The 277071-nt window shown below is 37.9% G+C and overlaps 4 protein-coding genes, 1 long non-coding RNA gene and 2 pseudogenes across 9 annotated transcripts; 4 read left to right on the forward strand and 3 right to left on the reverse strand.

Moving 5' to 3' along the window:
• Positions 1-8737: 8737 nt before the first annotated feature.
• On the forward strand, positions 8738-9839 carry LOC103236446 (vasculin pseudogene; annotated as a pseudogene).
• Positions 9840-13061: 3222 nt separating this feature from the next.
• LOC103236449 (uncharacterized) lies at positions 13062-124702 on the reverse strand. The gene is made up of 3 exons (XR_005238728.2): positions 124590-124702; positions 24902-24947; positions 13062-16241 (listed from the first exon to the last, which is right to left on the reverse strand). It is a non-coding gene; the product is annotated as an uncharacterized lncRNA (long non-coding RNA).
• On the forward strand, positions 53687-178580 carry RXFP1 (relaxin family peptide receptor 1). 3 transcript variants are annotated; one of them, XM_073017692.1, is made up of 18 exons: positions 53687-54061; positions 97066-97227; positions 118649-118747; positions 124608-124713; positions 130396-130467; positions 133263-133334; positions 137856-137927; positions 138017-138088; positions 142840-142914; positions 152449-152520; positions 154252-154323; positions 159128-159199; positions 163746-163817; positions 164992-165063; positions 170286-170515; positions 172180-172590; positions 173736-173954; positions 176961-178580. In XM_073017692.1, exons 3-18 carry the CDS (start codon positions 118705-118707, stop codon positions 177257-177259), a joined length of 2031 nt encoding a protein of 676 aa, XP_072873793.1. In that variant the 5' UTR covers positions 53687-54061; positions 97066-97227; positions 118649-118704; the 3' UTR covers positions 177260-178580. The 3 variants fall into 3 exon arrangements, with proteins under 3 accessions (XP_072873793.1, XP_007998299.2, XP_072873792.1); XM_008000108.3 differs by having other exon boundaries at positions 97066-97203; XM_073017691.1 differs by lacking the exon at positions 159128-159199 and having other exon boundaries at positions 97066-97203; positions 176961-177860.
• Positions 178581-183382: 4802 nt separating this feature from the next.
• On the reverse strand, positions 183383-188768 carry C7H4orf46 (chromosome 7 C4orf46 homolog). The gene is made up of 2 exons (XM_008000122.3): positions 188389-188768; positions 183383-186556 (listed from the first exon to the last, which is right to left on the reverse strand). The coding sequence occupies exons 1-2, from the start codon at positions 188575-188577 to the stop codon at positions 186401-186403; spliced, it is 345 nt and encodes a 114-aa protein (XP_007998313.2). The 5' UTR covers positions 188578-188768; the 3' UTR covers positions 183383-186400.
• Positions 188769-189036: 268 nt separating this feature from the next.
• Positions 189037-227114, forward strand: ETFDH (electron transfer flavoprotein dehydrogenase). The gene is made up of 13 exons (XM_008000121.3): positions 189037-189263; positions 197313-197453; positions 199505-199734; positions 201912-201993; positions 202421-202539; positions 207624-207701; positions 212655-212801; positions 214707-214847; positions 216135-216278; positions 220812-220980; positions 223904-224086; positions 224348-224569; positions 226108-227114. The coding sequence occupies exons 1-13, from the start codon at positions 189230-189232 to the stop codon at positions 226269-226271; spliced, it is 1854 nt and encodes a 617-aa protein (XP_007998312.1). The 5' UTR covers positions 189037-189229; the 3' UTR covers positions 226272-227114.
• PPID (peptidylprolyl isomerase D) lies at positions 216203-240858 on the reverse strand. Of its 3 annotated transcripts, none has more exons than XM_073017693.1 (10): positions 240659-240850; positions 238818-238958; positions 236988-237094; positions 234809-234997; positions 233345-233467; positions 233080-233186; positions 230855-230996; positions 228476-228562; positions 228342-228384; positions 216203-216309 (listed from the first exon to the last, which is right to left on the reverse strand). In XM_073017693.1, the coding sequence occupies exons 1-10, from the start codon at positions 240741-240743 to the stop codon at positions 216275-216277; spliced, it is 1059 nt and encodes a 352-aa protein (XP_072873794.1). In that variant the 5' UTR covers positions 240744-240850; the 3' UTR covers positions 216203-216274. The 3 variants fall into 3 exon arrangements, with proteins under 3 accessions (XP_072873794.1, XP_007998308.2, XP_007998311.1); XM_008000117.3 differs by lacking the exon at positions 216203-216309 and adding an exon at positions 226855-227537 and having other exon boundaries at positions 240659-240858; XM_008000120.3 differs by lacking the exons at positions 216203-216309; positions 233345-233467 and adding an exon at positions 226855-227537.
• On the forward strand, positions 218129-218333 carry LOC119624123 (small nucleolar RNA U3; annotated as a pseudogene).
• Positions 240859-277071: the final 36213 nt, after the last annotated feature.

The following is a 277071-nucleotide window of genomic DNA, read 5'->3' on the forward strand; positions in this document are numbered from 1 at the left end:
TTTCCAAAATTCCTATTGATTTTTAGTTTAATTCCATTGAGATTGGAGAAGATGCTTGATATCATTTCAATGTTTGTGAATGTTTTAAGACTTGTTTTGTGACAACATATGGTCTAACCTTGAGAATGATCTCTGTGCCGAGGAGAAAAATGTGTATTCTGCAGCCATGGGATTAAATGTTCTGTAAATATATATTAGATCCATTGGTTCTATAGTGCAGATTAAATCCAATGTTTCTTTCTGTCATGGAGGTCTGTCCAATCCTGAAAGTGGGATGTTGAAGTCTCCAACTATTATTGTGTTGGAGTCTCTCTGTCTCTCTCTTTAGCTCTAATATATTGGCTTTACAGTATGGCAATTCCTCAAAGAGATAAAAGCAGAACTACCATTCAAACAATCCTTTTACTGGTCATATACCAGAGGAATATAAATCATTCTACCATAAGGCATGCATGCAAATGTTCATTGCAGCACTATTTACAATAGCAAAGACATGGAATCAACCTAAATGCCCAGCAGTGACAGATTAGATAAAGAAAACGCAATATATATATATATATATATATATATATATATATGGAATACTATGCTATTGTATATATATATATGGAATATATATGGAATACTATGCAGCCATAGAAAAGAACAACATCATGTCTTTTATGGGAACATGTATGGAACTGGAGACTATTATCCTTAGCAAACTAACGCAGGAACAGAAAATCATATACTGCATGTTCTCATTTATAGGTGGGAGTTAAATGATGTGAAATCATGAACACAAAGAAGGGAACAACAGACACTGGAGTCTACTTGATGGGGGAGCGTGAGAGGAGGAAGAGGAGCAGAAAAGATAACTATTGGGTACTGGGCTTAATACCTGGGTGATGAAATAATCTGCACAACAAACCTTTGTCACACGAGATTATGTAACAAACTTTCACATGTACCCCAAACCTAAAATAAAAGTTAAATAATAATACTGTTTGCTTTATATATTTATCTGGGTGCTCCACTGTTGGGTGCGTATCTATTTACAATTATTACATCCTCTTGCTGAATTGACCCATTTATTATTATACAATGACCTTCTTTGTCTCTCCTTGCAGTTTTTGTCTTGAAATCTATTTTGTCTGACATAAGTGTAGCTACTCCTGCTGTTTTTTGGTTTCCATTGGCATGGAATATATTTTTCCATCCCTTTATTTTCAGTCTATGTATATCTTTATAGATAAAGTATGTATGTTTTCTGTTGGCAACAGAGACGTGGGTCTCGTTTTTTCATCCATTTAGCCAGTTTATGTCTTTTGATTTGAGAGTTTAGTCCCTTCACATTTAATGTTATTATTGGTAAGTAGGGACTTACTCTTGCCATTTTCTTGTTTTCTGGTTGTTTTGTGGTCTTCTCCTCTTTCCTTCCTTCTTGTCTTCCTTTTAGTGAAGGCGATTTTCTCTGGTGGTATGCTTTAATTTCTTGATTTTTATTTTTTGTGTATCCATTGTATGTTTTTCAACTTGAGGTTACCACAAGGCTTACAAATACTGTCTTATAATCCATTATTTTAAACTGATGACAAGTTAACACTGATTGCATAAACAAACACAAAAAGAAAACTATTAAAAACTCTACATTTTAACTTCATCCCCCAGCTCTTTAACATTTTGTTGCTCCTCTTTATGTCTTATTGTACTTGAAACGCTGTTTTAGTTATTTTTGATTGGTTCATCATTTAGTCTTTCTACTTAAGAGTAGATTACACACCAAAATTACAATGTTATACTGTTCTGTGTTTTTCTATGTTCTTAACTGTTACCAGGGAGTTTCGTACCTTCAGATGATTTCTTCTTGCTGATTAATGTCCTTTTCTTTCAGATTGAAGAATTTCCTTTAGCATTTCTTTTAGGACAAGTCTGGTGTTGATTAAATTCTTCATCTTCTGTTTGGGAAGGTTTTTATTTCTCCTTCATACTTGAAGGATATTTTCACTGGATATACTATTAGAGGGGTAAAAGCTTTTTCCTTCTGTACACTAAATATGTCATGCCACTCTCTCCTGGCTTGTAAGGTTTCCACTGAAACGTTGGCTGCCAGACATTTTGGAGCTCCATTTTATGTTATTTATGTCTTTTTTCTTGCTGCTTTTAGTACAGCTCTAGACCTTGCCCAGAGTCCTTCCCTTCATGGTGGTGATTTACCTAAGGCCCTGGGCCTGACCAGAGATGCTGTATGGGATTCAGGGATTGGAGTCAAAAACTTCAGCAATTTTCTGGATGTTCTGTTCTACTGTGGCTAAGCTGGTACTCAAACCACAGCACAAAGTCCTTTTCTTTATCCATAACCTCTCGGAGTTTGACTATTAAGTGCCTGGAGATAGTCTTCTTTTGGTTAAAACTGATTGGTGTTCTATAATCTTCTTGTACTTGAGTGTTGATATGTTTCTCTAGGTTTGGGAAGTTCTCTGATAATACTCCTTTGAATAAACTTTTTATTCCTCTTTCTCTATCTTCTCTTTAAGGCCAGTAACTCTTAGATTTTCCCTTTTGAGGCAATTTTCCATATCCTGTAGGTGTGCTTTGTTGTTTTTCTTTTTACTTTTTGTCTTCTCTTCTGTATTTTCAAACAGCCTATCTTCAAGCTCACTAATTCTTTCTTCTGCCAGATCAATTCTGCTGTTAAGAGACTGATGCATTCTTCAGCATGTCAATTGCATTTTTGAACTCTAGAATTTATGCTTGATTCTTTTTAATTATTTCAATCTCTTCATTAAATTTATCTGATAGAATTCTGAATTCCTTCTCTGTGTTATCTTGAATTTCTTTGAGTTTCCTCAACACAGCTATTTTGAATTCTCTGTCTGAAAGGTCATATATGTCTGTCTTTCCAGGATTGGTTCCTGTTGATTTATTTAGTTCATTTGGTGAGGTCATGTTTTCCTGAATGGTGTTGATGCTTGTAGATGTTAGTCAGTGTCTAGGCATTGAAGAGTTAGGTATTTATTGTAGTCTTCACAGTCTGGGCTCGTTTGTACCTGTCCTCCTTGGGAAGGCTTTCCAGGTATTCAAAGGGACTTGGCCAATAATGTTCTGGTTTTTGCAGACTTGTAGAAGTACTGCCTTAGTGGTCTTGGATAAGCTCTGGAGGGATTGTCTGATTACCAGGCAGAGATTCTTGTTCTTTTCCCTTATTTTCTTCCAAACAAATAGAGTCTTTCTCTTTGTGCTGAGCCACCTGGTACTGGGGGTATAGTGATGCAATTACCTTTGTGACCACCACCACTGGAACTGCACTGGGTGAGACCTGAAGCCAGCAAAGCACTGGGCCTTGCCCAAGGCCCTTCCCTTCATAAGTTACCTGAGGCCCTGGGCCTGACCAGAGATACTGTATGGGATCCAGGGATTGGAGTCAAAAATCTTAGCAATTTACCAGATGTTCTATTCTACTGTGGCTAAACTGGTACTCAAACCACAACACAAAGTCCTTCCTACTTGTCCCTCCCCTTTCCGAAGACAGAGAAGCCTCTCCCTGTGGTCACCACCATCATTCAACAGGGGATTCTGCCAGGCCACTGCCAGTGTTCACCTAAAGCCCAAGGGCTGTTCTGTCAGCTTGTGGTGAATGCTGCCAGGCCTGGGACTCACCCTTCAGGGCAGTAGGCTCCCCTCTGGCCCAGGGCAGGTCCAGAAATGCTGTCCAGGAGCCTAGACCTGAACTCAGAGACCCTAAGAGTCTGCTTTTTGCTCTGTCCCACTGTGGCCAAGCACTGGTATGTATGGTGCAAGACAAAGTTCCCTTTACTTTTCCCCCTGCTTCTCTTAAATAGAAAGAGTCACCATAGCCACCACACCTGGGAATGTGCCGTGTCACCCCTGAAGCCAGCATATCTCAGAGGCCAAGGCCTATGGTGTACTCCCTGGGTGTTGTTGGTTACTCAGGGCCCAAAGCTTCGTAAGTCAGCAAATAATGAGTACTGACAGGACTGGGTCCTTTTCTTCAAAGCAGTGCATTTCTTTTTGGACCATTCACGAATGTCTAGAACTGTCAGGGAGGAGCTAGGGCCTGGAATAGGGGCTGCACAACTTTGCCCAGTGCCCTATCCTATTATGGCTCAGCTAGTATCCAAGATGCAAGACAAAGTCCTCTTTACTCTTTGCTCACCACTCCTTAAGAAGAAGGAAGGAGTCACCTTTGTTGCTGTGAGCTGCACTACCTGGGGTTGGGGGAGGGATGGTGCAGGCGCTTTCTTAGCTGAGCCAGCTGGTGTTTCCCTAGGTCACATGCCACTAGGCTCTAAGCCTAGACTAGCACCAAGTTACCTAGAAATTGTAGTCCTTGTGTCCTACACTGCCTTTGAAGTTTACCTGAGAGTACAAAGCACTTTAGCCCACAGTGGCAAGGCTTGCCAAGAAACTCAAGTTCCACTGCTGAGATGGGCGGTTCCCCTCTAGCTAGAGCTGGTCCAGTTGTTTTCTCTGTGCACGGGTGCTGCCTGAGCCCAGCACAGCTTTATTCCCCACTGTGACAGAGCAGCACTGAGTTCAATGTAAAGTCCCCCAGCCACTGCACTCTCTTTTTCAAAGTGCACAGATTCTTTCTCCATGCCATACAGCTGCTGCCAGGGGATGAGGGACGGGACGGGTGGCTTCAGCAACTCAAGACTGTCTCTCCTGCCCTCCTCAATGCCTCTTTCCACAATATGAAGTTAAAATTGGGTACTGTGGTTGCTCACTTGATTTTTGGTTCTTGTAATGATGCTTTTCTATGTGCAGATAGTTGTTAAAATTTGGTGTACCAGTGGGAAGGACAAACAGTGTGGGCTTCTATTCAACCATCTTCCTCCACCCCTCAAGGTAAATATATTTTTCTTCCCATTACAGTTAGGATGCTTTCAGTGTCCTCACTAAGAAATCTTTGCCCACCCCCAGATCGCAAAGATATTGTAGATGCTTTTCTTTTTATGAAAGAAGCTTTCTCCTCCAGAAATTTTATAATTTTAGTTTTTATGTTAGGTTCACATTTCATTCAAATTAATTTTGGGTGCAGCATAAGAGGAATGTCAAAGTTCCTTTTTCCCCTTATATTTACCAGTTCTTATAGGCCTATTTGTTGAAAAGACTGTTCTTTACCCGTTGAATTAAATTGAAATGGATTCGCAACCTTTTCAGAAATCAATTGATTGTACATTTATGTCTATTTGTGGAATTTCATTCTGTTGCAGGGATCTATTTGTCTGTTTTCATGTCAGTACCACTCTGTCTTGATTGCTGTAGCTCTGTAGTAATTCTTGAAATCAAATAATTAGAGTCTCTAACTTTGTGTCTTCTCTGGCAAGATTCTTTGAGCTATTCAAAGTTCTATTCTTCTGTATAGTGAGAGGAAATTAATGATGCAAGAGAGAAGACAATTGTTCATGTCTATGAGATTACCCACAATCAAACATCATCTATACTTGATTTGTTATTTTAAAATTTTATATCAACTTGACAGTTGAAACTGATATGTCATTACTCTTATAGCATCACTTGGTTACCTAGGCATTTTATGGTTTTGTTTTGGCTTTTACATTTCTTTATTACAAAATTATTTCAATGTTCTTTGCTCATCATTATAGTGTGCCTTTGTATTGTTATTTGTTTTTCTTCAGATGAGAAAGAATGGACCACTCCTGGACTCTCTCAGATGGTGCCAAATCCAAACTTGCTGGGCCACAGTGAATAGTACAATACAGCAGGAAAATTGTGCGTTTGGAGAGCAGACATAGATGCAAGTAGAAACTGACGTGTGAAAGATCTTATATTGCATGAACAAGAAATTGCAGGTGGAGAGTACTAATGTGAAAGCTGAAGGGATGGGCAAGACTGGAGGCAAGAAGACAAGTTAGTGGGCAGTTATTACAACAGTGGGGGAGAATAAGACATTTAAAGGAAGCATATCCAAGAGCAAAAACAAAAATCATATCAAAGCCAACATCGGAGGAACAAAAACGAAACTACAAGGGGAATATAGAGGCTGGAATAAGGCAATGTAGGTGACTTAAGTCAGAATAAAGAAACAGAGGCATAGAGGCCAATTTAAAAAACTGATATGACTCATATGAATCAAGTTAATTATAACCAAGTCCAGACGTGGAGGGAACCTCAGGTCATTGGGATAGAAATAAACAACTCCCACCTCAGGAGACGACTGTAAGCAAAGAACATGCATGTAACAATTATTCACAGCTAAAAACACTGAAAAAAAGAAACAAAAGCAAGAATATTCAAACATTGGTTTCCAGAACAAATTTTGTCAACACAGCCAAGTATTATTCTAATACTTCTTTTTTGTCTGGTCCCATGTTAATTTATTTTACTCTCAGATCCTAAATGGACAGCATCGCTTATACCAATCAGACATGGAGAAGAAGAAAAGTGGAGGGTCAAAGATGGTTACAAGATTACTTGCCTGATTGTCTGAGTAAATGATGAAAGGATGAGTAAATGATGAGACTATCAGCTACTAGAGTTCAGAAAAAGTATGTCTTCCTTTAATACAGAATAAGATGATGCGTTGATAAACATAAGTCAGGAAATAAATGGCAATAAAATCACAAAGAATTAAGGCAAACAAGAGGACCCAAGAAAAGTGATAAAGATGTGAAATAATTATGATAAGAACTGGGAAAAGAAATTGATTAGAATAAGTAAGAGTACCTCTGAAATGCCAGATGAAGAAGGCATTTATAGATGTGTAACACAGGTGCTCATATGGTTTTGCAATATTCTGTATTAGCATTCTGCAGATCAGACATACCAAGGACGAAAGTGGGAGAGTAAGCTCCAAGTTAAAATATAGTGAATTCTCCAATGTTTGTGAAATTTTTAAGTCTTCTCTAATCAATCAAACTGTCAATTCCTTGACAGTGAGGACCTTGAGATACACAATTTCTAATGCTTCACAGCTCCTAGCTCAGTGTCATGTACAAATGAGTGCCTAATATGTAAATACTAATGGATATGATACTGTTATTTGTACCTCTTTAAATGCAGACTGTAATAGTGTTGAAAATGTCTAGTGTCAGAGGAAGTTCATTTGTTCATGCCTATCATATGAATTGAAATATCTTTCCTAATTTATTTGCATACATTGTAGTCAAAATTTTCAACTCCAAACAGAATAAATGTTATATACCATAAAAAGCACAGGTCAAAAACTGCTCTCTGATCTCCGTCCCAAGTATATAATAGCAATTACCCAATGCCCTGGTAAAGCAGGGATTCTCGTTCCTATAGCCCCAAAATAAGAGATGAACAGAGAGACCCTGAGGTTGAACAAAACAAATTCAGAAGAGAAGCAGAGCTCTTTTATTTCCCCCCTAGGGCATGAGCAGTTTCTTAGGCTAGAAGTCTCTCCTGCTGCCCCTTCAGATATGAAGATCATCTTCTAGGTTTTATGTAAAAGGTCCTAGATATTTCAAGTGTCCATTTTGGAATTGTGATTTTTTATAACTTTGCCCGAAAAGTATTAAAATTGGCAAGAATTGTCTCTAAAGTGAATTGATAGTAGTGAACAATTCAGCAAGGTACTTAAAAAGAGACACAGGCATTTCTTCAGTATTTTGGTTCAAACAAATTACATAACTGGTTAAAGTATTTCAGCTGATGGTATTTTCTTACCTACTCCAACCCCTCTCCTGTTGTTGGTATTCTTCAGCCAAAACTGTAAGATATGTTTGATTTGTGTAATGAGTAGTTGCAGCAGTTGAGATATTGCTAAAGTTTCATGGCAGTTTATTTTTACTTTTATTAAAAGTTTTAGGAGGTTGACCTCAGTCCTTTTCATGTCACAATGGGACAGCTTTTCTAAATGAAGACATTGAAAGAATACAAAGATTTTTCCATTTTATATATGTGGAGGTTTAAGATGTTGCAGCTTCCCAGCAGCATGGTAGTATTGAGATAGCTATGTGTGTCTCTGTTTATGCTGATGTTTAAGAATGCTCTTCAGATGTAAAATTTTCTTTTTGTTTTTGCTATTTGGCTCATAAATTAGATATTTCATGTGGAGTAGATAAGGACAATAGTGACAAGTGCATGGAATAATAAAGAAGCCTTTGATCTTAAATCCAAGAAACTTGGCTAATTCTGGAGATAGCCAAACAAAAACTTTAAAACAGGTACAGGTATGGTGGCACATGCCTGTAATTTCAGCATTTTGAGAGGCCGACGCAGGAGCATTACTTGAAGCCAGGGGTTTGAGACCAGCCTGGGCAACTAGCAAGAATCTATCTCTAAAGAAAAAAAAAAACACACACACACACACACACACACACACACACACACGCACACATGTGTGTGTTTTATATATATGACAAAAGAAAGAAAGTAAATGTGGGATCACCCAAAGTCCTCTTTCTACAACATTCATTTACAAAGAAATAATGTTCAGTGCAGCCCAATACAAGATTATTGATTTTCTTTCTTTTTAAAAAAATTATATATAGCTTACATATAAAATTATATTTAATAAAACTTTAAAACAGAAGTATGGGTAGGTGATTTAAAGTGACTTTATGTCAAATAGCCATAGGTTAAGTATCTTCGAACACTTGGATATTATTTCAGAAGAAAATAAATTTAACTGGGACACATAAATATTACAGAGAAAAAACCAACACCTTTCTGTGCAGTCCCGTTGGAATTTGGACTTGCCATGAGGTGTTGAAGCCTTGTTTCACTGAGTTGGAGAGACTGGATATAAATGGCACAGTGTGACTTTGCGCTCCAGCTGCCTTCATTTTCCTACTCCACCATCATCAACAAAATTGTTATTGAATTTTGAGAGGCATTCTGAAAACTTTTCATGGACATAAAATTGTTATGATGTAAATTATCGACAACACAACTCTTAAATGACTTTGATTCTGGTGTTGGATGTCTTAATGGAGGTAACTTTATATGGAAAGAATAAAATGGATGACATACATGGAAGAAATGGTACTGGACGCATAAATCATCGAGGGGGATACCATGGTAGAAGTTCCTGTTCTTATAGCAGTATTTTCCATTCTGGAAAAAGACAAGGTCTACATGAAAACAACATCCCTGATAATGAAACGAGGAGGAAAGAAAACAAGAGTGATTGTAAACCATTCGAAGCTGAGGATTTTCTATTTTTAAATCCTGAACATGAGGGAGAACCAAATCAGAACAGATCTTTAGCTCCTGGTGTGTGGGAATACCTCCGAATCCTAAATCTAGAGCTCCAAGGTATTAATCAAGGTATTGAGGGCCAACGTATTGAGCTCTGGTCATTAAGCTAGGTAATACAAAATAATAGACTCACAGTCAGTAGTAGGAAATCTTTAGTAACAGCCAGGTAAGAATGGAACTCATTCAAGTGTTTACAAAGATTTAGTCTCTAAATCTGCTGCTCTACCTACAAAACCTACACAATGGAAAAGCCCAACTAAAGAAAATAAAGTTGGGACTTCTTTTCCCTGTGAGTCTACATATGGTATTGGCAACTTTAATGCTTTTAAATAAACTGCCAAGAATTTTAGTCCATCAACAAATTCAGTGAAAAAGGCTCATCACTCAAACTCCTCTTTGCCTGTTGACAAACTTAATCAGCAGCCTTGTCTAACCAAACTGACACAAATGCACAATGGTAAAAAGAGTGCATTTTTGAAATCGCTGAAAAGAGACAGAGTAGAAAAAGAACATAAAGATGAAAGGCATTGCTGGCTCACAGACAGATGATGTCTCATTTAATTTACATAACAGCAATAGTACTCACTGATATGAACCAAAACTTTGAGGAAAATAAAAATCCGCAGAAGGATGACAGTGCCCCACTTTGAGCCCTCCCCAAACCCCCAAAGTAAACAAAAAGTGGACTGTAGCATGCTGGCTAAAACTGAGCAAAGGGCACTAAAACATTAATTTCCTGATCTCAACTGTTGTATTGGTCACCTTTTAAAACATAAATTGTTCCTTATTCATTTGTAGTGCAGTAAATGTTATAGGAAAGACTTGGCCATATTTTCTTCAAAATTTTAAGAGGTTATTTTCAAGAGCCTTCTTTGGGTATGTTGTCAGACCCAGAATTTCAGAGTTGATGGAGAAGAGTCTTGTGGGAAATTTTATTTTGATAAAATAATTACACATGCAGAAAAATCTGATTACACTGACTAGATCTGTTCATAACACAAAAAATAACTGGATTTTTTTGGGGGGAAAGAAGAGAGAGGAACAGATTAGTACACCGAGGGGAAAAAAAAAGAGTGGAAAGCATCTCTGGTACCTGCTTATTATGAGTGTAGTCTCTAAGCAAAGAGATAGAGAGGATAAAAAAGATGGATTTTAGGCCCTTAAAATTGGGGATTTTGAGGGGGACTCTAACCACAAACCACAAGACTCAAAGCCAATCCAATTCAATGATAGAGTGTCAAATTCATGAACCAAACAAGAATAAGCTCTATCCTTCTAATTTAAACTACACATCAATCTTTCTTATTTAAAATACATTTCAGTTTGGAAATATTCACACTGACATATCATGTGAGACATGAGTATAAAAGATGCACTAATAAAGTTCATAAAGAGAAAAAATTAAAATCTGACTTCAGAGATAAGCTAGACATCCAGCTCTGGAAATGGTATTTCAGTATCAGTTACCTGTCTGCACCCCTGACCTGTCAGAAGTACTTGTTTGAGGTAACATCGTATACAGCCATTGGGTTTCACAGACCATCTGTTTTTGGTCATAGTAACTACAGAAATGACATATAATGACAAGGAAACTTCTGGAAGTCATTTTAACTTTTCTAGGCTCTGTGTAACCTCCATTCCACCCCATCCAGGGTCTCTTACACAAGCTATCTTAATGGAAGTGGAAGGAAGTGAAGATATATGAGATCAGTGGAGAAAACAGAGATGGCAAAAGGTTACCTCTATGTTGGATCAAGTTATTACAGAAGTTTTAATGTATTATGAAGTCATTTTTAATAAAATGTGCTATAGGAATACAAGAAACTATGCTGTTATGGTTTTTAAATGCCATGATATTTATAAGCAACACATGAGGAAATTTTTATAAAGAATTGGCTATGTTCTAAGGCAGTTACAAAATACAGAAGTTGGTACCAATCAACTCTCTAAGGTGGTTGTTAACAGTTTCTCTTCCTCCTTCCCCTCCTTTGAATGCACTGCATAATCTTTTTCTTTGGCAGACAGTAGCAGTTGCTTCTGCAGTTATTTTCAATTCTGACATTGCATCAAAATCCCTACCTGCAAAACTTTTTTAAAATATTCACCTCTCAGATATTCTGACTTTGTGAAACTCACATAGAGCCCTAGGATTTTTATACATTTTCCATAGGAGATTCTGAGACACTGGCAGGGACAAGAACCCCTGTCTTAATTTCACCCAGTCTATAACTTCCGTATAAATTAAAAGCCACGTGGATCCATGGATCCAATTGGTTAATGTAGATATCATGTTGGTTTCAGGAATGAATCCAAATGAGAAATATAACAATATTATATAACAATCGTAGTGACACTAGTTGAGAATTGGTGGGTTTGCATAAACACAGCCCTCAAACATCTCTTCAGACTTGGTTAATGATGAAGTCTCTATGAAAAGACTTGATAGCACACTTTGGATCCACTGAGCCAGCATAATTTGATATTCAGCTTTCTCAAAGTTGTTGACAGAAGTAGCAGACTCCAAATATTTAAGGAATTTACTGACTGAGGAGGGCATAGGACAGTTCAGCCCTCCTCTCTCCGATAATGATTTTTAAAAAGTTTATTCTTGTCTGTCTTTCTGAGAACAATGTGAATTTTTCCCTGAGAACTAGTGTGTTTTCTTTTCAGAGATGACATAAAAATATGTAATCTTTTTCTTGTGCCCTTTTTTCTTTGAAAACCAGGAAACCTAGAACCAAATCTGTTGCTCAACTTTACTAACTATGTAGAACACCATGACCTGCATATTTTAAACTCTTTTTTCCCCATCTTGCATTATTGTATGTCTTCCCTCATTCAGATTTCAATTATAGTTTTTCTATTTTATTACATGAATTAATGTAATCTTTTATCAAGTCCGCTCAATATGGAAAGTGTTTGATGATATTGGAATCATTTGTGAATTACATAATTAGAAAAATGTTTTCTTTTAATTATCAGCCAAAGAAAAATTGAAAAGTTATCCTGATGAGGTTTTCTGAGCCTCTAAAGCAACTTAGAGATAAATTCTGTGTTAGAAGGTGTTAGCATCACCTCCAGAGCTAACCTTCATCACAGTTCACTCTAAACCTCATATTTCTCCAACCTGGGAACTAGTAGTGGTCATCTTACTTGGTTATATGCAGGAAGACTAGAAGATGAGATGACAGTCAATTACCAAGGTACACACAGGACACAGCACCTAGATGACATTTGTAATCATTGAAACAATGATTTATGCTGTCTTTCCTATTTCATTTCCTAGGGTAGCAGTTCATATTTTTATTAGAAAATGAAATGTTTAGACATGTCATTGGCTAGTATATTTTCTGAGTGAGTATGCTTATATAAAAGTCAATTCAGCTTTCTCTAGAAATTTTTCAAATTCTGTTCAGACCCTTTTAAGTATTCAATACTCATGACAGAGCAAGGTTTTTCATTATACTTATAAGAAAAATTGGTCTCAAAGCTTTTGAAAGAGAAATTACACTGCAGTCTTAGAAGATGTTTTATTTTTTATTACATTGTGCTGCTGTTGCCAAAAAAAAAAACCTGATTTTAAAAGGCCAACGATTTATTTCTATCCATTATTACTATAACACAGAAAATGTACACATCCGGGAATTAGTCAGATAACCCCTCCAGAAGCTATGACAATTTCATCACTGTGAATCCAAAGCAATATTTTGCCAGGTCAGATCTTCTAGATGAGAAGAATTAAAAAAACTAATCTATCATCCTGAAGCTTCATCTTAGCTAGAGGTAGTATGGTAGATGCAGTGTTTGCCTTCTGCCTCCTGTCTTATCCTCAGGTACCTTCTATTTAATGAAGATTATTATTGAAGCCGATGTCTTTTGATTCCCAATCATGTCCCATCTCTAGACCAGTAGCTGAACTATTAAGATCACACGATGAGCTCTTAAAACTCCTGATTCCAAAGCCAAACCCAGATCGATTGAATCAGGATATCTGGAGGAAAGACCTGTATATGCAGCAATTGTAAGTTCCCCCAGTGATTCCATTAAGCAAACAAGTTTGAAATCCAACTTCACATGTAATTAAATAATTTTAAGGTATGTGTAATTAGAATCAGGAATTTCATTACATAAGTAAAATAATCCCATCAATCAATGATGTAAATCAAAGATCTCTCTGGGCAGTAAGTGTCGCCTTGTTTTCTACTGTCTCCTCATTCTGAAATTAACAACAGAATCTGAATTAGTGTTTTAATGGTAAACTGAGGCAAGTTGTATAAAACCCTTTATTATCAATTTTATTCAGGATGATTTTTGAGAAATTTTATATTCTTAGTTTAAATTGAGAGAGGGGTCTCCAAGTCAATTACTTTAAAATTTAAAAAGATAACAAATTTAATCTCAAAACAGAATTTGCTTATAAAATATAGGGGGAGAGGGCTTTTAAAAGCACAATTTTCTTTAGAATAAAATGCAATGAGCAAGTTCAAATTCTTCTTGAAAAAATAACTTGAAAGAAGCAGCAATTCTATTTTGTTCCAAAAAATTGGTATTTTAGGGAGAAGAAAAGGCAATGAATATCAAACCTCATTTTTCTGTCATGAATCGACTTCAAACAAAAAAATAGATAGGGTTTGCCATCTTCATGTCAGATTTTTCCAAAATCTGATTTATTGAGGAATTTATTTGGAACACAGGCGATGTTACAAGTATATACAAAATATCCAAAGAGCCATGGACTAGAAACAAACTCTTACTTTTACTGTATGTCAACCTTATTTACATTTTCAAAGGAAAAAGTTGAGATACAAAGACATTACATGACTCATCTAAGGTCATCAAGTAAATTCAATCAGCAGGAGAAAGAGAAGTAAAGTCTAAATTTACTCATTTTTATGTGAGTATCCCTGCATCCCAGTAGTTTGCACAATAGCCTCTTTTTCCATGAATGCATCCCAATTTATACAAATTATAGTTCAAGACCCTTGCCAGAGTTTCAAATATCTCTTAAAAGAAGAAAACACTTGTACCTCTTTTAAAGCTCTGTTCTTTGAGATTTCTGAAACTAATGGTGGGATTTAGTCTTTTGACATTGGTCAATGGAAGCATTTATCCCTGATAAGGAAGAAGACTACCATGTCTAATAAACTGAATACACTTTCCAAGAAAGATTCATGTTTGTGGAAAGATCCACATGTAGTGTTCCAAAGTCTGCCTTTCTGAGCTATCTGCTATGTCTGTCATCAGACCAGCTGCCTAAACCAGCAGCTAGCCTTTCCAAGAATTCCCAGTTTTGCTTCCATGAATCATATTACTGACCTTAGCAAGTGCTTGGCAACTCTGATCTTGCCATAGAAGTTGGAGTTTTCTGTCACAGCAAGGGCTGTGACTGCTGAGCAAGAATGGGTTGTATTGGGAAAATGGATTGCTTATTTTCATAAGAATACTAGCCTCAAACTTGAATGTCTAAAATCATTTCATAATTTCCTCTTTATTTACAGCAGAGATGCATTTTAAGATTATTGAAAATCAAAACCCAATAATGCTATTCAGAAGATGGGCAAATATTAATAGCTGAGACTCCTGACCATGGCCAATTTAGCTGGTATCTGATACCCAAACAAGATTGTCATTTAGTACTTACTTTATGTCATAATTCCCAAGTAAGCCTTACCAACCACAAGTATTATATCATTATTACTCAGCATATGCCAGTCAAAAAGTCAATATTCCAGGAGAGCTTAACCTTCCCCTTACTGAGACGATTTACCCAAAACACCTCAGTGGTATGCGTTTCTCTAGTCTAGGAAGTACTACCCAACTCTCAGACATCATCCTTCCTTTTTCCAGAGATGAGGAATTATATTCTTCTAAGACACAGTTACGGACCCATCCCCTGTTATTAGACTCTCAAACTCTCACGTTTCCATGTTTTTGCTCTGTTTGATTCTGTTCCTTGATCTTTCTGTCTGAATTGTACCAGCCCCTCCAAACTTCTGCTACAACTCTTCAGTAGTCTTTCCATGCGCCTATGCCCGTGATGTCGCTAGCTCTTGACTCTGATGTCAGCTTCATCCTCTGAATTTACAGTACTTGCTTTTCTCATCTTGCAATGTTGACTCACTTGGCTTTCTCCAACTTGTGACCTTACGCTCTCCTCTCTGTGCCTCATCCACCAAGCTCTCTGGTCACTTGTGCTGACCAATTTTCATTGCAGTCCATCAACCAAGACTGGCAGCTGTACATGAAAACACATATTATATAGAAGCTGGGAATGTTTCTCAGACAGAAATACACTGATCTTTTAAAAGACAACAAATGGTCTTTATTTCACATACAACATGAGTATCTGTATAAGTAGTAAAATGAGCAACTCACTGAGAAACAACTTTTTAAAAATAAATAAAACTCAGAAAATGTGTCAAAGACAACAGATGGTCAAATAATACAGCATGTATAAAACATTTGGGCAAAAACCAATTTGCTAAGTGATGTGGTTAGAAAAGGCCAAACAAAACACACCAGAGATTTTTTATAAACAAAACAATATGTGTACTTTTCAGATAGTCATTTCATTGAAATAGGGAGACCCTCTCAAACAGTAGCATTTTTAAAATGGAGTCGACTCCTTTTGGAAATAACCTATAAAAATCAGAATTTTTTCTCATATTCAATCTTTTCATGAATAATGTAAACTCACAACAGCATTTTAATGGGTACACTACTCAATATGATCTTCTGTAATTAGTTTCACATGTGACTCTTGCCCTCTTGTGCAATTACTAAAGAATATAAAGAGACTTGAAGGTTAACAACAATGTATCATGTTTTATCTTTGCTGTTCCAGTGTGTATGCACACTTGCATATGCACACATAAACTCTTTCTAAAATCACCGTGGGAATAATAACTAAGGTCATCTGAGTTTATACCCTTTATGGGGACGGGGTAGGTTATGCAGTCATTGCAGAAGGAAACTTCTGATGTCCCTTTATTCTTATGGAGTGGGAGTGGTAAGGCAAAGATCACTTCCTCAGGTCAAACTGGTGTCATAACCTGTGAAAAGAACATGAAACAAGGAAAATCAACCTAAAACTAGAAACAACTTAATAAAAATTTCTAAGAATGGTGCAGTGTTAAGTGAAGGCTGAAGAGCAAGCTGAAGAAAGAGATTTTTTTCCCATTATCTCCAAGAGTTTCTTTGTGCCCATTTTCTTTTTTCTTTTTATTTCTTTTTATTTTTTTATTTTTAAGTTCTGGGATACATGTGCTGAACGTGCCGGTTTGTTACATAGGTGTACATGTGCCATGGTGGTTTGCTGCACCCATCAACCCATCATCTAGGTTTTAATCTCTGCACGCATTAGGTATTTGTCCTAATGCTCTCCCTGCCCTTGCCACCCACCCCTCGACAGGCTCCGGTGTGTGATGTTCCCCTCCCAGTGTCCAAGTGTTCTCATTGTTCAACTCCCACTTATGAGTGAGAACATGCAGTGTTTGCTTTTCTGTTCCTGTGTTAGTTTGCTGAGAATGATGGCTTCCAGCTTCATCTATGTCTCTGCAAAGGACATGAACCCATTCTTTGTTGTGGCTACATAGTATTCCAAGGTGTATATGTGCCACATTTTCTTTATCCAGTCTATCATTGATGGGCATTTGGGTTGGTTCCAAGTCTTTGCTATTGTAAATAGTGCTGCAATAAACTTACGTGTGCGTGTGTTTTTATAGTAGAATGATTTATAGGCATGGGCAAAGACTTCATGACTAAAACACTAAAAGCAATTGCAACAGAAGTCAAAATTGACAAGTGGGATCTAATTAAACTAAAGAGTTTCTGCTCAGCAAAATAAACTGTCATCAGCGTAAATAGGTAACCTACAGAATAGGAGAAAAATTTTGCAGTCTATCTATCTGACAAAGGCCTAATATCCAGGAACTTAAACAAATTTACAAGAAAAAAAACCATCAAAAAGTGGGCGATGGATATGAACAGACACTCCTCGAAAGAAGACATTTATGTGGCCAACAAACTTCTGAATAAAAGTTCATCATCACTGGTCATTAGAAAAATGCAAATCAAAACCATAATGAGATACCATCTCATGCCAGTTAGAATGGCGATCATTAAAAAATCTGGAAACAAGAGATGCTGGCAAGGATGTGGAGAAATAGGAATGTTTTTACACTGTTGGTGGGAGTGTAAATTAGTTCAACCATTGTCGAAGACAGTGTGGTGATTTCTCAAGGATCTAGAACCAGAAATACCATTTGATCCAGCAATCCCATTACTGGGTATAAAGAGACTGTTTTTAGAGACAGTTACTGGCAGAATCCTCTGAGCAACACTGCTCTCTGACAGTGTTTGCTCTCTGAGAGCAGTTGGGTCCACCACTTCCCAAACATAACAACAAAGGGCATCTCCCTTGTCAAGACCACATACTGTAAGTTTAAACAGATCCAGGTTCAAATCCCAACCACTTATGTGCCATTTAAATTCTGTGACTTGGAGCATCTTGCTTAATTTCTCCAAGCTTTAATTTCCTCATCCAAGAAAGAGATAATAATATCATCCCCATAATTACTGTTAAATGTAAAGCATTTAGCTCTGGCGTTTGGCACAGAACAAGTACTCAACAAATGTTAGCTAAAATGATAAACATTAATAACATTAATAAACTGGTATTTAGAAACAATCCATTTGTTTCTCGCCAGGTTTACTTTGGTTCTCAAGTGGCCTGATTGCCCCACCTGGTTGCCAAACTCTTAACTATTTTAATGTAATTGGAGTTCAGGCAGTGTGTAATGGTAAGACAGTCCCCATCAACTAATGTGTGCACCATTTTGTATTTCCTCAGTGTTTCATGTGTGTCTAGCCATTTGGTAGGTCCTTTGGAATTTATAATAACACCTTCCCTAAGAGATTGTAGGTTGAACTCATGGAACTGGCTAATGCAAACAGCATTATCCTGATTAAAAAGATAAATACAGGTGGGAAATAGACACAAGCCTACTCCAGGACAAGAGGCTACAAATCAGAAGCTCACAGTTAGGAGAGCTTAAAAAAGAGGTTAACCATGGAGCATGACTTAGTGCGAGGTTGAATAGCAACATGGAACTGAGAGAAAGTCTTAGAGAGGAGGCAGTTTCCTGACTTGGGTGGCATGTCATATTTCTCCTTATCCCACTTGCTAAAGATATGTTTTAGTAGCTCAACAAGTTCTGCAGAAGAAGAAATAGGTTTAGATGATTTTGGATGGGAGGAAAAATTTTCTTTTTCTTCTTCCCATCTAAGGTACATTGACTGGATCCCTGAGTATTAGACTGACAAGAGACACATTCACAAGAAAAAAATAAACAGTTTATGAATGTGTGTAGTGCACATCACACGGAAGAAACCTCATTGATGAGTAACTCAAAGTTGTGGTTAGAACTTCAGCTTATATAGCCTCTTAGCAAAGAACAAGAAATTTATAGAGAAGGGACAAGACAAAGGAAAAGGGTTTTAGGCTTCCAAAGGTGGCAAACTGTGGGAAGGTAACTATGTGGGGGAAACAGAGTAAGATTTGTTTATTCAGGTGCATCTCAGGACTGACTTTCCATCTTTTTTGTGGTCATAAAACTTCCCCAAGAGAGATGGTTTATGGTGGTTCTCATTTCTCAGAAATTTCTGCTTTTAGTTAAATAAGAGAAGCTCTGGAAAGGTTTCTTTCTTCATCTGTTGTTTCTTATTTGCCTCCAACTCAAAATAATCTTTACGCCAAGGTAACACATTTTGGAGTGGCATATTTTGCTCCCCTACAACTTCCTAGAGCAGGAAAACCATGTTAATTACTTGCACCCACATAAGCAGTGGGATAGCAACTCTATAATCATCTCATAGATTACCTACCACCCAAGCAAATGAGCTCACCATAAAAGTAACCCACTAACACATGTACTCTGTATGATCCCCCTGGATAGGAGTCAATTGTGTGACTTTAATAGATAATTTTTAGGTTAGCTCTAAAGCACTAGAAGCATAACAATTGTAGTGAAAGAACTGCAAGTGGAAGAAATGGGAAGCTTTTTCCAAAAATAAGAATCCAAACCCAGTAAAGAGTCACGGCTCCAGGTGTTTGGGAATCTAGCCTGGGGACTCTTCAAAGTTCAAGGAGCACCGTGCTTCAGGGCTCACTGACCTCCCTGAGACTGTCATGATGCACAAAGGATCCTTTCTGCAGTGCGATCACCAGGTGTCTGCTTTTCCAAGAGGCAACATCATTTTATAAATACTTCCTATGGGAATCAATACGTGTATATAATAAATAAATGTCTAGCCAAGTGTCTTATTTTTAATATTGTGTTATTTTTAAGAGCAAGACAGAGCCCTCATTTTCACCTGTTGTTCATGTGTATAGATATTGCCTATAAAACACATCTTTCAAACATAATGACTAAATTCTGATATTCATTACCTAGAAGGCATTTGCATTTTCTTCTTGGCTTCTATAGCATATCACTGCATGTTCAAAGCACCTAAGGAGAGGTGAGGAAGGACATCTGAAAACATTCATTTTATCAAGGTAGACAATAGGAAAATATCCAAAGAACCTATTCCAAAAAATGCTACAATTATCAAAGTGGAAAACATTAGCATGCACACACATCCTTGAGCTCCTGACGCAACATCAACTGTTTTATGGATGCTGGTAGCTTAAAAGAGATCTTGCTGAGCACTTCAAAGACTGTCGATGTACATGAGGTCTAGAACAGCAGATAATGAGAATTTCTTGAACCATATCCTCAACTGCTTACATTATGAAAGGTTCACCTTTTCTAATTCCCCTTTAATTCAGTGGGGTAGGAAAAGAAGTTTATTCTTGCTTTGCTCCGTCTCATCACTTCTAAACCACTAATTTATCACCTTCCTTCCACATATCTTCATTTGAATTTCAAATTTACTGTTCTCTCCAAAGCACCACTGAACTCCAAGAACTATTTCAAAGTTTTGGGATAACTTAAAAACTGACCAAAATTTTTCTTGTTCTCCTCAACCCTGAGAGTCTTCCCCTAGCTCCCACCCCACTTAGTCATGCATTTATTTACTCATTTATCCATTTATTAATTCACCAAGTATTGACTTCCTACTACCATGGCCAGTATACCTAGGACTGCCTAGACCTAAGAGGCTTAGACAACAGATATTTATTGTCTCACAGTTCTGAAGGCTAAAAATCCAAGATCAGTGTGCTGGCAAGCCTGACTCCTTCCAAAGGCTATGAAGAAAGGATTTATTCCAGATCTGTCTCCTTGGCTTGATCATTTTCTATGTTTCTTCATACCATCTTTCTTTTTTGTATGTCTGTGTCCAAACTTCCCTTTTTCATAACTACACTAGACATATTGGTTTAAGAACCCACCCTATTCCAGTGTGACCTCATCTTAACTAATTACATCTGCAATGACCTATTTTCAAATATAGTCACATTCTGGGCAACATGGTGAGGTACTGGGGGTTAGGACTTCAGCAAATGAATTTGAGGTGAAAGGGACAATTTAAGTCATAATAGCCAAGTACAATGCTAAATACTAAAGATAACAGACCCTGTCTGACATTCTCTTCAACCCCTAGATCTAACCAAAGACCTTTGCCTCTTACTTTGGAATAAAAACAAGGCTTATTTTATAGAAATTCCAACCGTCATCTTCTTTACCACTTTATCACATATATTCTCTTGTATTCTTTGTGCTTCCATCCTTACTACTAAGCAAACTAGGCCACTGAGCAAGCCAAAACCCAATTCAGCATGAACAGTCCTAGGAAAATGAAATTTAAGTTTTACCAATTAGAGACTGCCAACAAACCTCTAGCTAGGGATTTTGAGGCAACTGTTCCACTTTAATCAAATATATTCTTTGCCTTGCTTCTACATTCACCTTATAAAAGTCTTCTCTCCACACTCCTTCACTGGAGCCCCAAACCACTGGTGCTCTGGCACTATCCAATTCACTAACTACTACTTGCTCAAATGAACTCTTCAAAAATTGAATGTTTTATCACTAAAAAATTGAATCTTTTATCACTATGTAAAGAGTCATTAAATGACTTGGTCACTATGACATCACATATTTGTGATTCAATGTATTCATGGCCAAGGCAGTTCCTGTTTTAGAATTTAAATGGTAAGTATTTAGGATATGCTTGATTAGGATACTTATTCAAGGGTTAAGAGGCTCACTAATGTATATCCTGAATTGTCAGGTATATTTACAATATTTTTGTCTCTATTCAATTACGTTTGCCTTAGCAGATAAAATCTTGTATTATACTTCTAATTGAACACTTGTCTCCATGAATTAAAAAACATAGCTTAATTACTATAAAAGAGTACTGAGAAACCAGAGGCCCTGGAAAATAGCAAATGGTACACATTCATAGACCTGCTAAGTAGGAAGCAGAAAAATGAGAGTACAAAATGTTTTGTAAGTAATGAAAGATAAAATTCCATTAAAAAGTGAAATTGAGGAAAATGGATGTTTTAATAACCAAATGAGACATGTATAGTCAAAAGCTGCCTCTTGGGATGTAATTAAATTGATTTGATATTTATATGCTGGAGAGATCAAAGTGGGAAAAGAGCTTCTAAAGAAATACTAAGCATGAGATTCATTCAATTGTTCAACACTCAAAAACATGTATTAAGCCTCTGCTATGCTTCAGACATTGTGCTAGGCACCAGAAATAAAACACTGGGTAAGAGATACAACTTTATTTTGTTTATAGAACAGGATGCAGAAAAACATTATTCAACAAAATAAGATACTGTTATGAATAGAAAAGCTTGGGATGATGTGAAAGTATGTAGCAAGAGCATCTATGGCTCTCTTCCCCTTTCCTAAAGGAAAATCTCCTAAAAGATGATCAGAGCAATGGAGAAAAACAGGTGTCCATGGCAGAGGTAAAGAGAGTCAAAGAAACTAGTTGGGCGTGGTGGCAGGCGCCTGCAGTCCCAGCTACTCAGGAGGCTGAGGCAGGAGAATGGCATGAACCCGGGAGGCGGAGCTTGCAGTGAGCAGAGATCGCGCCACTGCACTCCAGCCTGGGCGACAGAACGAGACTCCGTCTCAAAAAAAAAAAAAAAAAAAAAAAAAAGTTGGGAAGGAAGGTGCTGAAATAATTCAGATGGTGGCATCAGCTAACGTGCTGACAGTGGGGATTAGGAAATGGAATGAAATTGAGAAAGCTTTATGGATAGATTTGATAGCAATTCACTATTGGTGAGATGAAGAAAGTGAGAAAAAGAGAGGAGTCAAGAGTGACTCCCAGATCCTTGGCTTGAGCAAGCCATGTGGCAAGGACCACAAGAGGAGCAGAATCGGGAGGAAAGACAATGATGCGCGCTATGCATGCTGGTGTCAGGGTGCTGTTAAGTCTGAGAGAGGATCCTTCTGGTAGGTAAGTATCGAGCTCAAAAGAGAGAACTTAGCTGGAGATACAAACTCAGGACTTATTGGCAAATGGATGGTAACTGAAACTAGGATACTGATGTGATTTACCTAAGGCTTTATAAAAGTAAAATGAGAAAAAGTCTTAAGAAAGCACTTTGAGGCCGGTACAATGGCTCATGCTTGTGATCCCAGCACCTTGGGAGGGCAAAGAAAATCGCTTGAGCCCAGGAATTTGAAATTAGCCTGGGCAACATGGTGAAATCCCATCTCTACGAAAAATACAAAAATTTGCCAGGGGTGATGGTGCACACCTGTACTCCCAGATACTCAGGAGGCTGAGGCAGGAGAATCACTTGAACCCGGAGGCAGAGGTTGTAGTGAGCCGAGATGGAGCCCCTGCACTCCAGCCTGGATGACAGAGGGAGACCCTGTCTCAAAAAAAAAAAAAAAAAAAAAGTAAAAAAAAAAAAGCGTTTGACATTGAGAGAAATTTAATCCATTCTAAAACATTTGCATTTTCTCTTTTTCTATTTTATTTTATTTATTTATTTTTAAAATTTTACTTTAACTTCGGGGATACGTGTGCAGAATGTGCAGGTTTGTTACATAGATACACATGTGCCATGGTGGTTTACTGCATCTATCAGCTGTCATCTAGGTTTTAAGCCCTGCATGCATTAGGTATTTGTCCTAATGTTCTCCCTCACCTTGCTCCCCACTACCTGACAGACCCTGGTGTGTGATGTTCCCCTCCCTGTGTCCATGTATTCTCATTGTTCAGCTCCCACTTATGAGTGAGAACATGCAGTGTTTGGTTTTCTGTTCCTGTGTTAGTTTGCTGAGAATGATGGCTTCCAGCTTCATCTGTGTCTCTGCAAAGGACATGAACCCATTCTTTGTTGTGGCTACATAGTATTCCAAGGTGTATATGTGCCACATTTTCTTTATCCAGTCTATCATTGATGGGCATTTGGGTTGGTTCCAAGTCTTTGCTATTGTAAATAGTGCTGCAATACATATACATGTGCATGTGTCTTCATAGTAGAATGATTTATAATCCTTTGGGTATAAACCCAGTAATGGGATTACTGGGTCAAATGATATTTCTGGTTCTAGATCCTTGAGGAATTGCCACACTGTCTTCCATAATGGTTGAACTAATTTACATTCCCACCAATGGTGTAAAAGCATTCCTATTCCTCCACAGCCTTGCCAGCATCTGTTGTTTCCTGACTTTTTAATAATCGCCATTCTAATGACATGGTATCTCATTGACCAGTGATGATGAGCTTTTTTTTCATATGTTTGTTGGTTCCATAAATGTCTTCTTTTGAGAAGTGTCTGTTCATATCCTTTGCCCACTTTTTGATCGGGTTGTTTGTTTTTTTCTTGTAAATTTGTTTAATTTCCTTGTAGATTCTAGATATTAGACCTTTGTCAGATGGGTAGCTTGCAAAAATTTTCTCCCATTCTGTATGTTGCCTGTTTACTCTGATGATAGTTTCTTTGGCTGTGCAGAAGCTCTTTAGTTTAATTAGATCCCATTTGTCAATTTTGGCTTTTGTTGCAATTGCTTTTAGTGTTTTAGTCATTAAGTCTTTGCCCCACACCTATGTCCTGAATGGTATTGCCTAAGTTTTTTCTAGGGTTTTTATGGTTTTGAGTTTTACGTTTAAGTCTTTAATCCATCTTGAGTTAGTTTTTGTATAAGGTGTAAGGAAGGGGTCCAATTTTTAATTCTCTGCATATGGCTAGGCACTTTTCCCAGCACCATTTATTAAATAGGGAATTCTTTCCCCATTGCTTGTTTTTTTCAGGTTTGTCGAAGATCAGATTGTTGTAGATGTGTGGTATTATTTCTGAGGCCTCTGTTCTGTTCCCTTGGTCTATATATCTGTTTTGGTACTAGTACCATGTTTTTTTGGTTACTGTTGCCTTGTAATATAGTTTGAATTCAGGTAGCGTGATGCCTCCAGCTTTGTTCTTATTGCTTAGGATTGTCTTGGCTATACAGTCTCTTCCAAAACATTTGCATTTTAAAGAGGTGAAGGCTGGGCTAGGAGCTGGGTAGATAAATGAACTCTGTTTCATAAGTACAAAATTTGAGAAGCCTGAGATATCCAAAAAGAAGCTAGGTTGGATTTAGCTTCTAGCAAGCATCCTCCTACCCCAGTAACAGTCAAGGAAATACAAAGGTCATAATAGAAGAGTAGCCACAAGTATTTATCTTCATTCTTTATCATGATCTCTTAAAATTATTTGAAGGAATATAATAGGTATAAACTCACTCTAAATCCTGTAGCAGGAAGATTCAGGATTCCAGGAAGAAGCTAACTGAAAAAAAAGATTAAAGATGTGATATTATTCTTCAGAAGTTACTAAGAACTTCAGAATGTAATAAAAAGTCAGTGCAATAAATTTGAAATATAAATAAAATCTTCATTACAAAATTAAAAGATGCTTAAAAAGACAGCATAATCATACAATACTGATAACCAGAGCAAAAGTAATTGCACAGCAATAACAAAATGCACAGTACATATTTACTGACTTGCAAAATTCATAATCAATTACTAGACAAAAATCCAAAATAGAATTTATATCTTATCAACCTTAACAGTTCAAAGTGAAAGTTAAAATGTACAAATTTTGGTGAATGAGAGAAAGACAAGGTGAAGTTAAGTCACATTAGAATGTGAGGATTCAAGATTTATTGCACATAGTTCATAGAACAAGAATTTTAAAAATTATTGAAATTTATTAACAGAAATAGAAGTATAACAATTATAATATTGGTATGGGGAAAGGAAATTTAGTAAGTTATGAGAAAGTATGCTGAATTTTATCTATCATAGCAGAAACCAATAGATCATGTTTAAGTAATGTGTGCATAGTATATGGTGGTAGGTTGAAACTGCTAGAAGAAGCAGTTTAAAAACAGCAATCTCAAAAAATAAAATTAAAAAAATAAAAACAGCTATCTCTGCAATAGAGGAAGTAGACAATTGAAAGAGATATAGGCCAGGCATGGTGGCTCACACCTGTAATACCAACACTTTGGGAGGCCGAGGCAGGCGGATCACCTGAGGTCAGGAGTTCAAGACCAGCCTGGCCAATATGGTGAAATCCTGTCTCTACTAAAAATACAAAAATTAGCTGGGCATGGTGGCAGGCGCCTGTAATCCCAGCTACTTCGGAGGCTGAGACAGGAGAATCACTTAAACTCAGAAGGCAGAGGTTGCAGTGACCCAAGATCGTGCCATTGCACTCCAGCCTGAGCGACAAGAGTGAAACTCCGTTTTTAAAACAAAAAAAAAAAAAAGAGAGAAAAGAAAGAGATATAACTGAGAACATTTCATCATAAGCCCTTAGCTACTTTTTGATTATCAACCATACACGTGTTATTTTTTATATAAATTAAAAATATATTTTAAAAAGGTAATGAAGTCTACAACAATCTACTCCCAACCTATTTGTCTCTTTCTTTCTTTCTTTCTTTCTTTCTTTCTTTCTTTCTTTCTTTCTTTCTTTCTTTCTTTCTTTCTTTTTCTCTCTCTCTGTCTCTTCTTTCTTTCTTTCTTTTTCTTTTTCTTTCTTTCTTCTTTCTTTCTCTCTCTCTTTCTCTCTCTCTTTCCTTTCTTTCTTTCTCTCTCTTTCTCTCTCCCTCTTTCCCTCCCTCCCTCCCTCTCTCTCTCTCTCTTCCTTCCTTCCTTCTTTCCTTTCTTTCCTTTCTTTCCTTTCTTTCTCCACCTTCACTGCAACCAAAATTGACTATCCAACAGAAGTTACTGAGACTGTTCCCTTTGGTGCACTGGAGGAGCGTTATGTGGTACTAGGGGCAAATAAAAACCAGCCGGAGTACTAAGTATATTACCAACAGCATTTGTCTCGTCTTCTTTCTTGTAACTGTCCACACACACACCCCACCAACAACAATACCCACTATAACAACACATTCATAAGAGATAGTGCCATTTGGTCCTCAACTTAGCTTAGATTCTAAGATGTTAAGCTCTCTGCTACCCATCTACTGTGAGGTTGTTCCTGGTATTCAGTGCAGCATATCTCTTTAATTCTTCTTTCTCTATTTTAGTCATATTCTCTGCTAACTTAACAACCCACGCCACATTCTTGGTCAACTTCCAATCCTCAGACTCTGCTAACTTCATAATATAGGTCACCATGTGACTTGTTGACTTCTCCATCTGTCCAAATCTTACACACTTTCAGATCCACCTCAAATGCCAGTTCTTCATCATTTCTTCTTTGCACTCCACAGAGCTTTGCTTCCTATCTATAAAAACAAAGGTCACCATGCTTTATATAACAAATTTGTTGTTTATATAAATTTATTTCAAAATTATTGTATATGTATATTTTAAGTTTCTCTCAATTTTAAGTTCTTTCAAGGCCAGGATTACAGCTTGCTAATCTCTTATCTAACATAGTAAATGTAATATTTTAATGCATGTAATGTTCCTTGGATGAATATTTAACTATATTTTAATTTTGGTGAGATTCTCACTGTCTTAGTTCGTTTAGTGTTTTTTTTAAAGAAATACCTGAAGCTGGGTAATTTATAAAGAAAAGAGGTTTATTTGGCTCATGGTTCTGCAGGCAGAACAAGAAGCATGGCACAAGCATCTGCTTCTGGAGAGGGCTTCAGGCTCCTTCCACTCATGGCAGAGGGTGACGGGCAATGCACAGAGATCCCAAGGCGAGAGAGGAAGCGAGAGAGAGAGTGGGGAGGTGTCCAGTTCTTTTTAACAATCAGTTCGTGCAGGAGCTAATAGACTGATAACTCACTCACCCCTACCCTTAGAGAGCGTATTAATATTCATGAGGGATCCACCCCCATGCCCCAAACACCTCTCATTTGATCTCCTACATTGGGGATGAAATTTCAACATGAGATTTGGAGGGGAAGAAACACCTGAACTATATATAGCATTCATGGATTTTTATTAATTGGACAATTCAGAATTATTTTCTGTAGGTTTTTGAGGGGAGGCTTTCATTTTCTTCATAGGCATTTACTGTATGTTACATACTTTTTATACTATGGCTCTTCCAAAACAAAGATGGCTTGCAAAATAGTAACAAAATAGTAAAGTAACAAAATAGTAACAAAAATAGTATTATGGGGTTAATAAAATGGAAACTGAAAATTTAAGTGTGGAGAGGAGTCAAATATGTTTCACATATTTTCTGTGATTGAGCCTTAATATTGTCTTTGCAACTTTCTAATATCCAGAACAAAAAGGGAAATATTTATTAATTTCAACTGGTGTTTCTAGATAAAAGCTCTAATTTGAAGGTGTTGGTAACCAGCTAGACTTCCCAGGGAACTTTCAAACAGTATGAGGGACATATCAAAAGATCTCACACATGGGAAATTATGATCAATCCTAGAAGCAGAAAGTGAGACAGAAAAAAAATTTGGTGACATAATGGATGAATAGCTCCCAAATTTTATGGAGGACATGTTTATAGATTCAAGAAGTGTGGAAAACCCTAACCAGTATGAATTTAAGATAACCACATCTAGGCATACCATATTCAAACCACAGAACCAAAAAGTAAAGAGAAAATCTTGAAAACAGCCAGGTAAAGAACAGCATATTTGAACAATTACTTGAACAAATTTGAAAATTATTCAATTATTTTTTAAGAATTAAAATAAAGACATGTCCAGATAAAAATAAAACTAGGCCGGGCGCGGTGGCTCACGCCTGTAATCTCAGCACTTTGGGAGGCCGAGGCGGGCGGATCACAAGGTCAGGAGATCGAGACCACGGTGAAACTCCGTCTCTATTAAAAAATACAAAAAATTAGCCGGGCGCGGTGGCGGGCGCCTGTAGTCCCAGCTACTCAGGAGGCTGAGGCAGGAGAATGGCGTGAACCCGGGAGGCGGAGCTTGCAGTGAGCCGAGATCGCGCCACTGCACTCTAGCCTGGGCGACAGAGCTCTGAGACTCCATCTCAAAAATAAATAAATAAATAAATAAAACTAGCAGGATTCATCACCAGCAGCTCTGCAATGAAACAAATGTTAAAGAAGCTCTTTTGGCTGAAGAAGAATCATACCAGATAAAAATCCAAATTTTCAAGAAGGAATGAAAAGCATGAGAATCTATAAACATCTAGGTCAATATAAGAGAATATTGTTGTCCCCTAATTTCTTTAAAATGCATATGGTTTCAAAGCAAAAACTAATATTCTTTTGTGTAGTTTATAGAATAAATACATATAATACATATGAAAATTATAATAAATTGACCTATAGAGTCGCAAAGTTTCTCCATTTTTCATGAAGTCATACAATGTTAACTCTAAGTAGACTGAGAAGAATGTATATTGTAATTGCATGAACAACCATTAAAACTAATGCAAAAAAACCCTGAAAATCTAATAAATAAATTAAAATATAGTTTCAAAATATTCAATTAATCTAAAAGGAAGCAAGAAAGGTGGAATATAGGAGCAAAGAAGCAGAGGGGACAACAGAAAACAGATAGTAAAATGGTAGACCTAATTGTAAACATGCCAGTAAATCTACTAGCTGTCATTGGACTAAACACCCCAATTAAAAGATAGAGATTGTCAGAATGGATTTTTTAAACACCCAAACATGTTATTTCAAGAAGATGCAGGCTGGGCACAGTGGTTCATGCTGGTAATCTTAGCACTTTGGGAGACCGAGGCAGAAGGATCACTTGAGCTTAGGAGTTCAAGACCAGGCTGGGCCTCATAGGGAGACCTAGTCTCTAAAACATAAAAATAAACATAAATTAGCTGGGTGTAGTGGCACACACCTGTAGTCCCACCTATTTGGGTGGCTGAGGTGGGAAGACTGCATAGCCCAGTTCGCACCATTGCACTTCAGCCTGGGTGACAGTATGCGATCCTGTCTCAAAAAATCAAAACAAAACAAAAAAAGAAGATGCACTTTAAATATAAAGATGCTGATAGATTGAAATTAAATAGCTGGGAGAAAAATGCCATGCAAACTGTAGGCATGAGAAAGGCTAGAGTGTTTATATTAGTATGAGATAAGGTAGACTTCAAGACAAAGAGTATTACTGGAATAAAGAGGGACATTTCATAATGCTAAAAGAACCAATAAATCAGGAAGTTATAACAATCATAAACATGTATGTACCTAATACAGACTTTATATGAAGAAAAAAATGAGAATTACTGGAGCAATAGACAATTCCAGGATCATACTTGGAAATTTTAACACTCATCTCTTAGCAATTGATGGGCCAGTTACTCAAAAAATTCGGGGGAAAACAATGATATGATTTCTGCAAAAACAGATAATCCCTGATGTTGACAATAAAAAGATAGTTATACCAATGTTGTTGCTAATATCAAACTGTGAAACAAAATTTACCAGTGATCAACAAATGCATATACAGTCATACTCCACTTGATGATGAGGATATGTTCTGAGAAATGAAAAATCTACACAAATCTACATGAAATATCTAATTTTTACTAGCACTTCTTGTCGTAATACATCTTGGGTAAGTTACTTTTTTGAGCCCCACATATGACATCCATAAAATATTAATATAAATATCCATAACTCACTCTCCAAAATCAAAAAGCTGGCCTGATACCTCCTTGGGTTTTCTTTCACTTTCAAAGTATATGATTCTGCAAAATTAAAGCTATGAATTTTTCACCTGATACCCAAAATCTTGTAAGCTTAGAACTTGAAGACAGATACCGCAAGAAGTCATATAGTAAACACAAATAATACTATCTATAATGAAATTTTAACATTTTGACATTTGACAGAAGAATTCAAACCATCAAAAGAAGTATTTTTTGTGTGTGTGGAAAGTAACTTTATTCATTGTCCATAATGATGATTTTCTTATTTTTCTTTTCTGGAATGCTGTGTTAAATAAAATCTTATGTATAAATATAATCTTTATAATATAAACACAATCTTATAGAGAAGACATGTATATATATAAAACAAATGAAATCACAACTGCTCTTGTTGACATGATAGGTAGGAGCCCAGATTTCATTCCACCTAGGGGAAAATCGAGCGCAGGTTCTCCCTCAAGGGAGCGCCTCAGAGCACAGCTGAAGGCTTAAGCACAGGTGCAAGAAGCACCGTAAAAGGAGTCTCCTTGGGCGGACATTCTTTCAGCTGCCATAGTAGTTTCTTATTAAGACTTTCCTGAAACTTCAAAAATCACTGATCTGTATAGTCTTACTTTTTTCTACTCATCTCACTGCCAGACAATGATGTGTGAAAAAATTATGCATCTCAGCATTTTATTACATTCTGTTATAGTGCCTTAAATTGCTTTGCTGAATTGTGTTGTGTATAAATCTAATCAGCATTCCCTAATTCCCTTCTACCGTAAGATATCTAAAAGAATATATAATTGCTGAATTGACTAAATTATCAGGATCCAGCATCTGGTTTGAATTAAACATTAAAATATATGAGGAAAATGTTGAAAGACTCCAAAAGACAGCAATACAGATGAAAATACATGGAAAATAAAGGAAGTGAACCTGTTTAATTGGTCAAAGAAAAGGCAGTGAGAAACTTACTCTCTTTGAATTAGGAGAAAAAACTATTATGCAGTGACTTTTTAATCCTTACTATTTCATGAGGGATTTGCTACAAAAAGGAGGGATTTCCTCTTAATGAGAACAGACTGGTCCCGCAGTGCTACTCAGCAATTCCAAATCAGCAAACTCGCCCGTTGTTCTGAATAGGCTTTCTAAGCATTTACCGTATTCTTCAAGATTTCTGTCCCACTTTCACTCTTTGAGAATATCCAAAAAGAAACTAGAAGGCATGAATAAAGGCAATGGGAGTGGGATTGCAGGGCATTGCTAATGAGGGAAAGATGTGGCAGCTTCTTGGAATAGGAAGGATGTTTGATTCCAAAAGGACAGAGAGAGGGAGAAGTGCCGGTTGACCTCCAGGACTCTGAACTGTGCAGCTCAGTGAGTGGTGCTGCTGTTCACCAAGACTGGGTGTGTAAGAGGAGGCAGAAGATGGAAAGAAAAGGAAGGAATGGCGATGATTGGGGGAATATGTGTATTCCTGTTGGATACACTGAATCAAAGTGCCTTTGGGAATTGTAGTGGAAATGTCTAGAATGCAGTCAGGTATACACAACTAAAGCTGGGTTGAAACACAGATTTTGGAGTTCTCGGTGTGGCCAGTGTCACAGGTATGGTTGAAACTGACCAAAAAGAGCAAGTAAAAGAGAGGTGCTCAACTTGGGATCCACAAACTCCTGTGGGTACCATGAGTGATCTTGAGGAGCATCCTTCCTGAAATTTCATGAGATTTTTGTGAGCATGTTGTTTTCCTCAGGAGAGAAGTCCTGTATCTTTCTCCATGTTCTCAAAAATTCGTTATGCAAAGAGGTTTTGAACCAGAGATCTAGACTGAGAAATGAAAATATCCAGGAAACATGCTCTGAAAAATGTGTCCATACGGCCGGGCATGGTGGCTCTCACCTGTAATCCCAGCATTTTGGGAGGCCAAGTCAGGTGGATAACGAGGTCAGGAGTTCGAGAACAGCCTGACCAACATGGTGAAACCCCTTCTCTACTAAAAATACAAAAATTAGCCAGGTGTGGTGGCAGCCGCCTGTAATCCTAGCTACTCAGGAGGCTGAGGCAGGAGAATCACTTGAACCCGGGAGGCGGAGGTTGCAGTGAGGCAAGATGGCACCACTGCACTCCAGCCTGGGCGACAGAGCGACACTCCATCTCAAAAAAAAAAAAAAAAAAAGAATATGTCCATACCCATAAAATATGTGAATGTTCATGTACATAAAGAGAATTAGTTGCCAAGAGGGAGCCTTAGAAAGAGCTGGCAGTCAGACAGCAGAAGCAGAAAGACGCAAGACTGGATCCAAGAGAAGGCAAGTTTTCAAATAGGAGAATGCCCCATTCTGTCACTCAGGGTAGAGATCAAATACTAACCCTCAGGAGGGCCTTCTCTTATCACTTAGCTCAACCACCCATACGAGTGTATTTCCCACATGAAAGAGAAAGTTCCCTGTGAGCAGGAACCCTGAATCCCAGTGCTTGCAGCATAACAAACATGAAATAATTGTCGGATGATTAACTGATTGACTGCTATTGGAGACAATCTGCAATTTTTAAGTTTCATTTTTACCCTTCCTTGTTCTAAAAATACATTACATTCAAGTAGTTCAGAGACATTTTTGATTTAATAATTAAATGAACAAGTGAGCAAATATATTACCATTTGTTTCCTGATACAACCAATAACAATAAAGGCAGAGTGCCATCGAAGAATGCAGAAAAAAGGAGGAGGCAAAAAAATAGGTAACTGAACAGTAAAGTAACTAAAAGGGTTAGTCACTGGCATTTATACTTATTAGTCAGTTTTCTGACTAAAAGTTATTACTTATGTAATATAAGCCTTTCATTTTATTCTATGTAATGCTAGATAGCAAATGCAGCAGTTGTCAATAATTGCTAAAAGCCAACCACACTGGACAATTCAAAGGTCTTTATGATAAGCCAAATGCTGTAAAACCTAATGTCCTAAGGCAGTTAGGCAATAAATGTTTACTGAGGAAAATGAACTCTTCTTTCCTAGCCAATTTGAATAAAAACAACAAAAGTCATTTCAAACATTTTAACATAAAGCTACACACTCATCTCCAATAAAATACATTATTTCTCAGAGTTATAGGATATTACATTATTGAAAATAGACATGTTTCCTTACTTTTTATATTTAGGCCATGTTTAATACTTGCTATAGATAAACTATCAGACAAGATGATACCTCAACCCTAAGCAAAGTATTTTATACTTCCACTTTCAGAGATTCATAACACTTGATTTAGATTTTAAAATATTAAATTCTACTTTCTGAGATGCAGATATAACAAATATATCAATTTCACAATAGGAAAAGCATCTGTGTATTAAACAGTTCAGGTAGAAGATGGTCTCTGCAATCAAATAGCTTGTGAATTGATGCATTTTTCAAAGAGTTGTCTTAAATGAATTCTGCTGGGGAGAGCAAGATTTTCAAAGTGGCTGTCGTATCCTCATTCCTGTACTGACTCGTAAGAGTCAAGAAAGGAGAAAAGAGAATTGACATCTGTGCACAGCTTAATGTTGGTACAGGTGCAGGGCTAGCTACATAATTTGCAGGGTCCAGCGCAAAATGAAAATTTGGGACTCCTTTTGCAAAAAGCAGGGGAAAGCATTTTTTAAAGGTATGAAAATATAAAGCTTTTTCATCTGTCTCTCTTTCTGTCTGTCACAGTGGGTTTTTTTTTAATCAAATTAAAAACTGGAGGTAATTTTTTATATTTTATTTTATTTTATTTTATTTTACTTTACGTTCTGGGATGCATGTGCAGAACACGCAGGTTTGTTACATAGGTATACATGTGCCATGGTGGTATGCTGCACCCATCAACCCATCATCTACATTAGGTATTTCTCCTGCTATCCCTCCCCTACCCCCAACCCCCCAACAGGTCCTGGTGTGTGATGTTCCCCTCCCTGTGTCCATGTGTTCTCATTGTTCAGCTCTGACTTAAGAGTGAGAACATGCAGTGTTTGGTTTTCTGTCTTGAGTTTGCTGAGAATGATGGCTTCCAGCTTCATCTATGTTGCTGCAAAGGACATGCATTCATCCTTTTTTATGGCTGCATAGTATTCCATGGTGTGTAAGTGCCACATTTTCTTTATCCTTGATGGGCATTTGGGTTGGTTCCAAGTCTTTGCTATTATAAATAGTGCTTCAATAAATATATGTGTGCATGTGTCTTTATAGTAGCATGATTTATAATCCTTTGGGTATATACCCAGTAATGGGATTGCTGGGTCAAATGATATGTCTGGTTCTAGATCCTTGAGGAATTGCCACATTGTCTTCCACAATGGTTGAACTAATTTACACTCCTACCAACAGTGTAAAAGCGTTCTTATTTCTCCACATCCTCTCCAGCATCTGTTGTTTCCTGACTTTTTAATGATCGCCATTCTAATGAGATGATATCTCATTGTGGTTTTGATTTGCATTTTTCTAATGACCAGTGATGATGAGCTTTTTTTCATATGTTTGATGGCTGCATAAATGTCTTCTTCTGAGAAATGTCTGTTCATATCTTTCTCCCACTTTTTGATGGGGTTGTTTGTTTTTTTCTTGTAAATTTGTTTAAGTTCTTTGTAGATTCTGGATCTTATACTTTTGTCAGATGGACAGACTGCAAAAATTTTCTCCCATGCTGTAGGTTGCCTGTTCACTCTAATGATAGTTTCTTTTGCTATGCAGAAGCTCTTTAGTTTGATTAGATCCCATTTGTCTATTTTGGCTTTTATTGCCATTGCTTTTGGTGTTTTAGTCATAAAGACTTTGCCCATGCCTATGTTCAGAATGGTATTGCCTAGGTTTTCTTCCAGGGTTTTTATGGTTTTAGGTCTTATGTTTAAGTCTTTAATCCATCTTGAGTTAATTTTCGTATAAGGTGTAAGGAAGGGATCCAGTTTCTATTTTCTGCATATGGCTAGCTAGTTTTCCCAGCACCATTTATTAAATAGGGAATCCTTTGCCCATTGCTTGTTTTTGTCAGGTTTGTCAAAGATCAGATGGTTGTAGATGTGCGGTGTTATTTCTGAGGCCTCCATTCTGTTCCATTGGTCTATATATCTGTTTTGGTACCAGTAGCATGCTGTTTTGGTTACTGTAGCCTTGTAATATAGTTTGAAGTCAGGTAGTGTGATACCTCCAGCTTTGTTCTTTTTGCTTAGGATAGTCTTGTCTATGTGGGCTCTTTTTTGGTTCCACATGAAATTTAAAGTAGTTTTTTTTCTAATTCTGTGAAAAAAGTCCATGGTAGCTTGATGGGGATAGCATTGAATCTATAAGTTACTTGGGCAGTATGGCCATTTTCACAATATTGATTCTTCCTATCCATGCACATGGAATGTTATTCCGTTTATTTGTGTCCTCTCTTATTTCATTGAGTAGTGATTTGTAGTTCTCCTTGAAGAGGTTCTTCACAACCCTTGTAAGTTGTACTCTTAGGTATTTTATTCTCTTTGTAGCAATTGTGAGTGGGAGTTCACTCATGGTTTGACTCTCTGTCTATTATTGGTGAATAGGAATGCTTGTGATTTTCTCACATTAATTTTATATCCTGAGAATTTGCTGAAGTTGTTTATCATAAGGAGATTTTGGGCTGAGGTGATGGGGTTTTCTAAATATACAATCATGTCATCTACAAACAGAGACAATTTGACTTCTTCTCTTCCTATATGAATACCCTTTATTTCTTTCTCTTGCCTGGTTGCCCTGGCTAGAACTTCCAATACTGCATTGAATAGGAGTGGTAAGAGAGGGAATCCTTGACATGCTTAGTTTATATTACCAGTAGGTCTCCCTGAACTCCATGCACGTGCTGCTAGAATTCTCTGCTTCTGGAGCATTGCAAAAGCTATGTGCTAATGGATTGGTGAGGCTATGTGCTAATGGATTCCCTAGGGCCAAAAGAGATCTTAAAATATTTTATTTCAGATCCACCTATGTGCTGCCTTACAAGAAACTCACTTCAGCTTTAGGGACACACACAGGCTAAAAGTGAAGGGCTGGAAAAAGACATTCTATGCAAATTGTAATCAGAAGAGAGCAGAGATGGCTATACATCAGATAAAATAGACTCTACATCAACCACTGTGACAAGAGACAGGAGGGTCATTATATAATTATTAAAGTATCCACTTATCAAGAGGATATAACAATTGTAAATATTTATGCACCCATTTTCAGAGCACCTAAATATATAAAGCAAATATTAATGTAACTGAAAGGAGATATAGACAGCAATGCAATGATAGTAGGGGACTTTAGTACCTCACTTCCAACAGTGGATACATCATCTAATGGAAAATCAATAAGGAAACAGCAGACATGAACAAACTGTAGACCAAATGAACCTAACAGACATATTCAGAACATTCCATCCAGTAGCAGTAGAATACACATTCTTTTCAGACACCCACAGAGCATCCTCCAGGATAGATCATACGTTAGACCACAAAACAAGTCTTAACAAACTTAGTAAGACTGAAAATAATATCAGGTACCTTTTCGGACCACAACAGTATGAAACTAGAAATCAATACCAGGAGGAAAATTAGGAAATTCACAAATGTGTGGAAATTAAACAGTGCACTCTTAAACAACCAATGGATCAAAGAAGAAATCAAAAGGCGCTTAAAAAAATCTTGAGAAGAATGAAAATGGAAATATACAGGTATCAAAACTTATGGAATGCAGCTAAAGCAAATCTAAGAGGGAAGTTTATAGTAATAAACACCTACATTCAGAAAAAAGAAAGATCTTAATGAACAACCTAACTTTACACCTAAGCCCAAAGTTAGCAGAAAGAAGAAAATAAAGATTAGAACAGAAATAAATGAAATAGATACTAGAAGAACAAAAGATCAACAAAACTAAGAGTTGACAAAACTCTTAGCTAGAGTAATAAAAACAGAGAAAAGACTCAAATAAAATTATAGATAAGGAAGATATTACAACTGATATCACAGAAATACAAAGGATCATAAGAGACTACTGTGAAAATTATATTCCAGCAAGTTGGATAACCTAAAAGAAATGAAGAAATTCCTAAAAACATACAACTAACTATCTTAGTTTGTTTTCTGATGTTTATAATAGAATATCTGAAACTGGGTAACTTATAAAGAATAGGAATTTATTTTCTACAGTTATGAGGTTGAGAAGTCCAGGGTCAAGGGGGTGCATCTGATGAAGGTCTCCATGGTGGGGACTCTGCAGAATTCTGAAGCAGTACAGAGCATCACATGACCAGGGTGTTGAGCATGCTAGCTCCAATCTCTCTTTTTCTTATACAGCCATGAGTGCCACTCCCATGATAACCCATTAATCCATTAACCCATTAATAGATTAATCCATTCACAAAGACAGAGTCCTCATCATCCAATCACTTTTTAAAGGCCCAGCTTCTCAATATTGCCACATTGGGGTGAAAGTTTCAACATGAGTTTTGAAAGGGACAAATATTCAAACCATAGCACCTACAAAGACTGACTCATGAAGAAATAGAAAATCTGAACAGACCATAATAAGTAAGGACTTTAAGTCAGTGATTAAAAACTTCCCAACAAAGAAAAGGCAAGGACCTGATGGCTTCACTGGTGAATTCTGCCAAATATTTAAGGAAAATTAAACCAATCCTTCTCAAACTCTTCCCAAAAAATTGAAGAAGAAAGAGCACTTCCAAAGTCACTATGAGGCCAACATTACCCTGACAGCAAAGCCAGACAGGGACACTGCAAGAAAAAAATATATGAAAGAATATTCCTGATGCACATAGATGCAAAAATCCTCAACAAAATACTGACAACTCTAGCAAAAATGGACAAATGTAATCACATCAACTTAAAAAGTGTCTGTACAGCAAAGAAAACAATCAAGGAAATGAAGTAACAGCCCACAGAATGGGAGAAAATATTTGCAAACTACCCACCTGACAAGGAATTAATAACCAGAATATATAAGGAGCTAAAATAACTCTATAGGAAAAATATAATCCAATTTAAAAATGGGCAAAAGATCTGAATAGACATTTCTCAAAAGAAGACATACCGGTAGCAAACACGTATATGAAAAGGTGCATGACATCACTGATCATCAAAGAAAGGTAAATCAAACTACAATGAGATATCATATCACCTTGGTTAAAATAGCTTTTACCCAAAAGAGGCAATAATGAATGCTGGTGAGGATGTGGAGAAAAGGGAACTCTCTTCCACTGTTGATAGGAAGCTAAATTAGTGCAGCCACTATGGAGAATGTATGGGGATTCCTCAAAAAAACTAAGAGCTATGATGTGATCCAACAATCCCACTACTGGGTATATACACAAAAGAAAGGAAATAAGAATATCAGAGAGATATCTGCACTCCCATGTTTATTGCAGCATTATTTATAATAGCCAAGATTTGGAAACAACCTAAGCGCCCATCATCAGACAAATGGATAAAGAAAATATACACATATACAACTGAGTACTATTCAGTCATAAAAAAGAATGAGATCCTATCATTTGCAACAACATGGATAGAACTGGAGATCACTATGTTAAGTGAAATAAGCCAGGCACAGAGTAAAACTTTGAATGTTCTCACTTATTTGTGGGAACTAAAAACTTTAAAATAATTGAACTCATATAGATAGAGAGTAGAATGATGGTTACCAGAGGCTGGGAAGATTAGAGGAGGACAGGAGAAAGAGAGGATGGTTAATGCATACAAAAATATTATTCAAAGGAATAAGATCTAGTATTTGATAGCACAACAGGGTGACCATAGTCAACAATAACTTATTGTACATTTAAAAATAAGTAAAAGAGTATAACTGGATTGTTTGTAACACAAAGAAAGGATAATTGCTTGAGGTGATGCATACCTGACTTACCCTGATGTGATTATTACACACTATATGCTTGTATCAAAATATCTCATGTGCCCCATAACAATATACACCTACTATTTACCCATAAATATTAAACATTAAAAATACTAGCAAACCAAATACAAAAACATATTAAAAGGATCATACACCATGAGCAAATGGCTTTATCCCAGGGATACAAGGATGGTTCAATATATGCAAATCAATAAATGATGGTTCAATATATGTAAATTGGTAAATATACACCACATTCACAGAATGAAGGATAAAAATCACATAATCATCTCACTAGATACAGAAGGAGCATTTGATAAAATTCAACATTATTTCATGATTTTTAAATCTTGTAAAAAATTAGTTTTAGAAGGTATGCAACTCAATATAATAATGACCATATATGACAAGCCCTCAGCTAACATCATACTCAACGGTGAGCAACAGAAAGCTTTTCCTCTAAGATCAGAAACAAGACAAAAATACCAACTCTTGCCACTTTTATTCCACATAGTACTATAAATCCTAGATGGAACAATTAGGCAAGAAAAAGAAATGAAGGGCATCCAAATTAGAAAGAAAGACATAAAATTGTCTTTGTTTGCAGATGGCATGATCTTATATGTAGGAAAGTCTGAAGACTCCACTAAAAAGCAGTTAGAAATAATAAATAAATTTAAAGTTGTAAAAGATGAAACCAATATACAAGTCAGAACATGTCTATACACAAACTATCCAAAAGAAAAATGATGAAATAAATCCAGTTTACAATAGCATCAAAAAATAAAAGACTTAGAAATAAATTTAGCCCAGGAGGTAAAAAAAGAAGCATACACTGAAAAGGACAAAACATTGATGAAAGAAATTGAAGTCCAGGTGCAGTGGCTCACATCTATAATCCCAGCATTTTGGGAGGCCGAGGCAGGCAAATCACCTTAGGTCAGGAGTTCAAGACCAGCCTGGCCAACATGGTGAGACCCCTGTCTCTACTAAAAATACAAAAAATTAGCTGCGCATAGTGGCACACGCCTGTAATCCCAGCTACTCAGGAGGCTGAGGCAGGAGAATTGCTTGAACCTGGGAGGCAGAGGTTGCAAGGTTGCAGTGAGCCAAGATAGTGCCACTGCACTCCAGCCTGGGCAAAAGAGTAAGACTCAGTCTCAAAAAAATAAAAAGACAGAAAGAAGGAAATTGAAGAAGATGCAAATAAGTAGATATCCTGTGTTCATTGATAAGAGGATTAGAAAAATCAGTATTGTTAAAATATTCATAGTGCTAAAAGCAATCTACAGATTCAATGCAATCCCTGTCAAAATTCCAGTGGCATTTTTCATAGAAATAGAACAATCCTAAAATTCTTATGGAACCACCAAAGGCCCTGAATAGCAAAAGCAACCTTGAGCAAGTGGAACAGAGTTGGAGGCATCACATTTTCTGATTTCAAATTATATTACAAAGTTATAGTAAACAATATAGTATGCTACTGGAATAAAAACAGGTACATATATCAGTGAAACAGAATAGAGAGCTCAGAGAAAAACTCAAGCATATATAGTCAGCTAACTTTTGACAAGGGCATCAAGACTACAGAACAAATAAAGGATAATCTCTTCAATCATTGGTGCTGAGGAAACTAAACATTCATGTGCAAAAGAAATGAAATTGGACGTATATCTTAGACCATATACAAAATGGATTAGAGACTTAAACATAAGACATAAAACTGTAAAATTTTGACAAGAAAACATAGGGGAAAGTGCTTTGATGTTGGTCTTGGCAATGATAATTTGGGGTATGACACTAAAAGCACAAACAAAAGCAAAAATAAACAAGTAAGACTACATCAAACTAAAAACCCTCTGCACATAAAGGAAATAATGAGTGAAATGAAAAGGCAACCTACAAAATGGGAGAAAATATTTATAAACCATACATCTGAACAAGAGTTAATATCCAAAACATATAAGAAACTCAAACAACTCAATAGCAAGAAAACAATAACCAATCTTAAAAAGAGAGTAAAGAACTCGAATAGACATTTCTCAAAAGAATACACACAAATGGCCAACAGGGATATTAAGAAGTATTCAACATCACTAATTATCAGGTAAATGCAAATCAAGGCCACAATGAGATACCACATCACACTTGTTAAGATGGCTATCATAAAAAAAAAAAAAAAAAAGGGAAGAAAGATCAGTGTCGAAGAGTATGTGAGGAAAAGGGATACACTGTTGGTGGAAATGTAAATTGGCACAGCCATTACAAAAAAACAGTATGGAGGTTCCCTAAAACTTTTTAAATAGAACTACCATATGATCCAGCAATCCCACTTCTGGATATTTATACAAAAGAAATGAAATCAGTATGTAGAAGAGATACCTGAACTCCCATATTCATTACAGTATCATTCACAAATAGCCAAGATATGAAAACAACCTAAATGTCTATTGGCAAATGAATGAAGAAAGAAAATATGGTCTATACATGTAATGGAATATTATTCAGCATTAAAAAAGAAGAAAATATTCTTTGGGAGGCGAGGTGGGCAAATCACTTGAGGTCAGGAGTTCAAGACCAGCTGGGCCAACATGGCAAAACCCCATCTATCTCTACTAAAAATACAAAAAAAAAAAAAAAAAAATTAGCTGAGTATAGTGATGAACGCTTGTAATCCCAGCTATTTGGAAGGCTGAGGCACAAGAATGACTTGAACCCAGGAGGCAGATGTTGCAGTGAGCCAGTGAGCCAAGATCATGCCACTGCACTCCAGCCTAGGCAACAGAGCAAGACTCTGCCTCAAAAAAAAAAAAAAAAAAAGGAAATCCTGCCATTTGCTATAACATGGATAGACCTGGAGAACATTATATGTTGAATCTAAAATAAGCAAACTCATAAAGGCAGAGAGTAGAATGGTAGTTGCCAGGGACTAAAGGTGGGGAAAATGGAGAGTTGATGGCCAAAGATTACAGTGTTTCAGTTATGCAAGATAAGTTCTGGAGATTTAATGTGCAGCATGGCAACTATAGCTAACAGTACTGTATTGTATACTTAAAATTTTCTAAGAGGTTCTTAAGTGTTATTACCACAAGAATAATAAGAATAATAATAATTATTATAACAATAAGGGGATAGGAGAAATCTTTAGGAGGTATTGGATATGCCTTTGGACATGATGGTGGTGATGGTTTCATAGGTATATATTTATCCTCAAACTCAGAGTTGTATACACTAAGTATGTACAGCTTTTTACATGTCAATCACACCTCAATAAAGTGATTTAAAAATATATATTTGCTTTTCAGATTTAAAAGGCAGTTAATTCTCCTGATCAGCAGTTTATTTTAACCCTTGAAAGATACATGGAATATTTTCAAGGCAATGGATATAGAAGATTTTAATTTGTATATCAAACTGAAATTTCATGCTATACCATAGATATTTGCCAATTTAGATGATTGGAATTGTGTATTTTTTAAAAAACCATACCAGTACCTTGGCAGGAAGTATTAGGCAGAGAGAGTCAGGGCATAGCCAAGCGGAGTGCTGCAGAGTCCCATAGCAACATCATTCAAGCCCACACTTGCAGATGGGCGAGAGCAACTCATCTCTGTCCTCCTCTGATCTTGCCTGGTTCTTGCATTGGTGGATCTGAGCCTGCTAGCGAGCACACCCATCACTGTTCCACCTCAACTTGATTAGGGGAGGGAGAAAAATTACTTCATTGTGTTTTAGAAACTTCTCTTAAAAAAAAAAGAAAGAAAAGAAAAGAAAAAAAAGCCTAGGCCAATCCTGAAATTGCTGGAGCTCAGCATGCTGATGCCAACAATCATGTAGCAAAAATCAGCAGCAATGGTAGCTCTGTTAACTACCATGAACATCCAGGACCATGCAATGAAAGGAAGAATAAAGCCAAGTGAATGTGGATGGGCAGAGAAATAGATTTAATTTAATTTGGAAAAATCAAGGAATGTAACATTTCCTGCATTTGTCTCATGACCACTTCTTACCTAAGGTTAAAAAAAAATCTACCTCAGTTTATTGTTCTTACCTTTTCAAAGTAGACAATTTCAACTTAAATTCCGTGTTACACAATTTCTTTTAACTGCAAAATTCTGAAGCCTTTTTTAGATAACATAGGGAAATATTTAACTTAAAGTTTGGAACTCAGAAAAGACTATCCTCCTTATACACTAGATATTCTTAACTAGTGCGTCCATAATTTGCTTCTAAACAAAGAAAAGCTGTTCAGCTAGTAACCACAGTATACTGAAACAACTGAAATAACTTTCAATAGTTAAGTAGAAGGCATACATTAACTTAGAGATTCTTTAAGAACTATGTATATTTCTGGATTAAAGTAGTTTATGTAAACTGGTTCAGTAACTATTTTACCAGGACACAATAAGGCATTCTGCAAAATTCATTACTCCTATGACTATAAAGTCCTGTTCAAGAGACCTTCACAATTATATTTGCTTCACACATTAAAATGACAACGTAATCTAATAAGTGTTAATTTAGAGTTAAAGATGTAATAGGCCCAGGTTTGGTCCCAACAATGGAGCTTGGCTTTAGGTCTTCATAGCACCACTTACTAAAATCACTGGGCCTCACCTATTCTATTTAAAATAACCTCTTGTTCCCACTCAAAACAGACAATGCAAAAACACATATTTTCTTCTTCTACACATACATATTTTCCTCCATTACTCCCTGTATTACTGGTTTAAGACAACATTTATTCTTAAAATTACTTCACCGATTCCTAGGACATGTTTTCCCACAATAAACAATTAAAAAGATAAAACAGTCTTAATCTTGGGTCACTGATTCATCTTCTTCTAGACCATGCTGATTTCTTTTTAATATCTGGCACATGACCCAGTGATAATTTTTAATGACTTTCAAAATACATTTTTCTGTAAATCAAATAAATACATTTTTCCTATAAAGCCCCCTTGCATGACTATTGTGGTTTGTCCTCCAAAGTGCAACTTCAAAAGCCACCGTAGGAGGAATTCTCCTTGTTTTTGTCTGATGATCAGTACTGATGGTTATTCTTTAGCAACTTGGATTTAGCCACTTAAAGAAGGAGCAAGACCTATGCCCGAAGACAAACATTCTCTATTATTTTTTCATCTCATAAATGAGACAAGAAAGATCTCAACTCCTTCTAGACCAATGGTTCCCAGACTTGAACGTGTATCAGAATCATCCAGAGGGCTTGTTAAACCATGTGTTTCTGGGCCCACCCTAGGGTTATGCTTCAGCCCCTGGAGTTGCAGCCTGAGAATCTGTGTTTCTGATCAGTTCCCAGGACCACACCATGAGAACCACTGGTCTAGACTATCTGAGCGGTCCAGTCAAAAAAACCAAAATTGTTACAAAAACAATTTTTAAGTCACTATTAGAGAAAATTAAGACATTCATACTACTAGCTCTAAAATTTATCTTATCAGAACCTCAATGTTCCTTAGAGGAATTTTAGTAAACAATAGTATTATATTCATTTTTTAAATGTCAAAAATTTGTCTAACATCATTATACTGAATCTACTTTTGCCTTCATATTGGGAAGTTTAAGCACTGCCATTTTTTTTATTTTAGCTTGTAGACAATTTTTCAAAGAACATATGTGCTTTTCTTTTTAGAATAACATATGATTAAATATGCTGTTTTACCTTTAAAAAGCAACTAAATTAAAATTTACTTCACATATGTTTATAGATTTTCCAAAAATTCCAAGGCAAATTCAAACTGCATAGAAAGTTAATTTTTTCTAAATTCATCCATGAGTATATGGGTATGGTTTACTATCAATTATGCATACCTCTTATTAAAATAAAACCACATTCTAAAAAATTTCCAGTTGGCACCGTTTATTCTATCACCATTTATGTGATAATCTAATAAACAGCATCTAAGGAAAAATCCATTTACCTCAGAGAACTATACACCTACTATGTGAGAGAATAATTAAGATGAGTATTGCAATAAAACAGTATTGTACATTAGTTTCCTAAATGTTATGGTATAAATTAATGTCCAAAGGAAATACTGTTCATTCATTAAAGATTTGAAACTACAAATTACTTAACATATGTGCTAAGAAGCTATTTGTAACTGATTTTAGGCTCTGTGTATTTTTATGTTCATTGAAGCACTTTTTATAAAGAACACGTGCTTGTTTACTGCCACTGGCTGTTCAATTCTCTGAAAACTAGCTCCTCTGCTGCATACTGACTAGTACAAATTCTTTTGTAGCAAGATTACGTTTTAGGACTTTAGAGTTTTTTTTCTTATTGTTTATTTAATGTTCAAGCATAGTTTTAATAACAACCCTGCTCAGAAACTCATTTTAATGATGCTAGGAGTACCAATTCTCCCAGTCTTTCAGAAGGATGTAAATTACTAGTGTGATGTGGAGACTTGCAAAGCATTTGGACACAATGAACAAACATGAGAAAACTGCTGGAGGTAAAGAATAGCTACTGTTACCTATGTTACAGAAGGGAAAAATGGCAAATCCAGTAATGGTCATGATGGAGATGCAAGTAAATAGAGTTTACCATCAATTCACTAATTTGACAAAGTGCACCTAGATTTATCATCTTTCCAACCCTGCTCTTTCTAATCTTTTAGTGCATTACCATCATCCAAGGCTCCTTTCTTCTAGGACAGTAACTGGGCATATAGAACAGTACCAGTATAATACCCAGTACAATACCAGACAGTGTCTAAAGTATCCCATCAGCTGGTTAAAATAGTCTCACAGAGGCCTGGCACACGAAATCAGCCCATTTAGCACCCACTTCCAGAGACCCATCCTCCTCCCACCTGCCCTTCTTTTCACTTTATTGCTCAATAATGTCCAATAGTCTTCTAAGCTTTTGTTAAGTCTCTGTTGATCCTTGGTGTTTCCAATTTTTACTGCCCTAATTCTACTTGTCTTTATTCTGTGGTTCAGCCCTTTGTACCATGACTGACGCTGCTATGTCCTCCTCACCAGCTCCCTTTGGTTCCAACACTTACATACATCTTACAATATTTTACCCAGAAAATGTTTTCTTATGTACCCTTATAGCAGATCTGGTAAGATATTTGACCCTAACAAACATGTGACTATTCAATATATTTATAGATGGGCAAATTGTGGAGACAACCCAGCTTCGTATTTCACAAGGTGAACAGCGAGCAGTAAACATGATAGGAATGAGGAACTACCAAAACCTATCCACTAGGTTCTTATAACCAGACCCAGTTATGTATTGTGTTTAGTTAGTCTCTGGAAAATCCAATCACCGAGAAATTCCCTGTAACTATTGCATGACATGTAAACATGACCAATAGTCAGTTATCTGGGAAATCATTTAGAAATTCCAGGAACTCCAATTTGAACTCCAGTAATTCTAAAGGAAGATTCAATGAGAAAAAGGAGACACATTTTTGTTTTCACAACTAGGATGTCTTATTCTGACACCTTTTTAGTTCAGTAGCACAGCCTGAAGAGTGTTATCTCACCAGGAGGAAAGTAAAATGACAAAATTGATCTGTCTTCACAAAGCAAAATTATAAACTTAATTACATAATTATTTTTAATATGTGCATTTATGACTATTGTGATAATAGCAGTTACATTTCATGTTCTTCACAAGCTTCACATACACCAGTTCATAAAGCCTAACAATATTCTCATTCAATGTACAATAGTTAATGACCCATTTGCTTGCCATTTGTCTTTTCCTTTGCCAATCTTTCTTTTTCTCAGGACTTACCCATCCTGTTACCCAAAAGAGGCATATTCTGCAATATTCACTTTAGAGGTGGCCAATTCAAATCAATACAAAGGAAGGATCTTCCAGAGTGTAGACAAAGGGCCATAATTCAAAATGAATTGGGCAGCCCCTGCTAAGCAGCCCCTCCAAATGAATTGGGAGGCCCTTAGCTTTAAACTAAGGCTTAGGGCCTCCAACAGATGCTAACAGGGAGACATACAAAGGCAGTACCTAGATTCATTGACCATGACTCAAAATACTGGTTAATAGCTAACAGAATGCATTGTTGTTTGAAGCTACTGTGTCCTACATGATTTTGAAGGACTTGTGCTATCAGAGAGACCCTGAGCCTGGACTAGATCAGTGGTTCCCAAATTACAGTCCACAGACAGGGTCTGTGGGACTTTTTATTCATCTGCAATGAAATAAGAAAAATAAGGACAATTTAGTCATTTTTAGTGAAACTAAATATATTCTGTTTAGAGGACTGTGTTTGAACATTATAGCTTTCCTAATTTTGTGATATTAAAATGTCTTTACATTTATCAAATGATGGTAAAAGATAAATGGTAGGGCCTTTATTGTTGCTATTAATGTTTTTATTTGACAAAATTAAGTTTGGTAACCTTATGTTGTCCCCACTGTTTTATTAAAATTTGACTTAATTATGGAAACTATTGTTTTTACATGACCATCAGGTTAAAACTACTGAAGCTCTATAAATCTTTATATGTAGGACATCCCATGGTTATGTTTAATATGATAAAGTATAACTTGATGGAATCTTGAAACCTCTTGCCCCATCCTCTAGAACTGCACCATCCAACGGGGTAACAACCTGCCACATGCAGCTACTGAACTCTTGAAATGTAGTTGCACCAAATTGTGCTGCATAGTAAAATACATACTGAATTTCAAAGACAAATAATAAACTGTTAGTTATTTGAGAAATCTCCAAACTACTCTCCACAGTGTCTGAACTGATGTACATTCCCAATGGATTCATTCACACTCTAAACATCAACATCACACAATATACCTTTGTAACAATCCTGCACATGTACCTCTTATCTCATTAATAATTTATCTCATTAATAAAAAATATCTCTTTAATAATTTTTATATTGATCACATGTTGAAGTGGTAATATTTTTAATATCCTGAGTTAAATAAAATTTATTATTAAAAGTGATTCATCTGTTTCTTTTTACTTTTTAAGTATGGCTTCTAGAAAACCTTAAATTGCATCTGTAGCTCACATTGTATTTCTATTGGACATCCCTGTTCTAATGTCAGTGTGTTCATGATTAACCACTATTAAGATTATGTTCTTTCTGGTAATGTATTGTGTTTGCATGCCTTCTCAGTCACACAGACCATAATAGCTGACTTACTTCTGTTACTCAATAGCCTCATTTACCTAGAGTCTCTGCTCTTTCTCATCTTTTGTATCATATGGTCATGAAACTAGTTTCCTTTGTTAGTCTCCTTTTGATCATATCACTCCATTCCCCAGAAACTGAAGAACAGGGAACCCTTAGGCACTGGTGGTGAGAATGTAAATTAGTACAGCAAGTCCTTACTTAACAGCATGGATAAGTTATTAGAAACAGTGACTTTAAGTTAAAAGACATCCTGTATAACAGAACCAATTTTATCATAGGCTAATTGATATATAAACAGGAGTTAAATTCCAATGACTTACAGTTTGCAATTTCACTTAAAGCCACAGTTTCCAAGAACCTGTCAGTGGCATTAAATGAGGAATTGTTATATAGTTACTGTGGAAAAGAGAATGAAGGTGCCTGAAGAAATTAAAAATAGAACTAACGTAGGATCCAGCAATCCCATTACTGGAGATATATACAAAGGAAAAGAAATCAGTATGTCAAAGAGATATCTGCTCTTCCATGTTTATTGCAGCACCATCCACAATAGCCAAGGTATAGACTCAACCTAAAAGCCCATCTACAGATGATTGAAGAAAACTGTATAGATAGATGGATAGATAGATAGATAGATAGATAGATAGATAGATAGATAGATAGAAAGAAAGATAGATAGATAGATAGATAGATAGATAGATAGATAGATAGATAGATACAAACAATGGAATACCATTCAGCCATAAAACAGAATGAAATCCTGTCATTTTCAGCAAAATGGATAAAGCTGGAGAACATGTCATGTGAAATAAGGCAGACGCAAAAGACAAACACTGCATAATATTATACGTGGAATCTAAAGAAGCTTGTTTCACAGAAGTAGAGCGTAGAATAGTGGTTACCAGAGGCTGGGAAGAAGTTGGTTGACAAGTACGAGGTTACATTTAGACAGGGAGAATAACTTCTGGTGTTTCTGTTATACAGCAGGGTGACCATAGCAAATAACAATGCAGTGTATAGTCGAAGATATAGTTGAAGATACTAGAAGATTTTGAATGTTATCACAACAAAGCGATGATAAATGTTTAAAGCGATAGAAGGTAATTACCCTGATTTGAACATTATAAAATGTATACAAGCATTGAGACATCACATAAGTATGTACAATTACCATATGTTGATTATGAATTTAAATTTAAATTTTACAATAAAAAATAATCAACCTAATGTTTGACACTCTCCAACAACTAATTATTCCATAGTTCTCCAATACTAATTATGTTATTTTCTGGCCATAAACCCATCCAGACCTGCTATTTGCACATGCCGAGTATTTGCACTCACTTGTCTTTGATATGAAATGTTGTTTCCATTACTCTCTCTCAGTCTGTCTTTCTTTGTCTTCCACACTCAGTACACAGCTCTTCTTCTCTAAAAAGTCTTCCACACTTGACCCTACCCGGCCCTCCAAACCAGTCTCCTTGATGATCTCTCATACCTCCTTTAATATATTATGTTCATGGCATCAATTTATATTTATTGAAAAATGTAAAAATATATACGTATTTCAGACAATCAGCTTTGTGCATTCTGTCTCCATAATTCATAAATTATCTTAAAGCAGAGTATCATATTTCATAAACTGACAGGGCTATAATACATCTAAAAGATTGACTATTTGTTTTACTAGTGAGGTAACAAGACTAAAGATTTTCAGTGACTTATCAGAGTTTACATGTCTAATTAGGAGCAAAAGTGGGACCAGAACTCCCAATGTTCTACTGGTATTTCTGGAACAAGCCACTTTTACTTTTCTAATTTATTCTGTCTTCCAGCATGTAGGAAATACCCTGGTATAAATCAGGTAGCCTCAAATGAAGCATGAAGAAGCATCAGCAGGAGATAGTGCCCAAAGGAGAGAACATTGAGATTATCAGGCTAGGGCAAAGAGCACCAGATCTCCCGTGAGTTGATCCCATGGGGTGAAAAGCAAGGTAGATCATAGGCAAGTGAGTGGACTTAGAGACAAGGCTCCAATCATAGCAGAGTGGCTGAAGTGCAATCAAGAAATCTGAAGCAGCTGCAGCTTAACCACAGTGACTGAGCATGCGCATTAAGGTTGTGAGGGAAGAGGAAGAAAGATGGCTGCTTAGGGAACACACAGGTTACCAGACATGAAACAGCAAGGTTAATTTCCAGATCCCACCCACTAACCCAGTCAACAGACTATATCACTTATTTTATCCCATCAGCCTTGAGCAAGGTAGGCTCAATCTAGATAGAATAAGCCTAGAGCTTGAATATATTCAGTTAAGGGAACTATGTAAAACAAAGTTAATACTAAGCCCTCCCCAGAGTTTGCACTTATTGTGTAAGATGATACAGAGATGAATAGATAAATGTTGAGCTTGTTGACTTGTTGACACTGCCCTCCTCTTCTTCACATTACCAACTTTGCAGAGGGTCACTAAATTCTGTTATCTCCCTGTTATATCCCTCAACTAGATATAGGGCAACACGAAAATCCACATGGGATTTGGCTTACAATGTAATGGTTGATTTCCTGCTAAAATGACAATAGCTTCTGGTCAGTTTTCATCTAGGGCAAAATTGTTTAGATTTTATACAAAATATTTTAAGAAATACCTGTGCCTACTAACTGCTCTGTCCTAGTTGCACATTTTGCTAGGTATCACTCCCTAAAAGTTATTTCATTTCAGAATTGTTTAATGCTAAATCAAGCAGCTGGTATTTTTGGTGTGACACAGAGGTGATGAGTTCCTCAAGGGTCTTGCCTGACTGACAGCTGTCAACTAGAAATGGATGCATAGAATGAACAATTTGGCAGCATGCATTTTAGCCTTTAGATTGCACTTAATATTTTTAATGTATGGTTAGTTTACTATTATCCGAATATCTCTACATGATGAAGGTCTTATTGAGGTTTCACCAGCCTCTCACACTGGGACTTTCCCAGGTCTACAATCAAAAAAACACACCATAAAATGGCTTTTTCTACTGTTGAAAAATGGTGATTGTGAAAAGGTTCAGAAACATGGACAGAAGCCCTCAAGTGCCATTACCCAGTTTTAAAACATGATACTGAAAAAAAAAAAAAAAAAAAAAAAGTCATGGTTTATTTCCGTCATGGTAGGATGGAAAAGCCACAAGATTGTTGTGGATCTGTACAGTGCAGGCAGGTTAACAATGCTTGTTTGGTTTGACTCACTAGGTTGGTTTGAGAAGTAATTTTCAAATAGAAGTTTTTGTTATTATTCAAAGAGCCTCAATAAGGTTTTAAGAAGAGATTCAAAGATAAGAAAGGGTATCAGCCTCTATTAGCCTGTGTCTAGGGTAGAAACCCCTGACATGCTCAGCCAAGTGGAGGCATTGACATCACAGATTCTATTGGGCCCAGAGTGCAAGTTTATAATTGAACAATGTAGGCAGGAAGAGAAGGCTAAGAACACACACTATCTATTTGTTTTTAAAACTCTTTAATATGTGTCTTCAAACTGCAAAACAAGAGAATGAGAAAACACACTTTAATTCAAATCTTAAGAAGAATTCTATTTCAGTAATCTGGTTAAATAATAATAATAATAATACCTAAAGATTACTTAGGGGAGTCTTTTGCTACAATGCAGTGGTTCTCAACCAGGAGTGATCTTGTCCTTCAGGAACATTTGCCAGCTGCTGGAGACACCTTTAATTGTTGCAACTGGAGAGTGCTACAGGCATCCAGTGGGTGGAGGCCAGGGAGGTTATTAAACATTCTACAATGTAAGGGACAGCCTCTCACAATAAGGAATTCTCCAGCCCATAGTACAAACAGTACCTACCTCAATGTATGGCCAGGGTATACTATATTCACTTTTGGGTTTTGCCACCAAAATACTTCTATAAAACTAATATGCCAGATTCACTGCCTTTGCCAAAAATAAGACAGAAGTGACAAACAATGAAAATTATTCATTCAGATAAACATCTATTTTAGTAAAACCTAATAGATTCTTAGTAAAATGACAGATGATTTGGAAATTTTGTCCTGATAATTTGAGAAGATTTAAAATACATTGTTAACGAGTACTTCCTGGCTAGCGGCCCACTAATTGTATGTATCTGTGATAATGCGCTCAGGCAAGATTTTCAAAGTTTGCACAATAACATCAGAATGATTTTGAAGACCTCTGTATCAACAGCTTACTTTTTATTGACACTTCCCAAAGCAAGTTATTCAATTTTACTATTAAGAAGCTTCTTATGGGTCCTCCTTCTGATACTGCCCTTGACATATTCCACAGCATCCTTCCAAAAAACTACTATTTCTAAATAAATTTTTAAAAAATCCATGAACCACCCACATAATAATCTTAAAATATTTCAAGTATTATTAAAAATAGTGAAGATTTTATGGGACTAAATTCAGTTAACCATAAGCATGTCCAACAAAAGAACAGTGTCTTCACTAAATAAATCTACTGCTAAATGAATAAGGACTTGTGAAGATTCCTATAATTCTTCTTTCATGGAATTAATTATATTTATGGGGAGAGGAAGCAGTGTTAGTATAACCTTTTAGCCCTTATTTAGAAATAGGCTTATTATATTGAAGTCAATGATGTACAGATATGTAATCCAAGCAGATTCTACTTGTATATCTACAAGTAGGGAGCATTAACCTCAAAAATAAATTCCTCATGTCAAAGAGCTACTACTCATTTGTTCCAGAAATTCATCAGCAAGTTGCCAAATAAGAATGACCCAGTCTGGTTAAAAGAAAATGCAGTCTACAGAAATGTTCATTGCATTTTCATACTTTTTCCGCAATTGGTCAAATAATAAAAATCACCATATGAATGACTGACACTTAATAATCACCTGTAATGCAGTAGGACCTACACCCTTCACTATGCCCTGTGCTGGCCATCAGAGCTACCTTGTTGCGTACATATTTTGCTCCAGAAAAGCAAGGCTCAGCCAAGAGTCAGCACCTGCGTAACTCTAAAGTCACAGGGGACCTATAATTTAAACCCAGGCCGGCTTTGCTCCAGGACATCCAGTGACATGTCATGGTCTCCATTGTAGCAAAATTCACAAGTTCAAAAGGATTTTAAGTTGTTGTTTTATTCCTTTGTATTCTTCTTTCAACAATATCCTATTGTTCGAATTCCCAAACTCAAACAGTTTTATAAATGATTGCTGTAGTTACACTTTAATTCCTACCCCATAGTTAATTCCACAAAGGCATTTTGCCCTGTGTAATTCCATTCTTTTCCTAGTCCTGTGTCACAAGGGGAAAAAATATGTATTTGCTTATGAGATATCTCTTGCTCAATTTCTTTCTGGTAGTGTATCTTTGATCAGTTCAGACATTTCTCAGAGTTTGTATACACCCTCGTTTGTAGATATCCTGTGTGTTCTCTGAAACTTTATTGCTGCTCAGCTGTGTGTGTGTGTGTGTGCATGCACACGCGTGCGTATGTGTAAAGAAGGAGATTAGGACATTTAGAGAAGGAGGGCGGGGAGAAGAGATCCTGAGAATAGACAGGAGGAAAGAAAAAAAGAGGGAATGGAAAGAGACAGAGAAAGGAAATGGGAGTGGAAGGAGGGAGGACTGCTTTGTAGCTGCTAAGATTGCAGACAGAAATAGCACACAACCACCGTGAGCTGTATGCGATTCAGAAACCAAGACCAAATTTTGTTCACTTTCATTAATCAGTTGCTCAGAGAGAAGGAAATGACTCCTGTCTTCTTCTACATCTTAATTATTGGAAAATATTGTAAGTATGCTCAGTATCTAATTTTGTATACCTTAGTATTTTGTGGAATAACCGCAAGCACAAATGTTTATTCCTTATATTTATGCTTTTAAGATAAAATGCATTTACTGATAAAATTGTAATCTCACTTCAGAATTGTTCTTCTTAGTAAATGTCTGGTATTTGTATTAAAAACTGTAATATCTTATCATAGTCAATAGTGAAGCAAGACTGATGTGCCATGTAAACCTAGGCTTCATAATAACCAATTCATATAATTTATATTATAAGCAACATTATAATGTTTAAAGAGTAGTCATTCTTAAACTGTATTCAAGGAATATGTTCTTTGAAAAATCCTAGGAAAGTCCTCACATTTGTGCCAGCTTCTGTGTAGTTGTAATGCTCTGTCGCCCTTATCCTTTGTGATTTGCTATCATAGGTGTGCTTCTGGGCAGGGAGATGCATTCTTAAAACTCTTTATTTAGCAAGATTTATCACTGTTCCTTGAAAGAAAAACAAGGGAAAGCACAAAGCAATGAAAAACACAGCACAAAAGAAGCTTCAAGTGGGCATGTTATTTTTACTATAATGACAAATTTTGTTTTCTCTATGTGTGCTATGGTTTATTTTTCAGAAAATCTTTTTTACATTCAAAGGAAACAGCTGTTGTGTGTTAAGCTCCATTTGAATTATAGTATGTAGATAGAAATAAAATGTTTTTGTTTCTTAGGTAATAAATATGAAAAAGTCAAAGCCAAACCAAGAACAAAACTTTCTGGGTATCTTTAGTCCTTTATGATTCTGGGAATGTGGGCTTTCACTAATTTAGAAGTTAACAAGCCTTTTTATAGTTCTGTCTCTTAAAAGTTTGCATAAGTTTTGTTAACTCTGAGCTCTTCTATTAAGGAATGTCTCAGGGTAACTTTCAATCCTGACTCTCCCAATTGCAGTGTGTCAAAGTGATTATATTTTCCTTTTTCTTCTTCTTTCCTCCTTCCCTCTACTCCATCTCATCTAGAGTTAAAATTAAAGGATGACATCAAAACCACAGAAACTATTCAGAATCCCAGGGAAATATTCTAGTACTAGCTTTCTCCATCTTTAATCTTGATTACTGACATTCCTATTTTTTAACTGAAGGGAAAACAATAAATTGCAAACCACCACCAAAAATGTAATGTTTCTAATTCCATGTTTAAACTACCAGAGCTTTTGACATTTGTGGCCAACAGCTTCAAAAAATAATACCATATTTTACCATCCCTATTCCATTTCAATGAAGTGAATAGATTAAATAAGCCAGAGGAATATTTCCAGAATAGTCATTCTAGTATAAAGAACTTAAGGGTATATAAAAGGTGTTTGGGGCAGGTTGAGAAGCAATTTTGACCACTGTGTTACCAGTCATTTCAGGTTAGGAAAAAAATTCCATGTTTACATGTACCTTTTTGTTAATAATTATTTTCATGAGCAGGAAATAATAATGATGGTGGTCATGATGATGCCAAAACCCTCTGTCTCTTTAAATTTAACTTCTCTTTTGATTCAAAAGAAAATTTGGGAATGTAGTGTAAGTTGAGAGCTCCAAGTTCTCATCCTTCCACGCCTTCCCCAGGAAATGAGGGCATAAACATTTGCAGCAAAGTTTGGCAAGCCAATTCCTGGCTACATGGTGTTAACTGCATGTTAGGGTGGGGGAACACTTTTCAGAGACCCCCTGAAATAGCACCCACAGCCAGGGTTCACCTTGAGTTTAGCCCCTCACCCAGGCTTCACGTAAGTGAGGATTTCCTGGGCACACAGCAACGGAAATCAACAACCATGCATAAGGACAAATTCTTAAACCTCTGTAAATGCCCCATGGTGGTTGTTTCTCTGTGTGTTTGTTTTGTTTTATTTGTTTTTATATCCACTTTCCTGTTACGGGAAAGGCGATGTGATACCATGGAAGACACCTAACGTAAGATGCTTAGCTGCACTACCATGTACCAGTTCTATGGTTTTCAGCAAATGATTTACCTCTTCTGAGCATGTGAAATGGCAATCAAATCCTTTACCCTGTCTACCTCTCAGACCTCCTGTGTTCCGTTCTTTGTTACAAAAATTACCTCCTGAATCTTCACAACAACTCTATTATGTGGATACAATTAAGCACACGAGGTAGGACATTCAGTGCCTTGTCACAAGACTCGAGCTAATAAATGCCAAGATTGGAATGCTTTCAAAGCCGGTGCTCTCTCCCCCAGACCACGATAATTCTCAGTAGCCATAATGTGTATAAATGGGCTTTGAAAACTGTAAAGCCCGTTACAGACGTAAGTAACTATTAGTCATCCTTTCAACCAAAAATACCTATGCATGCTAGAGCAGTGACCATGCTTTATTCACCTATCTTATTAAAGTAAGCATAGTCCCTGCTCTGAAGGGATAGAATGGAGAAGACCGCAAGTTGATCTAAAATTCAATTCAATAAGACAAGTGCAAAAATTGAGGCCCACAAACAGAGGTGACATTAAGACTTAGAAAAGATTTCCTTTTAGCCTTAAGAATTTTTCACTCTTTAAAAATCCTTCTGTCCATAGTCTAATTAATCGTATTGTGCCAATGTTAATTTTTTAGTTTTGTAATGTACTAAAATTATGTAAGATTAAGGAAAGCTGGGTGAAAGCTGTATAGGACCTCTCTATACTATTTTTTCAACTTGTAAGTATGTAATTATTTCAAAATTCGTAATTAAAAAGCAATCCCCAGGACAACTTGTATTTTAAGTTATTATCAGACAATGCTTTGTTATTTCTTAAATGATTTCACTAAGCAAAACAATTTTTTTTTTTTTTTTTTTTTTTTTTTTTTTTTTTTTTTGAGACAGAGTCTCGCTCTGTCGCCGAGGCTGGAGTGCAGTGGCCAGATCTCAGCTCACTGCAAGCTCCGCTTCCCGGGTTTACGCCATTCTCCTGCCTCAGCCTCCTGAGTAGCTGGGACTACAGGCGCCTGCCACCTCGCCCGGCTAGTTTTTTGTATTTTTTTAGTAAAGACAGAGTTTCACCGGGTTAGCCAGGAGCAAAACAATTCTTTTACTTAATGTTTTAGATAGGCAGGGAACAAGTGAAGATACAGGAAATAGAAGGAGTTCAAACATAAGCTTGATCCACTTTAGTATTTTGCCAAGGACTGGCCCAGCTTAGTAAGGTCCTCACTTTCAGACTCCTAGAGACACCAGGCTACCTGGCCTTTGCCAGTACTCTCACAACTTGTAACAGTTTTCTTCTGTAACTATGAAGAAGAGAAAAGGAAGAGACAATTCCAGAACAGACCGTTAGCTTGGTTAGTACATGGAAAAAGAGAATGTGGGCATATTTATCCAATTCCAAAAGGTGGGAGAATAAACACACCAATATGCAGACCACGGAGGTATACTGTGTTCCACCTTATACTTTGGGGGCGGTTGGGTTTTTTTAATTTGTATAAATTTATGGGGCATGAGTGCAATTTTGTTACATGCCTAGATTGCATAGTGGTCAAGTCAGGACTTTTAGGGTATCCCTCACCTGAGTAACATGCATGGTACCAATTAAATAACTTCTCACCACCTTATATTGTGGGGGCTGCTGGCAATTTTGTATTGTTTTTACTATGTATTTTGAATCATATTTTTAAGTTTCAAATGGAAGGAAGATTAATGAATCTGTGCAAATGCACCCTGATCTACATAAAGGGAAATTATTATGTTTGTGAACTAGTCTTTCAAGCACAGTTTCACACATTAGTACAAACTTGTTAAACTAAAATGCCTGGAGTTGAGTATTCTAGTTAGGTTTAACTTTTTGTCTGAAAAACTGTAAGCATTTAGACCATTTGATTTCAATCCTTATGTTTACGGGTGTAGTTGTTTTTCTATTTCCTGTTTATTGAGAGGTCTCCATGGATGAGGAACAATGTAAGTGCTTTACAAACATGATCTTATTTTATTCCTATAATAGCCCTATGAGATATTCTCGCTTTACAAAATAGGAAACAGAGAATGAGAAATATCTGGTAGCATTCCTGGCACCACTTCCTAGTAATGATGCAAAGGAGATTTGAATCCAAGTCTATCTCCTTAAAAAGCCTATGCTGTTAAACATTATTCGATTCTAGCACTTTCTTAAATTATAGTATAGAATTTAAAGTGACCTTAACAGACCCCTGACCTAGCTTATTGGCCTTCAAGCAAGTTAGATTTTTCTCTATTTTAGATATTAATCCATAAGGAAATATTGACCAGTCCAAAGTCTCAAAGCTGGTAAATCCAGGGCTTCCACCACCTACGGTGAGGGCCTCCCCATCCAAGGCAAGTTCAACAAATCCATGCTAGGAGTTTATATATCTCCTCTTATGAGCTGGTGCTATCTGCTTTGTGTACATTCCTCAGTGTACACCAACAACTGATGAATTAGTATATGTAAATAATTTGAATATATAGAAAGCACTTTTGTTTGCAGCACATGACACTTAGCTATACATATAGCAAGTGCCAATAAATACTGACTTAATTCCTATGTTAGCTTACCTCTCCCTCCTCTTGGATATTTTATTAGCCCCACAACCCCAACAGCTATATTTCCTTCCTATGTGTAGTGATCCAATACTCTCTCATCTTTTTAAATTCTACAGCTTCATCTATTTCTGTGATCAGAACAACAAGGACCCAACACTAAACCAAAAGCTCTTTCCTTCTTTGGAGATAAGCAAGGGCAAGTTGTGAATATTTCAAATTTAGGTTTTGTTCTCTATTACAACAAAAATAAATATCAAGTGGAAAAAAGGACAGTGTAAAGTGAGACATCGTGTTGTTCATGTTAGAACTCGGTATTTTCCTACTAAATAACTGTATTTTATAGCAACCTGGATATTATTAGATTTGTTAAATAGATTCATTTTATAATTATTTCAGTACTACCTAAATTAACTGGGTCTCTTGATTTCTTCAATCTTTTATGATAATAAATATGCCTTTTGGAAATCATCAATGTTTTCAAAAAAATTCTGAGAGTTAATCTTTGGGAATAGTACTCTTGGGACTTTTCACCAGCTGGTGTAGGCCACCTGGAGCCCTTGCCTCTGGCCATTGTGCCAGCAACTCTTTCCACCTCTCTCTCACCATCATTCTTCCTCAACTCCTCCTCCCAGATTGCTCCAGGAACTCAAGTTCTCATTGAGTTCCAGTGCAGATGGACACAGCTCTCTCTCTCTCTCCTTAGCTCCTGTTTCCAAATGCAATCCTAGGTCTACGTTTAGACAAGGTGCTCAGTTGAACCAAAATGTTACCCACATGATTAGCTACAAATGAAACAGAGATAATCTGATATATTAAGATTCACACTTAAAAAAACAAAAAGCTGTTGAGATTTTAAATAACTTTTTTGTTAGAGGATTGAGTATCCACTTGAACCGAGAGGCCAGGTAATTATATGAGTTACTCCACTGATTAAAACATATAGTTGATCAGGCGCCATGGCTCACGCCTGTAATCCCAGCACTTTGGGAGGCCAAAGCAGGAGGATCACTTCAGGTCAGGAGTTCAAGACCAGCCTGGCCAACATGGCAAAACCCTGTCTCTACTAAAAATATAAAAGTTAGCTGGGTGTGGCAGTGGGCACCTGTAATTCCAGCTACTTGGGTGGCTGAGGCTGGAGAATTGCTTGAACCCAGGAGGCAGAGGCTGAAATGAGCCAAGATCATGCCACTGCACTCCAGACTAGGTGACAAGAGCGAGACTCCATCTTCAAAAAAATATATATATATATATAAAATACATATATATGTATAGTTATATATAAAACTACAAATATATATATATATGTATAGTTATGCTGTTGTCTCCTACTAATCTTTTCCCTTGGTTCTCATCTAATTCATTTAAGGAAAAATGAAGTTTCTTTTTCCACTTCCCACAATTTGATCCTCGAGCAAATTGCTATTACTTAGACAGTTTCTATTTAATGTCACTCAAGTACTATTTTTAATTTCAGTTTCATAAAAAATCAGATTTTTTTGAGTTGGAAGGCAAGGTAAAGCTATAAAGGACAACGTCCTCATTTTTCACATAGAAAGAAACTAAGACCATATAGCTGTGTTCCCTTTAGTTTTCAGCTCCTTATTCTTAATTCACTTTTAAAAGTGGGTCTCCAAATTTCATATGTAGGACAAAAGGGGCAAGAAATATCAAAAGGGTAAAATATCACTTGAAAATAGAACCTAGACAGAAATTATTAAAATAAATGTATTATCTACCAAAATCCTAGCCTCAATGATTAAGACTTTGCCACTACACTAAGCTAGTATAATCCCTCTTCACATACCTATATTGTAGAAAAACATTTAAATCATTCTCACAACCAAGGAGAGAAAGGTTCTCATGGCACCTGCCCATCACCATGTTTGCAGCCAGGCCCAGAGGAACTTTAATGACAGGGACTTTAAAAAAGCTTAGAGTAAGGTGGGGGGCAGTGACTCATACCTATAATCCCACACTTTGGGAAGCCAAGGCAGGTGGATTGCTTGAGCCTAGGAGTTCAAGACCAGCCTGGGCAACATGGCGAGACCCCCATCTCTACAAAAAATACAAAATTTAGCCCGTCGTGGTGGCAAGCATCTGTAGTTCCAGCTGTTCAGGAAGCTAAGGTGGGAGGATCGCTTGAGCCTGGGAGGCAGAGGTTGCAGTGAGCCAAGATGGTGCCATTGCACTCCACCCTAGGCAACAGAGCAAGACCCTGTGGCAGAAAAAGAAAAAAAAAATGCTCAGAGTCAGTCAACACCCAGTGGATGTCTTCACTATTAATATCTCCTCTCCAGTCCATGCTCCTATCCTATTCCCCAGACAATAGAGTCATCTCTAAAGATGGCAGCCCTTTTCATCACATGCCATGCAAATCATGAATTTGGCCATTGGGGTCACCCCTCTAAGGTGAGAGAGGCTTCATGTGCCACAGGTTGAAAAATGAGACTGAGCATTGCTACAGCAGAAGAAACTTTGCCAACTTCTCAGGAGTAATTTATAGGCTATCAGAATTTATCAGACATTTCTAGTGTCCAGAGAAATGCCCTCCTTTTTTCTGGGTGCCCCAGATAATGTAGGCACCAAATACCTGTGTGCTTCACTGCTCCCATAATCTCTTCCTTCCCACCAAAAAAGAGTGCCATCTCTTCTGTCTTTCTGCCTATGCAGGTGCCAGAGAGGGCGGACAGTGGAGGCCCTGGTCGTAGGGAGTCGAATATCCCTAAACTTACTGTTTTCTTCCCTCTCCCCACTCCAGCACACACAGTTTCCTGAGAGAGTAACATGTTTCAATCCTCACCTTTGTGGGGATTGAAAGGACACTCACAGAGCAACATAGAGCATCCTCACTGTTACGTTAAACGACCCCAAGGTATTCATTCCTGATATGGTGAAACATAAATCCCACACTGGTTGTAAACTCTGCTATCATGAAAGTCTGATCTCTTTTTTCGCTTGCTTGTTTTGTTGTTTATGAGACAGGGTTTTGCTCTGTGGCCCAGGCTAGAGTGCAGTGGTGTGATCACAGCTCTCTGCAGCCTCAGCCTCCTGGGCTCAAGTGATCCTCCCACCTCAGCCTCCTGAGTATATGATACCACAGGTGCGTGCCATGACGCTGGCTAATTTTTGTATTTTTTGTAGAGATGGGAGTTTCACCATGTTGCCCAGACTGGTTTCAAACTCCTGGGCTCAAGCCATCCACCCACCTCAGCCTCTCAAAGCTCTGGGATTACAGGCGTGAGCCACTGCTCCCAAACTCCTTCAAGTTTTGATCCTGCTACATGCTTGGTTTCTCCTCCTTTGCTTCTCTCCCACAGATTGTCTATTTAGTGCCAAGTGGACTCCCTGAAGCTTTCCCTTTCCTGGCTAAGCAACCTAGATACTGGCTTCCAGTTCTAATTAACCAGTTCCTCTTTCTCCCTTAGTGCTTAATTTATCCTTCCTATCTTAATAATTCTCTGTATTCCTTAGTCTCACCACGCCTTCTGACAAAATACTCACAAAGAGAAATCCCCTGTCTTGGTCCCAAATCTTGCAACCCAAATTCTTATTTCTACTCATTTCCCTAGTAAATACTTCCTCCTCATGAATGAGGACTTTCATAGGGAATAGCTGCCTGTTAAACATACTATTTGCAGATTATAGCCCTACCTCATTTTGCAGTTACCTGGGTTCATGGACATTTTTGGTCGATTTTTTTCGGTGTTGTGTAAATTGGTTCCAACAACTGATCCTAATAATACAAGCAAGTTATGACCCTGCAGATTCCTGTAGTTGTAGCCATTTAAACAGATAAATCTAACTTTACAGAGTTTAAATTAAAACAGTATAAAATAGAACATGCAAATAGATATGAAATGACAAATTTTGAACAAAATTTATGTGTGTGTGCCTGGATCTATTGAAAGAAATCAGATAAACTGCCCTAGGAAGCTTTTTTGGAAGCTTTTCCCAGGCACATATTGCAAGTATAAGTTAATGAAAATAACTGTTCTCAGGTGCATCACACATTGGCTTCTGAGATGCAGCAGAATCCACTCTGCCATTGTCTTCACTCATAAAACCTCGGATTCTTTTTATCCTCTTCTCTCACCCTCTGTTGCTCACCCCAGCCTTTTGATATTTTAATGGGTTTTTCCCAGAGCAGGCTAGAAATGTTTGATTCATTTTCAATGGTCCAGAAGATTTGCCGTTTTTACTTTCTCAGTTGTGGCTGATTTGCTGGAAATTGCAAAACTGCCTCATGGTTTATAAATGTTTCTACTTTCTCACACATTTCAAACTTAGACACAATGACATCATCAGTCATGCTTTCTGTTAGCTTCTTAACCTCCGTTTAACCTCCCTCTTTGTGTTAAGATCAGCAGAGGTGGCCAGTTGAGCAAAGTCAAATTTAGATTTTTATTTCTGCCCTTCTAATTGCAGTCGTTACCCCTGATCCTGTGAACTTGCGGCACAGCAGTTTAAGCACCCTGGACAGGAAAGAGGGCCTGCTTTTGTTTGTTGATATTTTCTCAACCACTGAGCATTTGTCTTCAATGGTGATCCAAAATAATGTGGCAAGTCATTTGTCTATCAAATCCATTTTAATGGGAAAAATCTGTACAAAGCTTTTTGTAGCGCTTCTGGCTCTTGGGCACCTTTTTTCAAAGTTCCTATGCTAGTAAAAATAGCAGGTTCAATTTGAAAGCCCCACGCCCTCTTCTGTTCTTCAATCCCCTAGAGGCTTTGAGTCTTTTTTGAGACAGGGTCTTGCTCTCCTGGCCCAGGCTGGAGTGCAGTGATGCAATCTTGGCTCACTGCAAACTCTGCCCCCTGGCTCAAGCAATCCTCCCAACTAAGCCTCGCGAGTTGCTAGGACTACAAGTGTATGCCACCATGCCTACCTATTTTTTAAAAAAAAATTTATAGAGAGGAAGGCACACTACATTACCCAGGCTGGTCCCAAATGCCTGGGCTCAAACCATCTGCCTACCTCAGCCTCCCGAAGTGCTGGGATTGAGCCACTGCACCTGGCCTGCCTTTGACTCTTCACTATTTCTCTCTCTTTGATCCAAGGCCCCTTGGCCTCACTCTCTGCCCCTCTGTTTCCTCAATCACTCAGCCCCTCACTCCTGATCCACTCCTGACACACATGTTCCCCTGCTGCACAGGGCCATCTCGAACACAAAATTTACTTCTAATTTTTTCAGGAGAATCCGCCCTTCGGTTTCTGTCCTTTATTTCCTCAGAAAGCATGGGGTTGGGGAGGGGTTCAGGGAATAATAACAAAGGTAATGCCAGCATTCTCTGACATGAAGTTTGAGGGTAGAAGGAAATGTTATAAACTACTACTACTACACACACACACACACACACACACACACACACACACACACTTTAAATCTTTTGCCATCATTAAGCATACCAAAACCAGGTACGATATATAGTGTAAACATTTTCATGTTTATAGACCACAAACCTCAGATGTGCAAAAATTACATTTTATGTTTCTATGACTAAAATTCAGAGCTCATGACTCCTACATAAAATAATAGAACATTTAAATTTGCTAATTCAAAGTAGCTTGGTTTTAAAATCTGGCACTTTTTCTTTAAAATGCAATCTGGGTTTGTTTGGTTGTTTTTTGTTGTTTTTTTTTTTTACATTTGTGGGTATATGAGCAGGTTTGTTACATGGTTATATTGTGTGATGCTGAGGCTTAGGCTTCTAATGATCCCATCACCCAAGTAATGAACATAGTGCCTGATAGGCAGTTTTTCAGAATTTGCCACCCCCTCCCCTTTTGGAATCCCCAGTATCTCTTGTCTCCATCCTTTTGTGTGTGTTTACTCTTGCACCCAGTGTTCAGCTCCCACTTATAAGTGAGAACATGTAGCATTAGTTTTTCTGTCTGAGTGAATTTACTTAGAATAATCACCTCCAGCTACATCCCTGTTGCTGCAAAGAACATGATTTTTTATGGCTGTGTAGTATTCCATGGTACCATATGTTCTTTATCCAATCTACCGTTGGTGGACATCTAGATAGATTCCATATCTTTGCTATTGTGAATAGTGCTGTGATAAACATATATATGAGTGGAGGTGTCTTTTTGGTAGAACTGTGTATAAAATACAATCTCAATCACTTAAGAAATCTTACCTTCTCTACCCTTTTACCCTTCTGACCAACAGCATCTGATTTCAGTGACAGCTTCACAAACATCAAAATTGAGGAGGCAGGTAGACAGGTGAACACCTCCAGTCACTTTGCCAGCTACTCCTGACGGTTAACTCACTCTGGCAGGGATGGGTGACACCAGCACCCATCAAGGCATTCAACGACTCTTCCACATTGTTCTCCAGCTAATCCACATGTTTATCACCAAAGACCGCCACCACCATCTGCTCATAGCCTTCTCAGGAGAGCATAAGAAGCCCTCAAGTGTCCTTTCTCACCTATTGGGAACTCAGGCAGATTCGGGGCTGACAAAGGCTCTGGGTCTAGCTCACCCATTCACCATCGCCTCCCTCACATCAAGACCCTGCTTCTCCTAGAGACTTGCCCTTTCATTGAGCTGGACTTTAGGATTCGAGACAAGAATCACTTCTGCTTAGGCAGTCCCCCAAATTCTCTTAGCAATTTCCACCTCCTCCCTCCCTCTACAGAGTTTTAATACCAAAGGGACAGGGTGCTTCCTTCTCACATTTCACTCTCAGCAGGTTCAGGAAAACTGCTTTGAGGGCATCATACATACTTAACCCTTAACTCTCTCTAGAGGTTGTGGAAAGACTGGATGTTCTGTGTCCTTCATTACTGGATCTTAATGTTCAAGACCAATATGGTAAATAAAAGAAGTAAATAAAAAGAAAGAAAAAATATTCGTCTCTCAAGCACCTGTCTTTTGTCATTGAAAGCCATGACTCTAAAAAGCTTTGGAATTTAAAGCCAAGAAGCTGAGGACTCTAGAAAGATTTTTTGTGTTCTGCCTTCCCTGAGCAATAAAGTACAGTCTAAATTTCTAGTTTTAGTGGTGGAAGAATAAAAAAGAATAACCATGAAGGAAGCATACATGGACATACCCTAAAATCAGTAATTATAAACACAAAGCCACAGTAATTAGAAATAATCATTATAATGAAATACCTTAGTAAGAGATGCACCCTTTTTATTTGCAAATCATATCACATCAAATTTTTAGCTATTTCCCAACACTGTAAAATAGACACAAGTGAATGTGTATATTTACCCTTACTCTCAAGAAACTTCTATAGGAGAATCAGAATTTTCAAAACTTGCCTAATGATAGATAGGGTTAGTCTATCTTTATTTGGTCATTTATTTTTTAAGTCACACACAAAAAATGTGCTTACCCTATTTGGATTCTAACTCAAATATCTTGGCTCAAAATTCTGTACTCTTTCTGATACCAATTTTCCCTACTTTTCTATTCTGTTGCCCATAGTGGTTCCTCATATTTCACTTACACCTGCCTTTCATGTAACTTTTGTTTTTAATCTCTTTTCCCTACACTTTTCTATATGTTTTTTTCCTATTGCTTTAATCAACACTAATCACACTATTATAGATGAAATACCAATGTATAAAAGTGTTATTCAAAGTGTGAAAAATCCCAAATTATTAGGCATATTTATTAAATTTCTCCCACAAATTCTTTCTGATGCAATGTCTAAAACAATAGAATGTGTAATAAATAATTGGTAGGAGTAAGGAATAGTCTCACATGACACTCTCACCCCTTAGAAACTACTCGATCACATTCTTCTCTAATTAGTCTCCCAGTGACCTACACCACTTTTAAATTTATTCTGGGGAAATTGCGGCAGATTTTTAATGTATATTATAATGTGCTTTATTCTATGTACTTAGATACACAAAGTGTTCTAAATCAATGTTATGATATTCTGACTTTTTTTTTTTTTTTTTTTTTTTGAGATGTTTCATTCTTGTTGCCCAGGCTGGAGTGCAATGGCACGATCTTGGCTTACTGCAACCTCCGCCTCCTGGGTTCAAACGATTCTCCTGCCTCAGCCTCCTGAGTAACTGGGATTACAGGCATGCACCACCACGCCCGGCTAACTTTGTATTTTTATTAGAGACAGGGGTTTCTCCATGTTGGTCAGGTTGGTCTCGAACTCCCAACCTCAGATGATCCACCCACCTTGGCCTCCCAAAGTGCTCAGATTACAAGCGTGAGCCACCGTGCCCGGCCTTATTCTAATTATTAATAGGAATTATTTACATTATTAAAGTTATAGGTAAGAGTCGTTAAATTGTTAATGTTTTGGTTAAATGATAAGCACTCATAAATGTTGTCTGATTAGATTTTCACATGAACCCTGAAAGGTAATGTTTTCTCACCTTTCCAGAATGAAGAGAGAAATTTAGAAATTTGTCAAGGTCATGGGCACATCAACACTTAGTCCAGAACTCGAACCTAAGCTTATCTGATTCCCAAGCCCGAGTTTTTTCAGTCACATACAAACACCAAAATCAAATTCTCTCTCATTTTTATTATTATTACATATAATAAGTAATTTCTATTTTATTACATATAACAAAATAATGTATATTGTTATATTATTAATATATTACATATGATAAAATATTACTATTATAGATAATATATGATAAAATGATTTATAATTATATAATATTTTATCATTTATTATATCTCATTTTATAAGATGAGAATTCCTATTCCCATTAACAGGGAAACAAGCTAGCCAAGCAAGCTGAACTGGTTGCAGATTTACCATGTTTTATTTCCCAGGGAGAGAAGAGAAGGGCACTGCAAGGACGGGTACAGCTTGTGCAAGGTCATGGAGACAGGAAAGGACATGGCAGGCTAAGAACACGGTGAGAAGTCTGGGGTAGTTTAAGAGGAGGGCTGAAGCAATGCTTGGAGATGAAGTTAGAGAGGATCACCAGAACCAGATCATGAAGGTCTTTGTAAGCCACGTGCCAGAGTTAGGATGGTAGTATATTAGTAATTCGAATCCAGGTTTTGCACAAAATGGAAGTAACTCAGGCAAATTACCAAAAATGGGCTACAATATGAGAAACTGAAAGCAATCCTTAGAGAGGGCGTGGCCATTGCACTTGAGTCACTGGAAGGATACAGGCTATGACCAAGTCGAATCAGCTACTGGTTTTCACAAGGAAGTAACTCAGGCAAATTACCAAAAATGGACTAAAATGTTAGAAACTGAAAGCAATCCTTAGAGAGGTCGTGGCCATTGCACTTGAGTCACTGGAAAGACATAGGCTATGACCAAGTCAAATCAGATACTGGTTTTCACATTGTTTTCCTAGGACCTTAATACATTTTTAAAATATTTTTCCCTATTCCTATCTATAAAATACACAAAATATGTGTGGAACACACTACAGAATGTTTGTTGAATACCCTGACTGTGATAGGACTGGCCTTTTTGATATTGCACTCCACAGATATCCAACTATTATCTCTATTTTTCATTCTCAAGAGTTTGATCTAGTCTGTGTTGTGTTTTCCACACTTCCTATTTCCCTTGTGTTATTTTCCAACTCACTATTTTCTTTAACTCTGGAAAGCCCTCTTATCCAGTTTGCAAATAAGGCAATAAATAAAACATAACAGAAAACATTAACAAAGTCTCATACAATAATGGACAATGGATGGACAAAATACTTATACACAGTTATTTGAATCAAATGGAATGAACTCATTATTTGGAAGTACATACAATCTGTACTCTTTAATCAATCAGTAACTTTGCAACACAAAGGTTGTTAGATAGTATCAGTCAACAGATTTAAGAGATTTTATTCAGCAACTATAACCTCACAGCAGTAGAAAACAGCACATAGACAAATAATTGAAAATATTGTGTTTATAGGACCAAGGCCTAATACCTCTAAGAATATAATTTTACTCTCTCTATTTTAATATATTTACATTTTAATCAATAGTACTACCCATGATATGTTTAATGCATGGGTGTAAATTCATTACTTTTTCTCATTTGTATTTTCCTTTATAAAGGACACCTTAAGAGTATGATGAAACAGTGCTGAAAGTTTAAGGTGCATTATGGGAAATGCATCAATCAGCAATAACTTCAATATCCTCAGCAGACTTTCAATTTTCCTAAGAATTGCAGAACCATAGACATGCTATCTAGAGAAATAGCTTGCTCAGAACATCTTTAAAATAAGAATACATTCAATCATTCTTGCGGGTAATTATTAACCCAAGTATTGAACTGTAAGAGATACCTGACTTAAAATAGGGTCTTTTTGCAAATACTGTATACATTATAAGCAAACCATTGTTAATGCCTTCTAACATGACTAGAAATATTATAACTATAGGTCATGGAAAACTATAGTTTTAATACACATATGAAAAGATTAGTGGTTTACCTTCAACTGAACGAAGTCATATTCTTCCACTGGTTAAATTATTTTCTGGCATAAATTAGATACATATTTGGAAACTCGTATTAACTGTTTCAAAATAACATAGCCAGGAAATCATATACACTTTGGAGTTGCAATATTGGTGTACTAAATAGGGTTTACACTTATGAGCTGAAAGAATTCCATACACATGGAATGCACAAAGTTTTGTTTACTGTTTCCAAAAAAAAGTAACTTCTATGCCAATTTGTGAATTTATATTAGGCTGGTACAAAAGTAATTGGGGTTTTGTAATAGAAAAAGTAATTGGGGTTTCTAATAGAAAAGTACAAAAGTAATTGGGGTTTCTAATAGAAACCTAGCTAAACTAGAAAAATAGCTTTGTTCACTTGATTAGTACAGATATATGCTCTAGAATCTAAATGTAAAATCCAACCTCTCTTTAGGATTTTTACCAATATTTGATGACAAACTACAGCTGTGGGAAATACAGCATTATCCCCACCACTGTGCTTACTGGTGAGCTAGTCCTCATTTGAAATATTTCTCTTTTTATCTCTTTCTTTCCTTAACTATCTCTTCCTTTCATCCTTTCCTTCCCTTTTTCCCCCGAAAAACAATTAAATTTTCTTAGTCTAGTTGTTTCACAGACAAAATCTATAGTCCCTAGAGTTTCTATGAGGCAGGTAAAGGGCTTACGTCCTTTGAGAAAACAAGGTCTTGGTGGCAGACTATGTTAACATCAGGCCTGAAATGCCCTTGGGGGATATTTATAGAAATTGGGTCTTACCTGGCTGACAACAGAGTCTGGAGAAAAGGACTACTTTCTATATGCCTTAAAAAGAACTTCACGACACCATTATTTTAAAATACTCTTCTAAGTATTTCAGATACACGGACAATTATTCATTCTTCCTTTCCTTCAATTTTGTTTTACTTCCTACAATATGCCAAGCACCAATACAGGCATCAGAAATAAATGATGGACAACTCCAGAAAGATCTCTCACCTATGGGAATTTATAATCTGGTGATGATATTTAAATAACAAAAAGTAAACTAATAAACAAGATATCTCAAAGAGTAATAAGTATTGTGATGAAGGAGAAAGTAGTGGAATAGGATAGTAACTAGCAAGGAATTTAAAGGGATAGAGGGATAGAAAGAGGGATCCCAAGCAGTCTCCCTAAGAGAGGGATACTTATGCTGAGGCTTGAAGAATGAGGAACAGTCCGCCTTGTAATGATCTGAGGGAAGAACAATGCAGGCACTCACATAGATGGAACAGCCAACTCAAGACTCTAAAGTCAGACCAAACCTAGCACATCAAGAGAGGACAGTGTTTGTAGGTCAAATTAAGTGAGGGAAGAAAAGTGAAAAGAAACCAAAGTTAGTGAATAGGATTGGCCCATCTATGTAAGGTTAAAAGGTAAAGGTTTAAAGTTTGGATTTTATTCCAAGAACAATGAAGTGTCAGTAGAAGTTTTAGAAGAAGACACATTAATGATCTACTTTAATTTTGAAAGATCCCTCGGGCTGCTGTGTGGAGAACAGGATGAAAAGAGGCCGGCATGGAAGCAGGAAGTCCAAGTGAGAGACAGCTGCAATTAGACATGATGGCTCGCACTCTGGGGAAATAAGCAGAGATGAGAAATTGACTCATTTCAGATAGTCAGGTGCTGAAGGATTGCAAGTGGGAGGCGATGGGCTAAAAGAATTCTTTGTTCCTAAAAGATGAGAGAATGCAAAATGAATTGTGAGAGAGAAGCGAAAGGCATTTTTTTTTTTTTTTTTTTTTTTACGGGGAGAAAGAATAGGGGCCAGTCGCAGTGGCTCACGCCTGTAATCCTAACACTTTAGGAGGCCGAGGCAAGCAGATCACCTGAGGTCAGGAGTTTGAGACCAGCCTGACCAACATGGAGAAACCCCGTTTCTACTAAAAATGCAAAATTAGCTGGGTGTTGTGGCACATGCCTATAATCCCAGCTACTGGGGAGGCTGAGGCACTTGAACCCGGGAGGCGGAAAACAGGTTGCGGTGAGCTGAGATCGCGCCATTGCACTCCAGACTGGGCAGTAAGAGCGAAAAATTCAATTCTAAAAGAAGGGTGCTTCCTTCCACGTTTCATAGATGTGCATCCAACCCATGTATTGTTCTAACGAGATGAGTACAGATGGGCAGGTGAGCAGGGGCCATTCAAAGCATGCCCAAGTGGCAAAAGCATTAAGAGAGTATGATGGAAGAGGGAGAAAATGAGTCATTCCTCACTACTTCACCCAGTGACCTGAATTAGCGACCATCTCCCATCATGGGAGGCATTAAATTGAGATAGCATTATGGATAGAAAGAGGAAGTTAGGCAGTTGGCAACACAAACTACTTGCTCTGTTCATTAAAAGACAAACTGGAAAGGTTTGGAGATGAGGGTGCTCTACAAAAGATGAAGAGTATTAACTAGTTCCTGATATACATTTATAATAAAAGAAAAAAGGCATATGTAATACCTACTTGATATCAGAGAGGGTCTTAGCATCAAATTAGACAACATGTGCTGCTTAGCATTTCAGATAGTATTTGGCCCATGGTGCTTATAATTTCATGGATTGATGATTGATTGGATGGTGTGGAATCTAGGAAGTATATTTTTAGTACAGTCATTAGTTACAATAGAACTAACCGTGTCCAGTAAAACCTTGTCTCAGACTCTAACAGCCTCTAACTGCCTTTGAAATTGTCCTTTTGGCTAAAGATGGAAAACAAAAATCACAGATTTTAAGTCATAAACACACAGGTGGAGTGGAATGAAATATCTGGAAATACCTTAACCTGGAAGTTAAGAGCAATGGGCTTAGAAAAAATGGGAAATTGTCATCTAGTACTGAGACTTCTGTGAAAAGTAACAGTGAGGAGATTTTGCACATCCATTAATTTTATCTAATCATACGAAACAACCTGTCAGGGAGTAGTTACTGTTACCAGAAAGGGGTCCCGATCTAGACCCCAAGATAGGGTTCCTGCATCTCACACAAGAAAGAATTTGGGGTGAGTCCAAAAAGTGAAAGCAAGTTTATTAAGAAAGTAAAGGAAGAAAGAATGGCTACTCCATAGGCAGAGTGGTAGCATGGGCTGCTCAGCAGCTTATACTTATTTCTTGATTCTATGCTAGACAAAGGGTGGATTACTCATGAGTTTTCTGGAAATGGGGCAGGCAATTCTCAAAACTGAGGGTTTTTCCCCTTTTGGGACCATATAGGGTAACTGACATTGCCATGGCATCTGTAAACTGTCATGGCACTGGTGGGAGTGTCTTTTAGCAATCTAGTACATTATAATTAGCATATAATGAGCAGTGAGAAGCCAGAGGTCATTTTTGTCACCATCTTGGATTTGCAGGGTTTTGGCTGGCTTCTTTACCGCAACCTGTTTTGTTAGCAAGGTCTTTATGACCTTATCTTGTACCAACCTCCCATCTCATCCTGTGACTAAGAATGCCTAAGCTCCTGGGAATGCAGCCCGCTAGGTCTCCACCTTATTTTACCCACCCCAATGCCTCTGACATTAGTAATTCTCCTGTTCCAGAAGAAGAAACTGAAGTTTAAGAAGCCTGTACAAAGCCCACAACAGTATATCTGGGAATGTCTAAGAATGACCCTCCCTGCCCTGCAGCAGCTACACTTTAGCCTGTGCTGTAAACATGCCATACAGGTGTGGGGAGCACACATTAGGGACTGCTGTTGTCTGAGGTTGTGGCAATTCCAAAAAAAGGCAAAAGCAGGAAACACACTATTCAAATTTAAATCAGCCTCTTTGATTTTGCTGAATAATAAGTAGTTGTATGGAAAAGCATTAAAATTAAACTCACCGGCAAGTAGATGTCATTAACAATGTAATAGCCACCACAGCAATCCTAAAAAAAAGAAGCAGTGGCCACTTTTCTGTAGTCTGTAGACAGCAGTCAGCCAACAGTCACTGCCCTGGACTGCCCTTGATGGCATTCAGAGTCATGCTTTTTGTTATTTTCCCACAAAAGGTTAGATCCCCACTATGCATCATGTCCAGAAAAACCTTGTCAAACTCTCAAAGTCTCTAAATGCCTTTGAAATTGTCCTTTCGGTTAAAGATGGAAGAAAGAAATCACAGATTCCAAGTTATGAACACACAGGAGAAGTGGAATTAAATATCTCATAAATAATATCACTGGCAATTATAAGTCTTTGTGACTTATACCCAGAATTCTCAGAGAGCTTCACGCACACACGCGCACACACACACAGTGTCCAGGGTAATTTCATATTTACTCAAAAACTGTGTGAGTATACACCCAAATTCTAGGTAGAGGGGGTGTCACATATTCTAAAAATAGTGGCAATTTCAAAACTTGGAAACCCTTTCAGCTCCAAGTCTAAAAGATAAAAATATTTCCTAAACTTATTTTTTAAAAACATTTTATTTTGAAAATTGTCAAACATACACAAATATTACAAAAGTAGTACAATGAACATCCATACACTTTTCACCTGGATTCACTCATAGTTAACACCTTTCCCCATTTACTTTATCTCCCTCACCAAACATAGATACATATTTTTTCTTGCTGAGTCATTTGAGACTCAGTGGCAGACATTATGACCCTTCACTAAGCACTTCAGCATGTATCTCCAAAGAGTTACAGTCTCTTAGCCCCCATACAATTACTAAATACAATTACATTGAAAAATAATATTATTTAACTGAAGTCTGTATTTCAGCAATCGTCTCAATTACATCCTTTATGAGGAGTGGCAGGGGGAATGATGCTTTTCTTTTTGTTTTTTTGAGATGGAATCTCACTGTGTCACCCAGGCTGGAGTGCAGTGGCGCGATCTCGGCTCACTGCAATCTCCAACTCCCGGGTTCAAGCGATTCTTTTGCCTCAGCCTCCCGAGTAGCTGGGCTGGGACTACAGGCAGGCACCACCATGGCTATTTTTTTTTTTTTTTTTTTTTTTTTTTTTTTGGTAGAGATGGGGTTTCACCACATTGACCAGGCTGGTCTCGAACTCCTGACCTCATGATTTGCCTGTCTTGGCCTCCCAAAGTGCTGGGATTATAGGCGTGAGTCACCGCGCCAGGCCCAGAATGATGCTTTTCTAATCCAGGCTCCAGTCCAGGATCACACATTGCATTCAGTGACCACAGCTGTATCATCTCCTTTAATCAGGAAACAATGACATTGTGAGAATTGAAGAATATGGACAAGTTGCTCCATAGAATATTCTTCAATTCGGGTGTGTCTGATGCAAGCATACTTGTACATACCTAAAGTAGACCTTTTACAAACCCAAGACTGTTAAAAAACTTACTGTAAAAATACAGCAAGGAAAGAAAGCTACATGTTATGTTCAGGGACTAGTCTCCCTTTAAAGTGTCTCCTTAGATTTGCATCAATTTTTCTTTAAAATTATGACTCACAGGACTTCCTACTTTTGTATCTCACTTGTTCCTCTAATTGTTGTCAGCCAGTCTTCAAACAAAAACATCACATTTATCTATCCTGACTAACTTTCCAAGTAATTTCGAAAGCCATAAGCCTAAACCCCACACCTTGCCTTCAGCTTTTGGCAATCATTGCAGGGTTCCTTTACTTAATTTCAGTTCTTTTGCTCCTTTCCATAGTAGAGAGTCTGTATTGCTGTTTTCATCAGTCCTTCTGTATCAGTTAGAAATGCATCATAGGTGCAACAATGAGAAGGACCAAGCAACAGTGACTTAAACAAATAAGAATTTAAGAATTTTTTTTTTTCACATAAACAAAGTCCATATGGACACAAAGAGGGGAACTACAGACACTGGGTGGGGCCTACGTGAGGGTGAAGGGTGGGAGGAGGGAGAGGAGCATAAAAAAATAACCATTGGGTACTAGGTTTAGTAACTGGGTGGCAAAATAATCTGAAAATAAACCCCCATGACATGAGTTTACTTATATAACAAACCTGAACATGTACCCCTGAACCTAAGAGTTTAACACACACACACCCCAGAAGTAAGTGCTCGCTGGCATTGCAGCAGCTATTCAGCTGTGCCCTGAGGCTCCTAGGTTCTTCCTACCTTTCCCATTCCTCCGTTCTTCAGGCACTGGTTTTTATGTTACATTGACTCCTAATAGATGAAAAGATGGCTACTGTCGCTCCAGACACCAAGTTCATGTTCAAAGCAGGGAAAAGGGGAAGAGTGATGTAAAGCAGGATTCTCCCCCCATTATCAGGAAAGCAATGGCTTTTCCAAAAAATTCCCAAGAAGATTTCTAGTTTTTAGGTCTCATGGTCAGAATTGGGTCACACAGTCCCACCTCGCTGCCAAGGAAACAGGGAAAGCCAGAAACAGGAGTCATTTTATTGCTTGGGGCAGTCACCTCATCTAATGTGCAGAACACAGTGTCCCTACAAACAAGATAGGGGTTGTGTTAACAGGAAAATGGGAAATGGAGAATCGGTAGGCAACTAACAGTTTCCCTGAGCCCTCCCAGTCAGTATTTATATTTATTTATTCCCTACTTGTCCATTCCATTTCATATTTTTTCTCAGTTTTTCTTCATTTATCTTCTTTCCCTAGTATTTCCTCCTGAAGAATGAAATTTCAAACTATTTTTTATTAACACTCCATCTCCCACCTAGAATCAAATAATATTACAACAGCTGGTACTGCCCCTTCTTTTGACACAGAAGAAAACCTAAATTCTAGTAAGACAGAGTAGCATGCCAAATTTGCCCATCAATTTAATGGCACATCCAAGAATAAAGCAAAATTCTACTGAATACTAATATAGTAGTATCTGCCTCTGAGGATTCTTGGTGCATATTTTTGCATTCTGCCCTGTTTGGTCCATTTTGTCCCTACCTTGGGCATTTAAATATAAAGATTCCCATGAGGTTGGATCAGTTCAGCTGTTTATTTCTAGAAATGTCTATAAAGAGAAAAACTAACAAGAGAACCATCTTTTATTGTTTTAATTTACTTCATAAATATAAATGAAGGAGAATCTAGAACCACTGTCTTCACTGGAAATCATTGTTCCAAATGAACCACGAGTCTGAGTTTGTAAAGCTGCCATCTCCAATATCTCTGTTGAGAAATATGTCTATTTATATACATAATGTCTGTTCCTGACCTTGTGGGACAATAACTTGGAATGCCCTGAGCCACACAAACAGAAAATACTCTGATGAGATAGCATCTCATCCTTGCCCTGAAGGATTTCAAAAGAGGAACGGCCTACCCAGAATGGACACGGTCATAGAGGAAGTAAGTTAGAAGCTATAATTGACCTTGATCTTAAAGGGCAAGATCTAAATAGGTGAAAAAGAAGATATTCAGAAACACTACCGTAAGTCCAAAAAAGAGAGGTAGAAGTATCAATAACCTTTCAGGGTTCATAAGCAAGTCCATATGGGGAATTAGTAGAGGCCCATTGGTTAAGAACACGTGTTCTGGAATCAGACAGATCTGCATCTGAATCCCATTTCCACCACTTACTGGTTCCATGATCTCCAAGCAATTTATTCCTCTATGCTTTAGCTTCCTAAACTATAAAATCATGATAATATTAGAACTTATTTAATGGAGTTTTATGAAGATAAAGTGAAACAAAGCATGCAAAGTGCATAGCCTGGTGCCTAAAACATATTAAATGCTCAAAAATATGAAGAAAAAGAAAGAAAAAAACAACTGACCAAAGTGAAAGGAGTCAATGTAACAGACTATTCAGTTTTAAAACTAGGTTGTGGACCTAAGTGTCCATCAACAGATGATGGATAATGAAATGTGATATATATACATAATGAAATATTACTCAGCCTTTTAAAAGAAAGAAACTGTCATTTGTGACAACATGGATGAACCTAGAGGACATTATGCTATGTGAAATAAGTCAGGCACAGAGAGACAACTACTGCAAGATCCTGCTTATATGTAGAATGTGAAGTAGCCAAACTCATACAAGTAGAGAGTTGAATGGTGAGTACCAGGGTCTGGGGGAAAATGGAGAGATGTTGGCCAAAAAATGTGATTTCTTACACTTCTGTTTGTTGCACAGGTGCAACAAAGAGAAGGACGAAGCAAGTGACTGAAACAAATAAGAATTAAAAAATAATTCCCAGAGATCTGTCGTACAGCATGGTGACTATAGTTAGTAATAATGTGTTATACACTTGAAAATTGCTAAGAGAGTAGATTTTAAATGTTCTCACCACAAAAAAATGATAAGCAAGTACAATGATGAATATGTTAATTAGTTTGATTTAATCATTTCACAGGGTATACATATATCAAAACACCACATTGTATACCATATATATGTACAACTTTTACTTCTCAATTAAAAATAAATATAGGCCAGGCACTGTGGCTCATGCCTGTAATCCCAGCACTTTGGGAGGCCGAGGTGAATGGATTGCTTGATCCCAGGAGTTCAAGACCAGCCTGGGCAACATAGTGAAACCCTGTCTCTACAAAAAATATAAAAATTTAGCCACGTGTGGTAGCATGTGCCTGTAATCCCAGCTACTCAGGAGACTAAGATAGGAGGATCGCTTGAGCCCAGGAGGTCGAGGCTGCAGTGAGCCAAGATCATGCCACTGGTTACTCCAGCCTGGGTGACAGAATGCGACCTTGTTACAAAAATAAAGAAAGAAAATTTAAAGTTTTTAAAAAAAATTTTAAAAATTAAAATTTAAAAAAATTTATAAAGAAAATTTTAAAAAATAAAGACACTCGAAATAAACAGAAAAGTATGTTGAGACCAGTTGGGGACACTTTGACAATAAGGCTAAAGTGTCACAAAGGAAGTTATTAAAAATGTGTTATATAGACGTGAGCTAATACAGATCAGAATCACAGTTGAGGCAGTAGGCATGGAAATAAGGTGTGAAATGGAAATGCTGTTAAGAAGAAATACAACTGCCCTTAATTTAAGATTTTTATTTCTTGGCTGCACTACCAGCATAAATCAATAAAACTGACTGTTATCGCACCAGTAAGTAGGAATAAAATGTGATAGTTGGATAGTCAAGAAAAGAGTTTTGTCATAGTTTGAGACAGATGCTAGAAATGTATAAGTACAAAATTCATGGCTAGAAATGTATAAATATGAAACCTCAGACACTTTATGTATTGGGAAATAGATACATTTATTCAATAAATGCTTACTGAATGTGAACTCGTGATTATGACAACATCTTACTCATCTGAGAATTACTTATCCTAGACCCTCGAAAACTTTGATATTTCAAAACCTAGGCATTAAAAAAAGGGAAAACATCCCATCTTGTTTTAGGCCCTCATTCAGAGCTTATTTGCTCACTTTCACATAGAAATCTGACATGTCCAAGTAGCTGTGTTTTTGGCCACAGCAGTTTCAAGTTACAAAGTAGAAATGGGAATTAGAATAATGAGACTACAGAGGCAGACAAATTAATGATAGTAGAAGCGACAGCTGGTAGAAAATTGTGATGAAAACTATAAAAAGTTGGCAAGAGTCTGTGACAAAATTTATAGGACAAAAATGCCCTCAAAGGGCCCTAAAGGTATCACTGCATTGTTCAGCATGGGAACCCCAATTTACAACTAAAGGTTAATGTTATGTTCAACAGATTTCCAAAACTTCAAAAGTAAAGCTAAACACAAAAATTATATAAGATGGCTAGGTGCTATGGCTCACATCTGTATTCCCAGCACATTGGGAGGCTGAGGCAGGAGGATTGCTTGAACCCAGGAGTTTGAGACCAGCCTAGGCAACATAGCAAGACTCTGTCTCTACAAAAATAAAAATTAAAAAATAGCCAGGAGTGGTGGAATGCTCCTGAAGTCCTGGCTACTTGGGAAGCTGGGGTGGGAGGATCACCTGAGTTCAGAGATTTGAGGCTACAGTGAGCTCTGATCATGCCACTGCACTTCAGCCTGGACAATAGAGCAAGATCCTTTCTCTTAAAAAATAACAATATCAGAGACACCAGTATGGAAATTTTTTGACAAATTTTGCTAAAAAGGAGAGATAGGAAATGGCAATATATAAGTGGCACAGATAATTGAATCAAGAAAATATTTTTTGTTTTGTTCTGTTTTAAGAAGGGATACACAAAGCATGTTTTCAGGGAATAAGCTAAGAAAGAGGTAAACATTGATGATACTCAAGAGAGAAAGGGAGAGTTGCTAAAATGTGTCCTGAGTAGGAGAGAGGGGATGGAACTGGAAGCTCAGGTGAAGGACTGATATGGGACAGAGGCAAAGACAGCTCATCCATAACAACAGCAAGGAAGCAGAGACAGGAGGGTGACCCATGGAGAGATGCACTTTGAGGATTTGTGCAGGTACAAAGTAGGCCATCGTCTGGAAGGTCTTATTATCTACTTTCAGACGAGTTAAGTCAGAGGATTTCTTTATGGCTAGCTCTTACACAGAAAGGCAGGGGAAGGTTGGAGTCATATTTCTAGGTTTTATGGCTGATTTGGGGGGAAAGGGATTCTAGTTTCTATGGCCTGCCTTGGAGGAGGAAGGGGAATAGGAGAAAGAAGGGCAGGAGAAGGTCAGAGAGAGACTTTACTTCTGAGCCCCTTCCAGTATCCTCCAGTTCAAAGTACTGAGTATGCTAAAGTGCCATACTTTGGGATATCACTTTCTAAGCCCCCAAAATGGCACTGAATGGTTTCCCACTGATTATTCACCAATGCTTTGTTCGGGATTTTTCATCCTGGACACTGTTGACATTTTCGGACAGATAAATATTTGTGGGAACTGGCGTGTACATTGAGGAATGCTTAGCAGCATCCTTGGACTCTACCTACTAGATGCCAGTAGCAACTCCCAAGTTGTGACAATCAAAAATGTCTCCAAACACTGCCAAATGTTCCCTGGGTCCAAAATCATCCCCAATTAAGAACAACTAGCTTAGTCCCACCTTGTTACAAAATATCCAGAGCAAACTAATATTACAATTCAATGATTTTTTATATATAGCTAAGAAACCATATTTTTACACTCTTGAATTATCTGTAAATAACATCAGAGATTTTTTTAATTATTAAAGGAATACTCCCTTTTTAAAACAAGTCAAATTTTTCCTAAGTATATAAACTGAAAGGTAAAATCCCCACTTTCTTCTGCCATTTTTGGTCCACTTCCCAAAGACTACCACTGTTGGCAGTTTTGTGTTAACATACCATAAGTTTATAAACATTAGCATATGTGTCTTTTATCTTATACAAATAAGAGCAAACTATATAGATTATTCTTCAGCATACTTTCTGTAACTTAGTGATATGCCTTAAACAACTTATTATATCAGTGGATATAGAGCTACTTCATTTTTCAAATTGTTGAACTGTATACACCTGTGCTATGAATTTATAGTTCTGTAATTGTACCATATAATTTATTTTTAAATCCTCTATTTATAACCATAGTTTGTTTAATTTGTTTCTGGATATCTGAAATCATTATTGATAGACCTGATTGAAGATAAAAATTATCTTTAAAAATAAATGGATCAGCCTGGGCACGGACCCGCACACCTGTAATGCCAGCACTTTGGGAGGCTGAGGCGGGTGGATCGCTTGAATCCAGCAGTTCGAGACCAGCCTGGGCAACATGGTGAAACCCCATCTCTACTAAAAATACAAAAATTAGCCGAGCATGGTGGTGTGCACCTGTAATCCCACCTACTCGGGAGGTTGAGGCAGGAGAATCGTTTGAACCCAGGAGGTGGAAGTTGCAGTGAGCTGAGATCACACCACTGCACTCCAGCCTGCGCAACAGAGTGAGATTCTGTCAAAAAAAAAAAAAAAAAATGAATTGAATATAGGGAAAGTTTGTCTTTGTGTATGGTTTCCTTTTTGGTTTTCTTTTGTGTTTTGTTGTTTAATTTTACTTCCTAACAAGGCATTTTAGCAAATTATTTATACACTTTGAGACTGGGGGCAATGATGTTAAAAAAAACGTATATTGAATATTTTTCATAGATTGTAAGAGGATTTCAAATGCTGGAAATAAGTTATAGAGTACAATTAAACTCTTAGTGCTTGAAAAAGCCATAGCTGTACAGAAACACTATAAATATTTTAATTAGAAATGATAGATATTTTAATCTGATTCGCTATTGCAACCATGTTACTAGCTATATGTATCTCATAATATCATGTTGTAAAGCTCCAATATACACAATACTTTATTTTAAGAAAATAAAGTAAATCTGATGCTTGGTGGAAAATATTTTAATTAAATGTATCAATTACAACCTATTACTTTATTTTAGATGTAAGTAAACAAAACTGTGACTGCACTGATTTCAGAGCAATGATGTTAACATTTTCCATATTAAATTTTAATGTTGTTACAGAATGAGGATTATAGTGTTACTGAGTTGTTGTTTACTTGAGTTCCCTAGACACAAACTGTGTTTTTGCATTTCTGTCAGAATCTGTAAGAGAGTAAAAAGCTTAGTTTATTCCATTCAATGATAAGTCACTAAGAACTTAGTTCCCAAGAAATGTTTACTGAAACCCTTAAGGTTTTAGCTCTGAGACAGGAATTTATGATTTAACTATAACTCAGGTCAAACTATGTGTCCCCCCAAAAATGATAACCGGCCATAGCATAGTCACCTTACTGTATGAAAGGGTGCAATTTTCTCAAAAGCACATTATAAAAATATTTCACTGTACTTGCTCTCTGGCTTTGGTCTTCAAATTACATTGGGAACCAAATAATGTCAAAGAGAAAGGTGCAATAGCCGTGCACAGGTTACAGCACTTTTCCTTCTCTGTGCGCCACTCACACAGACCCCATGAAATGCAGACGATGCGCACAATTTTATAGTCATAGGGGAATGATTCATCCTTAGAAAAAGAATTTTCAGAAGGAAAAGAAGGTTTAAATGCTTCATTTAAAATGTTTCTGAGTTTTGACAAAGGTGCCAAGACCACACATTGGAGAAAATACAGTCTCTTCAATGAATGATTCTGGGAAAATAAAATATCCACATGTAGAAGAATGAGATTACAACCCTCGCTCTTGCAATATACAAAAAACAACTCAAAATGAATTCAAGACTTAAATGTAAGACGCAAAACTATGAAACTGCTAGAAGAAAACATAAGGGGAATACTTCACCACATTGGGCTTGGCAACGATTTTTTAAATAACACCTCATAAATATAGGCAACAAAAGCAAAAATAGACAAATGGATTATATCAAACAAAAGGTTTTGCACAGCAAAGGAAATTAACAGAGTGAAAAGACAACCTTCAGAAAGGGAGAAAATATTTGACAAGGAGTTGATATCCAAAATACATAAGAAAATTAACAGAAAAAAAACCCCACAATTGAAAAATGGACAAAAGACCTTAAGGGACGTTTCTCAAATAAAAACCTACAACTGGCCAACAGATATATGAAAAAATGCTCAACATCACTAATCATCAGGGAAATGCAAATCAAACCACAATGAGATACCACCTCATTCCAGTTAGAATGGCTATTATCAAAAAAGAAAACAAGTATTGGCAAGGATGTGGAGAAATGGGAACCCTTCCACACTGCTGGTAGGAAATTAGTACAGACATTATGGAAAACAATATGGAGATTCCTCAAAACATTAAAAATAAAACTACCATATGATCCAGCAATCCTTTTATAAAAGGTGATATCATAGTATCATAGACACAGAGTAGAACAGTGGTGACCAGAGCAGAGAGAAGGATGGGAAGAGGTTGGTCAAAGGATACAAAGTTACAATTACATAGGAGGAATAAATTACAGTGTTCTATTACACAGTAGAGTGACTGTGGTTAAAGGTAAATTATTATATGCTATGAAATAGCTAGAAGAGAGGCTTTTGAATGTTCTCACCACAAAGAAATGATAAATGCATGAGATGATAGATACACTAACTACCCTAATTGAATCATTATACAACATAGAGATATATGGAAAAATCAAATTGTATCCCCCAAATATGTATATAATTACTGTATTATAATTGATATGTATGTATCAATTTTTAAAGTAAATAATTTTTAAATGTTTCTGCTGTTGGGATTTAAATGTTTAAGCATGTTTCCAAGTTGCTCTCAAATTTTGAACTAATAATTTAGGTTTGTATGTGTTGGCGTAGTTTTTCAGTTAAGAAATTTTTTTAATTAATTGATAAATTCCTTAAAGTATGAGTTTGTTTGTTTGTTTGTTTAGAGACCGGGTGTCTTCTGTCACCTAAGTTGGAGTAGCTTTTCAGTTAGAAAATTTTTTAATTAATTGATAAATTCCTTAAAATATGAGTGTGTGTGTTTGTTTGGAGGCAGAGTCTCCTCTGTCATCTAGGCTGGAGGGCAGTAGTGCAGTGGTGACCATCAGAGCTTACTGCAGCCTCAAATTCCTGGACTCCAAGGAATCCTCCAGCCTCAGACTCCCAAAGCTGGGCTTACAGGCATAAGCCACTGTGCCCAGCCTATGAATGGTTTTTACATGAGATGAGAATATTCAAATTAAAAACTGTAATTCAAGAAGTCTAATTTTAAGTACCACTAGCAGCAAGATACATTTGTATCCACATTAAGTGTTAAGTTAATCCATGCTGAAAGAGCCAAATGCCTCATCATTGTCATGGAGTCACCTTCACTGACTGTCCACTGCTGCACTGGAGCCCCACTAGGTGTTTAAATTCCATCCTCAGTTTCTTTTGCTACTCAATCTCTGTTAAAAGTATTAATGTCCTAATCCTAGTGCCTTACAAACTCCTAGTGCATAGATATATTCAGATATATTAAATACTTTATTGATTTGATCAGAAAGCCTTCAAAACATCTTGAGAAATGCATCCACTCCTAAGCCACACATTTTTCCTGTAAGGTGAGCCAACTGAAATCTGCATCACATCCCATTTTCTTAAACTTTTCTATCTCACCTATTTGTTCTTGATCTGAGAAAGGAACTGGCTCTCACCTTTAGCAGTAAATAAGTTTAATTTTAAAATAAGCAGGAAAAATTATTCAAATGAAGCTACCACCTTCCTCATTGGTGTCCTCATTCTGTGTGCTCTAATGCTTGGTGCATACATTTGCAAATGCACACACAACCAGGAGGAACACGGAAAGAGTGGAAAGTAGTTGCTTCCTCCAATTAGGCTTCATATCAAGAAATCATTGAGCCTTCCTTATTCATGGGCAAACAAGACAGAGTCGTCTAAACAGAGAATCTCAGTAAAGAGTAGCCTATTGGAATGGGGCAATGGGTAGAGTAGGGCACGTGTGGTTTGGCATAGCACATTCAATATTTTAATATAAGTTTATGTTTGGGAAAACTATTTCTCATTCTTTTCTTAATAACTACAAAAAAATAAAGCTGAACCAAATTTTCTTGGTTGGTAGGGAGCCATAAAAGTTATATAGTCTTAAGCAAGATATATATTCACCCCTATGAGAAATGCATCAAAACTTTAGGGAAGTGGTATAAAATACATTTGATTATCAAAACTGAATATAGATTTTGAAGGCCTGAGAAATCCTGAATTGATATGAATTCTAGACGAGGTTGCTGCTGGTCATGTATAGAAAAAATAGCTTTTGGGTACAGAAAAGCTGTAGACATGAAAGAGTATAATTGAAGAAGCAAGCTAAGTGATCAGTATTTTTAAAACTTCTCAATACATTCACAAAATATATTTATTATAGAACCAATCAATAATAATCATGCAACCAAATATGAACACAAAAATTTTAAGTGACAGCTGTCATAATATTAGCCTCAACAGATTTTGAAATCTCACTCTTCATTTAAATAAAGCTGGAAAGATGGTTATTCAAGATCTGTGTTTACAGAAAAAGGTTAATCTGGTTGCATAAGTTAAAATGTTGACTATTTACACTGTGTTAAAATTTTTACATATTTAACAAAGTTATATATGCCTTTACTATCCATTTTTTAGTTTAAAATGTATTTTGAAAAATAAGATTCTGGCTGGGCACAGTGGCTAGGGCCTGTAATCCCAGCACTTTGGGAGGACGAGGCAGGAGGATTGCTTAAGGCCAGGGGTTAGAGGCTGCAGTGAGCTATTATCATGCGACTGCACTCCAGCCTGGACAACAGCAAGACCCTGTCCCCCAAAAAATAAAAACCTAGTCGAAGACTTGTAAAAACTGATGTACCTTCCTGAAACCCTAATTTTATTCAACCATGTTTAATACCATTAGATTAATATAACCACTTATTTTCCAGATGATGAAACTTAAGCTCAAAAAATTTACTGAAGGTCACAGATCTAGAAAGGTGACAAATGAAGGCAGACCTCCCTGCCCCACTGCATTGATTCCCAATACTAAGCTTTTTTTCCCCTATACTAGTAATAGATGTGCTTTAAAAAAAAATTCATATACCCATTACATATCCAATATTAAGACAAGCAGCTGTGAATTATAATTTTATGGTTGATGTATTTACAACAAAAAGAAAAGCTACTTTTTTCTGCTTTAATGTGAAGCACAAGATGGTATCATGCAAACTAGGAAGGTAGAAATTCTTCCTAGAATTGCAGTTGTCTTTTCAATGGCAAATTGGTATCTTTACACAATTCTACAATAATTTTTCTGTTAAGTATTTCTGACTGTTGCACTGATATTAGTGAATTTCCATAAGCTTGATAAGTGAAATCAAACTAACCTTGGGTCAGAGAAACCTCAGAACTATGAATATACATTCATGTAAAACCAAGTGATAAAATGTCTACAAGTTATTTTACTCAGTAAGGACTTCTTTACCAAAGGGTAAACACAACTTCTATTCTCCTATTCCAGGAAAGTTTACATAATGTCTGCAGGAAGAAAAAGGATGAAAGCTTTCCTCTGGCTTTTTCTCCTTCAGCTGCATGGATGTAACTAACCCAGGTAGCTGCAGGTAATGAAGCTGGCAGGCTGCCTGAGACCATCCCATTACACTGAGCACATCACATAAAGTATTGTCTACATATCAGTCCCAACAATATCGCCACACCTTAAGCCATCTGTTTACTTCCCAGACATTTCTCTTGGGGCTTCCAGTAGACTGAGTCCCAGAGAAAGATTTAATAGTTCAGGGATGATTTTTTTCCCAATTAGCCCAACAGGGACCACTCACCCCACCAACACTGAAGGAATTTGTATGGCAGTTCATACCTGAGGCTCAGAGAGCTTGGACTCCTTCTACTGCTGTCCCTACAAGCCCCATCAGTCTTTCACTTACTCCTTCAATTACCCTTTCAAGTAAATTGCCAACATGAGCTTTTTCACATCTGGAATGGCTCTGCAGAAAGAACACTTGGGAGTTTCCTGAGTTTCTTGATGTATTTTCTGGCAACAAAAGAAAACCTGACCCGGCGTGGCCTAAACAAAGAAGGGTTTGTTTTTCTCACCTAAAGAGGAGTCCGAGTAGCCTGATGATTCCAGGGTTGGCATTTTGTAGGTATCTGTCAGTTTTCTTGGTCTTGCCAGCATATGTGTTGCCTCATAGATGCAAAACCGTTGCTGCAGTTTCACACAATCATCCCATCATGTTCAAGGCAGAAAGAAGGTGGAAGACAACAGCCCCATCCATCTCTTGTATCAAGAAAGCTAGCACCTCCAGGACTTCCTCAGCAGATGTCTGCCCATGTCTCACTGGCCGGAACTGTGCCCCTTAGACACCGAGAAGCCGGCCAGCTGGGGAAGAAAGTATTTTGCTTTCCAACCTCTTTAATGGACGGGCAACAAGAGAGAAGGTTTTGGGAATCACTGTTGACTCAACAAACCAACAGTGTCTATTATACTTGGGTTTAAAATTAATATGCTTTTATTATAGAAACAAATTCAAAAAACAAATTCAAAAACCATGTTTCCCTTCAGCCTTTAACTTCAATTTACAAACCTATTTTCTACTTATAAATCTTGTAAAATAAAACCAATCTCCTTCACTTTTTAGTTTATAAATGTTTAACTGGAGTTGAAAAAATTGAACTTTTAACCAGTCTCACCAGTCTCATTCAAGACAAAGTATAATGAACTGTTTTAAACAGCATCTTAAATGTAACGATTAATTTTATTCTAAATACAAGTTGAGTATCCCTAATCTGAAATTTTGAAATCCGAAATGTTTTGAACTCTGAAACTTCTTGAGCACTGACAAGATGTCACAGTGGAAAATTCCACACCTGACCTAATGTAATTGGTTGCAGCCAAAATGTAGTCAAAACTGTTTCATGCATAAAATCATTTTAATATTGTATAAACTTACTTTCAGGTCATATGTATAAAGTATATATGAAACAAATAAATTCTGTGTTTAGATTTGGGTTTCATTTCCAAAATATCTGAGAATGTCATTGCAAATATTCCAAAATCTAATAAAATCTGAAATCTAAAACTCTTAGGTTCCCAAGCATTTTGAATATGAAGTACACAACCTGTATTTTTTTTTTTTTTTTTTTTTTTTTTTTTTTTTTTTTTTTGACAGAGTCTCACTCTGTCACCCAGACTGGAGTACAGTGGTGTGATCTCGTCTCACTGCAAGCTCCACCTCCCGGGTTCAAGTGATTCTTGTGCCTCAGTCTCCTGAGTAGCCAGGATTACAGGCGTGTGCTACCATGCTCGGCTAATTTTTGTATTATTAGTAGAGACAGGGTTTTACCATGTTGGCCAGGCTGGTCTCGAACTCCTGACCTCAAGTGATCCACCTGCATCAGCCTCCCAAAGTGCTGGGATTATAGGCGTGAGCCACTGCACCCGGCCTCAACCTGTATTTTAAATGCGTGCTTAAAAACTTTAGAAAATCCAATAAAACGTACTTTAAATATAGTAAATGTCAAGTTATCTTAAATAATCCAGTGCTGCTTACACACTTAAATTCTCTTATGACATAAAATCACGAGTTTGAACTTAATTACCTGTTTTAAGTTGAAATTAGTAAGTTTATCTGTTATTCCTTAATTGCCTAATTCTCTTAATCATAAAAAAACACTCCAACCCCCCAATAAGCACAGATTATTCCCACATTAAAATATAATGCCAATACTATATGTTTTATTAATTTTATCTCTATATTCTAAAATTTATCACGGTTTAAAATACACATATTTATTAAGGGGAGAATTTTATCATAACAGATCAACAAGAGTTTAATCTCAAACAAGCTGAGGTTACTTTTAAGCCAACAATTTTTTTTTACCAGGATATATATCTTGAGTTTTCTATAACTGGGATGATTCCACCTGAAGCTTTTGTTAAAGGAACCCTGAGTGCACACCCCTCCGGGGCAGTTGATCCTAAAGTACAGATCCTCTGTGTTCAAGTTAGATCTGTGTTGCAGAGGAAACACTTTTTCTTTGCCCTTATGTTCAAGGACTGGGAACCTGCAAATTAAACCAACAAGAGGCTGATTTGTATACATGTGGCAGCTAACTAAAGTAATAGCCAGCTTGCCAAACGGTTAAAGTTAGAGGCTAATATTCCTAACTAAGTAGGGGAAAGGGAGAGGAAGAAAAGGCTTCCATGGGAAGAAAATCATTTCTTTAGGAAGAACAAAGAGATTTTTAGAAGAAAAAACAGGAGATAAAGTTTGTGATGATGTTTGTTTAGGCAGGTGCATGTAGCCTATCCATCCTTTAAGGATATGAATTTCCCCAGGGAAGGGATGTATGACAGGTTTACTGTCGGCCTCTCTCCTGGGAGTAGACTCATCCAAAAGAGGGAATTTAGGGAAGGATTATTTCCCAGAAGTTTCAGACTTTAGTCAGATAAAGGAAGCTCTGAGAAAGCTTCTTTCTGCATCTGGTATCTGTTGATTCTCAAATGTCTTCACCTTAAAATAATCTTTGTACCAACCCTGGGATTCTGAGTGGGTCCTCACACCTGTTAAAAGATAATTTAAAAAGAAGTAGAAGTGAAAGGAGAAGGAAGAGGAGGTAACATAATGATATTCATATAAATATAAAATAAAAATGTCTCAGAGACCTCAAAGACTTTAATTCATTTGCTAATGAGAGAACCAGTAAGGTGTTACAAATAACTCAAAGGAGAATTCACACACACACACACACACACACACACACACACACACACGCCAACAGGAATACTGAAATAAATCTGATTAACACATGCAAAAGAGACCTTTTAATAATCTATGGGGCAATAATCAATGTATCTGACAATCTGTATCTATCTGTCACACATAATCTGCACTTCTATGAACAATAAATCATGTGCATTATTATAAGTATTCTACAACTTACAGAGTTGTAACATACAGTCATAGAACATTTCAGTTAGCAATGGAACAGACCCTGTATATGACAGCGGTCCCATAAGATTACAATGGAGCCAAAAAATTCCTATCACCTAGTGACATTGTAGCCATTATAACATTATATTATATAATGTTATGTATATATAATATGTTATGTTATATAGCATATACATTATAACATACTGTTATAATGTTATAACAATATAATATGTCATACAAATGTATGTTATAATGTTATATATGTTATATAATATATATGCTATAACATGTTATATGTGTCATATTATATAACATATAACCTACAACATATTACATATAACATTATAATGTTATACCATAATTATATAATTACATAATTATGGTATAACATTATAAATTATAACATATAAGTATAATTATATGATTATAACATTATATAATTATAATTATATAATTATGTTATATTTATATATTGTTATATGTTATATAATGTTATAACATAATTATATAACATTATAATTATATAATGTTATAACATAATTATATAACATTATAATTATATAATGTTATAACATAATTATATAACATTATAATTATATAATGTTATAACATAATTATATAACATTATAATTATATAATGTTATAACATAATTATATAATATAACATTATAACAGCACAATTACTTTAAAAAAACTTAATGTAAGGTCTGATCTTAGAAATTTTGTTATTGGGCTACCCAATTTACAGCCTTTAGGAGTCATAAATATGACAATTCCAACACTAAACTATTCAAAAGTTGGCATTCCAGTCATACCTGAAGGACCCTATTCGTTGCAAATGTTGATCGTTCACATTCCAATAACAACGTGTTTTCATATTTTACCCCATATCCTGACAGTTCCACATGTAGAGATATTTTGGAAAAGCTACCAGAGTACAGGGGTGGGGGACATTTTTAAGTTGTTATATATAATCCCTACTGCCTTTTAAGCAGATCTAAGCACCTACCTCTGGTTATACACATATTTGGAAGAAGACTGAATTACCTTGCGTGAGAAATAAATAAAAGATACAGGAGCTGAGGGCAGATCGAAACCTTAAGAACAGTGGCAGCCAGGGAGGCTGGAAACAGTGCTGGAAAAGCTGAATCCCTTTCATCCTCCAAGCCAGAGAGACTTCATGACAACTGTCAGTCTAAAAAGGATAGTTAAGATAATTTGCACTGAAATATAAACTCTGTTGTCTCTCACCCTCTCAAAATTGTCAACCGCTTAAAAACATTGTCAACCACTGAAATATTTAGGCCGGTTCAGGACAAAAACAGCATTCAGGGCAGATGGATAGCTGGGTTACACAATGAGAGCATATTTACTTGCTCTTCTAGGAACTATTACTTCTGTCACTCTTTGGGCATACTTTTCCAGAGGGACTCAATAGCATTTTTTCTATTGATTTGTGTTATTGCACTGTGAATTATTGCTATTCTTAAGGATATGGTTCCATGCTAAAAAGGAAATGCTTTTTGTTTTAGACTTTCACAAAGTTTTCCTATAAACATCACTTACTGGCCCCTCGCCTTTCTACTTCTATTCCTTAACAACTGAGTTCTAAAGTCATTTGGTGGATCAGAAGAAGGTATTTTTCTGTGTTGAGTGTGATAGAGTAGTGGTCCAGAGAGGAGTTCCACTGGGGTAAGAAGGGCATCCTTAGAGGGGGCTGGTGCCTGGTCCTAAACAGGGTGGGGAGAGTGCTTATGTAAGTGAGAGTCTGCACTGAGTAAGGCAAGGAGAGCATCCATGCAGGAAAGAGGATCTGTCAAGATAATAAATATATTAAGTTAATAGAAAGCAGGCTTCTCATTGTGAGGAAAGGGAGTAACAGATATGTAAAGGGAGAAAATGAGACTGAGCCTGTAGTGTTGGATAGGAGCTGGACATGAACTCATAGTTTTCAGTATCTGGAAACATACAGAGAAATTAATATAGATGGAAATGTGTGTATGTATGAATAACCATACATATATTTCCTAGTCTGTCTACTGAGAGACCTGGTGGCAGTGATACCCCACTATCAATGAGCTTACCTTGAGTCTACATCTTGGCTTCTAAATACCATGCTACCCAGAGAGAACCTAGAGCTCCTTAGAGAAATGGCTGGTTAGAGGGCTATAGCAGGGAAAATGCAAGATGATCCTGAAACATCTTGTAGTGCCAGAAAGCAAGGAAGTACTCAAAAAATGATGCATAAATATTACAAAGACACCAAAGCTAGGTTAAAAGAGCTCCTACTGGTCCAATTCGACACAACTCGCACATCAGAATACATAATAATAATCAACAGATTGTAACCCATTGAACAAAATAGGAAGCCATAAGTCTACCTGATAGAAATAAGTAAATGAATAAATTAACATTTTGATGAGGAGAGGTATTTTTGCAGTTTGAAAGTACCCCTCTACAAAATGTGTATTAATTACAAAGGAATCTGGGTGAAATCACTAATGGAAAAAATGAACATCTTGTACTACCTGACAGGTTGAAATGAGCATCACTTGTGTTAATTTCATGCCAAAGATGCATAACCTGAATCTAATTATGATGGACATCAGACAACCCAAATTCAGGAACATTCTACAAAATAATTGTCGTGTTTTTCAAGTATCAAGGCCATGAAAATGAAAACAGGCTAAAGAAATGTGACAATTAAATGCAAGGAGTGATTCCAAACCAGATCCTTTTACTATAAAGGACATTTTGTGGGGGCAATATATAAATGTTAATGGGTTCTGAAGTTTAAGTGGTAGTAACAACTCCATGTTAAATTCCTGATTTTAATGGTTCTATTTACATAGGAAAATGTTCTTGTTTGTAGGAAACACTAAAGTATTTAAGGGTGCCGGAGCATCAGGTCAAAAACTTACTCTCAAATGTGGGGTGTTGGGGAAATGTTCTTTATCCGATACTTGCAACTTCTCAGTTTGAGATTATCTCAACATTTTAAAGTTACTTTTTTTTTTTTTTTTTTTTTGAGACAGTTTCACTCTTGTTGCCAAGGCTAGAGTGCAGTGGTGCAATCTCAGCTCACTACAACCTCCACCTTCTGGGTTCAAGTGATTCTCCTGCCTCAGCCTCCCGAGTAGCTGGGATTACAGGCACCCGCCACCAACCTGGCTAACTTTTTGCGTTTTTAGTAGAGATGGGGTTTCACCACGTTGGCCAGGCTGGTCTCCAACTCCTGACCTCAGATATCTGCCCGCCTCGACCTCGCACAGTGCTGGGCTTACAGGCATAAGCCACCACACCTGGCCCAAAAGTTACTTTTAAAATATCACTTAAAAATATTTAAGATTCCTGATATAGCTGTTGAATCATAATGTTATGAAAATGTAGAACTAATTTCATGATACAATCATTGAGGAGCTATATCTACCACTAAATGTAAATTTTAAAGACAGGACATAAAAGGATAATATTCAGAAAAGAAGTTATGTGGAGAAGAATATTCAAAAGAGCTTCATGAAAACACAGGCAGGTATGGCCAGTTAAAACATCTTCAAAGTATATGACAATTCATCAAAGAATTCTTCTTAAAATCTTGGTTTTTAAGTGTTCTTTAAAAATTAATAAAGATATAAAAAGTTAGTCTCAACACAGATTGGTTTATTTATATGTATGCTTGAGATCTCTGAAATATGTGATGTTCTGCCAGTAATGGCCTTCGGCATGCAAATCCCTTTTTTTGACTTTGTTTTAAACAATGGGTTGAAAAAAGATTAATTTTGAATAATTTCACAAGTGAGAACATTATTTATAGCACAGCTCATTATTATATAGATTTGACCATGTGCTTCATCAAACTATGTGCTCTGAAATGACTACATACAGTCAAAGCCTGTCATAGATGGATTGCTTCTCTATGAGAATGTTAACTGCCCTGTTATTAAGAAGTCTCACCATACTTCACAAAATAAGTAGTCACTTTTATTTTTTTCATGCTTTGATCATTGACCCCCAATACATTTTTATATAATAAGCTCTTAATGATTATTCAAACTATTCTATTCTTATTTCTTCATAATTATGAGCATTCTAGAAAGTCCCAAAGATTTACAAACTTGGTAAGGATAATAAGAACATAACTGTACTGGGAGTCTACAGAAATCTTTGAAATTATATAAATCTCAGATTTTAAAGTGTTATAGTTAATATGTGGCCGACACAAAAACCTGCACACAGATGTTTATAGCAGCTTATTTATAATTGCCAAAACTTAGAAGCATCCAAGATGTCTTTCAGTAAGTGAGTGGATGAATATAAGTTACTAAGTGTGAGAAGCCAGTTTGAAAAGGCTACATACTGCATGATTCCAATGACATACCATTCTGGAAAAAGAAGAACTATGGAGATAGTAAAAAGTTCAGTGGTTACCAGAGGACGTTCAGAGCAATGAAACTACTCTGTATGATACTATAATGGTGGATACGTGTCATTATACATTTGTCCAAACCCATAGAATGTACAACATCAAGAGTGAACTCCAATGTAAACTATGGACTTTGGGTGACAATGATGTGTCAATGTAGGTTCATCAACTGCAACAAATGCACCACTCTGGACTGGGAAGAGTGTTGATGGTGGAGGTGCACAAGGCAGGGAATACATGGGCACTCTCTGTACCTTTTACTCTATTTTGCTGTGAACCTAATAGCTATAAAAAATAAAGTCTACTTTTTAAAATGGCATGGTTGCCCTTCAGAGTCAGAATAGGATAGTTATGTAAAATGTTATCAAATATTCATACCTTTCAATTGTTTATGGAACAATTTTTACTTCTTAAGTTTGTCTCCTCTAATTTTACTATTCAACAATTTTCAGCATCCCTAACCAGAGATACAAACAATGACATGGGCTTTGTTTACAATGAGTGTTCTTTTGAGTGCATGTGGAAGGGGAGGATAAGATTAAAACACTTGAAACAATTGGACAACCAATATGTGATGAAATTTAATTAATTGATTGTTAGTGTAGATGAGTGTGTCTGGTGCAAAGAGGTTAAAGTGGACTGCTTTTTGAAGTATTGATAGTTTTGGAGTTCTTATAGTCCTCTTCATTCTATTAAATGTTTATTTGTAGGGGTATAAATATAGCAAAGCAGATAATATTTCAAAACTTTAACCTTTAAATTAGCTTGGGCACTCAAACACATTCTTTCCTAGAAACACGATTGCAAATAATGACTAATTTTTCTTCAAAAAATGAAGTAAAAGAATATTTATCTAATAGGATTAGAATCTCACCTCGATTCAAGCCAATAAAGTCTGAGTCAGGAATTCCAACAAGGCTGGAGCACAAATTTCAGGAGGAAGTGATGGTGACGAGGGGGAATGGTAGTGATGGAGGAGAAGTTCCAGGAATCGGGGAAGGTATAAAAAACCAGAATGGGACTTCTGGATTGAAGAAGGAGTTTGAAAGTGTTGAAGTGAGTGAGAAAGTGTTGAGCTGAGTTAGAAAACTCACATGGTGAAGCTCTTGGGTAAGGATGGAAATAAAGGCAAATGAGCTATCTTTATTCTTGCACCCTATGGTTCCCCCAGAGAGTCTCAGTAGTGGCACTGCCATGCTTCCAGCTGGTCATGCCAGTTCAGAAGATTCTGTCCATTTCCATTCTATCCCTAAATTACATGTAAAATATGTTCACTTCTCTCCTCTCCACTGGCACCATTCTAGACTAAGCCTCATTTGTCTGTTACCTGGAGCACTGCAAAGTTTCCTAATCAGCAGCCCAGCTTTCCTTCTTCCCCTCCCCTCAAGTCTCCTACTCAATGGCGCTCCACCCCAGTAGCCAGAATTATGTGAACAAAACTTACCTGTTTTCTAAGTGGCCCCTTGGCTTCAAATCCTTCATTGATTTCCCTTTGCATTTTAAATAAAACCCAAATTTCTTCCCTTTGCCCAAGGATACTTCTCTACCTCATCAACCTCAGCTCATGTAACTTGTCCCCTGCTCACTGGGCTCCATCACCATAACCTTCCCAGAGTTCCCTAATCCTCAGCCTGAAGCCTCTTCCTCACCACTTTAACTACCACCACCACTTTCCCACTACTACCTCCCCTACTCTCATGGGTGATTTCCTTTTCTTCCTCCAGATCTCAGCTTACATGGCACCATTTTACAGAGGCCTCCCTCTAACTACCCCTTGTACAAAGCACCAGCACATAGTTATTTTCCATTACATCACCTGTTTTCTTTCTTTTTGGACCTCTCCATAAATTGTAATTATTTATTAACTTGTTCAGTGTATCCTCCCTGGGAGATGGTAACCTCCCCTAGAGCAGGAACTCTGTTTCATTCAATGATGCATGCATAACATCTTGTACAGGGCCTTACACTTAGCAACTATCCAATATAGAAATGATCACATGGCACCTGCTTTCCTGTTATCCTCTATGACTTCTTCTTTCTCTAATACTATTACAGGAGTTATCAAAAAATTATTTTAGGCAGTTAGAAAGGGTAAAAGAGGCCGGGTACAGTGGCTCACATCTGTAATCCCAGCACTTTGGGAGGCCGAGATGGGCGGATCACCTGAGGTCACGAGTTCAAGACCAGCCTAATCAACATGGTGAAATCCCGTCTCTACTAAAAATACAAAATTAGCTAGGCGTGGTGGTGCATGCCTGTAATCCCAGCTACGCAGGAGGCTGAGGCAGAAGAATCGCTTGAACCCGGGAGGCGGAGGTTGCAGTGAGCCAAGATTGTGCCATGGCACTCCACCCTGGGTGACAAGAGCAAAACTGTCTCAAAAAAAAAAAAAAAAAAGAAAAGGTAAAAGAGTCCTTGGTGGAATTTTCCTTTAATGAAAAGCAGCTCCAAACCATTTCTTTTCTAACAGAAAGCAGCCTGAAAAGTCAAGCTGCAAGCACAGATATGCAAGCTGGAAGCTTTCATATGTAAATGCCAGCAGCTGTACCTGGAAGCCAGATACATGCAATTGGCGATTCCTGCTCCCTTTTCCTTATCACCATGTGCCTAGGTATCACAGCACTGGCCAGGTAAAGCCACGTGTGCAGGTGTCATGGCAACAGCCAGGTAGAAGCCACATTTGCGTAATAAAAGATTAGGGTGTGAGGGCCAGTCTTTTCAGTCTTTTCCCAGGCTATGTAAATGACACACCTGGTGAAACCAGTCCCCTGGGCTTTATGTAACTCAATCACCGCCTCCTCAAGCCCTGGTACAAAATCAATCATGTTCTGCCCCAAAACCCGGAAACCCTCTCTTGGGCCACCCGCTTTCTCATCATGAGGAAGCTTTCTCTCTCTCTCTTCCTTTTTGTCTATTAAACGTTCCCCTCCTTAACCTACTCCACGTGTGCGTCCACGTCCTTAATCATCTCGGGGTGAGACAATGAACCACAGGTTTTCCCCAGACAATGAAGTTGTTTCAATACCGGACCAGCCTTGATTCTGAGCCCATAGTAAGAATACAACAAATTTCTGTTTTTAAAATTATTGGCTGAAAATCGTTTGTAGAAGAGGGTAATTGGCTTGAACTGTGAAGTATAGGCAGACGTTTCATAAAAGAGAGGAATGGAGAGGACATTCGGGTGGGAAACAGCATGAACAAAGGCAAAGAAAAAAATGTTGGCATCTTCTGGAATCATGGAAAGAACATCCTAAGAGGTGAAGGTTCCTGGAAAATAACCGGCATCAGGGTTGTATAAACCATGATGAGAAAGACAAATGATGATAAAATATCAGGGAGAAGCTGCTCTTTGCCATGCCTTTGCATTAACCTCCTTCTAACTTTGTGTCTTCTCCCCTTTTCCCCAGTTTCTCACGCGGGTGGACAGGATGTCAAGTGCTCCCTTGGCTACTTCCCCTGTGGGAACATCACAAAGTGCTTGCCTCAGCTCCTGCACTGTAACGGTGTGGACGACTGTGGGAATCAGGCCGATGAGGACAACTGTGGTGAGTGAAGCCCCTGCAGTCACGGTGAGAGAAAGGGGCAGAAAGGACCGAAGGTGAAGTCGCTGAGACTTCTCTCAACAAAAAGACAAAACTAAATTGAAATACAAAACATATGTTGCTTAAGGAAATCTTACACTTATTTCAATAGCTTAAAATATCCACTTTTTTTTTTTTTTTTTTTGAGACGGAGTCTGGCTCTGTCGCCCAGGCTGGAGTGCAGTGGCCGGATCTCAGCTCACTGCAAGCTCCGCCTCCCGGGTTTACGCCATTCTCCTGCCTCAGCCTCCGGAGTAGCTGGGACTACAGGCGCCGCCACCACGCCTGGCTAGTTTTTTGTATTTTTTAGTAGAGACGGGGTTTCACCGTGTTAGCCAGGATGGTCTCGATCTCCTGACCTCGTGATCCGCCCGTCTCGGCCTCCCAAAGTGCTGGGATTACAGGCTTGAGCCACCGCGCCCGGCCAAATATCCACTTTTTTTTTTTTTGAGACGGAGTCTTGCTCTGTCGCCCAGGCTGGAGTGCAGTGGCGCCATCTCGGTTCACTGCAAGCTCCGCCTCCCGGGTTCACGCCATTCTCCTGCCTCAGCCTCCCGAGTAGCTGGGACTACAGGTACCCACCACCATGCCCAGCTAATTTTTTGCATTTTTAGTAGAGATGGGGTTTCACTGTGTTAGCCAGGATGGTCCCAGTCTCCTAACCTCGTGATCCGCCCGCCTCTTCCTCTCAAAGTGCTGGAATTACAGGCATGAGCCACCACTCTTTTCTATGTAATGGTATCACAGCCAGTATTCCAGATAAGTGATGGTTGCTCATAGAGTAAGTTTTAACCAAGATTGTCCAACCCACAGCCCTCAGGCTGCATGCGGCCCAGGACGGCTTTGAACAGAGCCCAACACAAATTCGTAAGGTTTTTGAAAGCATTAGATTTTTTTGTGATTTTTTTTTTTTTTTTTTTAAGCTCATCAGGTATCATTAATGCAAGTGTATTTTGTGTGTGGTCCAAGACAACTCTTCTTCCAGTGTGGCCCAGGGAAGCCCAAAGTCTGGACACCCCTGTTTTAACCCAACAAACGTGTCCAAATAAGGTGTTAGAATACTGTTGAAATTGAGAATACGGGCTCTGGAGCCAGACTGCCCAAGTTTGAACTTGGGTACAACGATAACCAATTATGTAAACTTGAGAACATTTCCAAGCCTCTCTGTGCCTCAGTTTCCTCATTTTATAAAAGGGCGTGGTAATTGTGCCTGTACTATAAGAATTCAGGAAGATTAAGAGTACAGAATTAGGACATCTAGGAGGTGCTATCTAAGTGTTGGATGCTGTTGCCCTTTCTTATCTTTTGGGAAGAAAAGTGAGTCCTTCTAAAAGAGACAAAACAAACAATATGTCAATACAACTTACTACTTAACCAACAACCATACCTCTGGATTTATAAAGCTGGTAAGTAGGGCTTCTGGCCAATTTGAATATAGGAAAATAGCTTTCAGTTACAATTTTGTTCAAACTTCTGAAGCCTTAAAAATACAAAGTTAGAACCTGAATTGTTTGGATCTGAGTCACTGGGAAAATAAACTTCGGTTAATAATGTAATACAGTAAGATTTCTCACCTGTCAAGAAGTAAGGTACTATTTTGGAGGACAAAAAGATGCATAACAATGTTAGTATGCAAAGTGTCACATAAATAATATACACTGATGAGGCCTTACTGGGATCACTCCCCCAAGTAGTTCAGGCTTTTTTAAGAAACCACCTTGAAGGAATTAAGTTTCCGTTAACATAAAATAAGATGAACACCAGGCTTGAAAATCCTCCTACCTGAAAAAAATCAGCTAGGTCACACAAGCAAACCTTAACTGAGCTTATTTCTTGAACGTAACTGAAACTTAGGTTGTTTCTTGTAAATGCCTCTGATAATCACAAGCAAAACTTGAATTGTCTTTCTAAAGTGGTATAAGGTAAATCAGTTTTAACCAATCCCCTATCACCTGGAAACCCCATTGTAATAACCAGTCATGGAAAAGGTTGAAGAATTTCCTCATTTTCACTTATGAGCAATCCTATAATTCATGCCTCTGAGCTTTGTTACCGCCTGGACTGAAATCTCCCTGATACCGAATTGTCCTTTCTCTTGCTGTATGATAATAAACTTTTAAATTTTTATAACTCGATCTGATTTTATTTTTGACACTTGTTAGTTTCAAACACTATTTCTATCTGATGTCAGTAACTCAAGTATAACCACACTATCTAAACTAGTAAGCTTAAGCTACAACTGTATTTGATTTGGATGGCTATAAATATGTTTTCATTTATTTTAAAAAATAACATCTTGTTAAAATAAATTAATATTACATAATTTTTTAATTAGATGAAACAGTGTTTTGCCCACTGCCAGTCAGTTCCCCCTCGACCTGCTGGCAATTCAAATAGAGAGTTCTAGACAAAGCAACAGGAAAATTTCACTCCAATTAAAATGGCAGCTGGAAGCAGGAAAGGAATGTGGTGGGAGTAGCAAATTTGCCAGCAACTGCAGCTTCTCAGTGGAAAAAAAGCTTGTGAACTCTAGCTTTAGTGCTACGTTTAAAGAGGCCAAGTAGCAAAAGTAGCAATCCTTATAGTAATAATCCTTAAAATCATGCAAGTTTCTCAGGATTCACCAAAAAGCACATTTAGACAGAAGCAATAGGGCATTGGGGTTTCAGAGAGAAGTTCAGTAATCAGAGTTAAACTCTAGCTATAGAGGGAGGCAAAGAATGGCTTGTTTTCTTTTCTATAAAACGGGAATGATAAGAGCATCCATGTTCATGGGTTGGTAACAGGATTCCATGAGATAATGTATCCGAGATGCTTAGCAGAGTGCAGGTACTCTGGACTGAATGCTTGGGTCCCCCATAAAGTTCATATGTTGAAGCCCCATCCCCCAATGTGATAGGATTTGGAGATGGGATTTGGGGGATGTAATTAGGAATACCTGAGGCCATAAGGGTGGATTAGTATCCTTATGAGTCTTAAGGGAGCTTGCTTCATCTCTCCACCATGTAAGGAAACAGCAAGAAGTCTACTGTCTGTGAACCAGAAAGTGGGCCATCACTAGACATGACTACCAGCACCTTGATCTTGGACCGCCCAGTCTCCAGAACTGTGAAAAATAAATGTTTATGTTTAAGCCACCCAATCTGTGATACTTAATTATAGTAACCTGACCTAAGACTACAGTCCATGAAATTAGCACTCAGTAAATGTTACCTAGTGTATCAGTTCGCTGTAATTATATTACAAACATAGTGTCCTAAAAAGTAACCATTTATTTAGTGTATGATTCGTGGGGTCAGCAATTTTGGATGGACTCCACTGAGATGAGCCAGGCAGTTCTGGTTTCAGCTAGATTTTCTTATGTACCTGCAGCCATCTGTAGATCAGCTATGCCATGATGTCTGGGACCTTGTCTGTGTCCTTAATTCACTATTGCCAACATTTGAAAACTCTCAAGTCCAGTTTTGGAAATCTGGGAAAGATCATAATTCACTCTTGTAAAGACATGTCTATGTAAAAAATAACTATTTCAATTTGTTACTGATCTTCTTATGCCAGAATCACATAACTTTCTTGAAATTCACTGAGACCACTGGATCTCCAAAAGTAGTCCTGAGACCAAACTCATCAGCATCACCCAGGAAATTAGAAATACACATTTTGGCCAGGCCCAGTGACTCACACCTGTAATCCTAGCACTTTGCGAGGCCAAAGTGGGAGGATTGCTTGAGTCCAGGAGTTGGAGATCAGCCTAGGTAACATGGCAAAAACCTGTCTCAATTTTTTTAAAAAAAGAAAATATAATTATTTTAAAATATTTATATAAAAAATTTTTAAAAAGAAATGCAAGTTCTCAGGCTCCATCCCAGACCTATTGAATCAAAAGCTCTGTTTTAATAAGAGCCTTGTGTCATTCTTTTTTTTTTTTTTTTTTTTTTTTTTTGGAGACAGAGTCTCGCTCTGTTGCCCAGGCTGGAGTGCAGTGGCTGGATCTCAGCTCACTGCAAGCTCCGCCTCCCGGGTTTACGCCATTCTCCTGCCTCAGCCTCCCGGGTAGCTGGGACTACAGGCGCCTGCCACCTCGCCCGGCTAGTTTTTTGTATTTTTTAGTAGAGGCGGGGTTTCACCGGTTTAGCCAGGATCGTGTCATTCTAATACACATTAAGTTTTGAGGAGCATGAATCTAAACCCAGTGAGCAGAAAATCAGGAATGCATGCAAAATGGTAGCAACAGCAGAGGTACAGTAGAATCAAGTTTTCAATATGATACACAAGCATTCTAACTTGCTCACAAACTCCATTATTATCAGTTATCTACAATTTTTAGCTCCTCTAGGAAAACCGGTACTGTAGTAGTGGCAGTCATCTAGAAATAGAAAAAAAAAATTAACTCCATTCAAAACCTCAAAGATGCGCAGTTGGCATGCTGCTGCTGTCCATGCAAAAATAGGCCGGAACTTTCCAGGAAGGATGGCAGACTTTCGTCACCGTCTTTAGAGTCCAGGTGATGGAAAAATTATGAGATGTAGTTATTTCTGCTTGTCTCTAATTGCTTTAATTTCCCTTGTGAGCTGAGTGGTTTTTTCCTTCATTTTATAGTATCTGGATCATTTATGCTCCCAAGGCTGTTTCTTCTTCTCCTTCTCCTTCTCCTTCTTCTTTTTTTTTTCTTTTGAGATGGAGTCTCTCTCTCTCACCCAGGCTGGAGTGCAGTGGCATGAGCTCAGCTCACTGCAACCTTTGCCTCCAGGATTCAAGTAATTCTCCTCCCTCAGCCTCCTGAGTAGCTGGGGCTACAGGTGTGTGTTACCACGCTCAGCTAATTTTTTGCATTTTTAGTAGAGATGGGGTTTCACCGTGTTAGCCAGGATGGTCTCGATCTCCTGATCTCGTGATCCACCAGCCTCGGCCTCCTAAAGTGCAGGGATTACAGGTGTGAGTCCACCGCACCTGGCTGGCTGTTCATTTTTAAAACATGCATATGTAAATTCTGTTTAATACGGATTAAATTAAGTCAGAAAGTTGCTTCTTTTCAGAATATGTAAACCTCATGCATATTTTCAGTCATGTAAAATACAGTATCTTAACATACAAATATAACAAAACGCCATAATTAAAAAGCAATTTTAGAATAATAACTTACAACTTAATAGTGTATTGTCAAATAAAATACCTTCTTTTAATGAAAGGGCTTTTTTTTAAATGAGACCTTTTAAGGTATATTTTAAACTTCAAAAACCTCTCCCTTATTCTGTCAAGCTGTTTAAACATTGACACTAATAATTATTAAAATGGAAAAATAAGTCAAATGGAAATAGTGGAAATAAAATTTAGGGAAATCGCTGAAAAAAATGAAACACCAAATGAATTAAACCAAGTCCCTATATTTGAACTAATATATGAACTAATTATATTTAGAAAGAACTGTCACTTTTGTGTTATCACGGGCACTTTAAACAAGTACTCTTATTTAGTACATTCTAAGGTCCCAGTTTTCTCAGAAAACCCATAAATAATTAATTTCCCTATAAGTGAACACTTTATTAAGTATAAAAAATAAAATATTTCAGCACAAAGAGCATTGACATTAACTCAGTGAAGATTTTTTATGGACGCAATGCAAGCCAAATCAATAGATTTAAAATTTTTCAGTTCAATTCATATGAATCCCTTTTTTCTAAAACATTTACACAATATGGAATTTACATATATATACAGACATACATATATCAAAAACTGATTACACTATTTTTATAATAACTTTGATCCTTACTGGTAAACTTCAGTATAGAAATGCTTAGATGTTTCCTGAGTTATGCCATTTTATATAATTCCCATATAATTCCATTTGTTTTTTTGCCATGTGTCACTAACTCATTCTTCATCTCTACTCAGAACTGTCACAGACACAATCAAACAGCATAAAGACCAAAAAAAAAAAACTTTTGTAAGTCATCAGAACAGTGTTTGATGTGGCAATGACAAACCCAAAAAGGAGGGATCTTTCAGTTTTTCAGCTGGAACTATCACACCTGGGAGAATACATCTGAGTAAATACCAAAGGAACCTGATGACAAAAAGTTGAGGGTTCTTTAGGAATCATCTGTGTTCATTTTCAAATGAGTGCAAGCTCAGTAGTAAAAATGTTAAAGGAGCATCAAATTCTCAGATGCTATTAAATTAGTTCACTACCTCTAGATTTGTGTTTAAAAGAAACTTTGCATTTCTAGATTAGAATTTGCTATAGCATTCCTTCTGTGTTATAAACAGAAGGCTGTGCTAAATGAGGGCTCCCCTTCATGGTTACACTAACCCAGCCTTATCCTAGAGACAGGTTGAATTACTATACTGGGAAGACTGGTGTTCTGGTGCCTCTCCAGTGTACTCTTGTTCTTTAGCACTTTAGCAGCCTTCTCTACAGGAAAAGGATAAAGGCCTTTGTCAGTCTGTTTACATATTAGCAATTCTATAACCCATAGGGGAAATGGAAAACCTCTTCTAATACATTTTGGGTCATTTAGTGCATTAGTAACTGCCAAAAATTAACGTGCAAATAATGTGACCTTAGTTGGAAATAGGGTCTTTGCAAATATAATGCAAGTAAAGAGTGACATCATACTAGATCAGGGTGGGCCCTAGATCCAATGACAGTGTCCTTACAAGAGACAGGAAATGGCATACAGAGATGCTGGAGAGAAGAAGGCCATGTGAAGACAGAAGCAGAGACCGAAGCGATGCTGCCACAAGCCAAGGAACACCAGGAGCCATCAGAAGCTGAAAGAGGCAAGGAGAGATTCTCCCCAAGAACATTTTGAGACTCTGTGGCCCCACTGACGCCTTGGTTGCATACGTCTGGCCTCCAGAACTGTGAAAGAACAAATTTCTCTTGTTTTTGTTTTTCTGTTTTGAGACAGAGTCTCACTCTGTAGCCCAGGCTGGAGTGCAGTTGTGTGATCTCAGCTCACAGCAACCTCCGCCTACTGGGTTCAAGCAATTCTCTTGCCTCAGCCTCTTGAGTAGATGGGACTACAGGCACGTGCCACCATGCCCAGCTAATTTTTGTATTTAGTAGAGATGGGGTTTTACCATGTTGGCCAGGATGATCTCGATCTCTTGACCTTGTGATCCACCTACCTCGGATCCCCAAAGTTCTGGAATTACAGGCATGAGCCACCACGCCCAGCCAACTTCTCTTCTTTTAAGTCACCAAGTTTGTGGGAATTTGTTACAGCAGCCTTGGAGAACAATGCATGTTAGGACAGGACATGGAGAAGGGCCACCTTCTGTGGGCTTAAAGAGACATTACTAAGGTCGACATAAACTCCTTGTCCAGATTAAAGTGAGCTTAAAATTTAGTCTTAGTGAATTTTAGACAGAATTTCCAGTGAGCTGTTATTATGCATAATTGTATGTGGCATAAAACCTCCTAAAGACGATTTTGCTTAGCTGTTCAGTTGCAGTTCTGGGTTGTGCTAAACTTGAACCACATAGTTTTTACCAGGTGTTTTGTACTCTTTTATGTTATGGCGAGTCAGGTATGGCCACAAGAGACACCAGGGAGGCTCAGAAACACAAAAGTTTGTTATTCCCACAGGTTCTAGAGACAGGAGGCAGGGCATACCATACAGGGCTAGATGGGAAAGACACCAGGGTGGTCAGGAGGCAGAAGACAGGTGTGAGAGGGGAGGCATCAGGCCAGAGCCTTTATTGGGATTTCCGAGGGAAATCAAGGCAGTGCAAGGTGAGCAGCTTAAGATATGCTGGTTTGAATAATTTTGGAGGACTCTAAACTCTAGTGGTGGTCCTTACTTCCCTGCTACCTGGGCCTAGGATGATGAAGCGGAGGGAGGACTGTTGTCTCCGGGATGTGTGGGCTAGTCAGAGGAGCTCCAGGTCTGGACTGGTTAGCGTGCATATCAAAGGCATGCTCAGAGCACCCTTTGCTCTCTAAGAACTGACAACCCCTGGGAAAGACCATCTCTTACTAGCCTAGAAAGGTTTTTTAAAAGATGTTAAATATCATAATATACAGAAAAAAGTTTTAAATATACAATCTACCAAGTCTTTCCTGAGTTCAACTTTGCTAGCACTTCCTTCCCTGCCTCCCACTTAGGAAATGTACACAGAAAGTTGCAGCAAGAAAAAACAGTAAGTAGAAAGTCAACTTTACCATGTAGCAAAAACTGCCCTCTGCGTATGAATGCTTCTCTGGGAAGCTCCTTGAAAGTATGAACATTTTCCCATGTAAAGTTTTCTATTTCAGCTCCTTCCCAATGTGATCTTAAATGCTTTGCCTTCCCTCCCCACCACGCCGGCTTTTGTTGTCTGTCAGTAATAGTTACTTTGCAATTTTGCCATTCACTGCGTATTTTAGGTTTGAAAAGACATCTTGTGTTCTAGGTTTGTCTATGCATGACTATTTTTTGTTATTATTATTTTTGAGACTGAGTCTTGTTCTATCGCCCAGGCTGGAGTGTAGTGGCGCGATCTCGGCTCACTGCAACCTCCGCCTCCCAGGTTCAAGTGATTCTCCTGCCTCAGCCTCCTGAGTAGCTGGGATTACAGGCACCTGCCACCACACCTGGCTAATTTTTAGTAGAGACAGGGTTTTACCACGTTGTCCAGGCTGCTCTTGAACTCCTGACCTCAAGTGATCCACCTGCCTCGGCCTCCCAAAGTGCTGGGATTACAGGCATGAGCCACCGCACCCAGCCTGTGCATGACTATTTGTGCCACTATATTCTAATCCTCCTAGGAATATTTGCTTTTGTCTAATAAGAGTTGTAATAATAAAATTAATAGTGTCTTCTATGCTTTTAGTATTTATTATGTTTCAGACATAGTCCTAATCCTTTAAGTTCATACTCTCATTTCCTCTTTACTATAAATTAGATATGATAAGACTATTTTCATTACACAGGGAAGGAAAATGGAAGTACAGAGAGGTTACGTAACTCTTCTGACATCATGGTTTGCTCAGAATTCAAACCAAATGCTTGGCTTTTTCTGTTTTGTTTTTTGATTGGGAGGAAAGAACATGCTTATGATATTAATTATTGTGTAGTAGGGCCTTCAAACAAATCTCTTATTGATAAAATTTGAATTCTATGAAGTCTTCCCTTTAAGGATTTTGGTTTTAAAAAGGTAAATTATTTTTAACTTTCTTTTTAAAATTTAATATATAAGAGATTAGATGAACTTCCAAACCTAAAATTGCAAGTATTATAGTATGAATAATGAATAATATTTTTATAGCACTTTCCATTTTGAGTGCTTTATACATTTTACCTCATTTAATACTCATGACAACCCAGGAGAAAGGAACTGTTTTTGTTCCCTTTAAAGATGGGGACATTGATGCCCTGCATCAATTTCATCCACATAGTGGGTGTCTGTTTTGCATTGTTATAAAGGAATAGTTGTGGCTGGGTAATTTATGAAGAAAAGAGGTTTATTTGGCTCATGGTTCTGCAGACTTTACAAAAAGCAGGGTGCCAGCATCTGCTCAGCTTCTGGTGAGGGCTCAGGCTGCCTCCTCTCATGGTAGAAGGGAGAGGTGATCCAGTGTGTGCAGAGATTACATGGCAAGAGAGGAAGCAAGAGAGAGGAGGGGAGGTACCAGGCGCTTTTTAACAGCTAGCTCTCTTTTGAACCAATAGAGTGAGAGAGAAGTCGTTCACTTCAAGGGACAGCATAAATCTGTTCATGAGTGACCCACATTCATGATCCAAAGTAGGACCCACCTCCCAATACTTCTAATACCGCCACACTGGGGATTACATTTCAACATGGTGTTGAGTGGGAACAAACGTCCAAACTATAGCAGTAGATATGACAATCAACTCAAGTTCTCAAGTGAGTGAGAAATGTAAATCTTTCTTTTTCTGTGGCCAAAGATAATTTCTGCTACAAGTCTCCATTCTTCCAAGTGGTAGAAGTCTAAACCAAGGCAGTTAAAGGTCTGATTCATTTCCCTTCACCTGGGATTACAGTTGAGCTCAGCATTCTCTGTGGTGCCAGGACATTGTGTGGGGGGTCTGGCTGTCTGTTATCAGCTGATGATGGCGCATCCCCTAAGCTATGCATAAATCTATCTGGTCCTCTGCCATAAGTCGCCACTCTGTTATCTCCTGTCTGTCTCAGGCCGTTTCACATCCAGTGCCTCTCCTGCCTACATCTGTGGCATTCTGGGGCTCACAGGAAACATTTAGTACTCCTGAGCCAGGCTGAGCCCAGGAGAACTTTCATGCTCATATTTAGGTCCATCTGCCTAGGCTCTTATGGCCATGTCTCCTCTACTATTCCCATGTCAAGCCAAAGTGTGCAATAATTCTGTGGGTCCTGCCATACAAAAGGCCTCTACTTAGCAAAGGACACCAGGCTACCCCTGCTTCCAGCGCCCAGAAACCAATGTGGGAAACGTGTGGTTTCCCCTAGATTCAGCCCAAGGAGGGAAGGAAGAAAGACCCCTCCACTCTCTCTTTCTGGTGCAAGTCTCTTGTTAAGTCTGGGAACAGCAAAGCTCAGTTCTTCCCTTTTTTGGTTTTCCATATCTATTGTCAATGATCAAATTTAAGCATTTAAAAATCGAATACCAAGAAATTTGACTCCCTTATTATCTGTAAACTTCTGTCTCATCCCTTTCAGGCAATGAAAGTGGTTAATTCTAGCTGCCTGGGATAGGAAAAGAGGCAGAAAGTGCAAGGAATTTAAGAGAAGGAAAACTTTGTTAATGCCCCAGAGTATTTTTCCTGTCACTGGCTTGGCACTTACTAATCCATGAGAATTAGATAAGCAGTACTTATTTATGGGTATGATGGTGATGATACATATTTTCAAATAAGATTATAAGAATGTTTGAAGTAAATCAAGCGCTTTTAAAATTTTCAATTGGTCCTGCCTTTAAAATTCTGGAACATTAATTATTCCATCATTTCCAAAGTACAACTTATACAGCTATCAGAATGATGGCAATGCCAGGTGGTTTGATGGAGACGTTAGCTGTTCTCATTTTAGAATATTCCACTAAAGTTAGTGGTTTGTCTTGTTTTCAAGATAAAAACACAGAAGGATACACATTACATGCCCGTATCAAAATACCTTATATACCCCATATATATATAGACTGACCATCTACCCATAAAAATTAAAAATGTAAATAAAACACAGGAAGAAAGGTGACGTGAGTCATAAATATGTGTATTAATGTATAATCATGCATTGCATTTTCAAAATTTTCTGGTTTTCTATTTATTATTATCAAAATAACATTCCAAATACCTAAGTAGCTGAACCCTAGGCTTTTCTGAAAATATGGACCTAGCTTTAACCTCAAATTTGTTTATTCGTGTTTATCTAATGATACTTAAACTATGTATGGGTTACCACCATAAAGATTTTTCTCTCAGAACACTTCCTCCTATATGGGACAGAAAAGATAATTTGTTAGCAGCCTCAGTTTCCTTTAAAAGATGCCCAGGATTATGTCATATCCTTTGATTTCCATAAAGAGTTGCCTCCAAAAGGTATTGAGACCCCAGAAAAAGGTATATGTATTCTGTCCTGCAAACTGCTGTTGTTGTTAAATTCAAAGAAACTCCATACAGTTTGATGAATCCTCTGCCTGGCCAGCCTGCATTCCAAGGTCTACTCCGGTGGCCTAGGGCACCTCTGCTCTTGCGGGTAATAATCTCATTTTACTTTATGAGCAAAACATCTTCCACTGTGTTCCATGAATGAGTACTGAAAGTTGAGTAAATATGTGAGAATCAGAAATGCTCCACTTTAGGGCCAGACGTGATGGCTCACGCCTGTAATCCCAGCACTTTGGGAGGCCGAGGTGGGTGGATTACTTGAGGTCAGGAGTTCGAGAGCAGTCTGGACAACATGGTGAAACTCTGTCTCTACTAAAAATTAGCTAGGTGTGGTGGCGGGTGCCTGTAATCCCAGCTACTTAGGAGGCAGAGGCAGGAGAATCACTTGAACCTGGAAGGCGGAGGTTGCAGTAAGCTGAGATCATGCCACTTCACTCCAGCCTGGGTAACAGGGTGAGACACTGTCTCAAAAAAAAGAAAAGCTCCGCTTTGCATAAATCCAAGCCTTATAAATTAATCACTTATTCATTAATCAATAAGCATGTATACTTATTAAACTATCAGATTTAACCTTTCATTTTCATAAATGATCATACCATTTAACATGACATCATCACAGTCTGGCCTCGCCTCTGACTGAGACATAAGTCCCTCAACCAAACATCAAGGGAGCCCAGGAGTGACCCTGCAAATCGACAGGAATGTTTCTGAGGACTACCTGCATCTGAGTCACCTGGGGGGCTGTGAAAGATCTGAGTCCTAACCCCCCACCCCAGAAATGCTCATCTAATAAGTAGGAGTAAAGCCCAGGAATTTGCATTTTTAACAAATACCCCAGAGGCATATCAAACTAGCTTAAGTTTTGAAATTATTCACATCCCAGTGGAGACAATTTTATTATCCAATTCATAACAGTGAGAAAATGATTAGTCTAAATCAGAAGTTTTTAACTTTGGCAGACATCTAATCACTTGGAAGGCTTGTTAAAACACAGATTGCTGGCCTCTCGGGTTGCAGAGTTTCTAATTCGGTGCATCTGAAGTAAGGCCCAAGAATTTGCTTTTCTTTCAAGTTCCCAGGTGATGTGCTGCTGGTCCCAGAGCTACACTTTTGAAAGCCACTGATCTAGACAGATAGTCTTCTTGTGCAAATGCAAAAGCAAATATATTTCAAAATGTGCCAATAGGTGTCACGTAGAAAGAGTTAAACAAAATTAAAGCTATTTCTTTATTGCTTGAGTTCTCGTTTCATCATACCAGCATGCATTATTAATTCCAAATGGGGATAGAGGATGCAGCATTTCCCAAACATGTATTACCATAGAACTCTCTTCTCAAGGATACTCCTGAGAAACTATTTCAGAAAAACCTGATAAAGCACTATGACAAGTTAATGCATCCAAGAAACTTGGACGTTTCCTGTCCCCATTCAAATCTCATCCTTTGTCCTCATCCCCCAGTGCCAATGCCAGGGGAATCTAACAACATGGGGGAGAGAGATGCCTTCTCCAGAATTCAGATTGGTATGCTTAACCCACTTTTCCATAAAACTAAATGATAACTAATACTTGGTACAAGTGAAATCATGTTTATGCATTTTATGTACTTTAAACAATTTATGAGGGCTAGTAAGAGCTAGATTTCAATGATATTAAAAGTACCTTATGACATTTTGAGCTGGATGATAAAAGAAAAAAAGATAAAAGTACCTTAGTAGTCACTGAGGTATACAAAAATACATAGGTAAAAAAGATTTTCTACTATACTCTCATAAGGAGATAAAATATATACATCAATAAGCATAGCATGAAGCAAATTACAATAAGTATAATAAGACAGTTATAAGCAAAATGTCCTTAAGTTGGGGGCCACCCACATTAATCTTATTTGAGTGTCTTAAACTACTTGATGGTCAACATCCTGCAACTTTGCTTAAAAGAAATACACTCCGAGTCACAGGATTTTATGTGACTAAATTCTAGCTGTCCTCCAATGCAATGTGAGAAGGACTCTAGTTGACTATGGCAAATCCCATAATGCAGTTCTTCCAGAACTCGCTTTAAGACTCACCTAGGCCACTTATGAAAAATACAGATTTCCCAGACTCCATGCTGACCAAATAAATGAGAGTCTCCAGTGGAGGAGCCTGTAAATTTGTGTTTTTGATAAATGCCCCAGCTCCCAGTTTTTATTTCAGCATAAGGAGACTGAGCTTTCTCTGTCTTTAAGGACAGAAATCCAATCATTCATTCAATCAATCAACAAATATTTAGTAAGCTCATGCAGCATGCAAGACCAGATTTTTCATAATCTATGTTTTTAAAATTTATTTACAGCATGTCTGTATCATTTTTAGCTGAGAAGTTCTTTTTTAGTAAAAAAAATTTTTTTATTGGTGCCATTTTTACAACACTACCAATACATACTGGAAACCATATCCCCCAACACAGTATTCTCTTCTGTGCAGTGCTTGTTCCACTACCCTAGACTGCCTCAAGATAAATCAGAGAATAAATTTCATCCACATCATTACTGAAGTATGAAAAACCATTTTCATCACTGCCCTATACATCCTTAAAATATGAAGGACACAGAATTTAAAATATAGAAACACATATACCAAAAGCTGTTTTCTTTAAAATGCTAACTCCCCAACTTTGCAATTTTGGCAACATTTCCCATGTTCTGTATTTCTGCCTTCTGCCTTCTGGTGGGAGGATGTAATGGGTAGAAAGAGGAAAATACTTTGGAAAGGCAGAAAGAAAAGTGAAAGCTGATTACTAAAAGGCTTGTTTGTTTGATGATGTTGCTATTTAATAAACACAAAATGTATGCTGTGACTTGGGGAAGAATTAGCAAGTTTGTCCTATTTCTTTCCGCTAGCCTAAAATTCCTACTTCCATCCTGACATCATCTTTTTCTCCTCCTTACTTATATTTCTTCTGTATGCGGGCGTGCGTGCGTGTGTGTGTGTGTGTGGAGAGAGAGAGCAGAGAGAAGATACAATGCAGTAGAAAACCAGAGAAAGAGAGCAGGATTAAGAGAGAAGAGAAGCTTAAACTGCATCACTTGAATCTGTTGGACTAAAATGTTACAACTGAGGCCACATAGAGTGTGCCCCTTAAAACGAAAGAAGGGCAAGAGAGCAATGGTGAGGACAAAGGATTAGGAAATGGCACATCGCCCATGGTTTTAAGCATGGCATTATCTATTAATGGTAAAAAAAAAAAAATTCAGCAAATTGAAGTTGTCTATTTGTAAAAGCTCAGTTAAATATAGGATCTGCTAAAGAAGCAGAGTGAAAGAAAATCAGCATCTATGGCAGTCGTCCAGCCACATCTCATGAATTTCATAGCAGCAGTGAAACATCACCCACGAAACAGTCCCATGTTCTGGGATGCTGTCACTTCACCTAAAATCCATCACTGATCCTGAGGTAGGTGGATGTGGCAGTAACCGGAACATGAACATGGTGCACAGAGTGAAGCAAGACCCTGGTAGCCTGCAAGGTCGAAGCCTTCAGACCTTCGCAAGCCCACTTCTCACTCACCTTCTGCAGATATGCACGAAAACTGTTTATATGAATACTCAAAGCCTCAATATACTCTGACCTACCTACTTACATGCTTTATTTGTAGCATTGATAAACATATAACCACTCATAACACTACTATGTTTTTGTTAAATTGTTTTTAGTAATACCTTGATTTGCAATACTTTCATTGATTTCATAAAGAAAAATCATGTGAATTTAAATTCCAGTTAATAACAACTTCTGGTTGTTATTTAAATAAACTTTTTTATAATTCATACAATTCTGATGTAAGAGCCTCAACAACAGAAATGAAACAGACAACAGAAAAATAAGCAGCAAATAGTAATAGCTAAATACTTAAAGCTGATGTCCCACAAAAGATGAAATTCTATAGATAGAATGTAAACTGATTAAATAATGTATTTGGCCTAGAAAGAAATACAATAACTGTTATTTTAATTATTTAGTTATTTTTAATAAATCTGTTTCTTAGTCAAGTCACCTAACCTTCTTCAGTATCAATTTTTCTATCTGCAGTATCAATTTTTCTATCTGGGTTTCTGCTTATATATATTTGTAAGTGGAGATGATGAAAATGACCAAATAGAGTTATCATGAGGATAAAATAGAGTACCCAACACAACATAATGGGTATTTGCTAAATATGACTTCTTTCAGGGCTAAATGCTAACATTCAGCCTCTCTGTTAAAAGGTGGGGAATGAAAATCTCTCAAAGAATTCTCCTTATCTAAAGATATGAAACAAGTTTACAAAAGTAAACTTGCCGAAAGGTCAAAAAACTCTGCGAAACTAGGAAAGGAAGACAATCCAATGCTATAAATTTCCAAAATCTCAAAACCTGACAGCCAAGGAAACAAATGGTGATTCCGGAGCCCAGTAGAACAGAACACTTTGTAAGGCTCTTGACCCCATCCCCAGAACCCACGTGACTTTTTTTTTAGTGAAACCACAAAATTAAACTACACTAAATTTATGGGTTCAGAAAAAAATGCACTGCTTTGTTCACCCTCATGAGATTCCACTTGAATGCCCCAAATTAACTAAATGTCTAATCATTTTTCCGCTGTACTTTAATCCAATTGATTCAATCAGCCTCCCCATATCTATCATTGTTAAATGGAAAAACTAGAAACTACTCTAGGTATATTAGACAGAAATTAGGTAAGCAGAATCTTCTCAGAAGATTCTGAGGAGTGGATGTAAACAAGGTCAACATCCATGCTGTTGGATCCATCATGGCTGCGACTGACAATGGAGACAACTGCTGCTCCTGCCCCCAACACAACTGCCTCTCTCGACACCCACAAGACTGGTAGTACCTGAAATCCCCTTCCACAATTGCTCCTATGTCTCTGTTTTAGACAGAGCAGCAAGAAAATGACCTTATACCTCTCTTCTAACCAAGATACATGTGAGTGCATCCCAAATCCTGGCTATACAGGAGGTGTGAAATGTCGTCTGAAGTTTTTCAGTCTCTGCTGCACAGGAAAACACCAGTGAGGTTGGGTCAATCTACAGCATATTCCACGACAGGTTCCTTGCAGTTGTGCAATACAATGGCTGTCCCTCATGATCTGTTCCATTGGTGACTCAACATTTGCATGCATTTGCCCCTCAATTTCATTTAGCCTAGGTCAGCATTGGGTTCAGATTTCAGTCGACAGTCTAGCAAAACTACTGCTTGAGCTAACACACGGAATCCAGAAACTCCAGGAGGTCACTGTATTAGTCCGTTCTTAGTCTGCTATGATGAAATACATGAAACTGAGTGATTTATAAAGAAAAGAGGTTTAATTAACTCACAATTCCACATGGCTTGGCAGGACTCAGGAACTTACAATGGTGGCCAAAGGCACCTCTTCACAAGGCAGCAGGAGAGAGAATGAGGGCCAAATAAAGGGAGAAGCCCCTTATAAAACCATCAGATCTCATGAAAACTCACTCACTAGCAGGAGAACAGCATGGGGGAACACGCCCCCTGGTTCAATTATCTCCACCTGGTCCCACCCCTAGCACGTGGGTATTATTACAATTCAAGGTGAGATTTGAGTAGGGACACAGAGCCAAACCATATCAGATACCCAGATCAATTAGCTTTGCCCAACCTAAAGCTATATTTCTACTTCCTGGTCTAATGCTTGTAGAAACCGTTCCCATGCAAATTCCTTGGGTTTCTGCTTATATAAAATAGCAAAATCTTTCGGTATGTCAGTCTTCTCCCAGTCCAGTTTGTGTTCTGCAGCATGCTGGGCTCTGACTCCACTTATAATAGGTTGAGAAGCAAAGAAGCCTGGTAATGAAAGGGCCTGAGGAGAGTTGGAAACTTATTTACCTCAAGTAAAGTAACTCGTGTCTTCAAACAAACTACTACTAACCTCATCAGACAGGAAAGGGGAGCTGCTTTTGCTTGCAAGGGAGATTTTGTGGGAAGGGGATTTAGAGTGGTCAGATTCAACTGAACAAATGGGACACAATGGGACACAATGGGACACAAATGGGACACAATGGGACACAATGGGACACAAATGGGACACAAATGTCCCAGTGCAATTCACAAGGTCCCTCTCGCCTTGTTCTTGTGTTCTAATGTTCACTTAAAAGATATGACAAACTGAGCACAGTGGCCCACACCTATAATCTCAGCACTTTAGGAGGCCAAGGTGGGAGGATCACTTGAGGCCCGGAGTTTGAGACTAGCCTTAGCAACACAGGGAGACCCCTATCTCTACAAAAATAAAAAATTAGCTGGGCATAGTGGTATACATCTATAGTCCCAGCTACTCAGGAGGCTGAAGTGGGAGGATCCCTTGGGACCAGGAGTTTGGGGCTGCAGTGAGCTATGATCGCACCACTGCACTCTAACCTAGGCAACAGGTGAGACCCTGTCTCAAAAATAAAAATAAAAAAGTTAATGATATGACAAAATGTGAATTCAACTTACACTGTAACTTAACAACCCATAGGATGAGATTCTATATAATGTAGAGATACATCAGTCCTGAGCTAAGGCCACAAGAGATAAAAGATTATCTGAGGGCAGTTCTATCACCCAGCCTGGAGTGCAGTGTGCGATCTCAGCTCACTGCAACCTCTGCCACCCCAGTTCAAGCGATTCTCATGCCTCAGCCTCTCGAATAGCTGGGACTATAGGCATGCATCACCATGGCCGGCTAATTTTTGTATTTCTAATGGGGGTTTCTCCACCTTGACCAGGCTGGTCTCGAAATCCTGACCTCAAGTGATCTGCCCGCCTTGGCCTCCCAAAGTGCTGGAATTCCAAGCATGAACCACCATGCCCAGCTGTTTCCTTTCTTTAATTGCTCCAGAGCTATTTCTTCTGCAGTCCCACTTCACAACCCTTGAAATTTCTCATTCTCATTCTAACGATTTATCATAGCGAGAACTTTGCCAGAGCCTAGCCTTCTAGCAGACACATCATTCCAGGAAGCCATAGCAATAATTTAAGTGACTTCTTTTTGTCACTGTATACCATTAATTATGAGAGTCCCATGTTCTAATAATAACATGATTGCCGTTATCTGTAAGAAGAAGCAGAGTAGATAACCCATTCAATGTTTCCATCCTTGAGATGTCTGAGAGTCTGTTATCTGTAACCCCTTCTGAAAGGAGGAAACAGAAACTACTCTAGATATTTTTGGGAAAGAGAAGCTTAAGAAAAAAAAATATATTTATACAAGAAAAATGTGTTTGTAGAATCATTTTAAAGGCTGCAGAAGCAGGAGTCAGAGGGAGGGAATATACCACTGTAGTCGCAAGCCCAAGATCAAGAAGCATCTGCTTCTGTCACAACTGCTACTGCTAATCATCTCTACATCCATGAAACTGGATGCCTGAGGCTGACTGCAGTAACTGCCCCAGCTACCACTAGATATCCTTGAGGCTGGTGTGTACAAACCTCAGGTCTTACAAGAGTGCATCCAATTGGTAGAAGCTTATCTATAACAAGAATCCTGGCTGCTTGGGGTCTGGAAAACATATATTTAAGTTACCAACTTCTAAAGAATACGAAAGCATTCTAAAGTGGAGGTAGAATAAAGGAGGAGCAAACATTCACAAAAGCCACCACAGTCTCAGGAAGTTTTAGTCTCTATTTGGCTATATATGCTGAATCTTTCAAATCTCCTCCTCCTCCTGTTTATCTGCCTAACATATCAACTGATGCGTGTATTAAGGGTTGGGCAGGCACCTTGAACTTGTTCCTGGGTGTCCAGGGGCTGGCATTTGCTGGTTTCTGGGGTGTTGTCCCTTGTCCACAAAGTTACTGGTGGCCTGCTAGAGTCCCATGCAGAAGTCTGCAGTGGCTCATGCCTAATAATCCCAGCACTTTTCAAGGCCAAAGCAGGTGGATCACCTCACCCCAGAAGTTCAAGACCAGCCTGGGCAATACAGCAAAATCCCATCTCTACCAAAAAAAAAAAAAAAAAAAAAAAAAAAAATTAGGCATGGTGGTGCAACCTGTAACCCCAGCTACTCAGGAGCCTGAGGGAGGAGGATCACTTGAGCTCAAGAGGGAGAGGCTGCAGTGAGCTGAGATTGCACCACTGCACTCTAGCCTCGGTGACAAAGCAAGACTCTTGTCTCAAAAAAAAAAAATTTAATTTTAAAAATTTTAAAAGAAATCAATACTAGACTTACTACTAACTTACAGAAACAGGACACATTTTTATAACTTCACTCTCTGTTCATGTTTGGGCATCCTTAGGGAGTTGTCTGGCAGCATTCAGGAAAAAATGTAGAAGGTCTAGAGAAGATCCCATACAAACCCCTACCAAGAGAATGAAGGCTTGTACCATGTGCAGAGATCTCCAGAGAAACTGCTTCTTCATCCCTGTTCGCTAGTCCTCTCTATCACATGCTTGGCTGCGCTGTCTCTTATGTTTAAAAGTAACTAAAAGATCATTAGGAATTTTGTGAGAAAAATTGTCTTCCTTTTACCCTATGAATAAAATCTATTTTTTAAAAGTGACATAGGGGTTTAAAATACAAATACGAAAATATAGACATATGTATATATAAGCACTTGGAGAATAATCACTTTAGATACCAGGGTGCCTTTCAAAAAAGAAAAAGAGAAAAGAAATGAGATCATGCCAGTCATGTTTTCTTTCTTTCTTAAAAGTTAATTGGCCAGGCACAGTGGCTCACGCCTGTAATCCCAGCACTCTGGGAGGCCAAGGTGGGCGGATCACCTGAGGTTAGGAGTTCCAGACCAGCCTGGCCAACATGGTGAAACCCCCTCTCTACTAGAAATACAAAAATGTGTTGGACTTGGTGGCGGGTGCCTGGAATCCTAGCTACTGGGGAGGCTGAGGCAAGAGAATCACTTGAGCCTGGGACACAGAGGTTGCAGTGAGCCAAGGTAGTGCCATTGCACTCCAGCCTGGGCTGCAGGAGCAAAACTCCGTCTGAGAAAATATATATATATCATAACATAAAAAAAGTTAATCATCATGGCTGTCTAGCCATGTTTATACATCTCCAACATCAGTTTTAGAGATTGAAGAAGATGTAGGGAAACAGAATTATTGTAAAATGCTAAGAACAGTGTGCCCTATTTGGCTATGTCTATAATACTGCTTCTTAAAATGCGGCGAAAATATTAATTGCTTCAGGAACACCTATAGTGCTTGTTAAAAACAGAGAATAGTCAGGGCGTGATGGCGCACACCTGTAATCCCAACGCTTTGGGGGGCCGAGGCGGGCGGATTTGATGCCAGGAGTTAGAGACCAGCCTGGCCAACATGGTGAAAATCCCATCTCTACTAAAAAAAAAAAAACAGACGTGGTGTCAGGTTCCTGTAATCCCAACTACTTGGGAGGCTGAGGCAGGAGAATCACTTGAACAAGGGAGGTGGAGGTTGCAGTGAGCTGAGATCGTGCCACAGCACTCCACCTGGGCAACCAAGCAAGACTCTGTCTCAAAAACAAAAAACAAATAAACAAACAAACAAAAAAACTGGGAGAATAGCTTTGTCATAATTTACTCCCCCCACATTTTTTTAATCTAAAGAATTAAATTAAATTTAAAATGGTGACTAGGGAGCCCATCTCAGACCTGTAAAATGAGAATCTCCAGGTGGGGGTCCACAAATTCACATTTATAGCAAGTTTCCAGATAATGTTTATCTCACTACATTGGAGAACCACTGGACTGTTTTAAAGAGAGGACCTATTTCCCCACAATATAGCAGAATATTTCTGTTTCTTGAACTTTTCTGTTCTCTGATTTTTATTTTAGGAGACAACAATGGATGGTCTCTGCAATTTGACAAATATTTTGCCAGTTACTCCAAAATGACTTCCCCATATCCCTTTGAGGCAGAAACACCTGAATGTTGTAAGTAATTGGAGCAGTTATTTCCTTTTCCATGAGTTCATAAGACACCATTGTTTAAAAGTTTGATTCAACATTTAAAAAAAAAAAAAAAAAATTGCATCTCAATCTGAAATCATTTTTAATTAAAGAAACTTCAAAATTTGTAAGAGGTCAATTATAGTTTTCTAACTGCAAACTCTATTAAATATACAACTTTCACTAAGAAAATTTATTTCAAAAAAGACTCAGGGATCTTAAGTGTAAAAGTAATAAATGGTGTCAGATATTGTTGTGAACAAAACCAATGTCAGTTAGTCAAGGATGTTCAAGGATGGTATTTTATTTGAGTTCTCTTTTCACAATCTCTGTGAAATGTGATGTAAAGAAAACAGAGAAAGTAGACAGGGCAGAAAAGCTGTTTGGATTTTAATGTTTGCCAGAAAAAAACTCTTCTGAGCTGCAAAACCCTTACTCGTTATAACCCACTATGTTCAGTCATACACTGAAAACCTACAAAAACACTGGAGGGGTGTGGAAGGGTATAAACCTGAGGATTAACTATAATATTTTAGATCAGAAAGATATATGAAAATAACTCCTCTTAAATAAATGTTGTCTGTTCTAGTAAATTATGCAAATGTAAATCTGTGCCTTGGAGCTGTGATTTTAACCCTAGCTTTTCAAAACCGTGGTTAAAAAGCAAGGCGTATTTGCTATTCCTCTGACATTCCAGACATGGCTCCATATCACAGCCTCCATACAGACTGTTCTTTCAGAAACTTTCTCCCATGTGTCTGCTTAGTTGGTGACCCTCACCTTATTTAGGGCCCTGTTCAAATCAAGGAAGCCTGCACTGATAACACTGTATAAAACAGCAGTGTCCTCAGCTCTCCCCTCGTTACTCTATTAGCTTACTCTGTGTTATTTTCTGAGGTGGCACTATCATAATTGCTGGCGGTAGTGGTGCTGGTTGTGGTGGTGTATGAATTATCTCATCAGATCCTAAGCACTATGGCAATAGGTACTTTGTTTGACTTTTTTTTTTTTTGCTGCTCTTCTAGTGCCTAAAATAGTGCTTTGCACATAGTGAGCACTCAATAAATTATTGTTGAAGTCTTTATGGGAGGCTACAGATAGGATGTTTTGTTTTATTTTTCACCTTTGTATCTGCCCAGGAACATACATATTTCATGGATTGATTATGGTTACAGTAAAACCCAGTTGAATTTTTAAAGCCCAGTTGAATTAGTATATTTTTTAACATATATTTTTTATAATAATTTTTCTTACAGCTAAAACTTTTAGTTTTTTAGCTAACAATAAAAACATTCACAGAATTCTTTGCTGGGTATTAAATTCATGGTTTATTTTTATCCTTTTTGATCCTGAAGCATGCCAGATTAACAATATGTCTGAATAATTGAGGTTTTATTTATGTAAATGTTATATAATAATAACTACATTTTAATAACAAATAGGTAGTTATTTTATAACATTTTTCTAAAGTTGCATTATCATAAATTATGTCTTTAGTCATAGATAAAAGCACAATATATTATGTAGGCAATGATTTAACTATTGTATAGTTCAATAATTTAAAAGAGTAAAATTTTACACTATGAGTTCTAGAAAATACATGTTTATACAGTGACAGTTTACCTTTTGCTAGCCCTAGAAAATGCTAATTATTCAATTCTCGTACTCATCACATTTTCTGTTCTCTGTGTTTTGTACAACTTACATCACTCCCACCTTCCCAAAGCATTATCTGGGCAGCTTTGAATGGAAAACAGTCATGAATGAGCAATCAATGACTATTCACAACAAAATGGTGGAGAGGTGACTAAGAGTTTATTTTAGACTAATTTTATGTCATATATCTAGTTAGTTTCTTCATATCACCTGGCAATGCCAGCTCCTCCTCTGTCTTTTTTTTCTTATATAGTGCCTTCCCAGTCATATCCTTTTCGTAAAACCATTTAAGATGAATAGGTAATGGCCTCATATCAAATAGTAGTGTCAAATTAGTAGATCAACAAAATATGAAATATTAAAATGTAAGGATTGTTGAAGTCTATATAGGAGGCTATAGATAGCCTGTTGCAAATATAAGGTTTTTTCTCTTGCAAAAATTATTTTTTAAAAAAAAGGCATAGAGGAAGAAATCCTTATTTTTTTCTTTATGTTCTACCATAAATTGTAAAGTCTAGCTTTTTAAATGTTTAACGTTTTTTGTCTTCACTACTCAAATGAGGTTAATCAAAAACCACTAACAATCCCCAGTTTAAGGGGATAGATGTCACTCTTGTGAGATTCACGGGGTACTCAGCAATCTGTCTCAGCATCATGCCATTATTTAGAGGAAGACCAAATAAGATGTCCATTAAAAAGCTAAAAATTGGCTGGGCACAGTGGCGCACACTTATAATCCCAGCACTTCGGGAGACTGAGGTAGGAAGATCTCACTTGAGACCAGGAGTTCAAAACCAGTCTGGGCAACCTGGCTGGTTGAGACCCCAATCTCTCCAAAAAAAAAAAAAAAAAAAAAAATTCAAACTTAGCTTTGCTCCTCAGGAGCCCAGGAGATTGAAGCTGCAGCTGTGATTGAGCCACTGTGCTCCAGCCTGGGCAACAGAACAAAACCCTCTCTCAGAGGGGGAAAAATAAAAGCATCTAAAAGTTTTTGGGAAAGGAGAAAGTTAATAGATATAATTTAACTGGTAATTTTTAAAATAATGAATTAAACCATGTTGTCTCAAAATAGTTTTTTTCTTTTATCACATATTTTCTTTTTATTTCTTAATTTTATTTATTTATTTATTTATTTATTTATTTATTTATTTATTGAGATAGAGTTTCACTCTTGTTGCCCAGACTCAGGAGTGCAATGGCATGATCTTGGTTCACTGCAACCTCCGCCTCCCAGGTTAAAGTGATTCTCCTGCCTCAGCCTCCCAAGTAGCTGGGATTACAGGCATGTGCCACCACTCCTGGCTAATTCTGTATTTTTAGTAGAAACGAGGTTTCTCCACATTGGTCAGGCTGGTCTTGAACTCCCGACCTCAGGTTATCCACCCACCTCAGCCTCCCGAAGTGCTGGGATTACAGGTGTGAGCCACCGCACCCGGTCTAGTTCTTAAATTTTAATTGAATCTTTTAATACCTCACTTTATTCCCAAAACGATTTTCAGCAACTAGCAATTAAAATACAGCTACTAAAAGCCTTAAACCATTAACATGATATAAAAGACAAAAGTTCAGTGGTGAATGGAAAGCAAATGACAAAGAAAAATTAAGAAAATCCTTCCTGAGAGAAGTTCAGTGACTTCATCCAAAGCATAGTTATGAATTTCATAGCCATTAAGTCCAAGAGAGAAAATAATGACTTACATAACTCTCATAGTTTGTAAAGCAAAACAAACAAATGGGGGAAAACCAGACAAGTCAGCAAGAGAAATATATTTTTGCCTGATCCTGCACCCTGGAAGACGTTTGTCACGAGTATAATTACATAAAAGGAATGAGGCTATGTAATAAATGTTGTATTAAAAAAAAAGAAGTAATTTTTTTCATCAGTACTTAACAAAAACAAATATATCATTTAAAGTTATTTAAAGACAATTTGTGGGAGGTGAGTGTAGCTAATAACTAAATATATTTTTTAAACTTGTAACCCAATGTAAAAATAGGATGGCAAGTGTAGTGTAAAACTTGCGGTTAAAATGGAAGTGAAAGTTCCTAGTGTCCCACCTTATTTGAAGCAGATTATTGTAGGAATTGATTGGAAATTAAACTGAGCAAAGCTTATAGTCATTTTTGACTAGATAAAATAATGTGCAGAATTCACATTATTAAAGTCATCTCTAAGAGCAATGTCATGGAAAATATAATACCTATAATGAACCAATAATTTTAAAAATTTAAGTTTAAAGAATTTGAAAAGTATAGAGATTTAGAAAGCATTACTTACTCAACTATAATTTGACCATTCAGAAGCTACCAGCATTAACTTGCTACTGCATTACTCGTCTTTTTTTGTTTTAACATAGTTGAAATTTCCTATACAAACCATTTGTATCAAATTTTCAATTAGCATTTCAGCATAATCAGGTATCCATATTACCACAACATCTTTTAAAATATACCATGTAATAGTATATTTTGTAAGTGACCTAATTTCCTTAATCATTCCTTGGCTGTTGAATATTTACGTCTTGTTTTTTCATTTTTCCCTATTGCAGATAACCCTGTAATCAACATATATGGATTATCTTAATTTAGTCTCTATATATGAAAAAAATGCACTGGGGTTAGCGCTAATTTGACTGCGGTCCATTTCTGCCCTTCCTACTTCATTCTCCAGATCTTCATCTTCCTTCCCAACCTTCTCCATCCCATCCCCACAGCATACACATAGACTCACATGAGATATGATTTTAACTTAAAGAGACAGCATCAGTTTTTAGACATGCACAACCAAAGTGGGTACTTGCAACCATAAAACTGTTTTAAAGTTCTTGGCAGATACTCTGTTTATATTAAACACAAAATCTAGGTTATGGTCCTGATCTCTTGTAACCCTGAAAAGAAGTCTCTGGAGATATTTGGGAAGAAAGGAAGAACACATGTCACCCCATATCTGAGCCAAAAACTCCTCATGAACAGTCATTCACAGCGGTCTCCGCTTAGCCACTGAGACACTTGCCTGCTCTGCAAGTTTCACCATAAAGGTCAGAAACTGGAAACCTACAAGCAGAAAACTCTCATAGACAGTTTTGTTCGTCCAATATTTTTAAATGTTTTCAGTTAGCTAATATCAGTTTTTAAATAGATAGTCATATATAAAACATTGTATTTCTGGCTTCTTTGAAGAAGTTGGTGGATGTAGCTACACATGTTCCTATTCTAATATGGCAACAGATGGGAGAAGCTGTTGCACTTGGACATCTGGACACAGTCTAAAGTGACATTGCCTGTCCGCTGGAGACACTGGAGTCTGTAACCCCTGCGGTATGGGTTAGGATTCCAGAGGTCAATGTAGAGGGGGGGAACATTTCTTATTGCTCTCAGGAATTGGCCATTCCCCATCGGAGCAGGAATCAAACTATATATATTATCCTAAATAATAATCTCATTATTCTGTTTAGCTATATGAATACATCATTGCAAATCTCTAATAGACTTTAGATGTATTGACTCACATCCTAACACTATCGCTACAGCCTCACAAGATAGCCAAGGTCATATACCTCATTCTCCCTCTCTTTCCAACACCCAACGTCAGTGAAAACAGAATCCTAAGGAGAAAAATTGTCACTCCTATAAGTAAACTTTTATTCATGCTTTACCCCTATTTAAGCCAAAAGATTTTTTTTTAATTATTTGAAGAACTGCTGATTTAAAAAAAAAAAAAAAACTATTGACACTATCATTTGCCTTTAGTTCTCATTCTTGCTAGTTAAAAGTGATTTATTCCTCCTTTAAAGGTTTTGATTATGCTAAAATAAATACTTTATTTTTAAGTGGCAGTTGTAATATGAACATTAAGCCTCATCACACATTATCATGTCAATCCTTAGTGGTATAAGAGCAGATTATTTCATTCATTTTGCAATGAATGGAGAACAGTCTGCTATTTTAAAAAAATGCATGAGCTGGTAAGTGTGTGTTTCCAAATGTTAATGTTCTACCATCATTTTAAGGTTAAATTAAAAGCAAACTTTGAAACCTTAATTTAAAGCATTGCCTAAATTGCCTAGGTAACACATGATATGCTTTTGTACTAAATGATTTTCTCATAGCTTTTCATTTCTTTCTTTTCATTACCCTCCTCTTTCTGGCCCCTCATGTCATCATGCCTTACCGCTTCCCCTTGATTCAGTGGTCGGTTCTGTGCCAGTGCAATGTCTTTGCCAAGGTCTGGAGCTTGACTGTGATGAAACCAATTTACGAGCTGTTCCATCAGTTTCTTCAAACGTGACTGCAATGTAAGTAGAAAAGAATGACTTCATCCTGACAGCCAGGTAGCACCTGTAAAATTGTATTATAATTAAGACCATATCATTATTAATAATGTATTTTTATTCCAAGATGATGTCATTTTTCCTGGGTCAGGTATAATTACTGAATTTATTTTGCATTTATTAAATGCTAGACCCTAGCTTAAATTATTCTTTATATTAGCTATTTAACCCCTCATAATAATCCTGTGAGGTATGGAGTATCACCATATTTTATGTAAACAAAAAAAGTCATCAATTGCATGTGCTACTAAAGAAAAAATGGCTTCTAATTAAACTATTACATAGAGCTTTCCTATTACATAGAATTTTCATTTGACATTTATTGAAAGAATTCTTTTAGAATTTATTGGACCGACATTTTAATATAATCTGATGTGTAAGTTAAAAAAGAAAATAAGGTAAATTGGATAAGATATCCCCCTCAAAACGTCATATTTAAAATCTGTTCTGAATCACCTTATGAGTCATAGATGTTAATGTTGTTGTTTTCTTAAGGAATTCAAACTTGCGTATGTAAAAAAAATTATCACCGTAAGTGGTGTGTTGATTTCTAGTACCTGTAGAGTTAGTTTCTAGTACTAATTTGAATTCAACAAACTTCAGCAACACAAACATATACATTTGAGTGAAACTTCTTTACAAGAAATTAGTGGAGGACAACTATTTTAATCCAATATTTTTGCTGAGTTTCTTTTTTCATCTAGATGCCTTAGTGCCTTGTGGCTCTCACTTTTGGGTATATGAGGACAAAATAAGAGTAATTCTTGAGTTTATGAATATTGACAAGTGTTACCATTTTCAAACCAGGCCACATAATACAGCAATTGAAATACTTGATATATGAGGTAAGAGCTACAACTCAGAGTTCCTGTGCATAGTGATTCCATTGAATTCACAGATCTGGGAAGTTTACCCAATTTGCGGTGGCCAGGGAATATGAATTGAAAATATCAGCAGGGTTTTCTAAAAGAGAGAACATTTCCACTTGAACTAAGGAAAAGAAGAGCTCTTCAGTATTCTATCCTCTTCTTGCCCCACCGTGGCTCTTTCTCATAGCAATTATTCCTGCTAGAAAAAAGTAATAATCCCCCAAAAGAACCTGAGGTCCTATGGAACACTTCTCTGATTTAAATTCTAACTAGAAATTCTGGGTATAAGAATTTAGGAATAGTCTGGACAACACAGAGACAGTCCATCACTACAAAAAAATAAAAATTAGCCAGGTATGATGGCCCACACATATAGTCTCAGCTACTTGGAGGCTGAGGCAGGAGGATCACTTGAGCCTAGGAGGTCAAGGCTTCAGTGAGCTGTGATCAAGCCACTGTACTCCAGCCTGGATGACAGAGTGAGACCCTGTCTCAAACAAAAAAATAATAATAATTTATGATAATTGCATTCTATTTTCAGAGAAAAAAATCATAATCCTTCTCCACCGCTGTATCAAATTACTAGAAAATCCAAATCAAAGGATATTCTGATGCAGCCAATTTCATTTTTCATTTTCCCATGAGTAAGATTTGAATCCATTCTTTAACAATTCAACCAACATTTGTAAAATAAAGAACAGAGACAGAAAGCTGGAGGAATGGAGGGGAATAAGGCAATGGCTAACTAGAGAGGGCATGCCTCACACAAAGGGTGAATCATTGAATTAATTCCTGTTCAATTTTAAAAAGTATCATAATCTAATATACACATACATACATAAAGAGATGTGGGCAGAAAACTGTGATCTACCAGTTTTCAACCCCTGGTATAAACAAAAAACTGGGACCAGGTCCTTGTAAATGACTGTCTGTAAGAAGGCAGGAAAGAAGGAGTCAAAGATGACTCCAAGGTTTCCGTTCTAAGCAATGGTGTGATCAGAGAATGGAGAGACTTGGTGGCAGTGACTGAGGAAGACTGGGACTCTGATGTTAGATGTTTTTTCCAATGTGAGATTAACAGGTCACTCAGTGGCTATCTCCAACAGGCATTTGGAGATATACGAATAAAGCTCAGAAGTTTATGTCTACAATTTTTTTTATTTTATTTTTTGTTCAAAAAATAGCATTCTCTTGTGCTTTAGGTTGAACCACTTGATTCCAGTTGTCCATTTATACTTTTCTTCTGCAGAACACTGGCTTAGACTCATACCTAGTCCCAGTCTGTTTGTTCAGTTCCATACAGAAAAAGAACTCTATGCTTTATAGCAAATACATTAAAAAGTAAATATCAAATTTCATTAGTCAGTTCTTTCCAGACTTTGAGTTGGAACTGTTATAGGGAAATGTCAGAAGAGGACTGAACCATATATAAGTATCAAAGAAGTTAATACTCCCAGTAATGTTTATTGAAGTTGGGATTTTTTAATAATTTCACATAAATGCTAATGAACAAAATGGTCAAACATAGATAGATATGATTATTTTTACTTTTTTCTAGCTGGATAAACACTAATTTTGACTATTTGAGATTTGGCTTTAAGATCCTGGAATTTAATCACTAGAACTATATGATCTAATACGAAGAACTTCCTTTATAAAAACTAGAACTAGCTTTGACAATAATGATTAAACTAGGCTATTTCTCTCCCACACACACACAAACACACACCCACTTTGACTCTGTGAACAATCAAAGTTGGAATGTCAAATTTTTAAATATAAGGATTTGTTATAAAGTATTTTGGGTTGTTCTATTCAATGAGAATAACAGCATCTACCTCTTTCTATCCCAGTAGGATATTGTGAAATATAGAGAATGTTATTTGTCAAAATATTTTATGTCATTTAGAAAGAAGTAACCTATAACTCCTAGACACTGTTAATAAAAACCCAACTTTTTAAGTAACATTACTTAGAGGTCTTTCAATGTGCCTCACTTTCCTCTATAGTAACTCTCCTCCTTCAAGTGCAATTAACCTCTTCTTCTTGGGTTCTCTCATAGAACCTCACTTGTGTCTCTTTTACATATACTAAACATTCTTGCTTATACTATAGTGAGTCGGGTCCTATTATCTACCTGAAAAAGGAAAATGCCATGGCCTATATATCCTCCAAAGTTCCTAATAGAGTCTAATAATCCCTAAATAAATGTTATTGAAATGAATTTATAAATAAATACAATAAAAACAAAAGAAGTTGGTTGCCTCTTTAGCCCTGGGCTGTAAGACTGAAGTTATTATTCAAAGAAAATTCTCTATTTATAGATAAAGCATAATTTGTCCAAATACAGTATACACTTCTTAAAAGCAGGTATTCAACATGTGCAAATGGCAGGCATTCGACACGTTTTTTTGAGATAATCAATGAATGAATGAACACTGTTTTGTTTTTGTTTTTGTTTTTTTAGACAGTCTCACTCTGTCACCCAGGCTGGAGCTCAGTGGCACGATCTTGGCTCACTGCAACCTCTGCCTCCCAGGTTCAAGCCATTCTCAGAACACATTTTTTAAGAACACACTAAACTTTCATCTATATCCTTAAACTCAATTTTGTTTGTTTGTTTGTTTTTTGTAAACAGACAGGGTCTCACTGTGTCCCCCAGGCTGGAGTGCAGTGGTGCAGTCACAGCTCACAGCAGTCTTGACTTCTGAGGCTCAGGTGATCCTCCTGCCTTAGCCTCCCAAGTAGTTGAGACTACCGGCATGCACCACCATGCCCAGCTAATTTTTTTAATTGTTTGTAGAGATAGTGGGCAGATCTCACTATGTTGCCAAACTGGTCTTGAACTCCTGGGCTCAAGTGATCCTCACACCTCGGTCTCCCAAAGTACTGGAATTATAGGTGTGATCCACTGCGCCCAGCCAAATCCAAATATTTAACAATTTATCATGACACAATATAAACATTTAAACAGGGTATAAAGCAGAATTTGGAATCTAAGTCAAGTCAGAATCATTAGCAGAGAAGAGATCCTCTATTAGTTAATATATACAAGGAAATAATATTTGGTGACAGCCAGCAACTGAGAGTAGTTTCAAGAGGGAATTACTTGTTTATCAGCCTTTAGTATTATTTATTTAAAAAACCACTAAGTGTCTGATATGCGTAGTCTAGAAAAGTGATTTTTAACTTTTTTCTTTCATTATTGTTTCCTTTCCCTCAGGAAGCCTTTTTAGACTTGTTTTTTTCTATTTGTCCCCTCCTGTGAAATTTTAATACTACAGATATTATATATATAATAATACAGTATACTGTAGTATACTGCAGACGTACTACAGGCTCAGTGGCTCACACCTGTAATCCCAGCACTTTTGGAGGCCGACGCAGGTGGATCGCAAGGTTCAAGACCAGCCTGACCGACATAGTGAAACCCTGTCTGTACTGAAAATAAAAAATTTAGCCAGGTGTGGTGGCCTGTGCCTGTAATCCCAGCTACTCAGGAGGCTGAGGCAGGAGAATCACTTGAACCCGGGAGGCAGAGGTTGCAGTGAGCCGAGATCGTGCCACTGCACTCCTGCCTGGGCCACAGAGCAAGACTCCATCTCAATAATAACAGTAATAATAATAATACAGATATACGATATATGTTCTTGTGTATATCTGTGCATTATACATTTAAAAAGTAAGATTTTTTAAATTTTTTTTTACTTCTTTAAGAACCAATTCTCACCTTCATTGAGAGTACATGGTCTTCTAGATTCTAGAACAGTGTTTCTCAAATTAGGTTTCAAAAATGTGTTCCAAAGAGTCCAAGAAACTTTTTTTTAAGAAGGATTCATCACCAAGTTTAAGCAACACCGCTTTAAAACCTAAACATTGTTAGTGCGTATTGTATAAAACTGTCTTAACCTGAGTTAAGTTAACCTCCAGACAATGCAGCCTGTTGCTCACTTATTAGTATCTGCTCCATGGTACTATATAATGATAGTACTAATAATATATTATTAGATACCATCTAATCCAAATCCCTTGTTTCACAGTTAAACTGACTTGGAAAGGTTGTGTGTGATTCATGCCAGGAACCCCAGCTACACTGGTTTTGGTTTTTTTATTGTTTCATTTATTTTGCTTTTTCTACATTACATTGCTGTTCTAAAACAAAAACTTAAGGGCTTGGGACCTTTCCAGTACAACCACAATTACACAGATCTGGTCTGTGTCAAACTGCTTATTAAATTGTGATACAAAAGAAAATCTTTCTTTACAACTTCTTAGAAGTTGAAATGGAATCACTTACTGAATAAAGATGATCCGATTATAGGTACCAATTGATGTTTTCCTTCATAACTAATTTTAAGGTGGTGGAATGTGAGCAATGAAATATTGAGAAATACAATACTTAATCTGGAAAGTGTTTTTTAAACCGAAAACACTCTTTTTATTGTCACTCAGAAACTGAGATGCCTTCTAATGTTTATTAAATACAAATAGGAAAGAAAAACATAACTGAAAATCAATTTTTTCAATTCTTTTTTTAACATTTTTGTCAGAATTTCAGTCATAATCAAAATTTAAGAAAATATGAATAGCTTTAATAGTGCAAAACTAACAGCTAGACCTCGTTCAAGTGATATGATAAATATGAGAGAGATAATCATGAAGCAAAATGTTCCCTGAAAGCTAGTACTAAAGTAAATAGTTTATAATTATCCCTATTGTTGTAATTTAAAAGTAAAGAAAAAACAACTTTAAGAACCAAAATTTACATTTATTTCAGGTCACTTCAGTGGAACTTAATAAGAAAGCTTCCTCCTGATTGCTTCAAGAATTATCATGATCTTCAGAAGCTGTAAGAAAATATTTAATTCCTGGTTTTAAAATTAACTAGCATATTTGGGCATGTCTGTTTCTTCCCGCTTCTGTGAACACCAACACTATTCCACGGCTTATGTCTAATCCCTATTCAGGGAAGTATTTAGCTGTTAACTGAAGACTTCCAGGTAGCACTTTTTTTTTTCTGAGTAATTTTAGAAACCATTTTAGAAAAATTTCAAACACCTGTTTCCAAAGGAACTGGAACATGTGTGCCGTGAATCCTCCTACCACACTCCCCCAAAATGGAGATACTTAGAATCTTTTATCTCTGCATTATTCTGGCATGGAACACCTCAGTGCTCATTTTAGAGAAAAATGTAATGATCTTTTACCAGATCTACCATCAAGAAAGTGAAGACTTTTCTTCCATATGTTTTCAAATTCATTCTCTACCTAAAATAGCAAGTCACTGTGGGTTGAAACCTCTGAGCATGTCTTGGAGACTTGATTCCGTTTTCACATCTGCCTTGTGAGTTGGGTTTTATTTTAGCCTTGAGTAGCATCTGACATGTTAGCTTCCCTTCAGAACTCTCAAAATCCACACTAGCCCACGTGATGTTTACCTGTTATTTAGGTCAACTTTGTGACTTAATTATGTTGTCCTATGGTGAATTATTGGATTTAGATACTCTGTACCTAAATCACACTAAGAAATATCTCAGGATTCATTGTTTCATTTTTATACCAATAGAGATTGGTTCTTGTTTTGGTTTTCCAATAGGGAAACCTGATACATTAATATATATTTGCACATTTTTAAAGATAACAGATGAAAATTGAGTGGAATCAGAAGATAAGTTAACCCACTTCCTTTAGTGAAATGTTCTAAAATCCCAGATAGTCTGCAGAAGTATCTATTTCATATTTGAAAACTGACTTTCCAAATTTCATTCTGAACATTTATCAGTCAAAAGAGAACTTATCACAATTAGACCTGACAAAACTTCAAGAGGACACTGACTTATGCTATTTTCTGATTTCTGGAGACTGAAGAATTTTTCTGTAGCATCACCTTATGTCCACTTGATTTAAAGGAGCTAGACTATAAATCTAAATATCAAAATTCAGATTTATATAATTCAGTGGCTTAGCATGTTTGCACAACAAACATTGAATTAGTTCTCTTTTTTGAACTAACCACCGTACTAATGTGGATGAATTAATTCCTGCATGACCAATTTGTTCCATATAACAAAATTGTCAAAATAGCCTAATTATTTAAAAACTTCTAATTGGTTATTGAAGTCTATACCTTTAGACCTCCAGGCAATGCAGTCTATTCCTTAGTAGATCATTATAGCACTAGAAATAAACAAACAAATACGTGATAAATGAGAACCATTCATTACCTACTACATGATTGAGCCCACAGCATATCAGGTTCAGTCGCATAATAATTATTTTTTAAGAGACAGAGTCTCACTCTGTCATTCAGGCTGGAGTGCAGTGGTACGATCATAGTTCACTGCACCCTCAAACTCCTGGGCTCAAGTGATCCTCCCACCTCAGACTCCTAGGTAGCTAAGACTACAGGCATGTGCCACCACACCTGGCTATTTTTTTTTTTTTTTTTTAGAGATAGGATCTCACTATGTTGCCCTGCCTGGCTATTCTCAAACTCCTGGTTTCAAATGATCCTCCTGCCTTGGTCTCCCAAAGCTCTGGGATTATGGGCATAACCCACTTCATCCAGCCCATAATAAATTTTGTAACATTTCACAATCAAAGTTAGATGTTCTTGCATGTTGGATACTTTTGTTAGGGTACTTTTGTTCGCTCATATTGATTTCTTTCTTATTGCTTCTAAAAGTTATAACAAATTACATACAAACTTTCAGGACACTCTAAAGAACAGTGGTGACCTGCACTCAGTACAAGAAGGCAGCCTTGAAGTCCTTACTTTATCATTCCCATAGTCTAGGGCAAGTACACGTGGAAGTGCAAACCTTTGAGTGTGTGCAGTGATGCAATAGCGTGTACTCTGGTACCCATTTCCTTTGACCTCCAGTTAACTCAAGGTCGTATTTTCAGTATTACTTTAGTTAACTGTGTAAGCCTGCATTCTTGTCTTGACCTTCCAATCTAATTTATATTCTTCTAGTCCTGATTATTTTTATTTATGTGTTCATCTTTTGCCACTTTTACTCCTCGTAAATTTCCCCCAAACAGTTTTTGGAAGAAAGTTTTGTTATCAAACTAATGAGATCAAAATTGACTTGGGTGACAGATTTGTGATTAACATAGAATATGATTTGGGACATTAAAAAACATCATGCACTTTTAGGTTGGCTAGCACTGTCTTGAGCACTTACCAAGCTTAAAGAATTATAACAAGGCCTGTATTAAAAATCTGCTTCTAGACTTCTGATTCATGGGGGCTTTACTATGTGTTAACATTTTATTTCTAGAAAATTCAAATAGTAAGCTTTGGCTGTTATTCATTCACCTTTACAACTAGAATTTCGAAATACAAGCCAGCCTAATTGTACATAAATTTAATAGAAACATGAAGTGACATGATATCTGGCTTCACTAAATTATTTTGTAATATTTACCTTTTTCAATTTTTAAAATGTTTAATTGTCATCAGATAAACATAACATAAAATGTAGCATCTTAACCATTTTTAAGTCTACCTTCAGAGGCATTAAGCACGTTCATATTGCTACACTACCTACCATCACCATCATCCACCCACAGAATTGTTTTTGTCTTGCAAAAGTGAAACTCTGCTTCATTTTTTTTTCTTTTTAATAATCATTTTCACAGGTACTTGCAAAACAATAAGATTACATCCATCTCCATCTATGCTTTCAGAGGACTGAATAGCCTTACTAAACTGTAAGTACCAGTGCGAATTCATCTGCCCATTCCACAGTAGTCTGACAGCCTAGACTATTCCAATCCAAACCAGCCTCCCTGTCTATGACAGTCCCAAGGATCCATGCAAGGGATGCTAAAGGCGCAGTAGAGCACCGTGGCTAAGAGTGTGGGATTGTGAGTTAGACAGGCTTCAGTCTGAGTCCTGATTGCCTTACTTACTAAGTGTGTGACCTTGAGCAATTTATATTCCTTTTTTTTCTTTCTTTTGAGACAGAGTGTCTCTCTGTCACCCAGACTGGAGTGCAGTCGCTCAATCTCAGCTTGCTGCAGCCTCTGCCTCCCAAGTTCAAGCAATTATCTGCCTCCGCCTCCCGAGTGGCTGGGATTACAGGCGCCCGCCACCACGCCTGGGGTTTCACCATCTTGTCCAGGCTAGTCTTGAACTCCTGACCTCATGATCCACTGGCCTCAGCCTCCCGAAGTGCTAGGATTACAGGCATAGGCCACCATGCCCAGCCAATTTATATTCCTTTCTAAGCATAAGTTGCCTCTACTATAAAATACAAATTATAATAGTTCCTACCTCTGGGATATTGTAGGAAACAAGAAAATCCGTGGGAAGCATTAGGCACACTGTGCCTGACACATACTAAGAATTCAATGTACATTTGCCCTGGTGACAGGAGTGATGACTGAATGAACTTAGACAAAGTAAAAGCCTGATGCAGCCAAGCAGGGTGGCTCATGCCTACAATCCCAGCACTTCGGGAGGCTAAACCGCGAAATCCCTTGATTGCTGGATTGTACTACTGCACTCCAGCATCCAGCATGAGCCAGAGACCAAGACCCTGTATCTAAGGGGGAAAAAAAAAAAAAAAAAAAGCCTGATGATGATATTTGTGATGAAGAAGAAAAAACTCAAAGACTTCTCTAGTTAATCAATTATTCTTTTTTCACTAATCCCACTTTTACAAATACATGAAATACTATAAGGTTAAAAAAATAAAGCTTTTTGTGGTAAAATATACGTAATCTAAAATTCACCATTTAACCATTTTTAAGTAGACAGTTCAGTGGCATTAAGTACATTCACATTGTTATGGAACCATCATCACCATCCACCTCCAAAACTTTTTCATCTTCCCCAACTGAAACTCCGTATTTGTTGAATAATAATTCCTCATATCTGTCTCTCCCCATTTCCCCCTCTCCCCAGCCCCTGGCAACCATCATTCTACTTTCTGTATTTATTAATTGGCTACTTTAAGTACCTCATAGAAGGAGAATCATAAAATATGCAGTTTTTTGTGTCTGGCTTATTTCACTTAGCACAATGTCTTTAATGTTCACATGTTGTAGCGTGTGTCAGAATTTCCTTTTTTAGGGCTGAATAATAGTCCGTTGTATTTATATACCACATTTTGTTTAACTGTTTATCTGTCAGTTTCCACCTTTGGGCTGTTGTGAATAATGTTGCCATCAACACAGGAATACAAATATCTGTTTGGGTCCCCACGTTCACTTCAGGGTATAGACCCAGAAGTGGAATTGCTAAGTCAGATGGTAATTCTTTGATTTTTGAGGGACTGTCATTTGATTTGATTTTGATTTTTTAAGGGACTGCTGTACTGTTTTCCACAGCAGCTGTACCATTTTACTTTCAAACTAGTGATGCACAGGAGTTCCAATTTCTCCACATCCTCACCAATATTTGTGTTCTCGTTTCATTTGTTTGTTTTGACAATAACTATCCTAATGGGTGTGAAGTGGTATCTCACTGTGCTTTAAAAAACAAACAAACAAACAAACAAAAAACAGGCTTTCTCAAAGTTCCATTTTATTGAGTTCTGCCATGCAGCATTCTAGAAGTAACTGGAAAGAAATATAACCAAAAATCACATGAATACATAACTCCCTGTATTTCCATTTATGTCCCCTTATTTTCTATCTATCCTGTTCTCTATCCTAACACAAGAAACCCATTCCAGTCAGATTTTTAGCTTGTGGTATCAGAGTTTGGGATTGAGTCAAGAAGAGCATCTAGTAATTTACTAGCAAAAGGGAAGAAGACTGCAGGAGACTCAAAGCCTTAACAGTAACCACTTTAGCCATGTCCTCTCCCCCTCTACCCCATCCCTGCTCTTTTATGTCTTAGCAAAGTACCCAACGTCAATATTGGATGCACTCTTGTCAGACTCCTGACTATCTTCTTTCCATATATCTTTGCAAAATTTACTAAACACCATCTGTTTGGTTTAAAGTTCAGTGGATGTGGAGGAAGCTCTTGAAAGGCAGTACAGAACTAGAGAGCAAACTTGAAAGTGTTCTCCATCTCTTTTCATAGCTTTTCTATAGTGCTGGAATATTGTTGAGTGTTAAAGATGCCACATATTTCTAGTTAAATAATCATTAGTCCCAGCACTTTGGGAGGCTGAGGCGGAAGGATCACGAGGTCAGGAGACGGAGACCACCCTGGCTAACACAGTGAAACCCCATCTCTACTAAAAACACAAAAAATTAACCAGGCACGATACCACATGCCTGTAGTCCCAGCTACTCAGGAGACTGAGGCAAGAGGATCGCTTGAACCTTGGGGGCAGAGGTTGCAGCGATCCAAGATTGCGCCACTGCACTCCAGCCTGGACATCAGAGCGAGACTCCATCTCAAAAAATGATAATAATAATCATTAGATACCTGATGATTCATGGATCTAAATAATCATTAGATCCGTAAGTATTCAATAACCCTCATAGAGTGCAAATATTTTAGGTAGACACCATGAAGGCATAGACAGGTAACTCAGGCTTGCTCCCTTTAAGTAGTTATACCTTAGTGTTTCAGGTAGAGCACTGAGCCATCACTGGGGAGAGGCAGGACTCCTGTTCTCTAGAAGCTTATGATCTGAGATGGAAAAACAATGCCAACTTATATACAACATTAGAGAACCATTTTTTAAAAGTACTTAAGTTCCAAACCTGTGTTGCTGAAACCAAAAGTGCTATTATGGTTCACTGAAAGGAGTGATTATCTCAGGTGCAGAGCAGTAAAGGATGGCTCTGAAAAAATGAAGAGGACTGGGCAAAACAGGTGAGCATAGGGAGCAATAGTGGATCAAATGCCTTTTACCTGGAGGGTTTTTGTATAAGAGAACTCCCTGAGGTTGTAAGTCATTTCTTACCCCTTACTGTGCCCACCTGGGCTCCAGGTTTGCAAAGGAGGGAAAGAAGAGGCTCTATCGTGGGGTGCCATTGCTCACTAGCCCTACGCAAAAGTCAAACCCAGCAAGAGAGAACAGATTCCTGTCAGGAGAAATTCTACAGGATGTTTACTCAAGATATGAAAGACTGAAGAAGAGAGAGAAATCAGTGTGAATTCTGTGTTAGTGGAAGTGAAACTTGAATTCTTACTTGCATGTGAATCATAAGCAGAAAGAAAAAGGAAAGAGGGAAGAAACTGGAGTAAAAGGTGTGAGCACAGACACTGCTACAAAACATAATGTGTACTGAATGTTTATGGCATGCATTGCCTCAAATATTAAACCATAGGAAGTAGATCCTGATATTATCCGCATTTTAGAGTTGGGGAAGCTGAGGCTTACAGGAATTCATTGCTTGCTCAAGGTCACTGTTAATAAGTAGAGGAGTCAGGAATCAAACTGTTTGATAGCAGATTTAGTGCAGTGAAATTGTCACACGGGAGAGACTGAGACATGAGTGAACGTGGCAAGAAGAGGAGACCAACACAATAGAACAGAGAGTTATTTCACTTCGCAGAGGAGTGGGATGTAAAGATGGGTGAGGCAAAGTCAAACTCTTTAGCAAGGGACGCAATACCCTTTTGACCAGAACAGGCCCCCGCCTGCCTCCTAGGTTTATCTCCTGTCTCTCCTCATAGCCCTTTCATGGTAAGGCCCCAGTGAATTACCTGGTGATTTCTTAACTTGTCAGTCTCGCATACCTCTTGCTTTTGTATAAGCTATTTCCTCTGCCTAGAATAGCTCCTGCCCATTCTTTGCTTTGTGAACTGCATGTCTTCATCCAAGACTCTTCTCAATTGTGCCTCTGTTTAGTAAAGCCTTCTCTTGTCTCCTCATTCCTCCACACTCTGCAGTCCCTACCCCTAACAAAGCCGGCTGCTTTCTCCCCTGCAATGGCAGAGCACCCATGCATTATACACTTCCCTCTGCCTTCCCTGACATTACAAAGTAATCTGTTCACATGTTGTGGCCTCTCCAGACTCAAAGCCCCTTAAAGAAAGGGATGGCATGCTTAGCACAGTGCCACAGGGTAAGTATTCAAAGTAGATTAATGAATACATGAATAGATGAATGAATAGATTGATTAATTAATTATGGGGAAATTTAAAACTAGATATGATAAGGTAAGTGATAGCAATTCTCAGAGATTCAAAGGCAGGGAAGTGGCATGATGAGAATGGTATATAAAAAAAAATTAAAATGGGTGATTATTGTTTTTACTTTTCTTATTGTAAGACATCAAAAAGATACAAATTTATTGTAGTCATTTCTCCTTTTCCAGGTATCTTAGTCATAACAGAATAACCTTCCTGAAGCCGGGTGTTTTTGAAGATCTTCACAGACTAGAATGGCTGTATGTTTAATTTATGTGGCATTTTATAGCAGTAGTTTATAGGTTCAAGAGATATATAAATGAATTAATTTTTTTCTTCTGGCTGGCAGGATAATTGAAGATAATCACCTCAGTCGAATTTCCCCACCAACGTTTTATGGACTAAATTCTCTTATTCTCTTGTAAGTACTAAACTAAAGCAAATATTTCAATCAAAAGCAAAGATGTGAATAAAAATTAATGCTTAAATTTAATACAATTAAATTTCGAATTGTTAAAACCCCAAAGAGGCCTTTTCAATGAAAAAGCTTTTCTTAATCATATTCTATAAAGCTATTTATAGTTCCAACAATTTTAAAAGATTTTCTGTCTTTTAGAATATCAGCCCATAAAAACTGAATACATTCTCACTCTCATATTTTATCACAATATTCTTTTTGTTGTTGTTGTTGACATGGAGTCTCGCTCTGTCACCCAGGCTGGAGTACAGTGGCATGACCTCGGCTCACCACAACCCCCGCCTCCTGGGTTCAAGTCATTCCCCTGGCTCAGCCTCCCGAGTAGCTGGGATTATAGGTGTGTGCCACCACACCTGACTAATTTTTATATTTTGAGTAGAGACAGGGTTTTACCATGTTGGCCAGGCTGGTCTTGAATTCCTGACCTCATGATCCACCCCCCTCAGCCTCCCAAAGTGCTGAGCCACCGCGCCCAGCCTTTATCACAATATTTTTAAGCACATCGTTACTGCTCTATACAGGCAGACCTCAATAATATTGTGGGTGTGGTTCCAGACCACTGTAATAAAGCAATAAAGCAGTATTGCTTTGTCACAATAAAGCAATTCACACAAATTTTTTTGGTTTCCCAGTGCACATAATAAAGTTATGTTTACACTATACTGTAGTCAATTAAGTGTGCAATAACATTATGTCTAAAAATGTGCATACCTTAATTTTAAAATTCTTTGTTGCTAAAAAGTGCTAACAGTCATCTGAGTTTTCAGCGAGTTGTAATCTTTTTGCTGGTGAAAGATCTCATGTCAATGTTGACAGCTGCTGACTAACCACAGTCGTGGTTGATGAAGGCTGGGGTGGCTGTGGCAATTTCTTAAAATAAGATAACAGTGAAGTTTGCTACATTGATTGACTCTTAATTTCATGAAAGATTTCTCTGTGGTATGAAATGCTATTTGCTAGCGTTTTACCCACAGGAGAACTTCTTTCAAAATTTAAGTCAATACTCTCAAATCCTGTCATTGCTTTATCAAATAAGTTTATGTAATATTCAAAATACTTTGTTGTCATTCCAACAGTGTTTGCAACATCTTTCCCAGGAGTAGATTCCATCTCAAGAAGCCACTTTCTTTGTTCATCCATAAGAAGCAACTCCTTATCCGTTCAAGTTTTATCATGAGATTGCAGCAATTCAGTCACATCTTCAGGCTCCACTTCTAATTCTAGCTTTCTTGCTATTTCCACCACATCTACAGTTACTTCTTCCACTGAAGTCTTGAACCCTTCAAAGTCACCCATGAGGGTTGGAGTCAACTTCTTCCAAACTCCTGTTAATGTGAATATTTTGACCTTACTTTCATGAATCACAAATGTTCTTAATGGCATCTAGAATGATGAATGCTTTCTAGAAGGTTTTTAATTGACTTTGCCCAAATCCATCAGAGGAATCACTATCTATGGCATCTATAGCCTTACAAAATGTACATCTTAAATAATAAGACTTGAAATTTAAAATTAGTTTTTGATCCATGGACTGTAGAATGGATGTCATGTTAGCGGGCATGAAAACAACATGAACCTCCTTGTAGCTCTCCATTGGAGCTCTTGGGTGACCAGGTGCATTGTCAATGAGCAGTGTATCTTGAAAGGAAATCTTTTTTTTTCTGAGGCCCAAGAGTGGGCTTAAAGTATTTAGTAAACCATGCTGTAAACAGATGTGCTGTCATCCAGGCTTTGTTGTACCATTGGTGGAGCACAGGAAGAGTAGACTGAGCATAATTCTTGAGGGCCCTAGGATTTTTGGAGTAGTAAATGAGCATCAACTTCCACTTAAAGTCACCAGCTCCATTGGCCTCTAACAAGTGAGTCAGCTTGTCCTTTGAAGCTTTGAAGCCAGGCATTGACTTCTCCTCTCTAGCTATGAAAGTCTTGTATGGTATCTTCTTTCAATAGAAGGTGTTTCATCTACTTTGAAAATTTGTTGTTTAGTGGAACCACCTTCATCAATGATCTTAGCTAGATCTTCTGGATAACTTGCAGCTTCTCCATTAGTACTTCGTGCTTCACCTTGCAATATTCTGTTATAGAGATAGCTTCTTTCCTTTTCTCATGAATGAACATCTGCTAGCTTTAAACTTTTTTTCTGGAGCTCCCTCACCTCTCTTATCCTTCATAGAATGAAGTAGAGTTAGGCCTTGCTCTGGATTAGGCTTTGGCTTAAAGGAATGTTGTGGCTGGTTTGATCTTTTATCCAGACCACTAAAACTTTTTCCATCAGTGATAAGACTGTCTTACTTTCCTATCATTTGTGTGTTCATTGGACTAGCACTTTAAATTTCCTTCAAGAATTTTCCCTTGCATTCACAATTTGGCTAATTGGTGCATGAGGCATGGTTTTTTGACTTATCTCAGCTTTCAAAATGCCTTCCTTACTATGCTTAATCATTTCTACCTTTTGATTTAAGGTGAGAAGGTATGTGAGCAGTATATCTTGAAAGGAAATCTTTTTTTTTTTTTTTTTTTTTCTGAGCAGTAGGTCTCAAGAGTGGGCTTAAAGTATTTGGTTAACCATGCTGTAAACAGATGTGCTGTCATTCAGATTTTGTTGTTCCATTGCAGAGCACAGGCAGAGTAGATTTCGCATAATTCTTGAGGGCCCATAATTCTTGTGGGACTCTTCCTTTTATTTGAACACTTAGAAGCCATTGCAAGGTCATTGAATTGGCATAATTTCAATATTGTTATGTTTCAGGGAATAACAAGGCCTGAGGAGAGAGAGATGGGGGAATATCTGGTTGGTGGAGTGGTCAGAATACACACAACATTTATGGATTAGGATTGCTGTCTTGGCTGGGTGTGGTGGCTCAGGCCTGTAATCCTAGCAATCTGGGAGGCCAAGGCAGGCAGATCATCTGAGGTCAGGAGTTTGAGACCAGCCTGACCAACATGTTGAAACCCCATCTCTACTAAAAATACAAAATTAGCCAGGTGTGGTGGCACATGCCTGTAACCCCAGCTACTCGGGAGGCTGAGGCAGGAGAATCTCTTGAACCTGGGAGGTGGAGGTTTCAGTGAGCCGAGATTGCACCATTGCACTCCAGCCTGGGCAACAAGAGTGAAACTTTGTCTCAAAAAAAAAAAAAAAAAAAAGATTGCTGTCTTATATGGGCATGGTTTGTGACACTACAAAACTACTGCGATAGTAACATCAAAGATCACTGATCACAGATCACCACAAACAATACAATAATAAAATATCTGATGGCTGGGCAGGGTGCACACATCTGTAATCTCATGCCTTGGGAGGTCGAGGAGAGAGGATAGCTTGTGGCCAGGAGTTTGAGACCAGCCTGGGCAATATAGTAAGACCCCATCTCTATGAAAAAAAAAATTGTTTTTAGTTAGCAGAGCGTGGTGACACATGCCTGTAGTCCCAGCTACTCAGGGGGCTGAGACAAGAGAATCACCTGAGCCCAGGAGTTTGAGGCTGCAGTGCACCATGGTCACACCACTGCACTTCAGCCTGGACAACAAGGCAAGACCCTGATTCGAAAAATGGAAAAAAGTTGAAATATTCTGAGAATTACCAAACTGTGACACGGACACACTAAGTGGGCACATGCTGTTGGAGAAATGGCTTTCATAGACTTGCTCAATGCAAGGTTGCCACAAACCTTCAATTTTAAAAAATGCAGTATCTGCAAAGTGCAATAAAGCAAAACACAATAAAACAAGGTCCGCCAGGTGGAATGGCTCACACCTGTAATCCCAGCACTTTAGGAGGCCGAGGTGGGCAGATCACCTGAGGTCAGGAGTTCAGGACTAGCCTGGTCAACATGGTGAAACCCAGTCTCCACTAAAAATACAAAAAGAAAAAAAGCCGGGCATGGTGGTGGGCATCTGTAATCCCAGCTACTCAGGAGGCTGAGGCAGGAGAATTGCTTGAACCTGGGAAGTGGAGGTTGCAGTGAGCCAAGCTCATACTACTGCACTCCAGCCTGGGCCACAGAGCAAGACTCGGTCTCAAATGAAATAAATAACTAAATAAATAAAAATAAAACAAGGTGTGCCTACATTAATCTTGGTAAAGAAAAAAATTCCTTTAAATCATCTCCTTTCCACCATTCGTTGTTGAAGGGTTTAGGCTTTTTTTTTTTTTTTTTTTTTTCAGTTACTAGCATTACTGCTTTCCTCCATATAATAGCTTATATTTGTCAAAATTTTATTACTATCAAGTATTTTAATATAACAGACTTCCAGAGAAAAAAATAGAGGGAAGGCTGGGTGTGGTGGCTCATGCCTGTAATCCCAGCACTTTAGGAGGCCAAGGTGGGTGGATCATTTGATGTTGAGAGTTCGAGACCAGCCTGGCTAACACGGTGAAACCCCGCCTCTACTTAAAATACAAAAATTAGCCAGGTATGGTGGCACATGCCTGTAATCCCAGCTACGTGGGAGGCTGAGGCAGGAGAATTACTTGAACCCGGGAGGCAGAGGTTTTTATGAGCCGAGATCGTGCCACACCACTCCAGCCTGGGCGACAGAGCCAGACTCCATCTCAAAAAAAAAAAAAAAAATTAGAAGGAAAAAACTAATTTAGTGGATTTGTGTAATTTCATAATAATAACAATAATACCATGTTTGATCCAAGATGAGAAGAGAACCAGAAAAATGTGACTTGTGTTTTCCTTTTTCAGAGTCCTGATGAATAATGTCCTCACCCGTTTACCTGACAAACCTCTCTGTCAACACATGCCGAGACTACACTGGCTGTAAGCGATTGTGTCTTTTTTTAAAGAACTCAATTAAATTTTCTGTTTTTACCTAATTCATTCCAGGTATCAGATTGTTTTAGGTTTTCTTTGAAATGATAAGGTTTTTAATATCATATCACATTTCTTCAAACTGCTTTAACATGATTTTTATGTTAAACATCTACATTATCTAAACTAAAGTCTCTAAACTCTCAGCAAAATAAAACATCTCAAAATATATATATATATACATTTATATATATATATTTATATATACTGGAGCCAGAAAGAAGAAAGACAGAAGGAATGTCACGGCATCTATATAACATCTTCCCCTTTCCCTGCTGATATACTCACCTTCTAATTTGGTACAGAAAAACTAAGTCATTTTAATTTCACTCTAGAATTCTGAATAATAAGAATATGATATTTAGCATTTTTTTAAACAACTAATCATGGTAAAATATGTTCCGTGGAATATTTTACACAGTAGCTTTGCTTGTAGTGGTACGTATCACTCCACCATTCCGAACTCAACCATCCAGTAAATTTGCCTATTTAGAATACAAGTAAAAAATAAAAGAAATAAATAATCAAAATAACTATTAACAAGTTCAGTTGACAAACTGCCATATGCCATATCATATGAAAACTCCCTCTGTCTCTTATTTTACAGGAAATTCTCACAAGTTGGTTGTTTGATTTCTAAGCTCATAGCAGATTACAAATGTCAAACTAAAAGGAAGAGGAAAAGTTAGAGTCAGAAGCATTGATTGTAGTCAGAGGTAACAACTACCAACTTGATAAAAAAGCGTAAGTGAGAAGTGCTATAAAAAGCAATGACAGTAATTCAAACTGTACTAATTTGCAACCTCTCAGAAAAAAACAAACATCCTGAAAAGTTACTAAGTCCAGTAGGCATTTTGGTATGACAGAACAATACTGTACTATATATTGAAAACAAGCTAAGCCATAAAGGAAAGGGCAAATTAAGTTCAATATCCTTCATTAAAATTGAATTTTGGTTCAAATGAATACATTAGCATCTATTACAGCCTCAGTAATCTCAACTTAGTAATTAAGCACAATTGAACAATACTTATGTAATTAGCAATTAAAATGTGTGCATTTAGACCAGAAGCAACTGTGTGTATTATGTATTATGTATTATGTACAGGCAATAATAAACCTTGCCTTTGTTTATAAAAAGGCAAGAAAATATACAATATACTTCAGATAAACATCAATATGATTAAGATTTATTACTAGAAAAATTAAAATTAAAAAATAAAATTAAAAATTTTGTTACTAAAGTTTTCATATGTAAATTCTAGCTATCCAGAACAACTTATTCCATATGAATTCCTGATAGTGAATATTATCCTGATTTTAATTCTACTAATAATAATACTTTTCTTTATAATTATTCACCTTTTTATAACTGATCACAGCATACTTACCGTGCATGAACTTTCATTTAGCACAGTATGAACTAGAAAATCTGACAGATTTGTTGGCCAAACATTATTTAAACTCTGATTTAGGGGAAAAATACACACAAAATAAAGAGACAGATGACAGCCCAGGAAATTATGCTTGTAAGATATTTGCAAGACAATAAACTGAAACCTCTATTAGTTCTTGCAAAGCAATGAGAAACTGTAAATGCCACAATAAAAGTTGTAAAATTCAAAAAGAAAGAAATGTAAGTAATAAGTAAGCATAAGGACAGATATGGCAATAGCCAAAGGTGAACTGAAAGTCAAGAAATAAAGTAAACTTTTCTTTTGAGATGAAATTAAGCAAGTTTCTTAGCCAAAGAAGTCAATATGAAAAGCTTGAAAATATAGAAGACGATGGGAATGCATAATAGTGCAAAGTACTAGAAGACATAGAAAAGAATGAAAAAATGAAATGTGATCACACACACACACGCATACACACAGCAGTGAAAATGGACTATCAGTACTTCAATCAACATGACTCAATTTCAAGAACATATGAATTATTCAACAAAAAGTCACAGAAGACTACATATATTATAATTCCATTCCTATAATATTGTGATTAAGATATAGAAAGCCACGAGACAACAATGCTTCCTCTCTACCAATAAAAAAGAGCTTTATAATCTACAAAGTCATAATTTTCTGGAGCCCATCAGTAGGCTACAGTCATAAGGTAGCCAAATAAATGGAATTCTAAGAAACCACAAGGAGATGTGGGACATACATACTATTTTGCCTTTGGCAGAGCACAGGATGAAGAGTTGGCTGGCGTGAAACCAGGTACAAAGAAAGCTGCTAAAACTTTAATGAACTTGTAAGGTTAAGTGTGGGCTACTATAGCACTTTAGAAGAACTGGGAACCCCATATGCAAGGGTAAGATGTAGCTATCTTTAATAGGCTCTTTTTCACTCAGCTCCACCAATCCCAAGAAAAACTAGGAGTAGGTAAGGAAACCAGACAGAGCCCTTATTGGTAGCACACAGACACAAAACTCTACCTTCTTCTCTAAACTCACCCCTCTCAGGGAACAAAAGCATTAAGCCTTTGGGAGTGGGACAGAAAATTCTCCTGCACCCAGGGACCAGGCAAATATCCATTACTTCCATAGAAGGAATAGAAACTAGAGCATTCTGCCCCAGGGTACCAACAAAAAAAACCCACTCCAGCCCAGGATTTTGCACGGATCAAAGCAGTGGGTAGTGCCCACTTGGGTCATGGCAGGAAATGCTCTTATGAGAGTTTGGCTTCTGGGAAAGGGGGAACAGCAAAGCTGAGACAGCCCCATCCCCAGGAAAAAGAAGTTCATTGTCAAATTATAAAGCAATCAACAAAACCAGAACCAGCAATAACTCAGATTTTACAACTTCCAAACAGAGACATTAAAATGCTTATGACTAATATGGATAATATGCAAGAACATAAAGAAAATCTTAGCAAAAGATGGAAACTACCAAAGAGAAACAAAAATTATTTCAACAGCCTTAGCAGCAGACTGAACACAGCTAAGGAAAGAATCAACAACCTTGAAGAAAGCTTTCAAATGGAAACGAAAAGAAAAAAGGACAAAAATAAAGGCAAAACAGAGAATCCAAAAGCTGCAGGAAAATATAATTATCTAACAAATGTGTAAATGGAGTCACAGAAAAAAAATAAAGGAAGAACAGAACAGAAGACACAGCTGGAGAAATAATAGCCAAGAATTTTCTTATATTAATATAATACCACAAACCAGAAATCTAAGAACCTCAGAAAAATCCATGCAGAAGTCAAGAAAAACTAGACAAACTATAGTCAAACTGCTGAAAACCAAAGATAAAGAAAAGTATCTTAAGGCAATCAGAGAAAATAGAAACATTATACACTGTAAAACAAGGACAAGAAACGCAACACTAACTTTTTTTAAAAAGCCAGAAAGACTATGGTAATATTGAGGAAAAAGATTTCAGAACAAGGATTATCACCAGGGATAAATGAGGGATATCATATAATAATAAAAAGATCAATTAAGCAAAAATATGTGATAATCCTAAATGAGTAAACAGTTTCAAAATACATAAAGTGAAAAACAATAGAACTGTGAAGAGAAATAGCTAAAAGTCAAAGGATGTCATTTAAAGCTGATGAATCTTTGGCCGGGCATGGTGGCTCACACCTATAATCCCAACACTTTGGGAGGCCAAGGCAGGAGGATCCCTTGAGCTCAGGAGTTTGAGAACAGCCTGGGCAATGTAGTGAGACCTTGTCTCTATTAATAATTTTTTTTAAAAAATTAGCTGTGTGTTTAGCTGGGCGTGGTCATGGGCGCCTGTAATCCCCGCTACTCGGGAGGCTAAGGCAGGAGAATCCTTGAACCCTGGAGGCGGAGGTTGCAGTGAGCCAAGATCACACCATTGCACTCCAGCCTGGGCGACAGAGTGAGACTCTGTCTCAAAAAAAATAAAAAGTAAAAATTAGCTGAGCGTGGTAGCATGCACCTGTAGGCAGTCCCAGCTACTCAGGAGGCTGAAGTGGGAGGGTAGCATGAGCCTGAGAGATCAAGGCTGAAATGAGCTATGATTGTGCCACTGCACTGCAGCCTGGGCAACAGAGGGAGACCTGTCTCTGGAAAAAACAACAACAACTGACAAATCCATAGATTAGACACATAGTGGTTCCCAAGGTGAACACCAATAAAAAGCATGTAATGAACCAATATTATATGGTAAAGAGAGGCAGAGGAGCAGAGAGGAAGACAATGTACACAAATTTTATCATTTCTTAGTATCATCAAAAGAAAGAAGGTATAGTGCATTGGGTAAAGTTATAAAGATTGCCAATAGAATATACAAACCTTTCTAAATATCATAAAAAATACATTTTTAAAAGCACCATTAGGTTAAGATAAATATTACACAAAAAAACCTGAGGTGAAAGTTTTTTAAACCTACGGAATCATATAACAATATTTTTAAATAACACACTAAGGCCAACTCTATTATATCAATAAATATAAGTAGGCTAAACTCACCGATTAAAAGAAAAAAGACTGGGAAAGAAGACCTGGAAAGATATTTCTCAAAAAATACTTACACATGGCCAACAGGCATATGCAAAAATGTTCAACATTAATCATCAGAGAAATGCAAATTAAAACCACAATGAGATATCACCTCACACCTGTTAGAATCTCTATTATCAAAAAGACAATAGATGACAAGTGTTGACAAGGATGTAACTAGAAAGGAATTCCTGTGCACTGTGGGTGAGAATATAAATTAGTACAGCTGTTATGGAAAACATATGGAGCTTCCTCTAAAAATTAAAAATAGGACCGGGTGCAGTGGCTTACGCCTGTAATCCCAGTACTTTGGGAGTCAGAGATGGGTGGATCACTTGAGGTCAGGAGTTCGAGGCCAGCCTGGCCAACATGGTGAAACCCCATCTCTACTAAAAATACAAAAATTAGCCAGGCATGGTGGCGGGCACCTGTAATCTCAGCTACACAAAAGGCTGAGGCAGGAAAGTCACTTGAACCCGGGAGGTAGAGGTTGCAGTGAGCCAAGATCATACCCCTGCACTCCAGCCTGGGCGACAGGCAAGACACTGTCTCAAAAAAAAAAAAAAAAAACTAAAAATAGAACTACCATATGATCCAGCAGTCCCACTTCTGGGTATATATCCAAAGGAAATTCCATTAGTATGTCAAAGAGATATCTTCACGCCATGTTCATTGCAGCATTAGTCACAATAGCCAAGATATTAATCAACCTTATTGTCCAACAACTGTTGAATGGATAAGGAAAATGTGGTAGATATACTCAATGGAATACTAGCCAGCCTTAAAAGAGATCCTGTCATTTTTGACAACATGTATGAACTTAGAGGACATTATGCTGAGTGAAATAAGCCATAGACAGAAAGAAAAATGCTGCATAATCTCATTTATATGTGGAATTTCTTTTTAAGTTGAACACATAGAAACAGAGAGTAGAATCGTGGCTATGGGTCATGGCAGGGGGAATGAGGAGATGTAGTTTCAAAGGTACAAAATTACAGTTATGAGGTGAATAAGAATACAGATCTAATATATGGCATGAGGACTATAGTTTAATAATACTGTATTGTATAGTAGAAATTTGCTAAGAAGGTAGAGTTTAGGCACTCTTACCATTAAAAAAATTAACTATATAAGGTGATGAATATGTTAATTTGCTTGACTGTAGTAATCATTTTACTATGTACTGTATATCAAAACAGGCTATACACCTTAAGTATGTACAATTTTTTTAAAGTATGTCATGTAATTGCAAACAAAAGAAAGCAAGCATCATATGTTTATCTAAGTAGGTGGAATTCTGGCCAATATGCATTAAACAACACAATGACATTTTAATGCTATAACTGCAATTTCCAATAAAAAATACCACATTACGAGTCTATACACACCAAAGAAATTAATATAGCAACCAAAACAAAAGAAAATGTAGACATACGTAAGCAGTAAGAGATAATCCACCACTGGACCAGGCGCGGTGGTGCATGCCTGTAATCCCAGCACTTTGGGAGGCCCAGGCGGGTGGATCACCTTAGGTCAGGAGTTTGAGACTAGCCTGACTGACATGGTGCAATCCTGTCTCTACTAAATACAAAAAAAAAAAAAAATTAGTCAAGCCTGGTGCCTGTAATCCCAGCTACTCAGGAGGCCGGGGCAGAGAATCGCTTGAATCCAGGAGGCAGAAGTTGCAGTGAGCTGAGATCGTGCCATTGCACTCCAGCCTGGCCAACAAGAGCGAAACTCCTTTTCAAAAAAAAAAAAAAAAAAAAGATAATCCACCACTTCTTACTCCATAAAAAATCAAGTAGAACCAAAATAAATAAGTAACATGATTGGTAAGTTAATGCTAATCAGTGTGTATCAAACTGCAATGCCCCTTCTCAATACCAGAACTGCTTTCTTTGGGACAGCAACATAACTAGCTAAAATATTACATTCCCACACTTCCCTGCATCCACATATAGGATATGTCTTAAGTTCTGACCAGGGAGGTCGAAGTATTACAGTACAGAATTTCAGGAAAATCTCCTTAAAGAGAAAGATGCAGGTCCTTTCTTTTCCTTCTTTATCCAGAAAAAAAGAAATGAATATGATGGCTTCAGCTTTAGCAGTGTCTTGTACCATGAAGACAGGAGCATGTGATCAGTGAATATGAGAGATCCTGGGTTTCTAACAACTTTGTAAAACAACCATATCAGCCCTGAACTGCCCAACTTTAGTTTTTTTTTTTTTCCTTGGGGGAAAAAACCCCAACAACTCTGTATATTTATGCTATTATGGATGGGTCTCTGTTATATTATGTGCACCTAATCCTAATAGATATGAACTTGAAAGCAAAGAATGTCCAAAGAACATTCACCAAAACTGACCATGTATTTTAGGACATACACATACACAAACCAAACTCAAGAAAACAGATGGAGGGATTAGCCTAAAACAGGAGAAGGGTCATCTCTTCCTCTGAGATTAGAAGGAGACCAGGTGCATATACAGGTAAGTTTACAGATATTGGGCAGCAAGTTAAGGGCTTTTCCCTTCATCATCACCTCAATTTTCTCTGTGAAATAGGAGCCAGAAATGTTTAAAAGGTAGAGGAGGAAGCAGATAGAGAGTAAGATTTGCGTGTTTGAATGCCACTAGGGGACAAGTTAAGGGAGAATAGACAAGATTATAGTTTTTGTCTTTTGTTATTGTTGTTATTCAGGTTGAAGAACCACCAAAGTTTTCATTTTTATCCAATTCTACCAGGTATAAAGGGAAAAGTAAAATGGTTAGGCTCAGAGGTTCATTAGATAGGAAGGGTGGTGGTTTAAACACAGTAAAAAAATAAAAATTAAAATTAAACACCCCTTTGTTAACTCCATTAAAGCTTGCAGCTAGGGAGCAAGAAACAGATTTTTTGTTGTTATTTTGGTTTTGTTGTTGTTGTTTTTACTCTAGCTAAGAGGTATGCTGCAAACCAGATCCCTGCGTATCAAGGACTAAAACCCCTAACTTTAGGAAGAAGATATACATATTCATACGTAAGCTCATATACATGCCCATAGAAACACATCATGCAAATATGACTCCAAATGTTTTTATTATTAACACGGGAGGGAAAAAAAAAAAAAACAGTAAATATACAACCCAAGGTTAAAATAAACGCAAAATTAAACTACCAATTTAATCAAATGTCCTTAATTTGTGCCCCAATATGTGCCTCTTTTTGATTTTCACAAATTAGTAAATTAGTACTAACAAATATTTTTGCCAGCTTAATAAAAAACAGTTACGTAAGTGACTAAATAGGAACATCAACTCGCCTCATTAAGAGCATTTTGTGAGACTTAAGAGAGCATCACCACCTGGTGGTAGATTCAGGGTAATGATTAGCAACTAAATAGGAAATGGCCACTCCCTGTCATGGATAACATACAGTATGAGAGGCCAAAAGCCTTGGCCAAAACTAAGACCAGAAAAAGTAGCACTATAAGTGATTAGCTTCCACCTTAATAGAATGACAGAAATTTGGAAGGGTGATCTAGAATCCACATTTAAGATTCTAATACAATATCCCATGAAGTACAAAAATCCTGTCTCAAAACTATAGAGATATGATACATTGTCTGTGCTAAATACCTGTAGTAAAAAGAAACAACTTCTCTGGATATCACAGATTGCTAGATAGGTTTAAATTGGGTTTAAATTTGAAATGTTTTATGTCCCACAACCAACAAATCTAATTTTGCAAAATCCAATGCAACATAAAAACCCCTGATATATTCTATAGCCTGACTTCAAATATATCTCTCATTTTGTTTTTGTTTGTTATAAATACACCCATATTCTTCAATTGCCTTGATTTCTAGATACTTTACATCGTGGTCTTCCAGATTTTCCAGATATATTTGATTTGTCAGCATCTGTTTTTAATGCAGCGCCTAAAATAAAACTGACTCACATGTAGACAGTGGAGTATAGGCACTTCTATTAATGCTTTCCATGTTTCCTTTCAGATTTTAATCGCTGTATCACACTTCTGCTCACATATTTTAGTCACAATTATTCCTGAACAGCTTTATGTTACGTGGTGACCAGTAAGCTGAGTGTAATAAGAGACTGAGTAGATTTAAGGGCCAGCATTTACTTTTGAAAATCTACCCCTAAACCTCAGCTCTCTTCCTCTGCTCTATAAACTTCCAACATATACTCACTTACGAAAGAAGAGAAACAATAAAAGAGTAACTTCAAGATAACTATGAAGAGACAGTAAAACAAAAATTTTGATACATTTTTATGCTTAGACCTTAAGGAGGTTTATGGTGACATAGGCATCACACAGCAAGGAACTCCCAGGAGGATTATATTTGTAGATAGATAGATAGATAGATAGATAGATAGATAGATAGATAGATAGATAGATAGATATGTAGCTCTCTGAATTGGAAATGCAGAACCTAAGGCAGTCTGCTGTTTGCTCTCTGTCCGCACTGGCCTTTGTGACAACATAAAAAGCAAATAAGGGTATTCCCAATAGTAAAAGATTATTGAGAATTTTTTCTAAATATTGTTTGGCCAGCAGCAGCTTCTGCAACAGTAATAGAATCTGATGCAAACTGTAGCAAAATAAAATCACACCACTTAGGGAAATTCCACTGGTAACTTGGGACAAATGTTTAATATGATTCATTATGAAATATTGGTTAATAAATTAGGTATTTATCATGACAAATGTTTTTGATTTGACTTCTTGTTCTTTTCGATTTCTCAGAATATACATGCCCATATGAACTCATGATACAGATGGGAAGCAAAACATTTTTACTATTAACATAGAAAAAAAGAGTATAATATAGATATTATATATCTATAATTTCAGCTGTAATAGAAGTGGCTACAAGTGAGAGTCTATATGAGATAAACAGTATGTAAAGAAAAGATATTTTATTAGAAGGCAAATAATTTTAACCAATTTATTTCTCTCCATGATTAAGATTTAGCTGTATCATTTTATTTTTATGTTCCAGGGACCTTGAAGGCAACCATATCCATAATTTAAGAAATTTGACTTTTATTTCCTGCAGTAATTTAACTGTTTTGTAAGTAATATGCTATGCTTTTGAAGTAATATTATATTTTCTTACAAATAAAATTTTAAAACACCCATTTTATGGGAGAAAATTCCCAAAGAACATCAAGAGTCTGTCGTTGGATCTCAGTTTGAGAAACACTAAATTGAAGTCTTAGTCTATAAGAATGTTTATCCTTTGCAAATTATTACGGCATAAATTTTTTCTTTATAATTGTGAAAAAATTGTTACAATCAAAATGAAAAACAAAATACTGCTGAATGCTCACAGCCCTGAGGATGTAATGATGGACATCAAGATAAACCCTAAAGTGTTAGTGAGTGTAATTCCTTCTTATGCATCTTTGGCCTATTTTAAATATACATGGCATTTTCTGTTGAAAGTAAAGGATGTTAGGTCTTCCTTCAGTTAAAAAAAAAAAAAAAAAAAAAAAGATCCAACTCTCTTATTCACAGCTTATTTTACCAGAATGTTTTTCAAACTATGGATTGCAACTAATAAGTAGGTGATGAAAGTAATATATAGCATAATTTAGTATACCCTTGTCAGCATTTTTAAATGAAACAGAATTTAATTGAATAGATTATATCAGACTGCAATACAGATAGTAAATGTATTGTTTCATGAGCCTTAGGGTGTGTGTGTGTGTGTGTGTGTGTGTTTTATGATCCAATATAAAATACATTTTTTAGTGTGTGTTACCACAGGAAATATTTGAAAACCATTATCCTAGACTACACAGGACCCCTGTATATAGGCGATACAATAACTCCCACTGATATTACCGTATGTTTTCTCCAATTATACCCCCCATTCCAATGGGTTCCAATAAGTTCCAGTTTGAACTCCTCCTGAGTTCAGCAATCTTCAGGTGCAGGGTGCTTGATATAAAGTCATGCAAAATAGTGTATAGTAATTGCCCAAAGGAAACCAAGTTGCACCTGAAAGACACAGAGCAAATATCTGAAAAACTTAGAATTTCTTTTCTATTGTATTTATTTTTTAAGGAAACCTCTGTATTAAGAGATTATTTGTGGATTTCCTCTTGGTAGGTGTTGTGCTTTTAAGGTCCAAGAATATTGGGAAATGGTGGTAATGGTTTGGAGTGCAGTGAGGAAATAAATCAGAAAGGACAATTTGAAGACACATCATACAATGTTTAAAACATTAAAAAGCCCTTTAAAACTTAGCTCTGAGTTGGTCCTCTAGGCTAGCTGATAATACATGAGATCAGTGCAAAAATGTCAAGAGTTAAACAGTCTGATTCAGCATCCCAAATTAGAGATTCTTCTAAAGGGGTTCAGCTAAGAGTGGACTTCCTTAGGCAGATCCGCCCTAAATCACATCAAGTAACAAATGAGTAGGAGTGCTGTGGTGTGTGGGCTATTTTGTTAGACATGCTATGCAGACTGAAGAGAGAAGTCTAAAACAGCTCGTATGCTCTTGGTTGCAAGATATGCAGTCTGTATTCTAAAAAGCAGGGGTTTTCACCATTTCTCTTGCAAAGCTTTTCCCTCCCTATTTCACTTAAAATTTTGAATTTCTATTATTATCATCATTAAAACATTTGAGATATTTAGGATTAAAATTAAACTGGATAATTTATACTACTTCAAAATGTCTTTATGGGAAAAATGTACCGTATATTCATTATCTTTGTTTCTGCAGACTGTTCTTCTCTTTAGTAATTCTTGTCAGTTACCTAAAGAAGTTGCAATGTATTTTTCTTTTTACTTTCAGAGTGATGAGGAAAAACAAAATTAATTACTTAAATGAAAATACTTTTGCACCTCTCCAGAAACTGGATGAATTGTAAGTATGACTGCATATATACTGTTAAGAATTTTCTTTCTACTGTTTTATTTTTCACACTTATACTTACATGTTTATACATTTAAGAAATATTACTTATCTCCTCTTTCTAAGCATTATTTACATATATACACCTCAAGCCACAAAGGAATTCAGATAGCATACAAAAATATATGGGAAACAAAAATATAAATATTTGAGGAAAGTGGGTTAAAGGAAACACAGCTGTAAAGAAATAATAAAGGCAGTAAAAAATTAGTAAATAAAATACGTTCTACACTACTCTGTGTTCCACTCCTAAAGAAGGACAGTAAATTTGTGGATTTTTTTGTTTTGTTTTGTTTTTGTTTTTTGTTTTGTTTGTTTTGAGATAGGGTCTCACTCTGTCGCCCAGGTTAGAGTGCAGTGGCGCGATCTCGGCTCACTGCAACCTCTGCCTCCCAGGTGAAAGTGAATATCCTGCCTCAGCCCCCTGAGTAGCTGGGCAGGCGCATCCCACCATGCCCAGCTAATTTTTGTATTTATGGTAAAGATGGGGTTTCACCATGCTGACCAGGCTAGTAAATTTGTTATTATGTTTCCTAAAGGATTGGGATTCAGGGACCATAAGATCACCACTTTGCTGATCTGAAACCAAAGGATAATCTTGGATCCGTAAAGAAATTAGATACTACTGTGGATAATATTCCTACCTATAATAATGGAAGAGAGAAATTATTTTTATAATACCCCTTTTTAATGCCAATGATGTAATTCCAAAGGACAATATAACAATTCTATGATGAACCAAATCCTGTGGTCTAAGCACATTGTAGTTGATTTTCAGAATAAAACAGATGTAGAACAGTGAATGAAGTGCTTATCCATCAGACCCTTTTTTTATATTTTAGTGTCAATTTTCTTTTTTTTCTTTTCATTTTTTTGTTTGCTTTTTTCTAGTGCCAGGGTGTCGCTCTGTTGCCCAAAATGAAGTGCAGTGGTATAATCATAGCTCACTGTAACCTAAAACTCCTTGGGCTCAAGTGATCCTCCCACCTCAGCCTCCTGTGTAGCTAGGACTACAGCACATCACCATGCCCAGCCAATTTTTTTATTTTTTGTAGAGACAAGGTCTCTCTGTGTTGCTCAGGCTGGCTTGGAACTCCCAGCCTTAAGCAATCCTCCCACCTCAGCTTCCCATAATATTGGTGTTACAGACATGAGCCACTGTGCCCAGCTAGTATCCGTTTTCTGGAAAGAACCTGAATGTGGACAGAGCTACATGTTTTGACAATTAGCTAGATAGAACATTGATTTATGAAAACCTTTCCATAAAAATTAAAGAATACAATTAGAATGTTATGAAAATAACACCAGGACACCTCACCTGAGCACTCAAGAAGTTACAGTGTGCTTTTCCTTATGCCAGGTAGAGGGAATACACTGCCAGGAGTTGGAACATTTCTCAGATAACAATCCTGCATTCTGCCCCAAAACATCAGGGAACGAGCCATTGAATACCCAACATTTTATCTGTAGCCTGAAACATTTTTTGGTGGTCAGTACCAATCATTCACAAAATGTGCAGGAAAATCTCAAAAACAAATAGAACCAACCATCTGTTGTAGCAACTTCTGGTACATGACAACTGACCTATATCATCAGCACATAGGAAAGTAGTCTCAATAGTAGGGGAAGATGCAGCTGGATGATCCAAAGTATTATCTAGACATTAGAACACACGTTAGTAAAGGGATACTAACTATATATTTTTTCTTGTTTCATCCACTTGAAATCACACCTGAATATCAAGGGATAGTTTCTTCAAATCCTAGCCTTCATGGTGGCAGATTTTATATATCAATAACCAACAGTGAACATAAACTCAAAGAGCTTAGTGCATAACCAATGCCAATCCAGGTTCAGAAGTAAAGGAAAGAATAATACAAACTGCAGAGGGTAACCAAGGCCAATAATTTGTCTTGCTAATTATTAGGTGGACTTTAATACACCTAATCCCATATTAAACACTTGCCTGAAAAATCAGATTCACCAGGACAAAAATGGCATGTTTTCTAAGAGTCGATGGCTTTCATTGGATGAGTCTATATCTAAACTGTCCTTTTGAGAGAGGGTTGAACTACACTCTGTGCCCCTCCAGGCTCCATCACACCAACAGAGTTAATGAGAACATAGAGTCAGGATTCACTTGTCACAGAGGACTTTAAGTAGCTCTAGTGACAGAAAATCTTTGCCACGTGGTTGAGTTAATTTGAGCTTTTAAAGTCAACTACTCTAGTTTACAAGGTGTTTCCTGAGTTCATTCAGAAATGGACCTTGACTCCAATTAAGTTTAGCCTAACTTTCCTAAACTTGAGCTGAGAAAATGGCCCTTTCAAATGTCACTTGGGATCTGGGCCAACACTATCCCATTACATGATTCATGCTGTTAGAACTGTATGCTGGGATTTGCTCTGATAACAAAAACCCACACTCCCACCAGTAATTGTTGAACATGACGTTTGGAATTTTAATATCCCAGTGCACCATTTTAAATCTGTTTTGCACATTGCTTTACTAATGTGATCAGTATTTTACTTGGCTTCCTATACAAGGAACTGAAATTGTGCCCCACTTTTACTAAAGATGAAACAGATAGACCCAGTTTATTCATAGTTTTCTAACTGGGGATGGAGAGAATAGCTAGTCCAAAGCTGAACTAGGCACTGGGTAGCGCAGATGAATAGATATTGTTCTTGTACTCAAAGAACTCACATGTTTCAGAAAGGAAACACATATGTACAGAAACAGTTGTAGTACGATGTTATATGTGCTACATGTGTTATATGTGCTATAGTAGAAGTATGCAAGAGGAATGTATAGGAGAATAAAGGACAAAACACTTCACCTCCCTGGGCTCAGAGGTTCAACAGAGGAATGATGTTTGAATAAAGTCTAGAAGGATGAATATGAGATCACAAGGAGGGAAAGAAGAGTATGGGGATTAAAATACTGAAGCACATTTGGGCCATGGTGAAAAGTTACTTTGGGTAGAAAGTGGTAGGCAAGGGGACTGGAAACATAGTCAATGGCAAGACATTTGAATATTTAAAGGTTCATTATGGCCAGGTGCAGTGGCTCACACCTGTAATCCCAGCACTTTGGGAGGAAGAGACGGGACGATCGCTTGTGCCCAGGAGTTCGAGACCAGCCTGGGAGACATGAAGAAACCCAGCCTCTATCAAAAATACAAAGATTAGCTGGGCATGGTAGCATATGGCTGTAGTCCCAACTACTCAGGAGGCTGAGGCAGGAGCATGGCGTAAGCCCGGGAGGTGGAGGTTGCAGTGAGCCATTTGTGCCACTACACTCCAGCCTGGGCGACAGAGGCAGACCCTGTCTCAAATTAATTAATTAATTAATTAAAGGCTGTTTCTGTCACACAATGCAGTTTTGATTTCATCTCCTAAGGTACAGTAGGCTATTGAAGGAAATTCCAAGTCTTTATGAAAGAGTTGGAATTTTAGAATAATTCCTTCAGTTGTCTAATCAGAACAATCTATCTTTGTTGACAATCACCAATAAATATGTAAATAACAACAATGGTCTCCAGGTTCAGTTTACAGCAAAGACATTTATAATATTTATCACATTATATTAGCCGCTTATTTTTAGTTTTAAAAACTCAGTCTAAAATTGTCCTACCCTTTGAGGTCAAAAGTCTAGCTTTTGCCTTATAAGCAAACCAGCATATATAACAAATACATTTATTCATTCTCCTATCTATCCCAGTGGCAACAAATATGATTTGGAGATGAATAGAAGAAAAGGTTAGACTTTCCCTTAGTATCTCTTGATCACCTTACAGAGCTCAAGTCTATTGAAACTTTATCTTGTATAAAATAATCTGAGGCCTTTCACATGAGAGCTGCCACTGTCAAAGCTACCACAAGAGGTGCTGCTGTCAAACACCTTTTTAGGACTAAGGTACGAGGTCATACCATGTTAAGCAGGCCCTCTACACACACACAAGATGACATGCAAAGTACCCTACCCCAGGATAATATGAGATCCTGTATATATCAGCTGTGAAAGAAACTCGAACTTGAAATAATACACTTCCATAGTAATCATAACAATCCTAAGCAGAAGACAAAAATTAAGACCACAAACCATATATCTGTTCTAACACAGAAAAAGAGAACAAAGGAAGAAGTTAAAAGAAATTAAAAGAATTAGAAATTAACAGAAATTAAAAGAATTAGAAAATGTGATTGATTAAAACCAGATCAGGCCTGGCACAGTGGCTCATGCCTGTAATCCCAGCACTTTGGGAGGCTGAGGCGGTTGGATCACAAGGTCAGGAGTTCGAGACCAACCTGGCCAACATAGTGAAACCCCGTCTCTACTAAAAATACAAAAATTAGCCAGGCATGGTGGCACGCACCTGTAATCTCAGCTACTCAGGAGGCTGAGGCAGGAGAATTGCTTGAACCCGGGAGATGGAGGTTGAGGCGTGCCAAGATCACACCACTACACTCCAGCCTGGGTGACACAGCGATACTCCGTCTCAACCAAAAAAAAAAAAAAAAAAAAAACAAGATCAAATACCATCAAGTATTTGTCTTCCAGGGGATGATGAATGGGATAAAGTATTTTTATATTTTCCTACTTTGCTCCTTTTTTAAAGTTTTAGACTTCTGGTGATTAATATAACTCACCAATGGCATTGTTGAAAAGTTGTATAGTGGTTTCCTAATAAATTTCAGAGCAGTGAATAAAGTCTTAAGAAAATAGTATCACATATTTGCAATTATTTCTCCAGGGATTTAGGAAGTAATAAGATTGAAAATCTTCCACCGCTTATATTCAAGGACCTGAAGGAGCTGTCACAATTGTAAGACTAATGTTAATTTTGCCACCTCATTTCTTTATTGTATTATTTTTTAAATTGTGGTCAAATATGCATAACATAAAATTAGCCGTTTTTAAGTGTATAGTTGAGTAGCATTAGCTACATTCACATTGCTGCACAACCGTCACCACCATCTGCCTCCAGAAGTTTTTCATGTTGCAAAACTGAAACTCTAGCCACTAAACACTAACTTCCCACTCACTCTTCCCCCATCCCCTGGCTACCACCATTCTACTTTGTGTCTGTGTGAATTTGACTACTCTAGATACCTCATAGAAGTGAAGTCATGGAATATTTATCTTTTTGTGACAGGCCTATTCTACTTAGCATACTGTCTTCAAGTTTCATTTCTGTTGTAGCAGAAATGAATTTCCTTCCTTCTTAAGACTGAACAATATTTCATTGTGTATATATATTGCCATGTTTATCTATTCACCCATTAATGGACATTTGAGTTGCTTCCATCTTTTGGCTATTGTGGATAATGTTGCTATGAACTTGGGTATACAAATATCCGTTGAGCCTGCTTTCAATTTTTAGGTATCTACTCTCAAAAGTAGAATTACTGTTTCATACATTTCTGTCATTTTATTTTTAATGTATGTTTCATTCTGTTTTCCACGAGTTTAACCATTTTACATTTCCACTAGTAGTATACTAGGGTTTCCGTTTCTCCACATCCTTCCCAACACTTGGTATTTTCTGTTTTTTTGAAAATAGGCATGCTAATGGATATGAAATGGTATCTCACCGTGGTTTTGTTTTGTGGTTCCCAGTGATTAGTGATGTTGAGTAACTTTTCATGTGCTTATTGGCCATTTGGATATCTTCTTGCAGAAAAATCTATTCAAGTCATTCACTCATTTTTCAATTGGATTGTTCAGTTTTTCTGTAGTTGTTAGATTGTTGGAGTTATATATTCTGGATGTTAACTTCTTTTCAGATACAGGTTTGCAAATATTTTCTCCCATTGCATGAGCTGCCTTTTCACTCTATTATGGTGTCTTTTGATGCACAAAAGTTTTTAATTTATATATAGTCTAATTTTTAAATTTCTTCTTTTGTTACTTATGCTCTTGGTGTCATATCCAAAATGGCACCAATGTCATGAAGCTTTTCCTGTATGATTTCTTCTAAGAGTCTTGTAGTTTTTAGCTTTAACATTTAGGTCTTAAATCCATTTTGAGTTAACTTATCTGCATGGTGTAAGGTAAGGATCCAACTTCATTCTTTTGCATGTGGATGTCCAGTTTTGTCAACACAATTTATTGAAAAGATGACTTTTTCCCCATTGAATGTCCTTGGCACCCTTGTTGAAAATCATTTGATCATGTATCTGTGGGTTTATTCCTGAGCTCTCTATTCTATTCCATTAGTCTACATGTCTGCATTTCAGCCAGTACCACACTGATGGCTGTTGCTTTGTAGTATGTTTTGAAATTAAATAGTGTAAAATCTCCAATTTTGTTCTTCTTTTTTCAAGATTGTTTGGCTATTTGGGCTCCCTGGGTTTTCCATATGAATTTTAGGATGGATTTTTATATTTCTGCAAAAAAAAAAAAAAAAAAAAAAAGGCAATGGGATTTTGGCAGATTGCCTTGAATCTGTAACTCACTTTGAGCAATACTGACATCTTAATATTAAGTCTTCTGATCTGTGAACATAGCATATCTTTCCCTTCATTGGTGTCTTCCTTATTTTCTTTCAGCAATGTTTTCACAGTTGCAAGGGTATTTATCTTTCACCTCTTTGGATTAAGTTTATTTAAGTATATTATTCTTTTGATGCTATTGTAAATGGAATTCTTTTCCTAATTTTCCTTTTGTGATTATTCATTGCGTATAGAAACACAATGGATTTTTGTGTGTTAATTTTGTACCCAGCAATGTTGATGAATGTTTTAGTTCAAGTGGATTTCTTTTTAGTTAAGTCTTTTGGATATTCTACATGTAAGATTACATTATCTGTAAACAGAGATAATTTTTTTCTTCTTTTACAATTTGGATGCCTGCCTTTCATTTGTTTTTCTTGCCTAATTGTTCTGATTAGGACATCCAACATTATGTTGAATGAAAGTGGTGAAAGCAGGCATCCTTGTCTTGTTCCTGCTCTTAGGGGAAAACTTTTGGTCTTTTACCATTGAGTGTGGGTTTTCATATGCATCCTTTATTATGTGAGGTAGTTTCCTTTCATTTCTAGTTTGGTGAGTCCACTTCATTTTTTTTATACAACCCATTGGTCATTGTCATTCTTTCTCTCTTTCCTTCTTTCTGTAACCATGGCTGCCCCAGAAGTTCCTTCCATCCCCCATGTAACTTATGGTCTAATCTTCAGTAAATATTTTTGTTTATTTCTTCTTTCTTTTCTTTTTTAATTTCATTTTTGTAGAGATGGGGGTCTCATTATGTTGCCCAGTCTGCTCGTATTGTACTTCAAGGCTCATGCCATTCTCCCACCTCGGCCTCCCAAAATGCTGAGATTACAGACATGAGCCACCACACCCAGTCTAAATATTTTAAAAAGAGAAATTTTCCTGAGAAGTTTCCTTTAATCAATGATTCTTGTTTCAAGGTGTTGTTTTTCAAAGATTCTGAAATTTTCTCCATTTAAATTTAGCTTTCAGTTCTCTTTAAGAAGGCAAGTGCTTGTAGTCCCAGTGACTTGAGAAGCTGAGGCAGGAGGATCCCTTGAGCCCAGGAGTTCAAGTACAGCCTGAGCAACATAGCAAGTCCCCACTCTAAAAACTTAAAATATAAAAATAAATTCCCTTTGAAGTCTATTTTTCATTTCATGTTTCATGACTTAAGATTTATTATAAAAGATATGATATATAATTCCATTAATTCAAATTTTGACTAAATGAGATTATTTTATTTCATTTTATTTAAACCATATCTGATCTTAGGCAAAATGGGAAATAGGTACAGCTCTTTCTGGGTCCACTACCTCTTCTCTGGTGGCAGCCCTTTCTTGACAGCTCCGCCTTCATACCCATATTTTATTAGCTCTCACTCTATCACTCTCATAATCACAGCGTATTTACCACAAGCTGGGTACTGTTCTAAGTGTTTTATCTTAATTAATTCACTTAAATGTACAATCAACCCTGTGAGGCCAGTGCTATTGCTATCTCTTTATTTCATTGATGAAGAAAAATTATATATATTTATCAGTACAACATGATGTTTTGAAATATGTATACATTGTGGAATGCCTAAATTGGGCTAATTAACATGTGCATCATCTCACATATTTATTTTTTGTGGTGAGAACATTTCACATCTACTCTCTTAGCAATTTTCAAGCATGCAATACATTTGTTATTAGCTACAGTCAGCATGTTGCAAAATAGATGTCTTGAACTTATTCCTCCTTTCTAACTGAAATTTTTGTACCTTTTGACCAGTATATTCCAATCCTTCCCCACCTGCCTCTGGTAACCACATTCTATTCTCTACTTCCATGAGTTCAACTTTTTTAGATTCCACATATAAATGAGATCATGTGGTAATTATCTTTCTATGCCTGACTTATTTCATGTAGCATAATGTCCTCTAAATTCATTCATGTTGTTGCAAATGACAGGATTTTCTGATTTTTTTTAAGGCTGAATAGTATTATATTGTGTATGTATACATTTTTTTAATCAAGTCATCCTTTGATGGACACCTGGGTTGAATCCATACCTTGGCTATTATGAATAATGTTGCAATGAATATGGGAGTACAGAAATCTCTTTAATATACTGATTTTGTTTCCTTTGGATATATATCCAGTAGCAGAGTTTCTGGATCATGTGGTAGTTCAATTTTTGATTTTTGAAGAAACCCCATACTATTTTCTATAATGGTTGTACTAATTTATATTCCCACCACCGGTATGCAAGGGCAACCTTTTCTTCAAATCATCCTCAGCACTTATCTTTCATCTTTTTGATAAAAATTATGCTAAAAGGTGTGAGGTAATATTTCACTGTGGTTTCAGTTTGCATTTCTCTGTTGCTTAGTGATGTTGAGCATTTTTTCATATACCTGTTAGTCATTTATATGTCTTCTTTTGAAAAATGTCTATTCAAGCGTTTTCCCTAATTTTTAACCACCTTATTTGTTTTCTTGCTGAGTTATCTGAGTTCCTTACACATTTTGGATATTAACCACTTACCAGATATATGATTTGTAAATATGGTCCCCCATTACACAGGTTGTCTCTTCACTCTGTTGATTGTTTCCTTAGCTGTGCAGAGGGTTTTTAGTTTTATGTAATCCCATTCATCTATTTCACTTTTGTTGCCCATATTTTTGGGGCAATATCCAAAAAAATCATCACCCAGGTTAATGTCCTGGGGCTTTCCACCTATGTTTCCTTCTAGTCATTTTATAGTTTTGCAGTTTAAGTCTTTAATCCATTATGAGTTATAGTATACTTTTGTTCATAAATATTTAAAAGTAACCCAAAATAAATAGATTCACTTGCTTTACTCGTGTGGTTTTTAGAAATGACTTATTGCTGCTTTTTTTTAAAAAAACAGGAATCTTTCCTATAATCCAATCCAGAAAATTCAAGCAAACCAATTTGATTATCTTGTCAAACTCAAGTCTCTGTAAGTATTCACATACGGGGATAGTTTTATGATGAAACTGTTTTTTAAATACTAACAATGTATATTTTTATATATTTCTTTCAAATCATAAGCTTTATTTCCAAGACATTAGTTTAGCTCTACAAAAACATATGAGTGCTTGCTGTACTATAAACAGACAACTATTAGTTTTATCTTCTATATTTGTAAATTTTAAAATAATTATGAATTATTTTATATTTTTGTATGTCACTAGGAGTTTATGCTGATTGGTTTGCTTTGACCCTTCAAAAACATCTGTGCATATTCACTCTCAACACTGGGTATTTTATAATTTATTATAGGCATTTTTACCCCAAGATGGAATATTCTAGATTATATAAATCCTTACTTGTACCCACACACAAAAAAAGACAAACATTCTGTTAGAGTCGAAGAATTGCCTTTAAAGAAAAGCCTCAGGGCTGGCTGAGTATAGTGGCTCACACCTGTAAACTCAGCACTTTGGGAGTCTGAGGTAGGAGGATTGCTTGAGACCAGGAGTTCAAGAATAATCTGGGCAATATAGGGAGACCCTGCCTCTACAAAAAAAATAAAAATAAGCAAATTGGTTGAGTGTGGTGGCATGCACCTGTGGTCCTAACTACTTGGGAGGCTGAGGTGGTGACATTGCTTGAGCTGGGAGGTTGAGGCTGTAGTAAGCCATGTTCATACCACCACATTCTAGCCTCTGCAACAGAGGAAGAATTTGTCTCAAAAAAAAAAAAAAGGTAAGCTTCAGTTCATTTAATTTGAGTGTTCCCTTGGTAAAATGACATTTTATTAGAAAAAAATTTATTAATTAAAAATTACTAGGAAATTTTCAAGGATGTAAAACATTTCTGCTGTTGTAATATTGTATAAAAGAGAATGCTTGTGCATTTATTCCACACATATTTATCGAGCAGTTAAAATGCACAAAGCATTGTGCCATGATCTGTGAGGATCTAAAAAAAATCAAATAAGGAAGACAATATGTGTATAAATCGCACAATCAGAAGGAGGATGATTTGGGGAAGTGGGTGGGCTGAGTATAACGATTTTGTTCAGAATAATTGTTAACTGAAAGCATTTTATTAAATTGTCCTTCATGAAAACTCAATTTATTAAACCATGTATAACACATGTTCTTTGATTATTAATTTGATATTTTTAGCAGCCTAGAAGGGATTGAAATTTCAAATATCCAACAAAGGATGTTTAGACCTCTTATGAATCTCTCTCACATGTAAGTAGATATTTTTTATTGTTTTTCATCATGATTTTAATATTTGTTTCCATGTATGTTATGATAATATATCCAATCTATTAATATTTTCTACTAATTTGCCAGCTATAAACTGAATGTTTGTGTTCCTCCAAAATTTATATATTGAAATCCTAACCCCAATGCAATGGTACAAGGAGGTAGGGACTTTGGGAGGTGACTAGGTCATGAGAACAAAGCCTTTGTGAGTGGGATTAGTGCCCTTATAAAAGAGACTCTGGTCCAGGCCAGTGGCTCATGCCTCTAATCCCAGCACTTTGGGAAACTGAGGCGGGTGGGTCACCTGAGGTCAAGAGTTCAAGACCAGCCTGGCCAACATGGTGAAATCTCATCTCTACTAAAAATACAAAAATTAGCCAGGCGTGGTGGTGATTCCAGCTACTCGGGAGGCTGAGGCAGGAGAATCGCTTGACTCCTGGAGGCAGATGTTGCAGTGAGCCAAGATCGCGCCACTGCACTCCAGGCCAGGCGACAGAGTGAGACTCCGTCTCAAAAAAAAAAAGAAAAGAGACTCTGGAGACCACCTTTGCCCCTCCACTTTCTGAACACAGAGAAAGAAGATGGCCATCTATGAAACATGTGGTCCCCTACCAGACACTGAATCTGCTGGCACCTTGATCTTTGTCTTCCCAGCCTCCAGAATTGTGAGAAATAAACATTTATTGTCTAAGTCACTCAGTCTATGGTATTGTTGTTACAGCAGCCAAATGGGCTGAGACATGTCTAAACAATAATTAAAACTCTTAAACCTTTGATATTGGGTGAGATGATTTTAGTTTTCCAGAGTCTGGTAGAATCTCATAGGAGATTTTTTGAATCTCAGGAAACATGAGTGTGAGGGGAATCTACTTGGTCTTGTAAGAAGTTCTCCTCAGCTCTAATAACTGTTCACAGATACTGATGTTTGCCTAATGAGCTAGTAATTTGTGTATAGGGTATGTTAGTCCATTTTGCATTACTATAAAGGAATATCTGAGGCTGGGTGGTTTATAAAGAAGAGTTTATTTTGGCTCACAGTTCTGCAAGTTGTTAAGAGAAGCATGGCACCAACCTCTAATTTTGGTGAGGTCATCAGGAAAGCTTTTAATCATAGCAGAGGACAAAGAGGGAGTAGGTGTGTCAAATGGCGAGAGAGATAGCCAGAGAGAGAAGAGGAGGTGCCAGCTCTTTTTAACAATCAGATCTCATGTGAAATAATAGGAGAACTCACTTATTACTGCAGGAAGGACACCACACCATTCATGAGGGATCTACCCCATGACCCAAACACCTCCTACTGGGCCCCACCTCCAACACTGGGAATCAACTTTTGACATGAGATTTGGAGTAGACCAATATCCAAACTATATCACATGGTACAAGTGCTACCAGATGAAGAGGAAGGAATTTATATAAGCAATATAAAATAATTACAAATAAATCAACGCTGCAAATGAAGATAGTTAGGAAGAAATCTTTCTCAATGAAAATGTCCCCAAATGTCAGGGCATGATTCAAGCAAGCATGCATTGATGAGATGGTAAACTTTGAAAAATCTTTTCTTCAAAGAGTATGTCTGGTTGTACCTGTGATTACATGCTTTAGAGGCATTTTTTAATTGAATGCAATTTTATAGCAGTTATTAGAATGATCCATGCCACAGAAATTTTCAATAATTTAGAAAATGTCAGCTACCATCAACTCTGTAATCTTGCTTGTATTTTAAGTCTAACACAGAACACTGCTTTCGTTTTCCATAATTCCTCAGAAAGATGGCTTGTAAAAGATTCCTTGCTTGTACACAACATAAAGCAATCTGACTAAATTAAACATAACAGAATTTATTGGTAGAAAATGGTATAACACAAAATCTGAGGAATAATTTATAGCCACTGGAATTATCCATCCAAGTGTCATTCAATCAGATTCAGAGTTCCAGGAAAGAGAATCTACTTGATCGTGTCTAGGGCACTTACCTACTCTGGGCTAGGGATTGCCTCCACTGAAGGTCCCACCATAACTTCTCAGAAAGGGAGGAGTAATTCTCACTAAAGAAATCAGACCACTTATTAGAAGAGTGATTGAGTGCTGGGCAGCCAAAGTAGCAAGCAAAGAGTTACTATAATTCTGTGGATAAAAGCAAAACTTCAGCCTAAGACACATAAAGCAAAGTAAAATATCAATCAACACTCCTTCTTTCCTCATGTTCTGCTCTCCTGTCCTTCATGGTTTACAGAATAAATGGATATAACTGAATGGAAATATCAGCAATTGACCTTGAACTTGACAGGACAAATTGTAATCAAGTTTTTATCTTTTCTTACTATAGCTCTTTATACACTAAAGATCATTTACATTTTTTGGCAGAACACATGACTTTATAGGCAAATAGATCTAATTTGAAGTTCAATTTACATATTTAGTAGAAAATTTCCTAGCAAATAACTTGCCTCCATTGAAGATTCATCTCTTCCTATAATGATGCTAACACCTACCTCACGGAATTCATTTGAGAACTTATTTCTGATACTGAAGAAATGCTCAATAAAGGGTGTTGGTGTTGGTGGTAACACAGCAGTAATTATAAATTATTCACATGGCATATTTATCACCAAGGAAAGTCTCTCTATTGATGAAAGAAGTCACTCAACCAACATTTATTGACCCCTTTATTCTGTACCAAAATCGTGAGAGAGATAGGCACGTTAGCAAGTAGTTACAGATAACATAACCTATTTTTTCTTTTACTGTGGTACTTCCATGTTTAAAATCTTTAATATTATTTTGTTATTTTTATTAATTGACAAATAATAATTGCACATCTTCGTGGGATACATAGTGATGTTTTGGTACATACAATGTATAGTGATCAGATCAGGATAAAGGATAATTTGCATATCCATCTTCTCAAACGTTTATCATTTCTTTATGTTCAGAACATTCAATATCCTCCTTCTAGCTATTTGAAACCGTACATTATTGTTAACTATAGACATCCTACCATGATACAGAAGATGAGAACTTATTCTCCTTTCTAGTTGTAACTTTGAATTATTCAATAAATCTCCTGTCTCTTCCTTCTCCTTACTCTCCTCAGCCTGTAGTATCCTCTGTTCTACTTTTACTTCTGTAAAATCAATATTTTTAGCTTCCATATATGAATGAGAACATGAGGTGTTTAACATTATTCCTGGTTTATTCCACTTAATGTGATGTCCTCCATTTCCCTCCTTGTTGCCACAATGACAGAATTTCATTCTTTTTTTTAAACTGAATATTCCATTGTGTATATCTACCACACTTTTTATCCATTCATCTGTTCATCAACACCTGGGTTGATTCCATATCTTGGCTATTGTGAATAGTGCTGAAGTAGCATTGTTTGTATGGGGTAATTCCTGAGGTTTGTTGCCTCACACCAAGGAAATAAAGGACGTGGACACACAAGGAGTGAGGTTAAGAGCAGAGGTTTAATAGGGGAGACAAAGAAAAAAGCTCTCTCTCCTGCAGAGAGAGAGAGGGGCTCCTGAATAGGTCTTCCAGTTCTGTAGTGAAATGCACAGGGTTTTATGCAGTAGCTTGAGGAGGCCATGTTTGATTTACATAGGGCCCAAAAGATTGCTTGGACCAGTTGTGCCATTTGCATGGCATGCAAAGAAGCTGGCTGCCCCACCCTAATCTTTCATTATGCAGATGGGTTCCCTACCTGGCTGGCACCATGTTGTCTGCTTCTTTACTGTACATGTGGTTGACAAAGAAAAGGAAAGATGGAGCCTCCATGTTGAACATACTTGGCCCCCAGGTAGCCTTTTCCTATTGGCACAGCTGCCAGCATTCACCTGTGCAAGCTTCTAGCTTGCTTTTCTATGTCTGCAGCTTGATTTTTCAGGATGCTCTTTGTTAGAAAAGAAATTATTTGGGGGCTGCTTTTTATTAAAAGAGAAAGCTTACTGACTAATTCTTTTTAGCTTCTGTATCAGTGCTGCAATAAACATGGGGGTGCAGATATGTCTTTGATATGATTTTCTTTTCTTTGAATAGATTCTCAGGAATGGGATTCCTGGATCATATGCTAGTTCTTTTTTTTTTTTTTGGAGACAGAGTCTTGCTCTGTCGCCCAGGCTGGAGTGCAGTGGCGCGATCTCGGCTCACTGCAACCTCTGCCCTCACAGGTTTAAGTGATTCTCCTGCCTCAGCCTCCCAAGTAGCTGGGACTACAGATGTGCACCACCATGCCGGCTAATTTTTTGTATTTTTAGTAGAGACAGAGTTTCACCATGTTAACCAGGATGGTCTCAATCTCCTGACCGTGTGATCTGCCCACCTCAGCCTCCCAAAGTGCTAGGATTACAGGCGTGAGCCACTGCCCCTGGCCCATATGCTAGTTCTATTTGTAGTTTTCTGAGGAACCCCCATTATTGCTCTCCATAGTGCCTATACTAATTTACATTCCCGCCAATAAGAGTTTCCTTTTCTCCAGATTCCCACCAGCATTTGTTACTTTTTGGTCTTTTTGATAATAGCCATCCATCCAACGTTGGAGTAAGATGATACCTCATTGTGGTTTTAATCCCCGTTTCCTTGATCATGAGTGAGGTTGAGCATTTTTTCAAGTATGGGTTGGCCGTTCATATGTCTTCTTTTGAGAAATATCTGTTCAGATCATTTGCCTCTTTTTTAATCGGATTTTTTCTTTTCTTTTTTTTCTTTTTTCTTCTTTTCTTTTTTTTTTTATTTTGTTGGTGTTGAAATAACATCATAACTTCAATAACAAAAAGCCACGGAAGCACAGAAGAGAAAACACTTAACTCTTCCCCTGAGGGTTAGAAAGCAATCACTTGCAGCACAATAGGGGCTGTGTACCTGCATTTACATATACTAAACATCGAAAGCACAATAAAGGTTTCTCTGGAGGGATTCATTCTCTTGATCGCATCTAACAGTTTGTATTCTAAGACATGTCTAACACTTGTTATATTTATTATGCCTATTTGCTACTCTCACCCACACATTCTTTAATAGTGAAATCTAGCTAATGATAATTGGATGTAAGTTTAAAGTTTGAGAATCCCTAATGTTTTAGTCCTCTCGGTTTCATCTTAAGACATTTTCTTTCTACCGATAAAATGTAGGAAATAAATATGAATGTAAGGTGACACTGAATTAAATGGAAAATCTTATTTTACCTTCTCTTTGTATACCAGATATTTTAAGAAATTCCAGTACTGTGGGTATGCACCACATGTTCGCAGCTGTAAACCAAACACTGATGGAATTTCATCTCTAGAGAATCTCTTGGCAAGCATTATTCAGAGAGTATTTGTCTGGGTTGTATCTGCAGTTACCTGCTTTGGAAACATTTTTGTCATTTGCATGCGACCTTATATCAGGTCTGAGAACAAGCTGTATGCCATGTCAATCATTTCTCTCTGCTGTGAGTATTTCCTGGTTAAAGGGGAATTGTAGTTTTGAAATATACAAAAGCATTATTATTAGAAAATAAGTTATGTGAGTGGTAGAATTATGGAATTTTACATTTTTCTCCTTTTTGCTTGTATGCTGTTTTCACATTTTCTTCAAAGAAAATAGAATTACTTTAGCAATAAGAAAAAATATGGTTTTTTAAACCAGGAAATTTAATCACCTTACACAAATTAACAAAGCTTTCACTTATTAGTTCTCTCTCATACAGTGGCTCCAAAGGCACAATATTTTGTTGAAGCAACTAAAATCTTTTACTACAAATAAAATTACAACCTCCTATGGTCACAATTTTACATGCAGACCTGTACTTACTTTTTTATTTGTATGTCCAGTTCACAGATATTGACTTAACAACTACATGTTTTCCTGATCTCTGAGCTGCTAGAAGTTTTTTCCACTCTAACTGAAATGTGTAAATAAGAAAATGTTTTCAGGGAGTATTCATTTTTTCAAAAAGTTGTTGCAATGTAATGGCAAGGTATTATGTTAAATGAACACTGCAAAGAAAAATAAGGAAGAAACCAGTCCTCAGGATGTTTGCAGTGTAGGTCAAGTGGCCTAGAATTTATCCATGCTCCCTCAAGCAAGTAAAGCATCAATCTACATGCAGTTCTACTTTTGTATGTGTGCTGCCCCCATGTACTGTCCCCATCCTTATTTAAACTCTAATGTCTAAATGGTTTTTTTTTATTGCAAGCTATGTAAGAAACAGAACTCAGAAACCATTTACTATTTTGTATTGCTAGCTACAAAATTTTTAGTAAGTTCAATTTCCCTGGTGAAGCCTAGACTATAACTTCAGAGTTAAAGGCTTAGGGTCAGCCTTATGATTTATACAGTGATGTGATTTTAGGGATTTTGTGTAGAATGCTTGTACAGTCCAAAAATCTCACCCACTTTCTGATACGTAACGTTTGCTTAAAAATAAATACGCCAAGTAGTCTAAGAGAGCTAATTCCTGGGATTGGAGACCCTAAAAAGAGACAGGAAAAGATGTAAAAATTGAAAGATAGAGGAAACAGTTTTGCTTAGACCAACTCTGGTAAGTAATTTAAGCCCCTTAACATTGTACTGACTGCAAAGCAGTTCATAATTATTCATATCTCTTAAATTATAGGCTTCAAAATTCAGTCATAACTCTATCACAGGAACTTGTGAATTACTTTCTCCAAAATTTTATGTGATGCCTTGAGCTTGTTGCATTGGTTGAATTTCAGTGGAAGAGCTGAACCAAATTATGCCATCCTCATCTAGGTCCCTAACTGAATGCTCTACGTGATTGCATTTTGTTCATTTATTCAGCACTTCTACGTGATGGGTCTAGAACAGAGAATACAATAGACAAGATCTCTGCTCTTAAAGACTTGCACTTGAAAGGAAAATAAAGACATGATTGCATAATTAATTGTAGAGAGTACCTTTGAGAGTGGTTACCAAAGAGAGTCTATGAATAGATCCTCATCTGTAAATGAATTCTTAGGAGAATAAAAATTACCTCTTCCTGAGAGAGAAGAAACTTGGCTTTTTTTTCTAGCATTAAAAATATTATTGCTTATTGATGATTTTATGATACCTATTTATTTCTCTAAATTTGTGAAACTATGACTCCTCTAGGTGCCGACTGCTTAATGGGAATATATTTATTCGTGATCGGAGGCTTTGACCTAAAGTTTCGTGGAGAATACAATAAGCATGCGCAGCTGTGGATGGAGAGTACTCACTGTCAGCTTGTAGGATCTTTGGCCATTCTGTCCACAGAAGTATCAGTTTTACTGTTAACATTTCTGACACTGGAAAAATACATCTGCATTGTCTATCCTTTTAGATGTGTGAGACCTGGAAAATGCAGAACAATTACAGTTCTGATTCTCATTTGGATTACTGGGTTTATAGTGGCTTTCATTCCATTGACCAATAAGGAATTTTTCAAAAACTACTATGGCACCAATGGAGTATGCTTCCCTCTTCATTCAGAAGATACAGAAAGTATTGAAGCCCAGATTTATTCGGTGGCAATTTTCCTTGGTAAGAAACTAAGAAACTAATGTTCACAACTTTTTATTTCAAATATTCCAACCAGCTGTTAGTAAGAATGAGGGTGAATTCTATCAGAATCCCCAGCAAGGATTTTCCTCCCCAAATTATACTGTTACATAAATTCCAACCTGACACAGCTTAATAAAAGACACTAAACACCTTTATTTCATGTATTTAAAATGCTAAGTAACATGCTAAGTAACATATGTTTTGGCTCTTTGCCTTATAATATGAACATAATGGTATTTATTATCTTTTCAAATTCATGTGTGTAGCAACACACATCTCTGGCTTGGGAGTGTACATACAACTATTCTAAACCAGCAGTGTAAAAATATTCTCAGAGTACAGCAAAAAGTAACTGGATTAGAAAAAAAATCACTAGGCCAGGCACAATGGCCTATGCTATAATCTCAGTGCTTTGGGAGGCCAAGGTAGGAGAATCACTTGAGGCCAGGAGTTGAGACCAGCCTGGGCAACATAGCAAGACTCCATCTCTACAAAATTATTTTTTAAAAATTAGCTGGTGTGAGGCCAGGCCCAGTGGCTCATACCTGTAACTCCAGCACTTTTGGAGGCCGAGGCGGGCTGATCACAAAGTCAGGAGTTCAAGGCCAGCCTGACCAATATGGTAAAACCCCGTCTCTACTAAAAATACAAAATTTAGCCAGGCATGGTGGTACACACCTGCAGTCCCAGCTACTTGGGAGGCTGAGGCAGGAGGATTGCTTGAGCCCAGGAGTTGAGGCTGCAGTGAGCTATGAATGTACTACTGCATTTTAGTCAGTGACAAAGCAAGAACCCATCTCTAAAAAAATTAAAAATAAAACGTCACTAATACTAGAAAGCTTAAAAACCCAAGCTATTCATTGAATTACTGTAATTTCAATATCTCATTTTAAAAGTAAACATTTTAGCATTCTTCACTACTTCCACAAAGCCTCATCTCAAAAAAATTCATGATTTTTGTGGACTTTAGTAATTCTTTATGAAGAAAAACCCCACACATTATAGTCTTTGTATCTTTAGTAATAACATCTTTGTATCTTTAGTAATAAAAATGTTTTATCTATGTTTGTTCATTTTGAAAAAATATTTCTATACATTAATAATACTGTTTGTATTCCAAATAGGTATTAATTTGGCCGCATTTATCATCATAGTTTTTTCCTATGGAAGCATGTTTTATAGTGTTCATCAAAGTGCCATAACAGCAACTGAAATACAGAATCAAGTTAAAAAAGAGATGATCCTTGCCAAACGTTTTTTCTTTATAGTATTTACTGATGCATTATGCTGGATACCCATTTTTGTAGTGAAATTTCTTTCACTGCTTCAGGTAGAAATACCAGGTACAATATTCTTTTTCTCTCCTTAAAGAAATAATAAATCTGTTTGTGCAGTGTTCTTTTAAGGAAGACAATTAGAATTCTTAACACTAAACAATTTAAAGAATTGTACATCAGAGCCGGGCACAGTGGCTTATGCCTGTAATCCCAGCACTCTGGGAGGCCAAGATGGGCAGATCACTTGAGGTCAGGAGTTTGAGGCCAGCCTGGCCAACAAGGGGAAACCCCATCTCTACTAAAAATACAAAAATTAGCTGGGCATGGTGGTGCACTGCTGTAGTCCCAGCTACTCAGGAGGCTAAGGCATGAAAATTGCTTGAACTCGGGAGGCAGAGGTTGCAGTGAGCCAAGATTGTGCCTCCAGCCTGGGTGACAGAGCCCCCCCCCCCCAAAAAAAAAAATTGTAAGTCATAGTTGTAGGTACTTTTGGCTATGTTCATCAATATAACATTTACTGGGAAATAACTATTTTTTTCCATAAATGCCTAATAATACAATTACTATGGGAACAAAGAAGCAATGAGTGACCAAAACAAATTAAATACAGTGTTGAAATTCTAATCATCACATGCTTAAGGTGACTAGAAAGGAAAACAGGCCGAAACAATTCTCAAATAATTACTGCATTTTTTTCAGAATGTAAGAACATTTTCTTCCTGTAATACATGCAATTTAGTGAAGATCATGTCAGAGTGTGAGAAATAATAGAAGCAAACATTCTTGGCATTTAAAAAGAATGTAGGCTGGTGTGGTGGCTCACGCCTGTAATCTGGTACTTTGAGAGGCCAGTGTGGGAGGATCACTTGAGCCCAGGAGTTCGAAGCTGCAGTGAGCCGTGATTGTACCACTGCACTCTAGTCTGGGTGACAGAGCAAGATCTTGTCTCAAAAAAATAAAAATAAAAAAAAAACACAATGTGCATTACATCCATTAGGATGACTACTATTTTGAAAAAACACACATACAAAAAAAAAAAAAGTGTTGGTAAAGATGTGGAGAAATTGGAATCCTTGTGAATTGCTGGTAGAAAAATAAAATGGTACAGCTGCTATGGAAGACAATATGGCAGGTACCATCCAATTTAAACGTAGAGTTACCATCCAATGTGGAAATTCTCCTAAGAAAAAAACCAAAACAATTGAAAGCAGGGACTCAAACAGATATCTGTACACCCATGTTGATAGCAGCATTATTCACAATAGCCAAAAGTTAGAAGCAACACAAATGTCCATAGATTAGGTAAATGGATAAACAAAATGTGGTACATACGCACAATGGATTAGTATTTAGTCTTGTAAAGGAAGGAAATTTTGACAAATGCTGCAATATAGATGAACCTTGAAGATACTGTGCTAAGTGAAATAAGTTAGACACAAAAGGACAAATATTTTATTTCACTTACATGACATTTCTGATATAGTCAGATTCATAGAACATAGCACGGTGTTTTCTAGGGGTTGGGGTAAGGGAGAATGGAGAGTGATTGTTGAACAGGCATTGAGTTTCCATTTGGGAGATGAAATCATTCTGGAGATGGATAGTAGTTATGGTACAACAATGTGAACGTACTTAGTGCCACTGAGCTGTCCACTTAAAAATGGTTACATGGTATATTTTATGTTATGCATATTTTACCACAATGAAAAGTGCATATATCCTGTTAGATATATATATATATATGTATATTTATATATATAAAATGCAGTTATATTCACATTTTAAAATTTTCATGTAGCAGGGCGCAGTGGCTCACACCTGCAATCCCAGCACTTTGGGAGGCTGAGGTGGGCAGATCACTTGCGGTCAGGAGTTGGAGACCAACCTGGCCAACATGGTGAAACCCCATCTCTACTAAAAACACAAAAATTTAGCTGGGCATGGTGGCATGCACTTGTAGTCCCAGCTACTTGGAAGGCTGAGGCACGAGAATGCTTGAACCTGGGAGGCAGAGGCTGCAGTGAGCGGAGATTGCGTCATTGCAGTACAACCTGGGTGATAGAGGGAGACTCTGTCTCAGGAAAAAAAAAAAAAAAGAAACAATTGTATGTATTAATACATAATTTTAATTGTGTTCTGTACTATGGATGATGGTGATAGTATCTTACATTTTATGAACAACAAAAAGAAGGCCAAGAGGGGAGGACTGCTTGAACCCAGGAGATTTAAACCAACCTGGACAACATAAGGAGACCCTGAGACCCCAACTCTTCAAAAAATAAAAAAATAAAAAATTAGCCGGGCATGGTGGCACATGCCTGTGGTCCCAGCTACTCAAGAGGGTGAGGTACAAGGATCACTTGGGCCCAGGAGGCCGAGACTGCAGTGAGCCATGTTCACACCATTGCACTCCAGCCTGAGCAACAGCATGAGACCCTGTCTCAAAAACAAAAACATAAAAACAAAGCGTAATGACAGCATCAACTAAATTATAATAAAATCAGAGTATTTTGGTATTTGTATGTATACTAGAGTGATTTTTAAGATGGGTTTAGCCAAAGTTATTTTTTACCGAAATAAATATCTCGTCAAAAACCAAAAAAATGCACACTTTGTTTTAAAATCAAGTGGCAAAAAGAAATATATTAAATAAAAGCGTACATATTCTGACAGATACAATATGCACTATTAAAATACTTGAAAAGTCTTTTAATTATTAGGCACTTAAATCTATGACTTAAATACTAAACGTTTTTTTCCTAAAATATAATTGTAATATGTAATCACTTTGTGAAAAATATTTCTACCTAAAGGAATATTTTTGCTGATGTATTCAAGAAGAGCTCCTTAGCAAAGAATGCCATTCTGTTTCAGCACTAGCATTCCCCTCACACGCTGGCACTCTGGAAAGATACGCTGGAAACAAATAGAGACTTGGTATTTAATTATGTGACCTCAAAGGAAAAAAATTAAAACTCAAAAAGGGGTTGGAATGAAAGAAACAAGGAAATGGGGTTTCTAGACCTTATAAACATCTATAAACACTAAAACTGTTCCATTTTTCTTTTCTAGGTACCATAACCTCTTGGGTAGTGATTTTTATTCTGCCCATCAACAGTGCTTTGAACCCAATTCTCTATACTCTGACCACAAGACCATTCAAAGAAATGATTCATCAGTTTTGGTATAACTACAGACAAAGAAGATCTATGGACAGCAAAGGTCAGAAAACATATGCTCCATCGTTCATCTGGGTGGAAATGTGGCCACTGCAGGAGATGCCACCTGAGTTAATGAAGCCGGACCTTTTCACATACCCCTGTGAAATGTCACTGATTTCTCAATCAACAAGACTCAATTCCTATTCATGACTGACTCTGAAACTCATTTCTTCACAGAGAATACTGTGGGGGTGCTTCATGAGGGATTTACTGGTATGAAATGAATACCACAAAATTAATTTATAATAATGGCTAAGATAGTTTACAAGGACATGAGGAAAAATAAAAGGATTAATGCTCTTACAAAGGGAAGTAATTATATCAATTATATATATATATATATATATATAAAAGTAGACATTTTACATAAGAAATTAAGAGAAATCTACTTCAGTAACATCCATTCATTTTTCTAACATGCATTTATTGAGTACCCACTACTATGTGCATAGCATTGCAATAAATTCCTGGAAGTGGACAGTGCAGAACCTTTCAATCTGTAGATTGTGTTTAATTACAAAAGACTATACGAAGTCCATCTGCAGTTCCTAAAGTAGAGCTTTGCCTGTCATGTGCATCAGCAAGAATCATAGGCACTTTTACATAAAGGTTTAAAGTTTTGGAATACTCATTGTAATTGCATCATAGAAAATGTCTGACTGTTTGCAAAATAATATTCTGTTTTAAGAATCCATCTTACCTCTCTTTAAGTTTCCATACATTTGAAAGCCAACACAACATATTTATTACTATGAAAAAAGATGCTTTGCTAGAAAACACAAAAACAGCACTTCTTTTGGCACTTCCTGCCCAATTTTCTCTTTGCTTTAAATGAACATCATCAAATGAGATTGAAATAGGAGAGTATGAGTACTGCAGAGAAGTGGATCAGAAAAGCTAGGATGAGGACAAACATTTAGATCAGTGGAAACTCCTGAAATAAATCCTCGTATGGTCAGTTAACTGATTTTCAACAAGGATGCCAAGACAAACATAAAAAGGCTTTGCAACAAACTGCGCTGTTTTAAGAACAGACTTAAGTGGTTTAATTCACCCACTTTAGATGGGTGAATGTTATGGTATGTGAAATATCTCAAAAAGCAGTTAAAAGGAAAAAGAGCTAGAATGCACTGATTCAGGAACTTAATTTCAGGAAGGGAAGTCTATGTACATAGGTACATGTTTCACTTTAAGCAGAAAATCGTTCTTCAAGAAATGACTTTACCTTCTCTTTAAACTGCCAGCACGTAAGATACTTTTTAACTAGTTGTTCTTCTCTAGTCTCTTAAGTTATTAGAATTTTTTGCTTTCATAATTTAAAACCTTTAAGTAGGAGAAGAAAATGTTTTCAGATAGTTTCAAATACACCAAAAACATCTGAAACACAAAAATACTGGAATCAAACCATAATGCACTTATCAAATATATAGTTGTATAGATTTATTTTGAAAATAAATTATCTGAAATTTAACTCTATTAAAAATGGATTGCTTTGGGTTTTTTTTCTTCGCTTACTTGGAATAATCTCAGTAAGTTTTCTACATGAAGAACATGGTATAATTTCAATGTAACTCAGAACATAATAGAAAACTATAGTTCTGCTTATAATATTCAATAATATAACTACTGATAGTTCTATAATAAATAAAATAGCCAGATGCAGTGAAATGTAACTGTAGTCCCAGCTACATGAGAGGCTGTGTCCAATCTGGGCAATCTAGTGGGACAGTCTCTAAAATATAAATAAATAAAATAGGCTACAATTTGAAAATAGCCTACAAAAAGTAAATAATAAGAAAGCTTATGCAAAATGAAAACAGGCCAAGTGCAGTGGCTCACACCTATCATCTCAGTGTTTGGGAGGCCAAGGCAGGAAGATCATTGAGGCCAGGAGTTCAAGACCAGCCTAAACAACAGTGAGACCCAAAATTAAAAAATAAATTAGCTGGGCATGGTGGCACATACCTATAGTCCTAGTTAATAGGGAGGCTGAGGTGGCAGGACTGCTTGAGCCCAGGATTTGGAGGCTGCAGTGTTCTGTGATTGTGCCACTGCACTCCAGCTTAAGCAACAGAGCAAGACCTTGTCTCTAAAAAAATTTTTTTAAATTCTTTGGGTTTTGTTTTGTTTTTGGTTTTGGTTTTTTTGAGACAGCCTTGCTATGTCGCCCAGACTGGAGTGCAGTAGTGCAATCTCGGCTCACTGCAACCTCTGCCCCTCAGGTTCAAGCAATTCTCCTGTCTCAGCCTCCCAGGTAACTGGGGCTACAGGCACACGCCACCACGCCTGGCTAATTTTTGTATTCTTAGTAGAGACAGGGTTTCACATGTTGGCCAGGCTGGTCTCTAACTCCTGACCTTGTGATCCACCCGCCTCGGCCTCCTAAAGTGCTGGGATTACAGGTGTGATGCCACCGTGCCCGGCCTAATTCTTTCTTAAGATTATTTTAGGATTAATTCCTTAGAAGTCCTATTACTACTAATTCCAAGTAATAGAATAGGAAATTTTATTTCTATTTATTTATTTATTTATTTATTTATTTATTTATTTATTTATTTATTCCTGAGATGGAGTCTTGCTCTGTCACACAGGCTGGAGTGCAGTGGCGCAATTTCAGCTCACTACAACCTACGCCTCCCAGGTTCAAGCAATTCTCCTGCCTCAGCCTCCCAAGTAACTGGGATTACAGGTGCATGCCGCCACGCCCGGGTAATTTTTGTATTTTTAGTAGAGATGGGGTTTCACCATTTTGGCCATGCTGGTTTCAAACTCCTGACGTCATGATCAGCCTGCCTCGGCCTCCAAAACCAAAGTGCTGGGATTACAGATGTGAGCCACTGTGCCTGGCCTTTTTCTTTCTTTCTTTCTTTTTTAAGATGTAGTCTCTCTCGTCACCCAGGCTGGAGTGCAGTGGCGTGATGTCGGCTCACTGCAGGCTGGAGTGCAGTGGCCTGATCTCAGCTCACTGCCCCCTCCGCCTGCAGAGTTCAAGTGATTCTCCTGCCTCAGATTCCCAAATAGCTGGGATTGCAGGCAACCACCACTATGCCTCGCTAATTTTTGTATTTTTAGTAGAGACGCGGTTTCACCATGTTAGCCAGGCCGATCTCGAACTCCTGACCTCAGGTGATCCACCCACCTCAGCCTCCCAAAGTGCTGGGATTACAGGCGTGAGTCACTGCACCCAGCCAAATATTTTTATTAAAAAGAATAACTAAGAAAGAGTAAAAGCAATACTCATGGATAGAAGAAATTTAGTCCAACAAAAATCATGGTCTTAACCTGTTTAAGAGTCTTAGAAATACATTAAATTTACGAAGTACACATCTGAAACTTCCTTTAGCATTTAACATATTTTTAAACAACTTTCTAGAGGCCATTTGACTTCCTGTCTTCTCAACCCACTCACTCTTCCACCCTTCCACCTCCTGAAATAGAGTAACTTCAATTTAATTTGATAAGTAATTATTAACATACTACATAACTATCTCCTTAGATACTTCCATAGAAAATGCAACAGAAGCACTCAGTTAACTACGATTTGTATCAAGGTTTGCTTAGAAATGTAGCTTATGGACTATGATCTAGGTCAAATCAATCCTCTAAATCAAGTGAGCCTAAGTTGTTTTAAAAATTTAAAGTTTGTATCAGGAAAACCTCAACTTTTATTTTTTACACCTTTTAAGAGTACTAATTCATCATACTAACACATCATCTCTCTTAAATGACTGGGTAAACCTTGGCAATTTAGACATGGATAAAATAGAAGGCAAAGAGCAAAGTGGAAGGAATACACAGCTGGAATTGTAAAGCCATGCATTTTACTCGACAAACTGTCAAGTGAATTGCTCTAGGTAAGAGACTTCAAAAATACAAAAAGTGGTTTAATTTTTATAAAATTGCTCCTCTTTTAGAGAAAATCTTTCACTGGAAGCCTCATTCACTCGTTTTAAGCCTTTTCCTTATCTACAGACTAGGGCAATCTCATCCACTTTAATATGGCCTCAAACACTATGGATATAGTGATGATGCCCATATTTTTGCCTTTGGCTTGTTCTCTCCCCTAAACTGCCCACTTGTGTATACCACTGCCCACTTGACATTTCCACCTGAGTATCTCACTGGCTTTTTAATGTCATCATTATGCATGAATCTAGAATCTGACGTCTGATTCTTCTCCTATAGACCTTGTCTTGCTGAATTGCACCCGATGGCTCAAGCTCGAAATCTGGGAGTCATCCTTGACTCTTCCTTCTCCTTTATCCACAATATCAAATCACCCAGTCCTCCCTTGATTCTACTGCATATACATCTCTTAAATCCATCCAGTCTCTTTATCCCAATTCCCAGTACCTTAGTTTGGGTCAACATTATGTCTCAATGGGATATTTGCAATAACCTTTTAACAAACCTCTATACCTCCAATTCTAATTTGGTCAGTTGATCTTTATAGGTTTTTAGAGCTTACCAAAAAATAAAAATAAAAATAATCTCAGGAAAAAAATTGAGTGTTATACAGTTACTAGCACAAATATTCTGCTTTTGGATGTTGTATTATTTTGGGTTTGCCATAGAAACAGAGAGAGATTCTAAGGAATTGTCTCACATGATTGTGGAGACTGGCAACTCTAAACATCTGCAGGGCCGATGTCCCAATTGAAAGGCACACAGGCTGTTTAGAACCAGGAAGAACCAGTGCCAACTCAAAGGCTGTCAGGAAGAGTTGACGTTGGAGGCCAGGCCTTCAGGCGGATTTCTCCCTTGCTGGGGGAGGGTCAGCCCTTTGTTTTATTCAGGCCTTCTAGGGATAGGATGGTCACAAGGCACACTAGGAAGGGCAATCCGCTTTACTCAGCCCACTGATTTACATGTTGGCTTCATCCAAAAACATACTGACTGAAAAAGTGAGAACATTATCTAAACAAATATCTAGGGATCTGTAGCCCAGTCAAGTTGAAACATAAAATTAACCATCACACATGGGGAAAATAAATAATATGATAAGCCTGAGTATTATTAAGTCTAGCTAGGTGGCTAGGTGTGGTGTAGACAAGCATGCCAGTTTTGGTGTCAAGACTCACAGGCATATTTTATCTCAGCCTGTTTCCTTTCGGTAAACAGTAATGACACTTTCCTCAAAGAACTGATATGGTTACATGAAAAAAGCTTTTTTTTTTTTGAAACAGAGTTTTGTTCTTGTTGCCCAGGCTGGAGTACAGTGGCACAATCTCAGCTCACTGCAACCACCACCTTCTGGGTCCAAGCGATTCTTCCGCCTCAGCCTCCAGAGAAGCTGGGATTACAGGCATCCGCCACCATGCTCGACTAATGTTTTTGTATTTTTAGTAGAGATGGGGTTTCATGATGTTGGCCAGGCTGGTCTCAAACTCCTGACCTCAGGTGATCCACCCGCCTCGGCCTCCCAAAGTGCAGAGATTACAGGCGTGAGCCACCACGCCCCACCATAAAGCTCTTAACATAGTACCTGGCACATCTTTCAAACTCAGAATTTTTGAAACGAAACACATTTTTTTAATGTTAAATATTTCATCTTACTGACTTTAGTCTCTTGAGGCTTTAAAAAATTTACATCAGCTGAATGCAGTGACTCACACCTGTAATCCCAGCACTTTGAGAGGCCGAGGCAAATGGATCACCTGAGGTCAGGGGTTCAAGAGCAGCCTGGCCAACATGGTGAAACCCCGTCTCTACTAAAAATACAAAAATCAGCCGGACGTGGTGGCGCACACCTGTAATCCCAGCTAGTAGGGAGGCTGAGGCAGGAGAATCGCTTGAACTGGGAAGAAGAAGTTGCAGTGAGCCAAGATCACACCACTGCACTCCAGCCTAGGCAACAGAGCAAGAATTTGTCTCAAAAAAAAAATTATATCATTCCTTTGGGGTTTGCGTAGGGTTGGTAATGGGCTACTTACTAAGTTAAAAACAAATTCTTAAGTCTTTGAGAAAAACTTATGCTTTCAGCTCTTCCCCAACCTCTCCAATGAAGCAAATAGAAATATAAAAAGGTCTAACTCTGTAAACTCTTAAAAAGTGCCCATAGAAAGCTCACTACCTGAAACCAGCAGTTGTCCTAAGTTGACCATAACTCAATAGAATTAGAAATCAGTAACATGTTTTTGCTTTTCTTACAGGGAAAGACAGATTGAGTTTTAGCATGGAGTTAATCAAATAAATCTGTAGTGGAGGAAATACAATTTCTCCTCAAGCCTCACAAGTTCATAGTTGGGACAGATTCCTATAACAAAAAACAGATTAACAAGAGAAAAACAAGTAATTTTATTAATATATGCAGTGTACATCACACAGGAGAAAACTCAATGAAAAGGTAAAACACAAGTAGTGGCTTAGAACTCTGGATTATATAGCATCTTCCACAAAGAATACATTTCAGAGAAGTGTGACAAGACAAAGGAAAGCAGTTTTAGGCTTCCAGAGGCAGAAACTGTGGGAAGGTAAACATATGGCAAGAAACTAACAGTAAGGTTTGTTCGCAGATTCCTCTGGTACTGTCTCAGCTGATTAGAGCCATCTTCTCATCTTGATATCAGGAAAGCATCTTTCTCAAAGAAGTCTGTATGGCTTGCTACAGGTAGGAAAGGACAGTTAAGATAGCCATTTCTGCAACTACTGTTTCTCAAGTACCTTTAGCTTGAAATAATCAGTATGCCAAATCGGCATATTCGGGGCTGGCATGTTCAAATTTCCTTCAGATCAAAAGAACAGAAAGGTCAGAATGTGGCCCTTATACAGTAACTGCATGACAGATGTTGCACTTGAAACAATGATACTCAGAGGAACAGCTATAAATGTGCAAAAATAATTAAAACAAGATTCCAAAATCATGCCATAAACGAAAACAAATTTCAGTTGGACTAAGCATCTAAATGTTAAAAACAAAAATTTTGTAACTTTTGGAAGGCTGAATAAGACTATTTTTATGACATTTCCTATACAAAAACCAGAAAAAGCAAATCATTATGAAAGATTGGTAAGATTACATTAAAATTTTAAAAATCAAGATTTCATAACCAAAATATGAAGACAAACCAGACTAAAAAAGATAGTTGAATATCTTTTATTCAATAACAGATATTAGTATTCAATACTAATAACAGATTATTAACATTCAAAATATGTAATATCTAAAAACAGACAAGTAAAAAAACAAAAGAGAAAAATGAGCAAAAATGCCTGTAATCCCAGTGCTTTAGGAGGTGGCGAGATGGGAGGATCGTTTGAGTCCAGGTTTAAGGTTACAGTGGGCTATGATCCTGCCACCACACTTCAGTCTGAGCAATAGAGTGAGATCTTGTCTCTTAAAAAAAAAAAAAAAAAAAAAAAAGGAGTAAAAGATATGGCCTCAGAAATCACACACTGCACTTGCTCAATATCCTGGTAGTTACAAAAGTCAGCACTATAAAATGCAGGAGAAGGCTATACGGGGGCATGAACACCAGGAGGCCAGGGATCACTGGTGCCATCTGGAGGTTGGCTACCACATACATAAAACAATATTTTATAGCGCTTTTAAAAAATATATTTGTATTAAAAATATAAAAACACACGCTAGAATATATGCCACCTCTAGAGTTTACCTCTGGGGACTCTACGGCGGGAGGAAGGGGACAGGATCAAAGAGGTAACAAAACGAACTTCAAATGTATCTAATATTTGCAATTACATATATATGTGTGTCTGAAGAAAATATAGCCAAATCCTGACATTTATTACATCTGCATGGTAGAAATACATGGATTTTCTTGAACTCATTTACCTCTCCTGTATCTTTGAAATATGTCAGTAAAAAGTTTTAAGGTAATGAATCCAAAGAAATGGAAATAAAATGTGCTTTTAATAAGCATTTATTTTTACACATTTTAAAAACTGCAATTTTCAGGACATGTAAGAATATTTTTCTAATAGTGAAATAAGCATATTTCAGGGCATGTAAGAATATTTCTCTAATACTGAAATAAGCATTTTGGTATAGAAGTCACACCCTATGTACGATCTTTAACTAAAAAAACTAATCAAGAACTATGACCTAATATGTTAAACAAAACTATTCTTTGCCCATCCTTCTGTCCCCTCTCATAGCCCCATTGCTGGGCATTAGAATATAGTTGTATACATATCTCCATATCTACAAAGAATTAAGATGTTGTATCAAAGATGTCCAGAAGTTATATATGGTGGAGAATTAGTTGGCTTAATCGTTGACATGCAACACAAAACACCAAAAGCAACATAACATACAAGATGCAAAATAGAACACTGTCACTAAGGTCAAATAATCCAAAAAAAAAAAAATCACATCATTTAAATTTGATGCATTGCAAACAAAGTAACTTCTTTAGAATTATTATGTACACAACTTGCAAAGCTCAAAAAGTAATAGCACAGAGCCATAAATCTGATAAGGCACCTTAAAAATAGCCATCAAACATATACAAATACCAAATACAAACACGGTTAAACTGCAAAAGCAGTAACCACAGAAATAAATAGGGGAAAAATATGCATTCTTTCTAGACAGTCTCCTTTTTCTGAAGTCTTTAAAAAAAAAAAGTACAAAAAGTATTTATCATATATTTTAAAACCTATCATCAAAGTCCAAATCTCTGTAAAAAAAGAATGTTTTTCTTCAAGTCAATAAAGTTCAGATTCATACATTTTCTAAAGAAACTATGACAGTCTTCATGCTGAATATAGGAAGAAAAAAGCTTTTAATTATGTTTGTTAACTCTTTTATTCAACAAACATTCAGTGAGTGCTGTGTGAACCTGTTTTAGGTGCTGGGGATATAGAATAAAGACACAATCCTTAGCTGTAGACAACTTAGCCTAATGAAGCTGGATCCACCACTGGCAACCTTAAAGTTACCTCCTTTGGTCTTTAAGATGAAACGCAATTTCAAACTCTGCCATGCTTAGCATCTTGTTGCAAAACAAATAATGGTCTACCTCGTTTGCTAATGGTAGCACTGTGGCTCTATTAATATTAACCGTCTATTGATGAAGTTAACTTTCATAAAGGACTCTATGAAAGTTCAGAGGCATAAAGTATTTAAGGACAAACAAGTACTGGTCCGCAACAAAAACAGCATCGGTATTCTGCTTTCACAAAAGCCAAGAAAACCAAGAAAAATTTCATTCTGAGTATATACAGAACTCCTGGACAGAGGTCATTCTATACGTGTGGTACATGTACAAATATGACATAAGAAGTCTGAATAATTGCAGTCATTATTAAACAACGAAGTATGCCAAATTAGTCATCAGGTTTCAAAGAATCATAGCCTTCTTTCAAGAGGTCTCGCCATGTTTTAAGGAATCGTGCATTTTCCGTACATTTGAAGGCAAGTTCTTCCACTTGAGCTGATACTGCAGATGTGGCTTCAAGAAGTTTGGTTAATGAAAAGGCTGCCTAAAACAAACAAAAAAGAACTCAGACATAATTTTATTTTTAAAATTCTCATCTCATTTTATAAGTAGTCTAAAAAAGCTTAAGGCTTTGAATCCAATGCCCATGTTATTTTCTTTAAAAGTAATCAATTTTCAAACTAAAGCACTGGCTCTTTCACGGAACCTAAGAAAATTATTTAATATTGAGTAGACTTTGAAGAAACAGGTCTGCTAGAAAAATATCCATTATGTCTGAGACATGACAAATCAGTATTGTTTTTTTTTCTTTTCTTTTTTTTTTTTCTTTTTTTGAGATGGAGTTTCGTTCTTGTTTCCCAGGCTGGAGCGCAATGGCGTGATCTCGGTTCACTGCAACCTCTGCCTTCCGGGTTCAAGCGATTCTCCTGCCTCAGCCTCCTGAGTAGCTGGGGATTACAGGCATGCGCCACAACGCACGGCTAATTTTGTATTTTTAGTAAAAACAGGGTTTCTCCATGTTGATCAAGCTGGTCTCGAATCCTGACCTCAGTGATCCGCCCGCCTCGGCCTCCCAAAGTGCTGGGATTACAAGCGTGAGCCACAGCCCTTGGTCCAGTATTGTTGTTTTCTATGAAAATACACTGGAGTCTCAGCTCAACAAGATAACTTGGACCCCTTGACACTAAGTGCCAGCAGTATCTGAGGGATTTCATCATAAATAATTCTTACTGCTACTTGGGTAACATGGGCACTGACCTGTGAACACTTCAAACAATGAAAATGTATAGATCAAAGAACAGAAACTCTGAGCTCTGACAAATAACATCAAAAAATCACACACAAATGCAGAAAACACTCAGCTCCTGGTGGAAAATTCACTTTTCAGCCAAACATTTTCTTCACCGATGATATAAAATAAAACATTGTTTCTAAATAACACATTAGCACTTCATTCTACATATTTACTTGCAATCAGTTTGTTCTGCAAAAATAAAAGCTGGATAAGCACTTTAGTCATCCTTAAAAAAATACTTGCGGAAGCAATGAGATAATCTGGTTCATCCCCTAGTTTCCAATCTGCAGGAAAGGTCAGGCCACAGAACTCTCCCAGAAGGTTACACCCTACATACCTCATTCCACTTGACCCACGCAAGAGAACATAAAACTCCCCTTCCCTGTCTTCTCCCCTCCAGTGGTGTGTGAGTTAGGGTCGGGAGGTGCGATGCTAGTTTCTGGGGATTCGCGATTTAATAGAAACTATCCTAAGTATGTATTCTAGCAATCATACAAAGGGAGGAGTCCTGAACTAAACCGTCAATGAAGCCAATCCACGTGACCTATACCCTTCAAGCTGGGTCCAGCGCTAAGCAGACCTGGGGCAGACAATGGCATTATCAGCTGTCCCTGGGCAAGTAGCCAACTAGAACAGCAGGCTCTAAGTCCCATGGAAAGAAATCACAGCCTGATCCTAAGCACCCACAGCCAGCCAGCAAACTCATGCAGTGAAAACTATTCTCCAATGGGAGAAGAGGCAAAGAGAGCCAGCAACAGGCAGCACAGAGCTGCGTGGCTTCGGGTTACTGCGGATGGTTGAAACCAGAAGGCGAGACAAAAAGAAACCAGTAAGGGGTGGGGCGGGAGGAGGGATAACCCCTTAAGACTCCTCACCACCAAATCTAAAGGGGGAACCCTCAGAAAGGGGTAGCACTTCAGCTGCTGGCGTCCTCCCGGCTTCCCGCACGCACGCTCTGGGGCGCAGAAGGGCCGGTCGTCCCGGGTCGTGGGGATTGGGGGACTCCCTAGCCTTGCGAGCCCCGCCGCCGCCTGTCTTCCCAGAGGCGCCGAGGGGGGACGCGGTCCCGACACCACACTCACATCTCCGATCTGCAGCTCCACTTCCTCCAGCGGGTCCACCGTTCGGCCGCTGTTCCTGCTCGTAACTGGCCAGCCCAAACTCACTGGGCCGCCTGGGGAAGATGCTGCAGAGGCGTCTGAAGAGGAGGGAGAAGAGGGAGGCGGCGGCGGCGGCGGCGAAGAAACCTGCAACTCCTCAGCGTCTGCCATGGGGAAGGGCTGGGACCTCGGAATCCGACCCGAGCAGCCGAACCGACACCAACTGTCTTTTAACCACTCGCGCCCAAAGCCGAGAAGCCTCGCCTCTTAGCGCCAGAAATCCCGCCCCGTCTCCTCGTGGGTCTCAGCCCTGGACCACAAAGACTTTTCATTTTTCGGGACAGCCAATCATATGAGTCAATTCACCTTAGGCCGCTCACGGCTCCTGCGCGAGCCTCCAGTGGGGCTCGAAGGGCGCGCGTATAGAAGACTACACCTCCCAGGAAGCCGTGCGCGTCGCCCCGCCTTCTACTGCCTTTCACTGCGCGTGTGTTGTGGTGTGGGATTCGTGGACCCCTCTGGCCGCGGTCTGGCTGTTTCACCGCGCCCCGGCTGGGACTTGGAGTCCCTTATCTTTCCCTGGTTTGGTACATGACCCGGAAGCCTCGGCTGGCCGCCGCGTCATCCATGGCGCCGGCGCAGAGTGAGGAGGAGGCGGGAACGCAGTGAAGCAAGAGCGGTCAGCAGAGCGGGGAGGCGAACTGCAGCAGAGTTCTTGCTTTCCGGCAGGTGATGGCGCCCCCCGCGGCCTAGAGGTCCTGCGCCCGCCGCGAGCAGCGGACAGTCCTGTTGTGTCCGACCGAGAGTCCTGGTGACTTTGAACATGCTGGTGCCGCTAGCCAAGCTGTCCTGCCCGGGTGAGAGGGAATGGGCGGTGGGGTTAAGTGGAGGAGTTAGGGCAAAAGGGACAAGGCCGGTCCTGGGGGCTGTAGGCACCTCTCGCACCTTCTCTCATCAGCTTTCTCAGGCTATCTAGGGCAAAGGTCACTCTCTGTCAGTCTGGTGGTGGACCCTGTCTTCCTCGCTCGGTTGCCCCAGTTGGAAGAATTAATATCTAGGCTAAAGGTCAAGGGCGGGGAAAACTTGTCAACACGTCCTCCGCACCACCACCACCTGTCAACACACACATACCTCGGTGGACTCCTGAATCCTGGTTCTAATCCTCAAACCTTTGTTGGAAATGGGAAAAAAAAAAATCGTATTTGCCCAATTTTTCTCCCTGTCCTGACCTGACTTTCGTCTTCGCAGCCGTCCTAGTTCAGTCTAAAGAAATTGAAGTCTGATCTGTCACATCATGGTTGACATTCATATGTTGACCAAGTCTCCTGAGTGTATCTGGAACCAGGAGATTTTCTGCATTGTCTAAAATTAACTTTAAGGGCTGGGCGCGGTGGCTCACGCCTGTAATCCCAGGACTCTGGGAAGCCGAGGCGGGTGGATCACCTGAGGTCAGGAGTTCTAGACCAGCCTGGCCAACATTTTGAAACCCCATCTCTACTAAAAATACAACAATTAGCTGGGCGTGGTGGCCCACGCCTGTAATCCCAGCTACTCTGGAGGCTTAGGTAGGAGAATCACTTGAACCTGGAGGTGGATGTTGCAGTGAGCTGAGATCGCACTGCTGCACTCCAGCCTGGGTGACAGAGCCAGACTCCGTCTCAAAAAAATAAAATAAAATTAACTCTAAGGGCCTTATCGTGTTATGGGTATTCTTTGAACCATTATGACAGATGAAGTTGGATGGTCTTTTTAAAGTTTTACTTAAATTTTTGTTGTTGTCGTTAATTCAAACAGAAAAGTTCCCTAAAGGATCTCATATTCTGTCATAACTGGCTTTATTTTTTAAAAATCTTTAGTTTACTTAAGTGTTGGTGGTAGAATAAGTATAAATATTAAAAATTCAAGGATATTCTTATGAAATTTCGTGAAAGTAGGATTTTGTTAGATTTGGCTTCCATATATTAAGGAATTAGAACTTTGTTTAAGTTTCCTGTCGCCCATGCATTTTTTGCTGCACTTAATGTATGGATAAGATGGTGTTTGGAACAGTAGTCAGGTGCAATCAGCCTTGAGCCCAGTGCTAACCAAATTCCACTACCGTTTCTGTTTTCTTTGGATGGCAATTCATTGCCATTTTCATAGCCTGCTGGCATGAAAGAGGTAGACACCAATGTGCCAGCAGTGTGACTTTGATATGGTGATGCTATGACTTCATTGGACTTTGTGACCTCTCTTCTCAACCAAGGAGACTGAATATTTAAATCTCTAAAGTGAGATATCAGATGTGTTTTCAGAAAAGGGGTAAAGGTTGTGACTTTTTTTTCCAGTCCTTTGGAGAAATTCAGACTACACAGTTCCAAATAGTCTCAAGAAAATCAGTAGCTATACAGGCAGTAGAAATACAGTTTGTCATATGTCAATCATCAGTTTTCAGAAGTAAATAACTTCTATACACTAAACTACAATGCATTGAAAACTAAGTATTTTAAATATTCATTATAGTGTATTTGAACTCTTGAACTAAGTTCTAGAATATCTTTATGTATTTAATATACTTTTTTTTTCAAAACTTAGGATAGGTGAATAGTTATCTAAGGCTTAAAAAGTGTTCCCAATATTATAGTTTTTTGGGGTTTTTTTGTTTTTTAGGTTTTTTTGAGACAGTCTTGCTCTGTTGCTCAGGCTGGAGTGCAGTGATGTAATCTCAGCTCACTGCAACCTCTGCCTCCCGGGTTCAAGTGATTCTCGTGCCTGAGCCTCCCTGGTACCTGGGATCACAAGCGCCTACCACCATGCCTGGCTAATTTTTGTATTTTTAGTAGAGACGGGGTTTTGCCACGTTGGCCAGGCTGGTCTCAAATTCCCGGCCCCAAGTGATCCTCCTAACTCAGCCTCCCAAATGTTGGGATTATAGGTATGAGCCACCACGTCTGGCCCCAATGCTCTAGTTTTTAGTATGCATAAGTAAATTCATTTCTTTGCCACTTTTTAAAAAGATGACCAAACAGATTTTTATTGTCTAAAAGATTTGCCTTTTCACAGAAAATGACTCTGAAAAGCATTAATCTTTTATAGTACCATGTGTCAATCATAAATGAATGCTCTAGTGAAGGGAAGTACAAAAACGACTATCTAATATTTAGTCAACAAATATGTATACCTAACATTAGGTTTTCACGTACAACAAGGTCAGTGCTTTTGGAGTGTGCTATCTGCTGGAGAATACAGATAACTAAAGACATTTATATTTTTACCCTTTTTTGGTCACATAAATGGTTTAAATTTTTAGTCTAGTGATATTATAACTTCTTAGATTTTTATCATTCTTAGAAAATAACTTTGAAAATCCTAGATTCTAAAAAAAAAATTACCTGTTTTCTTCATAACATTTTTGTGTGTGGCTATAAATGTTCTTTTTTATAACAGCTTTAATAAACTTTAATAAGATATGTCACAAACCATACAATATATACTATTTAAAGTGTACAATTCAGTGGTTTTTTAGTATAGTCAGAGTTGTGTAACCATCACTGCAATCTATTTTAGAACACTTTTATCACCCCAAAAAGAAACTCTCTGTATTCACTCCCAAGCCCCTTCCAGCCTTAGACAACAGTTAATCTACTTTCTGTCTCTATAGACTACCTTATTCTGAATATTTCGTATACATGGAAGCACATACTATGTTGTCTTTTTGTGACTGGCTTCCTTCACATAACATTTTGTTTTCAGAGTTCTTCTATGTGTAGCATATATCAGTATTCAATTTCTTCTTATTGCTAAATATTTCATTATTTGGATATATCCCTTCTTACCATTTATTGATCAACATTTGGGTTGTTTCTACTTTTGGGCTGTTATAAATAATTCAGCTATTGGCCAGCTGTGGTGGCTCACACCTGTAATCCCAGCAGTTTGGGAGGCTGAGACAGGCAGATTGCTCGAGCCTAGGATTTCGAGACTAGCCTACACAACACAGTGAGACTGCTTGTCTACAAAAAAATAGAAACTATTAGCTAGGCATGGTGGCATGCACGTGTAGCCCTAGCTACTCAGGAGGCTGAGGTGGGAGGATCACTTTAGCCTGGAAAGTTAAGGCTTCAGTAAGCCATGATCACATCACTGCATTCCACCCTTGGTGACAGAGTGGGACCCTGTCTCAAAAAAAAAAGAAAAAGAAAAAGAAAAGTTCAGCTAGGAACATTCACGTGCAAGTTTTTGTGTGGAAGTATGTTTTCATTATCTTAGGGATAGACTTAGGAATGGGTCATATGAAAACTCCATGTTTAACCTTTTGAGGAACTGCCAGACTGTTTTTCAAAGAGACTGCATCATTTTTACGTTCCCCCAGGAGTATATGAGGGTTCCAGTTCTTCCACATCCTTGCTAACTCTTGTTATTGAAACTGCCCAAGGGGTTCTCCTTGCCCACTACCCAGACAGAGCCAATTTATCACAACAGGATAATTAGAATAGAGAAGGAGTTTAATTCACACAGAGGCGGCTGTACAAGAGACCATAGTTTTATTATTACTCAAATCAGTCTCCCCGAAAACTTGGAGACTGGAGATTTTAAGGATAATTTGATGTGTAGGGGGGGTCAGAAAATGGGGAGTGCCAATTGGTCAGATCAGAGATGAAATCATAGGGAGATGAGTTTGTCCTCTTGCACTGAGTCAGTTCCGGAGTGGGAGCCACACGACCAGATGAGCCAGTTCATTGATCTGGGTGATGCCAGCTGATCCATCAAGTGCAGGATCTGCAAAATATCTCCAGTAGTGATCCTAGATTTTACAATAGTGATGTTATCGCCGGGAACACTTTGGGAAGGTTCAGAATCTTGCCACCTCCAGCTGCATGACTCTTAAACCATAATTTCTAATCTTGTGGCTAATTTGTTAGTCCTGCAAAGACAGTCTGGTCCCCAGGAAGGAAGGGGGTTTGTCCTGGGAAAGGGCTGTGATTGTCTTTGTTTCACAATTAAACTATAAACTCCCAAAGTTAATTCAGCCTACTCCCAGGAATGAACAAGGACTACTTGGAGGTTAGAAGCAAGATGGAGTCAGTTAGGTCAGATCTCTTTCACTGTAATAATTGTATCTGTTATAAGTTTTGCAAAGGTGGTTTTATTATTGCTTGTCTTCTTGACTATAGCCATGCTAGTGGATATAAAGCAGTATCTCATGTGTCTTTGGTTTGCATTTCCTTGATGGCGAATGCTGCTGAGCATCTTTTCATGTACTTATTGGCCATTTGTATATCATCTTTGAACAAGTGTCTATTCAGATCCTTTGCCCACTTTTTAATTGGGTTATTTGTCTTTTTATTACTAGATATAGGTGTTCTTTATGTATTCTAAATATAAGTTCATTATCAGATATATGATTTGAAAATATTTTCTCCCATTCCATGGGCTATCTTTTCACTTTCTTGATGGTATCCTTTGGCGCACAACAGGTTTTAATTTTGATGAAGTGCAATTTAACTGTATTTTTTATTGTTGCTTGTGTTTTTGGTTGTTCTATCAAAGAAACCATTGCCTAGCCCAAGTGTTGATGAAAAAGCCAAACTCCGTAAACTATTTGAAGAGATTAATTCTGAGCCAAATGTGAGGACCATGACCCATTATACAGCCCCAGGAGGTCCTGAGAACATGTTCCCAAGGTGGTTGGGTTACAGCTTAATTTTATACATTTTAGGGAGAGAAGTTACAGGCAAAGACATTATCAATAAATGTAAGGTTTACATTGGCTTGGCCTGGAAAGGCAGGACATCTCAAAGTTCACGAATTTGTGTTGGGCCACATTTAAAGGCATTCTGGGCAACATGCTGCCCATGGGCTCCAGGTTGGACAAACTTGCCTTAAAATGTATCAGACTCTTAGTTAAATCTCTTCTAGATCAGGAAAAGGCCTAGAAAGGGAAGAGAATTCTCCACAGAATGTAAATTTTCCTCACAAGAGACAGCTTTACAGGGCCAATCCAAAAATTATGTCCAAGAAATATATTTTGGGGCACAATACTTTGATTTCTTCTAGGGCCTGTTGTCATGTGATATTATACCAGAGTCAGGTTGGAGTTGGTATCTTATTGCTACAAAGAGTCTGTTCTGTCAGTCTTAGGATTTTGATATTAATGTTAATGGTGGTCAGTTATGTCTTAACTCCAAAAGGGACAGGGTATAATGAGGCACGTCTGACCCCCCACTTACCATCATGGCGTGAACTACTTTTTTGCGTTTCTTTGGAATCCCCTTGGCCAAGAGGAGAGAACATTCAGTTGGTTTAGGGGCTTAGAATTTTATTTTTGGTTTACACAAGGTCACAAAGATTTACACTCATGTCTTCAAAAAGTTTTATGGTTTTAGCTCTTATATTTGGGTTTGATCTTTCTTATCACCATAATCTTTTTTTCAACTTCTAACCTTGAAATAGTTTTAGATTTACAGATGAGTTGCAAAGATAGTACTGAGTTCCCATATGCCCTTTGCTGAGCTTAATGTCTTATATAACCATAGTATATTTATCAAAACTAAAAAATTAACATTGATGAAATAAAGTTAATTAAACTACAGATTTTATTCAGATCTTCTTTTTCTGGTCCAGGATCCAGTCCAGGGCACAAGATTGCCTTTAGTTGGCAGGTCTCCGTAGTCTACTTCAATTTGACAGTTCCCCTGTGTTTTCTTGTGTCCCAAGACCTTTACACTTTTGATATGTACTGGTCAAGCATTTTTTTAGAATGTCCCTCAATCTGAGTTTGTCTGATGATTTCTCATGGTTAGACTGAGGTTAAAGATTTTTGGGGATAAATACCACAGAGGTGAAGAACCCTTTTCACCACATCATATCAGGGGATACATGGTATCAATATGTCTTATTGCTGGTAGCGTTAAACTTGATCACTTGCTTAAAGTGGTATCTGCCATATTTCTCTACTGTGAAGTTAACATTTTTCACTTTCCATTCTCTACTTGTTAGAAGCTACCCAGTAAGTTCATCCCACACCACTCAAAGGGAGGAGAAAACTGAAAGATTTATGGATATATCACCAGCTTTTTTTTTTTTTTTTTTTTTTGAGACAAAAGTGCTTGTCACCCAGGTTGGAGTACAGTGACATGGTCCTAGCTCACTGTAGCCTCGAATTACTGGGCTCAAGCGATCATCCTACCTCAGCCTCCTGAGTAGGCAGGACTGCAGGTGCATACCACCGCACCTAGCTAATTTTTTTACTTTTTATTTTTTATTTCTGTAGAGAAGAGGTCTTGCTGTATTGCCTAGGCTGATCTTGAACTCCTGGCCTCATGCAGTCCTCCTGCCTTAGCTGAGATTTACAGTCATGAGCCACTGTGCCCAGCCCACCATAGTCTTCTATACTTTGAACTTTCCCTAATAAAATCTTCGATCAAACAGAATTCATTTTGACATAGGGAGCAGAGTATACTTTTTTCCTGAATGACTTTCTGGCTATCTCTGCACCATTTAATGAGTAACCATTTCTTCTCCCTAATTTAAAATGATATCTTTATTATATATCATATATGTATGTGTACTATTTCTGAAGTCTTTATTTTTTTTATTATTATTCTATCCCTTCTCCTATAACAGACTTCTAATGAATATAGCTTCAAATATAGGTTTTTATATCTGTCAAGAGTGGTTTCATGGGAGGATTCTCTGTCTTTTTTTAATGATAGGGATGATTATCAAGGAGAACAGAGGTTGAGAAGGGAGTCAAAATTGAAGATCAGAAGGGAGGGGATCAGATGGAGGAACGGGAGAGATAAGCCTCGTCATCCAGCTAGAAAGATTAACCCCAGTGGGGAAGAATATAGTCTGCTTCACTATATTCACTGAGTATAATCAATGGGAGAAAAGACATCTTTTCTGCTATAAACTGAGATAATGAACAAAGTATGGGCACAAATACAGATTATATTAGAAGTTATTGCCAAGGAGCTGAGAAAATTCCCATCTAATTGCCTCTGTCTTTATGAGGTTTGATGCTAGGGTACCTGCCCTGGATAAGGGAAAGAAAAGGTAGAGGTGAAGGTTTGAGGACAGCAGAGAAGGTTCAGTAAACATTTTTGCAGATAAATCTTTGCACATTTCTGTTCATTTCCATAAAATACTTTTTGCTGACTCAAAAATGTACACATTTTTAAGGATATCAGAAGATACTGTGGCCAGGCACAGTGGCTCACGCCTGTAATCCCAGCAGTTTTGGAGGCTGAGGCAGGCAGATCACTTGAGGCAAGGAGTTCGAGACCAGCCTGGCCAACATGGCAAAACCCCGTCTCTACTAAAAAAAAAAAAAATCCAAAAATTACCTGGGTGTGGTGGTGCACACACCCGTAGTCCCGGATACTCTGGAGGCTGAGGCGTGAGAATCGCTTGAAACCGGGAGGCAGAGGCTGTGGTCAGCCGAGATTGCACCACTGCACTCCAGCCTGGGTAACCGAGCAAGACTCTGTCAAAAAAAAAAAAAAAAAAAAAAAAAGAAGCAGCAGCGGCTACTGCCATGTATGTAGGTCAACTTATTTTAAAAAGAACCTGACCATAAAACCAAGTTTGTGCTTAAAGCCATTGACCTACACAGTTACTATACTACTCTGTGTTACTCTCAAAGTGGTCAGCTTTCATGACTAATCCATAGTTAAGCCTGACATGAGCTAAATTGAATAAATTTGTTTATTAGTTTTAAAATATTTAAGATTTGAAAACATTGCTTTATGAGAAAAAGCTATTCAAATTGTTCACCTAGGAAAGATTATAGTCTAATTCACTATACTCATTTATATTTTTATTATTATATATATGAATATTTATAAATATTCACTTATATTTTTTCAGTCTACTGAGGAAAACTAATTTTAAGGAAGATGATAATTTTCATAATTTTTGTGCAGCATATCGGTGCTTTCATGCCTTAAAAATTAAGAAAAATTATCTACCTCTGTGTGCTACAAGATGGTCTTCAACTTCTACTGTGCCTCGAATTACTACCCATTATACTATTTATCCCCGGGATAAGGACAAGAGATGGGAAGGTAAGTAATAATTTGTGTACAATTTCTGAGACTTTTCTGGATACTTTGTTTCATTTTGTGGAGGAGAGTATACTTTTCATAACTTAAAAACATCCAATAATATTTTATGGCTTTACCAAGTCACGTGCTGCATAATGACACTTCAGTCAACAACTTGACAACATTTATGATGGTAATCCCTTGACATTATAATGGAGCTGAAAAATTCCTATCACCTAGTGACATCTTTTAGAACATAGCTTCCAGACCATCGTAGCTCAACACATTACTCAATTGTTTGTGGTGAGTCTGATGTAAACAAACATACTCTACTGCCAGTTCTTTAAAAGTATACCATATACAATTATGCACAGTACATAATACATGATAATAAATGACTGTTACTAGTTTATGTATTTACTGTATTGTACTTTTGTCATTATTTTAGAGTGTACTCTTACTTAATTTTTTAAAAAGTTAACTGTAAAATGGACACAGGCAGGTCCTTCAGGAGGTATTCTGGAAGAAGCTAACATTTGCATAGGAGATGACAGCCCGTGCGTGTTACTGTCTTTGATGACCTTCCAGTGGGAGAAGATGTGAAGGTGGAAGATACTGATGATCCTGACCCTGTGTAGGCCTAACTAATGTGTGTGTGTGTGTCTTAATTATTATTTTTTTTTGGAGACAGAGTCTCACTCTGTCGTCCAGGCTGGAGTGCAGTGGCTCACTGCAAGCTCCGCCTCCCAGGTTCATGCCATTCTCCTGTCTCAGCCTTCCATGTAGCTGGGACTACAGGCGCCCGCCACCTCATCCGGCTAATTTTTTGTATTTTTAGTAGAGACAGGGTTTCACCATGTTAGCCAGGGTAGTCTCGATCTCCTGACCTCATGATCCACCCACTCCAGCTTCCCAAAATGCTGGGATGTATCTTAATTTTTAATAAAAGGGTTTAAAAGGTATGTGTTTAGTGGAGAAAGCTGCCCAGATAGGAGCTCATACTCTCGCAGGGGCTTGCTTTGATCCAGGTGCTTTTAAAGAACTCTTCCCAGACTAGAAAGAGAAGGGGGTATGAAAAATTGGTTTTTTATACAAAGTCTAAAAAAATTTTTAAATAGAAAAAGGCTTACAGAAAAATGATATAAAAACCATTTTTTGTACAGCTGTACAATGTGTTTGTGTTTTAGCTAAGTGTTATTACAAGAGAGTTAAAAAGTTTAAAACATTTAAAAGCTTATAAACTAAAAACATTACTGTAAGCTAAGTTTAATTCATTGACAAAAATATTTTTGTATAAATTGAGTGTGACCTAAGTGTATAGTGTTTATGAAGTCTATAGTAGTGTAATGTCCTTGTCCTTCACATTCTCACTGCTCACTCAGTCACTCACCAAGAACAGCTTCCAGTCCTGTAAGTTCTATTCATGGTAAGTACCCTGTACAGATATACCATTTTTAAATCTTTTATACTGTGTTTTGTACTTTCCATACTGTATTTATAATGTATTTCTATTTATACTATATACGTTTTATACTGTATTTATTTGGTACTTTTTCTGTGTTTAGATGTGTTTAGTTACATAAATACTATTATGTAACAGTTACCTACAGTATGCAGTGTAGTCACATGCTATATAGCTTTGTAGCCTAGGAGTAACAGTCTATACCCTGTTGCCTAGGTTATCATAGGCTATACAATCTAGTTTGTGTAAGTATACTCTATGATGTTTGCAAAAGGGCAAAATTGCCTAATGATGTATTTCTCAGAAAGCACTTCTGTCATTAAGCTACTTGTGACTGTATTTTAGACAAGTAAATATTCGCTAAATGTATAATAATAAATCTCAAAGCCAAGAATTAGTTTATGGAAACTGAAATAAAGTATATACTGGAACAGAACCTAAGAATATGATCATACTAATACAGTAATATGCTTAATATAATTATTGTGCAAAACACAGGGAGAATTTCCATAAATAATGCTCTAAAGCACAGTGGATATTTTTTAACTATCATGTGATTTATCATGTGATTATTGGGTCATATTAATCCCAGAATTTTTATTTCTCCCAGGAGTGAACATGGAAAGGTTTGCAGAAGAAGCGGATGTTGTAATAGTTGGTGCAGGCCCTGCAGGGCTCTCTGCAGCTGTTCGTCTAAAACAGTTGGCTGCGGCACATGAAAAGGATATCCGTGTGTGTCTAGTGGAAAAAGCTGCCCAGATAGGAGCTCATACTCTCTCAGGGGCTTGCCTTGATCCAGCTGCTTTTAAAGAACTCTTCCCAGACTGGAAAGAGAAGGGAGTATGAAAAATTGTGTTTTATACAAAGTCTAATCTTTTGTAATTGTATTTCAGTAATTGTTCCCAAATTACTGGAATATAGAAAACCCTTTTCATGTAACTCTTTTTTTTTTTTTTTTTTGAGACAGAGTTTTGCTCTTGTTGCCCAGGCTGGAGTGCAATGGCACGATCTCAGTTCACTGCAACCTCCACCTCCTAGGTTCAAGCGATTCTCCTGCCTCAGTCTCCCTAGTAGCTGGGATTACAGGCACCTGCCACCACACCCAGCTAATTTTTTGTATTTTTAGTAGAGACAGGGTTCCACTATTTCACTGTGTTGGCCAGGCTGGTCTCAAACTCCTGACCTCAGGTGATCCACCCACCTTGACCTCCCAAGGCTCTGGGATTACAGTCATGAGCCACCACACCCAGCCCGTGTAACTCTATCTTAGGGACTAATTATATACTTTTTAAATTAAAAAAAATAATTTATATCAGAATTATAATTTATGATATTAACAAATAGTTTTGTGTAATGCTTTCTACGTGTATTTGTGTAATGGGTATATGAGAAGATAATAACTTGAGAAGACCTTTGAATATTTCTTGGGAGGCATTTTGTATTTTGAGAGTATTTTTAAACTTGTTCTTTAAGTCTTTGTATGATTGTTCTTAATAAAGTAATGATTTCTGGGACAATGCAATATCTAAAGCCAAAGAGGATATATTTTCTAAAGAAACATATTAATATGGCTTCTGAGAACCTAAGCAGAAAAACCACAGGTGTGATATCCAGAGGACCAAGTCCAAGTTTTATTGTCTTAAATAAAATTTGTATGAATTTGGTTAAAATCTTAGACTGTCAATTTTTTCTTCTCTAAGATAGGTTATATTATACCTGTCCTACCTCCAAGATTAGATTATTCAGTGGTTGTGAATATACTTGCAAAGATTTTTAAAAAATATGAATATCATCTGTATTCTTTCCATATGGAATAAATTGAATTCCAAAAATGTCATCTGTGCTCTCCTTTCTGAAATATCAAGCTCCCTTAAACTAGAAATACTTTAATTGGACCCAATCGAATTTATCCGTTCGATATTATATCAGAAATGGATATTATTGAATTAACATTGATATAATATCAATTCTAATAGAAAATGTTTTCCATGTTAAAGCCCTTTATTGCTTTGGCACCTTTTTTTTTGAGAGAGGGTCTCACTCTGTCACCCAGGCTGGAGTACAGTGGCACAATCATGACTCTCTGCAGTCTCAACCTCCCAGGCTCAAGTAATTCTCCCACTTCAGCCCCCTCACTAGCTGGGATTACAGGTGTGCGCCACCACGCCCAGCTAATTTTTGTATTTTTTTAGTACAGACGGGATTTTCCCATGTGGGCTCAAATCCACGGGCTTCAGCCTCCCAAAATGCTGGGACTATAGGCCTGTGAGCCATCACACACAGCCTTTGGTGCCTTTTAACATGTAAACTCAGCAGGTACAATGTCACAACATGTTAATTGTCTTTATCCAAAAGGAAAATAAAATTTCTCTTACCTTTCACCAACCAGGAAGTTTCAACTTAGAGCCAAGCACCTCTCCACAGAGACAAAAAGACATGATGGTTACGTTTCAAAGATGTTTCCAAGACTCCCAAGAGATATATTCCTGGGATACAAAACTGGCAAGAGGTTTATTTAGATTTTTAAAAGATTCCCAGCTGGCCGGGCGTGGTGGCTTATGCCTGTAATCCCAACACTTTGGGAGGCCAAGCGGGGTGGATCACTTGAGGTCAGGAGTTCGACACCAGCCTGGCCAACATGGTGAAACCCTCTCTCTACTAAAAATACAAAAATTAGCCAGGCATGGTGGCAGGTGCCTGTAAGTCCAGCCACTTGGGAGGCTAAGACAGGAGAATCACTTGAACCCAGGAGGGAGAGGCTGCAGTGGGCCAAGATTGCACCACTGCACTCCAACCTGGGTGACAGAAAAAGACACTGTCTCAAAAGAAAAAAAAAAAGATTCCCATACATCTCAGAGAAAGGATTTACAGTGACAAGTTTTCTAAAGGAAATGCCGAAAGAAAATTAGGGGGAAGGTCTTTTTTTGTCATCAGAGTACATTTTATAGTTTTTTATATTTATGTTTACACTTGCAAATATAAACTAAAAACATTTCTTTTTCTTCTTTTATTTCTAGGCTCCACTTAACACTCCTGTAACAGAAGACAGATTTGGAATTTTAACAGAGAAATACAGAATTCCTGTGCCAATTCTTCCAGGTAAGGGATAGTGAATATTCATAGAACTATGGAATTCCACAGCTGGAAGGAACTACATTTCATCTGGCAAAATTTCCTCCTTTCACAGATGAGACCTAAGGCCCAGATATTTGAAGGATTTACTCAAAGCTATACAGCTAGCTGGTGGGAAAGCGGAACTAGAACTCAGTTCTTTTGTCTTCCAGTCTAGAAGAATTGAGATAGCCTTGTAAGCCAAGCAGGAATTTCTAACTTGGTGTTTTAATGTTGTCTGTAATGTAATAAATTAGAACTCTAGGCCAAAATTGTAGAAAATAAGTTGAAGGTGTGACCATCAATATAGCACTTATGTAGAAATACATACTGATTTGAGATTTTAAAGTATTTATGTTTTTGTAATGTCTTATCAATAAAAAGTCAGATTTATAAATTAAGCATATATTTATAGGGCTTCCAATGAATAATCATGGCAATTACATTGTACGCTTGGGACATTTAGTGAGCTGGATGGGCGAACAAGCAGAAGCCCTTGGTGTTGAAGTATACCCTGGTTATGCAGCTGCTGAGGTTTGTATAGTTTTATTTTGTTTTTAATATTTATAGGAACTCCTTTTTTAATAAGTGGAGAATTTTGCAAAGTTGAAGAAATAAGTATTTTTTAAAAGTCAGAGGATTTTAGAATTATAAGATTAGAAGGAATCTTTAAAATATCTAATCCACAGAGTACTTGAATTCCTCATGTTGTACCCCCATCAAGTGATTGTCCAACTTATGATTGATCATGATAAGGGATGAAAAATTGGGGATTGTTGGTAATCTCTTCCTTATTTTGAACAGAACTTATCTACAGTTTTATACTATCCAGAACAAATCTATGCCCTCTTCCAAGGACAACTTTCTAAATATAATTATTCCCTGCTCTCTCTTCCTCCCTACCTTTACTCTGGAATTTTTTCTCCCCCCAGTGTAGGGGTGGTATAGGAGTTAAGGGAAAGGTTTGTCTCTGCCCTCTGAAGGTTCACCAGAAATGAACTGACAATAGAGAGAGTAATAGGAGAAAAAGCATACAGATTTATTTAACATGCATAAGCACAAGAGAATGATGACCCGATGACCCAGAGAGGTCCAAATGCTTATCTACCCTTCATCAGAGGGGAAGGGAAAATTGGGTGTTCAGCAATCTTGAAAGGAAGTGAATGATTTTTAGGGAGAATGAATGCACCCAAGACACAGAAATTAACTTGTAAATGATTCTCTTTGGAATTTGAATTAGCCTGAGAGGCAGGCATGATCTTATGAAAAAGTGTTTGTCTAGGTGTAGTTGCTTTCTTCTGTTTTCTTTTCTGCAATAGATATTAATAGTAAGATTTCAGGAATGGGATGGAAGACCATGTATTCTCTTTGGCAGGTCCAGTCTTAAGGTAGAGAATGGAATATCAGAGAAGAGCCGCATCCAGTGCTTTAGAAGAGATAGGGTTGAAAGACAGTAGGAGGGGAAGGTCAGAGACACCCTGAAGCTGCTGCTTTGGTTTAGCATGCCAGAGTGGCATATTTTAGCCTATCGTTTTCTGAGCCGCAGTAGCAGAAAGGTGTGATACCCTTCCTCACCCATCGTAAGGGTCACAGCTGACACTCTTGTAACAAAGACAGGGTAACAAGAAAAACATAACAAATTTATTTAATCAAAGTTTTACACGATATGAAATCCTTCAGAAATAAAGGCCCCAAAGACCCAGGGGAAACCATTTTCATGCTTCAGTACAATAAGAATGGACAGCCATGTGGAAATGTGATTAGACAGAAGGGTATGATCTAACGGTAGTAGACTGAGAGAGGAAGCCAGGCAAGGCCTGTCTGTTCACATTCTCTTTGGCCTTTCTGTGTAGCATTTCTTCCTCTGAGGTATGACTGGAGCAGAAATCCTCTGGAATGAGAGTTTTCAAGGGGAAAGGGAGAAGTAAGAAAATAACCTTTCTAGGTTTTATAGCCTGTATTAAGGGAGAGGAGTTCTAGTTTCTATGACTCACATTGAGGAAGAGGAATCCTGGTTTCTGTGACTTGCTTTAGGGGAGAAAGAGGAATGGGAGAAGGTAAGAAAGACCTTCTTTCTGAGGTCTTCCACTCTTCCTTCAGTTCCAGGTACTCAGCATAAGGGCTGAGTACCAAGGGAAAACATCCCCCTTTCCCTCTGAAGATTCCTAGAAAAATCAGCTCACAAGAGGCAGGTTAGTAGGAGAAAAGGCATACAGGTTGATCAGCATGCATGAAGAGAATATTACAGAGTGATTACCCTACCACACAATGGGGTACAGTTATATGCCTTTCTTGGTAGGGGAAATGGAGATGGGGAAGTATGGATGACTTTAGGGGGATAGTAAAAGACTTTTAGGGGAATTCAATGGGCTTGAAGAATATACAGTGACCTGGGACAAAGTCTCTTGAGCCTGCAGAGGAGACACTGGTTTCTGACAGAAGCCTGTCCAAGTTTATTGACAGACTTCAGTCATTCTTCCTGCAGTATGAGTTCAGTTCGTGAAAACTCAGGAAAGGGACCAGAAGTAATTGTTTGCTTCTTTGGTAGGCCCATGTTTTAGGAAGATAAGGGAACTTCAGAGAACAGCTTCATCCTGTGTTTTGGGAGAGAGGGAGGATTAAGAGACAGGGACAGTTGGCTGGGGAAGGTCAGAGAGACACTGAAGCTTCTTCAGTTCAGCTTGTCAAAGCACCATATTTTGGGATATCGGTTTCTGAGCCTCAACTTCAGCATGCCAGGGTGCCATACTTTTTAGGGTATTATCTTCTGAGCCCCATTGCTAGCTAGCTTAAATATTCTCAGTTCTGAGCCCCAACACTAGCTTAAATATTCTCAGTTCTTTCAGCCATGACGGTACATAATTTGAGTTTTGAGTTCTTTCAGTATTCTTGCTGCCCACTTCTGAATGGATCCTCTTTTTATCCCCTTTACAAAGTGGCACCCAGAATGAATAAACCACTTCATGTCTAGTGTAGAACTGTTATCTTCTCCATTCTAGAAATGGTCTTCCATTGATTCCCTCAAAGTAATTACTTTTTTGGCAACCACATCACACTGTTGATTCTTATTATGTATTACTGGGGAAATTATTAAAAATAAAATCTTGGCTGGGCGTGGTGGCTCGCGCCTGTAATTCCAGCACTTTGGGAGGCCAAGGTGGGTGGGTCACGAGGTCAGGAGATCGAGACCATCCTGGCTAACACAGTGAAACCCCGTCTCTACTAAAAATACAAAAAATTAGCTGGACATGGCGGCACATGCCTGTAATCCTAGCTACTTGGGAGGCTGAGGCAGGAGAATCGCTTGAACCCAGGAGGCAAAGGTTGCAGTGAGCCGAGATCACGCCACTGCACTCTAGCCTGGGCGACAGAGCGAGATTCCATCTCAAAAAATAAAAAATAAAATCTCCTAGGACCCAGAAGAATTCTCTTCATAAATTATAAAAAGGAAAGAAACAGGCTGGGCGTGGTGACTCACGCCTGTACTCCCAGCACTTGGGAGGCCAAGGTGGGCGGATCACGAGGTCAAGAGATCGAGACCCTCCTGGCCAACATGACGAAACCCGGTCTCTACTGAAAATACAAAAATTACCTGGGCGTGGTGGTGGGCGCCTGTAGTCCCAGCTACTCGGGAAGCTGAGGCAGAAGAATCACTTGAACCAAGGAGGCGGAGGTTTCAGTGAGCTGAGATTGCGCCACTGCACTCCAGCCTGGTGACAGAGCGAGACTCCATCTCAAACAAACAAAAAAAGGCCGGGTGCAGTGGCTCACGCCTGTAATCCCAGCACTTTGGGAGGCCGAGGCGGGCAGATCACGAGATCAGGAGATCAAGACCATCCTGGTCAACATGGTGAAACACCATCTCTACTAAAAATACAAAAAATTAGCTGGGCATGGTGGTGGGCGCCTGTAGTCCCAGCTACTCGGGAGGCTGAGGCAGGAGAATGGCGTGAACCCGGGAGGTGGAGCTTGCAGTGAGCCTAGATCACGCCACTGCACTCCAGCCTGGGTGACAGCGAGACTCTGTCTCAAAAAAAAAAGAACAAAACAGTTTTATTCTTGAATTAGCCTTAAACTAAGACTGTGATGCCTATCACAGGCCAAGACAGAAATCTCACCCTTTTAAATAGCCAGGCAGATACAATCCATTCATTGCATGCATGTTAACTGTCTTTACTCAAAGGAAAAATAAAATATTTTGGTGTTTTTTTTTTTTTTTGGACAAGCAGGAAGTTACAACTTAAAGCCAAACACCTACCCAAATTCCCACAGAGACAGGAAGACAGGAGGCGTCCTTCTTGGTATTCCATTTCAAAGCAATGGCTCCAAAGCCCTAAAAAAGATATTCTTGGAATGCACTTTAAAAAGACTGCCATGTATCTCAGAGAGACAAATAAAGGATTTACAGTTGGAAGTTTGCTAAAGGAAATGCTGAAAGAAAAGCTATTGGCGCTAAGTAAAGTTCGTTTTTTTTTCTGTTTGTTTTTACCCTTACAGTTTGTAAGTCAAATAAAACACATAGGTCCTTGTACTATACTTGCTGCTATAAATTTCTGTTTTCCTAGCCCATATACATGCATTTGGGTTTTTGGACCCAAGTGTGGGATTTTGTATTTCTCCTTGTTAGACATTGTTGACTGGAATCAGTGCCACAGTCACAGGTAGGTGGTTTATAGAATCCATGACTCTCACTTTTGGAATACATACATGAACACTCAGACTCACTTGTATCATGCTTCTTTTTCTCAGGTCCTTAATGATTATCATCAACAGATTATTGATCTCTTTGCCAGGGTTTTTTGAGAGTACTCTGAGCCAAACTTCAGTTTAGTCTCTAGCCATATTCTGCTGCTGATTTGTTCGTTTTCAGGATATCAGATAAAACCTTTATGTATATTCTTTATAGGGAGGTTTCATATCTATTGCTGCTAATCTTTTCTTTTACCTCTCCACTTCCATGCTTTCTTATAATCTGCTGTGTAATTGCATTGTACATTTTGTACTTTACTATCCAACGAGCATTTTCCTTCACAGAGAAAACAGAAACCAAGGGTTACAGACTATTGCTATTTCTCCTCATCAGAATTACACTTTTGACCTATTTTCCCCCTTTTTCTTGCTCCAAAAATAAAATAAACTTTTATCATCCTTGGTCTGTCTTCAGCTTCTCCCTGTTTTGTTTTCTTTATTTTTTTGTTTATTGAAGTCTTCACTCATTTGAGACATAAGCTTTCCTGACAGCTTCTTTCTCTCCACCTTCATGTTCTTCATTTGTTACAGGCCTCCATTTCAGATTCTTTACACATGATTTGACATCTGAAGGGCACTTCTTGTTTAATCTTACTGGTTTCCCTAGTAATCTCTCTAGTAGTCTCCCCTTTTCTTTCTCATCAAGGTTGTGGCATTGTTTTCATTTCCCATTGTGTGAGCTCTGTTCTTTAATACTCTAGAAGGGAGTACCTTAATACATGTCTCTTTATTGCCTGAACATTTTAAAGTCTGTATTTCTGTAATCTAGAGAAGATGTTCACCTTCTAAGAAACCTAAGGCTGTTTACTGTTTTTTCAAGATGATGATGAATTCTAAGGTATTAATAAATTTGTTTTTATCGTTTTTAGGTCCTTTTTCATGACGATGGTAGTGTAAAAGGAATTGCCACTAACGATGTAGGGATACAAAAGGATGGTGCACCAAAGGTAAACCTTCTTAGTAGTTACGTGCTTAACAAACCGACAAACAACAGAAAGAACTGTGTGGGCAACAAAATGAGATCCCATCTCTCCAAAAACAGAAAAAAAAAAATTAGCTGGACTTCATGGTATGCACCTGTAGTCCTAGCTACTTTGGAGGCTGAAACAGGAGGATCACTTGAGCCCAGGAGTTCGAGGCTGCAGTGAGTCATAATCATGCCACTTCATTTCAGCTTAGGTGAGTGACAGAGCAAAACCCTGTCTTAAAAAATAAAAAGAAGAAGAAAGAACCAACTTAGACTCAATAAAGGTCTTGCTACAAACTATACATTAATTATGTGGATGTTCGGAGGCCCAGACAGTTGGATCACTTGAACCCATGAGTTTGAGAACTTCCTGAGCAACATGGCGAGACCCTGTCTCTACCAAAAATGCAAAATTAGCCAGTCTTACCACCCTGTCTCAAAATAAATAAGAATTTTAAAAATTTCAAAAAATGTGGGTGTTAGAATACAGTAATTAATATGGAATTTTTCTCATTAAAAAATATAGAAGCAACTTTGAGCTAACAGTGATTTAGGCAAGTAGTTATAATATGTTTTAAAAATTTTTTAAAGATAATGACATACAAATATACAAACATAAGTCAAAGATTTTATTTCATTTAGTTAAGGAGAGAATCAGTAAGATATTACAACCAGTGCAAGAAGAATTCAAACATAAACACATTTACAGGCCATCAATCCACTTCATTAACGAAATATATCAAATGAAAATAGTTTCTGCAGTTTTTATTTCTCCACAATTTTCATTTCGTTGGACAAGAATCATTTTGCATTACTATCAGTAGGTAAGTAGTGATATACTTTGACGTGTTTGTTTGTTGCACAGGCTGGAGTGCAGTGGCGCGAGCTTGGCTCACTGCAACCTTTGCCTTCCAGGTTCAAGCAATTCCCCGCCCTCAGCCTCCCGAGTAGCTGGGATTACATCTGTGCGCCACCATGCCTGGCTACTTTTTGTATTTTTAGTAGAGATGGGGTTTTGTCATGTTGGCCAGGCTGGTCTTGAACTCCTGACCTCATGATCCACCCGCCTTGGCCTCCCAAAGTGCTGGGATTACAGGCACGAGCCACCGTGCCCGGCCACTTTGACATGATTTTAACCTCTTTTGGTAGATGTAAAACTGATTCTCCACCTCTCATTCAAAATATAAACCTGGATAATTTTCAGATTTTCACATCTTGTATTTTTGAATCTGAAAGCAAAACCATCAGAACATAGAACTGTCACTCTTTGGAAAAGATAAGGAAAAAAATAGCTTGCTGTCCTATAATATGAACAAAACACCAATTAACATCTCAATCAACTGACCTGTCTATTCAGGTTTATTTATTATCCAATTTCCCAACTAGATTATAAGCTCCCAAAGGATAGAGATCCTGGGTTATTCCAATGCCTGGCATAATGCCAGGTACATATTAGGTCTCAGTAAATATTTGTCAACTGATAGTTTATCCTCCTCTCTGCCACTCTTGGAATAGAATTAGGAATCTAGAGTCTCTTCCAGCAGACTTTCTGCTTCTCACATTTCCTGCTTCAAAAGCAAATAGCGGCTGGGCGCGGTGGCTCATGCCTGTAATCCCAGCACTTTCGGAGTCCGAGGCGGGCGGATCACGAGGTCAGGAGATCAAGACCATCCTGGCTAACACAGTGAAACCTCGTCTCTACTAAAAAAAAATACAGAAAAATTAACTGGGCATAGTGGTGGGTGCCTGTGGTCCCAGCTACTCAGGAAGTTGAGGCAGAAGAATGGCATGAACCTGGGAGGCGGACCTTGCAGTGAGCCGAGATCACGCCACTGCACTCCAGCCTGGGCGACAGAGTGAGACGCCATCTTAAAAAAAAAGGCAAATGGCAAATCCTGTTTGGGACTCCTAGTGGTTTAACTGGCCACATCAGAATCATGTGACATCTTGGGGCTCAGCCTGTCCTGCAGTAAGGCCTAAGAAGCTGTTTTTTAACAAGCCTCCAGGGATTCCAGTGCATAGCCAGGTTTGTAAAAACTGTTATACTGCCTCTCAGTAAAAGAACACGGTTGTTCATATATTATGGTTCTTTTCTATATTATGATTAATTATAAATTATATTTTAGTCTTTAAATATTTTTGCATTTAATATTATAACAAAATTGAAGCAATTTTGGTATTTTTAGTATTTGGTATTTCATTTTTGCATGTTCTCATTTGTTCAAATGTGAGTTTATTTCAGGTGGCAGAGGTTGCAGTGAGCCAAGATCGTGCCACTGTACTCCACCTTAAGCGACAGAGTGAGACTCCGTCTAAAAAAATAAAAATTAAAAAAGAAAGAGATATATATATGATTTTTTATGCTTTGCATTTGTAAAAACGTTTATATTTTGTATGTTGCGTTTATGCAGATATAATAGCATAGAAGAGTACAATGGAGTCTTAGTAATTTGAGCCCCAAAATCTAAGTTTTTAAAAATAGTATTACCACAAGGTTAGAGTGGGGAAAATCAAAGATTCTGTTTAATGTGTTGTTCCATTCTCTATTTAGCCCACTGTAGTTAGGCTTTCTCCCTGCCATTTCACTGAAACGGTTCTTGTTAGAGTCACAAATACCTCCATTTTGCCAATCTGGTGGACAGGCCTCTGTTTTCCCTTACTTGACCTTCTAGTGGATGGCACTTGACATAGTTCGATTATGTTTTCCTTCTTGAAACACTTTTTTGACTTGGCTCTTCTTACAGCCTTCTCTTGGTTCCTATCTCCAATATGCATTTTATTATAACAATTCTGATTTGGACATTTTTAAGTGACAGAGGTTAAGTAACTTGGCTGGGGTCAGACACCTACTTAGTATTGGGGCTGGGATTTAAATACAGGCTGTGTGGCTCCACGGCCTGTCCCTTGAACACTAAAGGGCATGTTACCTCTAAGAAGAAACAGAAATATGTGAATTAATATTTTAGTTCATACAGATTGAATTGTTTTATAAGTGGTTCTGGGGAAACTCTATATCCATCTGGAAGCAAATAGAGTTGGACCCCGGTCTGCTGGTTGTTTCTTTCTCGTGATTTAAAGATTTAAAACAATACAAATCAAAAGGAAATCTAAGAGATGAAAGTTAACAATCTAGGGGTAGGGTAAGCCACCCTACAGCAACAAGATACTAAAAACCTGTTAAAAAAAAAAAGAAAGACAACCTTTTTTAACTTAATATATAAAAGTTAAACACTTCTGTATACCAAAATATACTATAAAGTCTGTAAATGTTTGACTCTCTGTAATATCAAGGAGTACTTAAACATCGACAAGAAAAAAGACAACACATTGGAAAAATGGGTAGAGTCTAAAATATTAACAATTCATAGAAGAACTCAGTGACCACTAATCATAAGGAAAGATACTTAAATATGTTTTTTTCAGAGTCCAGAGGTTAAATGTCATTTCTTCTAAGAAGACTTTCCTGTTCACTCAATCTGGAATAGCTGGCTTCTGTTATTCTCCTTTGCAATACCCTCTGCTCTCTTTCATGGCACTTAAACAATTTGTAATTATATACTCATGTATTTATTTAATGTCTGTCTCTATGGCTAGTCCAAAGAAAAGGAACATATCTTTTTTTAACTCATCCATGTATTCCCAGTGCCTAGCACAGAACCTGGCACATTGTAGGTATTCATTCACTATTTCTTGAATCAAAAAGAAAAGATGCTCAAAATAGTAATCAGGGAAATGCAAATTAAAATAGTATTGAGGGCCAGGTGCCGTGGCTCACGCTTGTAATCCCAACACTTTGGGAGGCCGATGTGGGTGGATCATCTGAGGTCAGGAGTTCGAGACCAGCCTGGCCAACATGATGAAACCCCATCGCTACTAAAAATACAAAAACTTAGCTGGGCTTGGTGATGGACGCCTATAATCCCAGCTACTCGGGAGACTGAGGCAGGAGCATTGCTTGAACCCTGGAGGCAGAGGTTGCAGTGAGCCAAGATCGTGCCATTGCACTCCAGCCTAGGCAACAAGAGCACAATTCCGTCTCAAAAAAAAAAATTAAAAAATTAAAAATAAAATAGTAGTGAGTTATCACGACACCTGATACACTAGCAAAAATGTAAAAGGAACAGTTATATCTGTCACTAACTGTACTATAGGGAAAGGGTCTTACATACTACTGATGGAAATATATTCATTGCTTCAGGCTTTTTGGAAAGTAATATGATAATATCAATTTAAAAAAGTAGATGTACCCTTTGATCTAAGAGGGCCACTCCTGGGAATCTATCTTATAGGAATAAAAGCACCAATATTGTATGTGTATACAGGTGTCCCTTAGTGTGTACGGTAGATTGGCTCTAGGACCCCCAAGTATGCCAAAATTCATGCATACTCAAGTCCCAAAGTTAACCCTGCAGAACTCACATACATGAAAAATCAGTCTCCATATACTCGGGTCCCACATCCGGTGAATATTGTATTTTCAATCCTTATTTGGTTAAAAATAAATTCTTGTATATGCGAACCCACACAATTCAAACCCATCTCGTTCAAGGATCAGCTCTATATTCAATATATATTCAAGAGTGTTTATATCTTATAACATTGTTTTTGTTCATACATAAACTGGAAAGAGCGAATGGCTATTATCCATTGGCAGAGGAGCTGGATAATCTATCCTGTCTCTCTACCTGAACTCCTACCTAGCCATTAAAGAGAAAGAGTTGAGCTCCACAGTGACTTGAAAAGATTTCCATGAGATATTTTAAGTGAGAAGAGTAAGATTATATTATTCTATATATTTACTATGTGATTCTTTATATTATACATTTGCACTGTCTCTTCCACACCTGAATCATAGTTCAATTTAAATCTGATCAAAATGTGAATATATTTTAAATTGTCAAATGTTGCCATTTAACACGTTTTTGCTTTTCAGGCAACATTTGAGAGAGGGCTAGAACTCCATGCTAAAGTCACAATTTTTGCAGAAGGTTGCCACGGACATCTAGCCAAGCAACTATATACGAAGTTTGATTTGAGAGCCAATTGTGAACCTCAGACCTATGGGATTGGACTGAAGGAGGTATCCGGGTTTGTTTCTGTAATTTTAATTTCGAAAGATGGAATTTAAATTTATTTGTATTATCAGGTAGTTTGTAATACTGACTTAACTTTAGTTATATTTTTTCATTGTCTTGAAATGTTCATTATGACTAAAACTTGGGATATTTTTCAAGGGGCTAGAAGATAACTACTGATCAAATTCTATTATTGGTTAAGTTAGTTTTACATGTTGGAATTGTTGTATCAAGTGTTGCTTGAAATGAATCTTGAACTTGTGAATATTTGAATCTTTTTTTTTTTTCATTGTAATGCCATCTGCCCTGTTAGGATTGCTCTTGTTATCCATATGCTGTTTGTAGGATGACCACATCCTACAAAGCATTATTTTTTCAAAATGGTAATGCGAAGATAATTTTGTTTATGAAATACACACTCAGCCATAGTATATTAATCTGCAGCCTAAAATTTAATTAGGTTATGTATTTTACATTTTCTCAATTTATCCATTCTCTAGTCTTGTTTTCCCAAATCCTAGGCTTATTAGAATGTAAATGTAAAATTTTCATTATAACCCTTTTGCTTAAATATTGTTGTGGAGCTAGCAATGGTGGCCCACACCCATAACCCAAGCATTTTGAGAGGCCAAGGCAAGATGATTGCTTGGGTCCAGGAGTTCAAGACCTGCCTGGGCAACGTAGTGATACCTCATCTCTACTAAAAATTTACAAATTAGCCAGGTGTGGTGGTGCACATCTGTAGTCTCAGCTACTCTGGAGGCTGGTGCAGGAGAACCACTTCACTTCAAGAGATCAAGACTGCAGTGACCTGTGATCATACCACTGCACCCTAACTGGGTGACACAGTGAGATCCCATCTCTAAAAAAATAAAAAATACAGTAATTAACAACAAAAACTTTATTTTAGGTTAAATCTCAGAAAGGTTCAAAGTCTATGTAAAACTAGATTCGTTATATTCTGAATAAGGGTTTGTTTTGATAGATTGCACATCATGTCTGATTGCACACAATATTATCTGATTTTTAGATAATATTTCAGATAGAAATTGTTCAAAATTTAAAATTTACCAGTCTGAAAAGAGGGTGAACAATTTATTTCAATTGTGGAAGGCAGGGCAGAGGGCATAAATTACTTTGTTGGAGAATACATGTCTATTACAAAGAGAGACCTAAAGTGTACATTAATTTTTACATGGTGAACATACCCTTGTGGCTGTCACCCAGATGAAGAAAGAGAACACTACCAGTACCGCAGAACTTTCCCTCAGCCTTTCAGTAGGATTTCCTGATTTCCTATAATTGTATAAAAGTCTTTACCAATTTGAGAATCTATTTAATGTCTTTAAGAGTTCATAAGTTTTCTGACCTGTTTCTTTACTCTGGAACTCATGCTGCAGTTTGATATAATTTTCTTTGATATTCTAGGTGATCAACCTGCATTTTATTTATTTATTTATTTATTTTGAGATTGAGTCATGCTCTATCAGCCAGGCTGGAGTGCAGTGGCATGATCTCGGCTCACCGCAACCTCTGCCTCCCGGGTTCAAGCAATTCTCATGCCTCAGCCTCTGGAGTAGCTGGGATTACAAGGCATCCGCCACCATGCCCAGCTAATTTTTGTATTTTTAGTAGAGATGGGGTTTTACCATGTTGGCCAGGATGGTCTCGAACTCCTGACCTCAAGTGATCTGCCCACCTCAGCCTCCCATGATGCTAGGATTACAGGCGTGAGCCACCGTGCCCAGCCGCCTTTGATATTTGAAGTAATTTTGTTGTATACTTATATTACAGTTTTTCACTTGTAATTTTCATAAATAAGACATTAAACCTGGCAAGTTTTCTGCATTGTGGTGACATAAAAACATTTTTAAAATACTACAGGACCTATTTTTTTTGTTTGTTTTTAGTTATGGGTTATTGATGAAAAGAACTGGAAACCTGGGAGAGTAGATCACACAGTTGGTTGGCCCTTGGACAGACATACCTATGGAGGATCTTTCCTCTATCATTTGAATGAAGGTGAACCCCTAGTAGCTCTTGGTCTTGTGGTAAGTTATATTCCCATTATGGAAAATTCTACTGCTAAAGTTATATTACCATCAGTGTTATAAAATAAGGGTTTTGAATCTGAAGACTGTAAAATGCTTATCATTTAAAGCGTACTTTCTAATTTTATCAATATGTAAAGTGCTTCTGGCTGCTGTGTCATTAAGTCTACTAAACACACGTAGCAATAGTAATAGTAGCTGCTACACTCCAGGCACTATGCTGGATGCTTTTCTGAGATTTCTACATAAATTTCATAATAACGCTGAAATAGGTATATCTTTATTTTACAGATGAGAAAACTGAAGTCCAAATAAGTTAAACAACTTACCCATATACACCCATTAAATAACCGGCAGAAATGCCTGACCTTGTCTGACCTCAAATTCCATTTCCACTGTGGCATGCTACCACTGACAATGAAATTAGCACTAAGTTTGAACTTAAAACTTTTAAAAAATACAAGCAGTTTCTCCTTTTCTGGCCTCCTGCACATCGTTGCAGTAAATTACATATTGAACATTACCAAGAATGGAAAAATTAGTTTCTGTACCTTGCAACTGGTAGCAGCTTTATAGTTTAGTGTCATGATTAGACCTCCATATGATACACTGTTAAATTTATATGTTATTAGTGTTTTTTGACCCCCTAGTCAAATGTTCATCCCATCACCTTTGGATATTTATGCCTGACTTAATTGTATCAAAGGAAAAAGATGTGGTCAATTTTAACACTTTGGTAAAGCTTTATAAAATGTAACCTTCTATATTTATTTTCCTCTTTTTCTCTTAAGTGTAATTTACATCCTTTTTCTTTATTTTTGCCTCAGTTGTACTATAGTATAGATTATTAGTTTATTTCAAGTTGGTATTAATGTATAATAAATCATTACAGCTGCTTTCATAGAAACATAATCTGAGATGCTTACCTACAGATACTGTTCTAATTTGGTTTTTTGTTGTTTTTCATTTTTATTTTCTAATCTCATGATAGATTCTGTTTTTCTAATTTGGACTTCGAGTTCCAGAGCATAAGAATTTGTTAATATGTTCTAAATTTTCATAATTTTGATGATAATAAACACATGCTATCCTTTTCTTTACCATTTCTTTTCCAAACAGATTTTATACAATTTTTAATTTACATTTGCATTACTGCACATAGTGCTCCAAATACTTTTGAGTACAAGAAATTTAACATACATGTTTTCTGATAAACATTGCTCACATTTTCACTTGATTTAATTTGAAATAAAAATGCCTAATTTAATATAAATGTAAATTTTTAAGGTTGGTCTAGACTATCAGAATCCATACCTGAGTCCATTTAGAGAATTCCAGAGGTGGAAACACCATCCTAGCATTCGGCCAACCTTGGAAGGTGGAAAAAGGATTGCATACGGAGCCAGAGCTCTCAATGAAGGTGGCTTTCAGGTAACTCTTCCAACTTTTATTTTCCTTATTTCTGTATTGTAAATTCAGAATTGAACATATAATGTAACAAATTTAGATAAAGAATAAAAACAATATCGAAATAAGTAAAGTATGTAGCATTTATAAATAAACTGTGTCACACAGTACTTCAGAATTACACCATGAATTTAGTTTTAAGAATATATTAGGCTGGGTACAGTGACTCATGCTTGTAATCCCAGCACTTTGGAAGGCCGAGCTGGGCAGGCTGCCTGGGCAACATGGCGAAACCCCATCTCTACAAAAAATAGAAAGATTAGCCAGGCGTGGTGATGAGCGCCTGTGGTCCCAGCTACTCAGGAGGCTGAGGCAGGAGAATCAACCTCCAACCTGGGAGGTGGAGGTTGCAGTGAGCCAAGATTGTGCCATCCAGCCTGAGCAGCAGAATGAGACTCCATCTCAAAAACAAAAACAAAAACAAAAAATAATATATTGATCTCTAGAGATAAATTCATGGACATTTTGTTTGTCAGTTGTTTTTACCATAAATTTAAAACTGTAATCCATAATATTTCTCTTTATTCCTTAACTGCCAGGAAACTCAAAGGCAAATTTAGTTTTCAGCAAACAAAATTCATTCATTCCAACTACCTAGTAACATTCATGCCTTTTAGATTACCTCTGTTAAGCTTTTACCTTAATTGTCCTATTTTTATATACATTCAAAATCTTCTCAAATATAATGTATTCATTATGTATTAAACAGTGAAATAACACCTAGTAGCTAATTGTCATAAAAGCTGTTAATACTGTTGGTAGAAATGTTATCGGACAGGTAAGATGATCTAAAAATCTGCTGTAAAGCTTGTACCAAATTATTTGGAGCAAGTTCCTTAACTTTTCTGGTCTTAAGAGATCATCTGTAAAATAAAGATGATCCCTCTGTCTCTAATATTCTAGGAATCTAGGACTATCTTAGAAATTGGATTTTTAAAAAAATTATTATAAAAGTAACAGATAATAGGAAAATTTAGGGAGGGAAAATTGACTTATCTTCTTTTTTTTTTTTTTGAGGCGGAGTCTTGCTCTATCACCCAGGCTGGAGTGCAGTGGCACGATGATCTCGGCTCACTGCAACCTCCGCCTCCCAGGTTCACACCATTCTCCTTTCTCAGCCTCCTGAGTAGCTGGGACTACAGGCGCTCACCACCATGCCTGGCTCATTTTTTTGTATTTTTAGTAGAGATGGGGTTTCACCGTGTTAGCCAGGATGGTCTCGAGCTCATGACCTCGTGATCCGCCCGCCTCAGCCTCCCAAAGTGCTGGGATTACAGGTGTGAGCCACCGCGTCCAGCCTTTACTTATCTTTAAAAGTGAGTTTCTAAATACTTTATTACTGTAATAGTATTTCATAAACTCAAAACCATAGCTACATTAGAAACATAATCACTAGAATCTTAAAATATTGCTGTCCCCAAAGTCTGTCATGAGATTACTTCTCATGAGATTGTTTTTGTTTCTAGGGTAGCAATTCCTTTGGTAGAAATATGTATTGAATTACATAACTGTATTCAAGCCTATTAAACTTTTTAAAATAATGTCCATAATAGTTACTGTCACCCTAACCCTACTCTGTAATTTATAAAGGTTTCAGTATATTCAATAGTACACACAGATTTTTATTGAAAACCATTTACCTTGTGTACTTAAGCATGTCAAACATGTCAAATGATTTTCAAATTGACAGGAGGGAATGACTCTTCCCTCCCCCCACAACACACACCCACACACTTTTCACCTGAATTTTCTAATTTCATTTGCCAGAGATTCAGAAAGTTATTTTCAGTTACGGTCTTGAAGACCTTAAGAGGCAACAACGACTATAAGGGATGGTTTCAGTAGTTCAATATCAGAGAAGTTCCTCTGAAGGTGTAGCAAGCACCAGAAACCACCAGGAGAGTGCAGTATTCCCTCCCGCCCGCTCTCGATGTTGCTTTGCTCAGCTGCCATTGGCATTGATGATTGTTTTTCCCTTCCTTAGGGAGAGTGGGAGGGAAAGGATGCAGTCTGAGTGGCTCCCATTTAGGCAAAGAAAAAGAAGAGGCAACAATTTGAAACATTCAGTTTTGTTTATTTTGAGCTAACAAATACTGTCTAGCTTTTTTCTCCTTCAGCTGACTATACCAAAACTCATATTCCCCTAGTGGGTTTCTAATTACTTGTAGCCCTAATGAATGTCCCAAACGAGGTGCATAGCTGCCAGTAACCCAGCCCACCCAAGGTAGGATCCTCCTAGAACTTAAAAACATACATTTTCCTTGGGCATAATATTTTTATTCTTAGGATTTAAACACCTATTTTGGAAGAACTTGAACTCATAGTTTATATCCTTTTATTTCACATTCTTCTGGTTCTTGAATCAAACTTGGTGTCAACAAAGCCACAGCCTTATTTGAGAAAAGCATTGTCATCATCTAAGTCCCTAATCTTTATCTGTTTTCAGCTAGTAGCACTCCAGATAGCACCTCCTCCCCATTGTCTGCTCTGTGGTCCTGATTTAATGCTCTTTTATCTAAGTGGTCCTAATACTGAGTTTGGTCTGAGAACCACAGTCATAAATTCATTCCCCACATATACTGTGAAAGGACCTGATCCATCTCTCTTATCAGCATTCCTTCTGCCCCTAGTTTTGCTTTTCACCACCGTTCCCTCACAGAATTGTATCATTGATGAGAGTTGTGGCGACAGAGTGCTCACCATGTCTCTTTTGCAGTTGATGTCAATAGTTTTGTTAACCCCCACCTCTGAGTCCCTCTTAATACCATCAGCCAAATGTACCACTCAGCATTTTCTCAACAAAGACCCCATGGCTTACTTTAAGAAGTCCTCATAGAAGCAAAAAATACAGAATGTGGAAAGAACAGCGCTGCTTGGCTCTCTTCAAACTATAAGAGTACATTTTCTCATGCAAACCATCTATAGTTCAGTTGCTATATTGTGGGGTACATATAGACTTTTATTGTCTAAACTGAAAAATATCCCACTCTTTATTACTTTTTTTTTTTTTTATCAGAAATGTATACTAAGGTCCAAAGAATTGTCTTTATTTAGTTTTGGAAATTCAGCTTGTCCTTAATCAGAATCTATTGTTTAGGGTGGTAGCTAGTTGCAGTGGTGCCATGATTAGAGCATAGGTTTATATCCCTAGCTGTCAAAGTAAAACAAAGAGGGTGTATAGTATCCTTTGTAAGTCTTGTATTACCCCGAATGCATGTAAAAGCAAATCACAGTTTTTTTATATGCTCTTTGAAATTTTCAGGCCCACTTAATTTTGGGGGAAGAGAGGATACAATGTGATATTTCCATACATGTGTATAATGTTTAATGATCAAATCAGAGTAATTAGTATATCCATCACCTCAAACCTTTATCATTTCTTTGTGTTGGTAATATTTAAAATCTTTTCTTCTAGCTATTTGAAAAAATCATAAATTATTCTTTATTATAGTCACTCTACAGTGCTATAGAACAGAACTTATTCCTCCTATCTAGCTGTATTTCTGAATCCATTAACCACTCTCTCTGTATCCCGCCCCCATCCCCATCATCCCTTTCTACCCTTCCCATCCTCTAGTAGCCACTGTTCTACTCTCCACTTCCGTAAGATCAACTTTTTAAGTTTCCATATATGAGTGAGAACATAGGATGTTTATCTTTCTGTGGTTGACTGACTTAACATAATGTCTTCCAGGATCATCCATGTTGTCACAGATGACAATATTTCATTCGTTCTTCCAGCTGAATAGTATTCCATTGTGTATATATATATACCATCTTTTGATCCATTCATCTGTTGATGGACATTTAGTTTGATTCCGTATCTTGGCAGTTATTGTGAATAGTGCTGCAATAAATATGAGAGTGCAGATATCTCTTCCACATATTGACTTGCTTTCTTTTGGATATATACCCAATAGTGGGATTGCTGGGTCATATGGTAGTTCTATTTGTAGCTTTTTTAGGAACCTCTATACTGTTTTCCTTAATGGTTGTACTAATTGACATTCCCACCAACAATGTGTGAGTTTTCCCCACATCCTCACCAGAATATTTTTTGTCTTTTTGATAGTAGCCATTCTAACTAGGGTGAAATGATATCTCATTGTGGTTTTGATTTGCAAGCAAATCACAATTTAGATAACAGCATTCAGGTTTAGAGAATATTTTAACTATGACATGGATATGTATAAATAAAACATTCTATTTAAAACATATTGATGCTTCAGTCCTAAGTCTGTCCCATGTAGATTAGTTATGAGGAGGAAAAAAGAAAAACTCTCACAGAAAAATAGTAATAGTCCTAATGCTCACTCTTAGGGCAGGAAGAAGAAAACTGCCCTTGCTCTGTTTTATTCCTTTGCTCAATTCATTTTCATGTATTTAGTTTTCAACTTTTCCCTACAGTTCTAGAAGACTTTAAGACTGATTTGGAGTATTCTGTTGTGCTTGTTTAATTTGAGCTAACAAATGTATTCTGAATCTTTCTTTCCTCAGTCTATACCAAAACTCACCTTTCCTGGTGGTTTACTAATTGGTTGTAGTCCTGGTTTTATGAATGTTCCCAAAATCAAAGGTACTCACACAGCAATGAAAAGTGGAATTTTAGCAGCAGAATCTATTTTTAATCAACTAACTAGTGAAAATCTCCAATCAAAGACAATAGGTAAGAAATTCCAGTGTAAAGCAGAAAAAAGAAAATTGCTGGGTTACTTGTATTTCAATTGACATTAAAAGATTTGTATTGCATCTGTCACTTTAGAAGTATTAAGAAGCATGCTATGCAAAGAAAACTACATGACCTATTCTCAGTAATTACAGTCAGTGATTTTTTACTACAATGTTCTGTTTTATTCACATCAAAAAAGTAAAAAAGTAAGAGTGGTAGCCGGGCACGGTGTCTCACACCTGTAATCCCAGCACTTTGGTAGGCTGAGGCAGATGGATCACCTGAAGTCAGGAGCTCAAGACCAGCCTGGCCCACATGGTGAAACCCCGTCTCTACTAAAAATAGAAAAAAATTAGCTGGGTGTGGTGGCAGGTGCCTGTAATCCCAGCTACTTGGGAGGCTGAGGCAGGAGAATCGCTTGAACCTGGGAGGTAGAGGTTGCAGTGAGCTGAGATCATGCCATTGCACTCCAGCCTGGGCAACAAGAGCAAAACTCCATCCCCCCCACACAAAAAAGAAGTACCAGTAGTGTCCCACATAGTTAGAAACTATTACAAATATGAAAGTACTGCATTTATATTGCACACATATTTATATTGCATACATGTAATGTACACAATTAAGATACCTCCCAAATACTAAAGTATCAATAGAACACCTTTGCAGAAGGCAGAATTAGCTACCTATTCTTCAGCAAGCTTTGTAAGTATAGGTATATGACTCTTCTGCTGTGGTGGAGAGAAACAGCCAGCACTTATACCTCAGTAAACCTTTAACCTAAAAAGACCCTTTACCAACTCCAGCCACACTGGCTTCTTTACAGTTCCCGGAATATGCCAAGCACTCCCACCTAATGGTCTTTGGTCACGGCTGGCTCCTTTGTTCTCTTTGCCTTTGTTTAAGTAGCACTCACAGTGGCTCTGCCTTGACCACACCAATTAACGCACAACACACAGCACATACCCACCCAGTTCCCTCTGAATGGCCTTTTCTAGCACATTTTCCACCTTTTGGTACATTGTATTATTTACTTATTTATCAACTTTTGTCTTCTGCCACTTGGATGAAAACTCCAAGAGACTAGGGGTGTTGCTTAGTGTGAATCCTAAACACCTGGCACACAGTAGCGACTCCATAGATACTTGATAAATGAGTCTTATTTCTTAGAATCCCCAGTATATGTTCCTCTAGTTAGAGATATGTAACCAGGTTATGCCTTCAAATCTTTGTAGGAATGGAGGCCTAGCATGGGGAGATGAAGTGGAAAACAGAAAGGGCAAAGGGCACTTCAGGGAGAATGGAATAGCCAATGGAGTGCAGGGACTGGGTGGAAGTTTTTTTCTGATTTTCTTGTCAAGTATCATTCCTTGTTGGACCACCAGCCATACTTGAACTGTATCATGTGCATATAGTACCACACATAGATAATACTGGAGCCAGTATATCACCAAAGACTAGATTGAGGGTTAAAGCCTAGAGAAAAGGGGAGTGGAGTCAGAACAGGAAACAATAACTGGAAAAAGAAGTTATGTGGAATCCACCAAAGGCCGTAAGGGAACCAATTTGTCCTCTGAAATATTAAGTGCATGCACTGAGTTTTCTCTATGAAGTGGTGGGTTTTTGTTTTTAGAGACAGGTTCTCGCTCTGTTCCCCAAGCTGGAGTGCAGTGGTGCAATCCTCGGTCTCTGCAATCTCAAATTCCTTGGCTCCAGCCGCCCTCCCACTTTGGCCTCCCAAGTAGCTGGAAATTACAGGCTAGGGCCACTGTGCCCAGTTCTGTCTCTTCTTCTAAGGATACCAGTCATATTGGATTAGAGACCCACTGTACTGTAGTGGACTTCATCTTAACTAATTATATCTACAGCCACTACTAAGGTCACAGTCTAAGGTACTGGAGGTTAGGACTTCAAAACCTATTTTTGGGGGGACATATTTCAACCCATAGCAGGTAGAAATAGTTTTGAGTTGTAAATTATGAAATTTTTTCACTGTTACAGGTAGCATGAACTTTTTATTTTTTGTTGTTTTTTTTTTTTTTTTTGGAGACGGAGTCTCGCTCTGTCGCCCGGGCTGGAGTACAGTGGCCGGATCTCAGCTCACTGCAAGCTCTGCCTCCTGGATTTACGCCATTCTCCTGCCTCAGCCTCCCAAGTAACTGGGACTACAGGCGCCCGCCACCTCGCCCGGCTAGTTTTTTTGTATTTTTAGTAGAGACGGGGTTTCACCGTGTTAGCCAGGATGGTCTCGATCTCCTGACCTCGTGATCCACCCGTCTTGGCCTCCCAAAGTGCTGGGATTACAGGCTTGAGCCACCGTGCCCGGCATGAACTTTTTATCTTAAAGCTTCTCAGTTTCACTAAAATTTTAAACTAATTTTCCATGCTACCAATATAAGAAATCAAATGCCTTACTGCCTATTAATAACATCTATATCTAATGGTTGTCTTTTTGGAAGATGCCAACATTTATACATGAGAGTCTTCAGTGTGGACCATGTTTTTAAAAATTACTGAAGATTCACCATCAGCCAGGTGCGGTGGCTCATGCCTGTGATCCCAGCACTTTGGGAGGCCAAGGCAGGCATATCACTTGAGCTCAGGAGTTCAAGACCAGCCTGGGCAACATGGCAAAACCCTCTTTCTACCAAAAATACAAAAATTAGCAGGGCATGGTGGCATGTGCCCCTAGTCCCACCTACTCAGGAGGCTAAGGTGGGAGGATGACTTGAATCTGGGAGGTGGAGGTTGCAGTGAGCCATGATCACGCCGCTGTACTGCAACCTGCGTGACAGAGCAAGACCCTGTCTCAAAAAAAAAAAAAAAAAATTCACTCATCAGGTAACAAAGTAGCAAAATACTTTAGCATATTTTATGCACATTTGGGCAGTTTCACACTAACATTTCATGTTTTTAATAAAAGGACTCCATGTAACTGAATATGAAGACAATTTGAAGAACTCCTGGGTATGGAAAGAGCTATATTCTGTTAGAAATATAAGACCGTCTTGCCACGGAGTACTGGGTGTATATGGAGGGATGATTTACACTGGTATCTTTTACTGGATATTGAGAGGAATGGAGCCATGGACTCTGAAACATAAAGGTAATTCAAATGAGAGTATGAGTAACATGATCATTAAAAAATCATGAATGGGATCCATTAATTTGACAAAGTGATCGTTTTAATGTTTTAAACTTGCTTGGAGAAATTATAAATTTAGTATCTAAGAACAGTATATTATTACTTGAGGGCTAGTCGTATTTCTTTGGTGTAATAACATTTTGAAGTTTTTATACAAATAGGCTTAAGAAAAAGTACTTCAAAATTATATTTTGTTAAGCATTTCCCTCAAAATTGTTGAAGGTTCTGACTTTGAACGGCTCAAGCCAGCCAAGGATTGTACACCTATTGAGTATCCAAAACCCGATGGACAGATCAGTTTTGACCTCTTGTCATCTGTGGCTCTGAGTGGTACTAATCATGAACATGACCAGCCGGCACATTTAACCTTAAGGGATGACAGTATACCTGTAAATAGAAATCTGTCGATATATGATGGGCCCGAGCAGCGATTCTGTCCTGCAGGTAATAATTTCCATCTATTCCTAAATATTTGCTTTAAACATTTTAGTAATGTGATTCTGTTCTTTTAAAAAATGATTTCTGTATCTCCTTCCATTGCTTAGAAATTGTAAATGACTTCCTCTAGCTTCCTTTAGGAAACTTACACTTTTAACTACTGGTTTTGTTAAGCCTAGTTCAGATGACATTTCTCAAAAAAAAAAAAAAAGCCCTTTGTGTACGCTCAGACTAAGATGAAGATTCTTGAAGATGAAATACCTCTCTTTGCATGTTCATGTGACTATTTAAAGTCATTTCTGTACGTATGGGCAGCTCATCTGTACGTATTTGGGTGCGTGTGCTAGAATAACACGTCATGGTTACGTTCAGTCCAAGAAATGCTCTGAAACTTTAAATTCACCATGAATATTCTTTTAGTGCTGAGCTTTCAACTGAAATTACAATAGTAGGAACCAGGTCTCAAATGACATGTAGAACAAAATAGTACTCAGATACTTGAAAACTAGTACATTCACAAAAGAAGCTATAGTGTGACTTGGTCTTTTGACTTTTGTCATTACAGTGGGTTTTAAAGTCCCTGAGGTTACTAAGGACTGGATCTAATTTGGTTTTTTAGCTGTACCATCAGGCTCCTCTTACCCCCAGGCACCCACGGTCTGAAAATAAAATTCCAGAAACAAGTAATTCTCGAGTCTTAAATTGTGCATGTTAAGTTTTAAATTGCGTACCATTCTGGCTTGTCCCACCCTGGATGTGAATTATCCCTTTGTCCAGCATATTCACGCATAACATTCGTTATGTCACTTGGTAACCGTCTCAGTTATCATCAGATTGACTGTCACAGTATCATGCTTCTGTCCAGTAACTCTTACTTAAAAATGTCCCCACAACGCAAGAGTAGTGATGCTGACAATTCAGAGATGCCATGAAGTGCGTCCTTTAAGTGAAAAGGAGAAAGTTCTCTATAGAGAAAAAAATCCTATGCTGAGGTTGCTAAGGTCTACAGTAAGACTGTATCTTCTGTGAAAGAGGAAAAAGAAATCTGTACATTTTGCTGTTGGACCTCGAAATGTAGAAGTTATGGCCAGAGTGTGGCAAGTGCTTCCTTAAGATGGAAAAGGCATCACATTTGTGGGTGAAAATACAGAACAGAAATGTGTTCTGAACGACAGCGTTAAGTTGGGTACTACCTGAGGTTTCAGGCGTCTACTGGGGATCTTGGAACTTGTCCTCTGTGGAGAGAGGACAACTGTGAATAAGGGAGGACTTCGAGGTTGTCTGGAACTCAAACACTGAGTGTGGAGTACCCCGATAGTGCGACAACTCAGCCGAATACTGCTGTACCTCCTTTTATTATGTACATGTAATTTCTACTCACATCAACAGCAATGCACCAAGGTCTTCATAATACTCTCTATGGGTCAGCATTCAGAAAGCAACCTTTAAGGTTTCTGTGGCTACTCTTTCTTTAAATTTCTACTTTTGAATTTAAAACACTTTTAAAGTTAGGCACGTCAATATTATTTATTTTTACTTTTCAGGAGTTTATGAATTTGTACCTGTGGAACAAGGTGATGGATTTCGGTTACAGATAAATGCTCAGAACTGTGTGCACTGTAAAACATGTGATATTAAAGATCCAAGTCAGAATATTAACTGGGTAGTACCTGAAGGTGGAGGAGGACCTGCTTACAATGGAATGTAAACTGCAGCTAACCAGTTTCTTTAAAGTATGGCAAGCTAACTTTAAAATGTTGAGACTAACAGATGTCAGAATGTCTTTCTGCATAGTACTGAACAGAATATACACAGAATGATTATGAAATAAAAATTTTATACTATATCTAAGATTGTCCCATAAAAAAATTATGAGTATTTCTTTTAAATAAACTTTATAAGAATGCAGCATCTTCCTACCTCTTCAGTTCTTCAGAGATTCAGTACCTAGAGCAAAATTCACTACTGGACTTGACCTTTAACTTGCCAAAGTGAAGTATTCAAATATAAAAATGAATATATATTCTAGACCAAAGTTTTATTGAAACACAGTCATACCCATTGGTTACACATTGTCTATAGCTGATTTTGAGTTACAACCACAGAGTTGGTGGGTATGACAGATTACATGGTCCACAAAGCCTAAAAACTTTATGATCTGGCCCTTGCAGAAAAAGTATGCCCATCCCTGAACAAGTTTGTGTGTCTGTGTGCGTGTGTGTATTATCTATAAGTATGAAAACTTAGCATCAGCCAACCATAGATACATCAAAGAATTGAAGGAAACAATATACAAACTAAACTGTCATCTCTTTATTCAATAAGATGTGTCTTTACAACACCATTATTCTTTATGAATAATGCAGATAACCATTTTAAAAAACATTTTACTTGGTCGGGCACAGTGGCTCACACCTGTAATCCCAGCACTTTGTGGAGGCCAAGGCAGGGGCAGATCATGAGGTCAGGAGTTCAGGACCAGAGTGACATGACCAATATGGTGAAACCCCATCTCTACTAAAAATACAAAAATTAGCCGGGCGTGGTGGCATATGCTTGTAATCCCAGCTACTTGGGAAGCTGAGGCAGGAGAATCACTTGAACCCGGGAGGCAGAGGATGCAGTGAGCCGAGATCGCACCACTGCACTCCAGCCTGGGTGACAGAGCAAGACTCCATCTCAAAGAAACAAACAAAACCACTTTACTGACTGTATTGTGACACGTTTATTAAGCATGAACCCCTATCAGTACTCCTAAACTGTAAACAATAAGGAACTAAGGTGTCAAAAGAAACACATTAGGGATCATATTAATAGACAAAAACCTTTACATTTTCTTATTGCATTTACACAATCAACACACAATAAGCAAAACTGAATCTTTTCTAAGCAAACATTTTTGCATATACTGCCTTCTCTTTATCTTTCTGTGCCTTTATCTTTTGTTTGACTTTCAGCAGTTCTGCCTGGATAGCTGTAAAATAAATATGCAGTGTGAGTTATTTCTCAAAATATCCAAAAAATTATGGTGACTAACGAACTGTTTTAATGTTAACTACCCCTTGAAAAAACTTCTCCATAAAGTAAGCCCTAGTAACAGAAAATCTGAGCAATCTCACAAACAACCGAAATGAAACGTAATTTTAGAGGACTGTCAACTGAGAGAACTCAAGCACATCAAGACTTGCCTTCTCCCTCTACATTAGGGAACAGTAACTGCTTCCCTTGTTTCATTTTAGTAATAAGAGACCAAAGACATTCTGTAATATCCAGATCTAGTGTCACTATTCATAGTTGGTTTATTTGAAAAACAAGCTTATTTTTGTCATAGTTTCCTAAAACATATAACCAGTACTTCAGTACTAAGGTTATGGCTACATTCAGCTTGAAGAATGGTCCCAAATGTTAAATTTACCATGAATACTGTGTCTTACGATGCTGAGCTCTCGACTAGAATAACCAGAATAGGAACAGAGTCTCAAAGGATACCATAAGACAAACAGTATTTAGACATATAAAAAACTACAGAGATGATAACTTGAAGAATAAATAATGTGAAAAACTAGTATATTCTTGAGCGGGAGTAGAATGTAAGCTCTTTGAGGACAGGGACTTTGACTGTCTTGTTCATTGCTGTATGATAACGCCTGGCCCAACAGCAGGCATTCTGTAATATCTTTTGAACAAACATCTAAAATCTGGCAAAGTGAACAATGGTTCCTGAGGATAAATTTTTAAATAACAAAACTAACTTTCACTACAAAAGCTGCCAACTTACCTTTATCTTCTGGTGCTATCTCCTGTGCTTTCTTAAGATCAGCCTTTAATTGGAAAAAAACATTTAAGTTAGGTGTATGATTTATAGAGGCAGTTGTCTATTTTTAAAAATTAAACATTTGGAACAAAATTTACCAATGCTTGATCATATTCTTTTAATCCTTGCCATCCTTGAGCTCTGCGGTACAATGCTTTGGTATTTGATGGGTCTATTTCAAGAGCCTACAAAAAAGTATAAAGCTAGTATTTGTATCAAAGTATTACGTATTAAGCTTATATGCCAGATTTCAATTCATTGCCTATCAACCCCAAACCCATCCTTCACTGCTCTGTGAAAATGGAGCTGAAACCTGCAAATAGCTCTCCTCTGCCAGTGGGCAGTAAGTTTTGTCAGCAGAGGGCACTGAATGGACATGGGGGAGAAAGATATTTCTCTACCAGTTTCCAGTATGCTCCCCACACTGTGGTTTCAATCTCCCAAATAGGCCTGAACTAACTTATGAGAGAAAATCATTTTGAAGAAAAATTTTTATATACTTTTCACTTGAATTATAAGTTTTTTAGGAACATTAATAACTTAATAACTCTTAAGTTATAAACTCTTAAGTTTTTTTTTTAAAGACAAGGTCTCACTCTGTGGCCCTGGCTGGAGTGCAGTGGCCTGATCACAGCTCACTGCTGCCTCAACCTCGCAAGCTCAAGTGCTGCTCCCACCTCAGCCTCCGAGTGGCTAAAACTACAGGTACGTGCCATCACACCAGGTTAATTTTTTTTTTTTTTTTTTTTTTTTTTTTTTTTTTTAGAGACAGGGTTTCACCATGTTGCTCAGGCTGGTTTCAAACTCCTGGGATCAAGCAATCTGCCCACTGTGGCCTCCCTAAGTGCTGGAATTACAAGCATGAACCACCATACCCAACCTAGGTTTTTTCTTACAAAAGGTCTTTTAACCTAAGAGACGTTATGCATCAGGTCTCTCCCCTAGAACAAATATTTTAAAATTATCTTTTGTTTATGTAACATCTTTTAACGGCCCATACTTAGATTTTATTATCTGCCTCACAGGTCAAAAAGAGATCCGGGCTGGCACAGAGGCTTTTAACTGTAATCCCAGCACTGTAGGAGGCCAAGGTGGGTGGACAGCTTGAACCCAGGAGTTAAGAGACCAGCCTGGGCAACATGGCGAAAACCCATCTCTACAAAAAATTTAAAAATCAGCGGGGTATGGTGACGAGTGCCTGTAGTCCCAGCTCCTTAGGAGGCTGAGGTGGGAGGATCACCCGAGCCCAGGAGGTTGAGGCTGCAGTGAACTTTGATTGCACCACTACACTCCAGCATAGGTGACAGAGCAAAACAAACAAACAAGAAACCCAGAGGGAAGACCCATCCTTTCTTTTGATAAGTTTTTTCCTCTGTTGTATGCTCCCTTCTAAATATATTCCTATCCCTTATTTCATCTACCCTACCAAATTAGGATCTCATTTTAGTTCTACTTGCTCTGAGCATAGCTTGTCTAGGTACATGGCTTAATATGTAAAATTCTTAAAATGTTTCATTTGGAAAACTTTTCAAACTGCACAACAGGGAAGAGAGTCATAATTGCTCTATTTGAGGAAGGTAAAACTGCCACCTTTCTAGCTTTATCAGTTAGCATACCTGGATGGTCCTCCTAAAGATAAATGACCTGTTCCAATAGAACCCATTCTCCATACACAAGTCCTGATGAACCTAAATTGAAACTGAATCACTTATTTAAGCTTCTTGAGGGTATGGATCTTTTAATTAAAATAACTCGTCTCTGTTAGGTGCTTAAAATGTGCCACGCACTACACTAAATGCCTTACATTATGTTATATAACTTTCTATAACGACTCCATGGTGGCTCACACCTGTAATCCCAGCACTTTGGGAGGCTGAGGCAGGTGGATCACCTGAGATCAGGAGATTGAGACCAGCCTGGCCAACATGGTGAAACCCTGTCTCTACTAAAAATACAAAAATTATCTGGGCATGGTGGCATGCGCCTATAATCCCAGCTACTCGGGAGGATGAGACAGGAGAATAACTTGAACCTGGGAGGCAGAGGTTGCAGTGAGCGGAGACTGCACCACTGCACTCCAGCCTGGGTGACAGAGTAAGACTCTGTCTCCAAAAAAAAAAAAAAAAAGAAGAAGAAAAAAAGCCACGCCTGACTGACTCCATAACCCACATTCTTAATCATTCCTAACTTTGTCTTCCAATGCCTAACACATAATAGGTGCTCTTAAGTAAATACATGAGCTGATATATGTGCTTCGAGAAAAAAAGGCAAGGATCTTCATGGCTGTTGAGTGACAGTTATAAGCAAAATGAATGCAGAGAAAGAATTGAGGGTCCAAAATATTTAGAAACAAAATGTTTTCTTAAGCCTCAATAGGTCCTATGCAATAAGATATATTAATATATATAAAAATTGCTACTATTCAAACTAAGTCTTAATCCAACTTACTCAAAAAGTTCAAGATTAAACAGACTTACCTCCAAACAACTGTCAATTGCTCCCTGCCAATTTGACATCTTCAGTTTACAAGCACCAATATTCAGTACACAGCTTAAAGCTATAGGTTGCAGCTTGGCTCTATCTGCTGTCTCAATAACAGCCTTTGAACTGTCCACGTATCTGTAGAGCGCATTAATAAAAGCAGTATGAAAGGCCACATAAACAGGAATTACTCTTCTTCTGTATGTCCAGAAGTGTTATGTCATTTCTGATATAAAAAGCTCTAAAAATGCTATTAATAATCTTAATGATCACACTTTTAAAAATTTTTCTTAAGAAGGCTTAAAAAAAATTATTTTTGTTCCAACTTTTTCCCCCAAAGTGTTCAAAGAGGCCAATGTAAGACCAATTCCCAAATCTAATTATGCACTAGTAACACTTTTCTATTTTTGAAGCTCAGGTCTCCACTATGTACTTTCCAACATAATTATGTTTGGAACCAGGATTCTCATAATAGGAGAAGGGAATTCAATAGGGGAAAGATGAAGGAGAACTCTATTGCGTTGATTTTGCATTGTCCCTGAAAAGGGCCCAGAAACTGAGCACACTTGGCCCCCAGAATTTGGTTTCTAAAGCTTCCTTTCTCTGAAAGAAATCAGAGGTCCTTGGAAAAACTGCCGGATCAGATCTGAAAGCAAGGCAAGATGAGCTTAGCACATCTTGTGCAAAAAAGCAAGCAAGTGCTCACAGACTAATAGGAACATGCCAAAGGAAAGGGGCCTTCCACTGAACAAATCTGGAACCCTTTGGGCATGAAAAAGAATGACAGTAATAGTGTACTGACAAACAGAACTGAAAACTACCCATAAGATATCCTCTAGTCCCTGCTACTTGGGAGGTTGAGGAGGGAGGATTGCTTGGGCCCAAAAGTTCCAGACCAGCCTGGGCAATATAAGGAGGCCTTGTTTCTATAAAAAGAAAAAAAAAGAAAAAAAAATATCCATAGGTCTACAGTGATACTTAAAAAATACACAGGAGGCTCTTGCAAACAGAAGAATGCTAGTTAGTAACTGTACGATGATAAAATTAGAAGATCAGTATAATAACAGATTCAGGCATGGACTTTCAATGATGCCAAGATCCACTGGGTGAAAGGTTGCTAGGGACTAGATATTCACACAATTTCACAGTACGACCTCAGACTACATAACAAATGCTTCTGGCTGACACTACTTTAACCACATGTGTGAACTCAAACAGGCCAAAGGGAAATGTGTCTTCAGGATGTGATATCATAGGTGATACAAAACAACACCTAAGTCTCTTTGCCAAAATATTACACCTCAAACTAATCTTAAGGAAACAAACACATACAGATGGAAGTCTATAAAAACAACTGACTTGGAATCCACAAAAACGCAAATGAATAAAAAACCAGGGGAGGTAGGAAACATAAGTAACTAAAGAGATACTATCACTAAATACAACATATAATCTTAGTTTGGCCCCAGGATTTTTCTAAAAAATTGAAACAACTGGGGACGCTGGAATATGGATTACTTTTTTATTTTTTATTTGAGACAGAATCTCACTCTGTCGCCCAGGCTGGAGTGCAGTGGCATAATCTCAGCTTGCTGCAACCTCCACCTCCCAGGTTCAAGTCATTCTTGTGCCTCAGCCTCCTGAGTAGCTAGGATTACAGGTGTGCACCACCATGCCCAGCTAATTTTTGTACTTTTAGTAGAGACGGGATTTCACCATATTGGGCAGGCTGGTCTCCAACTCCTGACCTCAGGTGATCCACCCACCTTGGCCTCCCAAAGTGCTGGGATTATAGGTGTGAGCCACCATGCCCAGCCTAAATATGGATTGATATTACCTATCAATATTACTTTGGGGTGTTTTAATGGTATTGAACTTATGTAGAATGTCTTTGTTTCTTAGGAAATACATGCTGAAATACTTAGGGTAAAGTATCACAGTATCAACAACTTCCTATTAAAACAGTTCTGTAAAAACATAAACAGCAAAAGTTAAAAATTGGTGAATGTAAGTAAAACATATGAATAATTATGTACTACTCTTTCAACTTGTCTTTTGAAATTTCTCAAAATAAGCTGAGGGGAAAAAAAGGAAATGCAACTATTTCAATACAACTCCTTATTCAACAAGTAATTTGAAAAAATACAATGAGCAATTCTTAATTTTAGTTTATAATTCAATTTATAATTTCTTAAAAATAATTTGATAGAAATAATATTACCTTAAAACTTTTGCATATTTTTTAATGGCCATCTCCCAGTTCTGGGATTTGAAAAAAGTATTTCCAATATTTTTTAAGTCTTCTGTTATTAATAAAATTTTATCTACCTGTATAAAAAAATACAAAAATGTTGGATTTTAGTAAGTAATATAGATTAATGCTAGATTCTATCATATGAGAGACTGGAACAAAAGCTCAAACTTTTAGTACTAAATATTTTCACTTACTAAAGTAATTAAAGTTTGACTAATCTGAAAGTACTCACGTCTTTTAAATCTACATCCGCATCCTCAGGGAAATCTGGATGACTGTCGTCAGAGCCATCTTTTGGGAATATTCCCCAGTCATCTCCTTCCTTCAATTCTCCACATTCTGCAATAATGCACAACTGTAAAAATAACCCTAAATTGTAGAAGTGCACTATCGTAATAATGAGAGAGAAGTTATACAGCTGAAGTCAGCGCAACACTGTCCACAGATTTCTGTGAGGAGGCTCATTTATTTACTATAATGCTGTTTTATACATTCCAACTAATATGACAATGTTACATTTACATAAGCGTTTTACTGCTACTTAGGAGCTCAATAAACACAGAATAAATTGGCAATTTTATCACCGTCTATGTAAGTGGCATCAGGTGGGGCATAAGCTTCCGGTTTACTACTATTCTCGTCACATACTGAGCGACAGCCTACCTCTTAGAAGTAACTGAGCTTCCAACTCCCACTCACCACTCACAACCCTGTCACTTAGGCTGGGTAGTAATACGGTCATTTGGGGGTTTTTTCTTTTTCTTTTTTCTTTTTTAAGAGACAGCTTCTCACTATGTTGCCAAAGCTGGTTTCCAACTCCTGGTCTCAAGTGATCCTCCCACCTCAGCCTCCCAAAGTGCTGGGATTACAAGCATGAGCTATCATGCCCAGCCAATATTAAGGTCATTTTGATTCACAGACATTAAGTACACAAGGGTCTTCAGAGATAATCTAGTCTAAACCCATAAGTAATTCAGACAGGAGAAAACAGGTGTGGAAAAGTTAAGTAACGAGGTCAAGGCCATGACTCTAGTTAATGCTACAATCCAGACAAGATTTTAGGTTTATTATCCTCATGCTGCTATGCACTACTATACATACCAACTCAAAAGTTTTGCAGGTATAAGAAGACTTAACGTAAACTAGCAAAGATAACCAAAAGAAAGTTGAAATAATAAAAATCTCCTTTAAGACTACCCTAATTGTCTTTCCCATTGTAGAAAAGTTAAAAAAAAAACAAAAACAAAAAAAACTGGCAGATCCAGGCTCCTATACCCAAAATTATTATAACATTTTTCCAGCTAATAATCACTGATCCTTTTACTTACATTTCTTTAATATAGCAACTAATAGGCTGGGCACGGTGGCTCATGCCTGTAATCCCGGCACTTTGGGAGGCTGAGGTGGGTGGATCACAAGGTCAGGAGTTCGAGACCAGCCTGACCAACATGGTGAAACCCCGTCTCTATTACAAATACAAAAAAAATTAGCCGGGTGTGGTAGCGTGCACCTGCAATCCCTGCTACTCTGGAGGCTGAGGCAGGAGAATAGGTTAAACCCAGGAGGCAGAGGCTGCAGTGAGCTGAGACTACACCACTGCACTCCAGCCTGGAACAGAGCAAGACTCTATCTCAAAAAAAAAAAAAAAGATAGCAACTAAGATAATAAGTGCATTTCACTGTAACTTTTTACTTACTTTAGCAGGTTTTTCACCTTTCACTTCCACATTTTCCAATATCCTTGTCACTCCTATTCCTTTAACTACTTGGCCAAACACCACATGTTTCCCATCCAAATGAGGAGTTGGAACTGTTGTGATAAAAAACTGAGAACCATTTGTGTTGCGGCCTGCGTTTGCCATGCTCAGTAAACCCTCCCGATCATGCTGTAGAAATAAAAATCATTAAAAGAAAACCAAGGTTAGATGTGTTCTTTCTGAATCGTGTGTTAGTCTGAACTGTTCTTTTACTGAACATAAAACTGGGGTGCACTATACTACCATTTAGATCAAATTGTACTTTCTTTTACTTTTCACTTATAACATTTTTAATTACTTTTTTTTATAAACTGCAACCTTTAATTCACAAAACATAGGGCACTTAATCACTTTTTATTAAAAAACCTTATCAAAGTAAATAGGTAACAGAAACAATAGTCTGGGGGAAGCTTATTTCTAAACCGGCCATGAGAAGACACTTATACTTCACCTTTAAAACAAAGATGCAGCATTATGAAACTCTTGTCATATATTTTGCCCTTTTTATGATGAATGCTCTTTTTTTCTGGGAAGATCGGAACAGTCTTCCAAATTCACAAATATGCCTACAGTATGAGTCTTCCTTTACGTATCAATAAACTGGGAACAGTAATGGGATATTGAATTTACCCAAGACATTCAGTTTGATACTTTCCTAATCTCAAAAGAATCCAAATCATACAGGATTTGGATTAGGTTTTCATCCCAGATGAATCAACTCTTCAGAGAGTGCTCAAAAGAAACTACTGCATGCATCCTGAAATCAAAATTCTACCTTTGCATAACACTGTCAAAGCATCTATGAAACCCAATTTCAGAACCTTTTCACTTTATCTCCTAGGCTTTCTAAATGTATCCCTTGTTGGTGCATGCACCGTAACTCTCATGTTATATAATGTCTCCTGACACCCCTCCACCCCACCAAAATGCCTTTTACTCCCCTCAATCTAAATCAAATTCAGATTTTAAGGCCACCAAGTTTATAGAAAGCAAGAACCATATGCCTTGTCTATAGGCCCCTTTTCTCTGTATCAACCTGATCGTCACATAACCTTTAGTTTTCATCCTTCTGGTAGCTTCCTTTGGTACAACAGTAACTAGAACTTTATTTCCTCAACGTGTCTTCCCTCACCCACGTCCCTTTTTAAATTCTGCATCAATACTACGGTTCCTGCCTAACCAAATTTCAGCCATGTTGCCACCTTGCAAGACCCAGTCTGCACAGCCTATGTAGCCAGTCATTCCTCCTCAATGACTTCCATAATAATTCAGACTGCATTAATCACATCTTTCTCCTACAGTATACAGACAGTATGTATTAGCAATGTCATACAAGCAAGGTTATTCAATCAATTTAGCATTTATTTATATACTATCATCCTCCAGTAGTTCCATGTATCTTAATCTTGTCTCTGAGGTAGGATTATAAATTCCTTGACATCAAGGCCTTTCATTTTTATAAACTTTTGGCGCCAGTGATAGTGCTGCACATAGAATTGCAGTCTCAATAGACACTGGCAGGAAGACTGATGACATTTTTTCAAATTATCCTAATAACCTTGCTCATATTCCTTATTTCCAAAAATACCACTTTACTTTTGTACTTACATGTCCATTCTTATAACTTGAATGATATAATATACCCCCATTACATCTTGGGACAACGAAGATAAGAAGGCACAGGCACCACTAAAGTCCTTTAGGAAGTTGGACATTTAACTACATCTGCTATTGTGCAAATCCCCTGACATCCTGGATATTAGTGATGGTTTTGTTGCTCTTCAAATTCAAGGATAAAGATGCACAAGTTACCATCCTTCCAACAACGAAAACATTTTTCCTGGAAACAATTTTGCCAGATGCTGGTCGCATGTAAAAACTCATTGGCTTAACTGAAGCATATAAAAACTGGATCACAATGAAATAATGCTAAATAAAATCTTTACTGCATGAAAACTTTTCCATATTAAAGAACCGTTATTTACAAAAGTGATTCCTTTTACAAGAAATGGGAGAATCTAAGCACACTTGAGACATTTTTTGGTGTCTTAATCCAACAAGTATTCCAGATATATAATGATATTTTTATCAGCAATAACATGCATGTTCTCTACTTTACCTTATAATGGAAATTTTCATCTTCAAATTTTTCACCATAAATACTTTCTCCACCTGTCCCATTCTGATTTGAGAAGTCTCCACCCTGAATCATAAATTTCTTAATAACTACAAAAAAGGAAAATGGCTATTAGTGACTGAGACGTGGATGCCTTTAGCAATGCTTGTGTGTAACACAACTTTCTAGTGCACGACTCTAGTCATGTCACTCTCCTGTCTGCCCTTCCCCACCCGTCCCCGCAATTTCAAATGGGTCACGCTTTTCACCATCTGAATCCAACCTACTTTCACTGCCTGATCCCCGCTAACATTCAGAAAATCGGTTCAAATGATACCTCCCCTATAAAACTGTCACTGAAATCCCAAAGCTCTATGTCCTAATTTTTCTCCCACAGTATCTTGACTCTGCCTACATAACATACGGCATTATGATCTGCCCCTTCCAGCAAACAATGATGTCCTCAAGTACACCAACTCTATTGTTTTACATCCTCGTAACTATGTGCATGTAAACATATTAGTTACTCAACAATGTCTGCTGAATAAAGACCAATTATTCCCAGTAGATTTGTTCTGCCCTAATGGAAAATTTTCAGCAAATATATCACTTTGTGTCAAAGGTTACCAAGACTGCTTTCATGTTCAGAGAACCCTAGAGCTCACACAAATCAGTATTTGGTTGGATCACAGTGGTAACGATACACAGTGAAATGATGAGGGCGAAGACACAGGCTGAATCTGGAAAAATCCATGTGCAGGCTTCCTTATGCTTTCTCCCTCCCATGAAGTGCCACAGAACACACACTTCCCCCAGCAACAAAAATGCAGCAACATGTACACAGTATCTCTGCCTAGGAAAGCCAATTAGACACTCAGCACCCAAGGTATTTATTGGGCACACTCTACCTAATATGTACCAAAATTCCAGACTCCCCAAAAGAAAGCACACGTTCATGTTTGTACAAATAGACTAGGCAGAGTAAATCACCCTTACTATTTAGGAAATGGCTCAAGTGTCAAGTTCCCCAACTCCAACCAAGTGCTACTCTTGCAGGCAGACCTTTCTAAGGATAGCAGTCTCACGCTTGCTATGTTAAATATTTTCTGCATGTAGTTTATTAGCATATTTTGAGTTTTTATTAAACATGAAAGTAAACAGTATAAATACTTTTTAAAAAGTTAATTTTTTCTTAATAAATTGTTTAAAAAAACATTGCTCATGTGATTATTGCTTATTTGCCTATTTATTACACTAATATTTACTGAGTTCCTACTCAATAACTATACTAGACGCTGAAAACAAAATGGTGAAAACATACAGTTCTTGAACCCATAGAGCCTGCCGTCTATTAGGAGAGCCATTATCACTAAACAAAAGTATGATTCATTATCAAGTGTGATAAGCAGTAGAAAAGGGCATATTTTGACCACATTATCACCCATGTGCCCAAAACACTGAATCTTCAAATCTGCTGCCTTCCCAAGCACTCATGCCCCAAAATTACGCATAACTTTTTGGTCACCAGGCAATGAAGCTACCTAAGGTCGGTTGACGATGGCCTTCCTTTCTCCATCAAATCATCTTAGAGTGAAGGAGAATGAGAAGATGGGTAAAGCTGGGGGAGTCCATTTCTCTATAGATAAACCTTAGTACCATGAGTAATTCCACCTCGCACAGCCTAACCTTTAAGAAACTGAGTTACTGCCTCAAACGGGGAAGCTAATAGTACTTTTGGAGCTTCACTTCCTACTTAGCGTTTTCTTCCCTAACTCCTAAAGAACAGGACTTGTCTATATGAAGAATAAGAAGATTCAGAAAATTTACACATACTTCGATGAAAAGGGCATCCTTTGAAATGGAGAGGTTTCCCAGTCGTGGGTCCAATGCCTTTTTCTCCTGTACACAGTGCACGAAAATTTTCCGCAGTTTTGGGTACAATATCTGCAAACAATTCTAAGACAATTCGACCAACTAAAAGAAAAGAAAATCTTTTCAGTATGCAAAACAACCAAGTAGGCAAATGATAAAAAGGTTGGTATAATTATGGTAGCAGATCAATCATGAATTACCAAGTTCCCTTTTATTGTAATTTTTCTTCTTTGCAATTTCAAGAACACAACACATTGTTACTAACTATAGTCATTATGTTATACAATAGATCTCTTGAATTTATTCCCCCCTTCTAACTGAAATTAGGTCCCTTGTGATCACCATCTACCCAACCCCTGAAATCCATCATTCCATTCTCCACTTCAAGGTCAGCTTTTTAGAAACCACATGTAAGTAAGATCATGCAGTTACTTGTCTTCCTGTGCCCAGCTTATTTCATGTAACATAATGTCCTCCACATTAATTCACATTGTCAAAAGTGACAAGATTTCATTATTTTTTATGGGTGACTAGTACTCCATTATGCACATATACCACATTAAAAAAAATCCATCTGTAGATGGAAACCTACTTTGATTCCATTATCTTGGCTATCATGAATAATGTTATAATAGTGCAGATACCTCTTTGACATACAAACTTCATTTCCTTTGAATATACTTACTAGTAGAATTAGTGAATCTTATTGTCATTTTTCTAATATTCAAACTTAGTCTACCTACTGTCATGTATGTATGTAAACAGATTTGAAACATCATACCAAGGATCATAACCAATTATAGTAGTCAAAAGATTAGCACCATGTAAGAGATATCATTCAATACAAATAGTTTTAAATCCTGAATAATTTCTTCAAGAGGTACTGAGAATCTCCAATCACCAAGCAACCAACAGGAGAAAATTAAACAGTCTTTGGATGGGTGAACTGGCCACGTGTTATGTACACCTGCAGCCTTTGTGCTCTGAGCAAACTGCCTCGTGCAGCCTCTGAAGCAAAAGCTGTAAAAGTTCCTCCTCTAGACAGCACGTAAGACAGGTGAGAATAAACCTAGCCCTAGCTAGTTGCAACAAACTGAATGTACGTGTAAACGTGTGTGTGTCCTGTACACGAATTCAAATACACTGCCTGGCCAGCAATTCTAACATGTTCCAGAACAAGGCCAATCCAGTTACAAAGCAACACGCTCCCTAATTCACCAGGCCTTAGGAACTTCTGAGCGGCTATGTAACCTAGGCAACACCGTCACTACGTTGAGCGCATTTTCCCAATGGCAAATTAAGAGAAAATGCTGGCCCATCTGAATGGACCTCTAAGTTAAGAATCAGTAATAAAGCAAAGGCAATAAGCAAACAAGTCCCTTTAACGTATAAATAATACAGCACGTGCTGATATATTATCTCATGTGGCAAATATAGTTTCCTGGGGCCCCGCAGACGCATATCCCAGGATATGCTTTCTGAACTGTCCCACTGCAAACATAAAATAATCTTATTTCATGCTAACTTGGTAGTGCAGAGGTAGCATGGAAGTGTAACCAAATCAGGAGAGGTAAACCTAAAGGACGCCACAATCCTGAACTAGAAATTTCCAGAAACTTCCGCACGACCGATGGCATTGATACAAAGGCGCTGGATCGATCTAGCCCTAGATGCCCGGGCTTGCTCCGGCGGACCAGTCTAGGCAGCCACCGGCCGGAGCCGCCTTCCACCCTTGGAGTCCCCCAAATCCAGGGAACCCCCGCCTCCTCGGGGCTTTTCTGCCAATATCAGACTCCGCTCACCTCGCTCCCCTCCGATGTCCACGTCAAAGAAGACTCGAGGGTTACTGGGGTTAGAAGGCTTGACTTGGGGGGACGGATGCGACATCTCGACTTGCAGACGCGTTTGGACGCAGGATCCGCACACCTCGTGGCCGCCCGGCACCTCAAACTCCAGAGCGCTTGTCTCCGCCGGAGACTAGCAGCGACGCTGACCGGCCACTTCCGGCGCGAGACCGGAAGCCATGGTCTGACTTCCGACACCGCCCCGCTCCCCCGCGCGGTGTTTCAAAGCGCGTGAGCGACTCCGTAGCGAGAACCGCGTACCCTGCGCCACCTCTTCCTGGCTTCTCACTTCGTGGAAGTTACGGTCCCAATTCCCATTTTTCTTCTCGCTTGTGTTTCGTTGTCTTTCCTACCATCGTGGCGTGGAGAGCTTTGGAGTCAGCCCCATGCTAGCGTCAGCTCTGCCACCAACTTGGGTGTGATTTCTCAGAAACTCAGTTTGCTCGTCTGGAAAAAGAGAATAAAAACGCTGACCTCGGAAGGTCGTTTTGAGGATTAAAGACGTGAATCAGTGCAATGCCTGGCACAAACTGGTGGTACCCAACCAATAGGAGCCTTATTATTGCCATGTCGTTGCAATTTGATGTTCACATTACAATGTAAGTGATAAGGATTAGACTAAACGCTCCAAACAGCTAAAGCCGAGAGGCCAGAAGAGAGCGCAGTTTTGATTCCTGATAAAACTATATCTTGCCGGGCGCGGTGGCTCACGCCTGTAATCCCAGCACTTTGGGAGGCCGAGGCGGGCGGATCATTTGAGGTCAGGAGTTCGAGACCAGTCTGACCAACATGAGGAAACCCCGTCTCTACTAAAAATACAAAAAAAAATCAGCCGGGCCTGGTGGTGCATGCCTGTAGTCCCAGCTACTCGGGAGACTGAGGCAGGAGAATCGCTTGAACCCTGGAGGAGGAGGTTGTAGTGAACCGAGGTCGTGCCACTGTACTCCACACTGGGTGACAGAGCGACACTGTTCCCCGCAAAAAAAAAAAAAAAAAAAAAAAAAAAAAAAAAAATACTGTATTACTATAGCCCGCTTTTCCCTTATGGGGAATCTGTGTAAAACATTTACTTTCTACATATATATGTGTGTGTATGTATATATGTATATATGAGGAGAACATAGTCTTGCTTCTTAATAAAGCCTGATTTTGGAGAAGAGTGGCAATTCCCTATGTAGATGCTTTGCCTTGTAGTTCTGTTGGAGCTCAGCAATTTGGATTCAGCCTGAGACTTACTTTATCAATAAAGCATGAGATATCCTTAGATGCTTAACATTTTTTTTTTCTTATGAGGAAGTAAAAAGTATTGGAATCTAGCACTCAAATTGTGTCTCAAAAGCCAGGAGCCTCGTGTCAACAGCAGCAGCCAGAGTGGCTTTTTGGAAGGAAAGACTAATGCTGATTTTCCCCTATCAGAACTGCCACCGTCCCTCGAGATGAAGGCTCCTGCCCTGCTTGCTTCCTGGTCTTAGGATATGTAAGAGTTAGAAGGGTTATGGTTAAAGAATAACTGGTTCCTATTCTCAATTTGAATTTGCCTATGATGTTATACACTGGACGAAGCACGAAAGTTGATGTTAAAAAAGGGGGAAAAAAAGCAAAAGCTTCAAGTTCTGACTCCAGCATATACTAGGAATGTTACCAAAGAAAAGTCACATAATTTCTCTGAACCCTTCTCATTTGCTTTTCGGTAAAATGCCAAAGAACAGGGTATGAGAACGGAAAAAGATAATGTGTAAGCATTTGCCTGGTAATCTCTAAAGCAGTCTTACACACTCTATTTTAAATCACTGAAAATTAGACACTATGGTGCCCGAAGTTGTTTTAAAATAACCTGGAGTCAGGTAAGCGGGTGGGGTTGTGGATGAAACATAATTGGCCAGGCAGATGATTGGTGCCTGGGAGTTTATTATACTCCTCTTCTTTATTTTGCACATTTACATTTTTTCATAATAAATATTTTAAAAAGTAAAAGAGAAATTACATGTATTCCTAGGTACTCATAATAAAACCAATTTGTTGGCCAAGTGTGGTGGCTCATGCCTGTAATCCCAGCACTTTAGGAGGCCAAGGTGGGTGGAAGGCTTGAGCCCAGGAGTTCAAGACCAGCCCAGACAGTATGGTGAAACCTCATCTCTACAAAAAAAAAATTGTTCTAAACAAAAAATAAATAAATAATGAAACCAATTTATAGAGTTGTTTTTAATTAAAATACCAACATACCTTTTGTGAAAAAAATAAACAATAGGTATTGGTGAAATTTTAGGACAAATCAGTAAGGATATTATATTGATTGAATTTTTCTGCGTAATCACAAATTTGCCTCATTAACAAAATGCATACCTACATAGGCATGTCCACATAGATAACTCAGCAAAAGTTGATTCAATTATATGACAAATACTTAGCTCTTACTGTTACTATATGCCAGCCTCCATTCTGAGTGCTAATGATACAATGATGAAAAAACATAATCCTTATCCTTTTTTTTTTTTTTCTTGAGACAGGATCTTGTGCTATCACCCAGGCTGGAGTGCAGTGGTGCAATCACAGCTCACTGTAGCCTCAACCTCCTGGACCCAAGTGATCCGCCCACCTAGCCTCCTGAGTAGCTGGGACTACAGGCACATGCCACCATGCCCGGGTAATTTTTCTTTTTAATTTTTAAGTGTAATTCAAAATGATTCCCTATCAGATTTCCTTACTGATCCTTTCAAATTCCAGCACATTAAAATTAATATAAAATGTTAATTTCTTATGTTCTCCAATTCCTGGTGTTTATTCATGGTATTTATTCATGGTGGTTCCCTGAAGACCCAGGATGACTCAGAACAAAACTTCCATGTCCCTTGATAAACAAGAGCATCAAAATCATTCATTAATCCAGTCTCATATCTGGGCTGCAAACTGATAACTTATACTTTGTCTCATATCTATCACAATAAGTTCACATTAACATTTTTATTCTGATCTACTAGCTTAAATTTAACATTTTAGTAGAGATGGGGTTTTGCCTTATTGCCCAGGCTGGTCTTGAATTCCTGGGCTCAAGCATTTTACCCACGTTGGCCTCCAAGAGTGTTGCAAGCGCGAGCCACCACGCCTGGCCCCTTATCCTTAACTACACAAATTATACAGTCTTACGGGGGAGAAAGACTATTGAATAAACCTCTACAATGCAATGTAATTAGTGTTTTAATAGGAAAAAGACAGTCACAGTCAGCACACAGCAGGGGGCACTGAACACAGTAGCCTTTTCTAAGGTCAGAAATATGAGTAAGATCAGTCACAGCAGCACATGTGGCAAGTAAGACAGGTAAGGAGGGAACAGGTAAAGAGCACCTTCAAAGCAGGGGGGAGCTACATATACTTATAAAGTGAAAATGGGCAACAAGAATGTTATTTCTCCATGAGAAGCCAGTTTTTCAGATAGTACTGCTACTTCAGGTGGGTCTGGACCACTTGTGTATTAGTCCATTTTCACACTGCTATAAAGGAATACCTGAGACTGGGTAATTTATAAAGGAAAGAGGTTTAATTGACTCACAGTTCCACATGGCGCAGGAGGCCTCAGGAAACTTACAATCATGGCAGAAGGTGAGGGGGAAGCATGCTTGGACTTTCTTACGTGGCAGCATGATATAGAAGAGTGAGGAATGAAGCAGGAACAGCCCCTTATAAAGCCATCAGATCTCATGAGAACTCACTATCACATGAACAGCATAGGGAAACCACCTCCATGATCCAGTCTCCCTAGACACATGGGGATTGTGGGGATTACAATTCAAGATGAGATTTGGGTTGTGTCACAAAGCCTAGCCATATCAACTGGCTTCAACGTTGAAATCAGAAATCATACTTTGGTTTATATTTTTGTCCAACTCCTTCAGATTGAGTTTTCAGAATGACTAACAGTTTTATAACCTAGCCCATTTTATCACTGAAATAGAAAGGAAAAGGAACACTAAGAGGACCAAACCCAAAGGTACCCCTAATTTATTTTTCTATAGCACTTATAGCTTTGTAATACACTCTTTACTTATTTATTTCACCTACTCATTAAAAATCAGCTCCTTGGGAATGATAGATAGTAAGAGGAGTTTAAAAAAACAAAATTTAGCTACACAAGGACAAGAACCTTTTTTTTTTTTCATTACTCTATCCCCAGCACTTCTAACAGTGCCTGACACATAGTAGGTGCTCAGTAAATATTTTTGAATGAATGAGTTATACAAAATACTAATGGCTTTGAGAATTTTATAAAATAATGTTAACAAGAGATTTTATTTCCATGCCTTCAAGTGTAATTCAAAATGATTCTCTGTATCAGATTTCCATGCTGATCCTTTCAAATTCCAGCACATTAAAATTAATATCAAATGTTAATTTCTTATGTTCTCTAATTCCTGGTGTTTATTCATGGTATTTATTCATGGTGGTTCTCTGAAGACCCAGGATGACTCAGAACAAAACTTCTGTGTCCCTTGACAAACTAGAGTGTCAAAATCATTCACTAATCCAGTTTCATGTCTTGGTTGCAAACTGGTAACTTATTCTCGGTCTCACATGTATCACAGTAAGTTCCTATTAACATTTTTATTCTGATGTACTAGCTTCAATTTAACATTTTATTACAAGAATTGTCACTCATATGCCATAGCCTCTCAACCATTATTATCATGCTGAATATACTTAGGTAAGCGTATCTTCTCTGCCATCAGAATTCTGGAGTTCACATTCAGTCTCTAACAGATCATAGTTTGTGCCTTTGGACGAGTTACTTAGCCTCTTTGTGCCTCACCTTCCTCATCTATAAATGAGAATAATAATATGTATCTCCTAAGGTTATTATGAAGATGAAATGAAGAAGATTAAATAAAAGTGTTTTAGTATCTGACACATAGTAAGTACTCAATAAGTGTAAGCAATTATTAACCATAAGTAGCCAATACTTCATTATAGTAGTTACTAACATCAACATATTTCAAAATGAATGTTAAAACTGCAAAGAGGTTTTGAGGATTTCTTTGCATTCTTACAAGGAAAAAAAGTGACTCTTCCTGCTCTGCAGGTTTCTGGGTGTAAAAGATTCAGATTCTCACTATGTCTAGGTTTTTCACAGCAAAGCAACAGCTTTATATAAACTGTCATATTCCTAGAACCAAACCAAATAATTGTCCATTTCAGAACCACTCAGAACTGGATCTCTAGTGAAAAGATAAACCTTTTCCTAGAAAACACTTGTCCTACTGTCAGTCTGCTTACCTGGAATAGGACTTCTGAGTGCTGACATCTTGTCTGTGCTTAGCAAGGAAAAGAGCAGGAGAGAGACAATCATGCCCCGTTTCTTAGGGCTGAGGACACAGTTTCATCTGGATGGAGTGGGGAGTTTTCCTGATAACCTTGTTGTTATAATTTCTGTCTGTTGCTCATAAATGTGGTAGAATAATATTAATAGATTGGCTTCCTCCCCAATATTCTCTTCTCTCGATCTCAGTGCCCATCACCCTAAACAAGCAGCTAGGTATTCTGTGCTCTTTGCTTTTAAAGAAAGAAGTGACAGCAAAGAAAGCAGAGGGAACAAAGGGAGTCTTTTCCTGGCTTTGGTGTTGCAAAAGGCTTGGCTTTACAGAAACAGATAAAACTCTTGGCATAGCAAAAGATTTGGACAAAACATCTTTTGTAAGATCATGGCTTTCCATTCTCAGAAAAAAAAAAAAATCAAACAGAAAGAACCCACTTTCTGTGTTGGGAGATGACAAGATTGTGGATGGTGTATAGGGGAAAGTAAGAGAGGAGGCAATGGCAAGGCAGATTTCCACAGTCTCAGAAACAGAAAGTCTTACGATGGTCCCCGTCACACACCTGGGAAGTCACCAAACCTCCATAGATGGGTTTGTGAAATCCAGGAGCAGAGGGACGTGTTCCCTAATTCCTGAACTGTCCCAGGAAGGCAACAGGCCCCAGAAAGTGAACAAGATTCACGGTATGAGTAGGTAGATAGGAACTAGACAGGGTCCCAGAGATTTTGTATGCCCTAACTTGAAGTGGAAACAAAATACTCCTGTACACCCATGTTTGACATGGAAAAGAAAGGCAGCCTCCACATTTAAAGGGAGCCTACAGAAGGGAACTCTGGACTCATTAGAGGTTTGTAGAACTGATAACTGAGTTAGGATCATGAATTTCTCACTGGATGCCTGTGTAGATAGATCACATTGAGAACCAGAGGCTCCCAGCCCCCAAATTTGCTGTTATCTTAGGCCTTTTTGAATTTAGATCCAACCCCAAGGGAGAAAAAGGAGGAATACCAGAAATAGACACGGATTATGATATTACCAGCCCTTTGAAACAGGCAATTCAAAATTGAATTTCAGAGGAGTTATAGAAAAATAAAGTTATATTTCATTCAGATCTAACTGTATTCCTTTACATGGGCATAGGTTGTAGATCACCAAGGTCCTTACTAGGATCCTGGACAAATTTGAAGTAACATCCAACCTCTTTGTCAAAGGTAAGAAATTAGGAAGGACAGCAGAGTTAGAAGAAGAAATTTCAGGATCCTGTCTGTAGAATCAGACTCTGAAACCAAAGATAGAACTCCAAAGAACAGTTTAGCATGTAGCTCCTTAAAGAGGAGATGAAATGAGTCTGCTCCTTCCTAAAGGAAGCACTGGTGTTGATGAGACAGTAACATATGGGAGAGTTTCCTAACCAAGAACCCCTGCTCTGAACCATGTAGAGAAAGTGATGCTTCCACTACAAGAGTCATAATTACAGATCAGAATGAGAGAGCAATTCTCAGGTTTTGCCTGCTAAATTTACGAGTATCTAAGGATAACTGGGTCTTCTGAGCCAGAACATTGAATAAATGAAAGACAGCAAATGCCACCAGGGGACAGTAGAGTCTCCACTGGCAGAAATCATTGCACAGACAGAAGTGGTGCAGTGGACTTTGTGCCTGAGGACTCCCAACAGGACAAGCTTCTTCATCTAGGAGCTGGAAGTGACATGGCAAAAAAGGATATTGATTATCAGTTCACGATAGCACCAGGTAGATAGGACTTATGTGCTATCTTATACTCCTTATAAGGAGTAATAGTAAAATCTTTCTGAAGAGCAATAAGATTATTTTCTTCTCTGCAGAGTACTAGGATTAATGTTTACTGTTTTCAGTTGAAAAAGTGTATTTACCCATATTTGATAGAGCAAAACCAATGATAGACTTGTTCAAATCCTCAGTATTTCTTTTCTCTGAAAAAAAAAAATTACATGGACCTAAAAGAACTTTTAAAACAATGACTTCATGACTATCATAAACAAAAATAGTAATAATTAGCACCTATTGATCATTACTATGTGCCACACTTATACTAGGTACTTTACATACTTTATCTTAGTCCTCAGAATAATTTGGGATGTAGGTAACTTTATTATCCCATTTTACTTACAAGGCAAATAAGGGTTAGAGAGGTAAAAAATGTCGCCCAATATGATTCTAAAACCACTTCTACTGTACAGTAGAAAAATATAATCTAACAATCTTGATAGATTTAAATATTTGTTTTAAAATTACATGATATATAAAGGGCCCCTGAGCTCCTTCTGACATTAATGCTGGAGTTGTTTTATCCCCATAAAATTTGGTTTTGAGATATCATCATAAAATGGTTTAGGTTTTTATACCTTTTGTAAGATATTCTATATTTATAGAATGTGAATGGAGGCAAATAAAACTTTTTTCCACAGGAAATAAAAACAATAATAAAATTTCCACCGAATCACTTTGCATGGAGTGAGAAAGGTTAGAGAACTAGTGCCAATCTTTTGGCACCTCTATGAACTTTCCTAATTCTGGGCAGAGATAGAAGCCAAAAGAAATAAATAGATATGCAACTAACAGACACTGGTGTCTCTGAAAAAGGTTATGCTAAGTAGAAGAGTTTATATAGAGAGGATCTGTTAGAGCTTATTGATTGACATGACTTTTGTGACCTGTTGAGGATTTAAGATATTTTCCCAACAGCAACAGCAAACCAATGAAAATGATTTTCAGCAGGGTTGACATGAAAAGATTTGCATGTTTAAAAGACTATTCTGGACCAAGAGCCATGGCTCACGCCTGTAATTCCAGCACTTTGGGAGGCCGAGGCAGGGGATCACCTCACCCGAAGTCAGGAGTTCAAGACCCGACTGGCCATCATGGCAAAAACCCATCTCTACAAAAAATAGAAAAATTAGCTGGGTGTGGTGGTGGGCGCCTGTAATCTCAGCTACTTGGGAGGCTGAGACAGGAGAATCACTTGAACCCGGGAGGCAGAGGCTGCAGTGAGCTGAGATCATGCCACTGCACTCCAGCCTGGGTAATAGAACAAGACTCCGTCTTAAAGAAAAAAAAAAAAAAAAGACTATTCTGGTTCTAGCATAGAGAACAAAATGGAGGGGAGCCATAATGGATTGAAAAAGAACACCGAGCAGGTTACTATTGGTGAGCAATGACTCCACCTGTACTAAAGTTGTAATAGTAAAGATGGATAAAAATGGATGGATGAGAAAGGTACAGGGGTGATCAATAGTAACAAGTGTTGGACTGGATGTAGGATATGACTGTGCAGAATGGAAAAAGGATGACACCTGGCTTCCTGAGCTACACAATTGCATGGATGGTGAGGCTGTTTACTGAGATAAGGAACACTGGAAGAAAAAGATAGCATTTGAGTGGAATGTCATCACTTTGGTCTTAGACATGTTGAATTTGAGGTACCTTCGAGACATCCAAATAGAAATACTGAGTAGTTAGTTGGACATATAAAGGGAAGTGTCTAAGATTGAGACATAAATTTAGGTATCATGGTATACAGATGATAATTTAGTGGGGAAAGGTGTGATAGTTGGGCAAGGAGAATAGAGGGTGAATAGAGAAAAGATCCTAGGACACAGCCCTGAGAAACTGCACTTTTTAAAGGCCAAGAGGAGAGAAGAATGAGTCTGCAATGGAGGCAGAGAAGAAGGGTAGAAAGACAAGCCAGGAGGAAACTGTGGTATTATGAAATTGAAGGGAAAAAAGTGTTTCAAGGAGAGAGTGATGAACACGTTGACTAGGAAATTAAGCAAAAAGAAGACTGATAGATATCCATTGAATATAATGACATGGAGGCAATTAATGAGCTTGCTGAGATGTTAAAAATGAATGGTATATCTCAAATAAAATAACTTGTGATTTTTCATTTTTTTACATTCCTTGTATTAACATTTATTCCTAGTAATCTTACTATTGTAATACCCTTAAAATTTATTGAAAATGATGCATACAGTTTAAAAATCCTATAAACATAAAAATCTCTTCTTAATAATAGAGAGTTTTACTCCTTGAGATTCTGTTTCTTTGGCAGAATGATTTCTGGGAATTAAAGATACAAAAGCAAACATTACTCCATACCTACTGTGTGTCAGGTGCTTTCACATATAGGTACCTTCTGTATCCTAATGCCAATATTAACCATCCTAGATAAATATTGATTACTAGCAGTTTGAATTTGTTAGCAGTTTGATTACTAACAGTTTGAATTTGATTGGTTTGAACTTCAAAGAAGATGAATTGGCATATGGGAATTTTTGAGTCCCCTTTCCAATATCACATTCCACCAAAGTTGATATATCCCAAAGTGAACTCTTGTCTATACTTTACACTCAAATTACCTTCTCCTATTACCCTCTCTATTTAAGGCTACCTTGGGCTAGAAACCCTTAAGATCTCACTCTACTTCTGCACACAGTAGATCTCAGGAACGTTCACTGTCACAATCTGTCAATTCTTCTTGTATAATGTCTCTCCAATTTATCTCCCTTCTGTTCAGGAAATTTTATACGTAAACAATCTATTAATGGTTTTCCATCTCTATGGTTTCTCTACATTATAAGAGAAACATTAAATAATATAATGGGTACCATTCTTGATAATACCAAAACAGAGAATTCCTCCTCCCCAAGGCATTTTCTTGTATTAACCATCAAAAACAAACAAATGAATACATACTATTTTTGCAAGTGGCCAAATAATACTGTCTAATTGTGTAGATTTCTAGAATTCAAATTTGAAGGATGAATAAGTTTAGTGAAGCCACAAGCCTTAATGGCTATCAGATTCCTTATGCAATTCTCCCTGACTTTTACCTGTATCAGCTGAACCTTTTTTTTTTTTTTTTTTTTGAGATGGAGTCTTGCTCGGTTGCCCAGCCTGGAGTGCAATGGCATGATCTCGGCTCACTGCAACCTCCACCTCCTGGATCCAAGCGATTCTCCCACCTCAACCTCCTGAGTAGCTGGGATTACAGGTGCGTGCCACCACATCTGGCTAATTTTTGTATTTTTAGTAGAAACGGGGTTTCACTATGTTGGCAAGGCTGGTCTCGAACTCCTGATCTTAAGTGATCCACCTGCCTCGGCCTCCCAACGTGCTGGGATTATGTCATAACTGAGATCACTAACGACAATAAGAAATTCAGGATTTCTATGCTGTTGACTAAAGAGTAACGTATGTGCCCTGGATACTAGTGAGGAGCAAAAAAAAAAAATGGGTTTCTATTGTTGCCAACTGAAAGGAGTATCTCACTTCACTAAGAAGGAGGGTTTCAGTGAGGGTTATGACACTTCTCAAATTTCAGCAATGGATTCAGAAATCTGTGCAAAGCATCATAAAAAAAAAGAGTTAGCCATCATTCCACAATGTATATGTATATCAAAACACCATATTTTACACAATAAATATATATAATTTTTATTTGTCAATTTAAAAAAGTAGACCTTGGCTACTAAACCTGTGAGGTGGGAAAAAAATAGCATACATGCTCAAGTGACTCTACCAAAGAGGTATGGAGAGAAAGTTATTCCTCCATTCTTTTTAAGCATAAACAAAATGCTATATAAACAGAAATTGTGGTTTTTTAATATAAAAGTGCAATTATTTATCCTGTGATATGTTTTTCTCACTTACTATACGATGGACATATATCCAGTTCAACTGACATAGATATGATCATTTGTTTTTAATAGATGCATAGTTCCATTGCAGGAATGTACCAGTTTTATTCAACTATTTCTTTTCAGACTGACCTCAGTGTGGTGTAAGTTTCTGACAGTACAAGTAAAGCTAAAATAAACATTTAATATATGTAAAACATAAAAACATACCTGTGAGGCTGGTATTATGCTCCTATTGCACAAAGAAGGAAAGAAGTTACCCCATAGCCAAACTGTCACAGCTAATCTTGTTTCTACAGCAGACTGTAAAACATGCCATCCTAAGTTGCTAAAAGCATTCATCTAACAGTCTGTCTAGATGTTTGGGGACAACTGTCAAAAAATGACCATTTTGTTTTGATCGTTAGTGATATGAGTTGTTGCTCCTGAGAAAAATTAGCCAACAGGGTCAATTACTTCTTGAATATTTTCTTAAAAGTGATCATGGGACCATGTTGTCAGAAGGCGGCTACATGTTCAGCTCATACACACACACACACACACACACACACAAACAACCACACATATCAATCATTTAAGCTTAACATGGGCAATTTAGATCACAATTATTTATTATGAAATTAATTTGAAATTTGATCTTGGAAAACAGAATTCCTCTATAGTCTAATTTTGAGATATGCCAGATAAAGACTCTGCACTCGTCATTTGATTTACTTTTATATTAAATTAAAGTACCCCAATATTACGATATGGTGATAATATTTGCTGAAGTAATTTCATTAAGATGTAACATATCTACTGGGAAAAATTAGTCTTTATTCTGCAGATACTATTGAGTACCTAATACATGTTGGGCTGTGCACGTAGTTATAATAGTGAAAAATAGTGCTGTTGCTTTTGAGGAGTTCACTGTTTACTGAAAAAGACAGAGCATTATAAAATGTGTTGTAAAATGGAGGTTGCATTAACAATAATGAGAGAAAAATTGGGCTATCCAACTTTGCAGGTTTCTAACAATTTCATAGGAGATGTGCTATTTGATCTAAGTGTTCTTAAATGTTAGAAAATACTAGGCTACAAGATTAGAGTCTAGAGGGGCATATGCTAACATATATGTAACAAGGCCTAAAAATTTTATATTAGTCCATTCTCACGGTGCTAATAAAGACATCCCTGGGACTGGGTAACTTTTTTTTTTTTGGAGACGAGGTCTCTCTCTGTCCCCAGGCTGGAGTGCAGTGGTGCCATCTTGGCTCACTGCAACTTCCACCCTCCAGGTTCAAGCGATTCTCCTGCCTCAGCCTCCCAAGTAGCTGAAATCACAGGTGCACACCACCACATCCAGCTAATTTTTGTATTTTTAGTAGAGATGGAGTTTCACCATGTTGGCCAGGCTGGTCTCGAACTCCTGACCTCAGGTGATCCACCCGCCTTGGCCTCCCAAAGTGCTGGGATTACAGGCATGAGCCACTGTGCCCGGCAAGACTGGGTAAGTTATAAAGGAAAGAGGTTTGGCCAGGCATGGTAGCTCATGCCTGTAATCTCAGCACTTTGGGGGGCCGAGGTAGGTGGGTCAGTTGAGACCAGGAGTTCAAGACCAGCCTGACCAACATGGTAAAACCCCATCTCTACTAAAAATACAAAAGTTAGCCAGGTGTGGTGGTGGATGCTTGTAGTCCCAGCTACATGGGAGGTTGTGGTGGGAGAATTGCTTGAGCCCAACAGCTGAAGGCTATAGTGACCTATGACTGTGACACTGAACCCAGCCTGGGCAACAGAGTGAGACTCCATCTCCAAAAAAAAAAGGGAGGGAAAGAGGTTTAATTGACTCACAGTTCAGTTCAGCATGGTTGGGGAGGGCTCAGGAAACATAATTATGGCGGAAGGGAAAACAAACACATCCTTCTTCACATGGTGGCAGCAAGGAGAAGTATGAATGCCCAGCTAAGGGGAAGCAAGCCCCTTATAAAACCATCAGATCTTGTGAGAACTAACTGACTATCACGAGAACAGGATTGGAGAAACCACCTCCATGATTCACTTCTCTTCATGACGTGGGGATTATGGAAACTACAATTCAAGATGAGATTTGGTTGGCGACACAGCCAAACCATATCAATGTTTATGTCTAAGAAATAAAAAACCGATAAAATAAGTGAAGCTGTTATTACCAAGTGTAAGAGAGAACAAAATAGAATGTCAATAATGGAATATTTAATAAAAGTGAGAAACCTACATGTGTAGCTTATTGAAAAAAAAGCAGAACAGCCTGATGGCCTAAATACCTATAAGTCAAATGGAAAAAGAAGTGAGGCATGTGGTGTGCACCTGTAGTTCCAGCTATTCAGGAGGCTGAGGTGGGACTACTTGAGGCCAGGAGTTCAAGGCTGCAGTGTCCTATAATGGCACCTGTGAGTAGCCACTCACTCCAGCGTGGACAACACAGTGAGATCTGTTGGAAGGAGAGGAGAGGAGAGGGGAGGGGAGGGGAGAAAGAAAAGAGGGAGGGAGGAAGGGAAGGAGGGAGGGAGGGAGGGAGGGAGACAGGAAAAGAAGAAAGGAGAGGAAAGGAGAGAGGAGAGGAGAGGAGAGGAAAGGAAAGGAGAAAGAGAAAGAAAAAGAAAGGAGGGAGGGAGGAAGAGCCAGGTGCAGTGGCTCATGGCTGTAGTACCAGCACATTGGGAGGCTGAGGCGAGCAGATCACTTGAGGTCAGCAGTCCGAGACCAGCCTGGCCAACATATTGAAACCCCGTCTCTACTGAAAATACAAAAATTAGCCGGGCATGGTGGCACATGCCTGTAGTGACAGCTACTCAGGAGCCTGAGACAGGAAAATCACTTGAACCTGGGAGGTGGAGGTTGCAGTGAGCCAGGATCACACCACTGCACTCCAGCCTAGGCAACAGAGTGAAACTCCATCTCAAAAAAAAAAAGAAAAGATAAGAAGAAAAGAAAGAAAGAAAGAAAACACAGATGGAAACAAATTCTCCATTTTTCATTTTTTCTCAATTTATTCAGATTTGCTCAAAGCTCAGGGCTATAAACAAAACACAACTATATATAAATAAATCTATCTAAAATATGTTCAATATTTTTATTCGTTTTTCAAAATCTGGTAACGTTTGAGAGAAGTTTAAGTGACATCAATTATCTACCAAACCTCCAATGGCTCAAAGACTAAATCATGAGAAATTTTCATTTGTATATGAAAACTTTTCCTTCTAGTCATATTCTTTGCATATAAGTAGATTTTTTAAAATTATGGATATTTTAATACCTTTATTAGAGATGTAAATGATAAAGGACCAGATTGTAGGACTTCATGGGTCCCCCCAAAAAATGCCCTTATAACTTAAAACTAAGTCCAATTGTTTAAAAGTACTTATATATCATAATATTTTTTGAGACAGGGTCTCTGTCACTCAGGCTGGAGTGCAATGGTGGAACCATAACTCACTGCAGCCTCAAACTCCTAGGCTCATGTGATCCTCCTCCTTCGGCCTCCCAAAGTGCTAGGGTTACAGGTGTGAGCCACCGCATCTGACCTAGTATTTCAATTTTTAAACAGGTATTTTTGTTTTAGTCTCTGGATATCTTCATTTTAGTGGAAGATAATCCTTATCATTAAGTGAACATTTTAAATAAGTGTTGACATTTATTGCATGCTTATCCTGTGTCATGAGTGTTCCATATATTTTATATATGTTTTATTTTATGTTATTTATTTATTTATTTACTTATTTTTTAGAGGCAGGGTCTCACTTTGTCACCCAGGCTGAAGTGCACCCTGGACCTCCTGGGTTCACGTAATGCTCCTGCCTCAGCCTCCCGAATAGCTGGGGCTACAGGCCTGTTCCCCAATGCCTTGCTAAAATTTTAATTTTTTGCAGAGATGGAGGTCTCATCTTGTTGCTCAGGCTGATCTTGAACTCCTGGACTCAAGTGATCCTCCTGCCTCAGCCTCTCAAAGTAGCATGAGCCACTGTGCCCAGCCCATTTTATTTTTTAAAAAGCTACACATTCACAAAGTACAATCAAAAGATGAAAAGGAATACATAGTGAAAATTTTCTTGGCCACTCAACTACCCAAATTCAAGCTTTAGAGAAATTTAGTGCTACCATTTTCTGTGATTATACAGCAAATATGTACATGTATCATCTACTTGCCACTCATTTTTGCACTGTTTTATACTTTGCTTCTTCTAGTTAACACTCTATCTTGGCAATACCCCATGTCGTAACATAAATGTTTCCTCATTCTTTTTTCTGGCATGGTTCAGGTTGAGTGTCTTAGTCATTTAGTGTTGTTATAGAGAAAAACCTGAGGCTGGGTAATTTATTTTATTTATTTATTTATTTTTATTTATTTTTAATTTTTTTTAGACAAGGTCTCACTTTATCACTCAAGCTGGAGTGCAGCGGCATGATCATGGCTCACTGCAGCCTCTGCCTTCCAGAATCAAGCAATCCTCCCGCCTCAGCCTCCCTTGTAGCTGGGACCACAGGCGTGTACCGTCACACCAGCTTTTGTGTGTGTGTGTGTGGAGACAGGGTCTCATTTTGTTGCCCAGGCTCATCTTGAACTCTTGGGCTCAAGCGATCTACCTGCCTCAGCCCCCCAAAATGCTGGGATTACAAGAATGAGCGACTGTGCCTCGAGACTGGATAATTTATAAAGAAAAAAGGGTTTATTTGGCTCATGATTGTGATGTCTGAAAAAGTTCATGAATTGTGATTCTGCATCTGGTAAGGGCCATGGGCTGCTTGCACTCACAGAAGAATGTGAAGGGGAGCTGGTGTGTGCAGAGATCAAGAGAGAAAGAGGAGGTGCCAGGCTCTTTTTCACAACCAGCTCTTGTGGGAACTAATAGAGTGAAAATGGATTCACTCCTCTCCCCTGGGAGGTGGGAGGGGATTCATCCATTCATGAGGGATCCACTGCCAAGGCCCAAACACCTTGCATTAGGCTCCACCTCTAACATCGGGAATCACATGTCAACATGGGGTTTAGTGGAACAAACTTCCAAACCATAGCATTGCGTATCTCTAATCCAAAAATCTGAAATCTGAAATGCTCCCTAAATCCAAAACTTTTTGAGGGCTCACATGCCACAGTGGAAAATTCCACACCTGGCCTCATGTGACAGGTTGAAGTCAAAACTTTGTTTCATGCACAGAATTGTTAAAAATATTGTATAAAATTACCTTCGGGCTATGTGTATAAAGTATACATGAAATATAAATGAATTTTGTGTTTAGACTTGAGTCCCAAGATATCTCATCATGTATATGCAAATATTCCAAAATCCAAAAATATCCAAAATCTGAAACATGTCTGTTCCTAAGAATTTTGGATAAGGGATTTTCAACCTGTATTTGATTGCATAAATCCATCAAAGCAGCCCCTTATAGATGGAGATTTTGGTTGTTTCCATACTTTTCCTACCATAACAGTATTACAATAAATATCCACGTATAGGTATCAATTCACTCATTTACAAGTACATCTGTTTGAGAAATTCTAGCAAGAGGAATTGCTGGTGGTAAAGTATGTATGTGAGCCAGGCACAGTGGCTCATGCCTATAATCCCAGCACTTTGGGAGTCTGAGGTGGGCAGATCTCTTGAACCTAGGAGTTCAAGACCAGCCTGGACAACATGGCGAAATCCCATCTCTACATAAAATACAAAAATTAGCCGGGCATGGTGGTGCATGCCTGTAGTCCCAGCTACTTGGGAGGTCGAGATGGGAGGATCACTTTAGCCCAGGAGGTCGAGGTTCGGGTGAGCCACACCTCTGCATTGCACTGTGGGCGACAGAGTGAGATCCTGTCTCAAATATACATACATACATACATACAATTAAAAAATAAAGTATGTGGGCTTTAATTTTTGATAAGTATTGCCAAACTGTCTTATGTAATGGCTACACTAATTTACACTCTCCCAAGCAATGTATGAGAGTACCTATCTTCACCAGACTCTTACCAACAAATGTATTTTTAAACTTTTTGATCTTTGCTAATAAGATTCAGTGGAAATGCCTTAGCACTTATGTTCTAAATAGAGTTTCTCACTAATCTCTATAATAGTAAGTACTATTATTATCATCACCATTTTACATAGGAAAAAATTAAGGCTTACAGAGGTTAGATAACTAGCTAAAGTCATTCGGAGAAAAAGTAGAAGAATCCAGATTGCACTCCTGTTTGTGTCTTGAAAAAACTCCTAACCACTAAGTACTTCCATTAAGAAATACAGTCAAATAGCCTTAAAATGTAAAATGTATTTCTCATAATTACTTTTAATGATACAAAACTATTTCAGATAGTTCAGCAGGATTTTACAGTCTCTTCGTGTCCTTATCAGTATAATTATCACTAAACAATAGATGTGTGTCCTAGTTTAAAAAGCAGCCTAGTAGACAGATGTCAGGTGAACTACCTATAATGGTCTCATATGATATCACCAATTTGAAAGTTGTATCCCATCCCCCAAAGCTTCAGCCCTCATTCTCTACACCCAGTGGCTCTGTTTCAGTTAGTTAAGCACAGATGGATACATTTATACAATTTAAATAAAACTTCATTAAGCCTAGAATGCTGAAATCACAAAAGTCTGAAAATCTAAAAGATAACGTGAGGATTGCAGTAGCACCTTTGTTATCCATAGTTCAAGATGATTTGCAAATATTAAGGTGTGGTCTTCATCGAATGGAGATGGAATCAGTCTGCAAAACAAACAACCAAAAACTATGTGACTATTCTTTGCCACCCTTTAACAATATTGGAGAGAATGTGCGTAGGGTGGAGAACTAATTATATCAGAATCATGTGCTCACAACATCTCAAGCTACAATTTGGAGACATTATCCATGCATTTTCTGGGTGTGGGCTTTCAGCACTTTACAGGTTTGACTTGTTTGCCGCTCTCAGTGGCATGCAGAAGGGCTCTGCCAGAACAGGTTTCACAAAGAGAAAATGCTGGTACTTCAACTTCAGTTCACAACCATTAAATTCTGCCTTTCATTCTGCATTTCATGTCAATGGAGAAAACAGTGGAGTATCCAATAAATGGTATGGAGACAAATGGGTGGCCATATTGGAAAAAAAATTAAAGTTAGAAGTATACTTCACACCTTGTCCCAAAACGAATTCCAGATAGATAAAAAGATATAAATATGTTCAAAAGTTTGATGAAAAAATATGTATATTTATCTCAGGTGGGAGAGGACTTTTAAAATATAATACTTAGAACACATAAAAGAAAATATGAATAAATTAGACTTCCAATTAAAAAAAATTCTGCGTAGAAAAACCCACCATAAATAAAGTCAAAGGCAAATGACAAACTAGGAAAATTTTATTCCAACTCATATCGTAGACAAAGTGCTCATTTCCCTAATGTACAAACAGCTTCTACAAATAAGAGAAACACCAATATCCTTAGAAAAGTGAGCCTAGGATATGAGCTTACAGTTTTCAGACATGGAAATAAAAATGGCTCTCAAAGGAATGCCAATTAAAATGGCTCTCATAAGGAATGCCAATTAAAACTATACGGTGATTGTCAAAAATTCAACAGTAGCCTCAATTGGTCAATCTATGGGGGAAACTTACATGCTCATACATTATTGGTGATGGTAATTTGGCAATATTTATCAAAACACAAATGCTGGCAAAGAATGGGAAGATTGAGAAAGTAATAATAAAAATCAAAAAGAAACACAAATGCTATGCCTATTGATTCCTCACTTGTACTTTTAGGGGAATGTAGTTTTGAAGAGGGTGGTTGGGAAAGGACAAAACCTGAAGGAGGTGAGAAAGGTTCAGGGAAGAACAGCCCAGGCAGAACACCAAATGCTAAGGCCCAAGTTGAGAACAGTGTGAGGCATATGCTAGAAACAAGAGTGGCTGGAGTGGTGTAAGTGAAGAAGGAGAATATTGGAAGATGTGTCAGGGAAATATTAGTAGGGCAGGACGTGGAGGGTCTATCGGCTTTTACTCTAAGCAGATAGAAAATCATTGGGGCATTTTGAGCAGAGGAGTGTCCTCATGTAACTTACATTTCTAAAAAACCACTTTACTGCTGTGATAAGAACAGAGGAGAGAACAGTTAGGAGGCTACGATATGAGGTAAGAGGTGGCAGTGGACCGAATCAAGATGATGGTAGTAAAGGTGGTGAGAAATGACCAGATTTGGGGTATATTTTGAAAGTAGAGTCACCTGAATTTGCCAACAGATTGGATACGGGTAGAGAGAAAGAAAAAGTCTAGAATGACTGTAAGATTTTTGGCCTGAAAAACTGGAAAGGCAGAGTTGCCATCAACTGAAATGAAGCAAACTACAAGAGAAGCAGATTTGGAAGGAAGTCATGTGTTAAATGATTAATGTGATCAACCTGAGACACTTTTTAGACATTCGAATGGATATATCAAAGACACAGTTTGGTTATATGAATTCTGATTTCTTGGGTGAGATCCACACTGAAGCTAAAAATTAAGAAGTCAGCCCGTACAGGGGTCAGGCATGGTGGCTCATGCCTGTAAACCCAGAACTTTGGGAGGCTAAGGTGGGCCGATTTCTTGAGCCCAGGAGTTAGAGACCAACCTGGGCAACATGACAAAACCCCATCTCTACAAAAAATACAAAAATTAGCCAGGTGTGGTTGCACTCGCCTGTGGTCCCAGCTACTCGGGAGGCTGAAGGGGGAGGATCATCTGAGCCTAGGAAGTCGAAGCTGCAGTGAGCCCCATGATCACGCCGCTGCACTCCAGCCTGAGTGACAGAATGAGACACTGTCTCACAACAACAACAACAACAACCCCAAAACCAGAATTCAGCATGTAAAAACAGTTATTAAAGCCTGAGAACTAGATGAGGTCACCATGGAGTCAATGCAGAGGAAAAGAGAGTAAGAACTAATCCAAGAGCATGCCACCATTTAGAGGTAGGAATCATAAAGAGGAGCCAGCAGGAAAAGAGACTGACAGGGAGCAAAAAATGAGGTAAAAGTAAAACAACAAAAAGTGTGGTGTCCTGTAAGCCTAATAATGAAACCCACTAATGAGGAGAAAGTGATTGATAGTGTCAAATACTGCTGATGGATCGAGGAAGATGAGGGTTGAGACCATTAGATTTAGCAACGCGGGTCACTAACAAACTTGAAGACACACATAGCTTTAGAGCAACAATTGTGGTTGCAGGAAGAGGAAGGTGGTACCTTTCCTCCCCATCGTAAGGGTCACAGCTGACATTCCTATAATGAAACAGGTTAACAGGAGAAAAGCTAACAGCTTCATATAATCAAAGTTTGACATGACACAAGAGCCTTCAGAAATGAAGCCCTAAAGTCCTGGGAGAACTTTTTATGCATAGATTCAACAAAGAATGGACAGCCATGTAGACATGTGATTAGACAGAAAGTGTGTGCTCTAATAGTAACAGGCTAAGAGGGGATGTCCAGCAAGGCCTGTCCAGATTCTTCTTGGCCTCTCTGTGTAACGTTTCTTCCTCCCTGGTGTGGGGCATGACCCCTCTGGAGTAAGGGTCTCCAGGGAGAAGAGAGAAGGAAGAAGGGAGAGAGTGACCTTTCTAGGTTTTATGGCTTGCTTTTGGGGACAGGAATTCTCATTTCTGTGAACCACCTTGGGGAAGAGAATTCTGGTTTCCATGATTGGCTTTTGGGGAGAAAATGGGGTGAGAGACAGGAAAATAGAAGAACATCAGAGAGACCTTGCTTCTGAGGCCTTCAAATCCCTTTTCATTCAAAATACATAGCATGGCAAAGTGCCATACTTTGGGGTATCCTGTTCTGAGCCCCAGCATAGGGGGCATGACTGGGATGAATTCAAGAGAGAAGGGAATCAAGTGTCTAGATATAACTACCAATACACAGGAAATATGGAAGAAAGATGAACATGTTAAACAAAACGATGAGGATGCAAGAGCCAAATCCAGAATGCGGGAACTTCTACAGGAAACAATGATTTGTTTTTTAAAAGTAAGTCAAATAAATGGCATGAAAACATGGGGTGTGGGGGGGAATACTGTTAGAGATGACAAAAGACTTAAAAAACATGCCAGCCAAATATAATGTGTTCAAAGGCTGATTTGAGCAAATCCACATAAAAAAGAAGTTTTTTGAAACAATCTGGGAAATTTAATACCTAGTTGTATATTTAAATTTGTTAGATATGATAATTGCTGTTGTGACTGACATTTTTAAAAGTCATTATCTGTTAGAGATGTGTATTGGAGTATTTATAGGCAAAATAATATGATGTCTGGGATTTGCTTTAAAATATTTCAGAAAACAGATAAAGGCAAGGTTGTCAAAATAAGAAAAAAACTTTAGAAAATGTAGGGAAGAAGAGTAAATGACGTAAGATTGGTAAAATGTTTCTAATAGTTGAAACTGGGTAAAGATATACAAGGTTCATTATCCTGTCTTTCTACCTTTGTGTATACTTGAAAAAAAATTTTTTGTTTTTTTGAAACAGGGTCTTACTCAGTTGCCCAGGCTGGAGTGCAGTGGCGTGATCATGACTCACTGCAGCCTCAACCTGCTGGGCTCAAGCAATCGTCCCACCTCAGCATCTCGAATAGCCGGGACTACAAGTGTGCACCACCACACCCAGCTAATTAAAAAATTTTTTTTGTAGAGACGGAGTCTCACCATGTTGCCCAGGCCGGTCTCAAACTCCTCGGCTCAAGCCATCTACCCACCTCAGCCATTCAAAGTGCTGAGGTTACAGGTGTGAGCCACCATGCCAGGCTAAACATTTTTAAAATAGTTCTTTTTATTTTTAGAGATGGAGGTCTTGCTATGTTGCCCAGGGTGATCTCAAATTCCTGGGCTCAAGCCATCCTTCCACCTCAGCCTCCCAAGTTGCTGGAATTACAGTCATGAGCCACCACACCCGGTTTAATGTGATGATGTGGGGGAGAAAGGAGACTCTTTGGAATAATGTCTTTGAATAGCCAAGAAGGGATGAGAGCTGGTGCACATGTGGACGTGTTGGTCATAAATAGGAGTACAGAACATTATATCCACAATAACAGGAGGCAAGGGAAGACAGAATATTGGCTGCTATGGTTTGAATATGTCCCCTCTGAAATTCAGGTGTTGTCAGTGTGATAGTACTCAGAGCTGGGGCCTTACCAGATGATTAGGCCACAAGGGCCCCTCTCTCATGAGTGGGTTAAAGCCCTTTATAAACGAGGCTTCATTTGGCATTCGGCTCACTTGCCCCTCTGCCTTCCACCATGTGAGAACACAGCCTGCATCTCCTCGGATGATGCACCATCTTGGAAGCAGAGAACAGTTCTCACCAGATAACCAAAACTGTTGGTGCCTTAAACTTCTCAGTCTCCAGACTGCGAGAAAATTAATTTCTCTTCTTCATAAATTACCCAGTCTCGGGTATTTTTTTACAGCAGCACAAAATGGACTAAAACATGGGCACAGATGTGAGAGGGTAGGGAAATAAGAGGTGGTTGAAATTCTCTTCTGAAGCCTCAGTTCCCTTAATGAAACAGATGCTGGTTATCCGTGAAGAGTGAGGTTGGGAGACAAGTGTTGGAGGTCTGAGAAAGGGCAAAAATCATTTGTCTAGGTGGGTGGGAAGTGAAGGTACTAGAAAGATATGGTATGATTGCTAGGCAGCATTAAAATCATACTGGAATTTGGTGGCCAAGAATCTAATCATCAAGAGTTTTCTCTGGCCAGACTCCATGGATGAATGCAGGAGAGGAAGAGATAGAGTTTTAACCAGGGTTGTGGTTTTTCCATGCTAGTATTAGCAAGTGAGAGAGCGCCAAATAAGTTGGGAGTTGTGTCATTTAGAACACAGCTAGATTGCTGTAACAAAGCAACCCAACATTAATTCTGTGACTTAAGTCAGATATTTATTTCCACTTCAAGCAATAGTCAGAAGTGACCATTTCAGGTCACTGGGTCTCATCTTCAAAGAATCATTTAGGGACTGGGGATCCATCTTTCCATCTTGTTTCTCTTCCACATCCTAGTGCATTTTCCTCATTTGAATCATAGAAACTGATTGGCAGACACATCTTTTACCAGTTACCAGGAGGCGGAAGAAAAGCTTGAAGAGGAAGCCCTTGCTTTAAGGGCCTAGCCTGCAGGTGCCACATAGTACTTCGGTTTATATTCCACTGGCAAAATTTTAGTCTGATGGCTACACTTAAATATCAGGAAATGTCATATGTACGATTAACTATGTGCTTAGCTACAATTCTGTCACTTTTGAGAAGGGAGAGGACGGATTTTTGTGGACAACTATAACCATCTGCCAGGGAGTGATTACAGTTGACCAACGGATGTATGCTAAGCAACAAGGAATGAGAGAATCTGAAAATAAGGAGGCATAGAGTAAAGGCAGTAGAGTCAGGGATGGTAGACTTCAATGGAGTGAAAGAATGGCTGGGGTAGGGGTATGAGACATGGAGAATGCTGGACATGGGAAATACGGAGTTACTGTTACTGAGTATGTTAAAGTCTAGGGTCTGATCTCACTGTGAGTGGCTGATACAGGGTGAAAGGCCCAATCACAGGAAGAAGGGAGGTGAAAGAATTGAGGCTAAGACATGAAGGCTGACCCTTCTGGATATTAAAATTACTTAGAATTATGCTATGTGTACTGTTGGAGAACGTGAGCCCACACTAAGCTGCTAACATCTGAGAAATGAGGGCAAGTGACTATGAGGGATAGTAGGTGGTATAAACTGATGCCATGAGATTCAAAGCTGGAGATTTTTAGGGAGATTTAGGAGTGGTTTGAAAGTGAAAATGAGGTGCAAAAGGAACCTTTATCCCATCTCCAGGACCAACATCATGTAGATGTGGATTCGCTCAGAGAAGATCCAGAGGAGATAAATATATGCTTCTGATTTCTTTACAAAAAAAATGCCAACTTTTTCTACCTATGAGACCCTTTGAAACACTATTTCCATTGAATAATACAAGGATAAACAAAAATTTTCTTTTGAAAAGGATGTATGCCTCCTGAATGTTACAGATTGAAATTGCCTTTTAAATAAGAAACATGGGCCGGGCGCGGTGGCTCACGCCTATAATCCCAGCACTTTGGGAGGCCAAGGCGGGTGGATCACCTGAGGTTGGGAGTTCAAGACCAGTCTGGCCAATACAGTGAAACCCCATCTCTACTAATGCTGGGATTACAGGTATAAGCCACCGCGCCCAGCCCACATTTCTTGTTTAAAAGGCAATTTCAATCTGTAACATTCAGGAGGCATTTATCCTTATATTATTCAATAGAAATAGTGTTTCAAAGGGCCTCACAGGTAGAAAAAGTTGGCGTTTTTTCCTCAAAGTCTGAAGAAATCAGAAGCATATATTTATCTCCTCTGGATCTTGTCTGAGCGAATCCACGTTGGGAGAATTTGTCTAACAGCCAAGTCATTTTTTTCTCTTTAGGTCTGGTCTATGGAATAACCAAGCCGCAATTTATTATCCATTTGTGAGGGATTATAATTCTTTTGAGGCTTTTCCTGGCAAACCCCCCAGATTCTTCTCGTTGCATTTCTAGTTTGTGAATCAAACCTTTCATTTATTTATTTATTCAACAAGTATTTCTTTCCTTAGCAACCAGTCTAGCATGGCTTTATCCTAGGCACTTACGAGGTTGTAAGGGCAATCCATTCCCAATCCTACAAGAGTTTACGGTCTATTTCGGATGACAAGAGAGAAAGAAAGAGAAAAGAAAAAAGGAAGAAAGCAAGAGAGAGAGGGAGGAGAAATAAAAAATACATTTAAAGTAACTAAAATACATGTGATTGTAAATTCAAAAAGAAATATGTGAAATCCATGAAAAGAAAACTATAAAACATTATTGTGGAACATGAGAAAAGGCTTGTAAAGTGGAGAGACTTATTGGGTTCCTGGGTGAGAAGAATCAGTATGGAATGATATCAGATATGCTGAAATGAACCTAAAATTTAATTTATTTTAATAAATACTGCAACTCAAATTTTTAAAACTTGACAAGTCAATCATAAAATCTACTAGGAAAGATATCTATGAGTCCAAAAAATTTGTTTTAAAAGAGAAAAGCCAGCAATCCCACTTTCAGGTATATATTCAAAAGAACTGACATCAGTATTTTGAAAAGATGTCCTCATTCCCATGTTCATTGCAGCACTATTCACAATAGCCAAGATAGGAATCAACCTAAGTGTCCATCAACGGGAATGGATAAAGAAAATGTGGTATATATACACAATGGAATACTATTCAGCCTTAAAAAAGGAAAGAAATTCTGTCATTTGCAACACAGATAAACCTGGATGGAGGACATTATGCAAGTGAAATAAGCCAGGCACAAATACACAAATACCATGTGATCTCACTTTTATGTGGAATCTAAAAAAGTGGAGCTCATAGAAGCAGAGAGTACAGTTACCAGGGATTGGGGGTAGAATGTCAGATGGGGACAGGGAGATGTTGACCAAAGGGTACAAAGTTTTATTTAGGAGGAATAAGTTTTCGAGATGTATTGCACAGCACAGTGACCATTGCTAGTAATAATGTATATTTCAAAATTGCAAAAATATATATATTTTAAATGCTATCACTGCAAAAAAGTATATGAGGTGATAGATAAGCTTGACATAATCATTCCATAATGTATACAAATATCAAAACACCACATAGTGCCTCACGAATATATACAACTATTGTCTATGAAAAATAAAAATTTAAATTAGAAAAACAGGAAAATATGACAAAGAGTAAGTGAAAAATTTGCCCTCACAGATGTCAAAATACCTTGTAATCCTATAATGATTAAAGCAATGCAATAACTGCTTTAAAAAAGACTGGAAAAATAATAGAAAGTCTGTTTTAAAATAATTGGAAGTTAATGTTAACTTTTAATAAGGAGTTTTCATGTGCTGGACACCAATCTAATTTTTGATGATAGAACATGGTGATTTTTTTCAGTTTTCAATATTTAATTTTTGTGGATACATAGGTGTATATATTTATGGGGTATATGAGATACTTTTTTTTTTTTTTTTTTTTTTTTGAGATAGAGTTTCACTCTTGACACTCAGGCTGGAGTGCAATGGCGCAATCTTGGCTTACTGCAACTTCCACCTCCCGGGTTCAAGAGATTCTCCTGCCTCAGCCTCCCAAATAGCTGGGATTACAGGTGTCTGACACCATGCCCAGCTAATTTTTCTGTTTGTAGTAGAGAGGCACCCACCACCACCACGACCAGCTAATTTTTTGTATTTTTATTAGAGACAGAGTTTCACCATGTTGGCCAGGCTGGTCTTGAACTCCTGACCTCAGGTGATCCACCTGCCTCAGCCTGCCAAAGTGCTGGGATTACAGGCGTGAGCCACCCCACCTGACTGAGATACTTTTATATAGTATTCAATGCATAATAATCACATCAGAGTAAATGAGGAGAATATGGTGATTTTTTAAAATATATTTGGGAAGAAATATTATAATTACATGCTGTTATAGACGCCTTCTATTTTCACCTACTTACTTATGTGAATAAGGTTTCTTAGCATTTACAACTATTAAAAAATTAAAAATATAAATCAACATTGAACCTGTCTCATTCTTGCAGTGTAATCTTCATTCATAAGAGTGAACAAATTAAATTTAGCTCCATCTGTCATTCAGAACAATGCAATTTTGTTTATGTTTAAGAATTACAAATTTGAGGCTGGGCACAGTGGCTCATGTCTGTAATCCCAGCACTTTGGGAGGCTGAGGCAGGAGGATTGCTTGAGCCCAGGAGTTTGAGACCAGCCTGGGTGACATACTGAGACCTCGTCTCTAAAAAAATTGTTTTTTAAAGTTACATGTGATAGTGTACACCTGTCGTCCCAGCTACTCGGGAGGCTAAGGTGGTAGAATCACATGAACCCAGGAGTTCAAGGCTGCAATGAACTATGATTGTACCACTGCACTCCAGCCTGGGTGACAGAGCAAGACTCTCTCTCTTTAAAAGTGGGAATACTACTACTACTTCCCTCAGAGGGTTGTTGCCAGGGTTAAAGGAAATATGAGATACACACAAGGAAAATGCTTAGAACAAGGCCTGAGATATAGTAAGTGCTGTGCATGGGATTGCTATTACTTTTAAGAAATGGTATGCCACACCTAAGAATGTCAGAGATGACATATGAATGAGGCACTTCTGATATGTGAATTACTACATAATCAGCTTAAATACTAATAATGGTCATGCTATACGTTACTGTTCATTCAACAAATATTAACTTGTCACTTGCTGGTTTGTACTTTTCTATGTGATGCGTCTTCTTTTAAAAATGTTTTATACTTTTTATTTCCACAAAAATAAAACTTAATTTCTCTAATTTCTTAATGTATAAGGGTTTATTAAAAATGAATAAAAATTTAATCCCTTCCGTTTTGGATTTCATGCCAAAAATAAAATTACATTTTGGTATGTATCCAAATTATATCTTAAGAACTCCTATAATGTTTTATAAAGACAAAAGCAAATTTTTAAAGGTTGAAAAAAGCTGGGCATACTGGAACATGCCTGTACTCTCAGCTACTTGGGAAGCTGAGGCAGGAGGGTTGCTTAGCCCAGGGATTTGAGACCAGCCTGGGCAACATGGCAAGACCTGGTGGCTATTTTTTCTTTTTTTTGCAACCTCCGCTTCCTGGGTTCAAGCGATTCTCCTGCCTCAGCCTCCTGAGTAGCTGGGATTACAGGCATGCACCACCACACCCGGCTAATTTGTATTTTTAGTAGAGACGGGGTTTTTTCATGTTGGTTGGTCTCGAACTCCTGACCTCAGGTAATCCGCCCGCCTCAGCCTCCCAAAGTTTTGGGATTACAGGCACGAGCCACTGCACCCAGCTAAATTTTCTTTTTTAAGTGTTGAAAAAGTTTGGAAGAGACTGACTTGCACAATAAAATTACTAAAATGTTGTCTAAATGTATGCAATTGGCAAAATACCTGCATTAAACTTTTCTAGTTGGACTGTAGTACTTGTAAGTGGCAGTTATAACCATTTAAAATATTGTTGAATAACCACATATGAACATTTTTTTTTTCAGCTGAATATAATTTAGCTACAGGGTTGGTCAACATCATGGTAGGTAACAATGGATTCATACTTTTTCAAGCCCCTAGATTTCTAGTCAACACATTCCAAGTAGTAATGCACTGGTTTTCATCATAGGTATATACTAAGCAATGGACTGAAAATTTAGCCAATGCTTTCTAGTCTGTATCATTTGATGAATTTTATAAAGTGTTTAACTCATTTAACAATAATTAGCTCTGCTTTTGATCTTAAATAATTAATGGAATCTCAATTATTCTTGGATAAAGGCAGGCGAGCAGGAGTCAGAGAACAGTAATTTTTAAGCTTGTTTAGGTTTGAGGCAACACAAGAGAATCTGAAAAATTATGAGCTCTCTTCAAAAAGCTGCACATTCCTACAATACTTTGTGCACAATTTGAGGGATCTAAGTGCTGTTTCTCAAAGTATCATCCATAGACCATCTGCTTCCAAATTTCTTGAACTTCTAGTTAAAAGTTCAGATTCCTGAGCACCACTACAGATTTACCAGATTGGCCCAGAAGCAAGATTTTTAACAGTGTCCACAGATGAGATTATTTTAAGATAGATTGTATTTTTTTAATCAAAGAAGAATGCACAAATAGCATATTCATGTGTAACAGTTTGAAAGTCAAATAGTACTAAAAAGATTGAAATTTTAAAAAAAAGCTAACAAGAGTCAGGCTGGGTGCGGTGGCTCATGCCTGTAATCCTGAGGCGGGAGGATTGCCTGAACCAGGAATTTGAGAACAGCTCGGGCAATATAGTGAGGCCCTGTTTTTACCAAAAAATTTTAAAAATTAGCAGCGTGTGCTGGTACATGCCTGTGGTTCCAGCTACTTGGAAGGCTGAGGTGAGAGGATTGCTTGAGCCCAGGAGGTGGAGGCTGCAGTGAGGCATGATTGAGCCATTGCACTCCATCCTAAGAGACAGAGCAAGACCTTGTCTCAAAAACAAAGCAAAAAAACAAAAGTCTCCTATTGCACTCTTTCCCACACCCAGTCCCAGCCCTACAGGTTACCACCCTCAACTTTTCTAGCTAATTTCACTGATATTTTACCCTATATCTTTAAAAATTTATATGCTCATGTCACTGTGTCTTGACTAGCCAATTTTAGTCTTTGTCCATTGACTTCCCACCATGGTGAATAAACACTAGGATCTTGCTACCCTATGCTAACTTTACTTTCCTTCCCCCATGTCCCAGTATAGTTGTATATAACTTTTTGTTAAATCAATAGTCAACATTAATTATTAAGACAATATATTGCTCAGAGCCAGATAATGCATTACAACCTCTTTTCCTGCATAAATTTCATTTTTTTCTGAACTTAGTAACTGCCCCATTGCATCGTTTGGTTTTCCATTTACCTATAAGTAATTTTTTTCTCCAGTGTTCCAGCATCTTTGCATATGCTTATCACTGACTTTTTTTTTTTTTTTTTTTTTTTTTTTTTTTTTTTTTTGAGACAGAGTCTCACTCTGTTGCCCAGGCTGGAATGCAGTAGCACTATCTCGGCACACTGCAACCTCGCCTCTGAAGTTCAAGCAATTCTCCTGTCTCAGCCTCCAGAGTAGCTGGGACTACAGGCATGCGCCAGAACGCCCAGCTGTTTTTTTTATTTTTAGTAGAGACAGGGTTTCACCATGTTGGCCAGGCTGGTCTTGAACTCCTGACCTCAAGTGATCTGCCTGCCTCGGCCTCCCAAAGTGCTGGGATTACAGGCATGAGCCATCACACCCAGCCAACAATGATATTTTTTATGCCCAAACATCTAAGTTCCATTTTTCTGAGCTACTTCTGGTGCCCTCTTCTTTCCCCCTCCTCTCTGACCTGGTTGTTTTGTTTTGTTTTTCTTTGAGGTGGAGTCTCGCTCTGTTACCCAGGCTGGAGTGCAGTGGTGCAATCTCGACTCATTGCAACCTCTGCCTCCCAGGTTCAAGCGATTCTCTGGCTAATTGTTGTATTTTTAGTAGAGATGGGGTTTCACCATGTTGGCCAGGCTGGTCTCAAATTCCTGACCTCAAGTAATCCACCCGCCCCAGGCTCCCAAAGTGCAGGGATTACAGGTGTGAGCCACCACACCCAGCCCTGACCTGATTGTGTTTTAGAGATCCTGGGACATCCCTTCCTACAACCTTAGAAATTTTCTTGTTGCTTTTCTTCATTGCATCTTCTCTCCTGTATCTTCTATTTTCTTGTTTTACTTCCCTATTTTGCTAACCACAGTAAGAAAGGATGCAGATGGTGTAATGTTTAAGACCTCATACATCTGAAAATGTGGGTATTCTCTATGACTTGATTTATAGTTTACTTTGATAAAGGATTCTATGCTAAAAAGTTTTCCCTCTGAATTTTTTACATTGTACTCCATTATCTTCAATCATCAAGGGTGGCTGGTGATAACTCTAACGCTTTTCTGAGTCCTGTTTCTTTTTTTTTTTTAATGATCAGCTTTGTCTCTCTGAAAGATTTTAGAATTATTTTCCTTATCCAAGATGTTCTGAAATTTGATGATGATGTGTCCTGAAATTGTTTTGTTTTTACATTATTCTGGGTGGGCCCTATCAATATGAGGACCTCTATCCTTCAGTTCTGGGAAATTTTCTTCTATTATTTCTTTGATGATTTGTTCCCCATCTGTTTTCTCTGATCTTTCTGAAACTCCTATTTTATTCACATCACCATATATTTAATTTTCAGAGCTCTTTCTTGCTTTCCTTTTTCATGGCTTCCAATTTGTTTTATAGACATATCTTTTTGTCTCTTTTACATTAATCAGTTATAGGGTTTTTTTGTTTTTGTTTGTTTTTTTGTTTTTTTTTTGAGATGGAGTTTTGCTTTGTTGCCCAGGCTGCAGTGCAGTGGTGTGATCTCAGCTCACTGCAACCTCCACCTCCTGGGTTCAAGCAATTCTTGTGCCTCAGCCTCCCGAGTAGCTGGGATTGCAGGCACACGCCACCACTCCTGGCTAATTTTTGTATCTTTCGTAGAGATGGGCTTCACCATGTTGACCAGGCTGGTTTTGAACTCCTGGCCTCAAGTGATCCACCCACCTCAGCTTCCCAAAGTGCTGAGATTACAGGTGTGAGCCACCATGCCTGGCCTATTATCTTTTTTTTTTGAAGTTGCCTTCTCCTTGCACTGTCTCCACTCCTCCCGGTCCCTCTTAGTTCTGAGTATGTATTTTCCTTACCATTTTGGAGGTATTCATCAAATGTCTAGTGATTCCTGGATTACCCTTCATATTTAAGAATGACACCGCAAACACTTGAAGTCTCTGTATGGAGTACTGATTTATGAAGTTCACGAATAGATGCTCCAGCAGTGAACCATCTCTTCACTGAACTTTCCCAGCTGTAAATGTCTGGAGAGCTTTTCTCTGCCACCATTCCACTTCTCCAGGAGCTGAGCATTCACTTGATTCTCCTCTTTTGGTCCACTGAGGGACAGTTGTCCATCCGTGCAGGGTAGGTGCGGAAAGGAACCTGGGGTCAGCCAGGCGTGGTGGCTCATGCCTGTAATTCCAGCACTTTGGGAGGCTGAGGCAGGTTGATTACCTGTGGTCAGGAGTTCGAGACCAGCCTGCCCAACTGGTGAAACCCTACCTCTACTAAAAATACAGAAATTAGTTGGGTGTGGTGGTATACGCCTGTAGTCCCAGTTAACTGGGAGGCTGAGGCAGGAGAATCACTTGAACCCAGGAGACAGAGGTTGCAGTGAGCCAAGATGGCACCAATGTATTCCAGTCTGGGCAACAGAGCAAAACTCCATTCTAGAAAACAAAACAAAACAAAAAACAAAACCTGGGGTCTATTTACTTTACATGTAGACTTTCAAACATCTCTCATATTTTGAGCCTACATACCTGATCTATCCTTTAGTGACACTTCCTATATCCCAAATGTTGACACCTTTTTTTTTTTTTTTTTTTTTTTGAGACGGAGTCTCGCTCTGTCGCCCAGGCTGGAGTGCAGTGGCGCAATCTCGGCTCACTGCAAGCTCCGCCTCCCGGGTTCACGCCATTCTCCTGCCTCAGCCTCCCGAGTAGCTGGGACTACAGGCGCCCACCACTGCGCCCGGCTAATTTTTTCTATTTTTAGTAGAGACGGGGTTTCACCATGGTCTCGATCTCCTGACCTTGTGATCCGCCCGCCTCGGCCTCCCAAAGTGCTGGGATTACAGGCGTGAGCCACCGTGCCCCGCCCCAAATGTTGACACTTTAAGGGATCTCTGAGGGGAACTGGCCCCTATCTTTACACTTAGGTTTTGACCTCTTCCTCTCTGCTAAGTTAATTACTACTCCTTCACCCATTTTCCATCTTCCAAACATGTGTCTTTGTCCAAATACTTGTTGAAATCTCTAATTCTAATTGTCTCTCCCTTCTCTTTGTCTTTATTATTGTAGATTAATGTGTTTTTATTCCTCTACTGTCATTTATTGGGCTTTGAAGAAGTGAGAGGTGGGAAAGGGAATGCTTGTGGTGAAATTACAATCTGTAAATGGAATTCCTAAGTAACTCTTGTGCCACACACGCTTGAGGGTCACTGGCTAGAATACAGTGGGTGCTGGAATACTGGCTAACTATTGACTAATTATGTCATGAACTAGATGAATTTAGAAAGAATTAAATATTTAGAAGCAGCAAAATTTATATTTGTTGAACTACTGACCTAAGGAGTCTCATCAGATCCCAAAATAAAAATCCCTGCTAAATAAATAAATAACAAGAAAGAAAAAGAAGGAAGAAAGAAAGGTCCTAAGTATGTTAACTATACCTATTTTATCTATCCAGGTTATGGAATAGATGCCTTATTATATTCATCTTTGTACTTTTCTGCATTTTCTAAATTTTATGCAGTGTGCATGACTGCATGTACGGGAGAGTTTCTGTACCTCTCTCAACACCTCACCTCTAGAGGTAAAATAAAGTCCAGAGTCTGAAACATATACATTAATTGAACAAGCTTTTATTGAGTGCCTAAGCCAAAGTTAAATACCACAGAAGCATTAAGAAATAGGTAAATATTTTCTCGCTTTTTTTTTTTTAAGACAGGTTGTCACTGTTACCCAGACTGAAATGTAGTGGCGCAATCTCAGCTCATTGCAACCTCAACCTCCTGGGCTCAGTTGATCCACTCCACCACGTCTGGCTACTTTTTGTATTTTTTTCATAGAGGCAGAGTTTTGCCATGTTGCCCAGGCTGGTCTCGAACCCCTGGTCTCAAGTGATCCGCCTGCCTTGGCCTCCCAAAGTACTGGGATTATGGGATTACAGGTGTGAGCCACTGCACCTGGCAGCTAAATATTTTCTGAATCATAACCTGAAAAGCTATTAAAAAAAAAAAAAAAAGTTTGGGTTGGGAGAAGAAAGTGTCTTGGGAGCAATTTTTTTAAACTGAGAAGGCATGGAATCATATGAACATTTTTACATTTGTTTTAAAAAATGTATTCAGGGCCGGGTGCGGTGGCTTATGCCTGTAATCCCAGCATGTTGGGAGGTTGAGGTGGGCGGATCACCTGAGGTCAGGAGTTCGAGACCAGCCTGGCCGTAACGGAGAAACCCCGTCTCTAAAGATACAAAAATTAGCTCGGCATGGTAGCACACGCCTGTAATCCCAGCTACTCAAGAGGCTGAGTGAGGCAGAAGAACTGCTTGAACCCAGGAGGCAGAGGTTGCAGTGAGCCAAGATCACGCCACTGCACTCCAGCCTGGGTGACAGAGTGAGACTCTGTCTCAAAAACTAAAAAAAAATGTATTCTGTGCCTAATATCTCACAGAATCTATGCATGGAGTTAGAGATGCAAAAATCCAAAAATCCCCCATTTCATCCCTTAAGAAAGATCTGTGGTCATCATGTAGTAGGTTCCTGAATAATACTCAGGAAAAATATAGCTGTCTGCATTTTGTAATTTATAAATTAATTTATATGCAGCCAATTCTCGTGGATGTTTGGCCAACAGTCATTTTCCTCACTCCCCCTTCTCTTTTTGAGAGACTTGGTTTTGTTCTGGTATCACTCCACCAGGTGACTCAGGGAATAGTCTCATTAGTCCAAGACAATCATAATAACACCACATCCCCCTTGCCAGTGATTAGATGCTGCAGAGCTTCTGAGAAAATGAAACACACAGGAAGAAACCAGCCCCATCTCCTGCTGGATATAGTTGCACCTACACATAGTCTCCAGAAGTGTGAGGCCATCTTGGTGCCAGCTCGAGGAAGAATTTAACACACAGAGGAGAGCAGAGCCAAGGGAATCCCAGAGAAGCAGGTGTGGCTCTAGTATGCCATGACTGGCCCCTGTACTACCTTTAGACCTAATATTTTATGAGGTAAAATATCCTTTTATTGTTTAAGCCAATTTGGGCTGGAGCTTCTATTACTTGAAGTAAAAGGCAATAACTGATACAGTCTGCTTTGTCTCAGGAAGGGGATTTGGTATAAGAGGGAAAAGAGAGGAAGCGGATAGTATTACATGTTAGGTGATTCAGAAAGGCAAAATTCACATTCGGGGTAGGAGACCCAATTTGGTGATGCTGAAGCAAAAGGGCTTTGGGGTTAAGCCAGGTAATCAAAAACAGAAGTCTAAGTCCCCTATACGATCAGTTTCCTAATGGCGACTTACAACAGAACAGCAATGATCTCTTCTTCCTCCCAAAATAAATAAATGGAAAAAGTTAAGAAAGTCTTCCTCATCTAGCAATTTCCATGGCAAATCCTTTTGTGAGGGTCTAGAGCTTACCATGGTGTAGGGATTGCAAACTCCATTCATTTATTGACTCATTCATTCATTCAGTCAACAAATACATATCTGAGGAGATACCATGTGCCAGGCGTATTAGTCAACAAGTCAGACATAGTCCCTGACCTAAAGGAATATATGTTTAGTGTGGGACAAAGGTGTTATAAATTTATTTATTGGTTAATTACAAATTATGGTAAGTGCTTTAAAGAAATAGAAAAGGGTGCTATAACAGAAACACTGGGGGCACGGTGGAGGCCTTTAATTAAGAACATAGATTGAGGGAATCAGCCAGTCAACATGTGAATAAGTGACATTAAGTTGAGACCTGAAAGATAAATGGGAGTGCTGGGTGCAGTGGCACATACCAGTAATCCCAGCACTTTGGGAGTCTGAGGCCAGTGGATTGCTTGAGCTCAGGAGTTTGAGACCAGCCTGAGCAACAAGGCAAAACCCCATCACTACAAATACAAAAAAATTAGCCAGGTGTGATAGTGTGTGCCTGTAGTCCCAGCTACTCAGGAGGCTGAGGTAGGAGGATCGCCTGAGCCCAGGAAGCAGAGGTTGCAGTAGGCCAAGATCACGCTACTGCCCTCCAGTCTGGGTGACAGAGTGAGACCCTGTCTCAAAAAAAAAAAAAAAAAAAAGATAGGAGTTAACCAGGCAGAACTGTGGGATGGGGGTGGGTGGGAGCATTCCTGACAGAGGAGGCTTGGTTGAAGAAATGAAAGCACACCAATGTGACTGGAAGACAGCAAGGGTGAAGTCAGGGGTGGGTGATGTGAGATGAATTTGGAGAGGGAGGTGGGGACCTAAACCTCTCTTGGCAATGCTACGAATTTTGGATTTTACTAAGTGGGATGAGAAACCACTAAAAATTTTTAATCGAAGAAGGGATATGATAAAAAGTTACATTTATAAGTGATCCCTACAGCAGCTACACTAGAGTAGATAGGATTTGGGCAAGAAAGTAACCAATTACTACTGCCAAAGTCCAAGAGATAAACAGGGCTTGGACTAGGGTGGTGGCAATGAATAGAGAGATAAATGGATGAGAAATATTTTGGGGATGATGAGAGAAATAGAAGGGTTAAGGATGCTTCGTAAGTTTCAGTTTAAAGAAATGTGTAGAAGGAAGGTGCCATTTACTGGGATAGGGAAGATGGCAAAGGAAGCAGGATTTGGAACAAGCAAAGATCAAGAGTTCAGTGTGTGATGCTTTTAAGATATCCCAGTGGAGATATCAAGTAGGTAGCTGGTTGTAAAGTTCTGAAGAGAGGTCAGGATCAAAGGTTAAAAATTAGGTGTCATCGACAGATAAATGGCATTTAAAGTCGCAGGGATGGATGAGTTTATCTAGTGAGCTAAAGAATACACATGAGAAGAATAGAAGTGAGAGAAGAGAAGCCCAAGGAATTTCATACTTTAAAGGATAAGAGAGTGGTTCATGCCTGCAATATCCCAGCACTTTGGGAGGCCGAGGCAGGAGGATCGCTTGAGCCCAGCAGTTCTAGACCAGCCTGAGCTACATAGTGAGAAA

This window comes from Chlorocebus sabaeus, chromosome 7 (assembly GCF_047675955.1).
Source record: "Chlorocebus sabaeus isolate Y175 chromosome 7, mChlSab1.0.hap1, whole genome shotgun sequence".
NCBI lineage: Eukaryota > Metazoa > Chordata > Mammalia > Primates > Cercopithecidae > Chlorocebus > Chlorocebus sabaeus.

Bases quoted from the DNA above. Each gene is read 5' to 3' on its own strand.
- C7H4orf46 (XM_008000122.3), bottom strand. From the start codon at position 188,577: ATGGCAGACGCTGAGGAGTTGCAGGTTTCTTCGCCGCCGCCGCCGCCG. The intron at 186,557-188,388 runs GTGAGTGTGGTG...TGTTTGTTTTAG, and splicing joins TGGAGCTGCAGATCGGAGAT to GCAGCCTTTTCATTAACCAA.
- RXFP1 (XM_008000108.3), top strand. From the start codon at position 53,953: ATGCGATTCAGAAACCAAGACCAAATTTTGTTCACTTTCATTAATCAG. The intron at 137,928-138,016 runs GTATGTTTAATT...TCTGGCTGGCAG, and splicing joins CTTCACAGACTAGAATGGCT to GATAATTGAAGATAATCACC. The intron at 142,915-152,448 runs GTAAGCGATTGT...TTTATGTTCCAG, and splicing joins ATGCCGAGACTACACTGGCT to GGACCTTGAAGGCAACCATA.
- ETFDH (XM_008000121.3), top strand. From the start codon at position 189,230: ATGCTGGTGCCGCTAGCCAAGCTGTCCTGCCCGG. The intron at 212,802-214,706 runs GTATCCGGGTTT...GTTTGTTTTTAG, and splicing joins ATGGGATTGGACTGAAGGAG to TTATGGGTTATTGATGAAAA. The intron at 224,570-226,107 runs GTAATAATTTCC...TTTACTTTTCAG, and splicing joins GCAGCGATTCTGTCCTGCAG to GAGTTTATGAATTTGTACCT.
- PPID (XM_008000117.3), bottom strand. From the start codon at position 240,743: ATGTCGCATCCGTCCCCCCAAGTCAAGCCTTCTAACCCCAGTAACCCT. The intron at 230,997-233,079 runs GTAATATTATTT...TGCGCTCTACAG, and splicing joins AAATATGCAAAAGTTTTAAG to ATACGTGGACAGTTCAAAGG. The intron at 228,385-228,475 runs GTAAATTTTGTT...TTCCAATTAAAG, and splicing joins AAGAATATGATCAAGCATTG to GCTGATCTTAAGAAAGCACA.